The 246784-nt window shown below is 38.4% G+C and overlaps 4 protein-coding genes and 1 long non-coding RNA gene across 15 annotated transcripts; 3 read left to right on the forward strand and 2 right to left on the reverse strand.

The window, feature by feature from the left end:
- The first annotated feature begins 21330 nt into the window (after positions 1–21330).
- GIMD1 (GIMAP family P-loop NTPase domain containing 1) lies at positions 21331–26431 on the forward strand. The gene is made up of 3 exons (XM_005517500.3): positions 21331–21400; positions 22716–23137; positions 24312–26431. Exons 2-3 carry the CDS (start codon positions 22745–22747, stop codon positions 24579–24581), a joined length of 663 nt encoding a protein of 220 aa, XP_005517557.1. The 5' UTR covers positions 21331–21400; positions 22716–22744; the 3' UTR covers positions 24582–26431.
- Positions 26432–26516: 85 nt separating this feature from the next.
- AIMP1 (aminoacyl tRNA synthetase complex interacting multifunctional protein 1) lies at positions 26517–58261 on the reverse strand. Of its 4 annotated transcripts, none has more exons than XM_088056871.1 (7): positions 58149–58261; positions 42741–42874; positions 41913–42026; positions 39567–39725; positions 36860–37071; positions 33480–33648; positions 26517–26758 (listed from the first exon to the last, which is right to left on the reverse strand). In XM_088056871.1, the coding sequence occupies exons 2-7, from the start codon at positions 42847–42849 to the stop codon at positions 26592–26594; spliced, it is 930 nt and encodes a 309-aa protein (XP_087912997.1). In that variant the 5' UTR covers positions 42850–42874; positions 58149–58261; the 3' UTR covers positions 26517–26591. The 4 variants fall into 4 exon arrangements, with proteins under 4 accessions (XP_087912997.1, XP_014114597.1, XP_087912998.1 ...); XM_014259122.2 differs by lacking the exon at positions 58149–58261 and adding an exon at positions 57968–58091; XM_088056872.1 differs by lacking the exon at positions 58149–58261 and adding an exon at positions 57484–57694.
- Positions 58262–58339: 78 nt separating this feature from the next.
- Positions 58340–146850, forward strand: TBCK (TBC1 domain containing kinase). Of its 3 annotated transcripts, none has more exons than XM_005517498.2 (26): positions 58340–58372; positions 62103–62337; positions 64787–64859; positions 80196–80310; positions 81789–81862; positions 82850–82991; positions 83474–83534; positions 84818–84879; positions 85618–85679; positions 86013–86161; positions 87111–87249; positions 88137–88236; positions 90094–90143; positions 90482–90611; positions 91446–91544; positions 92770–92832; positions 93686–93812; positions 94231–94281; positions 94981–95064; positions 97341–97426; positions 103570–103606; positions 104885–105046; positions 118996–119171; positions 131939–132114; positions 135094–135253; positions 146197–146850. In XM_005517498.2, the coding sequence occupies exons 2-26, from the start codon at positions 62145–62147 to the stop codon at positions 146305–146307; spliced, it is 2682 nt and encodes an 893-aa protein (XP_005517555.2). In that variant the 5' UTR covers positions 58340–58372; positions 62103–62144; the 3' UTR covers positions 146308–146850. The 3 variants fall into 3 exon arrangements, with proteins under 3 accessions (XP_005517555.2, XP_087913103.1, XP_087913102.1); XM_088056976.1 differs by lacking the exon at positions 58340–58372 and adding an exon at positions 58474–58639; XM_088056977.1 differs by lacking the exon at positions 62103–62337 and having other exon boundaries at positions 58354–58372.
- A 15163-nt stretch (positions 146851–162013) lies between these two features.
- Positions 162014–170842, forward strand: LOC148184169 (uncharacterized). Of its 3 annotated transcripts, none has more exons than XR_015772745.1 (5): positions 162033–162122; positions 164515–164820; positions 168356–168488; positions 169018–169127; positions 170070–170842. It is a non-coding gene; the product is annotated as an uncharacterized LOC148184169 (long non-coding RNA). The 3 variants fall into 3 exon arrangements; XR_015772746.1 differs by having other exon boundaries at positions 164515–164712; XR_015772744.1 differs by lacking the exon at positions 164515–164820 and having other exon boundaries at positions 162014–162122.
- A 125-nt stretch (positions 170843–170967) lies between these two features.
- NPNT (nephronectin) lies at positions 170968–219479 on the reverse strand. 4 transcript variants are annotated; one of them, XM_014259413.2, is made up of 13 exons: positions 219393–219479; positions 217984–218084; positions 210617–210667; positions 202247–202339; positions 195363–195482; positions 194431–194550; positions 190169–190303; positions 188840–188962; positions 186550–186945; positions 178526–178621; positions 178058–178156; positions 174352–174608; positions 170968–172907 (listed from the first exon to the last, which is right to left on the reverse strand). In XM_014259413.2, the coding sequence occupies exons 1-13, from the start codon at positions 219461–219463 to the stop codon at positions 172812–172814; spliced, it is 1758 nt and encodes a 585-aa protein (XP_014114888.1). In that variant the 5' UTR covers positions 219464–219479; the 3' UTR covers positions 170968–172811. The 4 variants fall into 4 exon arrangements, with proteins under 4 accessions (XP_014114888.1, XP_014114893.1, XP_014114898.1 ...); XM_014259418.2 differs by lacking the exon at positions 210617–210667; XM_014259423.2 differs by lacking the exon at positions 195363–195482.
- Positions 219480–246784: the final 27305 nt, after the last annotated feature.

Genomic DNA, 246784 nt, shown 5'->3' on the forward strand with positions numbered 1-246784 from the left:
CCCCTCCTATGTGTCTTGTTTGTGGCAGCACCAGCTCTATAATTCTCAATCTCACATTGGATTCATGAGGTTGTCACAGTCCTATTCTACTTCCCAGCTGCATAGACTGCTCTTAAGTGAAGCCAAAATTTACAGAAATCCTCACTCCCCCTTGTTCAGCAAGTGGCTGCATCGGCCCTCTGTAGTAAGAGAGGACTGATCTTTTGTTTGCTTTCCAAGAATAACATTGTATTTCAGCCATTCTTAAGGCATTTATCAACATGCCTGAAGGAAAATTATCATATTATGCATTGATTGCTTTCTTAATTTCCTATAAAAAGCCAACATTCTGTTTTTATTATGCAATACAAACAAAGGCATGGGCAGTTCAGAAGAGCATGGGGGTGGTGATGGCTTAGTGTTTTTTTACTTTCTTCTCCTCCACTCCCACCAACCTTTTTTTAATAAGTTAACTAGACAAATATCTTAAAAATTCTCCTGTGTATATTTAGAAATTAAAAATAAAAATAAAACTAAGATCTAATAGAATTTGTTACTCAAAAAGAGCATAAGGAAAATGTTATTGTCCAGTTTGTTGGAATGCAGAATTGTCATTGCAGAGCTGGAACAAATGTTTAAACTTGTTTTTCTGAGTACTAAAGTCATGTTAACCTTTCCCATTACTTCTCCCTCTCTAAACACCAACTATCTATTTGGATCACTGTAAAACAATGTAAAACAATGTCAAATGGAGACAAAGACAATCCAGTGAACAGCAGATTTTGACATAGGGTGTTTTTTCCCAGCATTCTTTTAGCCAGTTTAAAGAGCCGTTGAAGTTCTTTAATTATTCATAGAGCAGGGAACTGCAAGGACTGAGGAAGTATTAATTAGCACTTGCATGAATCAAGAATTAGCAGTTAGTTCACAGTGGTCGCAGGAAACTCTCCCTTATGTGAACTACTCTACTATGGTACACCTAAAGTAGTAATAGCAGCTATTTCCAAAACTAATCCACCATATGAAGCACTTGGTCCCAAAAAGGTGCAAGAAGAAATACATTCTCTACCATTTTAAAAAGGCTGGAAGTCATTCTAAATACCAATTCATAATAAAACATCAAAAAAACTCAAAAAAAACTGGTACAATTGAGTGTGTTGTAACCAGCAAATATTTACTTTTTAAGGGACAAAGTCAAAGCTATAACCTAGCAGCACATTCTTTCAGGAGGAATATATTCTCTGTAGATAAAGGTATCCTTCAGCTTGTATCACAGTCATGAAGTTTCCATATAGATGTCTTGTTTGTAAAGACTGAGGATATGTTTTGGGATTCACTATGAGGAATTCTCCAATAAAAGCAAAATATAGCTTTCTATTGACAGGATAACCATTGAGCTAAGCTGCCCCCTCTACCACAAGGGCCAGCAGTAGGACCATTTGTTGTGTCTCGCTAAATCAAAACCACCTAGAGCAAAACATAAACCTAGAGAGGAAAAGAGAAGAGCAAGAACAGATTCGGGAAATTAGGTCTAGATCCATATGCAGAGAGGACCAGAAGTCAACTACCTTTGCAAAACACACTTTCATAAATACTTGAGAACCAGGAAATTGTAGGTATAATTGATTTTATCGTATCTGGGCCTTCTGTGGAACCTTGAAAGGAGCCAATTTTGTAATGCTTTCTACTTTTTAATTGAAAAAAGTCCTCAAAGGTGTCAGTTTTCCATATGCATTATGTCTATGGCTATGGATTTTTTCAGTGGCACAAACTGAGGACTGAAGCTCATAAGCTGCTCTCAATACTACAAGAAAGGAACCAACCAAGAAGAACACTTTTTAAAAATACTTTTTCTCATTTCAAAGAAACTGAATATTATCACTGTTTCACAGGCAGAAGGTGCCTGTAAACAACTGTGAGCCCTTACCACCTCAGTATTTCTATACAGTCATACACAAAGTAGAAGTCAGAAAGCTTCCTGGTTTTTCCTGGAGAATTAGCTTACACCTGTCCCTCAGTATGAAGAGCTAATCAACAAATACATACTAGAATTTACATTAAAGAGATCCTAAAAGAGACAGGAAGATAAAATAGCATAGTTTTTGTATTATTTAAAAATAAAGCGTAAGAAAGGAAAACCCAAAACTATTTCCACAATTAAAGCATCACTGGATGCATGTGGCAAACAAAAAAATGGATGGCCACATTTTGATGGCATTTCAACTTCACTTGGTGGCCATCACATGCTGTACCCTGTAGCAACACAAAGCGTGAAGCTCATCATCTATTGCTGAATGATTTTATGCATAGAACAGGTCACAGAACATAGTACAACAGTATGCACGTATGAGTGTATAGAATAACTAGTGTATCACTGTTAGCCGACATTCTGATCCTAGGATTAATTAAGCGCTTATTTATTCTTTATTTGGTGCAAGTATGTCTCCTTTCATGATCAATTTTGGTGAGTAATACCATATCCAAATGAAAATTTTAATTATATTAGTTAAGATGCAGAGGATCTCATAACCATAAGCCTTAAAAAACTAAGGGTAAAACATTAACTAAAAAAAAAAAAAAAAGGTAGGGTGAAAAAGCTTCTAAATAAGTTCAAACACCCAAGTGTGATCTTACTTCAGCAGGGTTACTCCTGATCAAGAGCTGTTCATTGAAAACTGAGAAAAATATTTACTACTAAAAGTAGCATGGAGACGCCAGTCAAATTGATCTTGCATATTTGCTCTTCATTTAGAAAGTTTGAGAGCATTCCCCAAGATTATCTGGACTTTATTCATGTTTTCTCAGGTCTAGACTAAACAGACATTGCTTCTGACCTAAAACCAATCCTTTTGGTAGTGGACATGGCCCCTTCTTGACCAACATGCAGCAATAGCAGACTAATGCAAATCACAGCTCTGCTGGGGGTGTTAGAGCAGGAACTTCATCTCTCGAGCAACCTGGTTCTCTTCTTACAAGGAAAGAGCTGTACAGGCCCTGTGAGTGAGCAGCCCCACTGAAAAGGCTCTGGGGTCTTGGTGGACAGGAGTCTAACCATTGGTGACTTGTGACCTGGCAACAACAAAGGCTAACAGTACCTGTGGCTGTACCACCCAGAGAATTATAAATTTTCTAATGAAATTATAAAGCTTCCCTAATTAGGGAACTTCAGACTGTATCTGAACTCATTGTTGGACAGCCTCCTAAGGACCTTTCCAACCTGAATGATTTATATCAGTGTCACCAGATTGTCAGGATCATGATGGTAATTACAGAGATCACTTCTACCAGTGCAGCATCTCTCAAAATTAAATGCATTTGCTTCTGCACACCTTTGTGTCCAGAAAGTTTTATGTCCAGGATTCAGCCTTACTTGGCCCTACCTTGCTTTGAGAGCAGACAAGATATCTTTATTATCATTAGGTATCATTTCTGAAGAACAGCATCTATCCCACTAGCCAAATTGATCTGTTTTAACAAAGTCCATGCCAGCATATTTGAAAGATTACATGTATGAATCATTCCTTTAAAGCAATTACTGTGATGTTTTTATTGGAAAACTCCTGCATTCCTCAGATTCTCAGTGCTGTTCTTTGCAACAAAACCTACAAGCACGGAACGTTGTTTCTTTTGTTTCACATCATCAAAATGAGTATAATCAACTGAGTGAGATTTCAAGACTGTTATTAAGAGTCAAGCCAGATTATCTCGTGAAAGAAAACAGTCACTATGTTTATCATTCTTCTGATGGAAGAAAAAGAGAAAAAAAGAGAAAAAGAAAAAAAGAGGAGAAAAAAGGAGAAAAGAAAGAGGAGAAAAAGAAAAAAGAAAGAAAAAAAGAAAAAAGAAAGAAGTTACCACCCTTGTAGTAATGCTTTTCCTACAACCTACAGCTGAACTGGGGAGAAAGTTACTCACTATATTACTATACTAGACCATTGATTTATACTGTCTAAACACAGACATTTAGCTAAAACATTCTATTCAACCACCATTCACCACCAGCCCAATCATACGTGATGCAGCTGTACCTGTGCCAGGGTTGCTGCAGGAACAGCAACATCCCTGCCCCTGGCAGGATGGGGAGGGAGCAGAACAAGGAGGAGAAATGACATTCAAATATTCAATAGCAGTCAAAAAATTTGTTAAGTGAGATTAGTACATTCTAGCTAATAGATTAAAACTACTTCATACTTCAGGCATCTCAGAATGTTTAAAATACTTACAATAGGTAAGTATTACTTTAAGGCAGCGCCACATGGGATCACTTATTATGAAATCAGACTTCAAATTAAACACATGGAAAAGAGAAATGCTTTGGTAATTTACTCTACGCCTACCTCTAAAACTCCCTGTTTCATCTGCCGCGCTGCCTGCTCGGTTCTGCGTCAAATTGTCTCCTAATGTGCTCCTAAGTCCTGCCTGTCTCTTGTTACTGCACAGGCGTGTGCCAGGCACCAAGCCAGCCAAGGCATATGTCCTGATGGCTAACTGATACCAGCTGATCCCCTGCCTCCTGGAGTTACTGTGATCCACCGAGGCAGCTGAACCACCCTTCACCTCCATACCTTAATCCCCGGCACACCTTCATTATGCCAGTTGCAGGCACTGGCCTGCGAGCTGGTGCAGCTTCATCCAGAATAAAGACCATTTCAATAGACTAATTTAGTCCAGCCTCAGGTTTTCCATAGAAACTTCTCTTTTTCCTTTAAATTTGGTGAAACTCTTTCTTCTTTGTGAGAAGGAGCAAAAAAATTAAACTATTCATGAAGTTGGCCTATTTGCATCAGTTCAAAATGAAGTGAATACTGGAGTTTAAAAATACAGCACTTTAATCATTTCACATTTATATGCGCCATTCTAAGATAAGCATGAATAGACAAGGAGTAATTCTTTGAAAAGCACCAACTTTCATGCACACCATGTTCCAGGTTCCTTTTTGGTTTTGAGCCGCATCACCTCCATCACCAGAGATGTCCACGGTAAACAGTGAGGACTGGAGCGACAGATATTAACTACTTTCCTCTAACAACTCAACCACATCATCACCGGCTTTCTCTTCACATCAGCAGATACAAAACACACTTCAGGTATGTCAATTCCCTGTGAACACAAAGCTCTTTCAACTCAGTGCCTCAAGGACTGGATTCATCTCCATATTACTAAGGCTCAGGGGGAGGCATTAGGTATATTGGGAAGATAATCTGACATATGTTTATTTTCTGACAGTCCACATACCAAAACACACTATGTATGACTTAAAACCATGCAGCACATACAACTTACCTCAGAGCAGAGCTTGGCAAACAAACCACTCCTCCTCATGTAGATCTAAACTAGTCTCTCTGCCAGGTTTCAGTTCAGTATTATGGCCAGGCCCTGACACAGACTGGCCTTACAAGAAAGGCTCCAGAAGCAGTGAGGCTGATGCTTTCCTCTCCTCCAGCTTTCCCCCAGAACACAGGGCACATATACACTGGATCCATATCCAAATTATATCCATCTCTCCATAACAGCCCAATTGAAAATTCAGTCATCAACTGCTTCCCCAGAGAGCTCACAAGTTAGAACAAATCTCTAGAGACTGAAACTATTTGGTAGCAATCAGAGAGTGGATGAATTTCTTAGACATGCACAGAAATAAATCAAATTAAACTCTCCCAAGACTGGACCAAAAACTATTTTCTAATTGGATTTAGAGCCTCAGACACTCCTGATAAAGGGAGTGAGCCCTCTAAATTTCAATTCATTCAACAGAGAAGCAAAAAGGCAGTGATATATTAAGGTAAATGGACAAATGCCTCTTCTACAAGCAACAACTACCATAAAATACCAGTATATTTATGGGGAACCACATCTTCTTATGCAACTCTAAGAAGCAAACAGGATTTCATTCACATATCCTCCACTTAACCTGTGAAACTTCACCACTTCTCCACTATGCCAATCTGTCCTCTCTTATTCCCCAGCTTACTTCTAGAACACTCCTTCATTCTGTTTCTTAATAAATAATTTCCACACCCCAACAGCAACTTTGTTTCAGCACCCAGCCACTCACCTCCATTATTCATTACAGAAAACCAGAGGCTCCTGCTCATCAGAAGTGAGGTTCTCTTTCTGTTTTGCAATGTAAAAGAATTAAAATAACTGTACATCAAGCACTACTGTAGTTCTTTAGAGAAAAAACAACCTGCACAGAGCAGATCCATGCTCACCAACACCCATCCTCAAAAAACAAAGCAAAATGGCATGCCATTCTTCTAATGGCATGCCAACAGCAGCTCCATTTGGATTCCATCACCTGTGTAACACAGGTGGTAAGGATCAAAGTCTACATCACCACTAAGCCACATTTTTGCTGGCTCAAAAAGATAACAGCATCATATCAACAATGCCTTACAGCTGCCATAGGTGCTTTGCATGTCTCAAAACAAACCAGGTATTTTCTTTCCATTGTTTTATTTGCTAGAGTATTTGGAAAACCTTCTATTTTCAAAGTGAAGAGAGGAGGACTTCCCTCACAGATTTCTAAATTCTAACACCTTCCCTTGAAATCACTTGATGTGTAATCTAAAGAAAAACATTGCAAGAAAGGCTATAGATCTCCTTTTGGCTTCAGGTTCCTTTCTCCAGCAAATCTTCTATTGTCTCTCCACTGTTCAGTTTTACAGATTTGTGCAAGAGAGAAAAGCTGTTTAGCTATTTATTTTGCTGCTTCTTGCACTCTAATTCCTATTCAGCTTAGTCTGAGCCACTTTTCTTATACTCTCCCCTACTTTCTGATGTGGAAAACTATGGTCAAGTAAGAATCTGACAATTCCTTCAAATGCATATTTTGTTGTCAGTGATGCTTTCAACAGGGTAAAGGTTCTATGTTTAAATGTTCTTTGCTGCTGTATGATGAGCGTGAAAACACTGCCAAAGCAGCAGCACTAGAGAAGGGTGTGAGTGCTGTGGAGCAGCATGTGCCCATTTCTCTGCTGTTCCTGTTAGAAAGGCTGGACACTTCTCCTTGCTTACATGTGTTAAGCTTGATGGATTTTTTTGCTGGAAGTTGTCTCCTGGAGTAACTGAGAAGGGGCATCTTTAAGATTATTTGGAACAACCCCTGTTTTACAGCTCCAAAAGAAATCAATACAGTCCATCAGGAGTCAGCAAAGGTATTTCCATTGGCAATCAGGAATGCCATTAATAACATTTCTAAAAGTACAAGTAGAATCCCATCTTTATTACCTCAGTAATCCTGGAAGGAAGAGAAGCCAAAAAACTTGTATGTTTAAAATTTTAGTTACGCGTTTTCCTTCATGTTTCACAAGAGACAAATCTGCCTGCCTTTTTCTGTGTAGTGTGAGAGCCAAAGTTTTCCCGTGCATTTCATTCCAACTTTGTTCTCTATTTTATACCTTCATTAGTATATCCATAACCTTTGTGGTTATATGTGGTTGTACACTACAGTTCATTGCACTGAACTGTGCATTCTCTCTTTTAAGAATGTCATAGGAAAAGAAGGTCGTGGATCAGTCTTAAATTCTAGGGTAAGCTGCTCATATGGACACATGCTATGCAGCTTGAATAGCAGGCATACTATGCTTTGTCAGCAAAACTTATCTTTGGTAGCAGTTCTGCTCCTTAAAATTGAGTTTCTAGAGTTACCTCTTAGCATCTGCTTCTCTTTTCCTGCTATCTATATGCCGATGTCATTAATATATATATGGGTTATATGGTTGTACATTAATTCTGCAGTTCCTACTTTTTTTTCTTCTTCTTTTTTTTTTTTAAGTAAGTTTCTGATGGATGATATGGTAGGAAACATGGTGGAAAGTACACCTGTGGTTAGGCTGAAAGATACTGGTTTCACTTTAATGCAGAATACCATGGAAAGGCACTCAGGAAAATGCCTCAGGAGCTTAAGCCTCTCAAGACCTCTCCTCTTTTTCATAGACTGAGCTCCTCTTACACTGTTACTCCTTAGAAAATAGGAACAGGCCTGTATCTGAAGTATAGCCACCTATAGAGGGAACAAGGCCAGCAGCTGGAATGCAGCAATTCCCAGTAGTTCAAAATTGTTGGAACAAACCTTTTCATATTAGTAGTTTGTACATGTTGAAGTTCAACAAAATAATAGATTTCATGCAGACAAGTTTCAGTTTTAATCAATAAGTTCTATATTAACTTGCGTACATTCACAGTTTTTTTGATCTTCAAATTCTATTATATTGACTCATACCCTTCTGTTTTACCTTGTTTCCTCTACTCTTTTCTATTTTTACTGTGTCCTGCTTAACCAATGACTAATTTGCCAACAGAGGTCAGGGTCTGGTTTGCATCTCCTGTGTGTCTTTATAAACTACATCAGTGTTCTTTAACAAGTAACCTGCTTCTTGCTATCTCATGGCTTGGAGTTCTGAAATTTCACCTTTTATTTCAGCTAATTGAAATGAGAGAAATTACTCTTGCCATGCTTGTGTCACTTCTTTTTGGAATTCATCTGGCTCTTGAGGAATCTCTTCATTCTGTGAGCAGAAACAGGAACTGGTTCAGTTACAAGACATTTCTCTACAGTCAAATTACATGCGAGTTTTCTAGTACCACCAAATAAAGTATTTACATTCCTTTAAAAACCACTTCATAATGAGCTATGTCCATCCCATTAGTGGCTTCCAGTTGCCCCTGAATTATGGCGCAAGTTAATGTATTGACTTTTCCCTTTGTTTAAAGCACTACACAGAATCAGGATGTCTTACAAGAACTGGCAGTGAAACCTGCAATCATTAAAAATCCAGTGCTACATTTTGCAACATTTTTGATGAATCACTGGATAAGTATTTGGCAAGAGCATGAATTCTGCAAGCTTGAATTGACTTTTCTCACCCTATTTTCTTGTCCCCCGATGCTTTGATCTTGTGTAAAAGGAAGAATGGACAATAAAAACACTTATACAGATATTCTGGTTTCACAGAACATGCTTTTTTAATTTTGACAGTTTTTAATAAGGTTTCTGATTTCTTGAAGTACTGTAAAAAGAGAAACTGTGATTTTCCAGAGAAGAAAATAAAGAATAAAAACAAAAGAAAGATAGCTGAAAGAGTTATAAAAGAGATTTTAGGATATTCCAGTTAAAGTTCACAAAAAGAAGTATCTCAAGATGTATGTTATGAAATGGATATAGGCTTTATAAAGAATACCTATAATTGTACACTGAAAACAAAGGCTTTTTATCCTGTTATAAAACTACACTTAGATTAAAATGCCCACAACGAATGCAGAAAAATTTGCTGAGGGTGAGGAGCAAAAATATGAAATATATTAAACAGATGTTAAATATGATAAACCCAGAAATTAATTTTGAAGTTAGAAAAATGAAAAGACAGCTGAAACTGAGAGGGAAGGCACTGCACTGCCTAAAAAGTGTAGAACTGCTTTTTATTTTTCTACTTAAATAAGTTTTATTCTTATTTCTTTCTATATATTCTACCAGAATTGTCCTTAGATTTTATTGCTGACTAAGCTATCAAAGACAAGTTGTTGCTGTACCAACAACTAAATTATCTGTTGCACAGTAGGAAGAAAACAACCAAGAGGAGAAAAATAAACATGGATACATATGAGAAATGCACATATGCCTTTTTAAAAACCCAAAACTTCTCTACAGATTTTCCAAACTTTCTGATTTCCAAGGTAATAACTTTGATGAGAACCAGCAAGGCAGTGAAGAAAATGTAGTTTAAGGTTTCCTCAGTTAATTCTTTTCTTCCTGAGATACATGAAAAGGCAGATTTCCACCAACATCTTATAAACCACTCACACATCTGTACATTTTTCCCTAATGAGATTTGATATAATCAAATGGTCATCAGAGTCTTGGAAGAAGTTCATGCTCAACACTTGCAGGCAGTTTTAGTTTTCAGTTTTGCGGGTTATGGTTGTCAAAAAGTTTCTAATTTTCTTACTGAACTGGTTTGGCCTCCAAGTTTTCTGTGGGTCCTGATTTTTAATACCTGTCCTTGCAAAAGAACCTTTATAGAGAAGAATCAGACACACATAGTGATTCATGTTTTTTTTAAATGGCAGCATTTTTTCTTGGCAGCTACATATAACTAAAAATATTATAAAAGCAGTATAGATACTATCACAAAGTGAACAGCATGAGGATGACTCTTCATATCTAGCAACTGATGTTCATGTGTCCTGGCAGGTAAGAATCCATGGATTTCATGGCTGGAACCATTGTCGAGCAACCCAGCAGGGCCAGTGATTTTCCCCAGTGCATTTCCAAGATGAAGCTTCTGTGATTGAACTGTTTTCTTTGGCTCTCAATGTATGACATCTAAAGTTATTCCAAAAAAAAGAGCAAATGATCATTTGTAGCAGGGAGTAACTTAACCTCACAAATTTCATTAATCTTAATGAGATATGAGGTAGGGATTGGAGGGGTCAGTAGTAGACAGAAGCAACTTCTATTTGCATTGACAGAAAAAACAGTATTCATCAAGACACAGAGGTCTCATGACATGAACAGCAACACTTGCTTTTGATCAATATTGATTGCAACTTTCAGATAGGTAAAGTAGGAACACGGGAGAAATCCTTTCCTTGGGACCACCAACCAAAATTAAACCCTCAAGTAGAGGAGTCATGAAATGAGAATAAATAAAAGACAAAATGTTCTTTCTTTGGTTTAAAAAGCTGTAAAATTTATCTTCTTGCCTGCTGTTCTCAGTTACAGAATACCAACACTCCTTTTTCTTTTGTAGGCAGAATATATGACCTAAGAGAAATGAGAACCAAGGGGGAAAAAAGGCACTTAAAGATAGTGTCTTTCTATCAGTGACAAAATATTTGTCTCTGCTTTCTTGAGAAGTTTAGAAGAGTGCTGCTTTTTATCCTTTCAATAAATATTTTTCTCTCTCTATTCAGACTATTAAAAATAATAAGAGGAATATAATAAAATTTAAAATGAGAGTTTATATATCACATGCTTTATGACAGCTGCTTTTATTTCACTTTAGATTAACAAAGCCTTTATGTTGAGACTTTGGAGCTGACCTTACAAAGAGGCAATACCATTAGCCCTGAAGCACATGTTTCCTATTTAATGTTTCTGAGGTAACATTCTTTGTGAAAGTGAGAGAAATGAGAACGCAAACTTGCAGGAAAAATAAAAGTCTGACTGTCCTTCTTTTGAACAGAATTAAAGTCAGTTTGGACACTTGAAAATATGAAGTGAGAGGCCACGGCCTTACAAAGAGTTTCTCAATGTGATCCCAAGAGTTGCAATGCTCAGCTTTCCTTCAGTATGCCATTCCTCTTTGTCATTTCCTCTCAAGAGGCTGGACATATTTTGCTATCTCAATTTGAAGTGAAAGGTGTCGTTTACATCAATGTTATTTCAGGTTTAACCAGCACTACTCAAATGATTTATAAACACACCCAACCAAGAGAGCATTATAATAGTTTAAGCAAATGAACCCAACAAAGTTATTTGTGGATACAGCAGAACAGAGTTGGATCTGCCATATCTGAAAAAGCCTTAAGTTATTGTTAGGCATGGAAATCAAACTGATCTTAATGATGTTTTACCATTGCCATGTTCTACTGGTTCAGTACAAGAGCAATGCATGTTTTTTTTCCGTCAGTAAAATTAACAGTGCCTACCCACAAGTCTTCCATCCTTTTGTTCGATGCCTTCATGCATTAAGACCATCCTTCAGCTACTGTCACAGTCAACATTTTATGCTTGTAACCCTTCTTAAACTCTTTTCAGCCAGTGGATGTGAAAACCTGCAGACTAGAGTCTACAAGGTTCAAAACAAACTCAAGAGAATTTGAAAAACACAGGAATGAGGTGAACAAGGGCACAGTTTGGGAGCCAGTGTATGCTCTTTTTATTTGGGGCCTTGCCAAAGAAAAGAAAAAATCTATATGCACAAGAAAAGGAGAAAAACTGTGATTTGGAGGAGAAGCTGACAAATTCAGCACTAAAATTGTCATCTATGCCAGTGGAAGCTGGACCAAAGTTCTGCTAAACATATGGCCTTACACACAAAGCAAACCTTGCCTTTGAAAGACATTTCTGCAAAGCCTTCCAACAGGAATGCTGCAGGATTTCCTGGAGGTGCATCCAGGTTCCAAGAGACCATGGCTGCAAAGGTGCCTGGGACTAGTTTAGAATGGAGACTTTTTTTTAAGAAAGAGACAAAAACATTTGTTTCTTAAATCCATGCTTAAGCATTTAAAGTCAAAATTCTAATTGAAAACCACTACTTTTCTCTCTTCCTACAGACACAAATGAGAATTCTTGGAGGCTGAGCACTTCTGAAAACTCGAGATGTTATTTAGCACAAAAAAACAATGAAGAAAATGAAGAAGCAGACTGCTTGGAGCATCCCTGAAATGCTCTTGTCCTAAGCCTCAGGGATTTCAGCTGCTTTTTGTCCCAGGACCAATATTATTCTCAAAGAGCCCACCATAATCTGCACAATACCTTTTCCTAATCTTGCAGTGAATATGAATTTACATTCCTGATATCAGATGCAAACAGACACATGGGTTTTCTAAGGTTTCCCAAAAAAAGGTTAACTTACACTAAGCAAAGCTGTACAATCTTGCTATTTGCTTCACCAAGTCCATTCCCTCATATGTACCTATTTAGACTACTGTTAGACTCTCCCAGTCAATAAACCAACCAATGTTCATGAAGTTCCTTTTGCCCTACTATTTGGTGCCTTTCCCTCACCAGTGGAACACTTTGTCCTGCACTTTGTGTGCGATGTATGAACTCTTCCCCTTCAGTTTGGGCAACCAAACCCCTTGGTTTGTTTGTCTGGCTTGGTTTTTGCTTTATGCTGCATAAACTCAATATTAGGGAAGAAGAAATAAGAGTAGTATGCTCACATAGCATTTTTGCCATCAGGTATCTGGTATTGTTGGCAATATTCTATGTAAGAAACTACACTCTGCCTGTACAGTCCTCCAGTTTTCTCTGATATATTTAAATTCTGACTCTAAACTGTTGGTTTCTTGTGTTACACTGATAACATAGCTGCAGTTAAGAGACTCCTGTGTCTAAATTTGTGTTTCAGTAAGGTTAGATATGTTCAGAAACAAGAAATCTGAAAGGTGAAACAATAGAAATAAAAATCACTCCTGTGCAAGTGCAGACTTAAGTACCCAATATGTCTTACTGAAATGACAGTCTGAATTATCACACTACCCTTGTAGTGAGGTCCAAATAGGCTATTTTCACCACATTACAGTCCAAATTACAGTTTACTTTTGTCTGTGATTAAATATGAACTCTGGGGAAATCTTCCCTTTCTTTTTTCCCTTTTTGCTTTCTCTAATAGTTGGTCTTGATATCATTAAATGGCACAGAAAAAGCCAATATTTAGATTTCTGTTCAATCTTCTGTGTTTGGTCATTTTGACTTAATTTTCTTTGATGTCTAGAAAATAATTTTTATTCATGTTCTTTGTATTCAGGGGGAAAAAAAATCTGCAACTCTTTTGGTGTGCTAAGAATAAGCATGGATATGTTGGGACAGGAAATACATACATGCCACTACAATTAAAATAGACTAATTTGTTAGCAATCCCATAATATCCCCCAAATGCAGAAATTCTAAACAGTGTGTAGTCATCTGGGTAACTCCTCTTCTCTTTTCTGCTGCCAGGCTCCACAAGCCACGTCTTCCATAACAGTGAATATCATGGGGAGAGACAGCATGCCAAATTTTGTGGACTAATATGGAACACTGCAGCACTAGCCAGTATGATATAGTGCATATTTCAGACAGTCCCTGGATCTCCCACCTACTAAAGCCAACTCCTTTTTTGCAAGCTCCTTCCATTTTATGACTTCTCCAGCTTTCTCTGCGTGCTCTCGGACATGACTGCCTTTCCTGACACATTCCCTGGATAATTTAGCCACTGAATTCCAGTTGTACACATGGTAAATAGACAGCACTTTCTTAAATCAGGCTGGATTTGTCCTCTTGCTAGAATAAGAATTCTCAAAAACAGTCTGAAGTCCCCAACTCTCCAGAAAGTAACAGCCAAAAGATGATCACAGAAAGCAATTTGAGATGCAGCTCTCTGACAGATCTTAAAACCAACACATCTTCTATGCAAATGCAGTAAATTTATATATATGTATAATCATTCCATTATTCAACTCTAAAACAAGAAAAATGAAACCATGTTTTCTCTTTACACCAAGATTATAAATTAAGACATGAAAATTTGGTCTTGTGAGGTTACAGAAATGCTAACAGCTGAAAGTTTTTGTTCCTGCATTACAGTTTCCTTTCTTTTTATTTTTAAATGAAGCCTTTCTTTCATTTGAGACAAATTCCATTTCTGAAGAAAGAAATGTGGGTGTAAAAAATTACTACTTCTTTTTTCTTCATGGCCCTCCGATGATTTTATGCTGACTCTAAAGAAAAGTTTTGTATAATCTTAGCTGCGACAATGAACAAGCATTGTCTGAGCTACAGGGGAGATAATGCAAGAATATAAACTCACTACATAATTTTATTTTTCCAGTTTAAAACTGATCTTCACTTGCAGTTCTGAATTATTCCTGCTGGTTCACTTAACTGGGAGACAGAACTCCTTGGGAGTCACACTTTAGTCTCTGCTACACAGCTGTCCCCTGTACACCTCTGTTCTGAGAAAAGGCCTCTGGAACATTGCATGACAGTAATTTATAGCTGGATTTCCACCAGCAGTGCTGCTTTTGCATAGCACTACAGATGGAATACTCTCATCTCTGCCACAGAAGTTATTCACAGCGTGATGCCACGTTTTAAACTCGTCTCATGGTTTTGTGCAGTTTTATTGTAAAATACATCAGAGGCTTAACCATTCAGATAAAAACCAGAGCTGAGAACAGAAAGGGGACACAATACTTTCACTTACTTTGTCAGAGTCCATGAACCTGATAGTTGGTTAGTGAGGCCATGTAATCATCACTCTTCCCTTCTGACCCTTTATCCCAGTCTGTACAGGGAGCCCAGGTTTGCATCAGGACTGGAAGCACCAGCAAGCAAACTTTTTCCAGGATTCCAGATGTCTGATAGTGGGGAAAAAAGGAAACAAAAAAACCCCAAAAACTTTCTTTCAAGGCAAAGAAGCTGCTTTCAACTAAAGAATCAAATGCACAAAAATTGCACCCATCTCTTTCTGACAGGAAAGACCGTCACATCTAGAAGGAAACAGGCCAATTCTAGATGTGGACAGAAGCAGGTGAAAGGAGGTGGCCACAGAAAGACTTTGAGGACCTGAATCCATTTAATTTGTAGTGGCAAACTGGTTTGTAGATCTCAAGAAAGACAAACAAACAAACAAAAATACCAAAAAAACCCAATGTAAATTGACTTCTGAAAACTTTCTTCTAGTCCATATTTGTTTCTTTGTGTATCATTATTACCTTTAAAATTTCCAGTCTAAGTTTTGGTGACTTTAAAAAAAAGTGTATGGAGGATACACTGCTGCAAGTCAGGAGGATCTGGTTTCTCATTTCCTGTGTGCCATGTGGAGTGCTAGACCTGGGTTATTTTATCTGAGGATACTCAGCAGAAGGATTCCACAGTGTGCAGATGATGAAGTCTGTCAAGCACTGATATAATACCATGGAGGAACCTAGGGAAAAGTCCAATCATCCTGAAACGTCTCAGCCCTCTGCTTTATCTGAAGTTCAAGTGTGACTTCCATTACTCTTAGATGTGTCAGTGATCTCTGTACGTAGGCTTCAGGTCTGCAGCATTTGCACAGACTCATTTCTCTATACCTACAAAATTTTAATTTCAGGAGAGTGAGTAGTGATGCAGCTCTGTGTTTTCCATCAACAGCAAATTCCAGCCACTGAATAAGGTAATGGTCTGTCACACTTCAAGGACTGAAAGATCCTAGCCACATTCCAAATTTTATAGAGGTAACACATTCCTGAATGCAGCACATTACAGATGCTACAACATACACTGCATTGAAGACAGGAATTCTGGTTTCTTATATTCTTTCCACTGTGAAAGGCAGGTAGGGATTTTTGTTCCTTTTGTCCCTTCATGCAGAAAAGGCATCAATTTGAAAAGCTCCAACTTCACAGTATTTTGTGACAGTTAATAGAGAGTTACAAGCATTGAAGTTAATTACCATGTGTGGCGCTCAGTCCCAAACCACATACTAGCTCTGTAGCCATATACTTTGTGCCCCTTCCTGATTAGAATTTTAATAAACTATCTACAGCAATTTCACTTTTCCAAACAAGTCTGTTGCCTAAGCAAGCCACATTGTCTTTTAAGACAACTTTTACAGGATAATTCTGACATTACATGTTCAGTGGCTTGACAGCATGAAATATATGGAAAGTTGACTTCAGATTCAGCTTGTTTGAGATGTTTTAAAACAGAAAAAGCATCTGTGCAGGTTTGATGTCCACAAATATCATGATTATAAAATCCAAGAAGTGTAGTATTTCTAATTAATAGTCCACTTTCTTAAACTTGTATTTCTAAGAAATGCTCTTTGAAATTCAGAACGTTGTCTCCAAAGAGTAGGTATACAAAGAGAAGACAGGAGAGATTTGGAATCAGAATAAAATATAAAAAATATCAAGTTGTTAGATACTGCATATTTTAAGAGAAGTCATCAACTTGATATGTTGTATCTATAGAAATACAAACACCCTAGAAAACCTGGAAAATAAGAAAATAAAGGAACTGAGGAACAAATCTGTCCTGAATACACACAGATACCCATGTTACTGAGTAGAAATATTTCATTTTTACACATCCTTGAGTTGAAACTTTGTAAGATTTGTATTACTGGCACTCCATGAAATACCTCTTAATTATTAGAGTCCATAAGAGTAACAGTGTGACCAGCTCAACTCTGTGCATCAGTGCAACTTCTGTGCATACTAGTGTTACAAGGATTATAGACTTTCCAGGTATCATGGGAATATTTTTGGAAAGTATATCTTCAGTCATTTGGGTCCCTATAGAATATCATACAATACAATAATTTTTTTTAAATTTTTTTTAATGCAAGCAATGCTGTTATTGCTGTACAGAAATCTGTTCCCTTCAGCCAAATCACTTCCACTACCCATCTTCAAAAGAGGTGGATACTTCCTGTATTATTTAGATGAGGAAACTGAGAAACTTCTTCTCAGAATTAGGGAATGTTATAGAAATAACAGCCAGATCTGGGTTTCCTGAGCTTCCAAATATGCTCACCATTCAGAGCACTTTTGTCTCAGGAGCAAAATGTTTTTACACATGGACACATTTTGAGGCTAAGCACAAGAAAGTGAGTGAGTATGGTGTCATGTGGTCACAACAGGAGATGTATGAGGCAAGTCACAGAATCCATCCAACTAAGTATGTATAAGGGAAAAAGGAGAAAAAGGATTCTGAAGTCTGCATTTTCATTTGTTCTGATTACTGTTTCTTTTCCAAATACATGCCTTTGAAATCAACAGTTTATCAATTTGGTTTGTTGGTGGTGATTTTATTGTTGCTTTTTTTAAACATTATTTATATGTGTATCGTCTTCCTTGCAATATCACCTAAATTTCTTGATCTTAATTTCATGAAGCCATGAACAGACACAAACATGCCGGCCTTGTGGCACAGTCTTACAGCCAGCCTTGTGCACTAGTGACTTATGTCCAACCTTTATATTGTGGAAAGCATTTTGTGGCAACACAGGTGAAAACAAAATAGTTGAAATATCTCTAAGTAATCTGACCAAGAGACAGCATAGCACAATATGGTATATTAAAAACATTCCTTGCATATTAAAAAAACAAATTGATACGCTGCCAAGGGGAAAATCATCACTTAAATGATGGAGAAATTGGGGGTTAGAAGGAGAATTAAGAAACTGTCATCCTGCAGCAGTAAGTGACATGTCCTACTTTACATTGCATTCCCCCACATTTTGAAAAGCCATGTCACACCAAACCATAATAACAAGAAGAGACCCTGTTCCTGTGGCTTGTTAAGCGCTGTTTTAAGCACATGGAGAAGCAGAGGGCTTAGAGGATTATCATTCCTGCCAACACAAGGAATTCCTGCGCTGCTTCCACAGCAGAGTCTTACCAGATGAGCACGGCAAATATACCACTTTCAAATCTGAAGAAGACAAAGATATCTTGTGGATTTTAGTGATTCCTTTGGATAATAGAGAGGGGGAGGAAAAAAAGTCCAGCTGATGTTCTCAGTGCTCTGATAGTTCTGTTTGATTTTCTTTCAAACACAAAGCAAGTCCTTGATCTGCCAGCAGTATTTGTCCTGAACCCGTCAACCACTGCAAGTACAGTGGAAACCTGAGGAGCTACTTCCACAGTTGTACAAACACAGTGCCCAAAAGCTGGTGCAATTTCAGCATTAGTCTGCAGCTACACCCTCTCTCCTTTCCCCTTAGCAATGCCAATGGAGTAGCACACAATCTACATAGCCACCTATACTGCAAAAAGAAACATGATCTTGTAGATTGCTGATAATTGATTACTTATGTTTAAAAGTACTGAAGATACTAAGGACTGCATTAAGCAAAGGGAAAAAAATAATCATCTGTTTAAGGATACTTTTGTGTACTTTGTATGTGTCTTCCTTCAGAATCAAAAGATTTTTGTGTGAATGAAGTCCAAAAGGAGAAGAACATCGCTAAGAATGTCCTATTTCTCTCTCAGCAGTGACGTGCCTGTTGTTTCTTAGAAATTACACATCTAACAGAATTGAAGCCACACTGACTACGTGGACTGCATACCTTCCTGGATTTCTCATGTTGGTTGGGCAGGCTAAGAGCCTGCCTTTGTGTGTGGCAATCCATAAATGGCCTCACTGGGTTTTCTCTAAGTAAGAGAAATTCATCAAAGCACATCTTAAATTACTTATTATGGCATCATCTTGGGCTATAATGAGAGCCCACATCAGGAAAGAAGCTGTAAGGGATGGGAAAGCGTGGGAAATGAAAGATGACACATGGTAAGAGATACCATGTGCCTAAAGAGAAACTACTATTTCAGTTTTACAAGATCTAGCCTGCTTGGTACACCCTAACAAGCATCATGGAGAGCTTGTTTAGGGTGTGTGCAAACCAACTGGGTGATCACAGGGACTACAATAGAACAGCAGCTGACACAGCAATGTGACTAAAATGCAACTCCAGTTAGCTCTATAGATAGATACAAAACTAACAGCTACTTGCAAAGTATTTTAGCCTTGTTTTATTCAAAGACAAATAAAGATGCTAGATACACAAATGATCCTTACGTTCAATTAGATTAAGGATTTTATTTCCTTAGATTCCTGAAAATTCCTCAGTAGACTTGCTAGGTATTTCCATGGGAGCAGTACAACGCTTCCTTTATCAGTTACAAGAACCCTTTCTGCCTGCAAATTAGTAATAGCCTCAGTTTTGATCTTCTCTTTGCTATTTCAAAAATAAATACAAAAACAAAGCAAACAAAAAAGATAGGTCATCCACTGGAAGCAAGCAGTGCTAAAAAGCATCCTAGGCAATTTTATTGTACTCTACATGAAGTTCTGACAGTAGATTTTATGCCTAAAGCCTCATAATAAGTAAGTGTCACTGACTCAATTTAAAAACTAGTGAAAACAAAAGACCTTGAATTTCAAGAATCATGTAAGGAACAACTTCAACTTGAATAACACTTCAGTTTCTTAACTGCTACCCTTCCATTACTCATGTTCAAATTCATTAATTAAGTTGCTACTGTTTATATTTTATACCTAAAGTAAAAATGTTTCTTGTGACAGAAGAGGGACAAATGCTATTTACATTTCTTATCTCAGGAGATGCCTGAAGAGTCCTGTAATTCTGCTGTTTTCTAATGCTGTAGCTCATTTCTGATCTGGTATTTTATTTCAGCATAGGACTGCAGAGCAAGGGGACCCCAACTGGGTTTTACAGTACCTGTGGAGCAGGCTGATACTGCCACCTTGGGGAGGACTTTTTCCACATTTGAGGAGCCCATGGAAGTGTTATATAAATCAGTTTGATTTTTCCTCCTGTCATATCCTCCCAGGAAGACAACTTTTTAAAATCCTCTGCCCATGCAGTTGTTAAGACCTTCCAGATGTGGTCCAACTTGGATTATATTCCATTCACAATAATACTAGAAAGAAATGCTTTTTTATTTAAGTTTTTAACATAAATTATAATACAGGGAAAGATTTCATGTCTGATTTCTCACTAGAAGAGGCAGGCTCAAGAGCACTTGTCTATGTGCTCTTAAAAACAAGTAACAAAATCTTTTACACAGCCACCTTCAGCCAAGTAACACAAACGATGAACTCATTCATGACGAACTATGTGGATCTACACAAGGAGCTCCTACCTTCTGCCAGAGCACTGGTTGTGCTGGTGGCTCCCTGGCAGGAGACAATGGGCTTCTAGAGGAACTGCAGTCCCCCTCCACTGCTGTGGCTGGCAGGAGCAGCCCTGGTCTCTGGAAAGCACATTCCTCTTTTCCTGCCACCACATACAGCTTATGTACTAGATTCCTGTTCTTACTGACAAATATCTTAATACCCTTGGAGAAAACTTGTGCCTGCACCCCCTGGGATTAACAGAGAGATGGCTGATCCTTTTGAACAGACAGGACAGGCTCATCCACTCTTCCATTCTATAACTACAACCTGGTCATTAAAGCACAAATTTGCATTTATTTTCTAACTAGTTACTTTCCCACTTGTGGAAAATTGTCAAAAAAGCAAGTGATAGATCCTTTCTGGACAATCTTCGATTTCTGGTTTTAATGCTACTATAGCATGGCAAATAATGATGCTTGCAAGAGAAATATATTAGGCTAACAGCTAATGCACATGACTGGCAGTTTGCAAGAAGCCTTCAGTTTTCTTCCTGGTTCACAAAAAAATTCTGTATTTGAATATATTTGTTACTATTTTAATTCATCTTCGGTAAGCAAACATCTTTATATCTGCAAATTATTTACACTGTACTACAAAAATACTGCAATTAATAATTTATTGCAATAAGAGAGTGAATTTGCTATTCACATGCACATATGAAGACACATTCAAGAAAATGCAATACAAAGGAATCTCACTGCTACATTTACCACTTGCACGTTTATCTGCTAGTGGAATTAATTTACTTTTAAAAATATCAACGTCATGCAACCACTTACGTGACTTCAAAAACAGCATTTGCAGCTAAGTTGCAAAAATTCAACAGTGCCAATTACTGACCAAACATATGCAATTGAATGAGGCTCTATCAGTAATAATTAACCAGATTAATGTGTACGTAACAGTCTCAGCATGGTACGGTGCTCCTGTTAGTTTCAAAGTTCACATATGAACTTCTTTTTACACTGCACATGTGGTTAATGAATGAAGCCTGAATGAAAGAGGAAATTAAGAGAAAATAAGGTAAGTGACCCAAAATAAAACTAATTTAAGTATTTAAGTGTAGACTACTTAAAGGGAAAAAAAAACCCCAAATCTTTGACTATGATTTAAAAAAGGAATGGATGAATCCATGTCCACTACTTCCTATAATTACACTAAGTGTACAATGCATATCTAGACTGATGAATAATTGAAGACAACAATTTTGTAAGATGTCTTTTTTGAAAGGAAATTGATCATTGAAAAATCCACAAAAACCTCACTGTGAATTCAGTAAGGAAGATTATAAAGTACATATTCAATGCTACCTGTAACAATATTAGTATATTACTACCTCTTGCATCTTTGGTTTTGCACTGAAGTTATTTCAAAAGATTAATTCTCATGGAATTAATATGAGAAAGCTTAAACTGTACAGCAAGAATCTAAATAAATTAAACACAGGAAATCCCAGTGTGAAATGATCCATGACTTCTCTATGAGTACCTAAACATGGTATCTTAAAAAAAAATTAAAATAAAATAAAAAAATTCTGAAATTCACATGTCACAGAAACTTAAAATCCACTATTTGCCACTATGGTTTTACCTTCTGAAATACATCTCAATTTATTCAAACAACAAGTTTTCCCGTTAGATGATCAGTACACACCAAAAGCCCTTCGGATACTGGGTTACTGAAAAGTACAAAGAGAATGAGACATCTTGTTTATGAACAAATAGAGTAACTGGAAATGATACCAAGCCAACTTCCTCTATCCACCAGTCTATGCTTTTCCACTTACTGTGCCAAAAAGTTGGTTTAGTATGCATTTCCAAAATCTAACTTTCATGAGATTGGCTATTTCAGCTCTTCTCCTTTTTTTAAACTGAGGTATTTATCTGCATCAGAAAGCGCTTTCAGACTGTTGTCTATTTCAACATCAGTGGTAGCCTATGAAAGACGTATTTTAAGCTGTTCTCTGCTGTGAAAATGCTCCCTTAAAATCTACTTCTCCTTTATTATTCTTTTTCCTTAAACAAGTAAACATTTACACCCTGAAACACTGTCACTTAATAACAGCAGCACCTATTTGTCACCATTCTCTTCTTCCTTCCCTAGTTTCCCTCCTTTTTTTAGCCAGCTACTCTCCCAGAATGGCAACAGTGTTTTCCACAGCTGTTTCCCAGCTCCACCCTTCTCTGTTGCATCTCCACAACTCTATTTCACTTCTTCCTAAAACTCTTCATATTTCAGGCAGGGAAAAACACTCAAAAGTATTTGAATATGGGAAATTCTTGCCTCTACTTTTTTTTCCCCCTGAAGTTATCTGAAGCACCTTGTTATTTGTACTTAGTGGCAGGTTTGCGGATAAAAGCAGAGACAATGGCAGACAGCAATGAGATGACCATCAACCTTGTTGTCCTTGGAAAACCTCAGAGTGGCAAAAGTGCTGCTGGGAACAGCCTGTTGGGCAGCTCAGACTTCGAGAGCCATCTCTCCCCCAGCTCTGTGACTACGTGCTGTAGCCTCGGACGCAGCGGACGCATTTTGGGGCTCATACGGAGAAACGGCTGCGAGTCAGCTCTCCGTGTTCGAGTACTGGACACTCCAAGCTACCCTCACAGTGCTCTGAGCAAAGAGCAAGTGAGGGACACAGTGACAGCAGCCCTGGCTCAGCATTTTGGAGAGGAAGGCCTGCACTTGGCTCTCTTGGTCCTGAGGGCTGACCTGCCTCTGTGTCCCAATGAAAGCAACGACACAGTTCAGCTCATCCAGGTAACCAAAAAATAAATAGAAGTCTCTGCCCTAATGGCAACTCTTCCACCTTCAGGTGAAAATAGCTATGGAAGACTTGACTGCAAAAGTGAAATATTTCTCTTCCAACAATAGCCTAATGAATTGCGAGTGGCAGATACTAATTTCAGAACAAAGATTATAATTGATTTTGATTCTGCAGCAAATCAAAGCTCTATTCTCTCTGAAACTGGTGACTCATGACTTCCTTGGGCAGCTTAAGGGAAAATTTTGTATGCATTTGATATTTTTCAGCTCTAGTGTCTAGAAGAGATTAATCACTATCAATACACCAGGTCTTTTTAACACCCCACTTACTTAGACAGACATCCTTTAAGGTAGTTCTGTATACCTTTATTTAGCATTTAGGTTTCAGAGCCAAGGTCGCTGGCAGTGTCCCTTATCACCAGGGTAGGCTTCTTGTCATATGTAGGGGTTAACAGGATTGCACCAAAGTTGTAATTTCGTTTACACCTGTAAATTAAAGCCCAACCTCTTATTCCTATTCAAATTTTCTGTACCTACTGAAAGAAAAGCAGCTTGTTCTCTCCATTCCCCTGCATCACATAAATCACAGAAGTTGGAACACAAACTCTCTGGCCCATTATTTAAGGTGTTGCATTTGATTTGTGTTTTCACTGAATTGCTGAGAATACTTCAGTTTTATGGATCACAGCTGGAACTGAAGTTACACAGAAATTCATCATTTACTTTTTCAACAAAAGGCGATTTGGTGTTTTTCAAACCAATTTTTTCCAAGAGCTGTAAACAGCGTGGCAATATGCGTATGTGGTAGCTACTGATTTCAAACTGTGTATCTCACAGGTGTGACATGGCTAAGCAAGCATTTTTCCTTATTTACATGAACATTTTTTAACTGGAGACATTCTGTTAACATCTGTAGCCAGGAAACAGAGAACTGCTAGTACTGCATGACGATATATTTCCACTGGCAGTGGATGTGAATGTCTCGGAAAGGTGAAAAAAGACCTAGAAATTTCAGCAACTCAGATAGCATGAACTGGACTACTGCCAGGGAAAAAAAAAAACAAACCAAACCATACATGTAACTTGTCTGTTAATGTAGTAAGTATATGAAATGGGAGTGGGGAAAAGAAATAAGAGATAACTAATTAAGATTTGCTTTTCATTACAGGAACTTCTGGGTCCCACATGGAAGGATTTCACTGCAGTTCTACTTACTCATGCAGACAAGGCAGAAGAGGCTGGATACAGTGAGGAAACATACTTGCATAATGCTTCAAGTACCCTGTTGTCACTTTTGAGTTCAGTACAGCATAAATATATTTTCCTAGACAACCAAAACAGCATAATTAAAGAGGAAAGAAATATTGTCTTAAGAAAGCTCTTGAATTTTATTCAAAAAAATAATTATCAAGTACTACTTAAACACAGCAAGGAATAAAATTAGCTTTAAGGTGCTCACCTGTCTATTTTCTATAGTAGGTAACATCTAACAGAAATAAAACAGTAAAAGCCGTCAACTGCAAAACTCCACATCCATACCAAACACCTCTGAACACACAATTAGAAATATCTCTTTAGATTATCAAACTACTTGCCTTCCACAGAGTACCTCACACTACTGCATTCAGAATCCTAGGTTCAACCCCAAAATCAGACCAAGCTAGTGCTCCAAAATCATGCTCCCAATATGTGTGTAGTTACAAATGAGATTTTGCACACCAGACTGTATATTCCAGTTCACACAGAATACAGATCTGAAAGAATAAAATTTAAAAATAATTTTAAAAGAAAAAAAAAACGAAAAAAAAACATTAAAAATGTGCGAGTAAGGAATCAGGGGGCCTCTTTGCTCAATTCTTCAAGCTTTCAGAAGTTCCTCTGAACTTCCATTTCTAAAAAGAGCTCTCTGGTACTAAAAGCTAAGCTTTATCTATTGTAAAAGTATTTCCCTGCCATGATTCAAGATCAGTTATAACAGTTCTTGAACTACAAGGATTTTATTTATTAAGACATTATTGGATATACAGTTTACAAGGCAGATAAAATGGCTTCCATGTGCTTAATGCTATTCAGCATATTTAAAAGAATTACTTTTGCTTATTGCCAGATGCATGAAAAATTAACAGTTTACAGGCATAAACAAAACTCATTCAAAAAGAAAATATGTTCATCTCCTCCTTATGCATGCTCCTTTTAATTTTATATCATTGTCATTTTGTTTTCTCTCCACTCACTGGATGAAGTTCAAAGCCTGCAAAATTTAGAAAGGCTCAAGTTTGGTTTTAATTTCAGCAGTTAAAATAGTATTTACTGTTTCAATGGTTTTACAGCAACAATTTAATTTAATATTATATGCAAAAATATCTAAAGTATCTCTAAATAGCTACTTAAAAAGGTTATTGTAAATTGATTCAAAATATTTATTTTCATATTACTGAAAGTAAGGAATTAAAATAAAATAATTAATTTGAAGCCAATACCTAGCAACATGACTATTTGTACATTACTATGAAATAACTCTAACTGTAAAAACTGAAGAAGCTATTTGTGTAAAAATCAAAGCACTTTTTGTATAAAACATCATTGCATAAAAGCACATTAAAACAAAACCAAAAAATCAATTAATTGTATATCCGTTTGAGCACTGGAAATAGATTTTTTTGGCTCGGGTGCTTTTTGAGTTTTCTTGGGGGCTGGTTTTTTGGGGTTTGAGGTTTTTTTTAATTTTTTTATTAGTTCCAGGGATCTCTTATTAATTATTTCTTAGTCTTACCTATAGGTTTGGAAGGATATACCTAGATGGACAAGACAAAAACTGTTCTAATGAAGTGGCAGTTTTGATCTCAATGAAATTTTAACAGCATAGTTGTGGGACATGAAAGTGTGTGCACTTGTACATCCTAGGGCATAAACCACCATGGTTTAATCTTCCAGTTACAACTGACTGCAGACTACAAAGAGAACACAGGCAAGAACAAAGGTGTAGAGGCTTATAATACACCTGAAAACTGCTTGGAAAAAGAGGAGGAAAACTATTGTAAAGAGACTAGAAGAACAAAGACAATTGTCTTCACTAACCAAATGCTAGTCCTGCAACTAGCACACAAGGAACACAGCAGAATGTTTTCCTTACTTCCTTTACCTCTTGCTAAATAGAAGCTCTACACCTTCACACTGTCCAGAAAATTTACTTGCCTGCCTGTGGTCTCACCACAAACAAGCCTTGGCAATTAAGTTATGAGCACTGAGTGGTTAACAACTGCTGACAACACACAACCTCAAGGACAATAAGCCTAGTCAATGAATGAATTGTCAAAATGTTGGAGATGTAACATATTCTGGAAAAGAAGTCAAACAAAACAAGTCTCAGCCATGCATTTCATGTTTTTTATTGTGCTTGCATCACTTTCCATTTCAACATCTGTAAAAGTTTCTAATAACCACTTATTTATTTAATCCCACTGTTTGCCATGGTCTCCGCCCTGCACACTCCTTTCCCTTTCACTTCAAATGGAACTCCTTTGTATGTAGCAACACACTGGTCATTGGTATGAAGATCAGGTTGGATTTGCTCCCAAATCTTCTTCTTTGGGTTAAGTTCCTTCTCAGGCTCTCCTGTTTCAAAACAAAGAACACACTCATAGCACATAACTCAGAACAAGAGCTCTGTGTACTTACACATCTATGACAGCCCACAGTATCATTGCATACACTTTTAAGGGAAAAAAACCCCAACATTCCTTTTGATTCTCAAAATGAAAACTTTGATTGGAATTAGGAATTGTCACGGAAATGTCTCCAGAATCTCTTCTGAAAATGAGGATCTTTCAAGGGAAAAAGAATGTATCAGATAACAAGCACTGTCAAAAAGAAGAAATGAAACCACTGGTGTTAGTTTATACTACAGACCAATATTAAGTACATACAGACCACAGAAGTACACCATTTATCAGGACAGGTTTGTCAGCATCTTAAATTTAGAAATTAATGATGCTTTTATAAGCAATTAAATGCTGTTACAGTTGAGGAATACTGAACTTAGACAAGAATAGATCAGAGATAGAATACTGACATATAATTTTAGCCTCAAGTTTTAACATTGTTCTCCTATGCTTTGTATTGATGATGACAAGCTCTGATGCCCAAAACAACAGAAGCAGTAGAGATTAGCTACAGTTTCAGCAATTATGGCCTCAGTCTCCATAAGCCTCGGTTTCCTGTTTCCAAGGATACATCATGATAAGATACCTACACCCTAGAGGTATTGACAGTAACTAACTACATTAGCAAATCTGATTATTTAAGGATGTCTAATAACCAGAAAATGTAGGCGTTTTCTATTAATGTTTTGAAATATTGTCAACAAATTAGATAGCATAGTGAAGGATATTTTTCCTATTTTTAAATAAGCATGAAATGCAAAGTACAGGTACAAAACAAGCTAAATAATCTTGCTGCCAAGATTAACTGCTGACATAATCTAGATAAAACAATTCACTCTACTATTATTTTCTGCTCAAAGGTAAAGTAAATTTAATCTCTTAATTCTAATACAACACAGATTACATTAAAAAAAAATTAAAAATAATTTAATCTAAGACTGTTGGGTGCTTTTGACTTCTTGAGTGTCACACAGGCAAGACAAACGAAAAACTCCACAAGAATTGCACATTTAAATGCTCAAAGAAATCTCATGCTATTTCATTGTTATTACACTGTATGTTTTTACTTGCTTGTTGTGCCATATTGGCAGCATTCTGCCCAAACTACCAAAATCAAAAGTTCCAAAACAAGCAAGAATCAAAAACCAAATCCTAGGAATCATATCCTCCCTGAGATCCTCTCAGAGGAGGAGCTCTCCAAGTGAGCAGAACATGAAGTACTCCCATGTAGCACTACAAAGTGTTCCCAAAGGTTCAGGAAGAAAAACTGTAAGACTACAAGGATTTTAGCATACCTCTTTCTAGTAGCTGGTTGAAACTCACTGCTTGTTAAGTCCTGATTAACTAAAAAGTGGTTAAATCAACTACTAGTCATTCCAGCCTGCCTTGTGCCTTATTGGTATTCTCCTTTAAATGTTTTCAATAGTTCAGTATACCCACATTCTCAATACCTGCAAACCTGGGTTATTTCTGTTTGTAGATGGGTTTAATTCTGTAATTTCTGTAATTCTAATGTCTGTAGTTTATATGCAAGAGAAGCAGACTAGGCCAGATTTCTCTGTGAAGTAAGCTAGCCTCACCAGAGCAGTATTTAATACTGAAGTCAAGTAATCTCACAACCAGAGTGCATTTAGTATTTCAAAGAAAAATCAGTCATAATATTAATAATTATCTTTGTACAATATTTATAATTAATATTAAACAGAGGGAAAAAATTAAATACTTTAATTACTTAAATGATTACACTAGTAAATAAAAAATATTAAATGTTTGGAGCTAATTGTACATTTTTACAAAAATAAATTAGCTTAATGCTCAGGTTCATGAACAAAGGCAAACTTGGATTTAGACCACAGTGAATGCATAAACTAATAAAATTATTAAACAGAATGTTAAGTGATCCATTGTACATTTTCCTTCCCCTCCTCAAATAAACAAAACACATGTTTTCTTGGTTTTTTTTTCAGTAAGAAAACCTCCTGACTTTTATTATAAAAAACACGCCTTGGATGTTAATAAGTTTCTTTGGAATCCTGAGTCAAGCTCCCTTGGGATCTGTGGTGAGCTCATATTAGATTAGCATAGGCACCAATTTTAAATACTACCAGAGCTTTAGGCTGTGCATTTTCCTATGTCTTCTCCTCACTGCATTCCTTTTTCCCAGAAAATATTCTTTAGAAGAGTTTCTATAAATAAAATAAATTGAAGCTTTTAATGATTTAATCAGCTTTCCACTCTCTTTACCAAAAATGGGCCAAATAAGAGGTCCTAAATTTTGTCAAACACGTCATTCCATCTAGCAGCTTTAACATTACAAAGAAGTTTTCATAATAAGCAAGAAACCTCTCTACTTTGTAACAGCTCAATGACAACTGAAGGAATATATCTCAGCACAGCAAGGAGCAAAAGGACATAGTGATGTGTGACTTTACTTAATGCCACTTACCCCACAGTGGATTGTAACCATGCAACTGAAGGAAAGCATCCATACACTCAAGCTTTGATTAAAGAAATCTGCTAACTACAGGCTAACCACTGCACTCCAGCTTTACCACTTTTTATTCTTTAAAGAGACAGTAATTTACTAAACTGCTATTGATCCTTAGACATGAATGATAATTTAATTATAATTTATATTAAATGATAATTTAAGTAACAGGTTTTTGGTTCATGTTGCATCAAAAGCATCTGATACTGCTATCAGAAAAGAGATTTCACAGTTCGCTATAAATCTTCAAGTATTATTGCTGTCTTAAGGCAATTACTGTGTAGGAGGTTATAGATTTACACACCCATGATAGAATAATTCTTCTGTGGTTTAAAAATCAGACTTTTTCCAGTGAAGATGGATAAAAATTTGATAAAGTTCTTTATGCAAAAAAGGCTAAAGAGACCTTGAAGATGCATGCACTGGAGTATAAAACGGTGCTAAAAATTCCACTGAGGGCAAAGACATCAGATAAAGAAACAAAACGGAACAGTACTCCAGGCAACCGCACTCCTTATCAAATCACTCCTCTATAACACTCAAGATGGTTCTAGGTAAATACTCCAGCTGCTACAGAAAAAAATTTAACTGGTTTGAGACAAGATATCTTTTGTTTACTTTGACTAAAACAGACAAAGAAAATTAGTCTGTATCTCATGAATATTTTGTATAATGGAGAGAAAAAAATTAAAAATAGCTCAATTCCAAGCTGCTTGATAGACAGCTGTGCGCATTTTAGAATTGCTTTATTGTTGCTGGTGGTACTTCTGTTGCTTCACAGACTTTCATACTTCAAACTTAAGTAAGACCCAGCTGTCCTTTCTATTTTAACTTCAAGGACTCCAACTGAATCTTTACGCTTTACAGTTACTTTTTAAAACGAAAAATTGATCAGAACATAAATGGTTACAATTAAGCAGTGAAATTAAATGAAATCTGACACAACAAGGAGTCTGTCTTCCTGGTAACAGCATCAGGCAAGTGCCAGATGGTCTTTGATGAGACAGCAGCAGCTAAGAAGCGGAAGGTTTTAACATAAAAAAGTGAGTAGAAGATAGATGCTCAACCCCATTAAACACTGAGAAACAGTTTTCCAGTCTCGCAGTGAGTTTCCCCCTTAGTTTACAAAAGAAACATTGAAAAGACAAGTACCCAACAAATAAATGTAGAGAAGCAGATGTCACCATGATTTTGTAGGTCTCCATCCACCAATGCTTTTTTTTGCATTTTCCTCCTCAAGATAGTAAAATCACAAGTCTGAAAATTCTTTAAGTTTAATGTAAGAAGAAGACAGATCACTCTACTTTGTACTATTAAGTGTTAGGGAAATTTTCAAAGTCAATGATTAGCTTAAATTTCATACCTACCAAATTTTCCAAGCAGCTCTTTATGAAGCATTAGAAAACAGTGCCACATTTCAGACTACTATCTATAGCCCTGAATATACACACCTTGCAAAGGGGTTGTAAATACATTCATCTGGCACTTACCAGAGCCCCACGTCTCTGGCTCTCCACCAGAAGGGAACTGATATAATCCACACAAAACCTTGTCTCACTGGCTGCAAGTCACAACCTCAGACCTAGAACAACTTACTGCCTTTAGCTTACTCTCTATCTTTTAAGGATCAAAATGTCAATACAGTGTCTGCATGCAGTAACACCTGGGAATAATTCTATAACAATATTTCTGTAACTGATTTGCCTAGGAAAAGCTTTTTGCCACTGTAAAAAAGCCAAACAACTGGAGTCAAATACTTCAGTTATTTTGCCAGAACTCACTTCATTAGTCATGTGCAAGAACTATGTGCTGGTGAACAGAAAATAGCGCTCCTACCAGCTCTCACATTTTCAATTGTCAGGTATATGAAGCCACTTGAGATGTAAGTTTAGAGGAAGGCTGTATCTTAAAATAAAGCAAACAGAAAAAGATCCTCAACCTGGGCATAGGGCATTTTTGAGGGGTGATCTTGTACATCGTTTTCTAGGGCTTATGTGCTAGAAGTGTTCCCTCTACAACTTGATGCTCTCTTGCACATCCATTTCCATAGCAACAGAAAGCAGTTATGAGTGTATTTATCACCTGTGATTCTCACAGGTAATCAAAGTCCAACGTTTAATCCATCTTTACTCACTATATGTAATAACAACTAGAAGCCATGAATGAGTATTCCTACAATTTAGTCAATTCAATTGATGAAACATTTAAGATTTTAGTATAGCTAACAAATTCTGCATCTCAACTAGCAAGCTTAGTATACTTTTAGTGCAGGAAACTAAAAATAAAAATAAATGAAAAAAAAATGCTGCCAGAGAAATTTCCTTTTAAAACACAGTATTATTTTAAAGTACTTCTAATTGGAGCATTAAATCACAGCAAGCTGAGATATTTTTCTGTTTCCTAAAGCACCTAGATAGAGCATTGCTTCCTTTATCATACGCTAACCAAAATATATCTTTTTTTTTAAAGCATCACAATTTCAGTCTTGAGAATTATAAAAATATATATTTCTGAAAGATATTTCATGCAAATATGTTTAAGCGTAGAGCTTGCGAAGAGGTTCATAAATCAAAACTCTGCTGTACCGCTAGAAATTGTCACAAGTGCAATAGTTTAAAAAGGTTCATATGGCTCCCTGCAGAAAATAAAAGTTACACTATTTTCTCGCATGTGAAAGCCAACTTTAGAACAATAAATTCATCCTGAAGATGAATACTTCATTGATAAATGCACACACATACACTTTCACCCAGTATGGGAAATACTGGGAGTTGGACCGTGTTTTTTCAAGTTAAAGTGATGGAGTGATCCTGACCAGAAGAGCACTGCTCACCAAGACCTCTGTGATCCGCTTACCACCTGACCCAAGTAGATCTGGGCTTGTGCTGTGCTGCACAAATTCCCAAATTCCTAGGCTGCAGGATAAACCTATGCAGCTGGTTGTCAGGGAGGAGCCTACAGGCAGCTCCCATGTGGCACCAGTAACTGAGCCACCAGCGTGACCTCACCTTTATGGAACAGGGCAGCACCAAGTTCTCACACAAACTTCCTTTATGACTGACAGCCACAATGAGTAAAAAAAATACAGCAGTAACTCAAACAATGGAAAGGGAAGAAACTGCTTATGGACAAGGAGTGCACAGCAAGCTGCAGGTGCATTCCCATCATCTGTGCCATGTAAGATTATTTATAATAGTCTGTCTTTTCAGACTCAGCATCTTAAATGGCACTTCAGAGTATGACTGCCTTTTTTACTGGGATTATAATGAACCAGCAATTCCTGATAAAAACACTCATAACCATTATAAAAATTACAAAATAACAGTGCTAACAAACACAGCAACAGAAGAAGCTGATCTGACTGTATCCCTTTCAGACTGAGAATAATGAACTGGCATTTGGGTAGGAGGGGAGCATTCATCAACATGATAAATCTATAATGCTTTATTTGAGTTCCTAATATGCAGTCAAAAATAATCATTTTCATAGAGGTGGAAGAAATGGAAAAATGGATGAAAAATCATCTTTTGATAAAGTTCAAATTTGGTAAAATTCTCATTTATATTCTGAAAAAAGAGATTTATTGATTTAATTAAGTGGGAAAAAGTCCAATGTCTCTCTTTGGAAATGTAAAAAGACATTTTGTCCCAGACAAACAAACAAAAAAACCCTGGTGTATTGACTATTACGGGCTCCTCTCATGAATAGGAGACTTCCAGCCCCTTGTATCCCCTCCATCCCTTCTTCCGCAAAAAAAAAAAAAAACCTACCCAAAATTCTGACACATTCATCACGGGGAGGAGCTGGAATTAGGAATTTAATACTTCATCACTTAGACTGAGACACTGTGAAAGATGCTTTATATTTCCTTGTTGTAATTTGCCAAGTACAAATACTTTTATCCATGTATTTCAAAACTGAAATACTTACTGAGACTTAAAGGAATGGGGTGTTTTACATGAAACTTCTACACAACTTTATCAAGTTAAAATTTTTTGACAGATGATAAAGTATTTTCAATCCTTTATTTATACAATATTAGCATGATCATTAAAAAAAAAATAGAATTAATTCAGAAAATTTCAACAAAAAACCCAGTCAGCTTTAAAAACAACTGTTTTATGTGCTTCAACACTGATGTTACCTTGACATACCTGTTTCTATCATTTTCCAGATACCGACTTACCAGGAAAACCTTCAAAAGTGATTCTGTCCCCAGGTACCGCTCCAGGTGGAGGAGCCAGAATTTCCACTTTTTCTGGGGAGCTGGCACACATCACCATTGCCTGAGATACTACTCCTCTCATCTTTGCAGGCTTCAGGTTACAGAGTAGTACTGCCATCCGATTCTGCATCTTGGGGGAGGAAAACAGAAGGATTTGAGTACTTAAACGCCATGTGGTTTTGGGGATGCCCATCATTTCATTATAATGAGAGAATTGCAGTGATGACATCTTACCACAACAAGCATAAGAAAAGCATGTAGCCAACAGATTTAGTTTTAATGCCTGGACACCACTAATATAATATTTATACCCCTTAAGAGCTGGCCAGTGAATAATGGATTAAATGTTCAAATGTGACATATTTATTTTGGAAATATAAAATATGCAATTTAGAAAATTAAAAAGCAGGTAAGGCATTTCACTTCCACTCCATCTTTATTCACTACAGACCACCACTTTAGTCCACTTTCAATATAGCACTACTAACCAAACAATTTCTATTTAATGATGATAATACTAAAAATAACAACAACAAAACCAGGCTACAAATTAGGCCCATAGGTAAAAATTTCAAACTGTATCCTGGAAGCTTAGAAGTTTTTTACATAATGAGCTCACTTGAATCTTAAATTTTATCTTAGATGATCCAAATGCCTTGAGTTTATTTTAACCACTGAAAATGGCTGTATATACTGTACACTGAATTTGTTAGTGCAAACCTATAAAACTATGTTTCTCCATTTGTTGTTTTATTTTAATAATTACAATCGTAAACCAGAGAAAATATTCTTTGTTCAGAGAAACTGCCACACTTTAGACTCTAAAACAAACCATGCTTTCAAACTGAAGAGAAATTAAACCCTGAACATTCTTGAGAGATGAAGTAAGGACGTCTTAATTCCCATCCTACTAGTGAACATTATATATAAGTATTTCATATTTCTAGATTTTGGTCTTTGTGCATCACAAATCTTGAACCTGTGGGATTAATAATTAATAAAACTCATATGATCAACTTTTTCAAACACTGCATATTTTCCAAGGAGAACACCTCAAAAACCAAAAATATAAATACCCAAAATGAGGCAGCTGATAAAAAGTTATGTCGTCTAAGTTTCAAATCAGCCTATTTACAAAAATTTCTCAAGTTATTGCTATGGAAATAAGTAGCACAAAACACAAAAAATTGTTGTAAAATGTCAGTGACTAAAATGCAAGTTGTAGCATTATCTAGCACTGAGTAACAATTAATGAATGGAATGCTAATTACTGGGTAGACATCACAATGATCTAGAAAGAAAACATCTCAAGGCATCTAAGTGGAAGAAAAAGTTTCTGCTACAAAAATCAGAGTATATTGTTCATAAAATATGCAACTGTATCCTCTTACAACCAATGGTTGTAGAATAGCATTTCTGGAGCATGATGGTGGCCTTTCCCTTCTTGTTAAGATACATTCCCTGCATTCTTGTTCTTCACTTCTGATCACTGACATAAGGTTCTCTTAGGTTATGGAGGTGAAGGTGACAGAAAGTGACACTGGAGAATCGCCTGTATTTCAAGAACAATTGCCTGTAACAGGTATTGATGCTAGGAACACACAGAGATCCACTTCAAAAAGCCGAATCAGTGGCAGAAAAGCTGTCAGTTCCTTCTGACATTTCAGAAATTTCCCCAATTCTCCCCAGCTGCCAGAAGACCTCGGCAATGGCATGGTCCACCTCATGCCAAGATCCTTCCATCTCCCTATTGCTTGAGACACAACTGCTCACAACAATAGAGAGCTGAACTTCTAACACGGCTTCACCACTATGTGAACAAAAGCACATCACATCTAAAGTGGGCATGCCAGAAGTCTTCACACCCATAAATAACTTGCACTGCATACTGAAATGCTAGTGAAGATACATACTGTGTTTCCTAACCAAAAGTAAAATCAGATGATACAAATTTTACAGCCTCAAACACTGCTAAATTACCACATCAAATACCAAAATCATGAACAGATGAATTTTTTGTGAAGAAATTTATGGCTATGGTCCTTGATCTGATGTATATATTTTTATTTCAATATATGGCAGAAGACACATGCCAGGCCTTCAAATTTTTGAACACTTCAAAAACACAAAGATGGAAGCTTGCCCCTAAGAATTTATTGTCTTAATAGACGCTTGCCAAAACCAAAAACAGACACGCAAACAAAAATGTTCACAAAGAATGGGCAAGGATGACCCCTAATTCTCTGCTAATGAGTATTTCACATTATTTTTCCACTCAGAAAGAAGGCTAAAGAAAAAAAGACTCCTGCTGCCATTTCATTCTATACACTTGATGCTTGTAAGTCTATTTAGAATGGCTTTTAAAATGTTTTCTTCTACATGCTTTCTTGAAAGCAGGCTGCTAAAAGCAAGCAAGTTGCGATTTTTCCCAGTGCAAATCCAGTAAGTAGACACCATCAGGTGATCAGTGCAGAATAGTTACTGTATTCAGTTGGGTTTACAACAATCACAATTTTAATTGCTTCCTCTGCTTGCAGTCTTTCCATGGGGACAGTGTGCAAGTAAGGAGTGAAAAGACATTCAAGAAATTGGAGCTTTTTCCAGACCAATTAAGATCAATTCCTTCATGATCCATTTTGCAGTTGCTCTACACAACACTGTTTTGAATGCCAAGGTTGCATTTGAATTTAGGAGCAGCCTTCAGTCAATTCCTCTCACCCTCTAGAAGAGGTGTGAAAGGAAAACTAAATCTTGAAGTCTTAGATTGTTCAAAGGCACTCATAAACCATCTGTACCAAATACCAAAGTGTATCAACTAAAAAAACCACAGACACAGATTCTATTCTGCACAAGGAAGTAAAAATATGCATTTTGTATTCCATTGTTGTTTGAATTGTTCATTGCCAGCTAAGTTGAATTTACATGCTCTCTGCTTTACTTCATGCCAAATAATTCAACAAGCTATAAAAAAAGAATTGGAAGGCAATAGTTTCAAAAGTTTGGATCATACCAAAAAAGTTACTATGATTTCTCTACTACACAGTAGGAAACCTAAACTAAGAGTAACATGTGTTTAATTTAGGAGTCCAGTGTGTACTGATGGTAGGGGAATTGGAATAAGATCCCAGGATAGAAGCACTGCCATCAGAAACTGATTTGGGGTAAGGGTACTTCTCTGGTATCTGGCAAATGTTGTTAAGCATTACTTCCATCTGCATTTTATTTTTGTTTTCATGACTTTACAAATCTTTTAGCAGAATAAAAACATATCCTATAAACAGATGAATGCCTTAAGATACTTTAGGAAAGGAAAAGTTATCAGTAAATAATTTTGTCAATACCTTATCCAGAGGAACATGTTTCACTAAACCACTGACAACAGTCCTTGGGCTTGCCTCACCAACATCCACTTGTTCAACATACAGAGTGTCTGCATCTGGATGCTTTTCAGCAGTAATAATGCAGCCAACACGAAGATCCAGACGAGAAACATCTACAGGTTTTGCATCGCTACTTCCAGCAGCTGGCTGCTGTTTCTTCTCCTTCTTTTCACCTATTAGAGAATATCTTGCTCATGAAATAAACATTATAAAAAGCACAACTAGTGTATATGACTACTGCAAGGGAAAAGCAAGCTACAGTCTCAGAAACAAGCATAAATTCTGTGCAAAACATGAAAGAAAAGAGTTAGCACCTCTGTTACCAGTTTCCAGTGGTGCATCATCATATACACTTCAATATACATCATTGTCTCAACTAATTACCACCTCCTGTTTGTAAAGTCACCCTGAACTTAAGCGCAACGTGTGACAGACATACTCTGACAAAGGCCACATCAATAAGCCTGATCATCTCATTTGAGTAATTAGCAATTACCAGTAAGCCTTGCCATGGTGTTTCACCAGCAAAACAAAAGTAGGGAATCACATTCCATCAGGTTAGGAGTGTTAATCAGCGCTGTACACAGTCAGGAGCTGTGAAGTCACTGCAACTGCACTGTCACAGCAGCAATGCAACCCTTCAAGATGACCTTAGCCAACATTCTGCACTTCCCAAACCCAACAGTGCATGAAAAGACTCATGGCTTACGAGATTCCCCTGGTATGGTGTCTTTACCCCATGATCATCACACATACAAACTGTATAGTATAAAACAACAGTGAAGCAACAGTCCTCATACTCAGCTGCTTATTTAAGTCATAGAATCATAAAATATGTAATATTCTTTCAACAAGAGAAAGTTACATCCAGTTTGTAGATAAGACTGCTGTTTAGGAAACGTTCAAGAGCTGTTCAACAGCTATAATCTCTGGGAGATTAAAAAAGTCTAAGATGTGCTTACTTTAAATAAGCATATTCTGTTATTCTTTCATCCAAGATAACTTACATATTAATTTAAGCTAAACTCCCTTCTTAAGGGAGCAAAAAACGAAAAGTGGACACAACATGCAACTTGATCTCATTCTTCACAATTTAATTTCAGGCCTAAAATTAAATGATACATTCAATAATAAAAAGGCAATATTTTTTTAATTCAGTAATTTTTTAATGTATGCAACAGCCCTTCAAAAATATTTGTTCATTTATGATGAATGAAACGCTGTAGTGATTATGACTTGGGTTTTTTAATGTAATTGATAATTTAATTAATAAACTCAATCGTATATAGAATAATGTAAAATAAACTGGAAAAAAAATCCCAATCTAAATAGCTAACATATAATAGCTATGATCAGTTGAAAGATGTCCTAAGTTTATCCTTGGTATAATTCCCCACTGATCTCCATGACATTCCCCTGCAAGAGAAATTAAGTCTTTTCTCAAAAGAGAACACAGCAAATGTGTACATGGTGTGCACATACACATAGATGGAAAACACCCATTTCAATGCCACAGGCTAAGGAGAAAAATGCATTCCTCTGGCCAGTGTTGGAATCAGTCCAGAACCAACATCCAGAGAAATCACACAGATGAGGTTTAAAGAAGTAGAACAAATAAGAGAATAACCAGAGAGGACAGAGATGACATAGGTGACAGAAAGCAAAGCGATTTGAGATAGTCCATCATCTCACCAATTTCTAGACTTAAAAACAAATTTTATGTATTGGTTGCTTCAACTGTTAAATGCAATACCTTCAACACATGCTGAACTCCACAGAAATAGCCTGTGCATGGCTAATATTCAGCGTTTGTGCTACGTTTCAGCAGACAGCAGAAGTCTAACACTGCTTTCCATATGAGATGAGCTGAGTTGGTCAGAGCATGGTGCTAGTAACACCAAATTTGTGAGTTCAACCCCTGTATGAGCCATTCACTTAAGAGGTGGACTTGATGATCCCTGGGTCCCTTTCAACTCAGAATATTCTGTGATCTGTGTTTGACTGACTGAATTTAAGCTACTTGTATTGCACTTCCCCTCATCATATATAGAAAGTTTCATTTTCCCATACCAACTGAATACTTGCTCTGTAGCCACTGAATACTTGAGGGAAAAATTTAATTGCCTGATAGGACACCTGGCCTCTGATTTTGTATTTACAGCTCTGTGGAATGTGTCAAAGGCTGAAATACATAAAAAATATAAAACAACTTACAAGTCTCTGTACAGCTCACCAGAAAAATAAGAGAGACGGTGCACTATCAGAATATTCAAATTCTGAAAAACTGTGCAAGTCTAATCATAGCAGATTAACAATGATCTGCATAAGAGAATGATGGCAAAACACAGGTTTAATTTACAAGATACTCTTGCACAAAAGTACAGGTGTCCAACAGACCTGCCTTGATTTTTTTGGTGGTGATTTTTTAAATGAGGAAGTGCAGTCACATTAAACAGAATTTGGCATGTATCCCATGCACGGAAGAATCTGTAGCTTACCTGACAGCCTTCATTAGCTTCAAGTACTTAAAAGATTGATGAGCTAGCACATAACTCTTCCTCACTGTAGCTGTATGAAATCTTTTTATTTTTGTGCTCAAAATCATGCACAAGCACTTGCATAAATTAAATACCTCAACTGTCTATCAGAGATAAGAAAAGTGAAGTACCTTTTTTTTCTACTTTTTCCTTCTTTTTCTTTTCTTCATCTTCACCTTTAATTTGATCTTTGGAACCAGAAGATGCTGTAACTGCTGTAGGTTGTGGAACATCCTCTGAAAATGAAGCTGTAGAAAGGGTTGTACCAGGAGGAACTGCAACCTGCTTTACTAAAACCAAAACCACAAAAGTTAGAGGCAGTACCAGAACTTTGAACACTGACATTTTTAAGTGTACAACATAAATGAAAAAGAACTGAAAATTTTGCTTAATATACTAAACCACAACTGCTGAGTAGTGAACCACATCACAAAACACATTTCAGAACTCAATCTATATATGATTATTATGATCAATTAAAACAAAGTGTTTGACTACACATTTTTTAAATGCAAAAAAGTGCTAAATACAATAAAATATATAAGCAAACAACATCTCTTTTTGTAGTTGATTTCAACATCTAGTTATTTTTTTCTACCAATGCTGCGTTTCTCACTTGTTTAGTTTCAGTTCATAGCTACTAGCTCTTGTCATATTGGAGACTATTCCATAAATGAGTTATGCACAAAACAATTTTTATAGTGTATTCAGATCATCCCTCAACTCTTACAATTAAGAAACTGAGCCTGAATAAATCATAATTACATGATCTGCTGATTTCTCACTTCCTTTCCCTGAATTCTCCACATTACCTTCAACAGCTATTTTTAACTGCTGATAACAGAATTCTGGACATTGAACTATCAATCTTACCAGATGAAAGTATAAGAATCACCTCTCTTCTACATTTCTGCTCTTCAAGAATCTCGTCAAGGCTTTTAACCAAATAATTGCACTGAGTAAGCATCATCAGTGCTCTAGACAGTTTCATCAAGGCTCCCTTTCCCAAGAAAGGATAGATGAGATGATCTTTTGAAGTTCCTTTCAAACCAGGTTGTTTTATCATTAACGACAGATAAATCCTTCTGGTCTCACCATTACAGAATTCTCCATTCTGCATAAATGTTTTGTTTTGCATTTCAGATATTCACTAACTTTCTTGAAGAACTACACTTTGTTAGTTGATGCCCGTCCTCTTCAACATGGAAGTGATTTGCACAAATTATATTCTTATAAACAACTTTCTAAATTCATTTGAGTATGATTTTTTTTGTATCAACAACTACTTGCTTGCTAGTTGGGGAAAGTCTTTGTTTCTCAGGTTTTTGAAAAAATATCTTGTGATATTTTTGATCTTCCGTGTCCATCTAATTTCTATACTCAACTACTTAGTCCTTTCAAAGCTAACAAACGTCCATTTCCTTCAAAAGAAAAGATCTGAAATTAGTCCTACTACCACTTAGATGAACTAAATAAGATAACTAAAGGAAGATGCGCAACAAGCATTTCCTTTGCCATCTTGGACCAACATACCTTGAGACCTCTCTCAAGCACAACAAATTCTGTGAAATATCCTACTGCTGCAGACTAACAGACAACAGAGAAATATAACTAATGGTTTGGTTTAGTACGTGAAAAGGCTTTATTGGTGTCCAAAGGAGAAAAAGAATTCTCTGTATTCACAACACGTTAATCTTTTTGAAGACTCAATGTGCTTTTATACCAGTAACACATTCAGTATGGTTAAATGCTAGCATCAGATACACTGAATACTATCCTAAACAATTGACAATACTGATAGCATGGATCAATAGCAATAACTGTTGAGCGCAGAAGAAGATTTTTTTGCATTAATTTTAAAAGACAACACAGTGTATCAAACACTTCAGTTTTGGGTTTTTTTTCCTCTTCTCAATTTTAATGCGAAGTACCTAATGATGGTACAAGCCGAACAGAGCTACATAGAGGAGAGCAAAGAAAGAAGTCCAATGGAAGGCTGGTCTAAAGCATGGAATCATAAATTCAGAACACACTGTTTCTAAATTTACATTACCACAGCCTTCCTAGCAAGTCCCTGACCATCTGTACTTTGCACCATGGCTTGCTTTTTCCATAGTGATTTTTCAGTCACGCTAGATTAAATACTCAAAGTAGCAAGAAGAGTTTGACATGCAGCAATTTCTAAAGCATCACAAGGAGTCATTGTCATCAGTGCAGTTCATGGCTTATTATGAAAGGCACTGAACAAAAAAATACAAAGAACTAGTTCCATGTCTGATTAAGTTTAGTATATGGATCTGTCAGGCCTGCAGCTTATTAAAATGTTGGAATCAAATAACTAGTCATAGGCATGGAACCAGGGAAAATCCAGAATTTTTAACAGCATAGTCACAAACAGAACAATAAAAATCAAGAATTAAAATTGTTTGGTGCTAACTACATCTATGTTGTATGAGAATAGAACTTTTTTCCCCTACCTCCATTTCGAATTTCAGCCTGAATCAGTTCCTGTTTCAGCCCTTCAATTTCTTTCTTCAGTTTAGCATTTTCTACACGAAGCTTCTTCTCTTCTCGGAGAGATGCTTGCAAGACTAGAGTTGACACATTTAAAAAAAAAAACAGGTTCAGTAACTATCATTCATCACTTTGGACACAGAGGTTTGTTTTTAAAGAAAAGTTAAACATGGTGACCCAAACAGCACAAAAACTTTCAAGGAATATATAATCAGAAATACTTAGGAATTATTTTCTTTATTATTGAAATAGCCCTTTTTACAATACATACATATTCAATGTATGTATTGTATACTATCTTCTCAGTCTCCTAAACAGGATCACAAGAAAAAACTCCAAGAAACCTACAGAAAAACCTTGATGATGTTTGTAATACAGAGCACCTTCATTCACTGATACAGTTAAGTACAAAATATCAAAGCTGAAGATATGACACTCTTGAGAGAATGCCATAGTTGTGAAAAAAACACTAATAAATTCAGGATAAGGTGTAGTCTCATATTCTTTCCAACTCCTTCAGTCTCTTCAAAGAGAATCAAATTTCTGTAATTTGTGTATTAATTCTTCCACATCCATACCTCTTCTATTTCAGAAAAAGCAGCTTCAAAAAACAAAACAAAACAAAACAAACCCCCCACCACTGAAGTGGTGCTGCTATTACAAGGTTTATCTTGGAAAACTCAAAACATGCTTTAAAGGCTGACAGCACCAAATATTCTCATTTTCTCCTACATGCATTTACTGTTTTCCATCTGGTTAATGGGTTTAGTATAAGATAGGTAAATCCTTACTGGCTTTTTCCTTGAGCAGGGCAACTTGCTGCTTGAGGTACTCAATAACTTGATCGGCCTCTGCACCCTTCTGCTCCAGTCTGTTCAGCACTGCATTGTTGGCTGCCATCTTTACCAAAAAACGGGGTAAAAACCTAGACAAAAAAACAGCCTAAAATTAATGACTTCTCAGTGCAGTAACACTATTATCTCTTACCACATCAAGCAGTTCTCAAATCAGTTGCTGAATAAGAAAATTTGCTAAGTGAAAGCTGGGCTCTCACTTCCTAAAGCAAAGCCCAAACAAAATGCAATGTTAAACGGAATCTGATGTTTGACAGCTGCTTTCAAGTATTTTGGAAGAAAAGCTATTTTTCTTCCCAGCTGCAGAAAATGTGTTCCTCCTTCATGAAACAGAAAAATAAAAAAATCTAGCTTCTCAGAAAGAAAGGTATGAATACATGTGGGGGGTGGGTGGGATGAGGAAGGAATTAAAAGGGAAAAGATTGGACAGGAAAATACTGTATCCTGGGCTTAACTAAAAAAAAAAATATATATATATTGAGTGTATACCAAATTTTATTGAGACTAAGAAAATGGACTCATCCCACAAAGTTTCCAAATGTTTCTGATACATTTATTCAGAATATACTGAATACGTAGTGCTTCTGCATATATTAAGAATGTACTGTTGTTTTACTTTTAATACTCATAATTAATGAGTATTTTTAGTTATCTCAGATAAAAATAACTTTTATTACAGGCTTAGACCTTCAGAGTTATTTTAGCACCAATTCTGATTGTTCAATTTTGCATCCACTGAAATGGAAGGGCCAGCACACAGAAAACAAAGAAGCAGGCAGAAAACAAAGAAGCAGGCAACACAATAAACCAGCAAAGAGCATAAATAAATGATGTCCAACTCTTTTTTATGGTATTCATAATTTACTGATGTTTCACTAATGTTCCACAAAGTAGCTATGTCTTGTGTACACCCTTTGTTTTTTGAAAGCTACCAAATCTGGCCTACCCTCCTTCTCAGTGATATTTGTATCTAAACACAAGAGCTCAAACAGTGGCAACAGAACGCTGAGAAACAGTTACAATCACCATATCTCCAGCAGACAGTGCTTTTTCCTTCCCACCCAGTACCTAAATGAGGAAAGAATCTGTACTAACAGCTGCTGCATCTGTAAATCAAGAAAACTGGTTACAGGTGGGAAGATCTTTACAAGCATTGGTGATTTAATTCCTGTGAGGTGATTTAATTCCTGTGAATTTGTCCATGAACTGCAACAAATGAAAGAATTGGTAAGAAAATGGCAATCCAGGCACATGTATTGGCTCCTCAACTCTATCAAAATCCAAAAATGCCTATTCTCATATCAAATTGGCAGAAAACTTCCTATTTTATTCCAAGACTATTATTGTAACACTATGATCTAAATCTGGTTTTTACATACAAATGTTCCCTTTTGGGATATGCAACGAAAGTCATGCTGAAGATAAAAAAGGTTAGAAATTACTGAAAGGTGAGCAGCTACAATCACACTCATGCCAGGGTTAACATACTGCCTCTGCTGCACTCTAAAAATAAACACACATTTTATATCTGATCTTATGTTATAAATAACTCAAATCTTTACAGGAATGTATTTAAATAAATTTTAAAAAATTAATAGTAAAAAAACCTCAGAAAATGAACTACAATTATTCAGGAATAGTATATTTAAAAGGAATAGTGTATTTAAAAGGTCCCAAAGCAAAATTCACAAAGCCAGAGAGAGATGTAGTAGTCAGATGAAGCATGGGTTATCTTGCAAACATGATGCATGAGCCAACATCTTGCCTTCTTTGCAATGCAATACAATCAAAGTCTATTTTAAACACACTGTCTCACTTAAAGATAGGAGTATTATGGCCATCACACCTTCCACTCATCCACACCAGTTTTCTTTTAAAAGAAAGAAACTCTCTTGGAGCAAAGAGCAGAAAAATCTCTCCAGGACAACTAAATTAATTTTTATATTCAAATTAATGTCTGCTAACAAAAAATAATTTTGTTTTCATGGGCAGACTGAAAACACAGAGTTTCAGAAAGGAAAATGGTGATTCCAGTAAGTTACTAATTAAGATGTCAAATGGAAACAGACATAAAACTATTATGGCACAACACAGCATAATACAAAGCCTGAGATATTACTGTCTGCATACCAGTAAGATTTCTTGCAAGCTACAAATTCTCTCAGGGGAACACAGTACTAACAGTGGAAACTTTGCCAATAACAGAAATGCTACTAAAACTTCAAAGTGAATAGAATTGGTACATTTTATAGATTTTAGCCAAGTTGGCTAATGAACTGAAGATCTGGAAATGAAGTTACATGATTAAAATTTTCCCATTTGTCCAATAAATTTCTGTAAAGCTAGTATTGTAACAATAACACAAAGGAATAGGTATTTCCGATGCTAATATAAAAAGGCAACACACTGAAGTGAACTGCTGCAAGAACAAGCACAGGAACCTATACAGCAGTCATAAAACTGTATCCAAAAAATCCACATTAAGGAAAAAAAGATCCACCCTCTATTATAGAACACAAAACTCATTAAAAGTACGAGAACTGAAACAATCAAAGGTTACAGTCAATTTTCTTTTTTTTATTTTTTTAACCTTTACCCTATTTTCTTTGCCCTCTACTATCCTGTCACCCTAACACAAAAAAATTCTAAACCAATCAATTCTTATTGGTGATAATAACTGGAAAGAAAACCAGAAATAATACAGCTTAAAAACCAGATCAGAGCTCATTGCAGATACATTCCGACCTCTTTAGGAGAAAATATCCCCAAGAGCAACTAAAAGTAAAGTCACTTCATCCAATTGTGCCTAATAAGCTCCTTTCCCTTGTTTTGAAAGACAGGTATGGCATAGTTACATTCAGACATTCTGGAAAAGTCCTCCTGAAGTCCTCCTGCTTGCTTTGCTAAGGGAAACTGTTTTATCTCAGAACTCTGGGGATTGCTGTTATTTGCAAGACACTCAGAACCGCTCCAAAACACATTTGCTCCATTTAATGAAATTCAGTCTTGAAATGAAAGATTCAAGCTGAATAGTTATTCATTAGATTACACATCAACACATGAGAGCTCTTTAATTTCTCATCATTCTACCTGCTGATTAAGAGAGTTTGTCCATCTCTTTTTAAACTGAAAACACTGCCTGCTGCCATCTTCTAAGTAGCTACAGTACCCTCACAGGAGAAAACAGGCACTATCTTACTTCGTTGCTCAAAAACAAGTAGTGCAGAAGTGTCCCCAAAGTGGCAAACTCTCTATAATAAATCAAGACTTCTCATATAGTACAAATTACCCCCAAATTTTAACGTTTTGCAAATACTTTATCAACATTGGCCTCAACCTTAGAATATATCCAGATCAAAAACTGAACACACAAAAGACACTAAAAACGTAAACCTGGTTGTAGCTTATTCGTTACTTGTTAAAAGCAAGAAAAAGCCAAAATCCCTATAAAATTAATGACAAAATTTAAAACTTAAAACTCTAAAATTAGTTTTGGAATCTATCCATAGTCTGAACATGGAACCAATTACTTTCCAGTATTGGAAAAGCAACTATTAAACAGAAAAAACAAATCCACAAACAAACAAGCAAAATAAAAAGCAACACCTGAAACTGGAAAATAACTGACTCCTAAAGCCTAAAACAATTAGCTCTGAGCATTCCTTATTCCAGCTGGAAATTTTAAAAAGCTCAGGACTTTGAAGCTCTCAGCTTTTGCTTGAACTGCTTTGCTAAATATCAACACACAAAGTAAGATTACAACTGCAGGAGATCTAACCACAAGTGCCTCCTTCTTCTCTCTTCCTCTCCCACATCCATGTTAATTCCTTCACAATAAGAGGGTAAACTTTGACAGCCCACCACAGCTGGACAGCATTCTCCTCTGCATGGAGCTTTGCTCTCACCCATCGCTGCTCTTTGCTCTGTGCTTGCCATGGAGGAATCAAGTCTTCCTACAGGAAAGCTAATTCTATTCAAATTCTATTCATCTTTAGCAAAGAGCAGGTAACAACCACACAGTGGCCAAGGTGGTGCTCTCTGTGAGGCATATGTTTATGGTAATGGCACTCATTATGCTCATATGGCATATGTTAATGAGTGACTGCCAGGCAAGACCTAAGATTTCCTTTTCTCATTAGAGGAAAATATGAAGATCTGCAAAGAGACATTCTGGCTTTTCAACTGAGATGGTCCGTTCAAATTAAATAGAACCAGTGGCTTATTCTAAAGGTTATCAACACCACAAAGGTAATTTCTCCAATGCTAATTAAAGCTCAATAATTTAAACTATATTAAAGTACTTGATGTTAAATCCTCTTCCTAAGCTTTTGGTCTTAAATCCTAAGCAGATCTCAAATTAAACTTTTTTTTCTTCCTTTGTAGGAATGTGGCCAACTTGTATAGCAAAGTACTCTACTTTCTGCAAAAGACCAAGTACAAACAATCACTTTGTTTCTGCAAGAGGTGCGTTCAAAGCCTTCTATCTGAGCATCTTTTCTGAGTATGGTCAGACAATCTTACAAAAAACCATAAACAGAATGTGCCAGATTCTGCTCTCCTGTGCTTTGCACTTCTATGAGCTATGAGGATACAGGGAACCAGATTTGAGGATCTCACATCACACCTTTTTATTCTGCAAGGTAAGGAACAACGGTTAGCAGATCAAAACAGAAGAAAGCAGATCAGAAGTATGTTTTCTTTAGCTGAACCAAAGTATCACTGCAACTAGGCAACTGTTGTAACTCATCCCACCTTTTCTTATCTTGGAGAACTGAGATCCACGCTTTATAAATCAATCCTTTCTTAAAGGTTTCTCCTAACTTTGATAAATTGTTCTAGGCCTGATCTTGTCAACATCTTTGACTAAGATTTAGAATACCTAATTTGATGATTTCACATTTTTGGTAGTAAAATTTAAGGTCTAGCTTTCAAACCTCTGAAAATTTAAACTATATAAAAAAAAAAAAAAATCCAAGCCAAAACAGAGGAGAGCTACAATTAATTAGTTTAGAGATCTAATCTTAGTTTTGACTTGGTCATCCCCAAGTAACTCACTCTAAGTAATGCAAAGAAAATCAGCTGCAGTTCCCCATTTGTCTTAGGCAAGCAATGGCCTGAAACACTTTGTTACAAATTTTCAATTAAACAGTTCTGTTGCTAGGACATTCTGGAAATAACATACAGTTAGCAAGTTTTGTGCATTTATACCCATCACTACCACAAAAGGTTGGGTATTTCACTGGCTTTATACCTCTTATACATTGTAAAACACAATCATGGCTTTTATACCCATATATCCCTCCTCAGGAAATTAAGTTCCAAAAGATCATGTAATTCCAGACTTTAACAGACAGAAAATAATCAGGTTTTCCACAGTTTTATGTGTGGGAAAATATAATTCCTCAATAAAAAAAAAATCCTCAAATAAAAAAAAAAAATCCTCAATCAAGAAAAAGGTCAAATATGGAGCTGTTCACAAACAGTTTCAAAAAATGTGCCTTTTAAACCCATATACAAATAGGCAAAGGTATCAATAATGAACAATATAACGCTGAGAAAAAACCAAAAGAATTTTAAGTATTAGGTACTTCTGCATTGCATTACTATCAAATCCATCGTTTCCTTGCTATAATGGAGAAAAAAAAAGACATAGTGCACCTACACTTAAATACCATTTTAAGCACACTTGAGGCATGCACATGTCAGTGAAGATTTAACTACCAGCTCATCTCTCTTTCAGAATTAAGTTTATTGTTAGTTCTGTATCGGAAGAATGTATGTTTCCTGAACGGCACAAAGTTCACACATCTAAAAATACTATCCAAGACCTTAAGCAAATACATGTAAGTATTCAAAACTAAATAAAAAAAAAATAAACTAGCCAAACAATCCACAAAACAAAACGACCCATATAAAACATACTAACAAAAATCACCCCCAAAAGGAACAAAAACAACCCATGAAAAAAAATTAAAAAGGTAAAAAAAACCCAACAAAACAACCCTTAAATCCCCAAACCCAAACCACAACTGGTTTGTTGTTTTTCTCTTTTTCAAAATTTGTGCAGTATTGGTAGATTGCAGCATAAGAAGTTAAATCTAGAAATTATCAAATGAATTATCATGGAACCTGATTTTTGACTCTCAGTACTAGACCAGTGATTCCCTGCCAGGCGTTAGAGATTTGGGCACTATAAAAGATCAAATGAAATTTTAACTACTGCCCTGGTATTTTTCTAAAAAAAGAATGTTGTTTTAATATAAACAAAATTTAATTGCAGCCTACAATATTAAGAGAGTGTTACAAAGTATGGCAGCACAGCTTTAGAGACTCATAATTGCAGATCAGATCTTGTCTTCCTTTCTCCCCAAACTGTGATTGCTGTAACTGGGTCTGTCAACAGACAAACAACTTGTTTTGTTTTTGTTCTTTTAGCTCTTAAATACAATTCATTACGTATTCCCTATCTATAAGCTTCCGTGTAGTCACAATTGAAAGGAATTCCCCAAGCACCAAATCAGGAGGCAAAATTGCACATATTTGCTGTATATTATTTCAATTCACATCTTTGTCACTGAGGAAGTCAGAATAACTGCTTTGCAGATTTTCAAACACCCAAAATGTCTAACACAGTCCATCCAAGTAGGAATGTCAGCCCTGTGGAATGATTTGCTAGCTCTGGAGACTACAGTCCAACCCTTCTGGCTGCCAGATAAATCAGGCTCAATCCCAGCTGCAGACAGGTCCTTTTAGTAGTCCTAAGAGCCTACCCCTCCCTATTTTGAAAGGCTGTAAATAGTAAAAACACAGAAAACTGAACTTTTTCGTACTGAAAAACACTGCAGCATGAAAGAGATTTTTAAACAATTGATGGAACATCACACAACAAAAGGCCCATACACTGGTACCAATTTTGAGGAAACAGAAGTTACTTAGTAATGTACTATTTTTAAACGTGAAGACAAGTCTGCCTTGAAAGGGAATGATATACCAAAGTTACAAGCAAGTTGTAGCATTAATAAGACAGTCAAAAAGCAAACCTATGTAAGGAAATGAATGAGGAAGGCATACAATACAACATATACAGTAGAAGCATGAAATTGACTGGCCTAATTTGCATTAAAATGGATGTCTTGGATTGATATGGTAGAGATCATCAGAAACTCAATAGTCAGAAGTAAAAATCATTTTAGTATTTCATTCAATTTGCATTTCAAGACTTTAGGTGATGCCACATTGTATTTATTAACTGCATCATACCTTAACATGCTCCAGCTGCAACACTCAAAAGGTTAAGAATACTTGCAGCTTCCTTCACATCCCTGATGTAAACTTGTGCTAAATGTCTGTTCAGGGAGAAGTTTCTACTAATGCGTGCCTCAGTCCAATTCTGAATGAGCTTTGTGTTCTTTCCCACCTCTGAGCAGACACTCCAAGGACTAAACAAAGTAAAGACATGATCACCCTTAAGGCGTCCTGTCCAGGTTAAGACAGCAGTCAAGCATTTGGATGTGGTCTGTAACAAAATTTACATCTTCATTTATTAATCTGAGCAATCTGCCTGGTAATTGAATAACCAAGGATGGCTCACAACACAGCTCAAGAAAAGTAATTTCTTTTCTTTTTGACTGAAGTCTCACCAGGTTCCACACCCACTGCATCTGCCAGGTCCCTGCAAGTGCCGTAGAGATTCATCTGGCTGTGCTTTGTAGCACAGGCTGCAGTTTAAGTAGCAGATCGTATGCCAAAACAGTTGGACAGCCTTATGTATTTCTCAGCAATGTTTATCTTTTGAATCCCACTGCATTAATATATTAATAATACTATCAAAAGCTTTCAGTAAATGATCACCACATGCACCAAGAAATTCCCCAAATAAATTCTGTGATGGAAAAGATGCAACACCCACAACACGCTGCCTCATTTCTGACTGTAATTACCGATTTCCAAACCCAAAATACATACAGGTCTTTGGAACAGAAAGCTTACATCAAAAACTGACAATATTTTTTGCTCATTTTGTTTTTCTTTCATTTTGTTACATTTTTTCTGGTTATATATAGATGTGTGTGCATATACAAATAAATATATATATATTAAAAAGTATTTGCTAATCACGTCTCAAAGTATCCTCATAAAACTTCCCTGACAGGTGATGAACTTTACAATTACAGACAGACACATATGCCTATAAATTCAGAAATTTAAGAGGGCTCAGCTACATCTGGACAAGTCTGCAAGGTCAGCATATGCCACAGGAACTCAAAGAATCTGTACTGTGGTTCACCCTCTAGGGTTTTACTGGGAAAGTAAAGTGAAAGCTTTAGATTACTGTTGTAACTACAGAGTAAACTAGTCATAAATCAGAGAGAAGAATCAGAACTGCACTGAAATCTCCCTGTTGATGCCAAGTAGAACATTTTCTTAGGCATTTTATTGATTTTTGTAACTTTAGCCTGAAAAAAGTGAACATTAACACTCCTTCCTTAATTTAAAGCAAGTACAGCAGTTACAGAAAGGTAAAGAAATAAAACTGTTTATACTCTCTCCCTAAGAGAAGTCGCAGTTGAGAACAAAGATATATTTTTAAAATATCTCCCAAAATATGGTATTTTTCTTTTAGGTCTGTCACAGCAGTAAGGAAAAAAACCCTTGTCAAAAACCTCAGCTGCTAAAACACTTCAAAAATATTTTTTCCTTAGAAACTTGAAGTTTGGGAATAAGAATATCATTAAACAATGTATTTTATGTCTGCAATAGTCTGCAAAATAATGGTATTGGTTAGGTAGTTCACAGGAATATTGATCCCCACCACTCCATTTCAGTTCCTAATGCTCTTAATATCTGAAACCTGTCTGCTAGTTATCTTACATAGTCCAAGTGTGTTAAAAAAGAATCTTGAAACTTACTATTTTTACATTATTATCAGCTTTTCTACATGTAAAAGTAGTATCTTGTAGCACAGCTAAAGAAAAACAGGATTTAACCATTCAATTAAAACACATAATGGTTAAAAATAACCATTATTTACTCACAAAAGCAGTGAGCAGACCTCATGCAGATGTATTTCGAAAGAATCACTGTCCTCTAACTTCAGACACATTAGCAGCTGCAGGTATTTACTGAGGCAGAAACTTTAGGTGTCCTTCATGTGGGCCAAACAAATACTTGAAGAAAAACCTGAAAATGTGCACCTTTGTGTGCATGTCTGCGTGTAACCAATGCAAGAATAATGTCAAACATCTTTTAATGGGGAGCAACAAAGCTGTCAAACAAAATTTTCAGGGTAAGAGCAGTCCTTGATGAACTTTGACCCTGCAGCTGCAGCACCTTATTTACACAGAAAAAAACCCCCTCCCCCACACATCACAAATAATTGTACTTTCCAATGCTGAATTGACTTACATAATAGAATAGGATGATATTTTAATTAAAACCTATAAAGATACCAACTAACCCTGTGCAGAGAAAATTATTTATTCACCTGTGGAATGAAAAGTCTAAATGAACTTTTGTATCTAAAGTGGGCTGACAACTAATCCTCGGCAGCCAGAAGCAGTTTCATGTCACTTCAAAACCACGTGCCAGCAGTATCTACCACTTCTTTGTAGTTGTATGCAATGAAAAGCACTTGGGGTTCACAGCTTTTAAGACTTCTAGGATGAAAATTATTTCCTCTCTTTTAATGCTGATCTACGCAGCGGGGGAAAAAAAAATTCACAAAAGCAAACAAACTCCCTGTGCACTCATCTTGGATGTTGAGAGGGCTGATGTCAGCTATTAAGACTGATAGTCTCTGACAGAAGAATCCTCCAAACAGCTTTTGGGGAATAGCCATTTTTCATTTATGGATTCAAACTATAGAAACAAAAGAAATTTTAAGACAAGTCAGCTAACTCTAATTTTGCTGTGTTCCAAATCCTTCTATTAAATATCCAATCATTTTTAAACAATTATTTTCAACTGACATATATCAGTTTAATGTCTTCAAAAGTTCTAATTTGTGGGTAAGTTTTCAGCAAAATGCAAAGGAAAATAAAAGATCTGTGTGTGCCTCATTCTTATCACAAGCATTATTTTATAGAGGGTCACTTGGATGTGAAATCACTTACCCACTGTGATGCAGCAAGCATAACTGAACCCCTAAGAAAAGATTAATTTCCCTGGGGTACAATTCAGTGTCATATCCTAGTTGGCAACAGCAACTTCCTTAGTGTGCAACTGTTACCAATTATTAGAGCTCTTGACACAGAAGGTTTCAAGCCTTACAGTAGGACTAGCACAGATGTGAACTTAGGGCCTTGCCTCCAGAGCAGCTGCCAGCAAGCCAAATGCAATGCCTCTCGCATGCCATGCACCAGCCCCTGCACTCCTGGGGGAACAGCAGTCCCCAGCTGCCCCGGACAAATGAGCTGCTGAAATGATCTGTCCACTTATCTTGAGAGTCTGAAACAAGACGCCACTACAAAGCTGTACATTAAACTGTAACTGAGAAACACTCTGGGATAGAAATCAAATCCAATAGCCATGGATAGTTTCTGAGAGAGGGCCCTGAAGTCACAGACTAAGCTTTACACTATTAATTCGTACTCAGCTATGTTGGGAAAGCTCCTGATGAGAAGGAAATGGAAATAGAAGTCTTCCATAATAGGTAGTTTTATGCCAAAAAGATTGAAACAAATGACCTCAAGAAGACATGTCCTAACTTGAGGCAATTTTTGATGATGTTTAATGCATTACCAGCTGCCAGGAATTCAATTTTCCCCTAATCCAGAATAGAATCTCTGTCAGCATTTCAGAATTCTGAGGAAAGAATGAGTTCTACATGGATGGCTTTTAGCAAATGATGATTAAATACAGTACCTGTTGCTTTCTAATATGAATGCTAGTCTTCTCTCTCTACAGTTCTGGAAGTCAAAGAGCAGTTTCTAGGCTGTTAATTTATATAAAGTGGCATAAGAACTTAAGAACTGAGGGTGGTGAGGCACTGGTTGAGTTTGCCCAGAGGTCTGCATCATAAGCAACCGTTCCCTACAACAGGAATCTCGCACACTGAACTTTGTAATCAAGACTGACAGCAATTGCCATGCCTAAAACCAGTTACAATTGCTCAGAAATTTCTAACTGTATTGAACTTAAAAGCATCTGCTAGAAGCAGAGAGCATGCTCAAGCAAGGAACTTTTCCTATTTAAATGTAAATATGGATGTTTGGAAAGTTTAGGACTACTCAAATGGACATGGTGACAATCTCAAAACATTTGGAGCCATCATGCAACCTAAGCAAACTAGCACATTTTTATTATGCTTAAACAACCACTTTCTCTTGTTTATCTATCAAATCTATTCAACTGACTGGAACCACAGGGGCTGTATTTTCAGGAAGAAAATACGTTCTTTCAGTATGTTTCATGCTTGTTATGGACTTCACTGTTAGAAAATTTTATGGCTCAAAAAGCATAAAGGCACTGACACAATCAACTGACACAAATCTACACCACAAAAACTACAGAGAACAACTTCTCACCTGGGAGTCTATTACCCTGCCACACCTGTCTGCTCCAGCCTAAAGAAAATAAGTTCAACTTCTAATTTCTCTAGAAAGCAAGTGTGAGGGACAGCATGGAATAAGGGAGAAGCAAGTCAGGAATGGCCTGACCAGCCAAATTTTATTTTAGGTAAACTGCCTCAGCTGCTCAAGAGGCTGCCCAACCAATACTCATGTTGAACTCATACATACTCAAGACCCCCTACAACTGGCACAGAGATTTGCCTTTGTTCAGATTCCCTTTCCTGTCTCTCAACTTTTTCAAGACACTTCAAAGAAGATCAAAAAGCTTGAAAGAAGTGCAGTTGTTTAGTCTACAGAAGAGAAGATAAATGGGAGACTTGGTCTTGTTCTTCAAAGACAAAGCAAGTTGGTACGAGAATGGGACTAAACTGTTCACCAGGTCTGATGCAGACATGAAAAAGAAAGCAAGATTTAAGTTTTGGAAAATTTTCAAATAAGAGTAATAGACAGAACAGGCTGCTTTTGGAGGCTGTGGAATATCCATCACTGTAAGGTTTTAAAAACAGGCTAGGCAAACATCTGTCAGAAGTGATTAAGTTACAGTAGATGAGAAGATCTTTTGCTCCTCTTCTGCTAAGGTCTTTTTGTTACAGCCAGTGTTACAAACCCAATCACATTTCTTTCCTTTATATGCCTGTGTTTTATTTTATTTATTTTAACTTAAAAAACGATGCAGTAAAACCTGCCCTTCTGTGACATTTCCACATATGCAAGTGTCTTTATTTGGGACAACATGATAGACATCAAAGATTTGTTAAGTGTGAAAGCAGGATAAAGAAACCACCTGTGAAGTGAAATACCAATGAATTAAATTTACACTCACTCCGAGTTAATTGACCTCTAACATCATAATGCAGACAGCACTGCAGTTTGTTGTCCTCCAAGAGAAAAAACTGTTCAACTGACTACTTACTGATCTGCAGTCCCTTCAAGATTTTCCTTAACGGATTTTTTTTTTTAAGAAAGCACTTTTCCCCAAACACAAATAAATATTAAATTATATATTACAAAATATTAATAGAAAAAAAAGACAGCAGAAGGCTGCTTTGATAGGTATCCAAATCTTTTTTTAAACCATATTAAATTATGAGTGAGAATGGCTTCCATCACACTGGAGGAAAAAAAAAGCCATTGGAGACCTTTTTCCTCCCCCTGTTGTTTAATACTAATGTAACCAAGGAAATGAAAAATAAACCTTGATTTCCCCAGCATGACAGGCAATCTAACAGCAGAAATGTTTCTTGGTAAAGGTAAGAACCATGTAGGTAACTGTTCAGAAGAACACAAGGGTTTCTGGGGGACTGCTGGACTGACATCATGTAACTCATACCACTACAAGAAAGAAGAGTTGCTGTTTGCTTTGCTCACATCTGACGCTCCTACCAGCTGCCCTCTGTGCTGACTCCTCACTTTTGTCTATGCTGGCTAGCATTTGACCTTTTTTAGGTTTTAAGTAACACTCTCTTAGAAGATACAAACCTGAATTAATAGCTGTGACATAAAACAATCAGATCATAATCAGGAAAGTTAAAAAACATCATAATATTTTGGAGGACAGTACCAGATTTGTCCTTCTGCACACCTGACCAACCCTCCTAATAACAACTGTTTTACATTATTTTTATTATATAGGTATTTCCCAAGTATGTTCATGGAGACTTGTAAAGCAGGTTAACTTGCCACTATTAAATTCTAAATTATAAAATACTAAATTAGAGTTACAATATCAAAGCTATATAATCAAACCTTTCTGCATTAAACTTATTTTTCAGATTGTTTTCCCGCTCAAATATGCTTAATTATCAGAATCATTAAGTTTTCAAGGCTCTAGGCAACTCAAGCCCTAGTATTCCAATCTGATGGACTATTTTAAGATCTGCAGAATGTTTTTTTAGCAAATATCCTTCTTCATTCAATACCATTTTCTTCAGACAATCCACTGTTTTCAGTGTGGAGAATGAGAAGTTGTTTCCTTCTCTCTTTACATTTAAAGGTGTAAAAGAAACAAAGATACCTAGAGCAATGTATGGAAAATCTGCATAAAGTTATAACAGGAAAGAGACATTATAGAGCACAAATTTGCTGAAACTAGTTTTAAGAATAATTTCTGCCCTCAACATCTTGCACCTTCAGGATTTAGTGTCACTAAAACATAAGCAATAACCCTTGAGACTACCTAAAAATATACAACACTGCTCCCCTGCAAAAACAAAGTCTAAAACCCCCACTTTACCAGCCATTTGTCAAAGTTCTTTCTGTTAGTAATTTCTAATACCTTTTAGCAACATCCAGTATTAAAAATTCAGGTTTCAGACTTTGGTTTTGCTTAATTTTATAGAATTTGGTTGTCCTTTCCATCAAGTATGCCAAAGGACGTAATAAAATTTAAAAGTGACTAGCGGATAACATAATGAGTGAATGGTAAGGACACACCAAACCAGAAGGTTCCATTTAATCCCTACTGCATCACCTTACTGCAGATTTCATGTGTCTTGAAACTCAGAACTATCTGTGAAAAGCAATGACTTCACTTAAAAGTCTCTGAGTTAAACAGAAAAAGCAAGAAATGCAAGTATTACTCAGTTTGCAGTAGTATTGCCTTTATTTTGCCAGCTGCTAAACCCAGCTCAAAACCACTTATTGATGAGCCTCAGGTACAGCACTATCTGATACACACAGTACTCATATATATGGGTTTAATACTGATAGATACCCATTATATATGGTGCTTCAGGAATGTTGCCATATGCTGGGGGGCTGTGGACTGGCAACATAACCATAAACTCATCCCTGACAATCCAATGCATGCATCCCTGTGCAGAACATGTGCTGCATGTTAAACCTTGCATCCCTACTGAGCATGGACCAAATACTGGGTTATACTCTGTTGTTCACTCCAGGCTATTCTAAAGCATAAGGAACGTTATGCAATTAACCAAAAGCGAGGCAGCATCTACGTTTCCTTTAGTAACAGCAAACGTCACTAGGTACTGTGTGCATGTACTTTCCAGGCTAGTATAGCATATCTTCTTGCACAGCCCTACACCGCTTCCAAACCCTCATCCCAGTGACAGGACTGAATGAAGGACCACAACCACTTTGAGACGAACCACTTCACGTGCGGCCTCCAGGCAAAGCGCGGGATCCGAATTTGCAACGCCGCCCTACAGCTAGAACACACGTCGAGCCCTGCCATAAAATCCCTGCTGTGAATGGAAGCAGGACCGTAACGCCGCTTCCTGCGGCTCTGACTCTGACCCTGACCCTGCCCCTCCGCCGCACGGTACTCCCTCAGGAGGGCGGCCTCCCTACGACCACCGCCACGGGGCACCCCCACTCCACCTGACCCACACTGTGCTGGGCTGGAGACTCGCAGCAAATTAGCAGGAGCGAATTAGCGGGGCCCCGCCTGGCTCCCACCCCAAGGAGGTCGGCCCGGCCCGGCCCGGCCTGCTGGGCAGCCCCAGGGCACCCATGGCGCCGCTCCCCAGCGGCTGGCGAGGGAGCACCGAGGCGAGGCCCGGTGGGGGCACCGAGAGCGCGGAGAGGGCAGAGCCCGCCCGGCTGAGCCCGCGGCCCCGCCGGGGCACTCACATGAACCGAGGAGCCTCCGCCGCTGCCCGCACGGGGAAGAAGGACCCGCTCTCGGGGCTGCTCCAGCGAGCGCCTGACGTTTGCAAAGTGGCGCCCTGGAACGCGTCGCTCCCCCAGGAAGCTCACGGCTTAGGCGCCCAACGAGTCGTTCCCCGAGTACTGGCAGAGCACGCACACACACCTGGGGAATGGTGTTAAACTCTCTCTCTCTTTTTCTCTTTTTTTGTTTGTTTGTTTGCTTGTGTTGGGTTTTCTGTTGTGTTTTTTTAATAACCCGGAAAAAATGGGAAGCTCAGGCATTGTGTAAGTCGCCCCTGTGGCCCTACAGCGAGCGGCTGGCGGGGAGCAGTGACGTCACTGGGGCGGGGTGGGGCCGTCGCGGCGGGGGCGGTGGCGCTGGCGCAGGTACCGCGGGAGCCTTTGGCTTACCTCCTTCCCGTCCCTCTGCCTGGCCCCTTCATGTCCTTCCATCCTTGTCCTCAGCCCCTTCCCCCATCCCTGTCCTCTTCCCCATCCCCGTTCTCCCTTTCTCATCCCCTCCCTCCATTCCCACCCCCTTCCCCCTTCCCTGTCCCCATCCCTTGCCCCAGGGGCTCTCCGGCCAGCGAGTCTGTAGCAGCGCAGGGGTGATCAGGGTCCCCCAGCATTTCTGTGAGTCATTCAGAGAACCGGGTAAAAGTGATTTCTCTTGTGCCAGGTTTAGTTCCTGAGCAGACGTGTGTATTGGGTAAATCAAGTTGTAACAAGCCCCATTTTAGGTCTTTATTAGGACACTGATGTAGCAGAATTTAACTTTTCTTCAATACCTATTCTGCATCTCAATAAACTTTGTGAAATCACTCAGTTTCAGGATTTTTTTGTGGACTAGTGGCGCTAGTTAGAATTGTATATTCTATTTCAGTTATTTTATCAAATTAATAATTACTGTAGTTGTAGCAGGAATATTTTAAGACTTGAGAGCAAAGTTATTTTGTGAAAGGATTTCTTCCTATGAAATGGCACACTTTGTTTAACATACCATGATTTAATGAAAACGTGTAAGTACAGGATATTTAGGCTACCTGCTCTCCTGAAATTGCTCTTAATTGCTTTAAAAATAATTTAATAACAGTATAATTATGTTTTAATTCAGAAAAGCTGTCTTCGTTGGGTAAGGGATATTTACACCTGGGTTCTCAGGAGGCATTTAACCGAGTAGCCATTTCAAGTTATTAAAGGGGCTTTTTGCAATTATTTCTGCATGTGAATGCTTTAGGAATTTATCGATGTGTTTCATTGGATGGACCCATTCAGGTTGGTCTCTTTGTATGTGCAGTATTTGCTTCTGAGAATCAGATGTATTATGTTTTGACTTTTTTTCCTAAGGGCAAAGTTCTAAGTGTCCCTTAACTGAATCACCTCAGCACTGCTGCAGTGAAGAAGTTGTAAATGATGCTTCTAGAAAAGGCTGACTTCTGAAGAAAAAAACTTATGTTCTCTGAGAGCAGTAGATATTCGGTATTTGGAGGAGAAAATAAATTGCTCAATAGATGGAGTTCCACTTTGTATTTTATTTCTCGTTTTTGGACATCAAAGAGCTACCTAGTGCGAGATTTTCAAAATAGTGTTAGTCTGAATATTGAGCAGGAATTTCTAAAGGTCTTTTTTTTTTTCAGTTTTGCTGAGAATGTTGATGAGTGTTTTTGTGTACTATAAAGATTTCTAAGGGAGATTTGGATGAAGGTGAGGAGCTAGGGGAGGTCATTCAGGAGTCAACATAACCAATAAATTATATTTAATGTTCATAGTAAATAATATTATTATATATGTTATGTATTATAAATAAATTACAATGTTTAATATCAATAACAATATAAACAATATTTATTGGATACAATAAATTCACTTCTGGACTTCTAATCTTTATGCCAGGCACGTTTCACAGATGTGATAGACTGTCTCATATGTGGAATAAATGGTGCTTTGGAAACAGTGACTCAGTAATTTCAGATGACACTAATAAAACAAATCTTCGCTTCCTCTTCCATCCTTGCTGTTTTGGATTATCAGAATTGAATTTCCAGAATTCAGTCCCAAAATTGAATTTGCGTTAAGTGGTTCTGGTGTCAGTTTAATATAACAAACCTTTCTTCTCCTCTTCCTGTTTTCATTTCAAAGTAGCGGGGAAGTTCTGCAGGATACAATTAATTCCTTCAAATCATAAAATTAATGCAGTATGTGTCTTATCTATGTAGTAAAAGAGAGTTTGAGGTGTAAAATTGTGTGCATTGAAGTAAGTGCAGTGTGTAGTACTCTCCTGTGTTTATAGTTCTGCCAGACTTTGATGGGAAGCAAAAAAAGAAACAAAATACAAACAAGCCTCCTCAATTTAAAAATAGAGAAGAGCTTTTTTCAGATGAACTTTTAAAATATCTATAACGATTCTTTCTGAATTTAAAAATGTCAGTAAGTTACTAGAGAAATGTTGAGACTGAAGAAAATCTGTTAAAAAGCCCCATTTCATTTCAGCTGCAATATGTATCCCTTTCTGAAGGTGGTGGAAGGCTTAAGTTTGGGGTTACTTGTGTTATTTTTCAACTCGGTCTCTGGAATTTACGTAAATTGAGAATTAAGGAGAGATCAGAGTTTGTCTGTGAGGGTTGCAATTGACAGAACTGGCTGCTTTCTGTCATCAGAGAAAACTTTTACCATTGCTTTCATGGATTCTCTGTAATCAACTCTGTAGTAAGAGAATGCTTTTTATTGCCCACCTTTTACAATGCTTTATTGATTCCTTTAGGTGGGCGACAGGAAGTTACCATATCTCATATCTTGCTTTTTGCCCATCTGGTTTCCAGCCAGAGGAGGCAAGCAATGAGTGTGCAGTTGCCTACTTGAACACATTGCAGGTGCTGTAATTCCTTCTTGTAAGCCAAGTGATCTAGAGTGCAAGGAGAGTTTAATCACTTAAAATGTTTATTGAATTGATGGTATTTAACAATTCTTTTTATTGAACTTCCTTTCTAAGTGTCAGCTGATTGCAGGTACAAAATATTAGAGAAGTATTATCTAACAATATTTTTCTACAGGAAAAATGAGAACATTTTACCTCAGTAAATAAATTGTACAGTATATATTTACCTTCTTAGAGACATAAGATCTTACTATAATCTTGCTACTAGATCTTACTATAATCTTACTCCCTCTCCCCTCCACGCTGATCATAATAACATAGTTTTCTTTTAGAGCAAGCATTAGAGGACTGTTGTGCCAAGGAAGATTATAATTGAATCTGTAAACTAAGCTATTTTTTCTAAATGTTTAGTATATATATTCTTTCTGATGTTGAGTAGTTTATTTGGCAGACTTGATGTTTTTACAGGAATGGAGGCTCTTATTATTAATACGTAGTTAAGGGTTTCCAATTGGAACCTGCTGCATGCCAATAAATCTTTGTGCTTGCACTCTGTCCAACTGATGTCTTTCCAATGGAAAATTCTGACTGTAATGTGCATTGTTCACATCCTAAAATAAATCATCTGAAAAAAGTATGAAATATTCATGAGATAGGAAAGTATTGTATCTTTACAAATAAGACTTTTAATACAAATACTTATGTAAATATTCCAATGCCCAAAGCTGTTTTGGATTTTTCTTCTTTTTTTAACTTTGATTCCTTAACAGTCTTCATACATATTCAATATGATTATATTTATGAGAATGTAAAAGTACGTATCTCATGTCTGTGTCTCTTCAGGGAAAAAAAGCCAAAAATAAGATCAGTCTTTTGTGTTTGCTTTGTATCCTAAGCTGGGCTGTGTTAGTTAAAACAGAAGGTATCTTTCATATCCATTTCTATAGACTTAGTAGATATGTTTAGTATATAAGGAACTTTGTGCAAAATGTATGGAGTTGCTCTCAGTTGGGATTCACAAATGAATTCAGTAGTTTTTTACTGGGAATTTTGTGCTTTGAACAAGATTATTCCCTTAGAGAAAGAATAATTTTTAGACACCAAATGTTAAGTCTTTTGTTTCTCCTGTGTGACTTCCTGAGGAGGAAAAAAATAAATCTTAATTGCATTATTTAGTAAACAACTAGTAACCTGCATCTGTATCTTTTGCTGATAAATTTTCACTCGTGTTCTCTATTTAAGGAACACAAATTGCTCTGAAGGGCTTAAGATTGTGTGAAAAAGATGTTTCCTTTAAAAGACACTGTGATGGGTGCCTCCACGTTCTTTGCCTCGGCTCTGCCCCATGATGTCTGTGGAAGTAATGGCCTCCCCCTAACACCTAACTCCATAAAAATTCTGGGGAGATTTCAAATCCTTAAAACAATCACCCATCCCAGACTTTGCCAGTACATTGACATTACCAGAGGTAAACATGGTGAGTATCTGTTTCATAAGCAAATTTTTTGTATTATTACAGTTTGTTATATTTTTTTTTTTTTTTGGTGACAACATCTTTTAAGGTGACTGAGCAGAATACTGCTTTCATAGCACCAGAAAGTGGCCAATTTTCAGTCTCAAAATTCCTGAATGCCTTTGCTATGTCTGGCAGTATTGGCTCTTTTGTTTCTTCTCTGTAGACTCAAAGCAGAGATTAGTTGTCTGTCTTTGTCTTGTTGTGTTACACTAACAAATAAAAGCTAAGAACTTCCTTCTTTTTATACCTCACTAAAATTCTTGAACTCAATTGCTCTGCCACATCTTCGTGTGAAATGTGGAAATACATGTATTTTTGATGGTGAGCTCCTACACTCATGTTCTAATCTTGTGAATATGTTCATGTGATGGTTAGAGGTTTCTTGTACTTGATTTGCAGCTGGTGCTGTCATCTCGTGTCCTGGCTGCAAGCTTCCCGTTAATTATCTTTTGATTTCTTTAGGATTTCTCCCACTAGTGGTTACTTTATTCTAGTACAAGTTTGGAGGGTTTTTTCAGTACCTGTTATTGCACTTATTGTTAGCTGAAATAAAACTTCATTTGTTTCTTTCTGCTCTAGATATTCTTTTGCAAGCTCAGCAGGACTACAGCACTTAACTTCCACAGAAAGTCTGCAGCACCTGTGACAATTTAAGTCATTCCCACCTTTTAACTTTTAAATCGAGTGTTCTCATACAAAAGTGCATTGTATGTATTTGATTAGCTACAGGGTCTCCTAAAGTAGGGTGATTAATTATTTTCTCCTTTTAGAATGCAGTATCATGGAATATTTAAGATTTTTACAAAATTAGGATATTGCCAACTCCAGATACTGAAGTATTCAGTGGGTCAGGAAGTTCTTTATGTGTTTTTCTTTGCCCTCAAACATGTAATTTTTTCACTTGCGTGGTCAGGAGGTCTAGAAAATGTAATAATTTTCATTTGTATTTACTAGTACTGCTTGTAACAAAACCTGATATTTTCTTACAATATTGTTTGGGATGAAAAGTTAGGAAGTATTAGGTAACATAACGTTTAATAAAAAATAAATAGCAAAACATGGTATTTTTGATTAAAAAGAGTAAATGACATGAAGATTTATGTGTGTGTATAAAAATGAAGAAAAAATACCTTCTTATAGTTGAAGTAACTTAAAGGATAGTAAATAAAATGTCTAACCATGAAGTCAGGAGACTGTTCTGTTTCAACAATGGTTAGAATAGCAGCTAATAATTTTGATAAAATATAGGAAATTTGGCTGTGAATTTTATCATTTTGATACTGGCAGAACTTTCATGTGTCAGTTCTATGCCCAGTGATTTAATGTCTGTGGAGTTCTGTTTGCAAATGTCAGTTTCCACTCTTGCAGAGAAATATGAGAGCAGACTAGGAAAACAACGCCAAAATAAATTAGATGTGTAAATTCCCTCACAAAAGACTTTCAAGGGGGGAATATAAAAATGAAAGACAAACATTCAAATGGATTTTTGTTTTTTGTAAAATTAAACCTTTTTAAAATCTATGCTAGCATTGTAGAAGGCAATCTCAAAATTTTTTCTTCTAAAGCAAACTTAAATGGTCTTTTGAATGGAAAAAGGAGAAACACAGTTGAGTAACAAGCATTCCAGCTATAATGTGATGACTTGCGTTCCTCAGTTTTCCGTCTTTATCTTACAGTAACAGTCATTTTACAAAAATGTTTGTATTAGTTTAATTTGATTTGATTTTGAATGTCATCATTGACTGCTAGGTGACTGAGAGTACCAAAGCTTCTTTGGAGTTTCCTCACATGCCCCTGTAACATCTTACACCTTTGTATTTTCCTACAGCATGGTTGTTGCTTTCAGTGCAACAACAGTTTTGGTTTCCCTCCACATTCAGAGCCAGCCCATCCATCTTCAGAACATATGGGATCCCTACAGCTCCATGTTGGGCAAGAGGTGCTAGAGCTGGCAATGAACTCATTGGCCTGTCAAGGCTGAAGCTCCCGTGCTCACCCTGAGTCCCTTTTCTCCAAGCTGGCCTTACTTTGAATTTCTTCCATCAACCCAGTCACATATTGCTGCAAATTTATATCTGCTTGTGTTTGAGACCTCTGTTCTTCAGTCGAATCTGGCTGACATTGGCTGAGGGCTTTGATATTTCTTAGGAGATTACTGGATGCATTGATAGTTGGATTAACAGTGCTTTGTATGAAGAAACTAGAAGGATAATTTTCTGTATCTCATAAAAAATAATGGTGTTATCTATAAGTTGTACATCTTGTAACATTTTATTATGTGTAATTTTTTGTACAATATATGTCAAAATACTTCAACATCTGTCAAACAGGTAGAATGAGAAGTCTCTACTCTCAGAGTTTCACTTGGATTCCAGTTTTCTTTCTTTTTTTTTGTTTTTTCCCAAATCAGAGAGACTGGTTGTGGCAGCTGAACACTGTGAAAAGAGTCTGGAAGATTTGCTAAGAGAAAGAAAGCCTGTCAGGTAAGGTGTCAAGCTAACTCAAACCTTCTCATCATTATTCCACATAATCTGTGGCAAAATCTTGGCCCTTCTTTTAACTTTACTGGTTTATCCAAATTTTTTTCTGTTAGACTTTAACCTAGAGACATTGTTTAGCAGATAAAAATGTGCGCCTGAAGTGGGAATATTCATTTCTGTGGAATTTTGTTACAGAGAATTATCTTTTGTAACTCATAAAATACTGTAGTTTTGGGGCTTGCTTTTAAAGATAAAATCAGACCTGTGACAGGATATGTATCTATTCTGAGAATTAATGTGAAGGTTAAGTCTGCTAGGTGATGAAACACAGCTTTCACTAGAATGGATAGAATTTGGTGTGTGGTTTTTTTATTTATAGAAATCTATTAATTTATCATCTAGAAAGTGCCAGATAATATGCCCTGTGTTTGTGTTAGCATTTTTGTGAACTTAAACCTGTATGACAGTGTGTGTTGCAGAGGGATGTAGCTTGAGGAATGTTAGGACAATGCAGCTTCCAGTTTTCCTTATGATAAAGAGGTACTGGGTGTAAAGGGTTTTTCGTGTGTGATATGTGTGACAGTTCTTCACACAGTTTTGCGTCAGGTACCTATTGTGCAAAGTTCCAGAAGTAGTTAAAGCATCAGAAGCTCTTTTCATTCCTTTTTAATTCAGTTCTCACACTGTTCTTCGCGTGTCAGCTGAGAAGCAGCACAGACTGCCTGCTTCCCTCCTGACTGTTTTGGGAAAAGCTTGCATGTAGCTATTTTAAATTTGTAGATTCTCTGACAAAACTTTGTCAGATAGCAGATGAGGTCTATATGCACATCCGTTATACCCTTTTACACTAGCATGTCTTTTGTGGCCTCATGAAGGATTTTTTAAATCTTTTTAGATAGGTTGGTAAGGTATGCAGCTTTGGGTTTTGTTGTGCTGAAAGAAGTCAGTTTGTGATGTTACCTCAGCTCTTTGGACTGTGGCTCTGTTAAAAGTAGTTGCACAAAGCCTGGCTTTATTTTTTTCCTCTTGTCTTGAGAGAATTTTTACTGTAGTAATTTTTTCTACTCTCTGATCTTTCTTTAAATGAACCATTTGGGATTTCTTCTGGAAGTTGTAACACTTGAGGGTAAGGGCTAAAATATAGTCTGTATGTATAATCCATAGTTTTAAGAGACATCAGTGATTAATCTACTGTAAATTTTGCAGTAGTAGCTAAAGGATAAATTATGTTCGCTTCAAATGAAGTTTCTTGCAAGACTTACGTTTTCCTTTTCCTTTTATTTTTTTTTTTAAGAGAACAGAACTTTTTATTCCTATGGAGACCCAGAAACCTCCAGAAATAAGTTGGGTGGACCAATTCCCAGCTATTGGTTATGTCATCTGTATGTATCAATTACCTTTGGAGGAAACATTTGGCTTTTTTATGAATTCTGATTGCATTGGTCAGTGATAACGTAGCTGGCTACACATCCAGAGCTGATGCGTGTGCTATTGCAATTAATTTTTTTAACTGTTTATGGAATGTGAGAAACTGCTCTTCTGGTTTCTAGATTAATTTTCCTTGTGCTTGCCAGTAACCTAAGTCCTTTGCACCTGTACCACAAGCTGATATAAAATCAGCAGGAAACCTTCTATTATGTTAGTGCTGAAATCCAAGACGTTATGGACGGTCTATCTTTATATACATGTTGGAAAACAGGCTATACAGCTGTTTGGTAGTTTTTTGCAGTTAATCTTTGCTGAAGTCATGCATCAGGTGTAGCATACATTCCTTAATATATGAATTATATTTTAAAAAATAAATGTAGAAATGTTCTTTCTTCAATTAACTGCAGGCTTTCCCCAGGTTTTCTAATACTAATAAATCAGTTGCATGTAAGGGCCAAATACTGGAAATAAGAGCTTCAAGAGCTTATCTGCTGTGTTCTGTCACAGTGCAGAAAGTGATTTTACTGAGAATACCACCAAATATTTGCTAAAAGTTGGAGTTGTGACATATTCAAGAATTCATTCATTACCTAAAAATACTGTGTCAGCAGTCCCCACGAACTGCAGAGATTGTTTGTCATTGTCCTCAAAGTTAACATGCTCAACTTCATTTTCAAAGATTAATGCAAGTAAGTGTTTGGTAATTTATGGCCAGATTATTTTCTGCTTTGAGTGTTGCATATTTGCGATCCTGGAATAAGCACCTTCCGCCGTAAGGACTCTTATCAGGTAAATTTCAAGAACTCTCCAAGGGAAGAGGAAATAAGTGTCAGCTGAAAAGGAATTTATTACAGCTCTAAAGTGGTTTTTTGTTGGTTTTTTTTTTTTCAGAGGATAGCCATGTGGACATAGTAACTGCAGTTAATGCTTCTAAAAATGACATTAATCCTGATTTTCTTTACTGTGCTTCCATTGGGTGTCACAGTAACAGCAGGGGAGCTCCTATGGAGTTGCGTGCCACAGGAAATTCAGGCTGCAACCATGGATAAGAGTGTATGATAAGGGTAGGATAAGAATTTTAGTCATTGATATAGGATGAGAATTTAGGCATTGTTATCCCATTTCTCACTAGACTGCTGTCCACTGTCTTCTCTGAGAGAGACTGGGTCATTGTTTCCTGCTTTCATATTCTAAATTTAGTGTCCTGTTGTGCTCACTGAAAGGATGCACTTAATTTCAGTTTATAACAGTTGCACTTGTGCAAAATCAGCTCTCTGAAGTATGTTCAGGAGTCATTTAGATGTTTAAAAGGCTGGGAATTCATGTACAGTTGCACAAAAATAGTAAATAACCGGATTTAAGCTCACAATGGTTTATTGCTGTTCAGAGATTTGAAAATGTGTCCTAGTCTAGCTGGCTTCCTCTGTCTTCCTGAGCATACAAGGATTTTTTTTTTCTTGTGAATGAATTGAAAATAAGTCACAAAAAATTATGGTGAGTAGATGTTTAATACTTTAACAGTCTCACTAAAGTGGCAATCAACATTTCAGTTTTTCCAAGTTCCTAGCTGTTAGTGTTGCTACCAAGACCAGAATGTAGAATGTACATTTATCTTTAAAGTTCTCCGTCTTTTAAACACATTTCCAGCTACTCCTTTGAGATACCTTTTCCAGACAGTGTTAAAGGAGTTATTTTCTCCGCTCCTGTGCTGTTATAAAAGGAGTTGTGAGCATTTCCTTTTCTGTCATGCTTCAAGTGTGTTTCTTCTTTGAAGAAGTTGGTCTGCACTTGTATTCATAACAATAAAAATGCCAGCAAATACTGACATTTAACAGACTTTTGGCACCTACAGCGCAGTTTCTGGATTGGTCTTCAATTTGTGGCTTGGACAGTCTAAATCCATTCCTTTCTTCAATAAAATATAGTTGTCATATGTTTTGAAAGTCATGGTATTGAAAAATTACTAGTGAACCATCAGATACAAGGTATAGTTTGTTATACATGGAACATTTGATGGGAAGCAGACTGTGTCTGCAGCTGTTTACTAGTTTGGAGAAAACATGATCTGATGGATTCAGATGAGTACATTTTATTTGGCTACATTAAACAGTTGTCTGTTCACTGATTGGACTAGAATTCTTCATGCCATCATTGCTGTTAGTGGGCTTTTGGCAAACTTGAAGTAAGACTGTGGTTATTAGAAGTTATTAGATGGGGAGGAAAACAATTTCTGAGTAGCCAGGTATTCTTCAAAAATATTTGTAAAACAGGTGCAAGTCATCAAAAGGCTGAAGGTTTTACATGATTTGTCTTGAAGAGCTGCATATGAGCAGAGTCTCATGGGCTGAGTGTATTCTGCTTTGAATCAAGTCTGTGCTGGAATTTCACATGAGAAATCCATATATCACAATAAGGCTGAATTTGGCACGGATAAATTATGTAATAGTAAAATGAAGTAGCATTAATAAACAAAGGGGTTTTTTTCCCCTAAGCATGTGTGAAGTTCTGTAGTTTGGGCATTTAGTGTCTATAGACTTTTTCTTTACTTTCTTGATAATGCTTTACTTGCAACGATACGATGAAAGATTATCTGTTAGTCTAGACTTGTTTATATATTGTCCAGTTATGCTTTCCTTCATACAGAAGTGCTGGTTTATTTCTGTAAGTACTTTTTAGCCTGACTGCAAATCTTCCTGTAGCATTCCTTTTAGCATAGGTTGTCTCTTGTGATTGCCTTTACTCTTACAAGAAAACAATTGTTTGGAATGAAAAAGCTTGCATGAGGCATTAGAGGTGAACATTATTGCTCAAATTCTTTGCTTGCAGAGTTGGTTGCACTGTTTGATGGCAGCACAAAGACATTTCAGAACACAGATGTGTTTCCTCCTTATATATGACACATAACAGTGAGTGCCTGCTTGTTTCTTATCTTCCAGGAAAAAAAAAAATCCTGCTCTTTGAGATTACAATAGTATCTGTCTCTTGCTATGAAAATGTGGATATGATAGCTGTATATAATTGTCCTGGTTTCAACTAGGGTAGAGTTAGTTTCCTTTCGGTAGCTGTTACAGTACATGTTTTGGATTCGGAATGAGAATGGTGTTGATAACACACTGATGTTTTGGGATTTTGCTAAGTCATGTTTATCCTGAATCAAGGATATTTTTCTTTGGCTCATGCTCTGCCAGTGAGGAGGAACACAAAAGAAACAGTGAGGAAGCAGAGCTGGGACAGGTGACCCAAAGCGACCAGTGGGAGGATATTCCACACCATGTCATGCCCAGCATCAGCTGTGGGGAGTTCCCTGGAAGGGTGGCCGGCCTGGGTCAGGGACGGGGGTCTGGCATTGGTCAGTGGGTGGTGAGAGATCGTGCATCACTGGTTTTTCCCATTTTTTTTTTCCAATATTCTTATCATTTGCCATTATTACTGCATTTCACTTTAGTGTCAATTATGACACTAATCTTATCTCAACCTACAAGTTTTACTTTGGTTCTTCTTCCCAATCCACTGAGGTGGTGGGGAGAGAGGGAGGTTGAGTGAGTGGCTGCATGGTGCTTAATTTCCAATTGGGCTTAAACCATGACAACATAAAGTCTGTGGATGGGGAAGAAGTGTACGATTATTTCAACCTTTTGTTCAGCTGTGCTTTTTCTGTAGTTCCTTGTAAACACTTTATACAGATTTCCGTGCTAAAAGCAGTATTAAAGATCTTGAAGAGAAGATGAGTTATGCTGAGTTAATTGAGAACAAAAGTACTGGAGAGTTTTGAGTCTACAGTTTCTAGTGAAGGAGGATGTTGAGTTTCAAACAGAGAAAACACCATCCTCAGTGGGAGGGTGGCTTCATCCTGCAAAGATATTTCTGCAAGAAATTGTGTAAGGATCATGTTAAAATTCCATTCTGCATTAATGAGCAAATTACACTAATTGGCTAATGTCTGAAAACCCAAATGTCAAATCTGTACTGTGCAAATCTTAGGGGATTTAAAGCACATTATTAATCCTAATGTTGATTTATGATAGTTGTGTTTAGCATAAAAATTGCTGTAGACTGTGAGAACAAGATTGTGGTTAGTATATGGTTATTCTAACAAAATAGTATTTGACACTTCATCCTGCTTCTAGAAAGGGGGAAAAAAATGGAAGAGTGAGCACTTGTTAGACTTGCTTTATAGTGCATCCTTCAAGAAAAGAATTTTATTTTCTTAAGTGCAAGTTCTTGCTTTTGGACTACTGAGCAATGTCTTCAAGGGAGCATTTGTCACTAATTAGGGATCAAAGAGCTGGTTTATTTAGGTGCACTGATGTGCTTGCAAACATCTCTCACGTCATTGTGGTTTGAGATTTGTTTCTTCTGTGCATATGGATATTCTCTTCTTGGGTGTGTAACTAAAGAGGTACCAGGGCACTGGACATTGTTTTTTTGGGAGTGTTTAGAAGGCTGGCAGATCAGGCTAGTTTTAAGATTTCGCTCATTCATTAGCAGTATACGTCTTACTAAAGGTTAGTTTGTGCATATTGTTACTCACCACTCTGTACACGGAATTGATACTTACTGTAAATTAGCTGTGAGTATCCCAATACCACAGAGCTGATGCTGTGCAATCAACAGTGGCAGCTGTGGCCCTCGGTGGTTATTAGAAATCAAGGTGGTAAAGCTCAAGAGCTCTTCAAGTGAAGCATGAACTGATCTTCCTTCTACTATTATCTAATGCCTGATATTTTCATGTAATCAGCACTATCCAGCCCCTGCAAAGTGTGATTTCCTGTACTTCCAGTAGTACTTATTTTATGTTTTGCCAGTCATCCTTCCTATGTATTTGGGAGTATGTCCTGCATATTTAGAGTTGGTTCTGCTTCTCTTGCCCTTTAGTCTCGCAAATTTTGGTGTGTATTTCTCCTACATGCAACTGCAGCCCTCTCTATTTACCCCTTTGGTGATCACATTTCTCTTGTCACTTTCAAGAAAATTTAGTATTAATTGTGTGGTGATTGATAAATTCCTAATTTATAGTCACAGGCATCTGCTTCATCTACACGTAAGTTTATGGTTACTGCTCCAGATAGGTGTTTCCTGCCTGTTGTGATGATGTGTACTGGTTTATAGATCAAAGTGATGTACTTCCTAGCAGCTTTTGCAAAATTAGTTGTTAGCTATGAAATTCCTAGCAGCACCAGTGCTTATTGGCCTAGTAGTAAAGTCCCTTTGATCACTTGAATTTGCAGGCTGTTCTTCTCTTGAAACTTCTCATTCTGTTTCACTTTTTAGTAGTGTCTGTACCATTGATATAGGGATCCAAGTTTTTTGAGCTAAACACAAAAACATACCTAGGTAGGCTTTTCACTTTAGATATTTAGTTGTTGTTCTTTTTTTTCAGTATGTTATGGCCAAGTTACTTGTTAAAGTAATACTGTTGCAACATATAATTTACATAGAGTGCCTGGCTTTTGAAGTTTTGTGCAGTGTTGGAAGATTTGTTCATAGCTTTAAAAGTTCTGTTGAAAATTTTTAAAATAGGGGAGAAGGGTTTAATTAGGAAAGTGGCTTGTTAATAATGTTTAATCCTCTCATAGAGATGCCTGCAAAAATTAATTTAAAAAAACCAATCCTGTCTGACTTCAAGGACAGCATTATTTATTGATAGCTAGTTATGATTTCTTGAGCTGTCAGTTCAGTTTATACTGCCACACAGCTGCAACAATGTTAACTGCATCAATAATTAACCTTCATTTTCAGCTTTTCTTTTAAAATATTTAATTGATCAGAATTTTCTGATCCACCCAGGGCACCGCAGTGAGAATGAGGGAATCTGTCTCCTTGTATGATGAGGCTGGGACCCATCACTTCTCTTGTGGTGTGGAGGAGAAAGTCAGTATGGCTGACATTATTCTCATGCCATAGATAAAGGTCTTCCTTAAAATTAAAGTAAAATAGGCAGTTGTACATTATAACCTCAAATGGGAGAAAGCACTCCTATGGTCTTAAAATGTCAAATCAATACCTTGCTCTCATTTGCAGCAGGGAGAATTGATGGAGTATCAGTCACAATGTATGGCCTTTTAGGTGTGCATGCATTTATTCAGGGGAGTCCCAAAGAAAGCAAAAGATTTTTGGATATCTGACTTAAATTGTCTTAACTCTACTACTTTTTATGAGATCACTCCTTTTGGAGAAGGAGAGGAGAATGTGAGATGTGTTGTTTCCTTCAATGAAATTTTGGCCCTGTGACATATGGTACATGTATATAATGCTATTGAAGCTACTTCTTTATTGTTTATTTTGGGGTCACTGTTTTTTCCTCCTGTTAGGTTTTGTTTTTTTGTCATCACCTGTGCATCTAGTTCTGTGATGTTACTCAGAGTGTATAGTCAGTGGTAAGAATGCTGAATCTCTGATTGGGTTTTAAATCAGAGCTACTTTACCTAATTTTTCTATCTAGTGACTGAAATAATTTATTTCATTGCACTTATTGCACATTGTAAATTGCACATTGCACAATGTAAAGTATTACTATTGCATGTCACATACAGCATATGAGCCAGCTGAGGCTAAGATGCAAAAAAAACTTTTTAGAAGTTAATCAGGGGCAAAATCAAAAACTGCAAATGTCTATTGTCATTCTCGTTCTGGGCATTTAACAGGATGGCACCAGAAGTTTGATTAAAATAGCACTTTATAAGGTGTAATTACTTTTCAAAACTATTTTTTTCTCTTGATTTCCCATTTTTTGGGATGAACACTGGATGTCCAAAAGGAATTAAGGTGCATTGTTTGAAAATTTTTGATTTATGACTTACATAATTTAAAGTGATAAAGTTCTGAAAAATCACCTGTCTGATAAAAAGTGTTGTGTTCAATCTGCTCTCTATATAAAGCTTTTCTTTGTCTGTGCCTTCATCTGTTCTTTTATGGACTTTTATCATACATTACAAGTTGAGACCTTCATAAAAGTGTAACATCATCTGTGCTGCTCTTAAAGGCATGCTTGCAGTTTAGAACTTTAAAAAAGGAATGAAAGGACTTTCTGAGTTTCCTCAGGTGAGCGATGAACTTGTTGAAGATATCCTGTGTGAAATAACCTTGTGCATGAGTTAGTGACTTCTGAGGACTCTTGTCTATAAAATTCCTTTTTTGTGTGTGTGTCTTATTCTCTGTTTGTTGCATTCCTTTCCAGTTCATTTCATTCTGGTAATGTGAATGCATTTCCAAGTAAATTGGCAGTGTTTACAATCTTAGTCCCCAGTGCCATTTTTTAATCAAACACATAATAAAGTGCTAAATAAACTGTTCCCACCTGCATCAAACTCTTTATGTTCTGTATAGGGTATTTTGTAATTTATTTACCCAGGAAGACCCAATTTATCTGCACATCTGGTTTTCAACCCACTTCTGCTTTCTATCCAGTTTTCCAGCTGGTTGATTGAGGAATAAGGAGGTCAGATGGCTTTCTTGAGGTCAGTGTAGTGATTGTCTCAGCTGGGATTATACCCAAACTTTATCCTTTGCTGAGCCACATGGCCACACCATTTCTGACCAGTCTATCCATATTGTTGGCAATAATGGAACTAACTGCAAATGTCATTTTCTTTGTTTTATAGTTTTGCTGGTATTGAAATATTGTCACTTTCATGAGTGCAGAAACATTACATCTGTTCACAACCTGGTTCCCTTTCACTTTGAACACACACCATTTTTTGTGATGAATCTCCTTCCTGGATTCAAAATGTGTATTAGTTTCACAAGTTCAGGGATAGTGATTGATGATGTTGCTGGTTTGTGTTGCTCTGGTGTGCTTCCTCAGGGCAGATCCTGTCTGACACTCTGCTTTGGGAGAGGAACCCATGTTTTCACTCCTGTGTATCAGTACTGCTAGCTTCTTAAGAATCCTGCTTGTTGAGATTCTTCTTCTTTAGAGTTTACTTTTTACGGGAATATTACAATGTTAGAACAAAATGCCCAGATTTAATAAAGGAATTACTGAAATGTGCATTGCAGTGTATATACCTGTGAAATGTTAAATCTGAGGAAAGAGAAACTCAGAAACTTGGTATCATCAGCATAATCTTACCCTATTTGGTCTTGCTCTTCTGGTTCCAGTTTTTGTTAATGATTTCCTCTTTCCTTAAATTGCCACTGCACTGTGGAAACATGACTTAGTACTAATCCACATATACATCTCTAGTACTTACAAAATTACAGGACTCTGCAGTTAAGTAGATGGCAAGGAGGCTTGCTTTCTGATACCAGTCCTGTTTTGTTTTCAGATCCTGGTGGGGCCTCTATTCATTTCGCTTGATGAAACATTCTTACCCAAAATAGTCCTTTAAGTACTGACACACTGTCAGTATTTTGCAGGCACAGCTTTCTTCCTTCTAAAAACTGAATTGGGAGCTCTGTGTTGACTGATACAAAAGCATAAAAATAAATTAAATTTATGACTGGCCATAACCAGTTAAAAATACCACAAATGTGTTTGTAAGAGGCAGAAGCATTTCTCCTTTCCCCAAGATTTTGCTCCTGCCTTCACTTTGCTTCCAGCCTGTTCTTTTTGCTTCTGTCCTGCTGTACAGGTACATAAATGTGTTGGGTTGACACTGGCCAGACACCAGTGCACTTACAAGAGGTAGTGGGATTGATGCCCACATTCTTCACCAAAAATTAATCATTGCAAAACCAGCACAACCACTATGTACTGATTACCTACACTGGAATAGCTGCCTCTGTATCAAAAGAGAAGATGACATAGTCTAGAAGGTAGGACTGGACACGGTAGCAAGACAGGAAGATCTTTGGGGATACCAAATTACTCTTTCATATTAAACTGTTTTATTTTAGCACTGAAAAAAGATGGAGAAGATGTATGTCCAGTTAATTCCATGAATGTTCTTCTCTTAAAGATAATGGAGTGAATTTGTGTGAGATTTGCATTGATTTTCCTTTAAACTGGAGGGAAAGAAACTTTTGTGAACCTGTAACTTCCATGTTACTCACATAAATGCTGAAAATTCATCTCTTTGTTGTTTCTTTTCTCACATTGGAATTTTTTTCATCAGACAGTTTAATAAGTCAAGCCTCTTGACCCACCCATGTTCAACCTCCAGCTGTGTGCTCTGCAGTCCTCTTGTTCTTTAGTATTCAATGTCATGCATGAAGTAGTTTTTATTTTCCCTTCAGCAGTCTGTGGTGTGTGTAGCAACTATCATGCTGCTGGCTGTCAAATGCATTTTTTCACAATTGCTTTTCCTGCTCCAGAGTTGAGCAATGATAAAATAGCAGGGAGATTCTACTGAAAGAATTCTTGATGGCTGTGGAATGCCACAGGAACTAGTAGGTGATACTATGAGACATGATGCTTAGGAGGCAAACTTTTGTTTCATCCAGAAGAAATCTTGGATTGGAGGAAGTTGGAAGTCAGGAAAATATTAAAATTTCGTATGTGCTTGCTCTGTACTCTGTATTCCCTTTCTTCTAGGCAACCGTCTGCCTTTGCTATTTTTTGTTTGGTCTTGGGTTTGGTTTGGTTTTGTTTTGGAAAAAGGATAGTGGTCCGAAATAATTTTTGGTCTGAGCTAATATGACTATATTTATAATCTGGAAGATCAGTAATTTTGTCTAAAGTAGAAATAATTAGTTGCAAGAAATTGTTTGTTCCTAGAGCATCCTCTCTTGGAGTCCAGCTCCCACTTCTACAAGCAGCTGCATTATCATTCCCATTAATCATAAATTAGAAGTTAATAAATAGCCACTTAAACTGAATAATATATAGGTAATATTGCTATGGTCTTTTTAGCAGGAATTCAGCATACCACATTTTTGTCATAAGTTTTTTTATTTCTAAATAAAGCAATTTTTTTTTGTTTGATCTTGTGTTTATGTTGATCTGTGACTTGAGCAGTTCTTAGCTGTTTCTTCCCAGGTACTGCTCAGTCACTACTGGGTGAGTATGCTCACTCTTAGCTCTCCAATCCCCTGATCATTTTCGGGGTTTATTGTCTTTATTTGGTTCCTGATAATCCATCTTTCTCACTCTCTCTGCTAAAATCTGATCCTTTGGAAAAAGGACTCTGGCTATGCCAACTTCTTCTAGTACTTTCCCCTTCACCCTGGCCCAGAAGCTGTTCTCTTTCGGATCAAGGAGTGTAGTGGGTACACTAAGTTTTTCTTCCCCACCCCACCCATCTCAATCCAAAAAATGGCAACAGTCTCCTAAGCACTCAGATTATTTCATCAGTGGGTTTGCAGAACCACAAGAGATTAAAACTCTGCTAGAACATCTGTTCCCTGACAGGTTAGTTTTATTATTCGTGAAGTGAACTTCCAGAAAATGTTTTTGTGTCCTTAACAGTAAGAATTCAACAGACTGGAGATCAGGCTCAGTGCTAAGTGGAAAAGTTAATGTTTCTTGTGAAGGCACAATGCAGACACCTGTGTACTATTACAGTGTGGAAATTAGTCATTTGTCTGGTATAGCTTTTGGTCTGACAAGTTCTGGAGGTAATAAAACAATCCTCCTTTTTGTGGGTTTTTAAGTAGACTTCCCTTCTCTCTCCACCCACAAATGCCATGCACATGCCTCTCTTAACCATGCTGGGTTTTGTACTGTTGGCTGAACTTGCTCATATCAACTTGTAGAGATTTTTTTTCCCTCATCCTACTTACAGGGTGGATCTGAGGGAAGAATACAGTTCTCCTTAGTGCTTCCTTTTCTATGCATTCAAGTTATAGCCCCAAACTTAGTATTGGTTTTAATCCTTACAGTTTTTTAATTCATGATTTCTAGTATGAAGGAGCACAAAATGACCTCTTTTTGTGGCTGTGTTTCTTCTCCAAACCAGGATAAGATTGAATTTAACCAGTTTGATTTTACACCCATGTGCAGACCTTTCTCTTGAAGAGAACCCATGTTTAGAGGCCTGGCTGACTAGGCTACAGCTGAATAGATTTTTTGGTATCCAGACTGAGGATTAAAATGCAGATAGCTTCTTTAATGTGTGTTCCTTTTGCAAATAAATTTCTGTTTCTTTCCCTGCTGGTGGAGAGGAGCCACCTTGTTGTAGAAGGGCTCCTGTGTTGTTTCTAGTGCTTTTGCTGTTGTTTTTTTCCCTCCACCTTCTTTTAAAGGATATTGATCCTTTAAAAGAGGTGCTGATACCTCTGCAGTACAAGGGGCCCAGTAGTTAAAACGGGGGTACATCTATCACAGCTCAGCACTAGCTAGTCTATCGAGAAACGGGCTTCCATCTAAGTGGGGGATAAGTTACTGAATCTGCTCAGATCTTGCCACCAACACTGGATTTCTGTAAGTGTTGTCCTCATTTAGAACAATGTTTTCTATTTATGGTTTGTTTTTTTTTGAAAAGTCAAGCTGACCTGGAGCCTGAAAGCAGCTTTGTGAGTGTACCTTCTGCATTTGCCAAAGGCTGATGCAATGCTTGCGACATTGACAGTGGCTGTAGTGCCTGAGACGGAGCTGAGACCTACTGCAGCAAGGGGACAGCCTTGGTAGTGATCTCCAGTAAGGCTGGGAACATCGGCTGAACTTGGCCTTGGGAAGTTTAAAGGAGAGAAATCTCTTGGGCTTGATAGCAGCAGTAAGTGTAGTTGTCAGGCCGTTTGGGATTAAATGCGAATCTCATGAGTTGTAACCGCACAGTGTATTTTCCCTAATAAATACGGGCTGCACAAGGTGCAGCAGTGCAATGCAGAGCTTGTTATACAGAGTTCCCTCTGCTGACCAGTGTGAGGTGCTTGGCTCAAAGCTTCTGCCCAGCAGGGTGGCATCAAGAGTTTAAGAGCACTGAGCATTGAATGCACATTGAAAAATAGTTACCACTCGTGTACTGATCGTTGTGACGATGTGAAGGGTTTATCTTAAAGAGCAAAGGGTCCCAAAGCAATATTTTCATGTATTTTCCCGGGTTCTGGGGTGGTTTTTTAATTAATTACAAGAGAGCTTGGAGAATAAATGGGTGGCTGACGCCCCCTGGCGCCAGCAGAGCACACTGCCTGCCTCCAGCAAAGGCCACCAAATTTCGTTTCTATTAATAGTTACTTTTGGTTTTTTAATATGCCATATTTACTTTTATTTTTTAATACAGAGAAACAATGTTTAGGCTAGAATACCTCATGATGTACTAATTGTTAATTTTCAATTATTTCCTTACTGGAAACATGAATACTCCGTTACTTATTTTTCATGTCTTGTTTTGCAAAACTGAGCAGAATATGAGAGAGGGGATACTGTTTGCCACCATTATCACTAGGATTTGCATTGCAGGCAAAAAAACACACAAGAAAGCTGAAGACTTTTAAGGTGATTTTTTTTTACCACATTCATATGTCTAAGAATGACTGAGGGGAAAGGTATACAGCTAATAGTGTCTGATGCTGTGGAATAGGATTTAGCTTGTGGGTGAGAGGTGCTAGGAAGAGAGGAACTAAATGGTTGTGGGGTTTTGTTTTGGTTATGTGGTTATTAGCTATGAGGTTTTGGTCAAATTGCTAAGAACTTGAGAATCACTTTCAAATACTAAGGTTTAAGATACAGCAGTATGGACATATGTTAGAATAGATTCCCTTTGTGCTTAAAATTTTTAAAAGTATATATTCATAACTCTTGCGATTTACTTCAGAGGTGTTCTAGATAAAAGGTGAGGATCTGGAGGATAGCTGCAGGCAGGTTAACTTAGTCACGGCTTTTTACAGTATTTCTGTATTGCACTAGTCTCAGAATTTGTTTTAAGTGTGGATTTTGTCAAAATCTAGCTCTGGTGACAAAATTTTGTCATTCCATCAGGTGTTAATAGCAGCTGATGAAGTTGAATAAAGAAATTAATTTTGATATTTAGATAGTTGGCTTGTCAATGTCATCAGCTGGAAATAGTGTGAAATGCTCCTCCTCATTTTGCTGTTACACAAGGTTTTAATAAGCAAGAGAAGGTAGTAAATATCCTCCAGAATGCTATTGTATGTTATTTTTTAACAATGAAATACAAAAAAAAGGGGATGTAAAGTTAGGTCTTTATAAGTAGATACGTTTTGATTTTTGGACATTGTGTAAACTAGTGCCTGCAGAGGAAAAGTTACCAAAAAGATCTGAAATGGCTGGCGGGGAGTAGACAGGATGAGGAAGAGTAGAAAGTTAAATAGAATCTCTCTTGGTGACATGAGATCTGAGCCTTTTGTTGTTAATTAGAGTCCACTTCGGAAGTCTGTTATGGTGATCTGTATAAATTCCTGATCAATTATTCACAGAATTTCCTCTTTAAGGCTATCAGTCTTTAGAGGAAATGGTGACTTTTGTCAAAATACATAGTTACGTCAAAATGTTTTGGGTGGTAAGCTTTGTTGTTTCTGTACAAAGATGGTGAGGTTGATACTTCCAAAGTTTTAAAACAAAATGTGCTGAAAATGTAGTTTCTGCCCATTTTTTTCCTTGTGTTAGATTTTGAGATGGCTGAAGACTATAGGTATGATCTAGTCAGGCCTCTGCCATCTTCTGAATAAGCTCTATTTACTATCTGAGTTTTAAAAACCTTTAGTTCAGGTGAACTTTTTTATGAGTATCAGTAGGAGACTTAAAAAGAGCAAATGAAAATAAGGGAGGGTTGAGATTTTTTTTTATTTCCTGATTAGGTAAGTTTCTAATGAAGATAGTATTTTATACTGTCAGCATTTTCTACACTTCCTAAGGACCTGTTCAGAGTAAGAAACCTAGTTGTGGGATTTTGAGATGTGTGTATGGCACTGAACATACCCCAACATATTCAATGCTGATCCCTTACAATTTATTGGAATTGTAAATGTCTCACATTTGTTTGGAATAGCTGTGAAACACTACATTTTTACAGATTGAAAAGGAAAATATTCACTATAACATGTTGTTGGTTTGTTTGGTTTTTTTCCCAGTTCTTCAAAGATCTTATGCATAGCATATGAGGTTTTGCAAGGTTTACAATATATGAATCAGCATGGAATGGTCCACCGGGCACTCTCCCCTTGCAATATCCTTTTGGATCGAAAGGTACAGCTACAGGAATAAATCTGTGGGTTTGTTTGCTGCTAACAAGTGCCATGCTGTGTCACAGATGGAGACTGGATAGTCATAGCACTTTTGATGGGGATAGAGATCTGGGAAGTTGTTTTGTTTATTTTTTTTAAAGTACAATTTTCCATCATTTCCTAAGTTTCAAATGTAATGCTGAATTTATTTTTCTGTTCTATCCCAAGCCACACATTTTCTCCCTTCTTCAAGTGGTAATCTAAGTCTACTTGTCATCATTGTAATTAGTCACAGCACCTTCCTAGCTATTTGAATAGAATACTTCTTATGGCTAATTAGCTGTCACTAATATTTATTGTGTTCCATGGTGATATCATACTTGCCTTTTAAGATATTATGGTATGTTTTTTGTTCATGTTAAATTATTGAAATTTAAGTATCTGTCATTTCTGTTATCACAGACTATTGAGTTGGCAGGGTGGAATACAATATCTGTTCATAAATGTTGAGAGAAATTGATAGCTACTGGTGTCTTTGGAGCAGTTACTTCATCAGAACCAGCAGCTGAAGAGTTGAACCTGCCTGTGTAACTCCTCTATCTATCCTTTTTTAAACTCAGCTTAGGTGAAATAACCAGATCCTCCCCTTGGAAGGCAAAGAAAGGAGAGGACAAAAATAAGGAGCACATATATTTTTGTATGCCTGTGAACAAATGAAAATCATAATAATGCTCTAACATGCAAAAGTACTTTAGGATTTTAAGATACTCCTAAAATCAATAAAAGAACAGAAGAGGGCTATGAGACAATAAACTTCTAAGCTCTCCCTTGCCCTTTGAAAGCTTTCTGATGTAGCCTTCTCTGTTGCATCATCTGGAGGCTGGCTGAGTGTAATTCACAATCCAGTGGAAATAAGGCCTCAGTTTAACTTCTGTGCCTAATTTTTTGTTGTTTTGGTGTTAGCAGCTCTTCACAAATAAGAAGAAAGTGCCTGGAAAAACTGCTTGTTGGAAATATGTATTGCTACTGTTAAGGAGAGCAAGATGGTAATGAGTTGAAGGGAGATCTGCAGAAGCAAGGCTGGGTAAATGGAAGAGTTGAGGGAATATTGGTCATGTTTAGGGAGTTCTAAGAGTCAAACAGGATGAACAGTTTTCAAAAAGAAAAATGTTTGGTGGAATATTTAAACCTTTTTAATTTACTGAACTTAATTAATGCTGTAAGTTTAAAAGTTCTGATGTTTTTCCGAGCAAAGCGATTTCCTTAATGCTCTTGAGAAGTAAAAGCATTAGAAATAAACATATTTTTAACTTGCAGTGCACTTCTGCATAATGGATGAAGCAGAAACATAAGAAGGTGCTTTTTATAGGTTTCTGTCCTCTGAGAGCTAATGCAGTTTGAAATTATTTTTGAATTTTGTTTTTAACTTTTTTAACTTAAACACAGATTCTTCCAGTGTTGAATTCTGCTGCTCTTGATCATTTATTTTTGCCTTTTCAGGGACACGTGAAGTTGGCTAAATTTGGACTCTACCATATGACTGCTCAAGGTGTTGATGTTGATTTTCCTATAGGGTAAGGATGTAGCTACATAATACAAATATATCAGAGATTTATTTTTTCAGGAAATATATTGTGTTTCAAGCACCCTTTATACAGAAGCTTCTGATAATGTCATTGATGAGATTGTCATCTGACTGAGACAATGAAGTGAATGAACAAAAAAAAGAATGGCTGCCATGCCAGCATGTTACCATAACTCTGTCATGTTAGCCTTTATCCCCAGATTTGTCTTCAGATACTAATCGTTCCCTATGACTTGGATTCCTAATTTCAAAATAGGAAAATGCATTGTCAGTGCTTTGCTGTTACCCACCAATGTAGGCTTTCTGTTTCTTGATAGTTTTATGATATATTTTCAAGTGATCATACTGTATTACAAACCACAGCTTTGTTGAAGTGAGTTTTTTGTCACTTTTGCAGTTTTTGAGGTGCCATGTTTTTTTCAGATTAAATACTGAGTTTGTTCTTAAAGACATGGCCAGAAGAAACTGATGTTTCCTTTCTGATGGTTTCAGATTTTTAGATACTATAGTGAATTGTTGACAAAAAGAAGAGTGATAATATTATTTTAAAATTATCTAGTAGAAGGTAATATATGTTCTTAACACTTTTTGTTACTTTTTTTGCAAACTTGAAAGTTATTTGCTGGGAATACACTATCAGTGGAAAAAATTACTGCCATCATCCCAAAGTATGAGTCTAAGATATACTTAATATCCTAATGCTGAAACTCAATCTGTGTTTTCCCTAAGATATGTAAGCATACCACTTTGAAAGGTGAGGTTTTCTTTCACAAAACAACAGAGCTAGAGATTGGGATTTGACCTTTAATGTAGTAAACACTACGCTGGAGTGAACTTTGTTGCAATGTTTAGATTTTGACTGAATAAGATAGGCAGTATTCTGTTTTCTCAGAATGCCAGATGATTCTGATTATGTAATGGGAAGTCAGATTTTTTGGGCAGAAGGATAGTATCTAATGGTGCTACATCTTTCTAGGTACCCATCATACCTGGCGCCTGAAGTAATTGCACAGGGAATAGGCAAACCAAGTGATCACACTCAGTGTGAGAAGCCTCTGCCTTCCGGCCCGAAATCAGATCTGTGGTCTCTTGGTATAATATTATTTGAGCTTTGCATGGTATGTAAAAGAATTTGACTCTGGGGGAATAGTTTCATTAACTTGATTGCTCTTGAGTGTGGGGTTAATGACACCCTGCCCATCACCCAAGCCCAAATGTCAGAATATGTTAGCATTCCTACCTGGACAGTACTGGTTGTTCAAGGAATAGGATGCATTTTAGTATATTGGATGCTTGGTATATGTGTTAACCATGAAGGATAGTTACCTGTGAAGCCACAAGAATTTGACTGCAAGGCAGTTCCATTTAAGAGAAGTTAATGATACATTTTTGCTATATTACTACGTGAAACTGTTTCTGCCATAGTTGGGGTAAGTTAAGTTTTTTGTTCTTACAAATAGTTTTGATATGTCTAAAATTCACATGTAGAAGCGTATTTCACTGGTTTAGTATAAAGATGGGATACAATGTTATCTAAATATTTTCATGTCATAGCTGTTTCTTTCAAATTCAAGTGTAATTTGACATTGTTACTTTTTAGGGGAGAAAATTATTTCAGAGTTTGGAGATAGCAGAAAGATTGAAATTTATACTTACATTAGGTAAGTAGCACAAAATGATTTTTTTTAATTTCCAAGCAGCTCTATGATTAGAACTTTACAGACTAATCAGCTTATGATGCTCATACTTACTTTGCCTTTGTCATCTTTCATCTACAGATTTAAGCAGGCATTTGTAGCGTGTTACTTCTCTAGGGAAAGTATGGAGCTGGATGCCAGGGAAAAAAACTTGTGAAGAGCTGGAAGTATATTTGAGTAAGGGCAAGCTATTAAAAAAAAATAAAAGACAAGAAAATATCCTCAAGAATGATTGTACTTTTTATGGTTATTTGTTGGTTTGAGTTGAGGGTGGTTTCTGAAATGAGTTAGGAATTGATGACACTGAAGAAAACTATCCCTATAGTGCCTGTGTAGTAATGGCCAAGCAGGGAGAAGCAAGACTCGGATAGGAAGACAGAAATAAAGAGAGATGAGAAGTGAACTCAGCTTTTGTCTCTAGTTTCACCTTCAAACTATAAAACATCACTGCACAAGTAGAATTTTGGCTTAGTATAGATGAGTCAGGAAGTGGAACTATCCTTGTGGCTTTTAAAACTTGATTTCTGGTGTTGTTTATGTATAAACCATGGGAAGGGGAAAGGCATGAGTTTGCAATTTGAAGCTTTAACAGTAAGTTATTATTATCCAGAGCGAACAGCAATAATGTTAAAATGAATTGCTGTCAGGAGAAGTATCTTTTTCATTCAGCAGCTAGTGCTTGAGTGCTGGAATTCTGACTCTTTTGGGGATTTGGTAACAAGGCTTCCTGAAGCATCTCCATACCCTTCAATCTGAATTCAAGGTGTTGGTTTATCCACTGAAAAGCTTTCATGTGCTGACTTGGGAATTATTTGTTCAATAAAGTAGTGACAAGAAGTTCTAAAATACTGCTGATATTATCTGCAAGGAGCAAGAGAGGCAAAAATTACTTCAAGATTCATGTAGGCACCCTTAAGTTCTTCCAAGGATTTTTTTGTAAATATTTCTATTTATAAGTTGAAGGACTGTTTTGCTTTATTTGTCGGAGACTGACACTCTGGACTAGGCCTGTAAATAGATTTTCACTGTAACCTTAGATGTGCTAATTAACTTTCCTAGACTTCTGTCTGCATAGATTATAATAATTTTCATTTCTGATTTTGATAGTTCAAGTGGTGTAGCAGTGTCAGTAAAAAGCCAAAATTAAGTGCTTTTTATTTGAGTGGACATTTATCTGATATCCTGTTTAATTGGTATAATTTTATTATAATCTTTAACTTTTTATTGTTCTGTTTGTTTCTCAAAAGGCTGTGTAGATGATATTGTAACTGTATTGGCTGAAGAACATGGTTGCCTTGATATTATTAAGGTTTGTCAAACTCATTTGCTCTTCCATGCTGTCTTACCCAGAATATTTCATTATTGCTGCATAGTATTTTGTGTATTTATTTTAATAATTCATTTGGTCACTTACTGTGTTGCAGTATGATGAAAATTTTTGAAAAACTACATATCTAAGATCCTCTTGAATAGTCACCAATGTTAATATTCTTTCTTAAAATTGCTGTCAGTCTCAGTAAATGTTAATGCTCTCTGAGTAGTTTAATAATCTATAAATTTTTTTTAAAGTTTTGGTGATCAAGTATTTTTCTTCCAGAAATGAAGTCTTCTATCTGGTCCACTTTACACATTCTGATAGTGTAGGTTTATATAGTTCAATTTTTCCTTACCCACAAAAATTATTACTGAATTTTAGTGTCTTTGTAGTTTGGGACATAATATGAAAGAGTTCTGATTGATAATAGAAGGAAGTTGCCAGGTACTGCATTGTTTCCAGCGGGGTACAAAATATCTGAATTAAAAAATATGTGAAAGGCTGCATACACTGCAAATTTTTTTCCCCCTAAATCAAATATAGGATTGGGAGGTGAGAAGAATTGCTTCCCCAGAATTTCAGTCTCACACAGCCAACCTCAGGTGCATAGGTGTGCAGTTTTATTGCCCTCAAAGGAGTAGTCTGTATGTTAAAAGTTAAGTATGAGCCAAGTGACTTGCTGAATTAAGACAGTAATAAACAGACCTCCTCCATATTTTTCTTTTGTTCCAGGACCTTCCTGAAAATATCATAGCTCTACTGAAGAAATGCCTTACGTTCCAGCCTTCTAAAAGGCAAGTACTCAGTCCAAAGGCCTGGTAAAGGTTACTATGAAATTAGAAGGACTGTCGCTGAACCTTTTTTTTTGAATACTGCTGTTTGGGCTATCTATAAGAAATTCTCAGTTTTGTGCTTTTCACTGTTTAAAAGAGAAGAATTAGAGGTCTGAATTTGGGCTGTAAACAGACTAGTTTGTTGCACTGCATGAATTAAAAAACATTGGTCTGAAATCCAATATAATTTAAAATATCTTGTTAATATTTATTACTGGGGACCTTTTTTGCTGAAATGCAATATTTTTGGGAACACTTTGCTCTAGTTGTTTTATCCTCTTCTCTTAATTTAAGGCCAACTCCAGAGGAATTGCTGCATGACAGTTTGTTCAGTGAAGTATCCTCACTATATCTTCCCTTCCACAAACCTGCTGGTCTGTTCTCATCTTCTCCAAGGTGTGCCAATTTAACACTACCTGAAGACATAAGTCAATTATGTAAAGGTAAAAGCAGGTAGTGGGATAAATGTTGTTGGAGGGGGAAGGAAAATAAAGTGTTATTGCATTTTCTTTCCAACAGATTATTCTCAGAGACTATTAAATGTTACAACACTAGATTAATGCAATAAGTTGTTTAATGGAGGGAGACATGGGCAAACATGTTTTGAGTGATGTGTGCAAGCAAAAGGAGTCAAATCTTAATTTTATGCCTCAGCCTCAGGGAAAAAATAACATTAGTATTCAAGCCCATGTTGCAAAAGCAGCGTCATCTTTTGCCTTTAGAATTTGGACATGTGCACATATAAGGTAATTTTTTTTCCCGCTTATTGGTAATTGAATTCTACTAGATCATTGCATGAGATGATCTTTGGAAGTACTGGAAAACAAAGTCTTGGTGAAAGAGGTCACATTCTGGACTAAAATATTAAACTTCTAAGTTTTAAACTATAGTATGTTGAAAATGTTATTGCTCTTAAATCCTGATTAGTTTTTTCTTATGAACTTGGAGATATTTAGAAAATCTCATCTAGACAAAGATTTTTTGCCTTGTTAGAATGAGTGTGGTATGTGAAGGGAAGAGAGATTGTAACTACTCAGTAGGAATCACTTGTTTCTTATTTTATCTCTTAGTCTGCCTCTTAGTGCTATGTACAAAACACTGTTTTGTTTTGTTTAAAAGCACACAGGCAGCAAAAGTTCACACTCAGTGTATTCATGTGAGGGGTTCATGGCAAACTGCAGAAATACCTGCTTTTTTAATGACTTCTTTCCTTGAATCTCTTTAAACAGCACTTGTAAAGGAAAGATCACCTTTCCTCTAACTTCACATTAAGGTTATGACCTTTCAAGCAGAATAATTTTTATTTTTCAACAGTATGTGTTTAGAGTTGTAGAAAGAAATGCAAACTACCTAAAAAGCTGTAATTTATTTCTGTGTCATTTCTCCCAACAGATGAAGATAATGATTACCTAGCAGAAAGATCAATTGAAGAGGTTTATTATCTCTGGTGTTTGGCTGGAGGAGACTTGGAGAAAGAGCTTGTCAACAAGGAAATCATTCGATCCAAGCCACCTGTCTGCACACTTCCCAAGTTAGGATGGAGAAGCACTTTAATGAAAAGGAGGATGGATGGATGGATGGATGGATGGATGGATGGATGGATGGATGGATGGATGGATGGATGGATGACACTAGCAATTACAAGAGAACATCTCAGTTTAGAGACCTGTACATGTGGAAAACACTGCAAATGACATTTGTGAACAGAAGGAAATTGTCACTTCCCCTCTTATCCAGTTTAAGGCATTTGAATGCCTTGTATCTGTCACCTGAATGTAGGTGCTTTTCAGTTATGAGGGAGAAGTATTTTCCACCATGCTGTCTATCTTGAAGATGAGGAGTTAATTTCAAAAATGCAGTCTAACTCTAAGTGACACTGAGAATGCTAGGTTAAGTAAATTCTGAAAATCAGTTTCATATGGTCTACTTTAAAAATATTATAATAATGGAAAATTTGTGTACATTCTGTCTTGGATACCTTTGTATCCTCAGATGGACTGGAACAGAAAAGGTCAGACTTTTGCTTGGGGTTTTTTGTCATGATGGGAACTGCCTTTCGTATGATAATATTTCCTTTTTGCTTTTCACAATAAATGATAGGCCTGATCTGTGCAAGATCAAGGAATAAAAGGGGATATTAATCCCATGTCTCATAACTCTTTCTTTATATGCAAAGCAAAGTTATAGAAAACCTGAAATGTGCCATTTTACAGGAAAGGCTGTCTGAATAACTTAAGGTGATTGTATATTCTCTTGATAGCAGGTTTCATGCCATGCAGAGTGAACACAGTATACTTCTAAGTATATTCTAATACTTGTTTTAAAGAAGAAATTTCTTGATGTAAGATTTTTTTTTCCCTAGCTCAAGTCCTGAGTTATAAAATGACCCAATTCTTTTTTTTGTTCTCATTTTTGAAGCTTTTTATTAGAAGATGGTGAAAGCTTTGGGCAAGGACGAGATAGAAGTTCCCTCCTGGATGACACAACTGTGACTTTGTCTCTGTGCCAGCTCCGAAACGTAAGAGTGATATTGTGCATTTCTTATGTTCTTCTCTGCAGAAACATTTGTTTAAAGGGAATATTTAACAGCAGCTCCTACTGCTGTTTTTACCAATGGAACTGGCACTGATTCCAAGAGAACACTTCGTAGTGTCCAAGTTAGATTCTGGTTTGTGACATTAAATTGCTTTGTCTTCAAAAGCTTAGTAAATTTGATCTGTTTTCTGTCCCTCCCTTTCCTTTTTCTGTCACCTGCTTTGTTCCAGTGTAGTACATATATTTCTGTACCATCTGCTGTTCTCCATGATTGCTACAACTGTTTGCTTAGGGAATCTCTTCTGTATGCTTTAATTACTGTCTGTCAATGGCTCACATTATCCGAAATCATTTCATTTCCAACTCATTTCAGTTTCAGCTCCGCAAAAGCTTTATACTTCACATTGGATACCAGTTTTCCACTAGTTGATTATTAATTTTTGGAATATAAACAGCAAGTTCAAAAATTCTTCAAAGCATTTTACAAAATGCATCTTCATTGGGAAAATCAGCATATGATAACTCATGATTTGGCTTGATGTAATGGTCAGTCACAAGATTTACTGCATATATCACTGAAATGTTTTGACTGTTTACATGTCTTTGCTCATGTAGAACTTTATTGCTGTTAAATTGGGAAACTATGCTGCGTTGTTTGCAGTTTGTTTTTTATAGCAGCAGATGCAATTCTGTCAGATTTTTGTTTAAAAACCCTTTCCATATGATTACAGGGGTTAGTACAAAAAAGAAGGTGACTCCTGACTCTACCACCTTAGTATAGGAGGTAGTATGTCAAAAACTGTGTAAATACATTTCTTCATTAGAACTTTGCACTGCTTCACATAAATGCATCAAGGCAGACAAAGAACTGGGTTATTTTCTTCAGTTGATCAATGGGGCTTGCAAGGCAGGAGGGAAGTGAAAAATATGCAACATCTATTTTAAACATAATACACACTGCAGCTTCTACTGTTGCTCTCACTAGAGGGCAGTTTTTTAAGGCTTTTTAAAAATATTTTCATCTGTAATTTTGGATATCACTACCTGCTTCTATAAATACAGCAGGAAATAATTATATACTGAAGTTTCATTTTGTGGAAGATGCAGGACTTGCAGTGTTAGTTGAAATAAGTTTTTGAACTTGCGCAGTTTTTCAAACACCTTTTATAGAGCAGAGCATGATGCCTATAATCAAAAGAGGTGCAGTACTGAATGAACTGAGAATGAACTCCTCTGTCAGCCCCAAGAGGAACAGGCTGCCGTGTGCCTGCAAGTTAAGGGCTGAACTGCAAAACAGTGCACTGCAGGGAACATGGCATTAAATATTAATCATGCACCATAAGATGTCTGAAAACTTCAGTCAAAAAATCCACCCATGTTTGTCTGTCACCTTTGCTGAGTGTATTTCCTTAAAGGAATTCAAGTTTGTTTAACTCTTGAACTAATTAGAACCATAAAAGCAAGTTGTGCAGTAGATTTGCAGCTACTTGGATAGGAAGTCCATGTAGACAAACAAGGAAACGAAGAACTATGTAGCATTTTTGATCTGTTAATTCATGGTGCGTATAAACCATTTTTTGTGTGGAAATAGGTTTATGGATATCTTTAGGCAGGAGAACTTGAATCAGCTCCAAAAGGCCTGTATTAGCAAAAGGTTTCAGTGTTGAAGGCTGTATATGCTTCATGGCAGGCGGAGGACCGAGCTAATGCTTCGATCTCAAGGATGGTTACTGAATTTGGCAAATGAATTGCTATTTAATAGTTTTTGTATTCCACTAAGATTTCCACTTGAATTCTGAGCGGCATTCTGATAACAAATTGTTTTTCTTCCTCCTTTCAGAGACTGAAGGATGTTGGCGGAGAAGCATTTTATCCATTGCTTGAAGATGAGTAAGTATCTGTAAATTTGTGTATCTGTAACACACTGAATTTTGAGTTACTAGTTTTATTTGAGAATCACACTGCAAAGCTAGACACAACTGCCTCCCTTAAGCAAAACTAATGTGTCTTTGGCTCTGAAAGTCAAGACCTGATAAGCACACTGCACTTAAGGCCCTGATTACAAATTGAGGATCTTAGCCTCTGTCCTGGAAATCAATTGTTTGTGCTGAATAGTCAAAATTATCCATTTATTCTGGTTTCTAAATTAGAAATGCTTCATGTGGTATTAATTATTTTCAGTGACTTGTTTTTCTTGCTGTTCACTATTACTATCCTTTTTTTTCCAGCCAGCCAGCTTTACCTCATTCCAACAGTAGCAATGAGCTCTCTGCAGCTGCTACTCTTCCTCTGATCATCCGGGAGAGGGACACAGAGTACCAGCTAAATAGAATTGTCCTGTTTGACAGGCTGTTGAAGGTATGGAGTCCTTGTAATGCTGGATAATTTGATTTGTTCTTTTAATTGGACGATTTTGAAGCACCAAGTAATTGTAAAAGGAAGCAGAGATACAAGAGACCACAGTAGGAAAGGGGGAAGAAAAAAACCCTTCAGAAGTATAATAAGGTTGAAAATAAAAATAGAACAAATAATTCTCAGTACTGGTGAATATAAAAGTAGGTTTTAAAGCATGCACATGGAAATAGAGCTGATGCTAATACTGGTTATTTACTGATGAAAACAATTTTACATCCTTTATTTCATAACAGACTAAGTTATTATAGATATAAATATGCCTGTAAAATTTTTGCATTTCCAAGCAGTAAAGTATTGGAACACATGGCAGTGCCATGTCATAAATGTGAGGTTTATACTGGGTAAAGGAATAGCAGCCCCTAATTTACATATATGCAGAGAGATAGATTCCTGTTTAAGAATGAGAGAGCTGATGAGCATTATCAAGGATAAACTAGAAATGTTTAATAAAACCAAGACGGATGCAAAGTATGAAAAGACTTAGTATGAAAAGAAAGATATAATGAAGAAAAAAAACATAGTACACATTTAGATTAGGAGATCTATCCACGATATACCAAAGCACATGAATGCATTTATGAGAAAGAGTGGATATTTTAACATCAAACAGTAGTCCTTCATCCAGGCCTTCCAGTTAGAAATTAAATTTGCTTTTTGTGAAACTTGTATTCACTGTTTAGGCTTTTTCATTTGGGGAAAGACTGTCCCAGTTTTGGGATTTGAACTGTTGCAGTTACATGATAGCATTTTTTTGCAGTTAATCTCTTCTTTTTGAAGGCCTATCCATACAAGAAAAACCAAATTTGGAAAGAAGCCAGGATTGACATCCCTCCCCTTCTGAGAGGCATAACCTGGGCTGCCTTGTTGGGTGTTGAGGTAAGGGCGTTTGGAGAAGTTCCAGTACTGACTGGGGATGGAGTGGGTTTGACAAGGAATGGGGTTGACAAGGAAGGAAGCTGAAATAGGTTTAAAGATTTGGCAGGTAGATTACTGGAATTTAAAGCAAAATTAGTCATGAAATTGTGCAAATAAAGACAATGTTCTGACAAACTTACTTCTTTTCTGTAAGGGTATTTGATTCCAGAAAGCATATGTAAAGTTGACTGCCTTTAATTTCGATTATGACCTTCAGCGGAAAATAATACTCTGACATTTGGTAGTTAACAGGGGTTTTTTGTTTTGATTTTTAATATTTTGGTAAGTGCAGTTGCTCCAGTGAGCAGTAGTTGGATAAACAGGATAAAATGTGAAATGTATTTTTCTCATGTACTAATCAATACACTTCCCTGTAAGAATGGAGAATAAATCAATCAAATACAGTCCTTTTGGACAATGGAATGTCCCAGAAATGAAGGCTTCTCACAGAATTGCTGGACTACGCAGCTTTATGATCCTCTTTGCTTGCAATCCTGCAGCAGTGGATCATAAAGATTTTTCGAGATAACACATCCTAAGTTATTCAGGAGATTTAGCTTAGGATATGATCTTCTGAATACCATATAATATAACCAACAAAAAAGTTATAAAGGGGAAGAAAAACTGCTGGTCAGGCTTGTAGCCTGAGTCTTGGGGAATGAGTCGATTCTCACGCTTCAGCAACTTGCCATCTGTACAGTGTGTGTGCTTTCCTGTCCCATAACATTAAAATGGACTTGTTAATATTCCTGCCTTGGGATTTATGCAGGGACGGGCTGCTTAAGTCATCTATATTGGCAGAATCAATTAACAGGCAGGTGGATTCAGTTACTTTAGAGATGATGCTGAAAGCCACTTGCTGGTAGCTGAGGTAAGCACTGTATTTGAACTGAGAGCATCTCTTGACTGGAAAATGGGGAACTACAAAGTACATGGCTTTTTGTGTAATCAACTGAAAATCACTGAAGATCATGCTGAGCAGATGTATAGAAAGGTATGTATGTCTTAAGTTAGTAACAGAATAAAGATGGTTTTGTTAAAATTAAGCTCTCAGAATCTTCTGTTCTTCTGCTAACTGAAGTTCTTAACAAAAACAGTCAACTTCTATATATCACCATGTAGATTGTCTTATGCACTTACATTGGCGATGGCTTTCTAAATTCAGATATTCTTCCTTTACATTTAGGGTGCCATAGAAGCAAAATATGATGCCATTGATAAAGACACGCCAATTCCTACAGACAGACAAGTAAGACTTATGGTGTTACCAAATATTGTCACTTGAAGATATTTCCCACCCATCACTTGGCTATTACAGCACATGTGGTGGACAACAACAATATGGTTCCCCTTGCCCTCTAGCCTTTACTGTGGCAAGCATCTTGCAAAAGAGGTCGAGACAAATGCTTTAACTCAACTTACAACATGGGGAAGCTGAAATCCTTTTTTACTTTATAATCACTGTTTCTGTAGCAGCAGCAGTGTATTGAACAATATTAATGATTTATTGTTAAAAATCCTGGGTTTACCAAATATTTGTTGTGCCTGTTGGGCCTTGTAGCAGATACTGCTGAGTACCTTGAGGTCCTATAATGTGAACTATACTTTACAGAAATGGGGGTTTGAGCAATTTGGATCTCCAAGAAGAGAACATTCTCAAACATTTTCTTACCAGACATAAGACTTTGCAAACAACAGCTGTTCCTTTCAGCTGGGTGAAGAAATATTTTCCATCAAATTGGCTGCAATGTTGAGAACTCTGATTTATCTGTCTTTTAGAGCAAAGCAATATTAACACCTAAAATGAGTCCAGAAGTAACAAACCTGTAACTGTTGTCTGTTTTCTGCCTTTTTCAAGGGCTAGAACCCATTAAAGAATATGAGCACAGAAAAGGAGAAAAAAAAATCTCTATTTTTAAACTTTGACAGGTCTGTTAGGTTCCCTGTCAGTTTTGGTTTTGAGAATGATAGAGGAAGCAGATCATTTATGATGGTAGTCAGACCTACATATTTTGGCTGACTTCCACCTGGAGTGTTGTAAGATTGCTGTAGTGCTGCCCCACTTATCCCAATTTCTCTTTGAATGCTTGGCTGTGCTGCAGATTGAAGTTGATATTCCTCGTTGCCATCAGTATGATGAGCTGCTGTCATCACCAGAGGGTCATGCAAAGTTCAGACGTGTGTTGAAGGCCTGGGTTGTTTCCCATCCTAATTTGGTGTACTGGCAAGGTGAGTTTGACTAGTTGGCAAGGGCAGATAATTGAATGAAAAGTTTTGATTGACTTTAAAGTACCTCCTGCTTTTCACCCCCACCATATTAAGCCTTTTTTTTGGTGCTTTCCTTTCTGTTTCCTTTGAAGAATGACTCTGGGTTATTGCAAATTTAAATCCTAATAATTTATATTTAATTTGTAATAAAAGAATTCCCCACTCTGTTATATATTCAGTCTTCATAAGTTTCAGTCACTTTATTTTAAAATGATAAGTCCGTTGCATGCGTAGATTTCACTGTTGTTCTCACCATTACTTGAGGCCTGATAATGCAGTATCTAGTGCGCAAATTTTCGTTACAAATTAATGTCTTCATCTTGTGCATTAAAATAAACAAGCTCTTTGTGCTGTTTCTTCATGGCTTTTCTCTCTTTAGGTCTTGACTCTCTTTGTGCACCATTTCTGTACTTGAATTTTAACAATGAAGGTGAGTTTTCTGCAGTGAGTGAAGAAAAGCAGTCTTTCCTCTGTATCTATGTCCAGACAGATGTGTGTGAATCCACTTAGAGATAAAAAGTTTCTGTATCTGAAAAGGAATTTCAAAACTCTTGTTGCCACAGGTCAAAAGAAATGGTTGGGGTTTTGAAAACTGCATGTGGTGTAGTGCTCTTCAAGCAGGGGTTCAAGTACTGTTTATTGAAAAGCACAATAATGATGAATCATAAAAAGCACAATAAGTTTTGAGTTAGAAGAAGGAAGAAGTGCTGCTGTCGCAGTTGTATTTTTCAGTGAAGCTGTAGTTCAGACTTCCTTAACTTGAATGTACTATTTGGTAACCTAAGTGTTAAACTGTCAGGCCAGCTTTGTTCAGAAAAGCTGATGGTAGTTTTAAATGCCTGAAAGTTTCAGATCAGCTTTAGGTATATGACCTTTATCTTCTTAGAATGTGATTTGTTCATAACAGGTGTACTCCAAGCTTTTATTGTCTTGTACTTGGCTTTCTTTATATAGGGTCATTGTGTGGGAAGACTAGTTTTTTAGGACAATGACTCCTATTCTACTTACTGTGCATGCAATCATTTTTGTATACAGATTAAGTATTTATGCTTATTATCTGGTTAATAATGAACTTTTTTAGGTGTAATTGAATTCTGCGTTTGTCATCTGGTTTTTTTAATTCTTTCAGCTCTGGCATATGCCTGTATGTCTGCTTTTATTCCAAAGTATTTGTATAACTTCTTTCTGAAGGATAATTCTCATGTTATTCAAGGTAAGTCAGTCCCTTTATTTGGTATAGTTCTAAGAGAAGTGGAATTGTTTCTGGATATATAAATACTCTTTTTTTTTTTTTGCAAGGGGTTGCAAAATTGGGATGCAGTTAAAATCATGTAGCTGTGCAAGAAAATTTGGAACAAAATAAGTGGTTAAGGATTCAGATAGGAGACAAAATCCATATGTGCACACACACAGAAGTGTTCTATGTAATATCCAGGGTAAAAGTCAGTCCTGCAAAGCTGTGAAAATAAATAAGTTATTATTATAAAGTAAATAGTCTTTCTAGTGTTATGTTGTAAACGCTTACCCTTCAGGTGTTCAAAAGTCATCATGTTAGAGAAGCTGTTTGGACAATAAGGGAAAATGAAGAGGAACAGGACAAACTAGGGGTTCCTCAGAAAATTAAAGTTTTGGTATTCAGGAAAACAGTGATTTGAGGGGAATTTCTTATTGAGCAGATGATGTTATTCAGTACAGGACAGGAGTTGGAAAACCGGGAGGAATAATGTTCCATATTTCAGCCTTCAACAAGTATGTAGGTAACTTAGAGAAATTAAAACAGTAGCTGGGAATGTCTGTTGTAATTGAAAAGTAATTCTAAATTTCATGGAAGCATGAAAAAGAAATTGTCTCCACCTAGAAAGTCACCATGGCACAGTCTGTGTTGGGAGGATAATTTGTCTTCCGGACAGTCTATAAAAAACAAATGCTCTTTCAAAAGCCATTAGTAATCAAAAGAAACAGGTGGTAATTAATGTTTTTAATTGCAAGCAGTTATGAATGCTTATTGAATACTGAGTATCAGTATGGATTGTTGTCCTTGTATTTCTTTTAAAGAATTTTTTTTTATTTATTTCTTGTGGAACTCATCAGCTTTAAAGTGTCTGTCATTTTTTGTCTTCAAGGAAGGTAATTAAGAACTGATCAACAGAACTAATTAGATGTAAAAGCATTTAAATATTAGATAATTGGAGAGAGCTAACGTAAGGAGAGAATGCCAGGGTTAGGAGAATTTATGTATGAAAGACAGTTGGTAAGAGATGTTATGAACTGAATAAAATAATAGGAAAAATTATTTTAGAGAACATGTTTGCATCCTTTTTTCAGTAAAGAAAGATTGCTTGCAGTAAAGGTCTAAAGATGAAAAGAATAAATATGTTCCTCTGGTGACAGCTACTTTAGACTTCAAGATTAATAGCTTGGTAAAGACTTTTCTCAAGTGGTTATACTGTTCCATAAAATAATACTTTTGCTCTGTAGGGTTTCCTGCTGTTATTCCTAAAGAGCTTTGTAAAAATATGTATCAGCCAAAGTTAGAAATACAGGTCAGTAGGATTCTGTGAACCAAAGTAGTGTAGGCATTCCTGAGTTCCTGTTCTACAACTGGCATCATCAAGGACTCAGGGAGATGGGACCCTTCAGGGTTCTTTCAGTATTCTGATTAATCCTTTCTAAGGCTGTATGTCAAAAAACAATATATAAATAATGGTTTAAAGGAAAATGCTTCGTCTTTCCCTGCCTTTTTGAGGTAGAGGAAAGGGTTAAGAATATGTCATTTAACTACCCACTGCAATTTTAGCTGCTTTATGTCTTCTGTGTAGACATAAACTGTGTGCAGCATTGAGATGCCATCATGTTCTGGAATCAGAGTTTGCATTCTCTCTCTGTTGCTCCCCAGGACTAGCTCCCTGCAGCCTAATTGCTCTGTTCTTGGGAATGTGGAGGAAAAGGAATTACCATCTGTTACAAAATTGCAATCTTATTGCCTCTTCAGTTTTCTTCTAACAGAGTATGTGGCAGTGTGGACAAAACTGGGAGAGGGGCAGAACTGAGAGAAATCTGTCACTGTCCTGTGTTCTGCTGTCTGCTTCTCTTCCAATTAAAAGCAAGTGTTATTTAGACAACTTAATGAAATTGTACCCATCAACCTAATAGGCCAGGCTGAAGTTGTAATAAATTTTATCTTTTATAGTGGATATTTCTCCTTGCTGGTTACTAAACAGTCTTTAACTTTGCATGTCAAGCATACATCTCAACCTAAGTGTGTATCAAGTTAAACCATTGTTAAAAATCCAAATTGAGAAGTACTAAAGAAAAATTGAATGTTTCTTCCTCTGTATTCAATGTAATGATAACAAGGAGTGCAGTGGTGGTATTCACTTGCTGTTTTATTGTAGGTTTAAAATGAGTGGCCATCCTAGAGCTCTGTTGTGAGCAAGCAGCATGTGATGGCTTGTGGTTTTGACAACAGTCTCGGATTTTTCATTTCAGAGTACCTGACAGTGTTTTCCCAGATGATTGCATTCCACGATCCAGAGCTGAGTAACCACCTCAATGAAATTGGGTTTATTCCAGATGTAAGTGCTAAGGGTCCTTTTAAGTATTATCCGAAGGAATTAAAAATTGGAAAATGAGGGAAGCTGGGATGAGATGCTTTTCCAAACTGCTTCAGAAACACTTTGACAAAAATAAAACTTGCATATTAATAGACCTTCCTGAACATGCTGATAAAAGGGTAAAGTTTTGATTCTTGTTTTACGTGCTTTAGTCCTTCCTGGTCTGCTGGTATGGTAAATACAATAAAAATACTACTAGCCAGTTATTATAACTTAGATTCATCTTAAAAAGTGTATATGTATTTATTTTTGGAATGTGGGTTAGTATGCAAAAATTAGTGTACCCATAAAGTGCCAGTAGTGAAACTACTGCGGCTAATTGAATGCTGTTGATTAACACAAATGACACATTATTTTTCAAGTAATAGAAAAAGTACATGATCATCAATCTTGTAGATATGTCAGACCTTGGAAAATGCTAAGCAGTCATTTGCAGGGATGTGTCTCAAATATGGGACAAGTGCATAACATAGACAGAAGTTTTCCATTGGAAAAAAAATCTTCATGATGGAGGAAAATGAAAACTGAGAACACAACCAAAACACAGTAGAGAGGATGGGCTTTGTTGGAAAAAAGAAAATAAGGTCTTCTTTAGAGCCTCGCTTCACGCTATCGCGGTAAAAAGTAAAGCTTTCCTCCTTTTTTTAGAGAGGTGTGTATAATCAAGAAAGGCAGAATATAAATGTATTTAAAATTAATTTACAAATGTATATAAAAATACTGATGTTTCTGAAAAGCAGATTTAAGCAAGGCCATAGACATAATGTTAATTGATATGGTGTATATCATTCTATATTTGGCATTCAGAAATTTGGTAATTGCAAGTTGGTCATAAGAAGTGATGATGACTGAGAGGTCCAAATGGAAGATGATAACTGAACTAAGGAGTTGTTGATGTAAAAATAAAAATTTCATATATAAGAAATTTATATGCATTTCTTCTATAACTAATGCAAAGTTCAGTTTATCAGAAAAGCCTTATGCTTATTAGGAAATATTTTAAGCTGGAGCAGCAAGACCAAGCCATAGAAAATAATTTGTTTTACCCCATTCCTGAAAGAATTTGTGGGAGTTTGGGACTGGCAGATACTCATTTTCTGTTTACAAATATTGTAATGGAAAAGAAAGTATGTACTTCCATTTGTAGTGGGTGTTTTAATGTAATAATTTTGTTTGACTGATAAAAATTTAGGAGATGCAGTGGTGTTAAAATGAACAGAAGAGAAAGCCAGTGTATTGCCTTATAAACAGAGGAGTTTGAGAAAGGCACATGTATTTCAGATGACGCACATATGACAAGGGCAGGTGGGAGGAAGATTGAAAGGAAAGTGAGGATAAGGAGGAATATTTATCTGTAGAAAGCCTAAATATTTGGGTAGATGAAGTGCAAGGTTTAACAGCAACATTTAAATTCCTGAGGGAGAATCAATTTTGCAGCATCACTATATAAATGCATTTAATGCTTATTTTTTAAAGGCTGCACATGACCAAAAGAATTCTTTCCTTGTATTTTGTCCAGGATGCTAGTTCCCACTAAAGAGTTTGAGATGTAATTTCCCTGACCACCTTACAGGTCCTTGTGTGGGCTACTAATCTGTGCCAGAGCTGTGTAGCAACCCATCTTGGGTCTTACCTGAAATTTCAGCAGCTCCTTGTGTCTTACACAGTTGAAGACTTGCAAGGTACAAGTCAGATGGAATAGTTTGAAATCACATGTTTTCCTATATTTTAGTTTCTGTTATGCTAGTCATTGGACAGTATATAGTCATACATGAGCCTGTCTCTAAATCTGACAGTCTATGGATGATTAGGTAATAGAGTGAACAATTGCAAAAGAGGAATATTTTTTTAAAACTCTTCCATTGAATATAAAATGCAAGTTCTAAAGTTAACACTAACCTCTGAAGAGAGGTTGTCCTTTCTTAATTATCTTTCAGGGTTCAGGGGTTTTTTTAGTAACTAAAAGTTGTTCTTCCTTTTAGATTAGTCAGAGAGGTGATTTTTTTGTAACTGTAACAAGGCAGCACAGGATCCATCAAGGTGAAGGATATGCACTGTAGTAATGAGATCTGAACCAGAGTTTCGTGCTTGAGTACTAATCCTATCAAAGTAAACCCTGATTAATCTTTCATCATTGAAACACAGGCTCTGCTGCAGGGACGATTGTGTTCCTGGCACCCTTCTCATTTGCTTCAGGTCACGTAGCTCTCAGAATATTGAACACTGCTGAAGCTTGAGTTGTGAATATTATTAGCTGATGTGGTGCCTGGATTAAGTACCTTGCTGTGGCTATGTGATTTACATATAAATAGAGGAATGATATATACAGTGAATCTTAGAGTTCCTCTTTGCTCACTCTCCCGAAGTTCATAGTCTTCCCCACCCTACATAATGCTTTGTAATGCATTCCTTATGTTACTAATTCTGACCCTGAACAGCAGACCGTGCTAAACTGAAGAAAACCAAGAAAGTGTACAATGTTGCTAAAAGCATAGCGATTGCCATAAATTACTCTAAAGCACCTTCAGCTGCAAATTATGGAAGATAGACACAGTTGTCATCTATCCACTAGCACAGAAGGCAAACTGATTGCAGTTCCTTAATATTGTGCTGAAGCTGCTGGCACAGGTAGATAGCTTGGTTTTGGTGATATGCACAAGGTATCAGTAAGAGGGCTTCATCTTAAAAATCCTGCCCTTGAACTGCTTTCTCTGTTTGTCCCGTTACACAATTACCTGAAGATGAATCTGGAGGAGAAGTTTCTTGCTGATACTTTTATCTTGTAAAGAAAATGATCATTCTTCAAATTTTGTTTGTGTAGGTAGATACAGGTGGGTAGAATCTAAAATTAAAAATGTGAATCAATTTGCCTTATTTTTTGTACCTTTCTCTAGCCTTTAAGTATATTATTGTCTAGGCATTACATGGGATTGAAGCTAAGTATGTGTGTATTTCAAGTGTGGAACTGGAAGGTAAAATTTATAGAATAGACAATTTCCTTTGGAAGGGACCTACAAGACTCATGTAGTCCAGCTGCCTGACCACCTCAGGGCTGACTTAAAGCGTGCTGTTAAGGGCATTCTCCAAATGCCTTCTAAACACTGACAGCCTTGGGGCATCAACCACCTGTCTAGGAAGCTTATTCCAGTGTTTGACCACTTTCTTGGTGTAGAAAGGCTTTCTAATGTCCAACCTAAATCTTCTCTGGTGCAGCTTTGAAGTATTCCAGCGTACCTTGTCACTGGATCCAGGGAGAAGAGCTCACCATTTCCCTCTCACCTCCCCACCTCAAGAAGCTGTAGAAAGTAAAAAAATAGGTTTTATTATCAACTGAAAAATAAAGCAAAAAGCAGTTAGAACTGTTGTTAGAACAACTCGGCAAAATAAAATTCTGCTTATTGTTGTACAGTGTTGTTTCACACATACATCAAAAAGGAAAAAAAAAAAGAAACATGCATTTATAATAGAGGAAAAAAAACCGAAACTCTTTATCTTTGGATTTGGCACCTCATATAAACTGCAATATATGGTACAGCTAAAGTATATACAGAAACAAAGTTACACTTTTTCTGTATAACTTATTAATGAAGGGAGTTTTTCCTCTGATTTTAACAAATATAATGCTTTAAGGCAAGGAGGTGTTTGTAAGCCTGGAAAGGTTATGGATGCTATTAGTAAGTAAGGGAAGGAAAGGCAGAATACGGGTGGAATTACTCCCTGATGCAAAGCAAAATTCTAATTACGGCACTGCTCCTGTCAAAAAATGATGTGTTGGTTTTACAGGCTCTTTTTTTAATGTGGCGCATTCTCAGGCTATTCCAGCTGTTCATATGCTACTTTGATTACACATTAGGTATACTCCCCAGCCCCGGAGAGTTAAGTGTCAAGTAAAACCACAACCCCCTTAGGTTTCAGCGTTCATCACTGAAGGGTTGAAACCCTCTTTTCCTGGAGCTTGTTATTCCGGAGGCGCGGTGCTGTTCCGGGCAGTGGCCGCTGGAGGGCACCATTCCCTAGCGTTGTGTGCGGTCCTGGTCCCTAGCGCATCCCGAATTCTGTCCTGGAGTCAGAGCAACTCCTCCTTCCCTTTCCCTGGCATCACGGAGTAATGCCACCCGTGTTGTGCCTTCCCTTTCCTTGCTTGCTAATAGCATCCATAAGCTCTTCAGGCTCACCAACACCTCCTTGTCTTAAAGCATTATTTTTGTTAGAGGAAAAACTCCCTTCAATAAAAGCTCGTCTGACACCTTCTACTTAAATTGTTTGACGTACTTTTCATGTCACTGCTGATATGTTTGGTGAGGATAGGTTAGAGCAAAGCAGTGGTTTCCCATGTGATTACCTTTTAATAATTTTCAAAGCTTCACATTTCATGTATTTTCTTGTATATGTCTGTGTAAATGCATGCATGATAGAGGTGTTTGTGAAATTAAGAGAAAACGAGGATCTGCTTTAGTAAGACATTTAAATCATATATATATATATGAAAAGGAAGGAATAATTGCTTTTAAGTACCAAGGAAATAAAGCAGTTTACATAGTATGAACTTCCAAGCAAAGAGGAGCCTCAGGACACTAGGCTTGTTTTCCTACTGCATGGGAAGCAAGATATTGCATACAAACAAGCAGATAAACAGGCATTAGCTGATCACAACCACTACAAGGGATATTTCAGGGAACAGGATATGTTATTCCTAGAATGCCATCTATTTAAAACATGACATAGATATTCTCAGGGAAATAGTATGATTGTATTAGGGTTTATTTAACTTAACTTATTTAAGATTAAAATGACAATAGAAATTGATTTGGTTTGGATTTTGAATGCTTAAAAATCAATTGGTGGGCTGGAGGTCAAGTTTTATAAAAGCCTGCTGAACATTAAAAGTGGTGAATAGGTCATTGAACCACCTGTAGTTTAGGGACAGTATGGTTCAGATGCTCAGATGAAGGCATAGGAATAAAATTTAGAGAGAGCTGTGCTACGAAGCGTTTCAGCAAATGTGTACATCATTTAGTCAGAGCCAAAACCCAGTTCAGAGTTTATGGAATAAGAAGTAATTTAACATAATATCAATTATGTTTTCTGCTCCTCATTTGTTTACTTCCAGGAAAAGCTCAATAGGAGGATTAATTTGCACTTTTTATGAGTTAAAAAGTAATATATTAAGCTTTATGTTTAACTGTAAATCTTCATAGCACATGAACTATGCAGCTGAGTAAAATTTAACAGTGGTCATCTCACTCTTGCATTCCTAATTCATGGAAACCTTCTGTGCAGTTTGATGTTTCAAGAAAATAGATTCTCTTGCCTGTCTCCTGCTCAATACTTCATTGAAAAATGAGAAATTCTTAGTGTGTCAGAAATGTTTAGCTCTTCTTTCTTTGTATGATGTCATGAGTATGAAAGCTTGCAGATATTAAAGGTTTTCTGTAGCTGTTGCTGCAGCACAAGTCTCATAGGGCTGTAAGTGCTGGAGCAGGACACCTTCGGATGACACTGCCCCAATATGGCTGCAGTAGAACAACATAAATGCTTGGGTGCTAGTAAGCATTTACTAAGAATTAAACTGTCCTTGATTTCTCCACTGATAAGTGTGCATTTTAATAAATACCAGAGTAGCAGAAAAAGGCAGATGTGGTTATTTTTTCTCTTGAAAAATCATGATTTGAACTTTTAGTTATTTCTATAAAACTATCTTCTTCCATAGTCAAAAGGGTATCTTAAATCAAATTGGCTTAGGCTTTTTCAAGCATCCTTGGCTAATTTTTACTCTAGATTATTGAGAATTGCAACAGTTTAATAGAGCAGGTTTTTTACTTCTTTAAGACTTTGCAGCTTATCTTTTGCAAACCAGCCTAGTAAGGGTGGTGATTGATTTTTTTTGTTTTCAATATAGTGTCACAAACTAATAATTTGAAAAATTTGGGGATGAGAAAAGGGACTGAGAGTTGTCTGATACATCTGCCACTGCAGTTATTTTTCTTTCTAAATGAATTCACACAGAATAGGCAATTTTTAATGTAGTTGGTGATTGACATAGACAACTTGAGTTCTCAAAAAGTTTTTTGTCTTCTTCTTCCCCCCATCAACACCTTTGGCAGCTTTATGCAATTCCTTGGTTTCTTACAATGTTTACACGTGAGTATGCTTTTTTTTTCCTCTGATTAAATGTTGTTATATTTCTTAAGCTTAATTTTTCTCACTTTTCCAGCTAAAGCCTTTCTTAATTGGTATGATAGGTCATTTAGTAGGATGTTTATAATTTGCAAGGATGTGTTGTGGAAAATTCCAACAGTGGAAAACTCAACACTGCCTGTCACTTACTTTCTGCCCTGATTTGGTAATAATTAGTATTTCTCCTTCTTTTTTGAGTTGTTGTTATTCTTAGATTATCACGTAGTTATTATGTTGTCATTGTTACTATTATCTGGATGATGTTACACATGCAGTATTTAGGGTGTATTCAGATGATGATGTTATCTACTGGAAAAAGATGCAACAATAGTTAAAAAGCAAAACCAAACACCACTATCCTCTGCCATCACTCAAATAATGTAAGAAAGAGAATGACTTTGTTTTTGAAGATAATCATATTTTTGTTGCATATTGGCATACTGTTGTTCTGGTAGCACCAGTGTACTGTATTTGTGCATGTATATTAAGATAAAAGGAGAGCTTCTAATTTGGTGAGTTTTAAGTAAAGAGAAAAAAGTTAATAAATCAAGTCTAGAAAGCAATTTAAAATCCTTGATTTTTTTCATGTCATGTCAACATTGACAGATGTTGAATTTAAATTTTTAAAAAGTGGCAGAATGAAAAGAACTGATAGATTATTTCTCTCATGAAATATCAAAAAATGTAATATGAGATTCTTGATTGCATTTTCTAAAGGTACTGACTGAAAGCACTGTTTCTTGAAGTTGTCTCTTTTTCTATACCCTTCATGAGAATCACCACATTTGGAAAACCAAGGAGATGGTTTCCTTAAGCAATCAAGTGCAATAAAGTCTTAGAACTATTTAGTTGGAAGATAGCATATTTTAAGAGAGCCACCTTCAGGTTTATATATAAAATCTTGCTATTTTTAATAGGTCTTTTTCCTTGTCTTTCTTTCATTCTGTCAGTTTTTTCTTTATTCTGTTCATTTTTTTGTCTAATTGTAAGTAGTTTATCTTATTAACTCATTAATGTCATCTTATTGTGAAAAAACAGTATGCATGCCTTAATACATAATTGTACTGCACCAAAAGAAAAATAAATTGCTTAATTCTTGACATACTTGAAATGTGAAAACCCACATGCTTTAAAGTATTCATTAAGAAGACTCTGATTTCCAGAATAATAATAACTCATTAACCCTGTTATTGTCTGTATATGCTTATAGAGTTTTATTTATTGTGCTTATTCATTACGCAGATGTCTTCCCTTTGCACAAAATTTTTCACTTGTGGGATACATTACTGCTTGGAAATTCCTCCTTCCCGTTCTGTATTGGAGTTGCCATTCTTCAACAGCTGAGGGATCGTCTTCTGGCTAATGGATTCAATGAATGCATTCTCCTTTTTTCAGACTTACCAGGTACTGGAAAGTACTGTTTCTTCTTTTGTTCTTTGTTTTCCCCAGTGTGTTTCTAAGTATATATTTAGAAGTCATGGTAGATTTAGGTAAACTCACTGCCAGAGTGTGTGGCTCTTAACTACAGGTTATTGTAATTAGTTGAGTCTTTTCACTGTCATCAGCTAACATGCAGTAAGATTGTTATTTCCAGGTGAATTGGAGTATTTTTGTGAAATTTAGAACAATTTAAAATAATTCAGAAGCAACTGTTTGTAGTCATGCCACATATAGACACAATCAGTTGATATGAATTATTTTTTAAAATAAATTGAATGCAATTCTGAATAGTCCTTTTCCTATTTGGTGGTGGTATTAGCCTATTTTCCTTTCAAACATAATTCAGTTTTTACTGTGGAAGTAAATAATATAAAATTATTAGGGAAAGCAGTATAGGAAGCCATTGGAATTATTGTTAGCTATTTCCATTTGAAATTGAAAGCTTTCAGAATAACTTTCAAAAGTGTATCAGAGTCTGCATGATCATTGTGTAGACGTTCTGTGTCTTTGCTCAGTGGGAGGTGATTCACCTATCCATACACACAGGTACCTTACAAAAATACTTCGCAGTTAACCATGAAGTTTGGATCTTCCTTCTGAGCAAGTACGTAGTAAGACGGTAGAATGCATTTGAACTGAGTAAGCCATGTCACCTTAAGAAGTGTTTTAGTTTGCAGTAACACAAGTAGGAAGGCTGGTGCACTCAGAACATGCTTGTATTAATTCTTGCATTAATTCCCTCTCTCCTGCTCAGGATCTTACTAATGTAACACAGGTCTTAGGTAAGAGGCTGGCACTGTTTTAAAGGTGTAGCTTTTCTTTAGATAACTCTAACTTTGGGGTAATTCCTGAGCTAATTATAGATTTAGTGAGCTCTGTTTGAACACCATGTGTGCAATTCAGCAATTCCTTTAAACAGAAGTTGTCCTTCAGAAGAACTGAAGGAGAGAATGAAGTCTGGAGGAGAATTTAAAAGCTCATCTTAAGTGTTGCAGTCTCCACAGCTGCAGAGTTTACAGAGGTTAGCAGTAGTCTAGGATATGGTACCAAGTAGATGAGGCTGAGTTCACCATTGTGTAAGTCAGTGAGTTATCATAAATTAAGCTCTGTAATTTCTTTAAATACTGCTGTCACAAATTTTTTCTCACTGTATACCCTTCTATATGGGTCTGGGTTTCAAAATTTGTCTCCTACTTGTTAGTTTAGTATGTACTATGCTACCTGCTATTTACTACTGTATTTTTCAATTTATAAGAAATTTAATTAGGCCATGCCTTACAGTGTAGAATTTTAATTTTCAATCTGTATGTTTAGTCATTTCAAATGTTCATGGTAAATTTGATGGGATATCTACAGATGGCTGAAATGTGAGTGCTAAACTGAAAGACTGATTGTCTCCTCCCCCATGTGTTAGCTGTATGTCCTAGTTAAGTACAGATCCATTAACATTTAACTTACTTTCTTGCCTAAGGTAATTTCTCCATATTTTTCTTTTTCTTGAAGGGTGCTAAATTATAGATTCCAATTTATCTTAAATCAGCTGATTTACTGACAGTGGGAAACATTTTATATTGAGGTCATGCACAAGATTACTTTAGTTTTTGTAGTATATATGTATTCATATAATAAAATTAAATCAGTAAAAGCTGTAGTGATACAATGTACATGCATTCTGCTGGTTTTAGTTGATGACAACTTTGCTGATATTCTGGTAGGAAATACAGGTTTCTGAAAAGATTCTTTTTTTCTTAAATTGGTAATGTCTGTGATATTTAGGATGTCAAAAATGGCACAATTGAGTATTTTGAGATTAATCTAAAGCATAGCATAAAATACTGCTATTAAAACTACTGAGGGAAAGAATAATAATGGTGAAAGACAATCCTAATGTCTTAAAAGTTAAATGTTGTTGGTCTAGCTTAATCAGTAACTTTTTCAACATATACTTCTTATGGCCTTGTGCCTTTGCTTTGTGACCTCAGTCTTATTTCTGATTAAAAAGTATTGACTGATTATGTATTTTGTCACCTGTGTCTTCCAAACAAGACTTCTGTTCTTTTGGTAGTGATGAATTGTGTGCCAAGGCTGAGAATTTTCTGAAAGTAATTTAAAAATAACCTTCACCTGAAAATACATCACTTCTAGGAAGAGATTATGTTGTTCAAAACATCTGCAATAATTTTAAACTAAAAACAATTGTTGCTCAACAGTCTGAAACTCCTGTGATTTTTAAGCTTTGTGTGCACTGGATTGGCTTTTTTCAGGCTTCCAATGAAAGTAACTTCCTTTATAGACTGATAGAGATATTTTACTGCAATCTTGATACTTTGTGGAACACTTTTAAGATTTATTGTTTTTACAAAACAAAAACCCCACTGCCTAATTTCCAGTGCACTGTATATAACACAGCTGGAATTACTGTTTTAAAATAATAGTGATGTGAGGAAAATGAAGGGGTGTTGCGTCCTCATTGATTACTCGGTTCTGAAAACCCTTTCCAATACTTGTCTCAAAGCTTTGGCCATATTTTATCTATAAAGCCAATACAATTGGGCAATACTTGCTATTTTTGGAAGCTCTGTTGGAGATTCTAATTTATTTTTATTAATGGTGGTAAAATATCCAATTTTACTGGACGGTGGTCAAACAATGTCCTGGTAGATTAGGAAATTTATTTGAAGATTTTAACAAAATAATTGGCTAATTAAGAATACTGGAAAATCCTTCTGTAACAAATGTCCTAGTTTGTTCTTCATGGAGCTGTATGAAGGGACTATATAAGCAGCTTCTAAAACTTAAATAGAATTTGATTTTTCAGGAAATTACTACTCCAAAGTGCTGAGTTTTTCTAATTTAAATTCTTTCATTTTTTCTTACATATTTTTTCCTTGTGTTTAAGGAGCTCTGTGAAGTACAAACTTTATTCAAACAATATAAATACCAGAGAATATTTAAGAATATTTGAGACATACAATCAAAACCAGCTATTATTGTTGCTAATTTTTTTACCCGTAATTTTGAGACTTTTGTCTAATTCAGGTGACAAAGAGAGGTCAAAGATAATTATGCATTACCTTTGTTTTTCCTGCAAGTCTGACATGTATTAGAATGTGTCAGGAAAATGAAAATGATGGCACTACTATGATGTGATTCCTGAGGTGCCAACAACAGAGACAGGACTCTGCTTTCAGACCAGTGCTGATTTGTGCTAAGCTGGTCTGGATATCCTGTAACCTCATGTATCAGCGGATTGAAAACCCAGAGGGCTTTTCATGCTTGAGGACCAGCTGTATAAGTTTGCTTTAAAATGTGCAGTTTTGCTTATAGCTTAGTCTTTAGAATCTTGCTATAAGTTTGTGTGATAACGTCCACTGTTCAACTCAAAAATTAGGGTTATTGTAGTTTGACTTGATTACCAAGTTCATTACCTGCTGTGCAAGTCAGCAGCAGCTTTTGTTAGGGAACACCCAGACATGTACAGCTCTTTGCAAACAGTTAAAGGATCCTTAGACCAATCCACTCCCAACTGGAATGGGTGCAGTATAGAGCCTGACAAACAAATCTTCCACCAGTGATCACTGCCAATATCAGCGCTGACATACAGAGATCAGTTACAGACTTTTGAGAACCGATGAAAAGATGTGGACAGATGTTGTTCAACAATAAGGAAATACCAAGCCTAAACATGAGCTAAAACATACTCAAACCTTTTAGGTTGGTTCAGTAAGTTTATATTCTGTAATTCTGGAGCAAGAGGGTTCATTCTTTTAGTGCTGTGTACCTTAGGAAGGTGTCTCTTTGCTGACTCCAGGCTAGTCAGTGCTTCCAAAGGAAGAACCTTGGCCTCAGATAGGAAGTTCATAAAGACTGACTGTAAAAAAGCAGTCCAGTGCAATGAGGAGCTACAGTAAAATGGTTGAAGTGGAAAACTTTGTGAGACACAGGCACGTAGCTTTAAGATACAAGATCTGGCTATCATCAAACCACAGACATAAATGATTCTCTGGGGAATGGATTTTCTCTAATGTGGGAGAAATTATTATATCCATTGCCATTCTAGTGATTTGCCAAAATGCTGAATCCCATGATGGTGGAAGTCATGTGAATGCTTAGAAGGATTGCATCCAGCTTATAAATGGAGTAAAGGTTGAAAATTATGGAAATTCTCCACTGAGATTGTATGGAGCAATTTTGAATGCATTTCTGTTGACAGCAGCAAAATTAGACACATATCAGAAGGCATGATATCATATCAGTTCAGATATGTTTCTGACCCTGGGTAGCTACCATTTTACTTTCTGCTGTTTTCCTTCCTAAAAATCCTTTGTCTGCGCACATCTGTGATCCATACGCTTTTATTCTACTGGAATTTTTGGTGGTTCAGCATTTAGTTAATACAGATCTGATAAGAGGAAAAAATGTCAGTTGGCCACCAAGTCCACACTGAATTTGTGGGTGTTTAGTGCCTGTTCCCATTTGTTTCACTGCTAACTCCAAGGAAAACGTAACCTCGAAGATTAAAACACCACCATTGAAGGGACTTAGAGATACAGTGGTTTTTCATATTCCAGTGAGCAGTAGGGAAAAAAAAAAAGGTAATACAGTATTTTGATTAGGGTTTGACTTTTTTCATGCATTTTTGAAAATATCTTACTGCTTAGATTAAGGCTGTGAGGAACAGAAGCCATAACAGTTCCTCTAAAATAGAACTTTTTTAACTTCAACTACAAAATTTTGACATATCGATCTGTTATTGTTCATGGAAGATGGCTCTGGAAAGTATTTTGCTATGGAGCTTGAGAAGCTGACTACTTTTTCAAGTTACAGTATAACTGAAGAAAAACAGCACTTTGGTCTCTTTCACATGATACACATGATAATGGGGTTATAACTATGACAAAAGTATTCATTGGAAATATCAAAAGACATCAGAATTTAAAAGAAGTCACTTTTTCTAGTTTTCTTTTCTTGAAATATGTCGGTCAGGCTGATATTTATATTAGCATCTTTTTCTGAGTATGGTGCTCATCTTTGTTATATTAGATGGCTTTTTGGAGATGCAGGTGTATTTCATGGTGCAGTTCCTCAAGATTATTGGCTTTGGGACAGAAGCAGAGATATTTGTCAGGGCACACCTGCTCACCAAGGCTGTCTGGTAGTGTCAGAATCTGTAAGATTGATGTTTTTTTACCTAAAGCTGTGGATTCTTTAATTATTCACCTTTTGCATTCATTGTGACACAAAGAAAACAGTTCTAAATTATAGATTCTACCCTCTTGAGACAAAGAGAAATGCTGGAGTGCCAACACACTAAGGAAAGAAAATGCTGAAATCCTGTATTGTAGTCTGTAGCTGTCACTGGCAGAAGAAAATCAAATAAATACCCTTTAGCAAAGGACCGTCTGCTGCAAGAGATGGCGCGTCATAAAAAGGGTGAAAAGTGATTTTCTCAGTAAAATTTTCCTAGTCCATGTCTTAAAAACAGTCTGACACAGCCTATGCCCCTGCTTCTTGAAAGAACCCTGATAGTGCTCTCCAGAGTGAAAAGGTACTTCAGAAGATACAATAATCCATCTGTTAATCACGTAGGATTTTGTACACCTTTATAATATGGAATAAAATAAGAGTGCAAGAAAGTAGACTGTCAAACATACTAGCATTTCTAGGACTTCTAGGCATGAACAGACAAAGTTCAGGCTGCTCTTATCTGAACTTTTTTGCTAGATGTGGTATTTTTCCTCATTACAAAGGTGTATTGGGAAAATATTTCCTTTTTTTTCCCATTAAAACTACAAGCATAGCAACTGATTCAGGATTAGACTAATGCTTAGAAAGCAATACTTTGTACTAGACTTCTTTCCTTTTTGCTTGCAGAGGACGTTGCTGACAGAGCAAGGTGCCTCATAGGGTATCTTTATGATTTTGTTATGCTGAATGTTTGATTACCTGTACAGGTATGAATGTTCTGCTCAATAATTTTTATTCTCTAACTGTTAATTGAGGAGAATTTCTAAATCAGCTGCACAAATAATGTAGTATTAAAAATTCTTGATTGAAATGTACACTATCACCACATTTCTATATGATTGTAGATATATTGGGGGTGTATATCTTGCATTGTAATAGAGATACACTTTACTAAAATACAGATTGGAATGGCAGTGTAGGCTGAAAGCTGGAAAAATCTTTCTGTCAAAATAAGAACGTTGAAATGATGTTAAGTGGACTCTCAGTGCTCTCTTATACTTTGGGGTAGCTGTCAGTTCCCTTTGATTTATTTTCACATAGTATTTCACTTAAACTCCTGCTTTTATAAAGCTGCAGGCTGTCTCTGTTCAAAGTTCTTCGTTTCTAATGTCCTAAGAGTACACTGGAGTTTAGTAGAAATCAACAGTAAGACCAAAGCTAAACATGGAGAACTAGAGCAGGATTTGTACCTAAAGGTAAGACTTTATTAATATTGCAGACTTGGAATAAATTTCAGGACTGCAGTATTAATACTAAAGGGCAGAACTTGTTCAGGAAGGGCAGGTATCCCAACTGGGAAGAGCTCACATCATATGTGAACAATGTTGCCTGCATTCTGAAAATGCTGATAAATAGTCTGAGTAACCAGCAGGGGTGTGTCAGGTGACACCTCTGTCACTTGGAAGATATAAGAAATCTAGAATTTAAGAAGCATCTGTAGGGGATGGGGGGGATAGGCTGGACATACTGCATTTGGCTTTAGAGCAGGGCAAGGAGCTGGATAGTCTCTTGCTAGCTCTTCAGCCTTCATGCTAAAAGAAGGCATAGCATCATTCTAAGGAGACAAATCATATAAGCAATCACATAATGTGATGAACCACAAACTTGTCTGCTGGGAATGCAACCCTGAAGTTACAAACTTTTATGTCTTGAATGTACTTTAATCCTTCCATGTGCAAATTCAAATGTGCGTGCTAACTTAGCTCTTTCGCAGAATAGGGGAACTTTTCCCCATGAGTAAGCTTATGAGTAAGTTAATTATGTTGCAAGATTTAAATAACTTCTAAAATGTATACTGACAAGGTTAGACTGCTGCTAGTTACTTAAAGCTATTAGATTTGCTATATACTAACATAGACTTGATTAGTGGTAAACACTGGAAGTTTTGGATCTCAGTAAGTTATCTACTGCTGTGCCAAATGGCTAGAGTATTTTTTAGAAATGAAAGCAGTTTTAAGTATGGGTACAAAAGCAAGATGGTTATCCTTCCTGTTTACAGTTGCTGTATTTATGGGAAATAACATTTCAATCCTGAATAAGATGTTGCTATCTCTAGCAGTTTGAGAGTGTTACATGGTTCAGGATACTCATTAGGCAGATCTAAATACTCTGTCTGTATTTATCTTTACCCATAGTTTTTCCATCATTGTTATGGGAGTGAACAGGTCAAATTAGAGGTTTCATCCTTTTCTCATGGCAACAGGTACTCTTTTTCAGGATTGCCTGAATTTTCATCTTATTTTAAAAGCAGAAAATCTGACTTACTTCATATTATTTCCTTATAAATATCCTGAAGGCTGACAGGACAAGCTAATGCAAAGGTCTTCTACTTATGGCTCTTAAGAGAGTCATCAGTTTTATAAGGATTTGGCCTGGTCAGAGTTTCTGGCTGTAGAGTTTTTAACAGGTTTATACCCAATACACCTGGGAAATAACTGAAGTACCTCATAGTTACCACTCAAATGGAAACCTATAACAGCATGATCTCTGTTTTTTCACGCTGAGTTTCAGTCTTTGTATATTATTTCTGTAAAGCACGGATTTAGGATAAAGAAGGTGAGTTTCACTAGTATTTCAGATTCTAAAAATGACTAACAGATATTTAGCGAAGAACAGCTGTGAAAAGAACACAGAAAAGCTAGTATTTCAGATTCTAAAAATGACTAACAGATATTTAGCGAAGAACAGCTGTGAAAAGAACACAGAAAAGCCAAAAAAGAGTTATTCCTTCAAAAATTGACTGTTGTAGGATGTTGTGTTGGTGTCACCACAAGTTCTTAATATCCATGGCTTTCTCACAAGTTTCTCCTCTGAGCTGATTCCTGCAATTCTGTAAACCTGTCCTTTTGTGCATCTTCTGGTTATTATATACCTAAGAATAATGTTCATTTTTCAGCTGAGCTGCTTTATTTCCCCTTGTGTATTTCTCAAGTTTTGCCTAATAGCCTTTGATTATTTCCATTATATATTGGGAATTCCTCTGCTTCTGTCATTGGCCAGTGTCCTACCCTGTGTTAGTGCTGCTCCAGGTGTCTTTAACATTTTGTTAATTTGTAAAAATGTCTGCTGTTCCATGAGGCACTGGCACACCTCATAAAAATGTTTAAAAAGCACTCTCTTGTCAGAGCTTAGCTACAGTCTCTATGTAATCTATTTCTGCCTTCTTTCTCAATAAGACATAGCATGTGGCATTTGGTGATTGACTTACAGAAAAGCTTTACTCTTTGTACAGTCACCTGGCATTCTGTGTCTTCCCTGCTCATGTCTATCCTGACACCATCACGTTTCCATACGGGAAGGCATTCTTTAGCAAACCTTTCCAGTGAACTGCTGAGTCAGAGAATTTTTACAATCACAAGAAAAGGATCCATGTTTGCCCTTTGTGCAGTCTGATGTCTAGGGAAAAATTCATAGTGTTTACTGCTGCTTCACTCTGCTGCTGTCCACAAAAGAAATGAAGTCATGCAACTATCCTGCAATGTATGAAATAAATAATGTAAAAAGAATAGTTCTGCATTGACCTTTTCATTTATAATAACCTTCTTACAGTAATAGATACAGTGATGTTGGATAGAAGTGTCACTTCTGTTCCTAGATTTGTCCTTCTAAATGTACACACTCAGTGTGACTTTTTGTATGTCATTAGGAAAAGAGAGTTTATGGCCTTTCACTTCTATTTCTTCTAAGAGCAGGAATCAGGAGGTTGGACTAACTGACCTATTCAGTACCCGAGCATTCATAGCACAGAGATTTTCTGGCCTATTTCTGTGGCTGTGTGGTGAAAGCTGGTGTTGCCTGGCAGGGTAGTAATAAAGTATTTGTGATGGAGATGTCAAACCAAGCTCATAATTCTGGTCTATTCCCAAAATGCAGAAGCCGTTTATTTTGGCTGAGTTTCTTAACTGGTATCCTGTTACCCAAGCAAAAGGCTCTGGAATTGATTAACTGCACACAAAGACTTGCTCTGTGTAGATTTTCATTAGGAAAGAGCCATTTGTCTTACGTTTTTCTCCGTTACTTGCCTTCGCTTGCTGTGAACAACATATGCACACCCCGTTTTGCTGTAAAAATAAAAAAATTCTATGTGCTTTTGTCACAGGTGTATTGCATTTAAAATGATGCTTTTTTCAACATCTGTTGCAAGTGCAATCTATTTCTCTCCTGTATCTATAATAATAAACCTTAAACTTATATAGCTTAAAAAGCAGCTATGTCAGGCTGAGCCATCCTTTTCAGTTGAGGCTGTGGATAGAGGCAGGCAGCAGCTTGGTAAGAAGTTACAGTTTAGCATGAAAAAAGCAAAACGGAAAACATCTTAGAATAAACAGTAAGTTTAGTTCCGAAAAGGAGCAAAATGTTTCAGTAGGCTTAATGTTAGGATGGGCCCATGGCAAAACCACGATGCTACTGTTAGACCGCTTTTCTTTCCCTTCTCTACTCCTGCCTTTATCAATTGCTGTATTATTTGCATATTTAGAAATGTCAAAGCCTTTTGATGCTGAGCAATTAGCTGCTGCTATAGAGTTGTTTCCTGTAAGACTTGATTTTTGCTTGACTGTGAAATACTTGAGCTCATTTGAGCCAGAACTCCTAAACATAATCTTTGAAAATGAAATTGTGACTGTGTTTCATAAGATACTTGGGCTCCAGCTTTGACTTTTTGAAATACAGGCACATTGCAATTTTTCAAAAATGGTTTGAAGATGTACTAAGTTTTGAAATTATAACTTATTTTTATAATATTTTTATTATGTTTTAAGTCGCACTTAAATTTTTTCACACTTCATATTTGAGGACACCATGTTATTCAGCATGTTTTCATCACAGATTTTCCAATGAAATAATTTGTCTTAGTAACAACAGAGGGCACGTAATTTTTAAACAACAAAATACACCAGTGCTGGGATCCTGGAGAGCACCAAGATGTTAAATATATGTCTCCATGAATAAGCATGCCCTCTTCATCCTTTCTAAATGTTACTTTAACTTGTTGCTCAAAACCTGGAGATTTATGCAGACCCTGCTCTCAGAAGAATGTTCATCTAAGTTGTTTGCTAGTGTCAAGTACTCTGGTACATTCTGCTGAGGTAGTCTCTGTTCATTTTTTCATAGTCCCGTTCAAGAATCTGGGTTCTGACATGATCTCTTTATGCTTCTGACATATCAATGGTATGTTTCTAATAATATGGAAGCTCTAATGTGTTCTGGCTTGTAACGTAGTGATTTGGGAGCAGGAAGAGTACAGGCAGGATTAATACTCTGTGAATGCAGTCTTGAGGAGATAACAAAAAATGGACTTCTCACTAGAGACTGACTCATTTGTCATATATTTGAAAGAGCATGGGAAGAAATCGGGATTGAAGTAGAGCAGCAGACCCTTACTTATTAGCCAAAAAGAGGAGAAAAGATCTTATCCAGCAAGGATGCACAAGATTGCATTCCATTTTACTGATTGCATCTAGTGACAGGAAGTGATTTTTCTGAAATCGAAATTGCAAACAAATGATGAAGAAGGGCTTGAAGGTTACTCAAGTGTGAAGCCTGTTCATGTAATGTGACTAATAAATATTCTGTAAATATTTATACCAGTTTAGTGTAGTCTTAAACTCCAATATCCTGAAAGTAATTGTTTTTTTGAAAAGAATGTGAGTAAATTATTTCACCACCCATAGTCTTGTTTCCCTTGTGGGTGCTAGATGTTGACTGTTCCCATATAATATGCATGTATGTGCCTAGGGTTTGCATGATGTTGGGGGACATTTTGTGGTTGTGGGGCTTTTTTATTGTTACTTGTGGAAACCACAATTGCCTTGCTGTAGTCTTTATTATGCATTATTGAGAAGCAGATAATTAATCAACAGACTGTAAATTTATTTTAGACTTTTAATCAAAAACCTGTAAATTTGTTTTAGGCTTTTGATGGCTTCCCCCACAAACCATTAAAAATTCTCTCTTGTTCTGTGGAGATTCATTTTAAGCCATGCCCACTGTTCTCCTGAAATGCTGCTTAGAAGAAATGAGAAACCAAGCATTCCAAAATCACAGAGCAACAGGCTCCTACATTTTTTACTTACACCCTGATGTGTGAGAACTGGTAATGTTTTTTACAAACATGCACACAGTTGAAAGAGATCCCAGCCATCCTTGAGTCCCTCTCCTAGCCCTGGACAGGATACCCCAAGAGTCACACCATGTGCCCAAGAGTGTTGTCCAAATGTTTCTTGAACTCTGTCAACTTTGGTGCTGTGTCCACTCCCCTGGGAAGCCTGTTCCAGTGCCCAAGCCTATTTTCCAGTTCTCTGAAATGGATTTCCTTTGGAATTACAGAGCTTGCTTCTAGGAAAAATATTTTGACCTGTTTAACATTGTCAGTCTCAATTACTGCTTTCAGCTTTTCCATAGCTTTACTGCAGTGTTCCTATTCCATCCCCCAGTTCTGTTTTCAATTTCAGATATATGTTGGCTATTATGCCCTCTCACAGAGCCATATGGTTCTCATGCTATTAATTATTGTTGTTCAGATTTATTTTTCTTACTAGCTAAATTCTGCATTAATATCTTTTATTATAGCAGTACTACTAATTTTTCCTTAGCTAAGAATCTCAAGAAATGGGGCTTATAACTCAATTGTAGCAGTCTCTTTACAAAAAAAAAAAATAAAAAACAACAAATAAAACCAAAACAATAAAAGAAACCACAGCCCCACTATAAATGTACTGCAATCTTGAACTGAAATTCTCAACTTTTTATAAATACAATGAGTTTTCAGAAATGTAGAAAAAAAATGCAATGTAATGCATATAAAGCACCTGTAATGATGGTGCTTTTGGGTGCTTTCTGAGCTTGAGGAATAATAATCAGTGAAAGGCATTTCCTCTCTTTACCTGAATTTAGAAATTGTGTAAAATTCTCCAATTGTGTGGATTTTCCTTAGGAATTATGTTTAATAACAGGCTTCAATTACAATATAGTTGAAATGCAAAATTGTTAGCTACTGTTGAGACATCACATAGTCCATTTATCTTTGACACCTATTATCCCAAGCAGCTAGGGAACCTGATATTGTCAAGGAAAATTGTGACTTTCACACATCCACAAAAAGGTTTTAGAGCTAGAATTAAACTTGATTAAGGCAGAGCTTTACTCTCAGACTTTTCCAAATTTTAGACACTAAACAGCACATAAACATGTTGTTATTGATGGAATTAAAGCATCTGCTGCAGATTGTACCTATCTGAATAGGGACAGCTTTTTAAATGGGAGAGTAATAGATCATGTCTTCCAGATCTTAAACAGTCAGTAATCTCATCCAACTAGGTTATTCTGCCCCAAGCTTCAATTTCAGCTTCTTCTGCTCACCACCCTGCTAATGACTGAGGTTTCTGGAGTAGCTCCCAGATTGATGGCAAGGCATCAAATCTGCTGATGGCAATGAGTGATTGATAGCAGTGCATCAAATCTGTTTGAGACATACAGATAAGCCTGGCTACAACACCTGTGTTTTCTTCATAGAAGCTGATGCTTTAATCTAAATTTTGACTGTTGTAATGAATCATACATGATCTTGGGAGAGACACAAGAAGTGTTGATATCCCTGCTGTTTGTCTGTGCACTACACCAGTTTTATCATAAAATGCAAGTTACGATCATTTTTCTCTTCATAAGATGACATACAGGCGGTACAAAACTAACCAGTCCTTTTATAGTGGTAAAAGAGTAAATGGCTTGTATGTTACATCTAGTTTGAAGATAGATACAGGTAGGCTGCTTAATGTTGCAAAATGTATATTTCCAATAGGCTTACTTTTGTTTTTCTTTTACATATGGATTTCATTGTACTTTCCTGCTTTTTAATTGACCACATCTTATTTTAGGATGCTTCTCATTTGATAGGTGTCAGCTTTCCTTTCAAGTTGAGTAATGTATCAGCACAATGTATTATCATGTCACTCTTTCAGCCAGGATGTTTCACTGGGAATGTCTGGTTGGGTTTGGGACTGTATTGTTTGTTTGTTTGTTTGTTAAAAATTCTCTAAAATCTCCACAACAATCCATTATGTTTCCCATCAAGCACAAATTAATGTTGGAAAATCCTATTGTCCAGCAAATAGATAACACTTAGGTTTGTCAAAATGGCGCAGGCCATGCAAAATTCAATAGTTGAAAGCTTTCAATCTGGCTCTTAGTTGGACTTAGCTAACAAATAAAGACAGTTGATCCAAAAAATCCTGATGTCTCTACGCTGTATGAAATCTACATATTTGTGCCTTTCATCTACTTTCGATGACCTGCACAAATTTACATTGAACAGTCAATAGTCTGACTTGTAAAGACCTAAAGATGCCTTACAGTGGCTGGGCTTCCATTATTGTCCTGACTTTGCATTGGTAAAAGTTCTGATATGCTTCCCTTAAACACGTTTTCCTATATAACTGGATATAAGTTAGTTCTTAAAATGTTTGTATTAGTTTTTAATAAAAATCCTCTGAGTACTTTTCTTTTTGAATGGGAAAATACTTTAGAAATCTACATTTCCTTTGAGCAAGGGACAGAGAGACAAAGTTATAGATGAGTATATATATATTTAGTAATGTCATACCTGGGTTACTTGGCTTTACTGATATTTTGCTCTTGCATTTCTTGTTTTGTCTTTAAATCCCTTCCAGAGATTGATATTGAGCGTTGTGTTCGTGAGTCGATCAACCTGTTCCGCTGGACTCCGAAGAGCGCCACGTACAGGCAGTACGCGCAGCCCCCCCGGCAGGCTGCCGAGAGCAGCGGCACCAGGAGCTCCCTCTCCTGCTTCTCTGCAGACTACCAGGAAGCTCCTCGCAGTGACCTTGTAAGCAGCCTGGGAATTGGAAGGGGGAGAATTGTTCAGATTATTCAGATTTCATGTTTCTCCTGTCTGTCCCAACTCCTGCTCCTTCAGTTCTGTTACAACAACCCACCCATGTCCACAGCTCACCTGCAGAACTACAAACAGGCTTTATCATGGGAGAAGAGCAGTCAAAAGAACAGTGTGCCAGTGAGAAAGAGGTAACTGGAAAGTGATACAGGCAGCTCTGGCTGCTTTTTCCTTCTTGGCTTGTCAGGTAAAGGTTATGCCCCAAGTTACTCTGAGAGTTTAGTAGGCAAGTTATGCCTGTGTTTATCTTGGCAAAGAGTAACTAGTAACTAAGAGAATATCGTCATTAAATAGATACCCAGTTTAGCAAAAAGATTTTTCTCCTCTATCCAGTAGAATCTAACGGCTGTTTCTCTTGTCAGTTGTGCTGTCTGAATACTGGTAATTTGAAATTATTCCTTTCCATCCTCTCAACAGTATAAATCTGGTTAGTTTCTTAAAAATTAAATTTTATTTTGTTGGGGTTTTTTTCCATCCACATTCTCCTAAAATCGTTCAATTCATGAGAACATTCCAATAATATGCAAAGTATATATAGACCTGCCATATCTCTTTGGTGAATTGCATTAGGTTTTAGTATTTCCATTTGTTTTTCCTAACTACTAGGAAACTAAGAAGTGTTGCTGTGTTCAAAGTGAATATTTGCTTTTTAGTCCTTAAACTGGAGCTTGATACTCAGTCATTTTCTTGTTTTTTACTTTAGTTTTTATTTTATTTCTGTTGTAATTTCTGGAAGCCTTAGCTACAGATCCAGTATTGCAAGTGGCGACATGCAGATGAAGAACAAAAGGAAACTTAAAAGATCGTACAGGATTTAAGAAACAGTAGGTGGATCTAGAAAGGCAATGGAGAAGAAAAATGAAATTACAAGGGAATATTGGTTGTTGTCATCTAGGAATTGTAGCCACCACAACTGCTGCTGTGCTGCTCTGGAGATGTGTAGAGAGGCTTTCTGAAGGAGCCAAGGGCTTCACTTTCTTAGAGTAATTCAGATAGGACCTCCTAAGGTACAAATTCCTGCAGAAAACATGTCCAACACTGAATTCAGATAGGGTAGCCCAGGGCTTTGATCCATCAGGTCAAGAAAACTTCCAAGGAAAGTATTCAGTCTCTCTTGTCAGTCTGGTCACATGTCTGGTAGTGCTACCAGTGAAAATGATTTTGTGCATGTGCTAGTTTTTCTGAATGTTATTACAAACAAGTTAAGAAAACAAGTCTTCTGATTTCTAAGCATTTGCTTGTGCCTTTATGTGTAGAAGCAAGAGTCAAAGCACTTGGATATTGCAAAGGGAGATGGGAGAAAATAGTGCTGGTCTACTGAACTAATAAATAGTAAAAAGATTTGTATTTGTAACAGAAAAATCCCTATTTCAAATCAAGCAAGACTCTTTCAGTATTCTTCTGTTTCCTGAGAAATGTTTTGAGTGTTTTTTTCCTGATAGTGTTTTTATTTTCATACCAGAAATTGTGTTTATTTATAAAAATGGTAATTAGGTTCATCCATCCCAAAAGTTCCAAGAAATTAAGCAAATGTTTTTGGTATGTTAAAGAGGATATAAATAAATACTAGAACTATTGCCTTCTCTTTCATTTCTAACACTGTCTGCCTAACAGCAAAGACCTCTTGAAATACTGAGTGCAGCTGAAGGTTTAACATCTTTTGAAGCACAAGTATATTGGATCTTTTGGTTATTCCTGTATTTTGTTTTTTAGCTCATATGAAAGAGAGCTGTATAGGTTCTGGGATCTGTACAGAAGTATGTAAGCAAAGAGGGAACTAATCTCTTGGACACAAAAGACTATTCATATCTTAAATTATAATCTGCAAATGTGTTGTTTGCTCTCATGTGCTGTATTTTTTGTGTCAGATTTTGAGACAGATAGATACAAGTATGTTGTGATTCAGTCAGGAGCCATAGTTCAGACTTGGAAAGTCCCATGTAACATGAGTCCATAATGAGCTACCTCTCACTTGTGACCAATCCTGTCCTTTTGGATGTTTGTCTTCATAAAATGACACTTCTAAGGGATTAGAGCAATATTGATAGAAAAATTAATTTAAATTATTAATGTAATACACTATTTACACACAAAGGTGATGTGGTTTGTTTTTGTTTGGGATTTTTTTAACCTTAATCCTGGAATTATCCATCTCTTTCTTCAAACATGTCCTCTCCTGGTGTTTGCTGCCTTGGGGAAACTTTTTATCTACTTGAAAGGGATGAAATCTGAGTTCAATCTTTAGTACACACAGTACCCTTTAATGGATTTTCTAAAACACCATTGTGTCCTTGCTCTGCAGTTTAGCTCTTAAAAAAATAACTTTGCTGTTTCCTTACCTATTTAATTAGTCATTCTTTGGACAAATACTTACCACTACATTTCTATCTCCAATTTTATATTTGTGGGTCACCTCTGTGTTTGAAAGTGAGTAGGGTGCAGAACAATTCTTTGTGAAGAAAGTTGTGGGTTTGCTTCTGAAGGTAATTTATGTCTTCTTGAAATACTAAATGTTTAGTGTTTTTAATTGTAAACACCAGCTGTCTCTTACCTCTATATTTGTATTTTCTTTCTACATTGCTTCAGTTTGTTTCTTAAGTGTTTTTTATTGGCTGCTCAAATATTTGTGTGTATCAACATGTGCTTTGGTTAATAATAACAGGAGAAGTATTTCCCCTCTGGGTGTGCATTTTTCTCCCTAAATCAGCAGTCAGTAAAACAAAACTGCTTTGACTCCTTTTATCACTAGCATTGCTTAGTTTTTATTTTAGTGACATCTATTTGCAACTTTGTAAATAGGCTTGGTTGCTCTCTTTTTAATTCCTGGACTTGTGTGTTGCTTAATCTTTTACTCTTCCAGCCAGTAAGCATATCTCTACTGAGATAAAATCTCAAGGAGGAAATAGTTTCGGAGAGAATGAATGTACATCTTAAGTGGGTTTGGATTGTTTATTTTGAGAAAGATAAAATGTCAAAAATAACAATGGAAAAAGCCCTTTAAATTCACTACTGAATGAATTTACACTAGAATCTACTCAGTTTTGTGTCTGTAACTTTTCTTTACCAGTACGTGGTTGATTTCTTTTCTTCCTTCTCTTCCTGAAACTCACTTTCATACCCTGGAAACTCCTGAAGTATTTTTCCTGAATGTCCAGGAGTCATAGAGACAAATAACACTGTAATATAACAATTGTCTGCTGTATCTGTGTCTCCATTACTGTAGATATGGTAGAAATTCACTCTCTCCAGCTACTTCCATAATTCTAAATAAAAGGGAGAAAATATTGCAGCTCAATATCTGTTCACATGTGGCAGAGGGACTGAAAGAAATCCAGAGACTGATACAATTACAGCTTTGTCTTGTTCTTCTGCTCTTGAGTTCTCTTTTCAAGAGTGGGAGTTCCTGAGAGATGTTGAGGAATGAAAGCATTCAACTGGAAAAAAACGTACCAGACAATTATTGATCCTTGCACTGATGTAAATGCCAACAGTCCAGTTCAGCTTTTTGTTTTTGATGAAGAAGTAGAAATACCTAAGCAGTAACTTGACTTAATGGTTTGATCAAACAGCACAGATGTAAAAGAAACATGTTTTTACCAGAAATAGCATAAGCAAAGTTATCTTTCCTTTGCAAATAATTAAGGATAGCTTGTGTGATAGACTTCGTACAGATGGGAATTCAGGCCTATTTGTCATACAACAGCACTGAGTTGCTTCTGAGTTCCTGTGTGCGTGTAGGAAGTATTTGTCCATATAAAATATATTGGCTAGGTTTATATTAAGCCATTAAACTGGTGTGTAAATCCATTTCTTCTTCAGAAAGAAGCATGGTCAGTAGTGTATACCAACCCTTCTGTTTCAGTGTACAAGCTAAGAAATGTCTGTGTGGTGTTCATGCTGTTCACAATGGCTGTTACTTACATTCTGCCTAAAGGTCTTCTGACTGCCTTGACCTAGTTCAGATTTCATCTTCTGTTTCTGTATGGATCTTGGTTTTGTTTTCCTCTTCCATTGTTCTTACACTTAACAGAAAGCTCTTACTCAAATTTGTCTTCAGTTCAAATTGTGTGAAGCATTAACTGATCAGGATCTCAGTTAATGCTTCTAATTTATTTTACATTGCCTTTGAAGCTTCTGGTTTAGATTAATCTTTTTTAGATTAATTGGTGAAAATGCACTTTTTATATCACTCTCTTGTGAGTGAGTGAACAAATCACTGTTTAATTAGGCATATCATAAGACCATCACATTCTGGCAAATACTTTAGGAATTGTTACAAATTTCAGAACATTCTCTGTTTATTGGTTAGCTTTTCAGAGTTTTTTTTTGATACTCATAAGCCAGGCAGCCAGCTACCAGTGGAAGTGGGGAGTGTAGGGAAACCTCTGCTTCCAGAGCTTTGGTTCTGCAGAGGAAATTGTTTAAAGGAAGCCTTACTTAGCACCTTGTCTACTCTGACTGGCTTTGAAAATCTGTATGTATTTTCTATAGTTTTAGGACTTTTTCTGGTAGAAGATGAGGCATTAAATTACCAGAATTGATAAAATACAAAATATAAGGCTCAAGAAATAATTGATGTTAAATGTAAATTTAAAAGTTTCTAATGAATGTTGTGGGTATTTTTTTAAGTTGCAATACAAATTGCAATTATTTAAATTGAATGTAAACTCATTGAAACAAATGTACTGCTTAGTTGAGACAGAATTAAAGGAGTATGTTTGTAATGATCTAAATGCTATTTATATGAGACTGTAATAGATCATATTTAAGGACTCTAGATCTTATTCAAGGGCTGTAAGCTTGTTTTGCACAGACTTTGTTTTCAGGTCTCCCTGGGATGTGTTCATCTGATTTGAATGTTAATGGGGCAGTTGGAGCAGCCAGAGCACTCTCTGCTGCAGCCTTAGGCTCAGGTTCTGGATTCACTGATTGTCCACTAGTCCTTCTTCACAAGCCTTTGTGATTATATCCACTTTGAAGTTGAAAGCTGGCTGTATTTGACCTTTTAAACCTCCCACAATTGGTATTCCATGACTGATTAACAAATGTGCAGAGGGGGGAAAGGGTAATTGTACCAGTAAAATTAATTATTAAAAAAAAAATCTAGCTAGTTCTTTCTCTCTGCATCTTGTAGGAATGTTCTTTTTAATTTTTTTTCCCAAATTGGAAATTGTTTTAAAATCAAGTTCTAGGAGAATATTAGGAAATAATTACACACCTCTGTGTTTGAGTATTTTTTTTGGCTCTAGTGGTCCTGGTTTGCAATCTGGCTGGCTGACTGAAGACACGGTTGTTATTGTGTTTGTTTTCATGTATTTTGTAACTAACTCTGTTTATCTTTGAGAGGGAGTGCTATAGTAGAAATAAGTTTTTTTTTGGCAACCAAAACCAAACCAAAGTTTCCCAAGTGATAGTTTTATTTCATACTTTGTTAAACAATCCATATTTTATAGAAAAACAAAGAAACAGTGGCCTGCATCTAAAAAAGGAAAATGAAAGAGCAATGCAGTGTTTATGTAAGTTTGCTTCAGGAGAGAAGTCAGAATAACCTACTGAGTGTGTTAAAATACACTTTAGGACTAGCACAGATCTAAACAGCTTAATGCTTCGTTCAGCTTCTGGTAAGCACAGTTAGATATACTGCAGTGAGGAATTATCCACTTGGTGTTACATTTTTTATTTGTGTGCTTGTAGCATTAGAAGCAATGGAGTTTGGGAGACATTTTTGAAGTCAAGTTTTGGAGGAGAAGTAGACTGAAGGATCTTAATGGTTTGTCTCCCACACAAACATGTGCAGGTACACAGCTATAGCTGCCTACTGCCAGTCACAGCCACTCTAATTCCAACTTGTAGCAGTTCCTGTGTGTGCCATACACTGCTGCTGTGAAAGTTAGGTCTTAGAGCACAGTGCTGTGTAACTGTGTTATTAACACAATTTTCATGATGGGGGGAGGGAGTGTATTATGTCAGCCTAAGGTGCCTTGCCCTCTATTCCTCAGTCTTCTGTCCTACCATATTTGTTTTCTCAACATGGGTCTCTGTAGGAGCCTGCCTTGGGCTAGTCTTGAATTTAGGATTCCTCTCATTCCTTTCTTAGTGCACCTCAGGCCAGGCTAGGTGCTGTATGCTTTCTCAGTTGAGTCAGGATGTAGTGTCATCATGATCTAACTTTATTAGGAAGTGCAGTTGGAGGATAGAAAAGACTTTCTAGATGCAGCTCTCTTGCCTGATGCTGTCACAGACAGTTCTTGCAGACCATAGCCTTGTACAAATTGTCTGGTGGCCTGTGTAATGGTGTCAACACCATCAACACAATTTACTAGTAAAAAAAGTGTTACAGCTCTATATATATGTATTTTTTTTCTCTTCTGACATTATTAGGAGTGGAAAATCTGATTATCAAATGTATGTGACAGCATAACTAGAAGAAAGAATCCATACTGGTTGTAAAGTTGAGCCTGCACTGAAGTTTAGTCATGGAGCCCATCCTGCAAATATGAATGAATACATTTTAGACTTATAGGAATAAACGTTTCTCTTGATTTTTGTATAGCTCAACAAAGCTTCAGCCCAGGTCTGTAAAATGGGTGGAATGGTGAAGAAATAAAATATTTATGTGAAAAGAACATATAGCTTACAGGGTAACTGTCTGGCTGACCATATCCTCAAAATTTTTGTCAATTACTCAAATTCAGTACTCATCTTAATAGTCACCAGTTGAGAGAGCCTGAACAGCACATTTTGACAGGCTTCACAGAGGTAGATGACTGAAAATGTCCTAGAGCTGTGCTGCCATTGTTAATGCTAGTTCACAAAACAGAAACGTGAATAAATAGCAACTACAGATGAAAGAAGGTAGAGTGTCTAAATCCAGGGTCTCTGACCAAGTGAGATACATGATCACATTATGAAGGAAATTCCTCTAGCAGTTGCAGTTTGCATTGAGATGCAAATTATTTATTATTTGTTATTAAATTCTGGTTGATATTTTGTTGGTTTTTTTTAAAAAAGGACAGGGGAATCTCTGACTGTTTCCTAAAGATTCTGTGATAATTTTTCTCAAATCAAAGGAATACAATTTTTTGTCAAGGACAGAGCATCTATCAAGAAGGTAAAAAAGAGGCACTGATGGAAAACATTCAAGGCTGGCAAGATCATTCTTGCTCCTGGTTTTACTTTTTTTTATTTATAGTTTTATTGCACATTAAGGCATCCTGTGAGTATTTTCAGGCACAACTGGATTATGTCTCAGCTTTGTGTTTTGAAGTGGTTCCATGCAGTGGTGAGCAGCTTTTACTTTTTTTATCATATCAGGGGCAATAACTGAGTTTGCTGCATGTCTGCCCTGTTGCATGCAGGGGAATATCGTGTCTTCCAGTCCTGCTGACTCAGTTTATTCACTCAGTTATGTTATTCCATTGAGAGGTTTCCTTAATAATGAGCTGGTTTGGCAAGCAGAGCTCACTTACGTTTTTTGTAGACTGCCTACGAAGTTGTGTGCAGCCATTTGGAGGATGTTTATGATTGACAGTTGGCTGGAAGTTGCTGTTTGCACTTCCCAAGGTGTGACTTCTGAGGAAGGGAGCTTTGTGAGGGAGTCAGAATGGTGCAGGGGGTGGAAGAGAACAGCTTGCAAAATGAAAATGGAGCAAACTTCAATAGGAAGTGGAGGGAGAGAGGGAGCATGGGGAAGGTAGACACCAATGTCTTGACTAGGAAATATAAGCAGAATATGATGGCCACAGAGGACTGAATCTAAGTTTATAAATCAGTTTGCTAGAGAGGTTGTATAGGGAGCACTGGCACTCAAGTGTTGAAAAACTGTAGAAGAGAGTTCTTAAAATCTGGAAGATTGACTTTTCCTCCTTTATAAACAGTCAAAATTGAGCATCAAAAAACACTGAAGCCTTTTTGTATGACCATTTGTTAGTGATTGTAATAAAAACAGTGGGGGGGGGGACTGGAGAGCTTAAACCATTATCTTGTAAGCGTTTTTAAAATGTTATTGTAGTCTTATTTCTATGTATATGCATACACTGGTTTGAGAAATATGATTGAAAAATATGGAATGACATCTTTCATGAAACATGTTCCTTCATGAAGGATCTTGCTAGTTTGAACAGAGTATTTTACTTGAACCCCAGATTTTAATTATACTGACTTCTAGGCTGCAGTTCCTAGTATATTAAATAAGCTGCACTAAGTTTTGCCAGCTTCAAAGACAAAAGGGAGAAACCCTACATCTATTCAGATAAAGCTGTCCTTTCCATGGATAGAAAGTTCCCATATAGCTTCTTTGTTTATCAGATTGGACTGTTAAATTGCGGTTCAGCAGAACTAAAGATCCTTGGCTTTCTCAAAAAAAAATCAAGCATCCTTGATCCTTTCTCAAAAAAAAAAAAAGTTTATATCTTCATTTAATAGCCATGATGAAATGCCTGTAAAGAGATTACAGGCTAATGGGAGAAGAGATAGGAGCTGTGATTGTACCAGCTTCATGTTCTGGAGTGCCTTAATCTTTCTGAAACTTGACTTCCAAATTGAGAATGGTTAAGCAGCTTTAGTTCCTAATATTTAACAAAAAAATAATTTCATTCTTAATGCTATTTCTTATTATTAAGAGCAGTAAATGCATATAGATTAGCAATTCCCAGGCCTATTTGAAAATTAATGGGGTGAGAAGAATAAGTACTTTGAAAGTAAAGAATGTAGAGTGTTGTCAGAGAAACTTCTGGATGACAAGGAGACTTCAGACTTCAGCTTAGGTACTCTTTCTGCTATTGCCATCCTGCTGATTTAGGCAGTCTTGCCTGACAAATAGTTGCTTATAGCTGAATAGTCTGAAGCGAGATTCATGCTTATTGTTAGAATATGCTAAAATAAGTTTCTCTTTGCGGGAAAACAGAAAAAGTGACTTAAGTAGTAAGCTCAGTATCTTAGCACATGTAGACTTGTTCACACGTGGATGTGTGAAAATGTGTCTTTCTGATAATTTTTATGTTTTCTAAGTAAATGACAGCAAAGTACATGAGTATGCTCTGTCTATGAGCAGTTCTCAGTTTCAGTATTGATGTCAGTATAGTTTCTTACACAGTCGCTAAAACACAAGTTTGTAACTGGACTTGTAACTACTTTCTGGCACTGTGCTCTGAGCTTCTGCTTTTTTAAGAAAGTATGGGTTTTTTTAGAAAGTATGTACCATGTCTGTCTTGGAAAAGAGTAAATAGATCACAGCAGGAGGACGGTTGAAAGGAAGAAACAAGCATTTATATATATGATAAGCTTTTAAGGTTTTTTTTAAGCTTTTCCCAATGGTTATCCTGGCTTTTTTTTTTTTTTTTTGGCTTTTTTTTTTTTTTTTTTTCATTTGTCCTGTTTGTACTCCCTATAGAGTATTACTGGCGTGGGAATTTTAGGTTGTGAGATAATCATTATGCTCCCTTCATTTTTTAAAAAAAACAAAAAAAAATGTAGATGATAAATTCAACAGGATATTGCAAGTAGCTGTCCTGAGATGTGCCTGCCTGCACTTAATGTAGCTGAAATCAAAATCTCATTTGCTTAGTGCACTCTGTTCACAACTTGTTGGATACTTGTAAATAATTGCTAACAGACTATCAGTGCCATAAACTTTTTCTGAGTGCAGCTAACCTAACTTAAAGGATTTGGTTTACGGTGAACCCTCTTCCTTCCTTCACCTACTTTTCCTTCTGGTTCTTCACAGCTGGAAAGCAATGCCTGCAATGACGTAGTGAAGCCTAAACAGGGAACTGAAGAAAATAGTCCTGACAAATGTGAAGACTCCTGTCTAAAATAGCCTGTATCTTGTACATCTCCTCTTATTTGTCCATGCTGAAGTAAAGAGAGTAGGCACTGAGATGATAGACAACAGCTATCACCTACGAAACACTGTTGCATAGAGGAGTAGGAAAGGCATTAAAGGTTCAGAAGAATCTGCAAGATTTTTGTGTTCAGTGGATGTGACAGCCTGAAGAGCTGTCTCAAGTCCAGTTTCTGTAGTAGTTTCTTGAAGTTTCAAATTATCTGTAGCAGGACGGTGGTTTATGAAGATGAGGTCGAAGGTAGAAGGATTGACAGCTTGATGTTGGCCATGTTTAGTTTGCGCAGACTGGTAGTTCATTAGAACATTCCAGTGAGAAAATGCACGAGATGAAATGTGGTTGTTACCAGATATAACAGAGGTAGTAATTTTTTTTAGTAATTAGCAAAATTACCTTATAAACGCTTGCATAGATTTCACTTTGCAATTTGAAGGAAATAAATCAGTCTGATAAAATAGTTGTTAGAGAAAGAATAGCTGAATCAATTCTATTCCCAGCTAGTATGTCAAGAAGCTTCGGGTTTGTTCAAAGTCTATATAGAGAAGTTGTATCACTGAATCTACTGCAGTACATAGGACATAGTAGGTCAAAGCAATGTGAAATTCACGGCTGAATGCGTTTCTTCTTAATTTCAACCCAGTTAAAAGGAAAGAATGCTTGTCTTGGTTATTAAAACCTAATAACAGGACAGATAGTGTGTACCTGTAAAACACTTTGTATGGCTTTATATTTTTAGATAAAATGCTTTTATATCAGATAAGGTGATTTTTGGTTGGTATGTTTTCTGCTGTAGACTTCATGCTTTCTTCTTAGTGTTTCATTCTTGTCTGAGGCATTCATCCCATCAACTGAATGGGACAACTGAATAGACAAAAGTTTTATAAATAAAAGTAAGAAGTGTTTTTTTAATTAGAGTCCAACATAATGTAAATGTTTCTCCAGAAGACTTAATTCGGGTCATCTCAGCCAATTTCACTGACTTCATTATCTGAGTGTTTATTGTTACCTGTAATCATGTGAACCTACTTCAAGGATTGAACTCTTTGCAGCAGACTTGCTTCCCTTCCCTCTTTGGTGTTGCTTCTCAAACATGCTCCTGAGGCAGAAGCTGTTGTCTGAGGAGAATGTAGTGATGTCTGCCAGTTTGTCATCAGGCAAATTAAGCTGTGTCAGCCAAGTGTGTATTTATGTAATCAGTGGCTTTCTCTACATTACTGCCTTTCTTGGATCTTGCAAATGTGTCTGCTATGAATCCCCCAGACATGCTGAATTCCTTTGGCAAGTCTGAAGTTTGAGAGAAGAGTTTGACTTTTTTCTTCCTCCTCTCTTTTAATGCAATTCATTTCCTTGGACTCCTTCTGGGAAAATTCAGCTGTTCAGGTGGGAGGTGGCTTTAGACAGCAACTGGAAGTTGGCTGTGCCCTGTCACGCTGGTTTTTTTATGAACACACATGTCCCTTGAGTATTGACTATTCTGTTGAAACAAATCATACATTTTCCAGAAATTGTGTATTTCTCTGATTATAAAGCATCTTGACTCTATTTTTCTGAACTTGGAAGGAGAGTGTTGAGACTGGCAATTTGTAACTTCTTCTGTTTTGAATATTATTAAATACAATGGAAAAGGCAGTTCAGTAAGGTAATATTCCCTGAAGTAGAATTACTGATTTTGTTTGTAATTTTGAGGGCTTTTGGATACCTTGCCTTACAGGAGAGGTATTTCAAAGTGCTGGACTGTCTTAAGAAGTCTTTTCTAGAACATAACTAAAAAAAACAAAAAGTCTTTGTCTCTCTGTTATATTCCCTAAATTTGGCATAGTCCTCAGATTAGATGAGGAACTAGTATGTTTAAAAACAAACAAAAAAAATCTAGGGTTAACAACAGTCAGACTAATAACAATTGGTAATGCCTCAATTTTCTTCAGATTGCTACTCCTGTTCTCTTGAGTCATGGGCTATAAGCAAATTATGTATTGGTGTGATTACTGCAGTCTTAAACAAGATAACAGAAGTGGAATATTTTTTAGAAGCAGAAAAATTGTTACTGTGATATTCTTTAAGAACATGCAGGATAGAAATTCTAGTACTTGTGAATATTTCTGAGATAATTCACAATGAATGTTATCTTCCTAAAAATAATTTCAGGTATTATCATGCAGTTGCTTGAGTACCACCAGGGGTGTGGTGTTGCGTGTTGTGTCTTAATCTGTCACATTCCCCAAAACAATTTTTTTTAATTTAATACATAATTCTCCTATCCCACAAAACTAAGGACAAATTTTCCAGATTATAAAAAAAAAAATACTATATTCTAGATATAATATTATATCTTACATTTCTGATGTCCTGATTTGTGCTTGGTCTTTGGGCTGGAGATATAACTGGTGTTTTGAAAGCTCTGTGTGTTTCAAAGACATCCTTGCAGTTTCTGTGGCAAGCTGCCAGTTGCTAGCCATTTTTTCTGCTCCAATCAAGTCTTTTCAGTTTCTCTTCTCAGTGTTTTCTAGACAATTTACATAATTTATGGTGTTAAGAAATGCTTTGTAGATGTTGTGAGCCCATCAGCCACCGTGAATAATTCATTAATAAATCACAAACTGAAATAATTTGCACAAATTTTCAAACTATTCTTCTATTTTAACAAATTCTAACAGAAGATAGAGCTGTAGCTGTCAGATAGGCATTTGGCACTGCTCTGGAACTTTTGTGTGGATAGTGGAACTCTGACTAGTTCAGAATTATGAGAAAAAGATGTGTTTCTATCTAACTAGGTTGTTATACTTGAAGATGTCAAATAATTATAAGTTTAAAAACACCCCATATTATTTCACTTCTCTTATTATTTTTTTTTTTTTAAAGTCTAGGGACTCCATCCAGTTGGATGACCTGAAGGCAGAGGTGTCCCCACGAATTTCAGCAGAAGACCTGATTGACTTGTGTGAGTTGACAGGACCTAGTCATTCCAAAACACCCGTAAAGAAAACAAAGCCTAGCAAGCCAAAGCTGCTGGTGGTGGACATCCGTAACAGCGAAGAGTATCCTTCAGTTATGAGTGCCAGTCTTGCTAAATCCTGCTTGTGTCAATTGCCTGCTCATTGTCTGCAGACTGATGTGTTAGAATGGTACATAATGGAAAGGGAGGGATCTGATGGAGGTGGAGTTGAAGAGCTGAAGGCCAGGGGGGTTTCAGCATGGAGAGGCCTGGTTTGCAGAGCAGAGGACAAATGTATTTTTCCCTTTCCATTTTAAGTTGTGGGTTTAGTGAAATCACTTTGTACCAGTAGCACAAGTGCTTTAATGCTACATTTTTCTTTATATGAGGTGTCATCAGCAGGCCTTCCCCATTTAATGTGACCAATATTTTGGGAAGGTGAGAGTCTTTCCAATTAAATGGAAGGGAGACAGAGAAGACATGATACCTCATGTGCTTTGCCAGTCCCTCAGTGGAAAACTGATTCCTATTGAGTGCTTTCTAGCTATGTCAGGTAATGCAAACATGTAGCCATCCTAACTTAAGTCCTCTAGTAGCTGATAATCAGAAAATACATAATATTATATACATAATAAATGATACATAATAAAGGTGTTTTGGAGCTATATTTTTACCAGGGTCACTACCCTGTCTTCACCTTACATGTGTTGCATTTCAAGTTACAGTTCTTTTCATAAGGCATATTTTTTTTTTAAGTCTTTGCGTTTGCTTTTTTCCTGAAATAATGTAGTTGAAGGACTGGGATTGTTTGCATTTTGGAAGGGGTGGTCCTTCTTAAAGATGTTTTGGTATGTTTGAAGTGTGTAGTAGACTAAAACGTGCTGCCCTTTAAATAATAGCTGGAGTGATATCCTAACACCATCTGGTATTAACAGTGCCATTAACAGGAAGTGCCATTAAAAAGGCAGCCGGGTAAGTAGTAAAATTGCCCAGGAGTGTACTGGTTGGTATATCATTTGCAGAAGAAAATATCTGGTGTGTAGAAAGTTATCAAATTGTCACCAGTTGTGAATATACGTGGGAAACCTTAAGAATACTGCATTCAGTGGCCTGTTCATTCTCGCAATAAGGGAACAGGCTTTGTGTTTGTCACAAAATTTCAACAAACTAAGATAGGATCAGACTGTATGTTTCCGTGGTGTGTGTTTTAAAATGTGACAGACCACTGTGAGGTGTTTCAAAAATACGATCATTTTGTGTGTTTTAGATTTAGTCTTTTTCACCATGTATGTCTGTCATGCTAAACTTTGCTTTCACTTCATTTTCTTGTTACTTTGAGACAAGCATGAGAGATCTTCCAACACGTATCAAACATGATTCCTATTTCATAATATGACCCACATGAAAGCTGAGGGATTGTTTTATAAGGAATCTCATGTTGCAAGGGCAAGAGCTACCAGCCCTCTTTCCCAGGAGACAGCTTGGTAACAGAAGACTTTCCAATGCAAAGCTGTTAGACACAAAGCACTGTTTCAGTTGGCCAGCAATTCTTCTAAGGCTTATTTCATTAAGCATGTTAACAGATATATTGGCAGCCTTCCATTCATGTTTTGAAAGTTATACCTGAATATTTATGGTCTCTCAGTCTGTAGCACAAAATCCTGGCCTTTTTGTTAATTGTCCTAGCAATTAGAACTTTTTATTAAATATTAGGTCATGTTTCTCTAAGTGTACTCAGTAATTTAAGTAACTAAATTTGTCCAAAGTTATTTTCTGTCTAAATCATGATCATTTCAGAATATGATCAATAGCAGTGGGAGTTATGTGGTTATAAATGGGGTTGGGGAAATGGGATTGGCACAGAGGAGTAATGGAGGGATATAATTTTCCCATTCAAAATAGAAATAAACTGACAACATTAATGAATGGTGCATGATCATCTTTTGTTCTTTCAGATGTTTTTACATAGCCATGCTTTTCCCACACAATAACAATGATGATCTTAAAACTAAAACTGTTACATAAATAATGAAAAACAAATGCTACTATTACTCTAAATCAGTTAAATCTTACCCCCGTTTAAGGCAGCTCCTTTATTTAATAGGATTCTGGGATTTAATTATAAATTTAACTAGCTTTCTGCAAGTACAGTAATAGATTGACTAATGTCAATATTTGGCATTGTGTTTAATTTTGTAGAACTTTACTGTTTCCCACCACTTCAAAGCTGTTTTTGCTTATTACTGGGGAAGGGGAATATTCCAGGCACGTGTGTACAGTCCATAAAAGTAATGCAGAGTTTTGTCAAGGTCATGGTGCATTTTCAAATTCATAAAAAGCTAGATAGTAGTAGTCCAACTTAATTTTTATTTAAGAGACCTTCACATTCAATACTTGTTTATAAAATCTCATTGAATGATCATCCTCTGAAACTAAAGGACAGCTAACTATGATGTCTCAGAGTTGTTTGCTTTTCTCAGTACCCATTACACACTTGCTTTTAGTTGGACTGCAGATAATATACATGGTACCTATTGTCTGGGAATTTGAGGTCATATACATTAGAATTTCAATTTGGATCAAAATACTAGAGGACTTGTAGGAGTTGACAGGAAGTTAGTTTGAGGACATTTCCTGATAATCCCTGTTTAGTTTTGGTTCTCATTTTAAATACTTCATTCTTTTTGTATAAAACACCTCTAGAAGAGGTGCTCCAGCTGCTTATTGGTATTTGGCTCCTCTTAGCAGACTAGAGTTGAAGTGAAATCCATAAAATTAGGTATAACGGGGATATTGGCTCTTTAGCAATAAGTATTTCATTTTGAAGATCATTTTCTGTAGTGCTGTGCTGTGTCCTTCTTTGAACCAAACAGCTCTTCATTCTGTGCTTGCTTTCATATGTAGCGTCAGAGGGTTTTTCTCCAAATGAGTAAACATTAAAGAGGTTTGTCAAAATACTGTATCACAAAAGACCAATGGTGTTGTATCATGGCAGCCAGGAGGAAGAGTAGGTTCATCCTGCAGTTATTCATGCACCACAGGTTTCTCTGTCTTTCAGACCTCCTTAACTGATCCTCCTAAGCTTTAACCGTGGCCACATTTCTGGCAGCATCAATGTCCCTTTTGCATCAGCATTTACCACAGAAGGGGATCTCATCCAGTGCCCAGCAACTGCCACTCTGCAGAGCTTTAAAGGAAGAGTTGTGGTGATTGTAGGAAATGCAGTGAAGAACACAGCTGCTGTAAGTACATTGCTGTAATGTGTATTTTAATCCTCAGAGATACATCAATAGCCTGCATATGGCAGTAATAAAATAAATGCTAGATTAGAATTTGGAATAAATTCTAAATTTAGGTTAGAATTTTGTGTATGATGACAGGATTTGGGGTGATATTTTTGTTGTTGCTCATTTCTGCTTCTAGACAAGGGCATTTCCCTTCAGGTGGTCCACATCTGAGAAGGCTCATGTTTTGAAATGCAGTTGCTTAATATTATCTTCTTCAGCTTTAAAATCTTTATTGTTGTCATGTCAGAAAAGTGACATTGACACTTCTAATGTGCATCAGTAAGAGCTTTCAAAATTGGCTAGCAGTTACTTTTTGTGGAGTTTAGAAGGACACACAAGGTGAGTTGAATGGGGACAGAAACATTCTGAAGTGCAATGGAAATAAGATATAATTCATATTCCTACTAGTAAGAAACAATGTAAAGCCAGTTTTTTAGAATCACTTGTTCCTGCAGTTGTGCTTAGTGAAGGCAAGAATGATCCTCACTGGTAACTTTTGTATGATATATTTATTGTCGGTGCCACTAGCTAGACAGGAAGAATATTCAAACTTGCCTGTTCCTTTCTAGAATTAAATAGTTGATGGTGTTGAGAACTGCTAGACTAACACATGAAAGTGCATAAATATTTCTTTCACTATACTTCTCTCAGATGAAGGAAAGTTATCCTTTTTTTTTTCAGAGACTCTTAATTATGGTTTACCTTTAGTTCACCCATTTCTTAAGCCTGTTTACACAAAGGACATGAACTGTAACCCTGATATGACAAGGAGGGCTGTGACTCATTAAAAGTTGTCATGTCAGGAACAGCAGAAGCATCAGCCCAACACATGATGTTCATTTAATACCTGTAGGGAGCTGTAAGTAGATGGAGAACTCGCCTTTATTAACCTGTGTTTCATCGTTTAGAAAATTAACTTGTGATATGTATCAGGTTTCTTAAATCATAACAGAGATGGCATGGAAGAGACTGTAAACCACCTCTCACATGGTTTCAGTAATGACTATCTAGGTTTTTGTGTGAATCCAGGTGAGTTCATTTTTTTTTTTTAAGTTTCAAAATTTTTGAAAGGAAACATGAAATGTTTCCTTTGCTGTGCAGCTGAAGAAATCTTGCTGTGTGCTTAGTAAGTGCAAGTACTTCAGTCATGTGGGAGGTGCTGTCTTATCCTCTAAACCCAGATTTTCTGCAGCCAAGACAACGTTGACCCGGGATTGTCAATATTATAGCTTTCCATAAAGAAGAAATGCTGCTTTGCCTTTTGATTTACTTTTAGAGTTCCTGAAATCCTAACTAAAGAGTTTTGAGCTTTAAGTAGCAACAAAATACTGGATTGACCAGTTTGACCACAAATTAATTCAATACTAAAGCCTAAATACTGGTTGGGACTCACCACATCTATCACACCCTTAAAGTACATACAAGACCAGCTTCAATCTGACTGTGTAGATAAAACCTTTTCTTTTGTGGATATTTTTTTAAGGCCGGTCTCAGTTTTACTCTGCACAGCCTTACAGAACTGTCTGCCACTCTTCACGCCCAAGCTGTGTAGATCAAGACTTGACAAGAGCAATAGTTATTACTTTTAAATTTTACTAGGTAATTCAATCGTAGGAAAAAACTTAAAAGTGAATGCATGGAAGCAAAACCAATTTTTGTCCATATTATAAAATGCTCAACTTTAAATGTATATTTTCTAAACAGAGGTATGTATTTCCAGATGAAATGGGATGAGCCAAAAATTGTACCTTCTGACATAAAGAATTTTTCAGAAGTGTTCACTGATATTTACTGTACTAAAAATTTGGAGATTGGCACTGCTATATGTTTAGTTTAAATTTATATAGGACTGAGAGGCAGATGTATGTGTGGAAGAAACACTAATTGTCTATGGGGCTGTTTATAATTAGAAGGTTGAATCTTCCAATTGTGCTTCATATGAACAGCTTACTTGGGATCACTTAAAAATAATTTAAAAAGCAAAGTGACGTATACTGAACAGACCTGTAGCAAAAGTTCTTTTGCACTTCATTTCTGTTTCTGTTTGCTGCATTTGATTCAGTGCCACATGATGAAAAATTTAAATTGGAAAGAAAATGTCTTGAGTGCTGTCTAGAGTATGAGATATGAGAAATCTGAAAACTTCACCATAGCACTGTTCCAGCAAGAGGATAAGGAAGTCAGCTGTGTCTCATAGTGCCTCTGGATCTGACAGGTCTGGCTCTAGTTGAACACTTCCTTAGTACGGAATTAAAACAGGGTAATCCTGCATGGTAAACCATTGATGGTATTAACCCTAAAAGTTAAATTAATATATTGGCTGATGTAGAGAAGTCTTACTGGCTGCACCATTAGCAGCATTAAGAGATTGAAAAAGAGGTATTGTGTGGTGGTGTTTGCTTCACACTTCTCTGGAGAATATTCCTTCCTTTAGGCTGCTTCTCACTTGGTGCCAGCCTTTCTTCTAGGTTTTTCTGGGGACTTGTTAACAGAGCAGATATTTGTTTGTCTCTGAAAACAGCAGGAGACCTCCAGATAAAGAGCATTATTTTGGAGTTCATCAATCAGATTCTATTTTGATGTTTAACTTTCGGGTACGTTAAATTGAGTTGAATTCTCCTTTCCAACTTTCACAGATAGATGAGTACCTTGTAAATTCCATTCTGGACAAGGATTATTACAGTTGGGAATATAATAGTTAAAAGGGTAGTAAGTGTTCAACTTATTAGTAGGTTATCAGTAGCTTCTTTTTTAGTCTAGGATAAATAACATGTCTCCTGATTTTTGTCACTTTCAAAGTCAGAGACTACAGCAAGTGAAAAGGTGGATTATAGTTATGCATATGTAGGACAGGGATTATTTTGGGTCTTTTTATGGAAAGGTGACATTACTTCATCTTCCCTCCTTCAGTCAGCTTTGAGGTGCTAAGCCATTATCTGTTTCCATTTCAAACTTTTGTCTATACTACTGCAATGGCTGAATTTAAAACAGGAGAAATACCTTACCTGACACTAAATCATTCTCTAGCAATTTAATTTTGACAGTGGCACACTTTTGCTTCTGTCACATGGTTGATTAGTAAATGTGTTTCCCCCAATGATTTAATATATGTGCTTTATTGTCAGCTAAATGGTATAACAGAATAAAATATACAGGACACTTTAATCAGTCTAATAATTAGCAACTTATTTATGTTTTGCTTGGAGGAAGACAGATAAGCTGTAAGTCAAAGCTTAAAAAACATCTGCCTTTATAGCTGGGAAATAAATTCTAAATTGTAAATTCTAATTGCTACATCGATTACTTTTTGTCTAGATAAGTTATGCTGCTATAAATATATTGTCTAGACAACTTCTATAAGTTACTGAAGCAAAGTAGTCATTCTTACTGCATTGCAATAGCTAATAGATAAAATACATTCATTTTCTCCAAAACTAAGACAAGAAGTTCTGATTTTCCATGAGATTTTTCTGACCCCTTTCAAGGCAAGAGGGACGGGGTCAAATTCAGAATTCTTTTTGTATAACATATTCTTAGCTTGGAAAAAACAATTTTTTATTTCTATATGAAAAGAGCACATAGCATTTTCTCTCTCCCAGGACACTGTCAAAAATGCATTTCTTCTTATTTGAAGACTGAGACACATAGGTTTAGGTGTCTGGTTACTACTGAATTTGTATGCTTTTATTGTCATCTTCCCCGGGCCTTTTTAAAAGCCCTTACCAAAGAAGCAAGTCCTTGCATGATTTCTTTGTTTATAAACTTGTCTTAAAACCACAAATTGATACCTGTGAAGCTTCCAAGGGTGATCTGAAGATTAGGTATTGCACAGAATACTAAAGGATCGGTGCTTCTAAAGACAAATATATTTATTGGGAAGGGCCTAATGAAATTTCTCGAGTGCAAGTAAACAGAAATTAGGCAATAAACTTCCGGACATGTTTCCACTCTACATCTTTTAGACTGTTTCCCTGTAAATAGTTTCTGGAGAAAAGTGACTGAACAATTGGAATGAAAACTCTTCTCTTTGCAGGGATGGAGGGGCCCCTTATGATTCCCCGAATGGCTCTTTCATGTTTGTTTTGTTAAGGCCCCATTCTTCCATCTGCATTCAGACTCAGAGCCTCCTTGTTGCCTTTACAGAGGAAGAGATTAAGCTTGTATTTTGAAAAGTTTGAAACATTTTACTTAATCAGCGACAATCCTTTTGGTTGTAACTCTCCGCAGTACATGGCTAAGTCTCCATTATTTCATTCCATAAATTTAGCCCATTTTATTATTGTAACATGTGTAATGTATGCATGCTTTCCTTCACAGAGAGAAAGCAGCTCTGCTGCTGTTGCCAGCTCTTCACACAGCCCAAGAGAGACACTTGGGCTGCCAGCCAGGAGTTGTGTTGTGCTGTTGTAACTCTGCCCCTGACCCTGGCTTTAGTTGGTGTGCACTGAATGCCCCAGGTATAGCAGGGATGACCTAAATCTCTCACTGTTCCAGCCAGGTGTGAAAGAGGAAGGGAGAAAATGTCAGATCTTAGGGACAGAATCTGAGTGTTCCTTATCCTCTGAAGCAAGTGCCAAGGAAAACAGGCTAATTCTAGAACTCCAAAATAGTTCTCTTTTTTAATGTTTTACTGAGACTGATGGTAGCAGTCATTGCATATTTCAGTTGTTATTTGATGTAGGATAGGAGTTGTTTGACCTCTCTGTGTGCCTTACTATGCAGAGGTTTGGATGCTTCTGGAATGAGGAATCGTGGAGTCCTTGGCTTTACCTATGGAAATACATCTGAGAGATGCTGGGAAGCAGCATGTCAGCTCTTTTCAATCATCTGGGAAATCTCTGAGGACAGGAAAGGTGGGAGAATGGAGAACCTATATCTCAGAGTGGTGCTGTCAGGCTCCAGGGTTTCTCCAGACATCTGTCTTGGTTGTGGTTTTAGTGTTTGTGGACTACACCTCTGAAAGAGTTCTCTTTTCCTTGATGGAGCTTGCATGGATTGATTAAGTTGTAACCATGTTGCTTAGAGCTACTGCATTACAACAGAATTTTGACTTTCTGGGGCTGTTTCTCAGCTCTGAGACAGAGTTTTGTGTTTCCTGATATTCCAGTTCAGAGAATCTGAAATAGTGATAACTGAAATAGAGATGGTAATGAATTATAAATATTTGTTACAGGTTCAGAACCTTGTGTAAGGATATACCAGGCAGAATGGAGCTGGTGAATTTGGCAATTACAGTATCCATGCTGCTTGTCTGGTGCAATGTTGTTTTGCTTTTCTCTTAGCTGTGTCTGAACCAGCCTTTGAATAGGATGGACTGACTGACTGCTGCAGGAGGGTTTGAGTAGAAACTGAACAAAACTTGCAGTTTGGGTAGTGCTAGGAAAAAGTACTACAAATTCCAAAGAAATGTTTTTCATTATCAAATACTTCTTTGACCAATTTTCAAGATTTAGGGCAACCCATAGACCTGGGGGAGGAGGTAGAATCTTTCACGAAGACTCATACTTCCTTTTTTTTATACCCAGGCCAGCTGTTATGCCTCTTTTCAAAATTACATATTTCTGTTCCCTAACAGCTTTTTTATTTTTGTCGAGTGAAAAATTGAATAGTTTTCTTTCTGTATTTTCTGTATTTTACATTCCATTTGTCTATAATGTATGCACTGCATTTATTTTGCTCAGTATAAATTAACTGTGGTACAACAGCTAAATATCTGTGACTGACTTTAATTTTCAACTTACTTTCAGGTGGATTTTTTTTTTACTCTGTTATTTCTAGGTGGAAAATTTAAAATACAGGTGTTTAAAATCTATCACTTGAAGAAATTTGAGTGTTTACTCTTTCATTCTATGTAAAACTTACTCTAAAACCAGCTATTAAATACCTGTTTGTTTAGGCTTATTTTCAAATCTTTGCATGTAAGTCCCTTAAGTTACTGCTGTGTTTTTGTACTGATGGAATGAAAAGTGTTCCCTTTTGGACAGGTCTACATATAGAGAATTTTCTGTTGATCTTGTTAAAACAGTTGCTTCTATGTTCCACCCCTCCCACCCCCTAGTATGTGTTTGCACCAATTTGTCCTTTGTGTGTTTTGTTGGGTTTTTTTTAACTTCCATTCAGTTTATGGTAATACTACAATCAACAGCTAGGTACTGTTTTGTTGATAAGAAAGGTTTTAGATTCCTATCTTTTCCATGGTGTTAAAGTGTTGTTTCATTTATCTGGAACCCTTTAATACAAGAAGTAGCTGTCTAAAAATAATCTTGTGTTCTGGGACCGTGTTGTGCAACATGGAGAGTGTTGTATAAAAAGTTGCAGACTGATCACTTTGACTGTTAAGGTTTCAGAGAGGTGCAGGTGAGCTCTTGGACTGGAATCACACAGCAAAATAGACTGTAGTTCCTGAGAGGTTTGTGTAGCATGAGTTTACAAATGAAATCTAGAAATAATCTTGTGAAAATGAATGAATACTACAAAATTTGGTTGATATTTCTCCTCCAACGTCTATTTTCCTTCTGACTCTTTCAGAGCATGCTGTTAATATTTATACCATGGCAACGCTTGTCATAGCAATCTTTTTTGGTATTCTGGTGCAGTATGTTACTCCTCCTTCCCTCCCAGGGTGCCCTTTAATTACAGCCTGTCACAAGAATGTCTGAGAAAGTGAATAATGTGTACATAGCAGCCCTCCTGGCTGGCCCAAAGGGTGCTGGGACTGGGGCTGCTCAAGCTGTTGTGTCTTACACTCTGTGCTGCAGACAGCCTGAAAACCTGACGTGCCTGGCATAAGACATGCAGCACTTGAAAGCTGTTATTTTGCAGCTTGGAACAGGGTAGTAGAAACATTTTGATAAATTCTCCAATGTGCAGATCATTAAGGTTCTTGATGGTGCTTAAAGGAGCAGTCCTGTTATGCTGTTTATATTGAGAGCATCACCAAGGCAGGGTAAAATGTTTAATATTTGCCCAAATTTTGGTATGATTTTGCTGTGATCTTGTCTGTCTTTGAAAGCCTGACTTTTTGTATCTGCATGAAGAGTCTTAGCTGACTACTTTCAAATGCAAATTGCAACTTTGTGGCTCAGTTTTGCTCACCAAGAAGGATGTTTTCTGTGGAATTGATGGAGGCATTAGTTAATAGAGGAGCTGTGTTTCCAAAGTCTTCTGCAAAGTCATCATATAGTAGTCATTAAACAAGTTTCTCACTTATTTATCCTTTCATATATAATATTTGCTGTGAAAGCAGCAAGAGTTTGAATTTGGAAGTTCGGTTTAAACATAAAATGCAACCAGGGAAAACACAGTAACTGAACTTGGGAATCTCATTTTGAGGAAAGGCCACCTGAAGCAGAAAGTAAAAAGCTTAAAGTCTTGTAGTATGCCTTGAAGCCTTTCCTCAGATAGGCACAACTCCCATTTCCCCCAACTAGTCTTCTTGTCTAAATGAAAACAGAAGCATTACAGAGGGATGGGATCCATTGGTGGTATGGGGAAAGAGTTATTTCAGAAGTTATGTCAACACAAACATTTGATAAATTTGAGAAAGTTTAATCATATAGTAAAGGAGAGTTTATTTCTATTTACAGAAATATATTTCTGTATAATGGAATTTCATTGTACACTACCTTTATATGTTTCAATACAGCTCTCTTTAAAATGTAGGTGCTTTAAAGGTTGCTAAGGATGATGTAGCCCATAGACTTATCTCTGCACCATGTTATTTTCAGTCTTAACAGCAGCTTTGTAAATTGGATTATTTAGTAAACTACAAATTACATATTCAGGTGCCAGTTAGTAAACTTCTAGCTGACACTTTATGATTGCGTATATAAAGGAAGTAGAGCCCCTGTATGCATTCCAGGATGGCAGTTTCTGCTGCAGAAAGTCTGGGGCATTCATTCAGAAGAGCACCTTGGGATTTTTTTTGATGCATGAGATTTTGCTTTTTTTTTTTTTTTTTCTTTTTCGGGATCACTGATTTTTGTTTTTTTCCAGCTTTTTAGGACACTAATTTTTTTTTTAATCTTTATTTCTTGGATTCAGGCTACTGGTATTTGGCATACTGAGGATCAAATTGGGGGGGAAAAAATCTATGTAGCTATTTCAAATAGTCCTTCTCATGCCTCTCCATCAGTGCATACACCAGAAATAACACTCCCCCTGTATTTTGAAAACAGTGGCTTCATAAAGTGGATTTTGGCAAGGCAAGGTACTGGGTGGTGTTGGAACATTTCAGAAACGTGGTGAACAAGTTCCTGTTCTTGTCTGCGACAGACGGGCTCCTCTGTCTGGGAGAGGGTGGCACTGACATGTACAGAGGAACAGAACTATAAAAGGTCAAACCTTTAATAAGGAAGACTGCTATGCCAGTGAGAGAATGTTTCTAAGTCTGTGCTTTACCAAAAGTTACTATTTCTACTTTCAGTGAAAAAAGGGGGGAGTGCAGAAGGTAAAACTAGGAATGTCTTTAATCAGTTCAAGTCCTATTGCCATGTGACCTAAACCTGGAGGCTTCTATGTGGTGCCTGGGCAGATGTATGTGCAAAACTCTTGGAGGTTGATGTTGGGAATTGGGTGGCAGCTCTCAGCTTATGTCAATGTGCTTCTAGGCCCCTGTCTCACAGCTGGTTCCCACAGTAGTGAGATACTGATAGTTGTACATTTCCTGTTCAGCAGTTTTTCCCTGGCTGGTTGTTCAGCTGCAATATTTTGAACTGTATTTGCAGCATTTCTCACTGAAACTAGGCAGACAACAGAGAACAGTTCTGTGACCAAAAAAAAAAAAAAAAAGTTTGTCTTACGGTATATCATCTTGTACTTTCTGCCATCATTGCTATCAGTCCCAGATTTTGCAGTGCTTGCTTCCCCAAAGCCCTGCAAGAAGCAGCAAATTCCTCACTATAAGGTTTTAAGGTAACCGTGTCATATGCAGTCAAGAAAATATATTTCTAGACATACCTTAGTTAATTAGTTCTAAAATACAGTGGTACACAGGCCTTAATGCTCAAACCCCAAGTACAAGGCATTTGTTTGTGTATTTTCTTTTAATATTACATTAAATGGTAGTTTTATGAGGGTTAGGGCATTCAAAACACTAGGATCAGGGTTTACAGTTTATTATTAGCATTTTTAAATTATCAGTAGTCAGAGAGTGGAACATCTCTGTTGACACATGGGACATTGTACTCAGGAAATAACATGGTGCTTCCTGCCAGCCTGAAGGCTTGTTGCCATTTTTCATTTCTGAAATGGTTGGCTCTGAGTAGTGTTGGTGTCTGAGACACAGCACTGTCCATTAGTCACAGGTGGAGAGCACTGTGAGGTGACAGATGTGTGAAGTAGAGATATCTGGTAAGAATATAAACTATTTTTGTAGTTCATGATATGCACAGCTGAGTGCTATCTTTGTCTCTACTGTACACCACATCTTTATGGACTGTGATTATAGCAAGAGGTATTTGGACTCTCCTAGTGGTGTTGCTGTGCATATTACACCACCTGTGCAGCCAAGAACCTTTCCAAAACAGCATTCACTTTGCTCATGAAAGTTTACTATCAGCTGATTTGATTGCTTGATTGCCGGGATTTTTTTTTTTTTTTTCTTTGACTCCTGTACTGAATAACCCAAACTGATAGGGAAAGAGATGATTGAACTTCGAGTCTTCCCTAGGCAACCACCTGAAACAAATTTAACAGCCAAAATGCTTACAGGTAATGGTCTAGTACATCTAGTTCTGACTCAGTACTGTTATGCTGTAACAGATAATTCAGAGGAAAGTAAATGAAAAAAGAAATCCCAAGTGCTGAGTTTGATTGAGGTGCCCACAGCTGTTCTTGAATCAGTGATTCACTTGTTTGTGCAAAGTTAGCGACCTGGACATCATGCTTGCACATGTTCTCAAATAGCATTGCTAATTATTTTAAGCAGTCAAAAAGGGAATTGCAAATGTTTTACATAGCCCATTGGAAGCACTCAATGATCTTACAAATGGTACTGATTTGACAGCCAAGTTTAAAGAAACAGTCTCAAAGACTGGGATGGCAGAGCAATCTCTCACAGCTTGGAAATTATTGTTATTGGAAATTAAGTAAAACTTAGTTTCTCACTGATTAGTCCATTTGGTGCTTACTTTTTAATACATTGTAGTCAGTATGTAGAAGGTAGGTTTGACATGTAATGCACAAAATATTGTTTGGATTTTGGTATTCTGAACATAATTTTGATTTTTTTTACTCATAATTATTTTGCTATACAAAATATCTTTGTCAGTGCAATAATGTTTCACAGAGTTACTTAGTGGAAAGTGGCAATTGCTGTGTTTGGTTTATGGCATGAATTAATTGAGGAAAGAGGCTTTCAGTGGTGGGGGGATACCTGCTTGTACTATTTAAGCTGCCTGTGGGCAGATTGGTGGGAGCAGGGAAGAGATGGTAGACCCCAAATACGTATCTGACATTTGTGAGATCAAGTCACATCAGACAGTCTGACAGGTAAGCAAATGACTGTACCCTCAAACTGTGATGCTTGTACATTGGGTTCACTTAAGAACCTACAGAAAAGGGCTGGGAGTTAGATTAATGCACAGAAAAATACTTGTTAGTTCATGCTTTGAGAGAGTCTCTAGTGATTGCCTTGAGATAAAACAGTCATTTTAGAATGAGGTAAAATCCTGTCTAAGCAGAGATGAATAAAGATCATTGTTATTAGTGGGCCACTTTCAGGACCACAGAATTCATCCCATCTGTTTTAACAGCTCCTGTGTTGGACTAATTGGTGCAAAAAAAGAGCTTCATAGGTTCTGATATTTTTTTGTTAATTTGCCTTACATAATATTAACAGAAGTTATTGTCACTTAACAACTATGATATGCAATGGGCTAATGATAGATTTGTTTCAGTTTGCAGCTCATCTGGTGAAAAACAAATACCCAAGGGTCTGCATCCTTGATGGAGGAATCAACAAGATCAAGCCAACTGGTCTCCTCACTGTTCCTTCTCCACAAATCTAAGTGACTGTAAATGTTCAGGACAATCTGTCTGAAGAGGAAAGTCCTACCTACAACACAGACATCCTGAATCTAAAGGGCATTATGGCATCTTCCTAAGCTATCCTCATGACCAGTGTCTTATCCTGCAGCCATGGAGCTCAGGAGTTTGGTGTTTGTTCTTTAGTATAGAGCTTCAGTTGGAACTGATCAAAACTGAAGCTTTAAGCTTTCCAAGAAACCTCTTTCAGCATTGCAGTGCACAAGAGCTTGGGCAAGTCTGAACACAGAGAGAGGAACTCATCTGGCTTTTGGTATCTTATATTTCTGTGGAACAAAATTAACTGGCACATGATGGCTCTAAGGTGCACTTAGATTGTTTGAAAAAGTACTTTACTGTGAATATTGAAAGTAGCAAAATGAAACTGTACCATGTATATCATGTGAAAAAGTGTGTTCCCTAATATTTGAAAAGTAATTACTGTATCTTCTGACCTGCTTTATTTCTGAGAAAGTGTTTTTTTTCATTTGGTTTGTAAATAAAGATGTGTCCCAAATTGAAAGTTACTGTAAGAGCAGCTGCTGATTCAATCCAAAATCTATCACAAGATGGAAAATTTCTTCTACTCTGTGGTGAATTTAACCGTCTATTTCTACAATCATATCAAATGTAACAATTTCTGGAACAACTGCAGTTACCAGAAAAGTGGGCTTTCAATAGCACTGTGTTTTAGGAGTATAAATCATTTATTCTTTATAACATACTTCCACTTTAGAAGCTCATGCCTTGGAAGGAAACATTGCAATTTTAATTTTCATGTGAAAACATTCTAGAATTATCACTCTTGTATGAATTGGAAGTTGAGAGTTTTCTTTGGCCCTTTGCTCTTTCAGCTAGTGGTGTCAATTTTCTTGGGGATTTTTTAAGTCCTTGAACATGAACTTTAAAACTGACGGACTGGGACAGCAACCTGTTTTTGAACTAGGCTGGGTGCAAGTGCTGCAGATGAGTGAAAGCAGGTTCCCACAAAGGGCATAAGGTAGCTGTGTAGTAAAGATGTGGGAATTACTTTGCAGTAAGAAGCAAAAAGCATTTAAAGCACTGACAGAAGCAGGAATTGGCATATCTCTTGCTGAAAAGCTAAAAATAAACTTGATTCGGACAACTGCCACCTTTCAAGAGATGTGGGGGAAATACCCCAACACCTTAATTCCTCCTCCTCAAAATCCCATGTTAGGTTTGCTATCTTGTCAGGTCCATTATTCTAAAAGTAATGCTGGAGATGGGAGGAAGACTATGAAAATAAAAGAATCTGTCCTCAAGAATGCTCCTTGAAAATGCTACATTTAATCCAGGAAAACCAGTTATGACCATGTACGACTGTCAATATGGCAGTGAAATTAAATGGGAATGTGGAAGAATGTGTTTTAGAAGACAAGGAAGTGTTAAATTTATCTTTCTACATTTTTAAAGCTGGAAAAAACTGATGCGACATGAGGCTTAATAATCACTGAAGTGTGAGGATTAAAATGCACTTTGTAAAATTAACAAAATGACACCAAAGACCTGTTCACCTGGTTACAGTCACATATTGGCTTGCAACGTGAATTTGACACCCTGCTCTTTTATTTTTATTAGAGCCTCATCTGAAACATGGCAGTTTCCACAGTACAAGCTCACTGTAGGCTAAGGAGGATTTGCTCTGGAGATGGGATTATTGCATGCCTTATTTGAGGATTTTATATCAGGAATAGGGAATAGTTTTAATTTGGCAAACAGAACATTGCAGCTGCTAACTTTGTTTTTTTTTTCTGTCACAACAGGTTTCCAAAACAGAGTTCTGAGTGAAAGGCTAGGAAAGGTGTCTATACATCACAGGCAACCTGATCACTTGTTCTGTGGAGTTTTTTTAGTGTTATGGGTTTGGGGATTTGTGGTTTTGGGAGGGGTTTTTTGAACTGAAACTGTGGAAGATAAGACTTTGTGAGAGGTGCTGAAGGAGGAAGTCTTCATTCTCTTGGTGGGGCAAGGAGAAGGTTTTGTAGCGCTCTTGAAAGATTTCTGGAGGCTGAGTTTTCCAAACCTGTGCATTTCTAGAAGCATGGTTTGTCCAGGTGTACCATTCTCTGTTTCAGACTGCAACTGGATGCCATAAAGATCTAGTAGGAGAAAAAAAAGCAATATTAATGTTCCACGTTGGTGTCTTCTGCTGCTAGCATAAAAATATCCTAACTAAATGTTTCCCGCTGTTGGGCCTGGAAAATGCAGCCTCTCTTGGTCTGTTTTTTCCTACCATTTTAAAAACATCCTGAATCTGCCCCAGCCACGTGGGCCTATAGCTTCCTGCCAGGACAGTCATATTCCCAGAGAGTCCCCAGGTGGGCTTCTGAAAAATGCAGAGGATTTAATTTTCTTTCGGTGGCCCTACATCTGTTGGTCATTGCAGACTATGAAACAATTGCTGCTGGCACTGGAGTGTCCTTCAGACAGTATACAGTCCTTTGAGCTTTTTATTGCAATTTACATATAAGTTCCTTGGGATTTATTGTTTTTACAACTGGATATTTGTCCCATTTGGCCCACTATTTTGGAGCAAAGACTAAGCCTATTTGTTCATATCTTAGGAACTCCCTTCCTGCACCCATTTTGTTTCCCTTTGTCATCCTGGTTTCTCCATGCCTGACTTATCTATGACTACGGTACCTTCCCAGTTCAGGATAAGAGCAGCTCACCTAATGTAGCAGAAATGAGGAAAGTCACAGTGTTTACTGGACTCTAACTGTTACTAATGTGGTTCACTTAAGGTAGTTCTGGTTTGTTGATTTTGGGGAGGTTTTGTTGATTTTTGAGATGTTTTGTTGTTGTTTCAATTTAGCATAAGTCTTCCCTTTTAAATTACGTTCTTCCCACTGGTAGTCTTTCTTGGTAGAGTCTTTTGGTGGACTCTTCCTGGTATTTCTTCCTGGTAGCAGCTGAGCAGACTCTGGTATGTATTCTTTCATTTAGGTAATTTATTTTTCTGATTGCCAGGATGATTGCTGGAACTGCTAAAGGCTAAATAATTTGTCAGAGCGGATAAGGGTTAAATTTCATGTGATTCAGTCCTTGCTTCTTTTTCCTGGTTTTAATCTATCCTTAGACTTACTAACAAGACCACTGCACTTCAGTGTGTTGCCCATGCCTTTGTGCACTCATCATCTGTGTAGGCATCACACAGTGGTATGATCATATTTCTGTGACCTGGATATCAGTATCTATACTTCCTTTGATATTTTAGTTAACTAAGGAAGATTTTTATTGGAGTATCTCTTAGCTAGACTTCAGAGCTGCATCACACAAAACTCAACAAAGCAAAAAACCCCAAGTGGCATGACTTAGTTCTGCAGCTGCATCACTCATGTTATTATTGAAGGGGGTACTGTGAGAGTCTGTTAATTCTGTGGCCTGAGACATACTTGCTGCTCTTATTTACAGGGTGCAAACGTTGTACATAATATCACTTTTCGAGATTTAATTTGTACTTTTAGTAGCTTATCAAGTTCCTTCAGTTAATACAGAAAATTAGGTCTGTCTTTATTTAGCTTTCACAGTGTTCAGATAGAGTTACTAAGAGGTCTGGGAATTGTGTGGGACTGAGTATGACCTTTTAATCTCCCATTTGCATTTATCTTTTCTTTGCTGATGAGTCAGACTGGCCTCTCCCATTGTTGTTAGAAACTTTACTGTCATCAGTCTTATCTTGCTATTTTTAATTCTTTTTGTTGGGCCCAGCTTGTGAAAATTAACTGAAAGAATTATTATTTTTCCCAAAAGTGTTTCTTTCCAGGAGAAGTAATGAAACTTGATCTGTGCTGACTTAGCTAACATCAGATTTGTATACTTGCCTAGCAAAATTGCAGATCTTCCTTTTTCTTTGAATGCTAAGCTATAACATTGGTATTGTCAATCTTTTAGGTTTCCAGACTTAGTAGAAAGCTGATGCCAGAAACTGCAGGCTTGTTTGGAAAATAGTGTTTAATTTGCTTTTCAAGTAACCATGCTTTAAGTTTGTTACTGGTAGTGTCTTTTAAATAATAGCACCAAAATACCTGTTGGAAAATAATCTCTGTTCTATGTCAACAGAATCTGTATTCCATTCATGTAGGTTTAAAAATTCTTCTTGCCCTAAGCATGTGTGATTGAAGACAATTCAGCGTTGTTGTATGTCTGTCATTGTATCAGCATTTAATAAACCAGTGTTGGACAGAATTTAAAGAATCTTAAAAAGCATAGGACCACTGAATCAATTTGTAAGTATTTTTTGTAAAGCCTTTTCCCAAAATTTGTTTAAGCATAATGTAAATCCATATTCCCATTAATCTCTAATAGTGGTCTTGCGTATAAAGGTAGAGAGACCCCAGTGCATGCACTCCTTTAATTCAAGTATTTTTCTTCCCTGGTGATAGGTCCTTATATCTGTCTAAAAGAGCAGATACAGTAAAGCAATGTGGTAATAATTGGATTCAATGGGAACAATCCATGGAAAAGTTGCAGATCACTGGTTAAATTAATATTTCCTAGCTGAAGCAGTATTAAATGTTTCCTCTTTTTCTATCTAGAATTATCTATCATTACTTTATTTTAGAGAGAAATAGTGTCTGGTGGTATAAACTTTTTTCGGCTGAGCTGGCCAAAAAGAGTAAAACTGAGAGTACAGAAGAGGTAAGTGTAATAATTATGGGGTGACATTCTTGCCATTTTGTTAGTTAACTTGATTTGACTTGGTTCAGTTGCTACCATAAATGTGTTTTTTTATCAAGTTCTTTGAAATTTGAGCAAGCTAATATCTCTGATTTTACATCTTTGCTTTAAGTAAACAACATTGTTTCTCCAGCCTTAAAGAAAAAGGTGTCATCACATGTAGGATGTTGTCCTCAAAAAGGAACTTGTTAGCTTTCAAGTTTTGTATGTCCTCAGTGTGGAACCAGTTCAATGGCAGCTCTTCAGGAACTGTAATGCCCATACTCCAGGTCTGGAGAGATGTCTCATGTACAATAAGTACCTGGAGGAAGGAGCATGGAGAACTTATTTTAGTATAAAACTTTATGGGTATATATGTATGAATACAATATAGTTCGGGAACAGCTTACTTTAAATTGACAAGATTGTTAAAAACTGCCAGCTCTTTTTGGAGGATCACAGAATCACTAGGTTGGAAGAGACCTTCAAGATCATTGAGTCCAACCGATGCCCCAATACCTTAACTGGACCGTGGCACCAAGTGCCACATCCAGTCTTTTTTTAAACACATCCAGGAATGGTGACTCCACCACCTCCCCAGGCAGACCATTCCAGTATTTTATCACTCTTCACTCTTCCCATGAAGAACTTTTTCCTAACATCCAACCTAAATTTCCCTTGGTGCAGCATAAGGCTGTGTCCTCTCAGTTGCTGTCTGGAGAAAGAGACCGTCCCCCACCTGACTGCAGCCTCCTTTCAGGAAGTTGTAGAGAGTGATAAGGTCACCCCTGAGTCTCCTTCAGGTTAAACAACCCCAGCTCCCTCAGTCAATACTCTGAACCTAGTTAGAATAGCTCAAAGAGGTTGTAATAATTAAATTTCTCCTTTGCAGTAATTGTATAGGTGTACAGTGCACATAAATACATGTTAAGCCGAGGGCTAAACTGGAAAAGTCCACTTGTCACTTCAGAGATAAACTTTGCAATTACTTTTCAAGAAGAGACGAGCAAAATGGGAAGTTAGAACCCAGTGCTGTTGCAGTATACCTGAGCTCAGTTGTTCTAATTAATTCTTTCAAAATGTTTTGTGGCTCTTGGTCCTATATGTGCAAATATACACTTACCCTATATTTCTTCTTAAAGCCCTAAAGGTAAACCATTATTTATCTGTGTTTCTTTGCTGTCATCCTGCCTAATAGTGCTTTTACTGAGCACTTTAGAGGCCCTCCTTCCCTCCCTTCAGGACTTCATTCAGCTTTTCATAGAGCCTTACCTTTAGCTCACCTTACTTTTTGGAAACATGGGATGAGTTTTCTTTCTCAGAAGAGTTTTTTAATGCACTCATTGTGTTTTCTGTTCCTGGAAGTTCCTTGTTCCGTATTAGCAAATGCCTGAAGCCACTGACATTGGAATCCTGGGCTTGTAATGAAATGAGATAGCTGCTGTGCACAGTGGACAGAAGGCAGGGAGAAGTGGGAAATTCCTCTCAGTGCCTCCCTTGGAAAGGCATTCTTCCTATGATGAATCACTAAGAGAAGTCTTCATGGTGATGGATGCGAACCAGTGGGGGTAGCAGGAGAGAGTTGAAGGCATCAGGGAGTTACTCTATAATTGCTCTTTCCTGGCAAGGTAGAATAATTGACATGTAGAGCTCGCGCTTCAGTCTACAGCCTCTTGCTCACTGCTCATTACAGGAGCACCAATCCCTCATGGACTGGGGCTGCTCTTGGGTGAGCACATCCTGAGACTCTGCTATGAACTGTCTCCTCCTCTTCTGGCAAAGACAAGGTGCCTGCCTTTTTTTTTCTTTTCTTCCTTTTTTTTTTAATTAGTGGGAAAAGACAGGCACTGGAAAATTCAAGCAGCTCAACTGTATGTGCTTTACATAAAAGTTGTGTGATAGATGGTCACGGTAGCAGTAATCTAAACATACAGATACTAGGGATCTCCCTTGTACACCTGTTCACTTGCTGCAATGCTGTGTTGCAGAGCCTCACCTGTTCACAATTTACAACACCTTGATAGATTACTACAGCATTGGACTTTTGCAGTTTTGTGCAGAAACATCAGGCTTGTGTCTGTGCCACAAGGGGTGAACCAGGCTAAGTAAAGTTATTCCATCCCATAGAAACAGCTGCTTGTAACTCCTGGTCAGTTTTCAGAAGCCTTCAGTTACTTACACAGAGGTATTGCAAAAATCTAAACCCTATGTTAAATGTCTAGATGGGACCCAAGTTCCTGAAAATCAGGCCTCCACACTCAGTGCCAAACATTTCAAAACTTGAACTTGAGCTTGGAAAACTTGTCAATAAAAGGGTCAGGATTTATATAACTGCCTGTAGATGGTTTCAGTGGGAAATACTGGCAGAACCATCCCTTTGGTGTTGTTAAGCTGTTTTGCAGACCACTCATTCTGCCTGTGCAGTAGAACAAGCCTAAGTGAAACATTCGTTGATGGCATTTGTCTTTACTTATCTCATTTAGTTGATTAAACGGAAAAAAATCTCCTGCACCCATTTTCCTTATGAAATCTTAGACTACAAAACTACAAAAGACTACAAAATCCTCCTAAAGTCTCTGCTGACCCTGCTTCAGTTTTCATTTCCAGGGAAGTGCTTTTTAATAAGAAACCTTAAGAAGTTCAAATATTAGCAGGCATGAAGATTGCTTTCTTCACTGTTTTAGAGATTCAGCACAATGCAAAGATGATCTGAGGCACCTTTGGATTGAAGATGTCAAACCTTGCTTTAAGTTAGATATAGGCTTAAGTTCCTTAAATGCTTTGTTCTGATCTGACTAGAAACAATTAGCAGGGGTGATCAAAACTTAAGTTTTGCCTGAATCCAGTCAAAGACCTGAAGGATTCCTGCTACATTGTTGTTTTTTTTATTAAGCCAAAAGTTAAAATACTTCCTATAGCCAGAGAGCCTTAATGACACAAAGGAGTAGTTGTTAGAATAATAATAATAATGATGGTGCTTCAAGGGAAAGAGGAGGGGCTAGAAACATTCAAAACCAAAATGGAGAAAGGCCACCCACCAAAGACGTGTTGGAGGGATGTAAACAGCCCTGAGAGTGCACACTCCAGTCCTGGAACTTCTCCTGGTCAAGTAGCACATCCCATTTGCGAGCAGTTACTGCCAGAAGTTGGAGGAACCTTTCTTGCCTGTAGTGATAGAGCTGCAGTCTACAATTAGGTCATGTTTTGTTTCAGGGACCTGCTCTAGGGGAGGTACTCCTTGTGTAAAGGCTGCCTTTACTCGGATTTGGAAGTGGCGTAGCTTCCAAGGAAATAAAAATTATCTCATTAACTCTTGGCGAGGAGACGGTGTGCAGCCAGAATGCTCAACCAGTGCTCAGCATGGTCTGTGTCACAAATTACAATTTGTAACTGCTGATTACTTTTTGGCTGATGTTGAAAGCTTGCCCAGAGTGCAAAACAGTAAGTAATCATCCTCCCCCACCTACAGTCTAGTTCAGTGGGAGCTTCACAGAAGAGGCAGGCAAGCCTGGCTGAAAGAAAGGCTCATAACCTTTGGTCATATCAAACTCTCCAAAACTATAAATTAAATTCCAGAAGAATCATGCTGTAAGTAGGTTTTGTGTATGAATGCTCATGTACTTAATACATTTTAGGAATGGGTTTTTTTCCTCCCTCTTCTATTTTTTTTTACCACCTGTTTCAGTGCCCAGAGTTTGGGGGATTCTTCTGGGTGTTTTTTTAATATTCATCATGGAGCTTGGGAAACCATGGGATTTCCCATACATAAGTCCATCCACTATAAGGTTGTTCTTTGCAATCAAGAAATAACAATTACCCAAGCATATTTTTGGAATATTTAGAAGAAAAACAGTATTTGGACCAAAAGCCATTATTTATTGTAGCTTTTAAAAGTGACATACTAAGGAAGTTGAAATTATATTGTTGTCATCAAGGTGATTAAATTCTGGGAAGTTTATGTCCGTGAACACAAAGGAGTGTGCAGAAGACAGAGGTGCTGAGTAGAATAGATGTTCTACTCAAATTTGTCCATTGCTCAATCAAACTCATTCAGCAAATGCTAGCCCTGGTTCTTTTTTAGGCCTGTCCTGCATGCTCCCAGTTTTAATTTCTATGTGAACATAGGCTGTCATTGCCTGCCTACTTCCCCTGCCTCATTTTCCAGGTAATGGAACACAGCCCTGATTTGAGTAGGTAAGAACAGGAATTTAGGGAACAGTTTCCCAAAGAAGTCTGGTAAACTAGACTTCCTGGTGACCAGGTTGTTATTGTTGAGTTGGCTCATACTGATGATTCCTGGGTTGCTGACATATGTGAAGCACCAGAGCTGTCAAGGGGGAGAGCCTTGCTGATGCTGACAGATTGGCTCACATTGGAGCATCTTGTGGCAGGATTTGTTTTGCTGGAGGCTGGAATTCATGTGTGTGCTGTATGTGGCATATATATTCTGTTTTGTATGGGAAGCTCTTTGTACTTGCAGGCTGCATTACCAAGATACAATGATTTATGATGATACATGGAGGGATCATTTGAACTGTAAAGGTTTTCTCTGGGGAAATCTGAGATATCAAGGTAGATTAATGCTTTCTGTGGAGATTAATTATACAAAATTATGCTTAATTAAAAGGAATATTTTACTGTAGCTTAATCAAAAAATCCAGAGTCTTCAGTCTCCAAGTGGGCCTCTTTAGATATCAGTAGGGTTGGAGAATATTGGCAGTATAAGTGGGTCTTGCAGTCAGGTATTACTGGAAGAATTTGAACTTCAGACCCATTCAGAGGGAGCAGAAGGGCTGGGGAAAACTAGGAGACCTGCAAAGTCAAATAAAATGTTTGTGTAGGCATTTAGAATGTACTGTCAGCATGGAAGGGTTTTTACCATTAAAACAGAGTAGAAACTTTACTCTTTAGTATTTACTTTCTCTACTTTTTTTCAGAATTTAGAGTCCTTTCAGGTAAGAGACAGCTCCCCATACTCTATCTGTTAGCCACAGACAACATGGGAGCAACTTAGTATATAGAGAGAGCAAAGGGATTAATGTCAGGTGTTGCTGAACTAATTTGTTATCCAGAAACTCTCAACTAGTGTGACTCTGGAATGCATCAGTTCTCCCTGTATTGCGCTTGTGTAATTATTTGTTTAAGAGGTATTCTTGTGTTTACTGCCTTTCCTGAAGCTGGTGTTTGCTTTGCAGAGCCCCTCAGGTAGGTCTGGCCTCTTTGGGAAGTCTAAGGCCGAGTCGGGCATAAATGAGGGACACATCTCATTAGGGAGTCAACAGTTCAGATTCACGGAAGGCGTTCAAAGCACAGTGTGCAGAACATTTCATGCCAAAGAGAAGATTTTCAGATAGACATTTACGTCTCATGGGCAGTTGTTTAACAGGTCAAGTGTCCTGTGGCACATTCATGACATAAGGGTATGCTGAGACATGAGCAAAACTGCTCATTTTATAGAATGTAGAAGACTCTCTCTTTAGCTTTCTTTTCCCCCCTTTTTCAATTCTCAGTTATGGCAATTGTTACTCACCAGAAGTAGCACTGATGTTGATTGTGTTGGTTTTTCATGCCCAGGGTTTTTGGTTTTAGCCAACTTCTATATCCTACTGTTTCCCTTAATGTCTTCAGGATTTGTATACAACTATGGAGCAAGACTTGAGTGTCTTCCAGTAGCAATCATTCAGCTTGGAGATGAAAGGCTGGGTGTTAACTAGAATCATTAAGGATACAAGTATCCATTTTTCCCCTGTGACAGAGATTCTGTTTCGTGCCAGCCAGTTATTGTCTCTCTTCTCTTTATACCACCTGCAAAGGCATAAATGTTCTCACTCAGCCTGTAGTCAGGCCAATTTCTTCACAGTTAAAATTGCACACAGGAAATCTGACATTAATGCAGCAAGCTGAATATCATGCTTAGAGTAGTAGCTTAGACAGCTGCTCAAACAGTGGAGTAAATCCAGTAGTCCTACTCAGCAAAGATCATAATGCATTTTTAGCTGGGGACCAAGCTGGGCACTCTTCTTGTTAAAAGCATCAGTCAAGAGCAACGATGTAGATTTGGACACAGAAAAAAATACATAAAAAGAAGCAATCCAGGCTGGGTATTTTCTGGATCTGTCTCATACCCTGTGTCTTTTGTTAGGATTCATGGTGGGTAAGAAACAGTCACTTTAAGGAAGAAAACTTTGAGTCTGATCTGCCTCTGAAGAGGCAATACTGAAGCTTGTAGTAAACAACATGGTTTTGGCCAGAAACTTCCATACTGAACTGTAGGGGGAACCTCGACTGTGTGCTCCAGTGTTTGATTTGTCTGTCTTTCCAAATCCTTAATACAGTGATAGATGTCACATTTGTTCTGCATGTCTTCTCTATGCTGTTAGGGCTTGATTTTTCTGTCATCGCTCTGATGTGCTGCTGCTCCTGCAATGAATTCTCCTATTGTTACCTCCCTTTTTTGTTTTCTGGGGTTTTAATTTTTGCCATTTCTAGCTGCATGCTTTTGTGGCATTTCTTGGATGTGTTTCAGGGAGTGTATCCCAGTGCAAATCAGTGGGATGATGTGATAATCTGGCATTTGATAGCACTATTTTGGTAGAGCTATCTGAGTGTGAAATTTTACCAGACTGGGCATTAAGGAGCAATGTTGCTGTTGCAGATTGCCAGCTTTAGTGTGGTGTTTAGCCTGCCTGACTCGAGGGCTGTTTCAGCCCTCAGATGTCCATGTGCAATACTGCAAACAGGTATTCTCCAGACCAGGGGTCCCCTTGGAGCACTTTCCCTCAAGGCTCAGGGATGAAAGTTGTAGACAAAGCTTAGCTCTTCAAGCAGCAATGCTAACTGCTGTTAACCTGAATCTATGGCAGGAAGATTTTGTGTTCATCAGCTGTCCAAGGTGTTAGCTCTCTTCCCTTTCCATGCTGCAGAAGGAATCCTCTCAGGTGTATTTTTTAAAAAGAACCACATCTGACATCTTTTGGACAGGGTTCTTTTTTGGAATCTGAGAACATTGTAAGGCAATTTCAAAAAGCAACCACTTTTTTAAAGTAGTTTAGGGGATGAGACTCTGCCATTGAGCTGAGTAAATGTGTGAGGCAAAGAGGGTCCTCACTGTGTGCTACAGACGCTGTGCTGTAAAGAGCACTGATAGGTGTATCAGTGGCAGTTTGTGATGAGCTCATATATTCAAAGAACAGAAATTGGGAAACTGTATACAATGACTGACAGACTTTTTAATCTCCTTTTGTCTGTGTTAAAATATTCTTAATTAAATTAATGTTGTCCTAATGAGAGACTGCAGTGCTGTGCTGACAGGGCAGCGTTCAGGGGGCATCTGTGCTGCTGCTGTCAAGTGGCATCTGTGTCAAACGAGGTGTGGGTGGGAGAGAGCTGGTGCTGGCCACCTGATTCACCAAAAAAGAAATCAATTGATTTACTCAGCTTTTGTTTCAGTTGGGCATTAGGGTGGGAGCCTGATGATTATGAAAGTACATTTCCTTTGCACTTCTGCCAGCACTTTCTTATGGAAAAATACACCCACTCTGCTGGTAGCAAGGAGGCAGCATAAAGTAGAATTATGTGAAAGCAAAACTGAGTTCAATTTGACTGAAAGACAGGATGTAGTGGTTTAATCAAATGGAGAGCTTTGCTATGAGAGATTGAGTTATTCCACACTAGAATTGACTTGTTTTATTTTTTAATATTTGACATGGATAGTCAAGAAGTGGAATTCTATCCAGGTGTATCACTGCTGTGTCGGATACATGGATTCAGTTTCATTTAAGAATTGCCTCTTCCTCCTTTAAAACATACTTGTTTCCAGGTTTGTTGTTTTCTGGATTGTTGTTTTCTCTTGGAATTGTCAAAAGTGACAACTTTTTATCATTTATTAAATGTTTTCTGTAGGGTTTAACTTCCCCATGAAATGTTTTTTAGGAAATAGCCTTCATCAATTACAGCAGAACAAGAAAAGCTGCATCTCTCCTTAAACTGAAAGAGTCAAAGGGGACTCTATGAACTCAGGGAGAGCTGTCTTAAAACTGAAAAAACGTATCTGGTTTATCCTTTGCTGGAAATCTATTCAGAAGACTGCCAAGTGCACATACTGAAGAGGGGGAAACTGCTGTAACCTCCTCTGTGATGTTAGGTAAGCAGCGTGACGCCCTTCCATTGCACTGCCCTTGTCTGCTGGAGGTGTGAAATAACTGTCTGAGCAGAAGAATGGAAATTAACAGATGATAAATATATTTTGACACAAATGAGTTGTGTTATTCAGAGGAGGAAAATTTTAGGCATCCAGGAAATATAGCGAAGCAGTCAAAACTCAGAAGTTTGTGAAGCATATTTAGATGTCAGTATCTCTGACAAGTTTCAATAGCTCACATTTGCTGAAAATTAAAAAGGGGAGGTTTGTTGGACACATTTGGGTCAGGACTCAGAGTTAACTAGATTTAATTAGTCTTTTCTAGCTTGGTAGTGGAGACAGCAGTAGCTGTACCAATAGTGAAATGCTGCGGATTGACACGAACTGTACAGATAGAGTCCAACCAAGATAAACTCACATCACCTTTTCATGCATGTGTTGGTGTGCCCTCAGGTGTAAAGTTCCTTCTTTGGGCTACCAGATTGTTCCTACGAATGACTCTTCTTTCATTATTATCTTAATTGAATAACCAAGATGTTTTGAGGAATATTTAGACCTCTGAATTATAAACATCTTTTTGCCAAGTGAAATGTACAGCAGTTACATTTCAGAGAATGCCATTGAACTTTTATCAATCCACATATTCATTCCAGGCCAAAATCTATGAAAACTATGAAAACTTATGGGTTCCTTTGGAGAAAAGATTATTCAGAGTGGTACAGACCTTCACTGGCAAAGCAATAACAAATAAATTTTGATAATATTGCTATTAAAGATATATTGATTTTTAAGGGAGAGCGTTTTTTAAGGAAGATATTCTGGGGGAGAGAATTCTTAAAATGGATCTCTTTCTGTTTTGGGGGTGAGTGACTGATGGTGTTTCTCTCACCTTCCCCAATCCCCCTTCTCCTGAGTTCCAGGCACTTAACTTTTCATGGAGGAGGTTGACTCCTCTTCAGCTAAACCTTTGCTCGCAGAAATTCCTTATACAAAATACTGATTTTTTTTTTTTTTCTACTGATGTGAGTCAAAGTATCTCTGATTTAGAGAGGATTCCTTCTGTTCTGTATCAGAGAGAGTAAGAACAGAGTAGCTGAAGAAAAGTCTTGCTTGCGTTGTGAAATCCGACATAATTTAGCATGTGAAACGTTGGATGTCATTTTTCCCCACATATTGCATGGCAAACCTGAGGTGCTTAAGAGACCTCCCACTCGGCCATGAGTGGGGAGACTATTTATCTTGCATATTGACCTTGGCAGGGCCTGAAGTGAAACTCTTACACTCAGGAGACGAACAGTTTTATAATGCTGAGCCAAAAAAAAGCTTCAAGTGCTGTTATCAGGCTATGCTGAATTCATCTGAGTGAGGTTTCCTTTGGATGATGGCACTTTACCAGTCAGGAGGGTACTGCAAGAGTCAAGTCTTTTTTTGTCTTTCTTTTTTTTAATAATCTTTGCACATTAAAAATACCTTAAAGAGATGAGAAGACTGTTTTTGGGATTTTTGTCTGGTAAAGCAAATGGCATGACAGGTGGGATTCCCCTGAAAAAAGCCTCCTTGTTCATACAGCATCTAGTGTAAGATCTCTCATGGATCACAGTGGCACAATATAAAAAAATTAATTATTGTAATTATTAATTATTGTAGCATCACCTATTCAGGCACTACTGTCTTTCCAAAAGCAATCTTTCTCTTGGAGTGGCACAAGATTTTCTCCATCAAATCTTTAGATGTTTTCTAGTCTGAGAGCCCAGTGCCTCCTCTCCTGACACGTTGTGTCATCACTTAAGCATCAGCACAAAGGTGGTGTGAAATACACCCTGACCCATAGCTGGACTCCTGGCATTCGGAGCAGGCTGGTGTTAACAGCAGAGCAGTGATGGATTGCATGGCAGGAAGAGCAGCCTGGAGGCATTGCTAGGAGGCAGTAATCTAGGGCTGCTGTCAGGTTCTGGGACCGTATCAAAATATCCCAGAACTGTCATGCAGGAAGCCTGGTTGCCTGGCTACAATTGCACATAACCTCCTTCTGTTATTTTATACAGTAGGGTTGGTGGTACAGTTAACTTCTTTTTTTTTTTTTTTAATAAAATGACACTGTGTAGTGGAAATCTGGGACATGTAGAATTTTCCCAGCAAAGAGACAGAGTACTGGTGGTGCTGGTGGTATACCATTATGTATTACTTATCTTTTATTTCTTGATCATTTTTTCTTCTCTTTGTAGCAGTCCCTGCATCTGAGAGCAGCATCAACAGTGGCAAAGCGAGTGAGAAGTTTAATTAACCACAAGAGATCAAAAGAGCTGCAGGCCTCAGCTTTGGCCAGGTCATTAAGATACAACCTGAACTGTACAAAGATATTTTGGGCGGTCTTCAAGAGGAGGAGCTTCAGATTAGGTAAAACAAACCTTCTGGCTGGAGGTCAGGAAAAGTACTGCAGCGTGATCCCCCCATCCTCTGTTAACATCAGGTACCTCTGGAGGTGCCAGGCTCTGCCCTGTTGTGCCAGGCGCAGAAGAGGGGTTCACTGGGGCATTCAAAGCACACCAGGCAAGGCAATAAGGCAGATACTGTTTTGGAGGAGTTCTGCAGGAGAGGGGGGACAAGTAGGATGTGCTATTAGGCTGTACAAACTTTTCTTTCTGTGATTTTTGGCTTAGAGCAGGGTGGGTGTGTGTACGCCCTCCACATGGTATTTTTTAACTAGCTCATGTTATGTTTCTTTGAACCCTTTTTAAATGTCAGGAGACTGAAGGCTGTTGTTAAAAGAAACAGAGCCTGACAAACTGTTGAGGATTTGCACCTGTGAAATGGGGAGAACCTGGCACTAGGGGAGGTCTTTCCTTCTTAGGTGTAGTGCCTGCTGCCTCAGAAACTGCTAGGGATGGATTTGGGAGGTCCTGCTTTCCAGCACTGACCAGCCTTGGCAATACTTCTCAAGTGACCCTTCTTACATGTGTTACCTGGATGCATAAATAGGTATATGTTTTTTCATATATGCATATATAAAATATATATCTTGTTCCTACTATATAAATAACTGTGTAGTATGGGAATTGACTGCCTGCTAGAGGCATGCTCAACTTCTTATCTGTTCCACTTCGTTGTAGTTTCGTCAGAGGAGGTTGAAAGTTGATTTTATTTTATTTTTTAATTTTCAGTGTCTTTGAGAACAAATAAAGAGGCTAGAAATGCAGATAAACCTCTGGCATTATTGCAAGAAATATTGACTGGAAGGAAAAAATTACTTTTTTTTCATGGAATTCAGCTCTTTTTTGTTGAAGTCTTTTTCCTGTTTGCTTTCTGAAACTAGGAAGAAGTTGTTGATAATTTTTTGTTTGTTTTTTTTCTAGGTAGAAGTTCTTGATAACCTTTTGTTTGTTGTTTTCTCATCCAGCAATTATTAGAACTTGGCTTTAGGGAGCTCTGCAACCCACCACCAGTTTTTTTCCTTAACTTTGACATGGAAGAAACAAAGTAAAATTTGTGATTCTGACATACATGAGAATTGAATATAATTTCTGACTAAATGAATGATGGTGGAATTGGTGGGCCAGAATATCAGCTGGTGACAAAAGAGCACAGTCTGAACTAAAACCTTTATTACCGATTTGCTGTGACTGTACTTTCCTAGTGTGGCAGTAACACTCAGCTGGGCTGCGCTGGCTCTGCAGCATGAGCTCCTGGAGGGAGGTGACATGGGTGGGCTGTACTGATGGGTGAAGCTCTGACCTGCAGGTGTCTCACAGTATCTTGTGTTCATCACCTCCCTAGGACACAGGTGGGCACACTGAGAAGAGAGAAAAGAGCATTAACAGGCAGGGTAAAAATTTTGAATTTTGAAATCTGCCATTACCAGCTGTGGGACTCATTGTGTGTCAGTAAGTTGGGTTTTGACTTGAAAGAGGCTTTTGTCTAAGGGTGTGTTGGCAGTAGCAGGAGAAGTGTGACAAGATGCAAACCAGAGCCATGAGGGGTTGCCTCAGAGCTTGACACATCTTGTGGCCTCACAAACATTGCTGAGGGAAGCAGCAAAGGTGACACATGCCTGCAGACTTGCTCTGGCAGGTAGAGAACATGGCAAGAGGCAATCCCTCCTTCATAAGGGTATGTTGCGCTATCCTTTCTCTTGCCTCAGGCAGCAAAAAGCTGATTTCAGCATTAGGAGGTGGCCTGGAACATGTAAAAGGATGGGAAAAAAAGAAATTAGGTCAGGAGCTGGGAGCAAAAGGTTGATTGCTTGGAGTGCTCTACCCCAGCATGGACCATTGACAAGCAGAAATAAATTGTGGGTATGCATAGAAAATAATGCTTACTGAGGAGTTTAATTGGGAGTTCAAACGATGAAATCAGAAAAAAGAGATATTTTTCCTAATTTTAATCTTTGTTTATATTTACATAGACTTAGAAAAAATGTTCTGCATTTTATACCAGAGAACAAATACACAGAAGAGAGAACAGCTAAGTGCCCTGTGTCTTTGCCTGCTATTTTAACAAGAGGTCCTCACACTGATATGGATTTGTATCATCATTTGCTAAGGATTCTGTGCTTTTATAAAAATTACTAGCTAGGTCACAAACTCCTTTTACCTGTCATCTCCTGGATGAAGGAAATGATATGATTGTTGAAATGATTGTTAAATGGCTGATGTTGGTACACCTTGGCCAATTTAAAATAGTAATCTTACTTTTTTTAGGGTATTAAGAGTGTTATTACATGGATGGGCAACAGTTCTTCACTTGGGTTTGGTTCACTGTTTTTGTTTGCTGAAACACTGGCAAAAGATACAAGGTTTTATTATCTTTTTTTAGTATGCAGAAGGCCCAAACTGCAACATTCAGGATATGGACTTTTCAAAAATGTGATGGAGTCTTAGGGCAGGAACTAAGTTGGTTTCCTGCCAGATCTGAGCTGCTGCCTGGGGAAAACACGCAATAGAGGAAAGGCTACAAAGAGAATATTTTTTTTTTTTCTTTTGACAGCTGGCTAATCTATCTGAATTTGGAAGGTCATAGTCAGAAGGCATAGAAGGAGTAATAATAGCAAAGTGTGTTTCAGAGAATGCCCTGCTGCTTTATGGCTATTAGGAAAATACCACAGGAATTAATTTTTAAAAATAGCTCAGCGTTACAGGCACAAGGGGTGTGACTGAGGCGGCAGGAAAATGTTCTAGCTTCTTTGTTCCTAAAGTCAAAAAATTCCTGTTTGCTTAATATTTATCTCGATAAGTAAATTGGCCTCTCGTGCCAGAGAAAACAGTGTTTGGGTTCAGCAAGTCCTGAGGCAAAGAAACTTTATTATTGTTTGGGCAGGATCTGGAAAATGCTGCCAGGTGCAGTTCTTGATACCCAACTTCAATGTTCCTTGTAGATGAGGAAGCCTAAACTTAAAAGTATGCAGCTGAGGAGAAAGGCTTTGATAGCCTGTTTTTCATCAAAAGCTCAAGACCACAGCAGCAGCAGAGAGCTGGAAGATGAAGAGAAAAAAGTTGAGGTCTTGGAACAAACTGGAGGATAAAGTGCTTTTGGATAAACTCTTGAAGCTTTGTGAGGAGGAGGAAGAGGAAAAGTGAGTGTGGGGGGGTGAGAGATACAGAAGGTGGGAAGCTGTACCCCCACATGCTGTGCTGTGGTGAACACACAGCTCCAAAGCCCACACACACTTCCCGTGGACAAGGTAAGAGACACTCCAGCTCTGAGTTGGCAGCCCTGGCTGCTTGCTGCTTAATCAAAGCCTTGGTCATGCTTAGAAGCAGCACCAGTGCATGCTCTCCTGCTGTCAGTCCAGCGTACCCTCAGCATCCCCAGCTCCTGGGGCTGCCCTGGCACTGTGGTGTGGGCAGGGCAGGCCTGATGGGCTGTGCAAATTCAGGTGGCTGTGCTTCATGGACTGCCCAGCTGGGAAGGCTCAGAGGCAAATGGGAACTCTTCCAGTTTGATTTGCAGAGCCTTGGTTTGAGTCTGTTCACACCTGGAGGCTCCAGCCCTCACTGGAGCTGGGGCAGTAGTGGCAGGACTGGGGATTGGGTCCTGCCAAGAGTCAGAGCCTCAGCTGGGGCTGGTAGTGAGCAGCTCAACCTCTCCACCAGCCCAAAGGGTTCGAGTGACTGGAACTAGAGGAGACATTTTACAGGTGAGAGTATTTCAAGGGTAATGTTTATACAAATGCTGGCAGCTCTGTTGAAGAGCTTTTGATAGGTTGATGTCACTGTGGGCTAGACTGGAAGCTCTGCAGCAAAGTAGTAGTGTCCTGAAATGTGAGGCTGCAAGAGCTCTCCCTTTGCCTTGTCCTCATGCTGCCCTGGTTTGTGTTGGTGAAAATGCATTTTAAAGTCTTTGAATGTTGGCAGGGTTCTTTAATTGATGAATCTACTCTGAAGCCCTTACAGTGGTCTGCATATGAAATAGGAATGACATGTTGTACCTAGGTGGGAAGAAAAACAGCTGTGGTGCAGGGTAGAATGTGACAGAGAAGGGAGAGATACTGCATTTCAATTCTTTGATGTGGGCAAAAGAAATTGTTCATTTTCAGATACAGGAAAAATAGGATTTTAAACAATATTTCTTACTTTAAGTAAAAACTCTATTTACAGCATCCTCTTTGAACTGCTGCTTGGATGTTTGTTTCTGGAGAACGTGCAGTGAGTTTCCCAACTGCTTGTCAAGGGCAGGGGCCTGTTAAAAATTAACTAGAAGCTGAGGTAAATCACATACAAATAGCCCAGGGGGTGTGGTGAATTCATCAGTGTCTGATGTACTTGCTTGTCTCACAGCTGCCCAAGTTCCTCTGTAAAGTGTTTTGGGTTTCTTGGCTTTGACATGTCCAGCAGGAGAGAATGTCAGATGTATTTCTTTGAGCAGCATTTTAATGTCTCACCTGACTCTGGTGATGAAAAAGGGATGAGTGAAAAAGGTCCAGGCTTCTGCTTGTCGAAGACCTGTTAATAAAGTTTCTCCCCTTCAATAATGCTGGACAACAGAAGCTTTTAATTGTGTTACCGCTCTGAACTAGCTGCTGTTGCAGGTTAGGCTGTTTGACCTGAGTCTCTGTGGCTCAGTGTCAAGAGGACAGCATGTGGCAGGAGAATTTGTGAGTTCAAGTGAATGGCACTTGCATACTCTGGGTGCACAATATGAGCATTTGCTCCCTTCTCAAATCTGTCCTGTGGGTGAGTTTACTCATCTTTCTTACAGCAGTATGAAAAGGGTGTGGAGAGGTGCACAAAGAACGTTTCTACTCATCCTTTGAATGTGTTCATGGTGCTCACAAGGAGCCTGGCACCCTCAGGGGATGGTGGACAAGGCTTGAGACCACTGGAGCAGCCTGTGCCTGTTCTGCTGCAGCTCTGTGCAGTTCCCTTATGAGTGCAGGATGTTTCTCTTCCCCAAAGGGGAGTTGTTGTCACTGAAACATGAAGCAGGGGTTGTCTGTATTGAGTGTCAGGACAGAGCCATCATTCCAAGGATATTTTTAATAGCAAGGCTTGAAAATCCCCCTCACATAATATTTTGCATGCAGCAGGATTACCTTGTAGTTGCTGTTGGCAGCCTGATATGGTTTGGAGATGCTGTGTTCCCAGGCTGTTCCAGGCAGACTGGCTGTTGGAAAACTCACAAGTCTTTGTCAGTTCAGGGCCAGAAATGGAGTCCAGTTGTTTTGCAGTTGTGTACTGCTGAGTGCAAGTTGCAGGATTTCTTGCATTCCTCATCTGCACCTCCTGTAGTTTCATGTGTAGCTGCTTCTTGCAGTCTCACAGTTCCAATCTGTCTGCTGCCTGCTCAGGGTATTGCCGTCTTTGGGGGGATTTGTGTGGTTTGTTACCTGCAGACTCAGATGCAGTTGCAGCACGCGGGATTTCAGCTGGAGCAGCAAGTGCAGACCATGGTCCCTAGAGACAGAATGGGTGTCCTCTGGTGAGGGTCTCTCTTTAGGGAGAAATCAGACTTCCATATCAGGGAATGAGAAGCTCCTTACCTTCATTAGAGTACATGGAAGTTTGAATTTGTCCAGAGCTGATACCTCTGGCAAAGCCTGAAAGAAAAATGAAGCTAGTTCCACGCATTAAGGATCACCTGCTCACAGCCAGCCACAGGGAGAGGTAGTCATCATTTGTGTTTGCTGCAATGCCAGGCACACTCTTTGGATGAAGTGGTACCCTGGGAGGGGATGGCTGAATGAAAGATGAAGTTATGAAGAACTTGTGTGAGAAGCTGTGGACTCTAGCTCCGTGGCCAAGCTGTAGTTGAATCCTTAAAATTCCCATCTACCTCTCTAAGTGCCAGTGTAATCTGATCAAAGGCCATATGGTGATGAAGGCATTCCTTGATGTACCATGTACTTTCTCTGCCTGTTTTTTGTATTAATGTAATACTTTTCCAAGCCTGTCACATATCTTTATTTGGCAAGCAAATTACTCCAAAAAAAACTGGCAGAGCAGTTCACAGTGGATTTCATAGTGAGTGTGCCAGGGCTGTTTGCTAATACACAGATGAGCTGCCAGAATGCTGAGGTCTCCTAACCCTGCACAAAACTGCCTGATGTACCTTGTGAGTAATTAAACATCACTCAGTTCTAAGAGGCAACCTTCAGGAATAGAGTTCTTTCCCAACTATAATGTCTTTAAAATCAGGATGGAACCAGTGGCATATGACAGGAGAGTGAATTAATTGCTCACAGCTTAATGACCCCTCTAACTATGCAGTGGAGGTTCCTGGTTCCTGTGTAAATTGATGTGCACCACAGAGTTGTGGACCTTATTACCAGTGAGCAGTTCCAGTGGCTTCAAACCCTGTGTATTCGCAAACAGCTAAAGGAATCCCCTAAACTATTAGCGGTAATCATGCATGTTTGAAAGAGAACACTCAACTCTGGGACATGGAAACTGAAGAGCTCCAACAACTTTGCTCCTCCAACTGATCCAAGAAATTGAGGTAAGATGGCAACATTCTTTGAGCCAGCTCAGAAATTCAGAGAGATGAAAGTCACAGTGTCTCTCTTGAACACCCCTCTGAATCCTCTTAATCAATTTCTTGCAGTTATTTTCCTAATTTAAAACATAACAGGCACTGGTCACAACTTATTTGCATTTAGATCTCTACTCATATTGTGCTGGATGCCAGGATGGTCTTTGCTAAGGATTCTGGTGGTGTCATCACCAGCTGAGGTGGCACACATTACATGAGCTCCCAAACAAGGAGCTTTGTCTTTCCAGGTGTTTGCCAAACTCAAAATGAATATATCAAGAGTATTCAGGATGAGTCTGAAATGAGAACATGGGAAATGCATGGCAAGTTAAAACCTAGGAGAAAAGTGTGACAGAGGACTATTCCCGGCCTGAAAAGAAGGTAAAAATTCAAAGTATTAAGTTAAAAAAAATTACTGGGACAGTGCTGTAGTAACTTGTGGTCAGAGGAAAGCAGGATTTGGCTGTGTCACAGAGAGAAGCATCCTTATCCTTTGTGCCAGGTGGATCTTGGCTTCCTTGCTCAAACACTGACTAAAGGTTTGGAAGAGGTGTCATACAAGTGCACAAGGAGAATTGTTAAGAGCAGAGCCACTAGAATGGGATTTGATTCATTTAGGACTTACAATCCTGAAAACTTAGGTGGGGCTGGTCTCTGAAATCTAGAGGTGGTTCAGTCTGTTGGTCTGTTGAAGACTTTATGCTCCCCGATGGTCTTTGGTCTGTTGGTCTTTTAAACAAATGGAGCATTACAGACATTCCAAGTGCATTTCCTCATGTATCACTAGGCCTGCTACTGTAGGCGAGGTCTGAGAAAGGAATCTCCTCAAACTTTGAAAGTTAATGAAGTAATGATATTTCAAATAACTACTGAAACTTACCACTAACATGTTTTGCATTTCTTTCTAAAGTTGCAGGTTTACACCAAAGCGTTGTTCAACTTCTTTTGTTTTTAATTGATGTGGAAAATCTGAAGTCATAAAACACTGTGTGACTACAGGATGTCAGGATAAAACAGCAGGTAAGAAAGTTTTTTAAACACTAGGAAAACTTCAATAATTTGGTGTTTGAAAGGTAGATCCATATAAACAAGAATTTGCTTCGTATTTAACTGGACCTCACTTGCTAATTAATTAATAACTCTTGTATGTGTAACATTCACAATTAAAATCTTAAAGACAGCTGTAGCTTCTTGTTGCAAATTTTTAAAGGCAGATTGAACAGCTTTCAAGGTGAGTGTCACAATGAATTGCTAAAATCAAGAAACTATGGATCAAGCTATCCTTCTGCTAAATACTGTGCTTCATTTGTAAGGAGAAATAACTTCTAGTGGGGTTTATATGGAGACCCCTGGCACATGGGTTGGAGGCAGCTGCTACTGTGGCAGCTTTTCTGCAGCAGAACAGAGCAGGATGATGGAGGCTGCTGTCATAAATGTTCTTCTGTTTAGGGTTGTCTTCTTATGACTATCTGAGTCTTACGAGGGCAGTTATTGTAATGTCCAACTATGGTAAAACCAATGTTGACCTCCAAATCTTGGGTGATTTATTGAAGAAAACCTAGGGAAGCTTTTCTTCAGAATTAATTGGCTTCACTAAAAGCACTCACTAGTGATTTAGTGTCATGATTCAGATGAGAGATGAAGGCATTGTATAGAATGGAATCTAGAACCAAAAATCTTGTCTTGGTCCCTTCCATTCTGCTGATTTTGATGTCAGCAAATTCATAAATGCACACTGCCACTGGTCCCAGTACCTGTCATTTTTAAAGAATTTTATTTTCAGTTTCTTTGGGGAAAAGAGTTGAACATGTCTTTTAAGAATATTCAATTATAAACTGGCAAGAGGTTAAACATTTGATAAATATTGTCATGTTAATTTAGTGGAATTTCTTCTGCTTAAGTATCTAAGCAGGAATTTCTATTACCTGTTTACTAAATCCAAAACTATAATCTACTTCATAGGAGAACCTCAGGCCATATTTCCATCCCTTTCTTGAGGCTCATATGGAAAGGGCATCCTGGCTGAGGTGTGTGGCTGGAGGGAGCTGCCTGAAAAGCACCTGGGGAGCAAGAACTGGAGAAGGATCCTCTCAACAGACCCTCTGGGTCACCTCACCTTGTCTGTTCAAAAGGTGGAGAGAAAACAACACCCAGAGTCACAGCACAACCAGCTTTGGAGGTGAATGACCTACAGCCACAGCAGCTCCCCCAGAGCTCAAAAACACTGCTGAACTCCTGTCTCATCCTGCAGCTGTCACAAGGCTTTACAAGGACATGTTCTATTGTAACAATGAAATGCACTGATGAAAAAGAGGCCTGAATCGCCCCCCTGTCACCTGAGTTATCGTTGTCTACTTCCTGAATTAATCTGAATTAATTCAGATTCTGGGTTCTAGAGACCATAGGAACCATTGTAAAAATGGCAAAAAACTCTGACAGTCTTGCAGCGATAGGGGGTTTCATTTTAACCAGGGAATCTTAATCCCAGAAAGCTGTAGTAATACCATGAACCAGACTAAAATGTGTTAATCTGCTATTCCTTGGCATCTAACAGCAGTTTGTGCCACTTGAATCAGAGTGAGGAATGTTGGTAGCTGCTCCTTCTTGTAAAATGGACATATAATATTGCAGAAGCTCTTAAATTACCTGTGAGACTTCTCTTAAAGTTAGGTTGAAAATTGTCATTCTTCCTTCTGAACAATAAATATAGTGGTCTCTTCCTATTATAGTGAAATGTATTTTGATTCTTGAAACTGGTAGTAAGAGCTGTTTCACTCTGGTATTGTCATCTTTTGTTTCATTTCACTGCAGTGAAAATTGAGACTTTCAATCTAGAAATGAAAACAAGATTCCCAATTCGTAGCAAGTAACAGTCTCTTTACTGATCATTTAAAATAAGGACAAGGTATTTCAACTATTCACAGATATTTCTGACATATCACGAAGTGATATAGGAGAAAAAGATCACAATCGTATTTGAAGCAAAACAGTTCAAAAATTAATGTTTACAAACACATTGTTTTTTTCCTTTTCAAAATGTTTGCTGATACAGTTTTGCAGGAGGCTCTCTGTTTGGTCACATACATTTCTGCTATACACACCATGTTTTGTCCTAGGGGATGAATGGGAAAAAAAAACTTTCAGATTGGTACTTTGTCAGAAACAGGGATTTCAAATATGATGTCTAATGAATGGTCTTGCAAATTTGCATCTGTGAATTTTGTACGAGACTGAACATGCTATGCAGCTGACATTTATTTTACACTGTATTTAAGTATTCAAAAGAACTGAGATCTATTTCTTCTTTTTTTTTTTTTTAAGCTTTAAGGCTGTACCACTAACATTTTGCCAATCTCTTGTCATTTTCTTAAATGTTGCAATCACTTTGTCAATTTTAGAATTGCTAACAGTGAGGATGATGCCCACTTGAAACATACCAAACCAAACAGAATAATTCCCTGGGAAACTGTGTATCAGCACATGCATGATACATAACTATAAAATTAGTCCAAAGTTTTGATAAATACTTAGTTCTCACCAGAGCTAATAGTTGTTCTAGTTCTAAAGAATAAAATGCTTATTATATACAGAAGGTTGGGTGGAGTATGGACATTTGACAAAGGCCACTTGAGGCATTTCACGTTGGGAATTGTTTGCGCAGTGTTAATGCAGCTGCCCTTTTCCCTCCTGCGCAGGCTTGTGCCGCCTGTGGGAAGGGATCATTCCTGGCAGTGTCAAGGGGCTCAGCCTTGCAAGATCCAAGTTCATCTTCTCCTGGCTGCTCAGTCTCCAGATGAACCAGGAGCTTCTTGCAGGACTGGGAGCCCTTCAGGGCTTGCTTGTGAGCTCGACACAAACTGTAGAGCGTTTTCAGATGCCAGTTTCCATCAGGTGAGCATTTGGTCTATCGCCTTCAGGATGTTACATGAAAAACTGCACCAGCGTTTTTCAATGAGCACCATTAATTGACTTTGATAATTTGGCATGAGCAGCAGTATTGAAGAAGATGCTGAACTCCTGTCTTGCACAAAAATAAAGTACAGCTGCCAATTACCCTGCAACTAAAGCCTGTAAATACTAAAAACATAAATATGTTAACCATACACATATACACAAAACACAGCCGTAGCAATATTACAGGATGCAATGCCTACTCTCTATAACTGGTTTTGGTTAATACAGAAGCAACAGCAAAATAAATGCTATTTCATATATGAAAAACCTTCCTTCAGAGGTCGGTGGCAGTAAGCCAAAGTTCAGGTCCAGGCTTTCACTAATCCAATGTGACTCACACAAATTAATCCATGAAAGATAGCACTGTGGGATGAGAATGGCTGTCAGTTAACACTGGAACGTTGAGGTGGAGCTTTCTTTTGCTACCATTTGTAATTAATTCTCCCTTTTTCATAAGTCCTCTTTCTGTGAGCATTCCCCAGACTTAACAGGGGACAAAGTTATTACATATAAAACATGATTTAGGGGTAAGGATTGATAAAAAGAACCAGCCCAAGACTGGATTTCCTCAATCCTGGGAGGTGCTCTCCATGTATTTAAGGGAAATTTCCATGAGATTGCACTTTGCAGACTACTAAGAAGCTTGCTGCTCTCCCACTTTTTCTTCTTTTCTATGCAGTTCTGTTTCAAAGTTTGGTAGGAATTGAAGGAGAAGGGCAAGAGGAGATGACTGCTGGTCTACTGTCTTCGCTAATGCTCTTCAGAGCAGCGTCCTCTCCTCAAGACCACATCATCTAGTCCAATATCCCCAGTTCTTCCTTTTCCTTTCTCGCCTCTGAAAATTACCTAGAAAGAGAATTAGAAAAAATTGAGTAGGGGATTAAAAAAAAAAAAAATACAGAGATAATTAATTAAAAAGTATGATGAAGGATTCTGGTCTTCATTCAAATTCTCCTCAGGTTTCCAGCAGACCCCTCCAAAATCCCTGTCATTTAGTTGGGTTTAGGTTTTATTAGCTAGAAAATAAAACTTCCACATTTGTTTCTGATTTCCCTTTGGCAGAGACCTTTCCTGCTTAATTGTTTTCCCTTACTCCCTGATCTTTGGATAGGTGTCCCAGTGGTTCAGGTCAGCTTGGCTGCCCATGCTGGCTGGAAAAGATCCCAAACTCCAGCTTGGCATGAGGCAGCTCCCATCTGTGGTGCGATGGATGGCAGCCCACGCTGACAGCTACTGCCAGGAGGTTGAGAGAGGCAGGGGTCAGTGCAAAGGGGGACTGCCAGAAGTGATAAATTTAGGGGGGAAAACAGGTAAGACTATAGCAGATATACTGTTCACCTGTTACAGATGTCCTCGTTCTCAGTCTGACACTCATTTACAGCTAACGAAGTCAGGTGCCTTTGCTACTGTTGCTGAAGTAAATTTTCTAGAAAAGTATCTGCAGTAATTACAGACTTAATATTCATTTTAGAGCTAGACACTGTATGTATGTCTTGTAGCCTGCTCCCATCATGAACATTATGTGTGAGCTTTACAGAGCCCCTGATATTTAAGACAGAGTAAAACAGGCCCTGAAATACCCAAGCCACTTCTTCAGATCTGAAATAAAAACTACCTTCAGAGGTTGAAGAATAACATTGAGCTTTTGATACTAGTTAATCACACAATGTTTCTAAAATTTCCAGGTGTTAAAAGATTCTCCGTGGCACTTCAGGCAGCTTCCTTTGATTGCACTAAACCATTTTGTGCTATGGGCATTGTTAGGTCATCATTCACCTCCTTGGCCTGATCAGCTGCAGGGATGCTAAAGGGCATTAAAACACATGTGATTGCATGTGTAATCTCCCTGCATTACCAAAAATTACTTATTTTCAGTATCCACTAACCACAGGGGATGATTCTTCCTATCTCATGGCACTGTGTGATTCAAAGCATTACTAATGAGGAATCTTGATACAGGCATTTTTTTTTTTTTTTTACATCTCTAGAGAGTATGTCCACGAGGCTGTTCTTTCCTAGGTGGTGATTCCCTTAAAATGGGCTGTACCAGGTAGCTCAGGAAATGACAGACTAGCTTGTACTATGAGTCTATTTCTGTAGCTGGGATTTCTTATTTTTCTTCTGTGCATAAAACTAGTTTTAAGAAATTCACAGTAACTCTCATCTGTACAGTGATTCCATTGACAAAGTAGTAAAACTGAACCCAGAAGATGAACACTGCAGTGCTGCATCATTTGTCTTCAGTTTTTCATGCAAAAACCCAAAAAGCAACACAACCATCAGTACTTACACTCTTGATGCCTTGTCCTCGTAAAGTTATGTGTGTTTGTCTCCAGCCGTGGCCACCGTTTCTCCCCCAGACAGCTGGGCCATGAGCACCATTTTTCCTTACAAAGACTTGGAGGGCACCAGAATGCAGCCCAGGCACCTTGTGCCTAAAGGACAGGCACAAATCTCCAGCCTGGGCCATGTGCCCCAACGGCAGGATAAGATGGGCTACTCTTCCTTCTTTGCCCTTGGGATCGGAGATGGCAAGGTACTGTCCCCCTGCAGTGGAGAAAGCAGGTAGTTGGGGGGTTGGTTTGGTTTTTTTAACACTACTAGGCTGCAGGACCAAGTGCACAAGAGTTATTAAAAATAGATAAGGGGGTCCACAAGGTCCAAAAAACATAAATTAAGGCATATAGAACCAGAACTAGTGCATCTGCCTTCTACAGGGTAAGATGTACAGTGCTGCTCTTCTCTGTACAGTAGTACCAGGGTGGGTGTTGCCCATCTAATTTCTTTTTGACAAACAATACCCCTCTCAAAAAACTAAAACCTCGTGTATTCTGTCATTTCTGACAACCCCTTGGTCACTGCATGATTTTAAACCCACAGTGATGTTAAAGCTACTGTGCAAATTTATGCACCTTTCAAGCTGCAGAGTTTTGCTGTTGGATAGATAACAGAGACCAGAGTAAATGCTACGGTGTAACTGAGCTATGGCTCTGCCCCTTTCGTTTTGTTTGGGAACTGTGTTAACAGGGTAAGTCTCAAAGCCTATCCATTTGCAACCCCGATAGCCTCTTTTATTTAACTGTAATTTAAACTCTTAATCTGGATTAGATAAAGCAAGAAGCAGTAATGATTTCCACATGGCTGTTAGCCCCAAACTCTAACAGTAGGAAGCTGTCAGTGAACATACATACTCAATTCAAAACCCTGTTATTATCTCTTATGTATGAAGTAAAGGTGCCTTCCAGAAAACACTCAGAACATGAGAAGCTAAAGATCTCACGTATGGCAACATCCATTAAGCCTAAAAAGAAAAAAGGCACCTTTCACACCAACACTCAGAACAACACTAAATGAAATTTCGAGTCTTGGAGAAAACCCAGACCCTCTATGAGTTCGTATTTTTCATTAAAACTTTTGCAAGGTGGGTGAAACCTTTAAATCTGAAATTACCAAAGGGATAAAGGTTCAAAAAATCCCAAAAAATAAACAAACCTTATCTTACACTGAATCTAAGAATATTTTTTCTTTATGCAATCAGATTTTACATATTTTTTTAATTACAAAATGCTGCCTCTACCTTAAGTTCATTAAGAAAGTGGCATTTTTAGGCTCCTTAGTTTAGAAAGATTTAGAAATATTGGGGGTTTATAATACTGCTGACGTACACAGTTAAACAGGATAGAAAAATAATTTTTGTCTCCCTGCTGCTACTCAAACAGAGCATTATTTTTTGAAAGCTTCTCTTTGAAAGCCACAATGATTTCCCTCAAAAACTGTAAGATTTAATTACAATGTACCAGGGCTTGTCACACACTTAAAAGGAAAGCCAACCTTTTCTTCAATTCACTACTTTTACATGAGTTTTTAAGTTCTTTGGTCTGAATGAGATTTAACAAAGCAAAGTATAATGCTGCTGCCTCGGCCCCTAGATCAGCATTTAGCCATGAAGTGGGATCCATTTGTCCAAGGTTCTGTTAAAGCCTTTTGGTGGGTATTTTCTTAGGGAGTTGTGGGGGTTTTTTTCTTTTCTTTTTTTTTTTTAATGCATTGCTTTTGCAGCAAGGTCACTAATTGCTAAAATAAGCGTAGTAGAGTTTAGATAACTGTACCTGTTTGCTGCAGATACAATTATACCACTATGAAAGCACTGACTTACTAAGTGCACCGTTTTCAGATAGCTCCTGTGGCTGAATCCAAACAATAGGAAACACATTTAGGTAAGCACAAAGCAAATATATCTGTAGGCAAGCCCCTGCAGGAAAGGGTCCCTTCAAATCAGCATTTTCTGCATGCAAGATAAGCTTATAATACTTCAGCACAGCACCTTTCAAAATGCAGATTCTGATAAACCAATACATAGCAAACTTTGCAAGGTGAAAGCAAGCAGTCAGGAACAAGCTGTGAAAATAAATCCTTCCAACAAGGTATTCCAGACTGGAGGGGGTGGGTGGGTGACTTCAAGGGACTAGTTTCAACAGGTTATGTCAACAGCAGCAGAACATACACAGGAAATAAAAAGCTGAGCTTGTCCCTGACTACTGGGAAGCGATGCAGGGAAAAGGTCTGACAAAAAAAAAGCCAGTTAAAAATCATTGTTCTTAAAAATCATAGCTCTGGAATTTAGTATGTATTAACAGCAATTTTTGAGTAGAGATAATGAATATGCTTTGAGTGACTGACTTAGAGAAAAATGGATTTTTAAATCCATTTTTTCAAAACGGGTATGAATTATGTGTATTTTTATTTTTAAGTGCCACTGCAGGCAGGAGACAGCTGCCTTTTTTCTCATGTGCAGGAGGAAGGAGCTCTGGTCTCCCAGTCCTTGCCAAGGCTTTTCAAGTGTCACAGGGAGCTCCTGAAGTACTGGAGCAGCCTGTTTTGGGGGACCCCTGCCCAGGGGTGAAGACAGCACTTCCACTGAGGCGGGCAAACAGCCTGGAAAAGGTTCCAGGTCACCTGCTGCGGTATGCTCCATCAGTGGCAGCATAAGGCCAGACAGCTCTGGCAGGGTGGTGCATGAGGAAAAGGGCTCCCAGTGCCCTCACCCTCCCTCATCCTAACCTGCACCACTGTCCTGCCCGAGAGCGCGGCTCCTTCTGCCCCGGCTCACATAATGTGAGCTTTGTGCGCTTCAGAGGCTGCTCCTTGGGGATGAAGTAATCCCATCATTACAGGGAGCCAGGGATGTGTGTCTAATCCCCTGCACCATGGGACAGGCAAGGGCAGCAACCTCTCCATGCCACGCCAAAATCAATAGGGGACAAAATACATCCTGCTTCCTGGGACAGCAGAGGTGGGAGACAGGGAAGGAAGGGCTGTTCCTGTGGCTGACCACCAGCACTGACACCAGCCTCCTGTCCAGCAAGCAGCCACTACACACTCCCCTCTAATGTTTGGTGTAATGCCACTTTTTATCATCCCAAATAATCCCATTTTCAGAAGCCTCTGTGTTTCAGCGTTTAACTAGTCTGCCTTCCAGTTACTTAACATTTTTCCTATATACAGATTAATTTTGTCAAATTCTACTCCAAGCTACAGCAATCTGAGAGGTTAAACTAGAACATTACATCTGGCAGCAAAACAAAAACTATTTCCAGTACTTTCTATAATTTTACTAGTGATAGGGACATAATTATGTTTATATGATAGTTTGAAAAAGAAGCTTTGTTTCACCATAAATAAAAGTTGTTCTCTAGTCCACATTTTTTTTCACTTTCCTTTAATACAAACTTTTGCTGACTACATTTACTACTCCTTCAGAGACATTCCCATTTTAAAGATGCCAGCTATGATAAAAGTGTAAATTTTCAATTGCTCTTTCACATTGGTAATCCTCAGTTTTGCTTTTTATACACAGAAGAGGCATTGGTGTGAAATATATCCCAGAACTAAAGGGAACAGAACCTGTGTAATTTGTCCTCATGCAGGAACTGTCATCAACCTCCGGCCTGGGTGTTTCTTCAGCTGCAGGATGTGACTGTACACAGATCACTTACCTGATGCATCTCTCACTGGCTCCCAGTGCAAGTCATCATCCTTGTCCTTGATCCAGCCACACAGTCCACTGTCAAAATCACAGCTGTGCACCAGCACACCTGGCAGAACAGAGCAGGAGGTCACAAAAAAACCCAGAAGTGATTCAGATTGGTTTTGTTTTCAATTTCCCACGTGGCTGACACTAGCAAGTATGAAAATTAAATGTAGAAGAAGGAGCCCTAGGAGAAGAATCTGCAAAAATACTAAAACACTAAAAAGGACCCATGTATTATTAACAATTCATGCTATTTTTGTGCTGGTTTTTTAGAAAATAAGGTGTAAGGTTCACATAGGCAAAGGGCTGGTTTTACATAGCATAGTTTAAAGGAGGGGCATAAGATGTAGGAGTCCTGAAAAATGTATAAACCCCCAGGAAATCTCAAAAAATCATAAACTCTAGCATACTGAATAGCAGACGTGGTCGTTACCTGGGTCATCATTTGCTTCAAATTCATCAGCTGTAATCCCTCTTTCAATTTCAAGTATTTCAAGCAGATTATTGCTCACTCCAGGCTGGCGTGGAACTGTGAGAAAAAATGAATGAGATAAGGAAGAAGGTCACTAACTAGATTTATCTCTTAACAAAAACCAGCAGAGCAGCTCTGGGCATTGTGCTTTTCCTGGAGATTTCAATATATTTAATTATATTCGACATAAAGTCTCATAAACTTTATGTCTACGTGATTTATGATTTGTGTTGTAACATTTACCTAAGCACTGTAAAAGGTAATTCCAAATCTCCTAAAGGCCCTTTGAATGAAAGCTCCTTTTTAACTAGGGGGGAAAGCTTTAACCTTGAAGCACACTATTCCTCTCCAAATGCATTTTCAGAGATAGTGGTTTCTCAGTAAAATAAAGCCACATGAAAGTCCTCACTCAAGCCTTCCACAGACACTCATAGGAGAGCCTCAGCAGGAGGCAGCAGTACTTGGAAGAGCCCCAAGTGCACTTAACCTTTGAAATACAGCTGAAGGTATATCCATCTATCTGCAAAGGATTCGAGCTCCCAAAACATTTATCAGGGTTGTGCTGGGAGTTGAGAAGCTGTAGTGGAAGCTGGAATTCAACTATAATTATACTTTTTGCTTTCCAGCACAGCCTGTCCTTCATCTGCTGCAAGGAGTTCCCAGCTGCAAGGAGAAGGAACAGCTTTTGGTGATTAAGAGGCCCAGAGGTTATTAGACATCCAGGACAACCTGAAATTTATGAGGTCTTTGTGGGAGTGATGACTGCCAAAGTCAGGGGGATACAAAGACTCCCACATATCTCTGAAGATGCCGTGCCAGTCTGTGTAAGTTTCACACAGATTTCTTGCTTGATGGACAGCTGTCAGCTAGAGATAAACAGATTGCACCAAATAGAGCTGTCTTGGAAAATTTCTCTTTTAGAGGTAGGTCTAATGCATAATTCATAACAGTAGTAATGTGTTTCAGACATGTCCTCAGATTTTATAGGCACCTCTGACACCTAAGGTATTTGTAAGGCTCTTATCTATTAAAAACTTGACATGTTTTCCATTTGCAGTGCTAAAATAAATATTTATGTCCCTATAGAACAAGTGAGAACAAGAAGAATGAAGATAACTGAAAGGACTGTTTTCAGAAAATCAAATCAAAGGTTAAGAGGGAACTTCTTTTTGCACTAGGCCAACATGAAAATGGCACTGCTGAAGGGGCTCCTTTAAAACTAGAAGACAGAAAAGAAAAAAAATGTTGAAATTAGGACAAAATAAGCAAACTCTAATGTTTTTAAGTACTTTTCTTTTTGAAGTACTATTTTTGAAGTACTATTCTAGGCTACAGATCTTGAATAAAAATTTTATACAGCAAAAACAAACAGTTAATAAGCTCAAAATCTATAGGAAATTGAGGAACTCCTAAATATTATAGTAATTATTTGAATCATTAAGTCTCCCCTTTTTTGTTTTATTTTTAATCCTTTGTAGATTTTAGATTATGTCCATTTTTAGTCTAGGATATTAATGCTCAAAACAGCTTCAGACTTAAGGCTGACTTGGGTATTACAGCACTGTTAATTTTTAAAGATACCTTGATTGTAAATAGTATTTTTGCTGCTTCATTTCACCTGGGCTGTTTTGCTTACGTGATTAAAAACCTTGAGATTTAACAAGAAAGAAACCTTACAAATGTGCACAGTCCACACGACCTAGGCCAATAATTGCTGCGCAGTACATCTACACAAAAATGTTAATTCATATAAATCCTTTGTTCACCCTGAATGATGTAGGTGGGGCAGCTGAACGAGCACATCCTTGCTGCACACCCAGGGAGCACCACCTTGCCTTTCCTCACCTCAGGCTGTGCCAAGGGAAGAAGACACTGTTTGTTTTCTGTGCAATGGAGAACAAATCAGCAATTGGCTGCAGAACTGCTGAGCACAGCAGGCACCAAAGGCTCAGACCACAGGTTCACAGGCAGGTAATGGTAAGGTTCTAAACAAGATCTGTGGCAAAGAGCATGAAGGAAACTCTCTAAGGTTTGTAGGACTCAGGGGTCACAGTTTTAAGGTACATGTCCCTGTGCACCCTCTTCCCAGTCTGTCATAGTCCTTGTTTATGGAAAATACTGCAAAAAATATTAGGAACTTCTCTTGTAAAATACTTCAGTTTACTTCTTCAAGAACCATTTGTAATGCACTGATGTTTTCTACAAACCTGAGTTACATCTGTACACACAGACAAGAATACTCCAAATTCAAGCTGATGTATCTGCCTATAAGCAGTGTAACACATACTTCTAAAAGTTCATTTAAAAAAGTGTTTGGAAAGGACTCTCAGGGAATTTTTTTTAAAATATTTTTGTAGAGCTTTAATACAGTCACTTCAGTGCTTGGACCTAATTACAGGAATGTGCACTCCATTTGAAACAAGGGTTACCATAAGAGATGAAGAACTCTAAATATGACCCACATGTACACTTCTTTTTGCCACGACAACGAACATGTTGAGTGGCAATCGTGGGAGAAAGTATTTGGTACAATTATTTTCTGCAAGCTTTTTGTGTACCTTATATAGTGTATCAGTGTGCTTTTCACTTAACTTCAATGGTTTGATAAAGCTTGTTAAATAGAAACTTGGCTCCTTTTACTTGGAGAATTTTATAAGCTCTGAGTGAGCCAATACATCAACACTACCATATTCTCAAAGTTCATGAGCTAACTTCTTCATAGATGCACAAATCAGGGGGGAAATATTAAATAACTGTGATTATTAAATACTAAATAAGAGCAATTTCTTTTCAGATTTTTTAAACTTTAGGAAAACAACAGAGCTTTTTTTGATTTACTTGGTAATTGCTGAGATTGGGAGTACGAGAAAGTACATGTATATGTATATGTATCAGCTTGTTTGCAATAAACTGAATAATTGCTGTTTTGATGTTACAAAACCAAAACATGAAATGCAACTTCATGTTATTAGTAATTGTTATTACTATTAATAATGCAGTTCTCTGGCTTACAGAAAAAAACTGGTTTTGCACTGTAAGTACAATTCTACTCCACACAGTAATCATGACTAAGCTTCCCATTTGCTAAAACAACAACAAAAAAAGACAAAGATTTTTTAACTGAATGGTTATGACTGAAAGCTGTTAAATCCCACTTGCAAAAAATTCCCATAAGTGATGAGATCTTACACACAACTAGTAGAAAACAGCTAAAAGTAAAGGTAGTTGAGAGGTCAGTCAGACTGAGAAAATAAGGATAAGTCCTGTTTTCCTCCAGGGAAGATTTTGATATATGCTGGGCTAAAAAGAAGAGGCAACAGAGAGGTACAATTCACCCTTTTGTTCAGACACCCACAGTGTTCAGGATATGTCTCTTAAAACACTACAGATTCAAATTCTGCAGTAAGAATTATTTCAGGAAGTGCTTTCATGGATTGTGCCACCCTCTCCAGCACTATTTACATATGAGGGGAGGCACAACAGTGTCAGCACGACACCACTCTGAAGTCAAATCCTGCATTTCTCAGGCAGTTACAAGGCTCATTAAGTTTTACCGAATTCAAGCATCTTGGTATTTATCTTTGCAGAAGGTTTTCTGCAAAGTGACCTGCCTGCTTTTGTATGAAAATCCATTCAGGAGGTGCAGAATGCCAAATGAGTTTCAGGGAAACACAGCTGAAACAAGGAGTGTACAGAAGCTTGCATATCAGATTTGGGGACAAAAGTTGCTGGAAGATTGATTGAGGGTGAGACTTGTAAGACTCCTAGATTTCAAGATTGAGCTCCAGAGTACCAACAGGAACAAAGCACCTATCATAAATGCTTGAATATAAAGACAAATACATTTTAAAAGGTGCCAGAACAGTGAAGACAAATGAAATGCTGTTGTAAAATAATGCTACTCTAATGATATCAAGGAATAGCAAACCCCCTGTTCTTTGCTTTTATTATTTCCCTTTTTTAAAACAGCTTCAAGGATCACAAAACTGCACTTAGGGCACTATGGACTTTGAAAGGAAGAAAAGAAAGAATCCAGTTTTAATCCAGTCTTTACACTTTTAATAGCTGTTATGAGAAACATTTCCTAACTCCAATCTTTTCGGCTCCACTAAGGGCTAAGAAGGAAAACTGCTGAACTGTCTTTTAATACAGATAAGGGTTTTTTTTGTTCTTGCTATGCTGATATCTAGTATTATGCTTTAAGTTTATGGTTTTAATGCTTATCATCCAGATCCAAATGGTAGCAGAAATTCACAGTCTTAATGACAAGTTAATTCTATTTGTCAGAGACTTACAACTAGACAAGATTCCTCTGTACTTCGCTGTAGTTTGTATCAGTCCTGAAACAGTTAAATATTAAGCTATCAGTGCATTCCTCTCTCATTGCCATTCCCCCCATATCCATATCTGGAGAAGATTATCCTTGGTGCCAGATTCCACTGTCTGCATCTGACTAAGTGGTTCAAAGGCCAAGTGTAGGAATTCCATGTTAAAAAATACAAATTTTTTTGTTCTCTAAAAAGGCAGCTCCCCAAAGCCACTGAAGGCTTTTTTAGAAAAGGGGTAAAGCACCTAAACTAAAGCAACAACCCAATACCTTTCAAAAATTACAAAGGCATTTAAACAACATTATCAGCATTTTTATCATTTATGCTCTGTCACTGCTGAACAGAGCAATTTCCCTGATCCTCAGCTCATTTCAAGTTGAGCAGCACATTCAAGAGAGCTCTAAAGTGAAATCCTAGGTCAAGTTTACTCGGTGTGCAGAACAGCAGGTCAGATAACAAAGGGAGAAAATAGGGAGCAAGGAGTCACCAAGGGTACCCCTGGAAAAAGTTAACTAACAAAAACTAGAATTTGAAAGATGCTTGCAGAAAAAAGTACATTTGCCCCAGCATGTTTCCTCTCCTGATGTGGACCAATCCTAGAGCACCAGGATTTGCAGGATTTGGTCTAGGACATCTGTGCAGCAGCCAATGGCCCCTTTGCCATGGATTGCCTGACAGATGTACCACCTATCCGATGGCAGAGCAAAGCAGCGCTGCTTCCTGCAGGTCTGGCTAAGGCTGCAGAGCCCCATGGGAAAAAAAGGAAGGGATATATCCTTGCATCACAAGATAACCTAGCTGAAAACACAGCTTTGAGGTCTTTAGAAGATGCTAATGGCTGGGAGCACAGAACTGCCAGCGGTTGCTGGCTACAGTGGGTTCCTATGCTGTGTTTTGCCCATGCCTGTGTGATAAAACACCACCTTTTGGTGCTTTCTGTAATACAAAAATCCTTGGAGACACAGGAGGAAGCAGCCACCTAAGATGGAAATAATTCTTATGAACATTTGTGAAACTGAAACTAAATCCTACTTCATGACCTGAGTGGATCTAACATTGATTTTTTTCCTCTGTTTCCCAAGAAAATAAGAGTTACAGAACCACTAATTGCTGCTTCCATTATCTAGTGGGAAACAAAGAAAGGCAGCAAGAGCAAGGCTTTTTCTTCTCTTTCCAGGCAGGCTTATGGGGACCACAGTGCAAATTAATTTTTGAGAGCTAGCTTCTTTGCCACCTCAACTGGAGCAGCAGTTGATGTGGGGGAATGAACCTAAAGAAGCTCAGTGTAAGCAAAACAAAATTAGCTCATATCCACAACCCACGAATACTGCAAAGATGTCTGATGTAGGTGAGACCAAAACAGAAACAGCTTTAAAGAAGCTGAAGGAAATAGTTCAAAAAAAAAGTATCTCTGGGTTATCCTTGCAAGTGCAGTACTGAGGAGAGGCAGGCCCATGCTCTGTGCATCCCACTGTAGTCACATAGGTGAGCTGGAACTTTCCTACCTGCTTTTCTAAATGTCCCACATGAGGAAATGTAACTTCTGCTCTTCCCCACAAACTCCTGCAGTAACTGGATTCAACAGGTGAAGAAATACTTTATAAGTAATGTTTTCTTTGAGAATGTAGCACATTCTTCTGAAATTGAACTGTTCTGCACTCATCTGTAGGTTTCAAATCCGTAACAAGTGTTTTTGCGCATTCCCAACACAAATGCTTCTAGACAAAATAGGACTCCAGTGACCACTACCTAGATGATACTTTCAAAGTATCCAGAAGAGGAAAGACAGAAAAACAGAGCAGAAAGCAGAGTGGAAAGGAGAGAAAAAGAGAGAGGAACTTCAGTAAAGACCAGACTACTAGCATCATCTGGAGCACAAATGGAGTGTGCTTTCAGTCACACAGTTTTGTCACACACATGTGTGTATCCAGTATGTCTCTTGCAGGAAATAAAAAAGAAAAAAAATTATATGGGACTGAAGACAGACATCTGCTGACTTGATCTGAGGACTATTTGTCCCTGTATTACCTGCTGAGGCCAGGAACAGCTGGTGCTTGACAACTTTCTGTCATGCTGTGCACTGAAGCCTTTGAAGCTATGTGTGTATATCACAAACCTCAGAGTGTGGCAGCTGACCTAAACCAATAGCTCATAAACACTTTGCAAAGGTCCTGTGTTTGTTATATGTACCATAATGTAAGCTGCAATCAGACCAAGCCAAACTTAAAAGGCTTTCACGTTCCTATTTTCCAAACTCCTGTATCTGAAGCACATGTATTGAAAGCATTAGCTCTAGGGACAATACAGAAAGATTAATTGTAAATAATAAGTTTTACACAGAGGGTTGTCATGAAAATAGCTGAAAACTATCCCTCTGCTCTAGTATTCCAAAGAACACTTGCAACATGAGACAGACACCTGGGAAGCACAATGTTGGGGTCTGCAATAATTTCCACAAAACTATGTTTTTAACTGTTGGTTCCCATTAGATTAGGCTTCATATATCTTTATTATATTTCCTTTTAGAATTTCACTTAAACATAGCTCTGTATTTTTAACCAATTATGACACCAAAAATACACTCTACTAAGCAGTACCAGGATTTGTCTTCTAACTTTTGTCAGCTTCACTCTCCGTTTTCTAACTCTCTCCAACAGATAAAATGTCACAGGGAAAACTTTTTTACAAGGAACAAAATATTTCACCGAGTAATGACCTAGAACAACAAAACCAATAAAGAAATTACCACACAGATGCCAAAGCAACCAGAAAAAAACTCCCACATTGCTTGTGCACCTGCTCTGAGACAGCAAACTTTTCCTCCTACTGCATTGCTTCAGCAGCTTTATCGTAGAGCAAGCTGAAGAGCTGATCCAACACACCCTCCCCATCTCCAAAATTAGCTGCAGAACTAAAGATGAAATCGGGTGTTGAGTATTTCTTGGCAGATATGCACAGCTCTGTAAGTGCCAGTAATGTCTCCTGTGGTATGCACTAAAGCTGGCACAATGGTGCTGTAGATTTCAGAGGAGCTCTTAAAAGTTACATGTGTTCATGCTATGAGAATCTTTACTATTTCCAGCTTTTCATGTGTCCCTATCCACAGACACAGTCCATAAAATTACCCTCTATGCTATTTTTATGCCTTTTTCCCATTGTTTAGTCATGAACATCTGAGACTATTTGAACCCATACAAAATAGGTCATGTAGAAGTCTTTAGGTAATCAGGCATGATCCCATTTCTTTACCATTCTTAAAGCTATGGTAATACTTTGTTTAGGAGGGACTCACAACTTTCTGAATTTAAATCCATTGTCTGCTTTATGAGTTATGTCGCACTTAAATACTTTTCAATAAGACCCCTTTAATTTCCTTATAACCTTCATCTGAAAGCATAATTAAGTACTTCTACATGACAATATACTCGATAAGTTCAGGAGGAAAAAATGACCACTTGTTTGATTAATTGATTCAGAACTTCCGTCCCAAACTTTTATTAGGTAATAAAATCAACTACTTGTGCAGCTTTACCATGTAACCATTGTCAGTTTCATTTCTCTGTTCTCAATGGTATAGTGTTCCAAAAAATCCAAACAGTATAGTGCATGTCTTCACCTACAGATTTGATAAACAAAGGCGTATGGAAAATTACTTACTGAACACATCTCCTCGGGGTTTCTGAGGATCTGGCTGGATCCTGTTGTCATCTATAAGTCCTTGGGAAGACGTAGTTTCAGTGGGAACATATGAAGGCTCTTCAGTTGTTACCGGAGGAGTTCTTTGTGGTGGCAGTGTGGATCTTACCGTTGCAGGCTGAGGCGTTGTTGGAGGTGGAGGCTTCGTCACGGATGTCGTGACCGGCCTTGTTGTCACTGGCACGTACCTCGTGGTTGGCTTGGGCGTCAGTCGAGTGGTTGTCCTGGGTGCAGGCTGAGTTGGCACAGGTGCAGGACGAGTTGTTGGCACGGGTGCAGGACGAGTTGTTGGCACGGGTGCAGGACGAGTTGTTGGCCCAGATGTTGGCCGAGCCGTCGGCCTGGTCACTGGCCTTTCTGTAACAAAAGCAGGTACGTGCAGTGGACTGAGGAGTTGTGCCTTCAGCATCAACAATCCTACTTGTCCTCCCTCAGGAAGAGTGCAATTGGCCTTGAATATATGATATGGACCAGGTGGTTGAATCATAACAATAGGAATAATTGCAATGAGAATGAAAATGGGACCAAACTGGACATCTCAGCCACTCACTCCAGAAACTAAACAATTATTATGACACAGAGAGACTTGGATGAAATTTTTTTTTTTCCTCTGAAGGTTCCCCTTAGTTAGAAACATACTTTAGCATCAGCACTGCTAAATTATCACATTCCTCTAGGTCGTACTTGGCACTGCAGCAGTTTAGAGATAATTTAGAATGACTGAAGGTCAAGACATTTCCATCCCACCTCCTCTCAAGCATCAAGTCTGTTTCAGAGCCGGTAAAACTTACACAAAAGCACTGCTGGTTAAAAAAGCATGGGCAGAAAGCCATGGGTTAAGCAGCCCTCTAAACTGGACAAGTTTGTAATCAGGAGTGGAAGCAAGTTTAGTAAGGCCCTGATGTAACAACCATTTTGACCACAGACGGTCAGATACCTTTGGCTTAAGAAAGTTCTTGCAGACCTTTCCTGCTAAATATTTCTCCTTGTCAATAAGCAGTAATCATTTCAGAGACTGAACCAAGCCAGCCATCATTTAGATCCTTCCCTTTGCTAAACATCAGGAAACTAAGTAAATGACATTTTTCAGCCTTCATAAAAATGATGTGCTGGACTGAGCAAGCACCACTGTCACCCCAGTGACAGTGCCCACAGCACCATCTCCTCCAATGTTTCATAAAGGACAACAAATTTCAACTTAATTTCACAAGGAGAGTTTCTGAAGACATGAAACACAAAAATATACTTTGTTGTTTTCTATTGGTTAATAAGCCTTTTATATCTCACTGGAAATCTTAAAAGTCTCAGTAAGAACTCCAGTCACATATTTTGTGTACAAGCATTTCAAGTATAAAACACATTTAAAAAGAAGAACTACTGATGGTTAATCAGTGAATTGTTTGATGATAGCAGGTAAAAAGGTTTTCCCTCTGGGCACTTTTTTATTACTATCCCTTTGAATACCCTGCAGGTTTGACATTTATAGCATATTAAAAGATAAAACACCCCTTAGCATCATGTCCCAGTAACATACATGAAATGTGTGCACATACGCTTGCAAGCACTTAGGATGTGCTAGAACACCTTTAACCATGACAGCTACAGCCGAAGGGAAAAAATGGTGCTGCTCTTTAAAGAGATCAGTGAGTCACCAAAGACCAGATTCCACAAAGGAATGCAGGATCAAAAAGATCCAGCAGAGTCACAGAGTTGCACAGTCCTGTGGGACGTCAAACACGGGAGAGCTCCAACACCTTATTCTGTACCAAGGGGGCAGCTGCTTCTCCAAGAGAAAGGTGGCCAAGGGAATTTTCCAACAGCAAATCCTTCCAGAGAAATCCTCCTTCCTGGTTCTTCTCACATCTGGGAAGCAGCAGGGAGTGGATGGGGTGAGCTGCTGAAACGGGCCAGTTGTGGAGTGTACATAACAACAGGGTATGAGTAATAGTGTTTGATCAGACCTACCCTGCTTATTCAGTTGTTCTCATCCTGAAGCAATCTCTAGAATCAAGCTGTGCATAGGGAGAGGTGAATTTCTTTCTAATTATGAAAATGTCTCAGGGAAATGAGACAAAGATACCAAGGCATGCTAAGACCTAGAAAACTCCAACTACATTCCCTTGCCCCTTATTTAGTATTAAAAATAATTTAGAGAAACCGAGCCTGATAGTGTTGTACCTTAAAGTTTACAAAATGGTTTTCAGTTCACATAAGCCTTCAGAATCTCTGTTTTAAAAGGAGTATTACATACGTGTGCAGTTTGTTCCATTGTCTCTGTACCCTTCTTTACATTTGCATTTGTAGGATCCTGGAGTGTTGTAGCAGTGTGAAAAACTACCACACTGATGGTGGCCAAGGGAACATTCATCTATATCTGCAACAGAAAATTTACATTAAAAAAACATTCACTTCCAAGAAACCTGACTTTCTGCTTATCCCTGCAAAAAAACCCCAAACATTATTACAATTTTGATTACTTGAAAAAAAATACTAATGAAACTTTTGCCAGTGGGAAAAGGAAAATAAACAGTCAGAAATCAATGTGGTGATACACACATTAGGGAGAATAGGGACTATTGGGCAACTTTGGTATTGTTCAGCTTTTACCTTAGCAGCAGCTTCAGACATGCCATAGGTAGACTGCAGCTGAGACCATTAAGATCACAGTTTTAACAACCACTTCTTACAGGTGACACAATGAGAAAAAAAACAGAGTGTAGGAATATGCAAGTTCTTAATCACACAGATATTAAATTGGTTTTGCTTCATAAAATTCTTCCTATATTATACACCTGTATAGAAGTTTCTACATCAAGTAGGAGCTACTGGAAACATTTCATAAGGCACATCCACATTTATTTTCAGTGATACAAGCAAAAATCTCGAAATTCCAGCACTCTGAATACAAATTTTTCTGAAAAAAAAAAAAATACATAAGCAAACATCAAGCAATGCCTAATTATCTCCACATGATCTTTTTTCAGTGAAAGAATCATAACCAGTTGAGACACTCTGAAACTTAAAGCAGAAAAACCTGGGAATATCTTTGTTGAAGGGCAAACACCAGCTGCATTCCAGTCTCATGTCCAGACAAAAACAGGTTATTTTCCAACTCCTGCCTCTTCCCCACCTGTCTTCAGGGGAAGGGAAGTTGGGCAGTCTGGGGTGGGAGGAGCTAGGGTGTGCACATTTTCTTATCTTGGATCTTGGGACATGCTATGGAGCACACCAATGTTACAGCTCAGACATAGCCTAAGCTCATACACTGCTCCAAGCCCACAACTGCCAGTGACAGTGAACCCTGAGGAAAAAACAGCTTTGGAAAGGAAATCCTGGGGTCATCAACTCTGTTTCCCCACTAGCTTCCACACAGAACCAGCTACAAGAATGTGGGGCAAATATATGCCTTCTCTTCCACAGTCTGCTTCTATAATCCACCCTTTCTTAAAATATTGATGCAGTGTAAAACAACTTCTTCAACATTTCAGCCATAATACAAAAACCATTCCTTTCTGAGCCATTAATTTAATTTTCAAATAAGCAGCTCTATTACATGCATGTGAGAAACAGCTTATATTACCATGGCATTGGTATTTGCCTCCGATGTACATCAGGTCAAAGCCTTTATGGCACCTGCAAATGTAGCTTCCGAAAGTATTGACACAGTGCCTAAATCGTGGGCAGAGAACCCTCCCAGCAGCACATTCATCAATATCTGTGGAAACAAAAGGACCCTATTATTCTTAATAACAGTTAAAATGCAATGTATGCTGTCTAAATGGTTCCCCATAATGGAAAGCTAAAGAATGGCTGTCGGGTATATTAATATAATAATTAATTATAATTAATATATATATAAAGTATTTTTAATAAAGGCCCTTGGCCAGCCAGCAGTAACATGTGAGCATTTCTGGCTGTGCCCTCTGGTTCAGCTCTGGGTCACAGGCAGATGCCCAGGGAGCAGCTGATGCTCACCCACTGCTGCTCTCCCTGTCTGGGGAGCTCTCAGAGAGGTCAGGCTGACACACAAAAGCCGCTTGCGCTACCACTCACTCTGTAGTGCTTGGACACCGAGCCGAGGCTGCTGAGTGCTTAAACACTAATTCTCCACTGAGCTAGAGAGCTGCCATGCACGGCTGCTTCTGACGCACGCAGCTCCTCGTGGTTGCTGCTTATCTGCAGGGTACAGTTCAAGCCTTTGCTCTGCAGCTCTATCAGCCTCTTGATCTACGGGAAAGCAAGATTTTGCTCTCCACGCAGCTCTTTTCCCAAAAGGAGCACTTCAGCTGCCGATGTCAAGAGTGCAGAACAAAGCCGAGTGATTGATGCCCTGCTGCTCTTGTGAAAGAGGCCTGCACAAGGCAGAGTCTCTTCCACTGCTCAGAAAGAAATGTTACCACAAAGCTGCTGGCTGGTTAGGGCAGCTACCTGAGGTGGAGGGGGATGGAGCTTCAGCTTCTCTCCAAGCTGTGTTCCCACATCCAAAAGAAGTGGCTTAAAGCCAGATGGGCTGTCCCAGTAGCTCCTGCTGGCGCTGTCCCACTCTGAAGAATTACTGACGACAGCAGGGGTTCAACCCCTGAGCTCCCACACTCCTGGCCCGCCTGACTGCTTTCTCTCCATCAACAGCATTGCTGGAATGGTGAAGTAAAGGCCTCAATGAGAAAGAAAACAAGGCCAATACTGGGCACCTCTCCACATGCCTGAATCTTCCTATAAATCTGTCTCTTGATTTGAATTTATTGTTAACATATTAGGCTTTGAATATGTTACTAAGTTTTACTCCACCACGTTTCTTATAATTTAATCAACAAGTCACAATTTTCTACCCTTTGTTGAAATATTTCAAGGCTGAAAGTTTAAGATTCTTGATTACTAGAAGTTAGTTTGTTAGTTCTTTGTTGGTTTTGGTTGGGTTTTTAATCTTTAAACTACAGCTTCAAAAAGTAGTTCAGTAAGAACAGGATTAGCCACTGAATATACTTCATCATGGCATGGATTATGATCTTCAAAAACCTGATGTAGCATGTCCTGCTTTTTCCTCTGTACATATTCATATTAATTCACATCTTTGCAAATTCACATAAGACAAAACTTATGTTAAATGATGGCAGCAGTGAAGTGGCAGGCAGTCATATGTCCTAGAGATACAGGACAGAGCTGTTGATCAATACACTGCTCAAAACTGATGCAAAAATATGGAAGAGTGTAACAGCCTCCCACTTGCACACAATGAGAGGTGCATGGATACTCATTGCTGAGGGGAAATCCACTTTTTGATCAGTAGGCACAAGATGATGTGCAAGTGTTTGTGATTAGCTTCCTGCAGCTCCCAGTACAGTGACTGCGCCTTCTTTCAAGTCAATCCACACCTGGACCAGAAGGTGTAGAGCCGTTTCTCTTTGCCTGCTGCAACATGCTGTGATTCATAGCTGCTTCCTATGAAAAGCCAGGGCATGGTGGGGTGGTCTGGAGTCTCACCTCAGCACCAGGGATCTGCTCCAAAGGCACGTGAGGCACATGGTCAGCACCTAATGAGTGTGATGGCCAGTGTCCACCAGAGAAGGAGAATTGCTTCTCTCTTGCTGCTAGTATGACCATATTACCAACTGAAGTACAAAATGACTATGAGAGTAATTTAAAAATGACATGATTTTTAAGTTTACAAGGCTGTATTTTCAATTTTATAAACACACATACACAAAAATGAAATAATTAATTTTATAGTGAAAAAAAATATTTTCAGCCCTCACATAACTTCAGAACATTTGAAGCTGAAATGTGTATACAGCTCATTTCATTAAATGAAAATCCCAATCCAAAAACCTGGCAAGATTGATTGGTTTATTGATTCAAGAGTCATTAATCAATTAATTAGCTGTTAAATCCACATTTTCACTAAATACTTTGATGAATTATTTTTTCACTTTTTTGTCATTTAGTTTATATTATTTTCCTTTACAGTCAAATTGGTGGCTCTTTACTGATTGTCTGAAGGGAACATTTTAAACAAGAGAATGATCAGCAAGTGTTAAACTAAGAATAGAATAATGCCCAAAGGAATTTCCACCTGTGCTAAAAATAGGCAATGCATTCCCAGCTGTCTTTCAAACTCTCCTCAAACAAGGATTTCATGAGCCAATGCACACTTCCATTTTCTTACCACCACCTACACTTCTATTTGTACTGCAGCATTATCCAGACCCTTGCTGGAGACAACAACTTCCCCAACAGGGGCAAGCTTGTCCAAACACGAGGAGAAAGCATAGCCTTAGTCCTGAATAGCTTCAGTTCTTTACTGCAACTCAAACTTGATAGAGAAATAACATAGAAAGCGTGCCTGTCACAATCACTTCTTACCAAAAAAGGGGAGAACATTATATTACGATGAGGGAAGAGCAGACATCTCTTACTGTAACTATTTTCTCTGTATTATACAAGGCTGCTCTGAAATTCTTGTGGAAATTTTAGACATAGGTAACGAAGTCATTTGGAATGATGCACACCCAACTAAAATGTGGGTATACAGTTATTTGCCCTTCTGGGGAAAAAAAGTGGTTTTTTGAAAACTGCCCTGAAGAACTCAGAGCTTCATAGGACTTGTTTGAGTGTTAGTCTTTGGCATCAAAGTACACTTTGTTTATTTCAAAGTATGAAGTTTTCCCGAATAGAAAAATGTACACTAGGAGAATATTGCAAACATTTTTTCTAGCAAATTTCTCTATTTGGTGTACATTTCTTGAATTTATACTTAAAATCACTCAGCTCACTATGGCATGGTACAAGTATCTTCCAAAGATCTCTCTGCCAAAATATCCACCATGGGATTTATCACAACTTAATGCCTTCAGCATGTAACAATGGTGGGATTTTTATCCTGTTCTTTCCTTTTTTTTTCCCATACACAGATATGCCAATCATGCACTTCAGAAAGCCTCTGACTTGCTGTGGAGCCTGCTCTTCTTATCAGAAGATCTAGAGTCTGTCCCTTTCTCTGCCAACAAATTCTTGGTCAGCATGGGTCAGGCACTTGGAGAACCATCTACCTTGTAGACAGCCAAGACCCTCGAAGGGATGATTAGGATATCCCCATTCTCTTACAATCTTTTGGTGTTACTGGTTATGGAATTGTAGCACTTCATAGGACATAAATAATAAAATCACTGGAGCATCATATCCCACTCAGGATGTATAGTTAATGACTGATGAAATCACATGTCACACTGTTCTTCAGACCATAGTAGAGTCTGATTAACCATAAGCACCTTTTCCATGTTCACAAATGTGGGAACAAAACATTTCACTTTTATACACTCTAAGTTCCTGTGTTTATTTTAACCTGGAGTTTTCACAGTATGGAAGACGGCACATTCAATCCCACTAATAGTGGGAATATGCACAGACCTTCACCTTGCCCCACTATAATATAAATGATTTTTACAAATTATGCCTCCACACACTGAGCTAGGCACCACCCTGTTGGATATGAGGGAAAGGTGATCTCCCCATCCCTTTTTTAATGCAGGCAGGTATTTTGGAGTTAGCAATAGTTTAAAATGACCCAGTAGCAGGAGTGGCAAGAGCCAAGGGCTTGGATTCCAAGGAGTCTGTATTGGCTTTGGGCAGACAGTGAAACCTGCAGGACTGGAGGAAAACACTGGTGATCTCTGACACGAGGGCACCTGAGCAACAGCCCTATTACTATTCTCATTATTAACAACTTCAAACTGCCTGTTTGTGCATTCTAAGCACATATCTGATAAACTCTATTGAAATGCATTCTGTGTAAGGATAAAAGCATTCTGAAGTGAAATAAAATTAAATTTACATTTGATCACCTACCTACACAAGTCCTGCCATCAGGCCCGAGCTGCAGCCCTGGAGAAGGACAGCGGCAGCGCACCTCCCCTTTCAGTACGTCACAGCCATACTGACAGTTTGCCACCAGGCAAGAAAGGGCATCTGGAGAAAAATCATTGAACATACTTAGATAAAGACTATGATCAGTACCAGAAAATGACTGAAAACTTTGGCAAAATAAGACATCACATATTTATGATAAAAGTGGGAAAAATGCTTGTTGATTTTCATAGGTATCCTTCAAAGAGGAAATACATCTGCTAGTAAAATTTTTCTGTCCACAAACTACATCTCTAAGAAAATAAAAACAAGAGAAAGCCACCACAGCTGTAGTATGTTGTGTTATTGAATGCAGTCCCCAGAATATAAAGCCTGATATGTTCTAGAGACTCTCCTAGACAGTACTGCCATTTTTAAAATGGGATACCTCTAACTGGAGGTAATTTCTCTCCCCTTCCCTCTTTCCAGATAATCAAAGTAACTGTTTTTATGAGAGCAAGTAGGAAACTGACCTCCAGAGAGATGATAGTACAATTTTTACACCAGTCAAACAACCAACATCTGCAGCATTAAAGATTTTACATTCATAAGGTCATAAGGCAGCAGAAACGCAGGTGTCTTGCTGCAATGAAAACTGCAAGCACTTGTCCTCAAAGGCCAATTAACAGTGATTTACAGCACTGAAGAATGCTTTGGGGGAAACTTTAAATAAAACTAATAAAATCAAAACAATTGCTCTTGTTTTTTTCAGCCTAATTTAACTAGAACAAAAAGGAGCTCATCTTGCTGCCTAATTTCCAGCAAGATTCATCTTTTACTTGGGGACTCCTCTTCATTTCATGGAAGTTTTCCAGGGAAACTCGAGCAGGGATTTTGAGAAGCTGGGAAAGAGCAGGCAGCAAGGCTGGCCGTACTTGAGCACGTTCCATCTGGCATTAGCATGTAGCCGTTCAGACAGTAGCACTTGTAGCTGCCGTAGGTATTCATACACCGGTGTTTGCACGGCCGCGGCTTTAGTCCGCACTCATTCAGATCTGAAATGAAGGGCACAAGGGAAGAGGGTGGGAAAGGAAAACACACGAGGCATGCGTGGCAAAACTACCAGTTCAAGCTGCCAGAGAAGGAAGGAAAAATACAGTAATTAGCTTTTTATATGCAGTTCAGCTGATAGCAAGTGTCCAAAACATCCTGCACGAAGCGCTGTTCATCCCTCCAGCCAAGCAGCTTATTTGGCTTGTTTTCACAGATATCTTTTCCAAAATGACAATATTAGCATTAGACGAAGTGCCAACTGTTTCATTAGGCAACACACATGCTCAGGCTGCTCACATCTTGCCACTGTTCATGTTGATGCCATGTCCAGGACCAGGCAGCACTCGGAAGGAAGAGGAGGAGAGAGAAAGCAAACATCACTCTGCAATCGCTACCAGTGATTCTGATAGCAATTCAGGGATTCACCATCATGCTTCTAAATTAGTGGCAGAGGAAGGCAGGAAAGCTGATGCCAACTTACTTTAAATAATTTCACAGAGAAAATTTATTCCTTATCATCTAGAAAATACTCAAAGAAGGTATCTGACATCAGCTATATTTGTCAAGGACTATCCATGAGGGGTAGCATTTCAGATTTACAATTTAATAGAGACTTCATGGCTTAAACTGAAAATATTCAGCCTACAATTTCCATATTAGTAGACAGGACTTCAAAGAAGAAGTAAAGATGATTTCCTTCAGAATTCTCCTCCAAGAATATGTGTTGATTTTGTCTGAGCAAACCAGAATAATTTGTTAGTTAATATTGTTGTTAGTTATTTGTATTGCAATGAACAAAGATGACAACAAAGATGAAAATAGTAAATCTATTCACAAATCCAGCCAGCAAGAACTTGAAAAAAATGAGTTATCAACCATCATCTCTAATATTGCACCATACTGTCTGGAGGTCTTTCACAGACAGAGAATTGCCATTTTTCCCAGAAGTTTTCAGAGTCATCTCCCAGTACTAAGCACTATCTTATCAAGTGTCATTCAATCCATGTAGCAGAAGAGTAAGCCTTGAGGCTCCCACCACGTTGTAGATAAACACACACAGTAGCCACTTCATACAATGCCAGCTGAGGAGGTGACAGATGCCTCCCGTGGACTGGAGGCTAAGATTCAGGGTTAAGATGCTGAACCAAAAAGATAAATACGCCTCTGGTTACAATTAAGTCAGTAATTCATTGACTGTTTTCCAGGAGTAAAGCAGAAGACTTAAATGGAGTGAGAAAAGCTACATTCACTGTAGAGGTGAAGTTAGAGAAAACACTGATTCTAGACAACTACACCTGGAATTTTACAAGTTCCTAATGTTTGAGTTTTAAATTTGTCCTGAAACTCTGTAATCCCTTACTTTTTGAGAGCAACATTCCTCACCTTACTCTTTTCAGGAAAAATATTTTTAAATTACATTCTAAAACTGAGAAATATATTCCCTTTCATTTTGACTGGTAAAACACAGAGCCATCCAGAGAAAAATACATGCATCACACTACAAGTCACTGATGTAATCCAAACTCGGCTGCACGGATGTTGCTTGTTATGTCACTGCTGTCCCTGAGAGCTCCTAACAGTATCATAAAACTTGCTGTCTTCTGATCTACTTTGTTTCCATCTTCATGGGGTCAAGGAATAGTGAGCATCATGCAGACACGGCCCTCCCCAGAACCCTTCCCCTTACTTCATTTTCCAAGCATATTTAAAGATAAGAATACTTCCTGCTCCCCTCTTCTGCAAGACAGTGGTGGTAAGGGATGTAATTTTCCATATCTTCCTGTGGTAGGCTGAACAGGTTTCCAGGAAACCTGAAGGGGAATATTTTCTCAAGTGGTGAGGAAGATCAGGTGAGCCTAAGCAGGACTTCAGTGGGGGAAGATTGCCAAAATAAGGGTTGGATGGACCTGTGTATGATAAAGGAGTGATTACCACCTCTGCAGTCTTCCTTCTTGCAGAGACAGCGCCCCTTTTCAGCTCTCAGTCTTTGGGAGCTGGAAGAGATTTCAGCAGTTGCAAGGAGAATATACTTCTCACAGCAGGCACCAGTACCACACTCACAAGAAAGTACCTGCTGGGTTTGAGAGAAAGTACAGTTTGTCCTTTGAAAGCAGGATCTTCTGCTAGGAGTTGTGACTATAGGTATATGCCTAGGCCAAATGGAAATGCAGCAGATGATTATGCTAGAGGGCAAGGACAAGTTTTCATTGTGGAAACCTTTGTGTGAAAAAAGCTTTACATAAGAATATCCAATAATAAGCAGATGAAAGCTCACATTTTGAAAGACAAACTTCTCTTGGCAGAACAAAAAATAGAAGCTGTTTTTCTTTTTCTGTGAAACATACCACAAGTAGGCAGCTCCTGACAGACATTATAGCTGTATTAACATATTTATTACACATGCAATGTGCCTGTTAAAAAAGTAATTGTTACATTCAAAAACTCTGTTAGCATTTGATTTCAATTCATAAATGTATCCCTGAGGAACCCATAGTATTGAATATACTGAGGTTCACTGACAACCATCATTTTGAAGTAAGAGGGGAAAAAAAGTTCTCTTAGTCTAAAATACCTGGTTTTATTTATTTAATAAATATTCTTCCTCTTTTCTACAAAAAGCACCGCTTTACAAAATAAAGGCATAACAGAGCTAAGTATAAAATACTTAACTAGAAGTAGGGACAGAATAAGGAAAAGTAGCACTGAAATTAAATTGACAGGGCAGGATTTTAACAGTGCCTTGTGTTAAGTTCTAGTGTTTAAATTCCACTGCACTTCAGCTCCTAAGTTTAGATACACCTGATGACTTAAGAACTGTTGTGCACTTATTTCCAGAGTTATGACCACAGACTCGAAGCTGAAAATAAGAATTTATGACTGTTCTCAGTATATCACCCTGCATAGAGTATAGATTACACTGTGAGCCTTAAAATACTGGATCTTTCTATAGGACTCTGAATTCTACACCACCATTTGATACAAAGTATTCTTATTACAGAAATAAAAACTCTAGTACTGACAAATAGGCAGCCATTAGTAATGTACTATGAGAACAGCATAAAGTGCAGCACTACTAAAAAGTTTAACAAATCCTTTTAATTTCTTTGTGGGAATGGCCACTCATTGCCCTGCATTTGAGAATTTCATTGTTCAGTCTTATAATTTCCCACATTCCCTACACTTGCACAGCCAATGCAAAACCAGCATTTTTTATTTCAGAGTAACACAAGGCAGTAGGGTACGTAAAAGCAGCCCGACTGTTTTGGCCACTATGGAAAGCAGATTTATAACAAACACAAGCTGCTGAGGACAAGTATTTTCTATCTAAAAAAATGAAATTAAATGTGAGTGCAAGGAAAGGACAAGAGTGTTATGCTGGCAAACCTGGATGTGACTCCTTTGACTGCTACACTGCACCACACATGGTCTTGGACCGACTTCAGTGCACACCCAACAATGGGTCACTTATTTCCAGGCAGATTCAATGCACTCTGCTATTTTCTTTTAATTAGCTTCTGCAGACTTCAGCACTCAAGACTTTTTCTGCCTTTTTTTGCCCTTCAGCTAACTTGGATCAGGCAACACTGAAGTTAAATACTCAATACTACATTTACCCAACTCTGATAATAGAAAGCCAAGGACTAGGAATCAAGTAGAAAAATTAAACTGCTGTCACCATACTATAAAGAGTAGATCAGCTTTCATTTCCAGCAATTGCAATCACACTACCATGTCAACCTCGTAAGAGATTTTTATCACCTGAAGAGTTATGTTCACTTAGTCTGATTAATCAACAGCTGCCAAATAAAGAATTTTTTTAACCTTCATTTTCTACAACTTCCAACTTCATCTAAATCACAATTTTGTCTTTATCTAACCTGATAAACAATTTCCATCACTATCACTTTACAGAGGAACTCAGAAAAGAAAAAAAAGGCAGGCTCTGAAAGAAGAGCAGAGGAAAGAAACAAATGCAAGTGACAACCAAGACTATGGTAGAGAGTCAAAACTTTTCAGAATACATACAGCAGCACCAAGGAAATACAACCAACTATTTGCTCTGCATGCTAAGGGTACTGCAGGTTCAGCTTTCATATCCCAGCCACTGATGGGTCTATCAGCCTCCACCCCCACTTTGCAAGAAATTGCAGTCCTGTTTGAAGATGTGCAGAAGGGAGGAGCACAACACCTGAAACACAGGACCACCTCACCCCTTGCTGCTGCATTTCTTAAATGATGATCCAGGGGGTGGAATACAAGAGCTTCACTGCTCTGACCAAGTGGACTTGTGTACAGCTGCACATCTTCATAGGATAGGGAGAATGCACAATAAAAATATGTCAATATGTACTACCTTATTTATAAATTAATAAATATACATATGTATCAAGTGCTGACAAGAATTTCAAGCAGTGAACTTTGGTACATTTTCCTAGAACAAACAGGGTAAGAGAATAGAAAGTTACAGAAAACCAGCCTTAGAATTTTTTTGGGTAAAGACAAACCTTTCCCACCTAAAGAAAGTTTACTTGTATGTGCTTTAGATTGCTAGCAAAAATTACAACTGTTTTTATTTGTCTTACTGAATAGTATTTGTATTTTCTTCAAGAGCAGCTACCAATTTTCTGATAAACACATTTAGACAGTATGAGTTCTGTTATTATCACTATAAATTAAGAGAAGTGACAGAGAGTATTTTCTCTCAAGTTTCTCTGTTTCTCCACTGCTTACAGCTTTAAAGCTGGGATCAAAAAGCCAGAAGGGAAATACTAAAGTCATTCAGGAGATATGAATGCTGTAGGGAGAACACATGGTTAGCTCTTGTGCAGTCACTGCAATTTGATTGCTGATGGTAGCAACATAATTTTAAAAGTATCAGGTAGTCTTAACTTCTGAGTGATCTAAAGCGAGGTATGGATGGTCACAGCAGCTGCAGTGCCACTGGAAAAGGACAGGCACCATCACACAGTCAGGGCCGAACAGCTCTGCTGTGAGGCTGCGTTGATCTCTCAGATCAGTCCCAGGAGCACAGCCTGATCCATGGGGCACATGAACAGATGAGATGTAAAGCCTGTTTATCAGAGCTTGTACACAAAGAATGCCTTTCACCAAAAACATGAGCATACTTCACAGCCCAGAACCATTCCTGCATCCTAGAAAGACTTCCACCACTGCAGGGAACTCCAACATTTCCTCTGCCAACATTTTTACTTCTGTTACTACTCTAGAACAGGACTGAGAAAATGGGCCATAGACAGAACAGGGCAGGTACAACAACAGAACTCACATTTATCCTGTGCCATTTGAATCTCCTCCCAGCAAAAGCAGACTCTGCATTCACTGTGCACTTTCAAGTCTCATCCAAACACTGAATCAGCACACATCAAGAACACAAATCATGACTCCAGGAGCAGCTCGAGAGTCTCACCATGTAGTAGAGCAGCAGTAACCACCTGAACTGGTGCACATTTGGGGCACCACAGTCAGGTGGCATCTCAGAAACATCATCTACATCTGCCAAGGCAGCTTTGTCACCAACACCATGCAAGGATATTTCATCCATGCTGCCCAAATGCTTCCTTTGATAACCCATCACATTTTTTCCTTCCTTAGCATTTAGTGGCAAGTAAATAGTTTAAGTCAAGACTGAAGCCTCCAGCAATTTACAAAGCATTCTTTCGATATTGCTAAACTATTTACTACACATAAAAACTGTTACACATACATGTAACTGTTAGTTCACTGCATTGTGTTCTAAAAAAGTTTTGGACTGACTAAAACACGTGTAGAATAAAATCATAACACATCCTTTAAAATGTCAGCCTAGAGTAAGGGAAAAAAAAAACAAAACAAGACTAGATAATGCAAGAGATCCCTGAAACCTTTGAGAAAACTGAAAAACACAACACACATTTCCACATCAGTTTGGGAAGGATTAGTAAATCTGAAAATAAATTTGTATCTATTTTTAAAGAAAATAACTCAGTCTAAAAATCAACATATCATAAGAAATTCAGCAACATCAGGTAAATCCTTGAAGAAGAAAGTAATTCCAAATATCACACTTTTCTACCATCCTTCCTCAGCACTCAGAAAATGCACAATTTTTCCTGTAGGCTAAGATAACTGCATAAAAGATATAATTGAGATATCTTTGCACGTGGACATGTCTTAGCCATCAAAATCTAAAAATCACATATTACAATTCTCTAATTGTTTGTACTCTATGATCTTTATACCAATACATGCTTTGGACATAACTTTTGAGAAAAAAAAAACCAAATAATGAAACTTGATAATCCAGTAAGAGAAGCTTCATCTTTACACCAACCCTTTAGTAGTTTAATGCAATCAAGTTAGTTCAGGATTAGAAACACTAAAATGATAATGTTTGAATTATGAGGTTTTTAATTAAACAAATATTATTTCACTATACAAATCTGAAAATTGTGACTTCATGAAAAACAACAATCCTGACCATAAGGTTTAAACAATTTGTTTCCAATTATGGAGAGCAGGTAACTACATCCATGTATTAATCTCATTGATTGCTTCTGAATGAAAGCAACTTTTCCCTTGTATCATCCCACTGCAGACATCAATCTCTCTACAAATGTCAGTCCAAATGTCAAACTTGCTGCAGCAGCAACAGACCTGGTACATGAGTTCATTACTCTGTAAACACAGAGGACACACACAGCCCCGGTGGGGGTGGGTAGAGAGCTCAACAATAATTCCATGATTTCAAAAATAAATTCTTTCTTACCTTGGTTGCAAGTTTTCCCAGTGTATCCTGGGTGGCATTTACACTTGTTTGGCCCAATGCATTCACCGTGTTTGCACCCTGGCTGGCATATAGCTGCAAATAGAGGAATACTCGTTATCTTTCCACTCCAGTCACAGCTGACAGTGCTTTACTTTGAAATAAGCAGCAACTACCTAACAAATAGTACTGTCTATGTTATATGCAGAAAATAAATGCAGAACTCCAAGAAATAATAGAAAGCCATTTTTTGGTACCTCTCTCAATATGACACTAACAAAATTCATAAAAAAAAAAACTTCCAAAGATTCAATAAAAAATAATAAAAGCATTGCTTTTGAATAAATATAAGAATTCATGCACAAATATATTTTTGCTGATGTAGGATTAGCCAACAGGAATATTTTCCTGCATAACTGAAAAACATTTGACAGAAAAATTTTAAACAGCATTTGTATGTCTTTTGCATTAGAAATGTTTTTCTATTATTAAACCTACATTTTAAACCCACTGGAAAAATGCAGTATTTACTATGGTCTAAGATGTTGTTTATCATTATATGACAGAATGCAGATACACAATCCTGCTGAGCTCTCTGCTAAAGCAAGATAGACACAAAATAGCAGCATAACTTGAATTCCCTATAACCAGGATCTATCTATTTACCCCATCTTAAAGGTCATTTTATAAAGTAACAGTATCATTTAGAATTTGCAAGTAACTAACAAGATCCAGCTGCAATGTTAATCTGACAACAAGGGGCTGTATCATAAAACTGGATATATCAAGTAGATAATTTAACAGAAATCTGCCAGAACTCACTCAAAAATGTAATTTGTCTCCTAGCCAAGCTGTTCAACAGGGTTGAATTAAAAAAAACTTAAAAAGAAACAAGATAATAGTTTTGCTTGTGGAAGAACTATCCAAATACATTTTTGATGTTCTGAAAGACTTCTCCGTTAGTTTCAAAGCATCCAGAACTGACAATTCCCACAAAGTTATGCAGAGAAGTAACTGTTAGCACAGGAGTTTGCTCCAGTTTTAGGACTCCCTTTATTTTCAGGCATGTTTTTTGTTTAGGCTTAGTATATAAGTGTAATCAGTGATATAACCTGAGACCATAAAACCTTGTTTTAAACCTACAGCTCTGCTCCTGATGGGTCTTCCTAGTATGATGGTGAAGTCTCTTTCCAAACAATTGTTAAGGAATCTTAAAAGGTAACAGAAATGCAAGATTTTATTTTTTTTTTCCCCCAACAAACACTGTCTGGAAACAAAGTGAGATTCCTGTTAAGAAACACCTTTCAATGGAAATGTAAGGGAAAGAAGCTTCTCAGACTACTAAAAGGGTATGTTTCAGGATGTCTTTGGGTAATGGACAGAACTGACTGAAGAGCAACTGATACATCATGAGACACTTCCAGAACATTGTACTTGGAAACACTTACTGCTTTTTTAGTCACTGTGGCCATAAACAGGAAAAAAGGATCTCCTTTGTTAAGAGTTCATTTAGATGCTGAGATTCTTATTTTCCTGGCATCACAGACCCAGGTCTAATCAGAGGTGATGGTGGCAAACTGAGAACTATGAAGGCCAACAAAGACTTCAAAGCAACCAGGGGAAAACAAAAGTGGTGATCAAAACTACAGTAGAAAAAAAGAAACTGCTATACATTTTTGAAAACTTGCTTGAATTTTCAACTGTGCTTTAGAGAGGATCCATATTGTGAAGTGGGATACTCTTATCTAAATCAGCTCTTTTTAAGAAACAAGAAGCATCATGGGATCACTTTGGTGTAAAATATAACAGTTCAGTAGCTGAACCTGCGGCAACTTTAGTTTAGCTGAGTTTTTTAAAGCCTTGGTCCCTCCTTCAATTGCACAGATTGTACATTAGCAGCAGCTCAGATAGAGAAAAAAAAAATCTCATACTTGAAGACAAAAATCTCTGTTACTCCAAGGAAAGCTTCCTAATGACTAGCAAACCACTATCCATAAAGTCAAAGTCATCATAGAACGCTGGGGTTTTTGCACATTAAATGGGTATTTGGAAACCTTTGTTTGCTGCCAAACACTGTTCTTGAAGAAAACCTGTTTATTAGAGTACATTCTATGAACTTGGACTACTTCAGCATTATGAATCTTATTTAGACACAGCTGAAATTCAGTACAGTATTACAAGTGAAGGATTTCTATATACAGGAGAAAAAAGCTTTGCAGTAGGCTTAACAGCATCTGTAGCTCAGCCAACACCACAGATAAATCTGATGGCATTTCCTGTGAGGAATCAAGCCACCCACAGGAAAAAACTTGTGTATCTTCCTATCAACTTTATCGGGGCTTTGCAGGGTGCTCAGGACTAAAGATGGTTCAGCCAAGTCTGCATGCCTGGCTGGGGTCCCCACTGACCCCTACCAGAGTGATCAGGCCCAGAGGGGTGGGTCAGCTCCAGCTCTGCCATCTCCAGCATGAAAATCCTTATTCAAAGGAGAAGCTGCCCATACAAGGCAGCAGATACGCTCACTGACTCCCAACAAGCTCTATTTGAACACTGGCAACAACCAGACTCAGGTACAAAAATAAGCTGAAGCCAGACTTCCAGCATTCCTTTTAATAGCAGACAACTATTTCAGCTGTTTGGCATGAGTCTGAGCACACACTGCATGTGCTGATGTGGCTGGGTGTTTTAATTCTCCACTCTACTTGTTTTCTTGCAAAGCTCCAGATTCAACAGAACAGAATTCTTCAGTCACTCCATCCACACATAAACAAGCGGAGTTTCTGCATTTTTCTGAAAACAAGTAGACTCACAAGTAATGGAGAAGAAAAAGTCTCCCAATTACTACTTTTCACCTCTTGAAAATTTAAAATTTCCTCCACAACCAATAAATCATCATTTCCTTCCAAGTGACCCACATTTACAATGACTGAAATAACCCATGCCCCTGGATTTCAGCCTGTTATGTAACACTTGTTCCCCTGCTAGGGAAGAAGGAAACATACAGAAGAGTTACACCAGGATGAGAAAGTCACACTCTTACCGACATAGGGCAGTGAAATCCAGAAGAGTCTGAAGAGGGCGGCCAAAAATCAGGAAAAACTTTCTACTCTTTATAATAGCAACTGTTGTAAAGTTAAAATTAAGCTAAATTTATACCTATATAGATATATACCTATATAATAAATATGTATATACCTATATAATTAATACCTATATAATAAATATATTATACCTATATAATAATAAGCTGAAATTATACTGTCATAGACAAGTGCCACTCAAAATGAGACTGCTAATTTACTGTTGAATCAGTATCAAAACAGACCTACCACATCTCCAAGGATTACTCTCTGAAAGCTGTTAAGCTGGACTCCCATTGGGTAGGAATGTGGACTGACATAGAAAAAAAATCCTAAGCACAGCAATTTTCATCTTTACTTCAAGACTTCAGTCAAGTCTTGCTTTTTCATCTGTGCCACAGAATCAACTATAATTAAACTTTCCTTTTCACTTTATTGACCAATTCATTCAAGAGATAATCAGAAAAAAAAAAAAACCAAAAAAACTCTGGTCTTATGATTATTGATTTCAGTTGGATCATTTTAAATGCTTTTTTTGGGGTCAGATGTGACAATTTGCTCTCAGTTCCCATTAACTTCAAGGAGGTATCCTAGAGCCTTTTATTTGGCAATACATCTGAGTACCTATTTTCAAGGTTGGCAAGAACTACCCTTTTCCTCCAAAATAAGGTGACAAACACCACATTTTAAGTCTCACTTAAACTTCAGGACAAATTAAACTTCCTGTAAAAATAACAGAAGGAACTGAAATGTGAATGGGTGGTTTGGGTTTATAACTGGTTGTTTGTTTTTTCTTTTTTTCAAGTGTGGGAGAGTGGAAGAAATAATTTCTGGTGAAATGCACATGCTGTTAGCATGCCTTATGCTTGTGCAAAAGCCAGAAGCCAATCTTCCAAGCCACTGCTCGCTGTTGGTGGTATCCAAGCATGACTCAATCATTCTGAATTATTATTTTTCAATTGTTGCATAAATCCAGCAAATGAAAAACACATCCAACAAATTCATTATGGGTCTATAATGCTGGGGGTTGTTTTTCATTTTATCTCTGTTTTCTCACTGCACACAGCTCCCTCAGAACTGCTTTGGCAGGACCCCTCAGACTGGGTCATTTCCTCTGCACTAAGCTGCCCACTTTTGAGGACATGGGTGACTACCACACGCTGTCCCCTCTATTCTTTCTCTTCTAGAATTTTAACATTAATGATCTATTTATTGACTACCAAACACTGTTTGGTGGAGTCCTAACCAGAAGATTGCGCTGCCTGGTTCCCACCTAACTAATTCCTCTTCATTTGTGGCCAACGATGGAAATCCCTGAGTTTTCTTAATGGACTACCTCTAGCAATTCTCTTTGGTTTTCCAACACTCCTAGCTATGTTTTTCATTAAAACAGCATTGAGTACAAGTCTTACATTCTTTTTCTCTGCTTTGCCTCCCAATTTCTGAACTTTTTTTCATCTCTCTGAAGTCTAAAATTATGCACAGAAACACCTGCATCTGAAACAAACTATGCTAACCATCTGCCTGAATGGCCTTGTTTCTGCCCTCTCTTCCAAGTAACATACAGCCCCCTATTTATTCTGACTCCAGATCTCCTTAAAATTCAATTTGCTCAGGCACAGCAAGTAATGTGTGCAGCAGCCCAGAAATGATTACATAATGTATTCAGCTCCACAAACCTTTATTGGATCCTCTTACATTGCTGATTGCAGAACACATTTCCCATCTTCAGATCGTTTCTTAAATTCCCCCCGGTGCCAGCTTTCTAACAAGACTTGCATGTGGTGAAAGAAGCTTTCCTCTATGCTGCCTCCTTCACCTGAACCTGGCTGCCTGTGGTGCTTACACACAACACCAAGTTCCACAATACTTCTCTCCCTCAGAGTCAGCTGCAGCTCACATCTCTCTCTTTCTGTTTACTTTTTGCAATTCTTTGTAAATTATGCACTCACATAAACATGCTCAGGAAAATGAAACTGCCTTACTCAGTTATTACAGTAATTCTGATCTAGGACCTCAAAGTTAATTTTTAAAATAAATCATTGTAGATCTTTCAGAGTTGCGGTTTTTTTTTTTTTGCTCAACAAAATACTTCAATTACTCACAACTTCAAGAGAGTGCATAAAGCTTCTCCCACCTCAAAGTTACTAGAAGGGGGTAAAAATACATCATACCCATAACTCACATTAGAGAATTATCTCTGAAAAAGTGACTTTGCTTCCCAAATTAGTGTATTAGTAGTCACTGGATATATCTCTGAAGAGATTAGTAAGCCTGACTAGGGCAACTGGGTATTAATTTTCAGATAATTTCATCTGCACAACACTTCTTACTCTATTTTTTTTTTTTTAAGATAATAAATGTCCTTGACCAACTTCTGTAACTAGAAACTGACAATAGCATCAGACAAAATGGTAGTATCTAATGCCTGAATATTTTTTCAGAAATTACTTGCCCTTATTTGTGACATTCATGTTGTCAAAACACATGGTTTTTATTTTTCAGATTAAGTTTTTAGCTGAAACATACATTCCTTTAAGTAAGCAGCTCCTTATTTTTCATGCACAGCTCCAACACTTGCCCGAGTAAATCAGTTACTCAGCTTGCACATATGATTCTGGTAACAGCACAATTAACATGACAAACTGCAACCAGTGTGGGCCACTCACTGCAGAGAATTCTTGGCTTGGCTATGACTGCTGCCAAATGTGTTTCTAAACCACACAGACAAATCCAGACCTTGGTTTATGAATGCCCTGCTGTTCAGAGCAGCACTACACAGCATGCATGACTTAAGCATAGGTAACACTGAAATCAATAGGATTTAATGAAGTCAGTAGAAGTTAATCTAATGCTTACACTTAAAAACTCTTTTTTTAAAAATCAGCAAAAATATGATCTAACACACACAAAATTAGAAAAACAAGAAATATTTCATGCCTTGTCAAGCTCTGTGTTTGCATTTCAAGTGGTTCACTAAAACTGCATAAAGAATGGTGCTTATCATCTCAAATGCCTGTTTGTAACCTGAATTTTTCTACATGTCAATGGAATTCCAACAGGTAGAAACAGGATAGCATGAGTGTCTCTGTGCGGTGACAGAAGACAAACTGGGTCCTACTGGTATTTTGTTTATTTAAACATAAAACATCTACTGGCTTCAGCAGAGTAGCTTCCGTATCACAGTAAGAAAGCTGATTTCACAAACAGATGAATGGTGCTTTGCTCCTCCCTGAGACCCATGCCTCTGCCACAGGGTTATGCAAAAAGAATCACAGAATCACTAGGTTGGAAGAGACCTTCAAGATCATCCAGTCCAACCCAGCTCTAACACCTCAACTGGACCATGGCACTGAGTGTCACATCCAGTCTTTTTTCAAACACATCCAGGGATGGTGACTCCACCACCTCCCCAGGCAGACCATTCCAATACTTTATCACCCTTTCTGGAAAAAAACCTTTTCCTAATATCCAACCTATATTTCCCTTGGTGCAGCTTAAGACTGTTTCCTCTCCTTCTGTCAGATGCTGCCTGGAGAAAGAGACCGACCCCCACCTGACCACAAACACCTTTCAGGAAGTTGTAGAGAGTGATAAGGTCACCCTTGAGTCTCCTTTTCTCCAGGTTAAACAACCCCAGCTCCCTCAGCCGTTCCTCACAGGGTTTGTGTTCCCAGCCCCTCACCAGCCTCATTGCCTCCTCTGGATGCACTCGAGTGTCTCAATGTCCTTCCCAAACTGAGGGGCCAGAACTGGACACAGAACTCCAGGTGTGGCCTCACCAGTGCCCAGTACAGGGGGAGAATGACCTCCCTGCTCCTGCTGGCCACACTATTCCTGACACAGGCCAGGAGCCACTGGCCTTCTTGGCCACCAGGGCACACTGCTGGCTCATGTCCAGCTGCCTGTCACCAGCACCCCCAGGTCCCTTTCTGCCTGGGCAATGTCCAGCCACACCATCCCCAGCCTGTAACATTGCAGGGAGTTATTGTGGCCAAAATGCAGGACTCAGCACTTGGACTAATTAAACATCATCTTACTGGACTCTGCCCATCCATCCATTCCAGGTCTCTCTGCAGAGCCCTTCTACCTTCCAACAGATCAACACACGCTCCCAGCTTAGTGTCATCCTCAAATTTACTAATGAAAGACTCAATACCCTCATCCATGTCATCAATAAAAATATTGAGCAGAGCTGGCCCCAGCACAGACCCCTGGGGGACACCACTGGTGTCTGGCCCACAGCTGGGTGCAGCACCGTTCACCACCACTCTCTGGGCCATCCAGCCAGTTCCTAACCCAGCACAGAGTGCTCCTGTCCAAGCCGTGGGCTGCAGCTTTTCCAGGAGTGTGCTGTGGGAGACAGTGTCAAAGCCTTGCTGAAGTCCAAATAGACACATCCACAGCCTTTCCCTCATCCACCTGGCAGGTCACCTGGTCATAAAAGGAGATCAGGTTGGTCAAACACGACCTGTCCCTCCTAAACCCACGCTGGCTGGGCCTGATACCCTGGCCATGCTGTAAGTGCCGTGTGATGACACTCAGTACAAACTGCTCCGTTACCTTACGGGTACTGAGCTCAGGCTGCCTGGCCTATAATTACCAGGATCCTCCTTGCCACCCTTTTTGTGAATGGGTGTCACACTGGCCAGCTTCCAGTCATCTGGAACTTCACCAGTGAGCCAGGAACAAACAACTCACATCAATTCCTAAGCAGCAGCGGACTACATCGCTGGGTAGCAAAGTAAACTGTGTTGATTTCATTTTACTCTAACATGCCAGGTTCTACACTGCTGGAGACCAAGGGCTGTAAAGTTTCCCTGTTCTGGGAAGGACAACTTGTAGTGGAAGTGCAAAGCAGGCAGTGGGGGGCAATAAGTGCCTCAGCCACCCCAAAATAGCCTCCCACTGCACATGATTCAATGCCATGGAAGCAAATTAGGCCTCCTAGATCTGACAGCTTGCAAATACATTGCTGGGAGTACAGACAATTTTCAGAAAGGGAAAAATATTGCACAGGGCTTGAGGGTAAAATAAAGAAAAGGACTGAAAAGGGAAAAGCATCTTATTTTAGAAAATAAGAGTATCATTGGATAGTCATCTGGGATAAAATAGCCCTGGTAATTTCTTTCCCCCCTCATTTTCCCCAAATCAAATGCTTAAAAAAATGAAAAACAACAAAAAATTATCTTCTTGTCACATATTATAATTTCCACGTAAACTTATGACTTCAAGGCCATAACTCCAAGTCATAACCTTGTCAAAATTATTTCAAGAAATATGTTTAGCTAACCTTTGGGCTGGCACCTTAGGCTGGCTATTCTCTGCCTTAAGACGTAGAACGCTGCAAAACAAATATCCAAAAGAGAAATTCCAGCTTTTTTTTTTTTTTTTTTTTTTTCTCTGTAAGGAGGATGGACTTGGCTGTGGGTTTTATCAACTTGTTACATTCCTGGAGAATTACATACATTCAACATTCAGAGCTTCTCTGAAATAAAAAAAAATTCTGGTACACATTTAAAAATAGAAATACATCAGTATTTCATGATTAGATTTAACAAACACATTCTGATACATAAGAGAAATTAAATATAATGATGTGATGCTATTCTTATTCAATCAACTAAGGAACTCCACTTTGTCAAATTTCATACAGTAAGTAGTTATAAAAATTCTTATGTTTCACAGTTCAGGTTCAACATGTCCATCAACAGAACACAAATGCTTTTCTTAAAGACACAGTATCCTTTCTTTTAAGTATGGGTATATATTTTTAATTTAATGCTGTGTCTCCACAGCTCAAACACAAAGGCTTAGCATCTGGATGCTAATTTGAGAGCAATTAAAATCACACCCACTTACATGTATCTGAACATCTGCAACCAAAAAACATGTTGGCATACAAATTTACTGGTCATTTTTATAATGTTTGAAAATGCAGTGTCATCTAAATTAAAAGTAGCACTGAGAAACATTTTCAGTTCTTGCTACCACATGAAACAAGATATGCTACAGAACTGAAATAAGATGAAAACACAGATATACGTATCAGGCTATTTGAAATCAATTTATTTGCCAATAAATTTAATGCTAGCAGCATGGCTTGTTAGACTACACAGCCTTGTGATAGCAGGCTGGGACAACAACAACAGCAGCTCTTTGTATTTTAAGCAGTGTGTGACCAACACTTAAGGGTTTTCTATGATTGCAACTTATACTAGTTTAAATTTGTTTTAACTAGGAAGTCCCTTTGGTTACAGTGGAAGGAAGCTCCTCAGGTTGCTGCAGGGCTTTCAGAGAAGATGCAATTACAAATATACTACAGTTGTGATAGGTCAAATCATGTTACTGATGACATTTCCTTAGAAAAAAAAGTGGGCTGCAAAACTACTAATATGCATATGAAGTGCATGAAGAATGCAGTAGGGAAATGGAAAAGGATACTGTATCTTTAACACAGTAAATTCATGCTTTATAGGCAAAACGGTTCTAAACCGGGGAAAAAAACTGAATAAAAATAGCAAAACCTCATTTTTATTCTTGAATAGCAGTGTAAAGCAGTATTGCAATTCTGTATAAAATGCCTTTTCTTTGAAAAGTATCAGGGATGCACAAAAATATCAATCATTTTATAAGAAGCAGACATGCTTCATACCAGTATTTATTAGACACTGCCAACACAATGCATTAATTCAGACTGTGATCTTGCAACCACAAATTCAGTAGCAAAACTCTTACTGACTTCAAGGATGTTTCTGCTAGTAGATCAGCCTCCTGGAAACCAGTACTTTCACAGCTCGTTATTGACACAATCATGGTTTTATTTTTGTGCATCGCGGGCTATACAGAATTGCCATTTCCACTGAAAGCAAAGTTATGTGCAGGAAACAGAAGTCTTAAGCAGCCCATGGCCTCTTCTCCCATTGATGTGTAGGATGATTTATATGGGTAAACTCCCAGCAGCTTCATTGTTAGCTATACAAAATCTTCTATGCATCAATGAGAGCACAGCCACTGCTTCCTCCCCCTCCCACCCCTGTAAAGAGATTGCACAGAACAGGTACACAGCCTTTGAGCTCATTAGGAAAGGGGCAGCAGCACAGACACTGCAAGAGCCTTTCCAAGGGTTGTGAGAAGGCAGCAGCATGCACAGTTCCCAGCAAAGCACTCAGTTATGCCTGCATCTGCTATAGATCAACTTGTACAAGCTCCTCCCTCTTGCAAGTCCTCTTTATAACTTCCTGAAATCATATGCTTTCTACTAGGTTTGCCTAAATCTAAATGCCAGCCTGACATCCTTCAATTAACACTTTTTTGATGATGCAAAGTTAAGGGGAGGTGTAAACTGATGGCTTGACTTTATACATTCTTGACTGTTCTGTCCCTAGGTCTTTAAGCCAGTTGTGGTGGAAAACAACTTTGTTGACCTATTCTGGGTTTGCTTCTTAGGTAAAACACTCAAACCTCAGCACAGGGAGATAACCAGGTGGAGTTATAACTGATGGGCTCTCTGAAAGAGCACACTGATCTTCATCACCCCTTCTTGAGAGAGGTTGTGTGACTTTTCTTACTGTTTAAGGAGAATTACACATAGAAATGGGTGAAGTCATCAGATATCACTGCTTATCAAACCCATGGTTCAGTTAAATTTTAGTCCTGTTAAGCATCTTCTGTTGGTCAAACTTTCTATCAATCAGACGTGATCTGCTGACTCCGACAGTCACACAGGCTCTGTCAGCAGAGGATCTGACAGTAGAGCTCTATTTGTTTATAGAAGCTGCAGATCTAGTCTCCTCTTCTGTATCTATGTTAACACAGCAAAAGGAACCATTTTTGCCATCACCTCTAGCAAAGGAGTTGTCCAAACTGTAATCCAGAATGAGAATTCAAGCCACTTCATATTGCTTTCCTTTTTAAAATCCTGCTTAACCTTTTAAATCTATGTTAAAGGATTATCTCTTTCTACAGTTTTTTGCTGTTAAACTGCAGCTAAAATTTTGAAACAATCTTTACATCTGTAGTGTACTTTGAACATATATAAATGGCGTACAAATCAATTACAAACAGACACAGCCAGGTTCAAAGCAGGAGTATTTTGTTTATGAAAGACATACACAGGTGGAAACCATTTTTATACCTTTTGAAAGAACTACAGAGATATTTGTAAGCCAGCTAAAAAAGAGGCAGACAGACCATTAGTTTTAAGAATAGTTTTGAGGGAACCTGGATAAATGAGTGGCAAAAATACCCACAAATAATTATTTTTTGTGTTTCTGCAAGGATACATGTCCTGACTTGGTCTTCCCTTTGTCCTTTAAAACCCCTTGAATGGGCTCTGGGTCAGGACAACATATTCAGTACCACAGATGCAGTTGCCTTACAAAGCAAAAGAATTTAGGAATTAAAAATGTGCTATTGACACCTGCTTTCACCAAAAATACTCTGTCACAGAAAGTCACCTCCCCTGCTCTGAGAAAAGAAATCCAGAAGAAACTCCTTCTACCCTCACTTTTGCTCTGGGTTACAGCTCAGCTGCGTGCACAACAGTAAGACACAAAGCAAGGCAACAACAACCCTATTTTCACACATATTTCATAAGGTGCTCTATCAACACACCATCTTTCACACAGGTTTTGTGTGATTACTCCCTCTTACAGCAATTACTCCCACTCCTACCAATTAAAGTGCGAGTAAATCCCGCAGGCTGGGCAACAACATGGGATTTTTGGACTAATTTCAAGTGGGATATTTAATATCTAACTTTAGAGCACTGATGCTGTGAGTCCCTCAGTGTAAAGGATCAACTCTATCAATGATGAGGGCACTTTCTGGGAACAAATAGCTGATGTTCAAACATAACTTCTGTTGTTTCCAAATTAGCCTTTCTACAGACTAGGTTTAATTAATTAATCTGGTTTACATACCAAATCAAAATCTAAGAAAAGCTACTTAGTTATGTTAATGATGGAAGATATGCACAGTTCTAAATCTAAGCCACTAAACAAGTGCAGGTGGATTTTCAATTTACGAGGACTAAGAAATGCCAGTGAATTTGAGTTAACATTTGTTCAGGCCCTTTGAAAACATGCCTATACTTTTATCAATCTCAAAATCCATCTAGTGCCTAAACATGGATCCCACTTGGGTGTTCAAAACATGCAAGAAAGAAAAAGACAAAAAAAAATCCAACCTGTTTCAAGGGTCTCGATTGTTTCAGTTTGAAGGACACCTTCTAAGCACATTTACTGGAATTTGAAAGGGCATTTGGGAAGGGAATTTCATGTCACCACAGAGCAAATATTTCTACTGGCTGAGATGTTACAGCTGACACTGCAGGCTCTGGAAGCAAGTTTACAGACAGATCAGACCTACGTGCACGAGTCTTGATTGGTGTAAAGAGGACAGAGGGGATTTGCAAAGAAAGAAGTGCAAATTAAAGGAAGGCCCTATTTCAACTTCTTCCTACATGTTTATAAGAGCAGAAGACAGCTGAGTGACGTTGCTAAGCAGCACTGAGCACGATTATGCTCCATGTGCACTCCTTTGCCAGTCAGAGGGACATAAAAGGAATAACTTCATACTTCACAAAACCAAGTTTAGCTAACACAGTTCAGTTTCCATTTGCAACCCTTTGGATGGATTATGGATGGAAGATCAGGAGCACCGAGTCACCAAGGCTTAAGGCCCTCATGGCACTCATCAGCTGCACCACACTCCTGCTCTGTTAGAGCTGACATCCAGGCTTAAGCAATTAAACCATTACCTTAAATCACACAGCTGGTTGAAACAAACATTTTTTTCTGAAGAGCTGTGGGCAGAGGGCATGCCCACACGTGCTTGGTGGGGCAGCTCAGCTGGACAGCAGAAAACATATCCAGGTATATTTGTGACCACTTGCCCTTGGCTCATCACAGTTCAGAGGTCTCTGAAGACTGGGACCACCCTGTCATGTATCTGTGTGCCTGCTCCACTCTGGCTCCAGCATGGCTCTCACCTTACATTTGTTGTCAGAAGGATAAATTCAGAGATAATTAGTGCCTGCATGGTCAATTTTGCATGAGTAAGCAGGTGAGGGAGTCCAAAGGTGCTGTAGCAGTTGCAGGCATACCAGGATGGCTCAAGCTGCTTAGAAAAACAGCAATTCCAAGTCACTAATAAAAAGCTCAGCATTATTACCTAAGTAGTTGAAGCTTCTTTTTTGGAGACATTTATAAATTGTGTCTCACCACTAATTTTTAAGCCTGACTCTATAATTGTTTTCCTTGTGCAAACAGAACTTATACTAAAACAACAAAGAAAATGTACAGCTAGTAGAGAAAGTCTGACATCTATTAATGCCACTCATTTTGGGGACATAGCTAAGAGCTTTACCTTTGACCAGGGAGAAAGCAGAAGAAATAATCATGCACTTGGCTTTTTGGAAAATTTTCAGTGATATTCCTTTGTACAGTGAATTACCCAGGTTTTCTTCTGAGGCCAGGAATGTTGCCTTCTGTGCCAGGTTAATCCTTCATACTGGGTGCCACATTCCCAAGGTGGAGAGTTGACTACAGATTTTCTATTTGGCTGCAAGCACTAGAGAGATTCACTTTCATTTAGTGTAATCTCCTGCTTTGTGATACATCTGGAATTTTCACCACCCGCAACTGGGGCAGATTTTTATGTTTTATTTTGCCAATAGTTTGTCTCCCATTTAAAACGATTGTTTTAGTAAAATTTTCACCTAAATACCTGAGACTCTTCTGACCCAGCAATTCAAAAATTATCAGCATGTAAAGAAAAAAGAGGGGGAAAATGCTTTTTGACACCTAAATGATAATTGTATTCCTTTGAAAGTCTGGTCCAAATTACTGGAGAAGATCCCAGAAAGTACCCATCTACATGTCTTCTAAACGTGCATGGAAACAAATTTGTGAATAATGGACTAAAATGCAATGGAAGGAGGTGAGAATTCATCTACCTTTAGCTTTAAGGGAAGAAAAAAAATAAAAAAGCATTTATAGAATCTGGAAAAGCTAGCACTAAAAATTACTGTACTGACAAAATTCAAAGAACAAAAAGTAAATTATACTTTCTGTGTATTATTAATTTTGTCTCATTTCCAATTTCTAATTATGAATCTTTTGATAGTATCACTTTATGCTATTCCTGTCTCCCAAGGTCATAAAAATGCAAACACAAATCAGATTTGGTAATAATGAGAAATTGACTTCCACCTAAACATGAGATGTGATTTATGGTCACAACATAGGAGACAACTTGTCTAAGAAAGAGTCACAGTGACACAGTAGTCTGGACTCTTTTGGTTTTGTTTTGTTTGTTTTTTTTAAACAGTGCAAAATACTGGTATTTGCCAGTTAAGCCTTCATAGCCTCTAACATTTAAACACACAATGATTTTCAAATAAAACTGCATCATGAAAGGTGGCCATAGATCCCATTGCCTCTGGAGTAGCCTCAATCAACCTACTATGCATTCTTCTTCTTTAATATTCATACCAAGGAGCAGACTACTTGTTACCAATGAGAGCCCTAAAACCCAGAATTATTCATGGTACGGCCTAAGAGGTATCAGCCTGAGAACTCTGCATCAAAGAAACAGTATCAGGGATGTTGTATTCCAGAAGTACTTTCCATCATTTTTTACTAGTCATCTTACGTATCTATTAAACCCTGAGGGCTTCCAAGATATTTTGAAAGAGAGAAACCAGTCTTGCTGTTTACAGATTTGAACAAAACCTTTGCTGAGAGTTGCGTTTTCAAGGCTTTTCCTATGTTTTGCCAAATATTTGCCCTGCAGACTATGAAACTTACAGCATTTAACACCTGTTTTTCTTTGAAAATGGCTTGGCAGAAAATCATCTTGTCCACATACCTTTGTGTCTAAATTTAAAGAAGCCACTAAATAAATAAATAAAGCTAAGGACCAGTGTTTGTAGGCTTGCTCCTGCAAAAACTTCAGGATGCCCCTCATGTATGAGTGTTTAACAGATCAGAAAGCATCCACAGTATCAAAGGTTGTAATTTTACCAAACTGAGGTCTCTACATCACTTCCAACAATTTTAACTTCTACACTAACTGCATCCACAGAATTCCTATTGAAGGTGTAATTAATGATGAAGACTTATCTACTGGTTTATCCTGCAGTCATATCGAAGAGTCTAGACATATGTGAGAATCTCAAAGATGTTTCTCTTCACGTGTGACCCAGGGAAAGGATGCTGTCAGGCAGATTTATTTCTTTAGTTTGGGGTTACTGAAAGAATACTTGAGCTTAATACTTAATTGGAACATTTCCATCAATTTTCTAAGTGAAGCATCAGTAATTTTGGTTTCCTTTTGGATGCAAATATTATCCCCCTACAGTGCCTGTAACACTGTAGTTACACCAGGTTATCAGATCAGAGCACAAAATGAAGCAGATATCAAAAAAAATTTTCCAAATTCTCATTGCCCTAGCTCCATGTTACCTTACTTTTTAGCACTGTTAAAAACAGACAGAATTTTAACATGACAGCATCCTTCTAAGTCAGTCAGGCACACACGTGCAAAAGCCTAGCCCTGCATTGTAAGGATGTGTGTGAACATGTGAAGACGTGACTAGGTGTGTCCAAGCCTTATCTACAAATGACTAGAAGCCCCAGCAGCAGTGATACTCACGTTGGCACTGTCCCCAGGACACACGGGCCCAGCCCCAGCAGCAGTCGATTCTGCTCCCAAACCGACACAGTCCTGCAGACGACACTATTTGTCTGGGCCACCTGTACAAGACAGTTCAACAAAGCCTGGTGAAACAGTTTGAAAGTAACTAAAATCATACTAGAGTAAAAAAAACCAAAAAACTTACCAACCAAGCAAAAAAAACCCAAAAGACAAAGAACAGCAAAAACCTCTTCTGCACAGAGATGTATTTTGGGGTTTTGTTACCTTTTTTGAAGGGAGTAACTGCTCTCAGCTGAGCCTAGGATATTTCTATCATTAATATTTGGTTTAGTTCAAAAAATGTAAATGACAATAGGTGAGGAGGGAAAAGGTAATTGGGATAACTGAGCAAAGCCTGAAAAAGCTGAGATGCTTTGCAGTATGCTCACTGCTGCCACTCCCAGGCTGGCACTGAACCAGAAGTTCAGAAGTCTGAAACAGAATTTATAGTATGGAATAAACGCCATCATAAAGTTTAGGCTTTGTTTTAGTTCACAATATATGGCAAAATTTTCTCACTGATACGGCCAAACTTTCTCACTGAAACATAAAATAAAAAAAAAAAAAAAAAGAATGAAAACAAAAGCTTCTTGGACTGCTAAACAGAAATTAAACATACAAGGAGAGCTGTAGTCTTCCCTTGTTCCAAGGAAAAGATACCACGGCCTCACACAGTTATAAACTACTGACACGAATCAGAAATGTCTTTTGACGACAGGCTGGAATCCCGTGAGCGCTGCATTTGAACAAACCCTGTAAAAAAAGGAGAAGCCCCGGGGAGGGCGGGGGTCGGGCTGGCCGCTTGCCCCGCACAGCTCAGTGCCAGCGCCGCCGGTCGCGACACCTGACACGACACGACGCGACACGGCCCGCGGGCATACGCGCCCCGAGCTTCGTGTCAAAACTTGAGTCGCGATCTCCGCCGCCGTCTGTTTCGAGTGCCTCCGGGCGTCAGTAAGCTAATTTTATCTCTACAGCACGCGATGCGCTTTGTTTTTAATTCCTGCGGGACGCAGCCCCGCCAGAGCAATGAACTTCTCTTGTAGCTAAGCCCGTGTTTCGGCTGCCGAGCGAGGCGCGGCGCTCGGCGGGAGGCTCTGGGGCCGGCGGGCTCCGTGCCGGGGAGCGCCGGGAGCGGCACCGGCGGCCCCGCGCCTCCACCTGCGGCGCCGCCCGCACCGGGGATCGGGGGCTCCGGCCGCCCCGCCTCGCCGGGGACCGGTGCCAGGCAGGAGCCCGGGGGCCACCACGGCGCCCCGAGTCAAAAAGGGGAGAGCCCGGGCTCCCTCCGCTCTCCCCACGAGGGAACCCCGACTTCGTCCTGCCCGGCCGGTCCCGGCCGCCGCCCCCGCTCTCCCCGCGCCTACCTTCTGTCAAATTCCCCGGCCGCCCCCAGCGACAGGCAGGACGCCAGGAGCAGCCGCAGGGAGAGCTCCATGGCCGGCGGGGGCTCCGCCGGCCGCCGAGGCGGCCCCGGGCGGGCGGACGGGCGGTGGCGGCGGGGGCGCTCCCGCTGCCGGGCGGGCGGGGGTCCGGCTGACGCCCGGGCCGGCCGCACTGCCACAGCTCCGGGGCGGCGGCGGGCTCGGCGCCCTCCCTTTCCCTCTCCAGCTCCCTGCCCGCCCGCCTGGCTGCCAGGCGCAGGAGGCGCGGCGCGGGGAGCGGCAGCGCCGCCCGCCCCCGGCAGAGGCGCCCGAGGCCCGCCCGGGGCCGCCTCCCCCGCCACGGGCACCTGGCGGGCGTGGGACACCTGGGGCGGGAGAGAGCGGCAGCGAGCCCCAGCTGCTGCGGACAGCGAGGCACAAACCGCAGTCTGGGGGCACCGAGGAGGGTGGGCTTCCTCGTCATGAGCTTTTGTATCTTGAGCTTCCTGAAGGACGATGGTTACGCCCTCCTCTCTGCAAAGCTCCCGTCTAAAGCCAAGAGAGTTATGGTTTGGCTTTCTTCTACCAACAAAACCTCCCTAACAACAAAGCTTTTTAAAGACTTACAAGGTGTATATGATTTTTCCCTGTCTCTAACACTCCTATTAATAGCTCTCAGGCGCTGGCATGTGTGACATCAGGTGTCCCAGCCCTTGTCCGGAAGCAAAAGTGATAAGTTTAAACACTAACCACACATCGTGTAATGTGCTTGCACCACTACCAAGAGCAATGACTGTATCTGTACTACTAACATGTATCTGTTCTACTAACATGTTAAAATATAGCCCTTATTTTTGTTTGGTTTCTATGAACTACGGCTTTGGGACTTGCCAAAGGACACTTCTAATAGCAGCCTGTCACCAGTTTAGGGTCAGAGCTGATCTGAGATCTCTCTGATTTCAGATAGATGGGGTCAACCACTTGGACTGAGTTACAGCGTTCGTTTGATTTGTGCCCACATCAAGGCTAAAGCTCATCAGCTGTTCCTACAAGGGTCTGGCTGTAGCTTAGAAGCAGCAAACAAGGATTTTCTCTGGTTTGTGCTGTAACACAAAGCCAAGCCCTTCAGGAAATAGCTGGATATCAACCACAACTTAAAGCTTCAGATTTCAGTTGGTAGTTCTGAGCAGAGCATTTTCCACCCTCAAAACCCTTCACTGATAATTCAAGTAATACTGCACAAAGGTGGACATTTTTTGCACATGATACAAATAGTGCCAGTAAGCCTTCAAAAATTACACCTTTCCTCAGAATGGTTTTACCACTTTCTGCTCACATTTGAGCAGAAGACCCCCTCCAATGCTCCTTCCCCTCTTTTTTTCATCTTTTCATGACCACACAATCCCCATGATAAGCTTTCTGTCCACAGCATCAGCCCACAACATCAGTCCAGAACTTTTCAGACACAGAGAAAAACAACTGTAGGAGCTACAAGGGGATGATTCAGCAAGGTGCTTCTACCTGTGCTCAGATAACATGCAAGTCCCCTTAGAGGACTCAAATAAAAAAAAACTGCACTGAGGACCAAACCTAGTTCCCTCCACTCACATGAGAAGCTGATAGCCAAGCAGAGAATGCAATGACACGGTGCTGCTTGGGAAAGACAGAAGAGCATCTGTCTTGTATTAGATCCTTACTGAAATACAGAGCCGATTGCCAGCTCTTGACTGATGGATAAGTGGTTTTTTTCACTTGGATGTGTGATGTGGTATAACAGACCACGCATAGTGAAATCACTGTCAAGATTTAATGGACAAAAGGGGGGAAAACTATTTGTGATAACCACAAGGATGTTTTTTTTTTCCTGCTAACAGCATCTGCATGCATCTTTCCAGCTTGCAGTAAAAAAGCATTCCCAAATTACACCACAACTGAGTCCAGGACAAGTGCCAAAACCAACATTTGAACATCACTCTGAATTAAGGTCTAGGGCAACCTGACACTTTCCCTCTCATGTCCAAAGGGACATGTCATAAAATCAATTCCTTTAATGCAATGCTACATAATGGTACTTAATGTTCACAGCAACTTTAAAGCACCCACTATTCCTTTAAAGCATGTTCACTCACAAATGGCAGTAAAATAATTTAATCTCTCCAGGCTGCTCTGAGTATTTAAGACTTCCTCAGCAGCCTGTTTGGCTCTCTTGTATGTTAATGCTAGTGAGCTGGTCAGACATGGTGCCTGCTCAAATTAAGATTGTCTGCTCTTGGTTAACTTCTGCTGCCTTTACAATTTGTTTTGGAGCATCAGCCCAAAGAAACAGTTAACCAGTTGCTGAAAGATCACATATTACACTTCCATACCTATCAGTGGGACTGAACATCCACTCACTTACAAATTCATTTGTTTTAGCAATGGTTAATCATCACTAGTGGAGTTTTCTTAACAAGGCAGTTTCTCATATCCATGACAGTAGAAGGATTACTGAGTGAGCTGTCAAAGAGCCAGACCTCTTGAAGAATTAAAGGTGTACTAAGTTGTGTGGGTATTCATCAAGATACTGTATATAAAAGATGGAGATGGAGAAGCTGTTGGCAGTATTACAATAAAAAGCCCTTTCGTGCCTTATGTTTAGCAAAGCAGTATGAAAGTCTGGCAAAATGCAGATGCCATAGGGTGGACTGACCTGATGTCCAGCAAAGCTAAACTAACAATAGAAGTCCAGCAGCTGCACATCAAGCACTCAGATGATTGACTAGAACAAGTGTCCAAAAAAGTTTCTTCAGAGATACTGGTAAGACACTTGGTTAAGCATAACTCCATAGTCAGGTTTTTAGCTGCAAATTAGCAACAATGAAGCAGAAACATGGAGGAATGTTGCTGTCCTTGTGTATAAAAAAGGCAAAACTCATAGGAAAGGTCATAGTGATCCTTCCTGGTTTTTTTTTACTCTTCTCCATTCCTCCATAATTATCTTTATGTTTCTCATGCCAAAAAGACACACTATCAGTCTTTATCTTCATCTCAGACTTCTAGTCTCACGGGTATATTGAGCTCAGATTGAGACCCTTCTATGCAAATTAAGACCCTAAAGTTGCTAATATACACTGTGATGAGAGCAGAGGAAGAGTTGAAAATACTTGCAGCTGAAAATACTTGCAGCTGACCATGCCATTAGCAAGCCCATTAGTTTCTGAATTATCTATAACTTCCCAGGGAATGGAGTCCCAGGTATATATGCTATTCCTGTATTCTGCACCGTAAGTGATGAAGGCACATCTGACTGCACACAAAACTGAATTCTGGTGATAAGGCAGCAGAGAGTGAAGAAATGCTTTGAGAGAGAGGCTTGCTAATTCTGCTGCAGGGAGGGTAAAACTGGTGAGGGCAACTGCTGCTTCTGGGATGGTGAGTGTGACAGAGTGACATCTGGCACACTACAGGTTAACTACACATGCAGGAATGTGTTCAGTGCACTGCTCAAGACAGTAGTGATGTTTCAAGAATCCACAACAGTACAGTGCAGAGTATATTTGCAGTGTGTACTCCATTAAAGAATCAAGAATCACTGTCATGTGTCATACATGTAACTGGTAATACACAGAACATCAACTAAAAATACATATAAACAACAGTTTGTTCTAAGTTGTTCTAAGGAAGACAAGCTTATTTACAGTTTTGTTTAGTGAAATGAACCTTCCTTCTGTGCATGGGACCTGCTTCTCTCTAACAGCACTACCTACTTTCACTTCACCTGGGGTAGGCTGTGCCCAGCAGTCTCAGTGTTCCAAACTTCTGCTGCAGGATGAACCCCAGGTTTTGGTATGCTCTTTGTTGCTATAACCATTCCTGAGGGGGAAAACTAACAGAACAGAAACAGTTTCTGGAATATTCTCTGGCATCATCTGGACAGGCAATATTAAAAAAAAAAAAAAAAAAAAGAGTTATAAAGATACAAGTGGCAGATATTTTAGGCTGACAGATATTGGTAAATATGGTAGATGATAGAATATAGTAGATATGACAGAAATCACACGGAAAGAACTTTAAAATTTATCTTCATTGCTTTACATACCTATGAATTGGGCATAAACACACCAACAGAAGTTATTGCTTTCAGAGTATTCCACTGCCAAGTAACTTTTCTTTGAGGAAGGTATTAAATAAATCCTTTCAAGTCCACTTTCCTAATATTGACTTCCTCCTTGTCTTAAAGCACATTATGAATGTTAATAAATCAAGTCCTCTATTCAGCAGAATCTGTCAGTAACACTCCCATTTACATAAGCAGAAATTAAGGGACAGAAAATTACTTTTCCACAAATTAAGTAATCTGTCATCAAACAAGAAACAGATCTCCTGTTTTCTAATTTCATACTTAAACCACAAATCCATCCTCCCTCTTTTCTAGGTATTTCACCCTCTTTGAGGCTGAGAAAGTTGACCACAAGTCCCACACTATCCCAAGTCACTAAATCACACCACAACTTGTGTAAAAACCACTTGATTTGCAGTTAATGGCAAGCAGGGTCATGGTCTGCATTTGTGCTGCTAATGTAACATGTACACCTCTTACAAAATGGAACAGAAGGAAAGAATCCAAGTCCAAATATTCTATGACACTTTCAATGTCTCTACTTTTCCTCTGGGGCTATGCAATTCTGTGGTGTATTTAAAAGTAAAATTTACTGAGTAAATATCTCTGTCACATGGCAGGTAAGAATTTCTATGAGTCCCATGGTAATAAGAAAACTATAAGGTATCAAGAAGTTCAATCTGTTAAATCACTCTTGTACTCCAGCTCTCCCTCAGTAAACTTTCTTGAAAGGGTGAGAAAGTCATCCAACCTGTCAGACACCGTAGTATCCAATTTCCTTCTATACAGATAAATCCTATATAATTTAAAAATATTTCTAACTCTCCACATTACCAACTTTGATACCAAGCATATTTTTCAAAGGGGATCAGAATGATAATCCCCCAGATTTAATACTAACCTGTTCATTAGCGGGACAGTCAACTTTGCTTCCCTATCTTCCATGTAATTTTTGTAAGGTTCTACTCTTCCAGTAACACACTGAGTCCAATAAAACTCCTACAGCTTTACAGCATGTACTCTTCAGATCATGCTACAGCTCTTCATGACCAGTTTTACACAGTGCAGCCAATGCCTGATGCTGCCTCCTTTCCTCAGGAAGGCAGATGCTTGGACACAGGGACACCATACTATATACATCATCATTAGTACTTTGTCACTTAAATCATGAGCATCTCCATGGCCTGCATGCACATGCATTTAGCAGTCAGAGGGAAGAGACCAAAACTGAGGCACAAGCAAGACATTCAGCCTTAGTGGAATTTACCAAGGAAATATTACTTATTTGGCAAGAAAATACACACTTAGGATCAACAGTACACTGTGTTTTTCATGGGCAAGAGATGCATAAAAACCTTCTGTTCAACATTAGAGGCAGATGACAGATTCTTAAAAAAAGAAGAAAAACCAAAAAACAAAAATGTAATCACCAGGAAAGAAAAAAGTTTCATTAACAGAAGAGATTTACATGAAGACAAGTTCTTGATCATAATTCTAATAGGAACTGTATTGAATTAAGCAGGCCAGCAGTTTTGTATAATACCTGAAAAAATTATGGACTTCTGCTAAGTCTTCTCTCATGAGCCAAAACTGCAAGCTACGACTTCTTGGGTTATATAAGATTTTAATATATAAGGAAGAGCCATAAATCAACCTGCAAAGTTACCAGAATTGTCTTTTTCACAAAAGAAGCAAATAACTTGGTGCAGTGTGGATTCAATTGTTCCTGCTCACGAATTATGGTCCTTACAGCAAGAAATACACTGGGAGATACAGAACCAGAAGAAAATTATTCACAACGGCCTAAGGTAGCAGCTTAGACTATCAAACAGCTTTCATAACTGTTTCTCCCTGTGCCTTGGGCTCATTGCCAATACTGGGGGGAGAAGGAGAGGGCAAGTATGGGTGTGCTGCCCAGACTTCTATATAAATTATAAATTATGACAATGCCTTTCCAGAGAGAAATGATCAAGCACTACTTTAACCTGGTCCTTTAGGCGGTTTTATTTTTTTCAAAATGAACCTGAATCTTTATATAAATTCTAGCAAAGATGGAGTGAATTAGCTGAAAATAAATAAATCACTCTTGGTCCTGGTTTTCCCTCAGTTTCATTTGGTTTCAGATGCTGTATCTTTGCTTGCCTCACTCAGCTATAGTTGTGTAATGAGATGCATCCTCTGGTACTGGTTGCTGATAAATTGACCTAGAACTGCTTATATAAATGAATTTAAATTGCTATTCTCAAGGGGAAAATGGCTGTGTCTAATGAAATTCTTTATTTAATTTCAAAAATCTTGTTTTGACATACAGAAAATTTGTAGTATATTTTGAGATACCAAGGGGAAGTTGCAGGCAGGAAAACCCACTGCAGATGCTCTGAGGAAGAGTTTTCATTTAGTTTTGATATTGTTGACCCAACTTCTCTGCTCAACTTTAAACTGCAAACTCTGAAAGAATAGCTGAGAGTGAAAGGGACTTCTGTTGGTCACCTGGTTCAACCTCCCTCCTCAAGCAGGGTCACCCACAGCTGATTGCCCGGGACTTTGTCCAGGTAGCTTTTGAATAGTTCCAAGGATGAACACCCCTCAACCTCTCTGGGCAACCCATGCCAATATCCAGTCACCCTCACAGTGAAAAAGTGTTTCCTCACATTCAGGTGGAATCTCCTGTCCATAGCCTCTTGTCCTGTCACTGGACATTATTGGCAAGTAGGAAATTAAGCAGTTTCAGGGTTATCTACAGGGTTTGGTGGACATTTACTGATTATTTTATAGTCTGCTAAAACAATGCATAGTATTTCATACTATGTTCATTTTGAAGCTGTATATTCCAAATCGGTAAATAACACTTTTGAAGACTTCTATGTATTTTCAGGGTTATCTCTCAAGAGGAGACAATAAGTACTGCGTTTCCTTTAAAATGCAATCCAACACTTGCCTGAACTGTTGAAACAAACCACAATTCTCCTGAATTGCAATTTTCTTAAGGCAGAGAAACAAAACTGTCCTGACTTAGACTGGGAGCACAAGACTAGAAGATTTCTCCATCAGTAATGAGGAGACTCTTGAGAAGATAGAATGAGAAAATTTCAGAAAGAGTTGTAATGAATATCATTAAAGGAGAGGGAAAATCTAAAAAAGAATGCAACAAATCTATTGACAATTTTAAAAACTGTTTTCCAGACTGTATCAAAATGTTCCAAGATAAATTAAAAATAGTCCTGCAGAGCTCCACAGAATCCACAAGTAACAGACTTAGTGACAAAATTAATGACCAGTTCTGTGGACAGACAGAGGGCACACATTGATGAGCTGTGCTGAGCTTCTCATCCACCAGCATTCCCAAGTCCTCCTCCTCAGGGCTTATGGATGCTGAAAGCAGTCAGGGTCAGCAAGGGATGTGTGTGACTGGTGGCACCTGGCACAGGGGAGTGATTGATGACAGGCTCATGCCCTGCCTGAAACTGCAGCAAGAAGGATGCTGCCTGCCCACATGACAGTCCTCAGCCACATCCAGGACTCCCCCAAATAGGATCTAGACCGCTGGTCTTGATGGTCATCTCTGAGTTATCCCATGTTCAGGATGCTGCTGTGTTTGGATGCCTCTGCCAGCACAGGGGAAGGATAGTCCCAGTGCAGTATCCTGCCCCAGCTCACTCCCAGAGGAAAAATGAGATGAGTGGGACTGGTCCTCAGCCAGGCTGTCCCCCTGCAGCTTATCACAGCCTTGTGTCCCCCTCTGGAGCAAGCACAGCCATCAACCAGCAACCTCTTCTGCTGCTGGGAGTGTCACCAGCCTCTTGGTCCCCCCAAGTGTGAATGTCCATGTGGGGCTTGGATGGTTTCCATCCTCTTGTGTTCCTCATGTTTGCCACAGGAGGGGCATGGGAAGGTACCTTCACCAAGCTGGTTCCCCATGCAGGACAGGGATGCAGCAACAGCAGATTCAAAGTTGCTGTGTGGTGACAAGTCTCCTGCAGCCACTTTTGGGGCACTTCTGCAAAACAACCCCGTGGTAAGGCCAGAGACAGTGGGAAGCAGGGACACCCTCTGCAACTCATGCTGCATCCCTCCAGCTTGCTCTAGCACTCCCAAACATTCCCTCATCCCCACAAACTTCTCCAAGAAACACTGTTTATCCCTGGAATGTTTTTGTCTAAAATTTCCCTGGTAGGATTAAGAAAAAACAAAACAAAAGAAAAAACAAACAAAGAAAGAAACAAACAAAAAACATCACCCATGCTGTCTGAATTAATTGCTCATTTGAAACAATCTGAAAATTGTGAGAAACAGGAAAAGCTATTGATATCTGGAAGGATGAATCTGACTAGCAAGTGCTAAAAGTCACGAACCAAGTTTGGCTCAGTTAAGTACCCCTGAATTTTGTCATTGAATCAGCTTATACAGCAGACATAACCAAATGTTTGGATTATTCACTTTTAAAAGAGGTCAGTGGTACAACCTTGTTTCATGATTGAAAATTTTTCCTGCACATTCAGAGTCACTTCAATGTACCAAGTTTAACTGACTCCTTGCAAGAATGAACAAAAGGACTTGATGGTAATGTATGAAAGATTTGATAGCATATGCCAGAGAACCTCCCTGACCATTCTAACTCAGTGTCCAATCAAGGTCTCATCTAGTAATCAACAAGTTACTAAAGGAACCTCTGATGCTGTGTTTGTTCTCTTTCCTGCAAGGGCCTGTCAGGAGATTACAAATGTTGCCTTTCCACCCTAAAACAAAAAAGGGGAATTATGGATGCTGAAAGCAGGCAGGGAGCACAGAGCCTGTGTGAAACCAGGTCACATAACTTTCTCAGACTGGCCTGAGAAAGTGTGGACTGAGAAATCATAAGGAGGAATCCATACAGTCCTTGGAGAAGGACAACAACGTTTGCAGGCGTTATTTGTATCCTTGTTGTTTTCTTGCAAGAAAAGGTCAAGGGGTGGTGTACCCAACCCAACTGTCTAGTAATGGTGATGTGTTGGTTTAATGACCAATGAGAGTTTTACCTCTCACACCTTCTCAGACCTCTCTATAAAAGAAGACCTGGAATAATAAAACTTGCTCTCTTGTGAAACCCTGAAGGGAGTCCATGTCGTACTTCCATGGCCGTTCCTAATATAGTGCGACAAGGGCTGTTCTCAATCTATTCTTCACCCAGCTTGTATTTGTGTTCCCCTGACCCAGGTGCAAGACCTGGCACTTAGCCTTGCTGAATATCATGAGGTTTGCATGGACTCTCCTCCTGAGCCTGCCAATGTCCCTCTGGGTGATATCCCTTCCCTCCAGCATGTCAATCACACCACTCAGCTTGCTGTCATCAGCAAACTCTCTGAGAGTGCACTAAAATTCCACTGTCCATGTCACAGACAAAAACATTAGAAAGTGCCAGTCCCAACACCAGCTCCTGAGGAACATCTCTTGTCACTGCTCTCCACTTGGACATGAAGCCATTGGCCACAACTCTTTGAGTGCAACCATGCAACCATTTCCTTATCCATTCAATGGTCCATCCATCAAGCCCACATCTCTCCAGCTCAGAGACAAGGATTTTATGTGGGACAAATGCTTTGCACAAGCCCAGGTAGCTGACACCAGTTGCTATATGCTCATAAACTAGCCATGGCTGAGAAGTATTCTTGGTCAAGTAGGGGACCTATTAGAGTTGAAAAGGTAGACAGGAAAGTGTCTATAGAAAGATCTCCTTTCTTTCAAGAACCACAGACTGAGCTTCTGTAAAATATTTTGCAATAATCTGAATAGTGTAAAAACTGCACCTTTAAAGTGACAAACTGTCAGCTCTCAAAGGCAGAGGAAAACTATCCAGGAAAACTATCCAGGTAAATGAGGTGTCATTTTTCCTTTAAGTGCAATTAAAAACAGTCATCTGCCCATCAGGAAACCAGACTGTCAGGCTTGCATAATACTCAGTTTATACTTTCACTGAAAGGAAAGGCAGTGATCACCTAAGAAAAAATGAATATATTTTAAACATGTTAAATCAGGAAGAAACCAAAAGAAGTCCACTTAAAGGGTCAGGTTTGTTTGTGCTGTAAATGACACCAAAGATACTAATCTCTGGTTCTTGACTCCCAGAAGATTATGATTTCTGGATTCAAACAAACAAATATTGAAGCCAAACCTAGTTGTCCTGAACTTTTAATTCATTTAGTTTGTGAATCATTTCCCTGACATTGTCAATAGCATTGATAATGAAAAGTTAGGTGTGCTCACTTCTAGAGCAACCCAACAGAGTATATGCAACCCCAAGGGGTAGTGTATCAGTGCGCCCTAGGGACACCTCTCATAGACATTTCTACAGATTCCTTCTGCATCCCAAAACCTGAGTTTCTCACTCCTCACACAGCGACAGCACAGCAAGGTCTTGATTAGAATTAAACTAGCACTTTCTGGCATTTACTGTTTTGAGTATTTTCTTCCTATTTGCTTTCATGGGTGTCAAATTTGGCTTTGATTTTCTTGGTTCAAACCAGCAAATTAGCAAATAAAGGTATTTTATACTCTTTCTAAATAAATGAAAGGTGCATACATACAAGAGTCAGACAGCATTTACAGAAACCTGCTTTGTTTCGTATAAGAAATTAATCTAGTGGATTTGATCATCCAGGCAGAAAGTACTACTCTTCAAAAGTACAGCTTGGGAACACCATCTGAAAACTTCATATTACTGTCTTCTGCACTGCACTGACTCTTCTCTGTAAGTGAAGATAAGTATTAATTCCTAGCATTTTTGTGCATGTGTGTGCCTACATTTTCATAGTTAAAAGATCTTCAGAGAGGCACTAACATTCTTCAAGATTAGATTCACAAGGTAAAACATAAAACTATATTTTCCAGCAATCTCCACACAGAGTAGCAAATTCTGTATAGGGGTGGTAGACACAGAACGGTACTGTGTTCTCCTCAGAACTTGAGTGCTCCCACTTCTTTCAAGTAAGGTAAGAGCAACCATCAAATGAATTAGCTGATTTATGTCTGCCAGGTTGGCAGTGTATGCACCAGTGGTGTTTATTCTTGTAAAAGAATAAACTTGAGCTAAAAACAATTGCAGTTGCAAGTTCTCTCAGTAAGGATTATTCTGCTGGAACATGTTTTACTTCAGAGGGCTTTTTGGTATTTACTACAGAGCATATAAATGTAATCCAATTGTAGTAAAGATTCATAAACTAACCAAAGGTTTCAAATTGCAAGTTTGCTTCAGATCACTTTGAAAAGGATTTTCTTTTCCAGAATCCTACTTTGAATGTAGAATGGTACTCCAACACGAATGAGGTATCTATTTATAACAAATGTTTGTGTGCAATGGTCAAATCCAAAAAAAAGAGGAATTGAATGTTTATTTTAGTCTTGATTTTCTTCCAATGCCTTGTGCAATTTATCCTGAAATTCTAATTATATCCCCCTATATAAACACAACAAATACGAAAAGGAAGTGTATTTTCTAGAGCTTTTTTCCTCCTTTTTCCAAAGTAAAGAGATGCTTGTGGTCAAATTACTTAATGAAAAGAATTCAGTGTGTCAGCGATCATCCCAACAAAGAAAACATGTCCATTTACAGTACTGTTTAACTATTTCTGTAGTTGGTGACCACATTAAATGGGTATTTGAATGGAAGCATGCCAGATGAATAAAAACAACCTTCATGGGGGCCAAACATTAGCTCTTTCTACAAAATTAGCTAAATGTGTGCAAATTACACACATCTACTATAACTGCTGACCTCTCAGGTAGCTCAATACTCTATATCTGATGTGATTTTTTTAAGAGAGCAATGCCAATAAAATACACCAGGAGTTGTTATCAGCCCAACATGTCATCGTCCAAGCTTATATTGAGCCATAGCAAAATATATACCTTACAGCTCAGGAACTGTAACACTGAAGATGGGTATAAAAATGGGTATCTATTCATGAAAGAATCTACAATTTAAGTTGAAAAGTAATGTTAGCTGGATCCCAAAATAACCAGAAGCTCAGCAATTCTACAACATTTTCATAGCTGCAGAATAAAATTGAATGCAAGTTAATTTTAGGAAGTCACCCACTGCAGATCTCAGTTGAAGGAAGGTGCCTGGAATTTGCAGTAGTGAATCAGAACCTTGGTTCTTCTGGTTGCCAAAAGTGATCTGGACTGGATGCCTTTGAAAAAGGAGCAACAAAGTTTGTAACAAATATCAGTTGGCTCAAAATTCTCAGCCTAAGTTCTAAACCATGAGGCTACTGTCCCTCATGATCCTTCCCTACCATCTACTTGAACCATGCATAACTTTGTTGTCCTTATTTAAAACACCTTCAATTTAAAACCCTAATTTAAAACCCAGCTCAATGGTAGTTGTGAGAAATTCTACTGGCTAGATACAAATACCACAAAGAAATACTCATGTTATAAAATGCAATCACTTTACTTTGAGTTTGCAAGCTTATTGGCACTCTAAGAGCTCTACAAGAACTTGGTTATGATATCCCAGACCACCATTTTTGTATTTTCTTTGCAAAATAGTAGGATTCTTTGCATACAAGCTATTAAAATCACCTACATGATTTTCTTCAATGTTTCTTCAAAACACTTATGATTGTGTTTTAATGTGTATTTTTTTATACAGACTGAATGCAACCAAAATTGAGATAAGCTGGTGACAAAAAGGAAAAAAAAACAAATACCACATAAGCAGCTCTTACCTCTATCAATTCAAATAATTGATAATCCACAGATAATCCAGAAATGGTCCACAGTCCAGAACATACCAGATCAAAAACCTTCCTACAAACATATGGCAGGGAAAGGAAACAAAATTGCTAGAGGCAGAGAGTACCACAGCTGGAGTATATCAAATAACCACGCTCCATTCAGCAAACCCTTCTGTCTGTACATTTATACCTCACTGCTCCTCTTCACATGCCTGCACCAGAAGTACCCTACTATCTGGAGAATATCAGGCTAAAACATCTGATCAGTAGGGTAGCTACTACATGAGGTTTTTATCTTTTATTTTTACCCAAGTAAGTTTAAAATTACATTTTAGGCATACCCATGTTTATTTCAGAGATCAGAAAATGTACCCTCCATGTTTAGTCCACGTTTCCTATTTCCCATCTTACCACAGCCACAACTTCATTTCCCCTATTTGGGCACAGTTCTCTAACTCATACAAGCCCATAGAAGTAAACAGGACCCATCAGAGAGTCCTGGGAGAGCTGGCTGTAATCATCATGAGGCTGCTTCTTATCTTCTTTGAAAGGTTGTGGAGCCAGGGCAGGTTTCCCAATAATTTCAGAAAGGTAAATCTATCAGCCAGAAGGACACCTCAAGGACATACATGGAGGGCACTCTAATTTCCACCCCAGGGAAAATAAGAGGAAGGCCTTTTGGAGGCCCCCTTAATGCAATACATCTATGATTTCCATCTAACTCGGTAGCTTCCTTGAGAAATGGGTGTCACATCCCCACATAAAATCTAAAACTGTGAAGCTTTTCAATCCTCCTCCTTATCTGCAACACCATTTAAAACCACTTGATCTCTCATTCACTAATCATTACAAAATAATTGATCTGTGATGAGAATCCTGCCAACGACTATGATATGCTACTGTATAAAAGTGAAAAAAATTAAAGAAATCCAAAGGAAAAAAATGCTAAAACTGAGAAAGGCATAAAAAAGTGGGCTTCAGAACAATGTTGTAAGTAAGGAAAGTTTAGTTTTCTGTTTTCTATTTCATGGCACAACGAATTTACTGTTGCATTGTTGACCTGAGATCTGCCTTTGCCACTTTTTACTTTTATATAACAGAAGTCATTTTCTTTCCTCTCTTATGTCCAATTATTATATCTCTGGACAATTGCATTTCTCTTCAAGGTAACTTAGGATTAAACTGCTGTAATTGAAGGAAATGGAGCTACAACACAGTGTACTGCTAACAGCTCCAGGTCAGGAACCAACTTCATCCATTCAAACACACATTCCTTCAAAAGCCTCCAGATTCTAACTCTAATGAAACCTTGCAACATGAAATGCAGCAGTTTGTTAACATACCAGTTATTCTCCAAGAAAATTGCTTTCCATCTTCTGGGTGTGTGCACAACCTGCTCCTCTCTCCATCCTCTGAGCATTGGAATCATGACATTTGCACCTAAACATCCACCAGATTGTGGCCTGAGAAGTACAAGGCCTTGCATCCCAAGCAGCGCCTGATTCTTTTCCCTGTACAACACACTCTTGATTGGCCACAATTATTATTAAATTATTATTAAATAATTATTAAATAATTATTAAATTATTATTAAATTATTATTAAATTATTATTAAATTTTTATTAAATTTTTATTAAATTATTATTTATTGGCCACAAGAACTACAAAGCTCATGGCTTTAGCACATTTCCCCCAAATCAGTGACTACAGTGTGATGAAAAGAACGAGCTTCTGACTGCTCAAACCAAGAGCCTTATTTCCACATCTCTGTCTATCAGCACAATCCAACACAGAAGAGCAGACAGACTAGATTTAAATCAATCAAAACTTTATTTCTAACTAAACTCAGCAAAAATGAAACTATGTACAGGAAGAACTATATACATAAAGAAACAAGCCTCTACATTGCCTATTCCCCAGGATTCATCTGACTCCTGAGAAGCAGAAACACTCCTAAATAAACTGGATTGCATTCCGTTCTGCAGGTTGGGCACATGCTGGTAGTGTCCAGGGCAGCAGGGAGGCACGCGCTGCAGAACAAGTGGCCACACACGGTTGTCACAAGCTCTCGTCCACTTTGCCCAATCTGGAAGAAAGAAAACAACAACATGTATTGGGAGGAAAGAATTCGAGTTTGCTGCTCTATTGGCACCAGGCAAATGAGACTTGAGAGCATCTGAAATCAATTAGAACAATGAGGGACCAAAGGATCTGCCAGTGCCATCCTGGCAAGGGCTTCTCCCTCTACATTCACCACCAAGTGACTTGTGGAGCTTCCCAGTAAGGACTGTGCTTCCAGCCAGCTGCCCACATCAGCCAACTGACTTGTGCAACTCCCCTTTTGGCTTCTTCCTCCTCCCACAAAGCACAAAGGATGACAAGAGGTGGAGCCTTACCTCTGACTAAAAGTCCATGCAAATTGGACACTTAGTAAGAATTCCTGGCTCTGCACTAGAGGGAACAGAAGCAGAAAGAACATGCAGCTGTTAATATCACCACACTTCAATGGTTCTTGATACATAAAATCTCACATAATCATACAACTGCACTGACTAGCCCTGGCACATTTCCTCTGAAGAAGCCTGGTGTCTTTAACTCTCAGTTTTCTGCATTTAGTGAGGATTTGGGGTTTCCCTGCTCTGAAGTGTCCTGGTTGAAAAAAGGTGTAGTCAGTCAGCCATCTCTGGGATTTGAAGCAAGTAATCCCCCTTCTCTGATATACCCCCACACTTGTCTCCAAGGTTCTGTGCAAAGCTGTACATCTGCCTCGGGCTGCCTTTTTCTCTCCAAATGTAAATGGTATCATTTCATCATCATGAGATCTCTTTTGAATCACTGAAGCAACGACCTCTTTTAGGTTGTTCATCCACTCTCTGCAACTGATTCTCAGGCAGGCTGATGTGTTTGTGAGTGTGTTTGGGGTTGACTGGGAACAGTGTCTAAAGTGATACATCAGAGGCATCTTTCAACCTTGGAGGCCAGGGGACTTAGTAAGATTCCAGAGGGCAAGAAAATTAATCTGCATGCAATATGGAGAGGAGTGTGCCAGTCACTACTTACCATAGCAGACTCACCATCACCGACAACAGCAGCCTCCGAAGATTTGCCTGACACACCTATGAATTCTCCATGAACTGAAAAGAAGAGAACATTAGAATGAAGGTGGGAGATTGCAGAGGAATGAAATGGGTTGCCTCTTTTGAATAGGCTGTGCTTGATTTCGATGTGCCCTACGTTTCAGGAATGTGCCCAATATTCCGCTCAAGCTTTGCCCTCAATAGTCCACAGGGAGCATTGCCAGCCCTGGCCTCTGAAGGGGCAAAACAAGAGGAAGAGCACCTGAGCTCCTCACAAGTTCTGTTGGAAGACAACAGCTTATGGCAGGTTCACCCCAACAGATCATTCCTCTCACATAGGGGAATGTTTAGCACACAGGAGAAAAAAACAACCAGAACTAGAGGGGATGCTAATTTTACAGTACCATGCTGTCCATGCTCCCCTGAAGAATGGGCCACAGCTAATGACTAACTTTTCTTCATCTTTGTCCAGCTTGGCGGATCCCAAACTCAGCCTGCCACCTCCACTGTGGCAGCTGCAGTCACTGCCAGCTCGTCAGAGCACACATCCAGGTGTTTGAGCAGCACCTGGGGCCTTTGCTACACAGCTCATCTCCCACTAGAGGCCAATGTATAGCGGTCAGTAACAAACCAAAACAGCTGCCAGAGGGCTGGTTGTTTAGGGATGCCATACCAGGTGCTTCCTCAACCCCAAGGTTCCCTTCCTCCCCAGGAAAGGGCCTAGGAACTGGCAACAGCACACGTTCAAATCAACTCCAAGCCTCCAGAAGCAGTTTCTGTTCTTACCAGGCTTTAAAGCAGGTGAACCACTTTCCTCAGGGCTTCCTGCCTCTGTCTGCCAACTTTCACCTGCGCTGGAGGGCAGCAGCCTTCTCCGTTTCCGAGGTGGTCCGGACTCAAGAGGCTCTCCAGGGCGCTTTCGCCGACGCTGAGAGAGAACAAAGCCTTAGCATTTTCTGTTGCACTCATATTAACATGCCACTTGCTTTTTGCCACACCAATGACAGCACACAAGGATACAAAAACACTCCTGCAAAGGCTGCAATATGCATCCAATGGTGCTATGGGCCATTCCCACCTATGTGCATCTCCTCAGAGAAAAGACATCACTCCTGATCTCCGACCAGCTGCCTCACCAAGAAAGAGCCTGTCCCAATGGCTTGAAAATGAGGAGACCAGTTCCCAATTCTAGCAGGCTCCTGCTCACACTCTAAGCATTTCTGAACTGCTGCTGTGAGCTCCCACAGAGATCCAAAACTTCCAGTATTCCAGAACATCAAGTTACATGAAGTTTGCAAAGGTTTCCACTCCGGTGCATTTGTTTCAAAGTGTAGGTCCTAAATGCAAGAAGCAAGCAGGGAGCACAATGTCTATGTGAAACTAAGTCACACAAGCTCCTTACTGTGGCCTGAGAAAGCATAAACAGGAATCCAAACAGTGCTTGGAGAAGGACAACAACCTTCTGCAGGTGCTGTTTAGGATCCTTGTTGTTTACTTGCAAGAAAAATCAAGCGGTGGTGTACCAATTGTCCAAAGACGGTGATGTGTTGCTTTAATGACCAATTAGAGTTTTACCTCTCAGACCTGTCTAGAAAAGAAGAACTGGAATAATAAAACTTGCTCTCTTGGACAACCCCTGAGAGAGTCTGTGTCCTACTGCCTCGCCACCCCTAAAACACTGCGACAACAAATTCTTGAAATCCTTTCTAGAAGTACCTCGTAAAATGTTTCAAGATTCACATTCATGCTGATGTGTTTGTGAGTGTGTTTGGGGTTGACTGGGAACAGTGTCTAAAGTGATACATCAGAGGCATCTTTCAACCTTGGAGGCCAGGGGACTTAGTAAGATTCCAGAGGGCAAGAAAATTAATCTGCATGCAATATGGAGAGGAGTGTGCCAGTCACTACTTACCATAGCAGACTCACCATCACCGACAGTGACAACAGCAGCCTCCGAAGATTTGCCTGACACACCTATGAATTCTCCATGAACTGAAAAGAAGAGAACATTAGAATGAAGGTGGGAGATTGCAGAGGAATGAAATGGGTTGCCTCTTTTGAATAGGCTGTGCTTGATTTCGATGTGCCCTACGTTTCAGGAATGTGCCCAATATTCCGCTCAAGCTTTGCCCTCAATAGTCCACAGGGAGCATTGCCAGCCCTGGCCTCTGAAGGGGCAAAACAAGAGGAAGAGCACCTGAGCTCCTCACAAGTTCTGTTGGAAGACAACAGCTTATGGCAGGTTCACCCCAACAGATCATTCCTCTCACATAGGGGAATGTTTAGCACACAGGAGAAAAAAACAACCAGAACTAGAGGGGATGCTAATTTTACAGTACCATGCTGTCCATGCTCCCCTGAAGAATGGGCCACAGCTAATGACTAACTTTTCTTCATCTTTGTCCAGCTTGGCGGATCCCAAACTCAGCCTGCCACCTCCACTGTGGCAGCTGCAGTCACTGCCAGCTCGTCAGAGCACACATCCAGGTGTTTGAGCAGCACCTGGGGCCTTTGCTACACAGCTCATCTCCCACTAGAGACCAATGTATAGCGGTCAGTAACAAACCAAAACAGTTGCCAGACGGCTGGTTGTTTAGGGATGCCATACCAGGTGCTTCCTCAACCCCAAGGTTCCCTTCCTCCCCAGGAAAGGGCCTAGGAACTGGCAACAGCACACGTTCAAATCAACTCCAAGCCTGCAGAAGCAGTTTCTGTTCTTACCAGGCTCTAAAGCAGGTGAACCACTTTCCTCAGGGCCTCTTGCCTCTGTCTGCCAACTTTCACCTGCGCTGGAGGGCAGCAGCCTTCTCCGTTTCCGAGGTGGTCCGGACTCAAGAGGCTCTCCAGGGCGCTTTCGCCGACGCTGAGAGAGAACAAAGCCTTAGCATTTTCTGTTGCACTCATATTAACATGCCACTTGCTTTTTGCCACACCAATGACAGCACACAAGGATACAAAAACACTCCTGCAAAGGCTGCAATATGCATCCAATGGTGCTATGGGCCATTCCCACCTATGTGCATCTCCTCAGAGAAAAGACATCACTCCTGATCTCCGACCAGCTGCCTCACCAAGAAAGAGCCTGTCCCAATGGCTTGAAAATGAGGAGACCAGTTCCCAATTCTAGCAGGCTCCTGCTCACACTCTAAGCATTTCTGAACTGCTGCTGTGAGCTCCCACAGAGATCCAAAACTTCCAGTATTCCAGAACATCAAGTTACATGAAGTTTGCAAAGGTTTCCACTCCGGTGCATTTGTTTCAAAGTGTAGGTCCTAAATGCAAGAAGTAAGCAGGGAGCACAATGTCTATGTGAAACTAAGTCACACAAGCTCCTTACTGTGGCCTGAGAAAGCATAAACAGGAATCCAAACAGTGCTTGGAGAAGGACAACAACCTTCTGCAGGTGCTGTTTAGGATCCTTGTTGTTTACTTGCAAGAAAAATCAAGCGGTGGTGTACCAATTGTCCAAAGACGGTGATGTGTTGCTTTAATGACCAATTAGAGTTTTACCTCTCAGACCTGTCTAGAAAAGAAGAACTGGAATAATAAAACTTGCTCTCTTGGACAACCCCTGAGAGAGTCTGTGTCCTACTGCCTCGCCACCCCTAAAACACTGCGACAACAAATTCTTGAAATCCTTTCTAGAAGTACCTCGTAAAATGTTTCAAGATTCACATTCATGCTGATGTGTTTGTGAGTGTGTTTGGGGTTGACTGGGAACAGTGTCTAAAGTGATACATCAGAGGCATCTTTCAACCTTGGAGGCCAGGGGACTTAGTAAGATTCCAGAGGGCAAGAAAATTAATCTGCATGCAATATGGAGAGGAGTGTGCCAGTCACTACTTACCATAGCAGACTCACCATCACCGACAACAGCAGCCTCCGAAGATTTGCCTGACACACCTATGAATTCTCCATGAACTGAAAAGAAGAGAACATTAGAATGAAGGTGGGAGATTGCAGAGGAATGAAATGGGTTGCCTCTTTTGAATAGGCTGTGCTTGATTTCGATGTGCCCTACGTTTCAGGAATGTGCCCAATATTCCGCTCAAGCTTTGCCCTCAATAGTCCACAGGGAGCATTGCCAGCCCTGGCCTCTGAAGGGGCAAAACAAGAGGAAGAGCACCTGAGCTCCTCACAAGTTCTGTTGGAAGACAACAGCTTATGGCAGGTTCACCCCAACAGATCATTCTTCTTACATAGGGGAATGTTTAGCACACAGGAGAAAAAAACAACCAGAACTAGAGGGGATGCTAATTTTACAGTACCATGCTGTCCATGCTCCCCTGAAGAATGGGCCACAGCTAATGACTAACTTTTCTTCATCTTTGTCCAGCTTGGCGGATCCCAAACTCAGCCTGCCATCGCCACTGTGGCAGCTGCAGTCACTGCCAGCTCGTCAGAGCACACATCCAGGTGTTTGAGCAGCACCTGGGGCCTTTGCTACACAGCTCATCTCCCACTAGAGGCCAATGTATAGCGGTCAGTAACAAACCAAAACAGCTGCCAGAGGGCTGGTTGTTTAGGGATGCCATACCAGGTGCTTCCTCAACCCCAAGGTTCCCTTCCTCCCCAGGAAAGGGCCTAGGAACTGGCAAAAGCACACGTTCAAATCAACTCCAAGCCTGCAGAAGCAGGTTCTGTTCTTACCAGGCTCTAAAGCAGGTGAACCACTTTCCCCAGGGCCTCCTGCCTCTGTCTGCCAACTTTCACCTGCGCTGGAGGGCAGCAGCCTTCTCTGTTTCCGAGGTGGTCCGGACTCAAGAGGCTCTCCAGGGCGCTTTCGCCGACGCTGAGAGAGAACAAAGCCTTAGCATTTTCTGTTGCACTCATATTAGCATGCCACTTGCTTTTTGCCACACCAATGACAGCACACAAGGATACAAAAACACTCCTGCAAAGGCTGCAATATGCATCCAATGGTGCTATGGGCCATTCCCACCTATGTGCATCTCCTCAGAGAAAAGACATCACTCCTGATCTCCGACCAGCTGCCTCACCAAGAAAGAGCCTGTCCCAATGGCTTGAAAATGAGGAGACCAGTTCCCATTTCTAGCAGGCTCCTGCTCACACTCTAAGCATTTCTGAACTGCTGCTGTGAGCTCCCACAGAGATCCAAAACTTATAGTATTCTAGAACATCAAGTTACATGAAGTTTGCAAAGTTTTCTACTCCTTTGTAGCTTTTGCTACAAACTCTTGAAATACTTCCTAGAAGTACCCCATAAAATCTTTCAAGATTCAGATCAGCACTTAGTAGCAATGTACTTACTGTGCTCATGGTGGTTTGTGATCTAAAAGTGTCGGCAAAGTTAGTGGGACTAACACCAAGACAGGAATGTCAGGGATGTGATCAATCCCTTAGTGTCCTTTGGGCAGCCCACTGCGATTTTTTGGAGTGACACAAAACTGTTGTTCCAAACCTATCAGAAAAGTACAGGGGAGATGATCTATTTGGAATGCCAATTTTCTTGAATACCCCCATGCCCCAAGACTCCCATTCCCAAGTCTTCAGGTCCTGTTCAGAGCTAAAGTGGAAGTCCGTGACTCTGGCACTTGAGCCCACCTGCAGCCCATGCTGCAGCCCAGACCAGCCCCTCAGCATGACAATCAGAATTGTCAAGCGTTGTCTGCACTCACCTGTACAGTCACTCCAGAGTCTGGCTCACAAATGTCAGCAGATGACTCTCTATTCCCACCCGGGATGGAGAAGACGGATGCTCTGCGTCTGCTGCGCAGCAGAGAATCCGTCAACTGGCTCAACAGACTCCGTGTCAACAGAACCTTGGGAGCAGGAGTGCCCCTGGCAACCGGTGCCAACATTCCATGCCCAGCTAAAGGGGCTCCACTTTGCTCACCCATGCACTTCCAGAAGGCCATGGAGGCAGCGCAGCCATTGCCTGGTTCTGCTGCCACCCGCTCCATCAGGGTGCTCAGGGCCCTGTCCTGCCTGGCCTGGAACCTTCCAGGGACAGGGCATCCACAGCTTCTCTGCACAGCCTGTTCCACTGGCTCACCACCCTCCTGGCTCTTGCAAACATCTGCTCACAACCTTCCCCTTCGACGTCTAAAGCCTTCCCCTTCCCCCATGGCTCTCTGCCCCCTCTGGCCACTGGAAGGCCACAGTCAGGCCTCCCCAGCCCCTGCTCCTCTCCCGGCTGCACAGCCCCGGCTCTCCCAGCCTGGCCGCACAGCACAGCTGCCCCAGGCCTCCACACATGCCCAGGGCCGCCTCCAGCCCTGCTCCACAGGCACATCCCGCTCCTGCTGGGCCCAGCTGGACACAGCTCCGCACGCGCGGCCTCACGGGCACATCTGTGCCTCCCGCCGCCTTCAGCCTCAGGCACCTGAGCATCACTGGAGCCTTCCTGTGCCCAAAGAACCCACACCAAAACACACCTCCCCAAAGCAAAGAGAAATTTAAACCCTTCCTTAACCCTCCTCCTCCGGCTTTATTGGTCTCTTGCTGGTTTAACTCTTATGGGACTGCTCTAACTTGAACCCGAGTAAATAGCAATTAGAATCCATGTTTGTTGGAGTTTGTTGTTTTTTTCAAACTGTTGAAACTATCTAACCATTCAGATCCTTATTTCAAGTCTCTGAAATCTTGACATTGCCAGGTGTTTCACTACTCCTCTACTAGAATTTCCCAACAGGCCTGAGGAGCTTTGCTCTGCTCCCAGGGACAGCACCTCCCTCCTGAGGCCCTGCTCTGCTCTCCAAGGAGACACAGCAAAAAAAGCAGAATTAATAATCAGTTTGCCTTCAAGCCACAGGACCTGTGTTCAGAGGGATGGGCTGGGGCTCCTGAGAGCACCAGGGAACCCATCTCAGCCCTGCCAGATGCAGGAATGCTCCTCAGCCCCTGGTCCCTTTGCTTGGGTGCCCTCTGGTGTGGGGAGAACAGTGGCAATTGATCCAGGGCTGTGGAGGGCACAAGGATATGTTCAGGTCGTGCTCTACGCCTCATTTCTTACAAAAATTTCTCGCTTACTACAACTCATCCTTTTGGGTAATTAGGTATCAAGTGTTGAAGAATGGGTGGGGATAATTCTTCCATCTTTTGAAAAACCCTAAAGGAGATTCAATGCTTTATATCAAAACGCTAAGATGCTAAAGCAATTCCCAATATACATTTAATAGATGAATAATTAAGCTCCTTGTATGGGTCCCAAAGCACTGAATAGGAGAAATGGACAGTGCAAATATGCTGTCTCTCTGTTCTGGGCTTCTGAAGCTCAAAAAACCCCAATTCTTCTATGCCTACAGATCAATGATGGAATGAGCTGTTTGGGGATTGTCCCCTTAGCAGGGTGTGTACCATGTACTCTTTGAAGGAATTTGCACCTGTGCTATCTGTAGTCTGGAAAATACATCCTTGCCTCTCTCCACGTGACTTTGTTAAAATTGCCCTTTTCAACACAGCCAGGCTGGGTCACCTGTGGTGGTGCACACACTCAGTTTTCTACCTCCATACAGGTCTTAAATTAAATCCAAAGTATGAGGAAGAATCCTGACACTGAAAATGTCAGTGGGGTTCCTGCGTCCCTGGGGCAAGCAGGTGTGAATTTATGTACCTGTGCATCCTCTGGGAGAAGAAAATTAAAGTGTGTCATTGCTCTATTTTCCTGAACTGCACCAGGTTATCTGATAATATTGCATCTGGCAGAGGCGTGAGTCAGAAGAAGAGAGAAAGATCTTTGTTTTGCACTTGGATACAAACTTGTCTGAAAAACTGCACGTTTCCAAGTCATGCTGTGGATTGCAGAAATAAGGTGACATCTAGATCCAGAAACATTAAAAATTGGATTAAAAATCCAGTCTGGATTAAAAATATTCCAGACTCTTTCCCCACCCATTAAGTAAGGACACCTAACACACTGGTATATTGTGCCAGTTTTGGAATACTTTCATTAGGATTCAGCTGCAGTGCAAAGACAATGCACTAACTTTAGCTGAGCCTCAGCCATTAAGCACATATTTCTATTTTCCATAGCTGTGTCTGACATAAAAATTTAATTATTTTGCCCCTGTGTGTTGGAAGCAGCAGGAATTAGTGTATAGATAGCACACCTGGTAAAGCAAAATAAGTAAAAAATAAGGGCTAAAATTACTACACCAAGAATTTTAGGTATTGAGGGTTGGGAAGAAATCCTAACTATTATGGATCAAATAATCTCACAGCTTTCAGAGAACTCTTTCCAACAGAGCACATGAATACTTAGAGTCTGTGTTTTCTAAGAGAAAATGAGTGACATTATTCCCATGTTACCAAGGGGAAAAACAAGAGCAAAAGCGCTTCACATTGCCAAGGCATGGCACATGCCTGTGGTGGGGACAGGGACAGCAGCCATCCAACTCCTGTTTTGGTTTGCAGCTTTAATGTCCAGGAAAACACATTTCAGGCCTGAAGTCAGCAAGTGAGATAGAAATCGGGGGAAATTGTAACAGCTGATCATCTTTTTAGAGACTAATACTGGGATAATGTTAACTTCTCTTACTGTTTAATTGACCTAAGAGATTCATTATGAAACTATCCTCAGCACCTTTATCTATTTTGAAAATTATTTTCTTAAATTCATTTTGAGAAGACTGCAGAGAAGGGTACTTCTTTACTCATATAATTTCTGATTAAATAAAAGCTACAAGCAAATTGCTTTCAGTTTTACTCTTTGTATATAATCTTAATACATTACTGACTCAGAAAATTTAATTTCTTTTAATGATAGTTGTAGTAAGCTGAAACTTGCTAAGCACAAGCTACTGAACTGAAATCTTGATAGCCAGGTAGCTGAAGTGCAGTTCTGAGCATGGAAAGTTCAGAGGATTTCTTTATTTTATTAGAGCCATGTAAATAACACTAGATACATAGACAGGTAAATGCATGATACCTAGGCTTAAATTTTCTTTAAAAATTGGTAATGAAACAACAGGAACTTAGACTGAGATTGTACATGAGGAATTTGTTATGACAGGCAAATGGTCTGAGGCAAAAGCACTTAAAGTAGTACTTGATTATGCTTAAAGAAAATGTGCTTTTCCTTCTGCTGATAACTATGCACCAAGACCAAAACCAATGCTTCAACTCTTCAGTTACTTTTTGCTAATCAATGCTTTTCTAGATCAATACTTTCTAAAAATTTTATCTATACACACACACACACACACATTGAAAGGCTTAATTACTAACCCTAAACCAAAATTTTAAAAGAAAATTGCCTCATCTGATGCTGTTGAGCCACACTAACTTTGGTTTAAACCTATTATAAAATCAACTGAGTGACATTTCATTGCAGGTTACTTAAGATCAAATTTATTTGATCAAAAATGGTTTCTTTAAATGCTCTTTTCCATGAGAATACCTGGCACTGCATGTCACCTAGGAATACAGATATTTAAAAAGACAAATCTGTTACTGTCATTGCATCCACCCAGAAGTTAAAAGTCTAGCAATAATGAGAAACAGAAAACATTGGTCTAAAATTTATGGCCACTCTCTAAGTAAATAATTTTATGTGTGTTTACTTAAAGATTATCTTTGAGTAATTTTGACCACTCACGTAGCTTTCATTAATAGCAAAAATCAAAAGATGGCTTTATCGGAAAAATAGTAACACTTTACCTTTTTTTGTTAAGATCAAGCCACATAAAAATTAAGGGGCACAATGAACATACTAGGAATGTCCTTTGTTTATTACTACCCCTGCCTAAATACAGCAATACCAAGACCTCTTCAAATATGTCTGAAAAAGCAGATAATTAACACAATAAAGACAAAAATGAAAAACCAAAAATAAGGATACATGTCCACACAGATGACTAATGTTTAACACACAAAGGACCTTCAGCTTGGTCATCTGTTTCCTCTTATAAGGTTACTTTTTCCAGCATTACAGGCTACAAGGAAAACATAAAAGAAGACTGTCAAGATAATGGAAAATCATGACTATGCTAGGACAGCATTTTGTTCACCCTATAGCTGATCCCAATGGGCCAGACAAATGAAAAACACAAATAGTATTTTGATACGCACCTCGGACATCAAGATAGCTCCTTGCATAACTAGCTGCTAGAACAATAGTTGTTCACTCATCAGGACCACGCTGTCTAATCACCTTGTTTAGGCAATTTTAGGCTCTACTAACTCCATACCATTTATGTATACAGAAACACAGGGCAAAGTAGCATACCTTTAAAAATTAATATAATTGAGCTCCTATTTCTAGTGAAAAGTACATGCCAGTTTAGCAATTTAATCTGTGGTGAATTAGGTATTATCTCTTGCTGCAAATCTTGATTTTTATGCTTTTTTTCATGTGCTTCTCTTCAGTTTTCAGCAAGCATCTGTTCATCTGAAGGACAGTTCAGGCTTTACTATTCATAGTAACATAACTCCATCCTTGGACATGAGAAAGATTCTGTTCTCCTGAGAAGAAACCAGAGCCCATTGATGCCAATAGCAACAAGCTCACACCAGTATCACAAATGGAATGCAGTCTCACTAATCCTGTAAGCCATCAAGATGATGTATGTTGTGAGATGCCATTGAAATATCCCTGATTTTGGGAAGGAAAAAATTTGCTATAAACTACTTTGTATAGTTTGGCTCATCCAAGAAAAAATGGAATGTCATCATGCATATAAACACAGCTCTACTTTTGCAGGTTTTCTCCCTGGCTTCTATAAACCTTTTCTTCCTGTGAAGCCTATTTTTTTGTGGGGCTGCAGATACAAAATAATTTACTTAAGTCACAAGTAAGCAACACCTGTGGGAAACTGTCATTAACAGTATTCATTAACTGTCATGAAAACAGGTACTTTAATAAAATTGAAAAAAAAAAATCCAGTAAATGAAACAGAGATTGATATTTGGAATCTTGTGTGACTATACCTGTTTTTCTCGACCATCTGAAACACCTAATAAACTCTTGTACATTTGTCCAAATAAGGTTCCTTTTCCACTCTCTTCTTAAGAAATCCTGGTTTTGCCTGTTAAAAATCCATTTTTATTTTTTATTCCATAGCACACATGTTCTCTGTTGCACATCCCAAACGTATTCCTTCTTTTCAGGTAGATTCAAAAGCTATTACAAACTATTGATACAGATATTGAAGGAAATGAGAAGCATGTAAAAGCACAGAATTTTGCTCTGCTGAAAGCTCTGTATTATTGCATAGCATCAGACCATGCCAAATGTTCAACACCACCACAATTAAAACATTCATATTGCTATCCACTGCTTGGAGCAGAGCAGTGTGAAAATGCTTACTGTAAACAGCATCACAGTTTCCAACAGGTACCTCACCTTGATGAGTTCTTCCTTCAGCACAAAAAAGTCATAAAGAGACATTTGCTCACTCAAGAAAAGTAATTTAACATGACTAATGTTCAGATTGACCTACCACTAATTTAGAAACTGAATGCCCATTGGGCAACTACTGTAGAAAACTCTGGAGACAACTGGCATCGCCATGTACTTCGTAGTTGCCACACATTCTTCAAAA

The sequence above is a fragment of the Pseudopodoces humilis genome, chromosome 6 (genome assembly GCF_049639895.1).
Source record: "Pseudopodoces humilis isolate 2021_Gansu_Grassland_sample_001 chromosome 6, ASM4963989v1, whole genome shotgun sequence".
Lineage (NCBI taxonomy): Eukaryota > Metazoa > Chordata > Aves > Passeriformes > Paridae > Pseudopodoces > Pseudopodoces humilis.

Coding starts and splice junctions, on each gene's coding strand:
- GIMD1 (XM_005517500.3), top strand. CDS start 22,745: ATGGCAGACAGCAATGAGATGACCATCAACCTTGTTGTCCTTGGAAAA. Junction 23,138..24,311: donor ACACAGTTCAGCTCATCCAG/GTAACCAAAAAA, acceptor TTTTCATTACAG/GAACTTCTGGGTCCCACATG.
- AIMP1 (XM_088056872.1), bottom strand. CDS start 57,569: ATGGCAGGGCTCGACGTGTGTTCTAGCTGTAGGGCGGCGTTGCAAATT. Junction 33,649..36,859: donor AACATGTTCCTCTGGATAAG/GTATTGACAAAA, acceptor TCCTCCCCCAAG/ATGCAGAATCGGATGGCAGT. Junction 26,759..33,479: donor CACTTTTGAAGGTTTTCCTG/GTAAGTCGGTAT, acceptor GTTTTGAAACAG/GAGAGCCTGAGAAGGAACTT.
- TBCK (XM_005517498.2), top strand. CDS start 62,145: ATGTTTCCTTTAAAAGACACTGTGATGGGTGCCTCCACGTTCTTTGCC. Junction 64,860..80,195: donor AGAGAAAGAAAGCCTGTCAG/GTAAGGTGTCAA, acceptor TTTTTTTCCCAG/TTCTTCAAAGATCTTATGCA. Junction 86,162..87,110: donor CATAAGTCAATTATGTAAAG/GTAAAAGCAGGT, acceptor TTCTCCCAACAG/ATGAAGATAATGATTACCTA.
- NPNT (XM_014259413.2), bottom strand. CDS start 219,463: ATGGAGCTCTCCCTGCGGCTGCTCCTGGCGTCCTGCCTGTCGCTGGGG. Junction 218,085..219,392: donor GCCGGGGAATTTGACAGAAG/GTAGGCGCGGGG, acceptor TGTCTTGTACAG/GTGGCCCAGACAAATAGTGT. Junction 186,946..188,839: donor CAATGGAACAAACTGCACAC/GTATGTAATACT, acceptor CTTTTGTTACAG/AAAGGCCAGTGACCAGGCCG.